Here is a 250,112-nt window from a genome sequence, read left to right as displayed (position 1 = left end):
GGTTAGATGAACACAATGGACCATGACTGTAGTCCTTTCTTTTTATCTCTTGTCTTTGCTCCTGTATATCTACTTCATTTCTTACTACAGATTAGCTCTTAATTCTTTCTCGGCAACTTGGCAGAAAAGGACAGTTAGACTGAGCCTGGACTATCTCAGTTTCTATTCTAAATTCCTCAGGGAGAGAACTCTTTGGGCCAGCTTGGATCAGGTGTCGCCCTTGGGTCAATCACCAATGGCAATCAGGGTTACCTTGTAAGGACAAGGTAATTGTAACCACTGTTGGAAGGGAGGAGAAGCAGTTCTCAGAAAATGGGTTACTAGGCAGATAAATCAGGAGATGTTTCTTGGAGAGACTGAGCATTTGAGTTGACTAGAGCATATGACTGAGTTAGGGGTAAAAAGAAATAGGGTTGTAAAGATGACAGTTTGAGGCCAAATTTTCAAGACCCTTTATGTGAAGCTAAAGAGTTTGAACTTTATTCTATAGACATTGGGGTGTTATTACAGCTTTTAAAGGGAGTAACATGATGGAGCAGTATTTAGGATAACTAATCTACAAGTAGTTTAGTGGATTAGAATTGGGAGAAACTGGAGCAGAGCCCACTTAGGAAGGCGTTGCAGGAGTTAGATATGATGAAAAGGGCATTGGAAGGATGTGAGTAAAGATATTTGAGAAGACAGATTACATGAGTTTTTGTGTTTTAAATCTTTGTTAAATTTTTGATTACTATACTGCTATGGAACAAAACAAGAACAAAAAAACCAGACCACATATTTCATAGTTCATAGGGCTGAATTGTATGGTTCTGACAACTCTATTGTGTTTCTGTCAGTTTCAGAATTTCTTTCCTCTGGGAGATAAAGGCCAGGTTTTTTTTATCCCTCTCTCTCACCATCCCCACCCCAGCCTACCATGTGTTAGGATGATATTAATAGAAATAGAAATGAAGCTGAGGGGACTTCCTAGGTGGTGCAGTGGTTAAGAATCCGCCTGCCAATGCAGGGGACACGGGTTTGATCCCTGCTTCAGCAAGATCCCACATGCTGTGGAGCAACTAAGCCTGTGTGCCACAACTATTGAGACTGTGTACTACTGAAGCCCACGCGCCTAGAGCCCATGCTCCGCAACAAGAGAAGCCACAGCAATGAGGAGCCCGCGTGCCACAACGAAGAGTAACCCCCACTCTCTGCAATTAGAGAAAAACCCAATACAGACAATAAATAAATAAATAAATAAATTTATTTTAAAAAAACAAAAAGAAACTGAGAAACTCTGGGGGCTAGTAGTGCAGAGAGGTAGGGAGGGTGGCAAAAAAAATGAATTGTTTTCAAGATTGGAGTTCCTGTAACGAGGAAAAAAGCTAATATCATTAACTAAGAGTACTGGACAGTGAGTCTTTTCTAAAGAACCTCTATCAAGTCTCCATAGTACTTTCTGTGTAAAGTTTACTTTAGCATTTATCACATTGCGTTATGGTCATCTGTCCTTGTGGCCACCTCCACACTGAGCTGTTAACATCTCTAAGGCAGGCACTCTGCCTATGAATCCTTATATCCATGGTGCTTGGCGTAGCGCTCAACTTATCTAGAAACCCAACAAATGTTGAATATACCCTATTACTATATATGGTTTTTTTTTTTTTGGCACAAGGGCTTAGTTGCTCCGCGGCATGTGGGATCTTCCTGGAGCTGGGATCGAACCCCTGACTGACCTCTGCATTGGTAGGCGGATTCTTAACCACTGCGCCACCTAGGAAGCCCCAATATATATGTTTTTAAAGGTAGGGTCTGTGCTTCTTCATATACCCTTTAAAGCACTTGGAAGTGGTAGTTGAACATAAATTACTAATATATGAACTACCAACCTTTCCTCTGTCCTGATTCTTTTGAAGTTTCATGATAAGAATTGGGACCAAAAAGGGTACAAGAGAAGAACAAGAGGGCTAGAGTTGGGTCAAAAGTGTTCTAGGGGCTTGTTCAAAAATAAACAAGGGACTACCTGGGATGTGTGAGGACATGGGAGAGTATACAGAGGACTTTAAGAGGTGTTGAAATGAACTGTGAGTTCTCTTCTTGTTATTTGAGCAGCACAAATGAAGGACTTGCCTTGTTTTTGAACTCCTTTTTGTTCTTGGATTGTGTTCTTTTGATGACACCATTATGGAACAGGCTGTCTAGGTCACAGCTACTTAGGTTTTATATTTATTTAGTAATAATCTATGAAAGAAAGGGGAAGAAAAAAGAGAGTTAGAGAGAGAAGACAATGAGAGCTAGAGGAAGGAAGGAATGAAGAGGCATATTAATGTCAGATTTCATAAAGTAGATCTACGAATGAAAACCACGTACCTGATTTCCATTTTGAAACCAGTACAGTTCATCTGAATTATATATTAATTTTATCTGAAATTAGTGACATTTCCACTCAGATATAAGGGTCTGAGTGAGCTTCAGTGAGAATTAAAAGCACTAGGAAAACCTCTTTTGGCATTAAGAAATTCAGCTGATCTTTTGCTATAAATGAAATGAACACTGAATAGGAATTCTCACTAAAAAAAGGAAGCATTTAATGTCTTAAAAATACTTCAATTATTAGCTTTCAAAATAAGTTATTTTGCAGTAGAGACCAAAACTCTTTTTTTATCCCAAAGAAGTTTCCTTTTTAAAGTCCAGTATTTCTATACAGGAGCATCATTCTTGGAATCAATAAAAATATTTTTTTCCTCAATGACATTTAGATATTGAGATTAATGTTGTATATTACATTGGGCTATACCCTGAGGAACTTTAAAATGGAACATCAAAAATATTCAAAGGTCAATAAAAATTAAATGAATCTCAGAAATGAATTAGTTTTTAGCATCATGTATAACTACTACTGTTATGTAATATAATCCTGAATGAATAAATTGTAAGTGTACATGAAAAAGCTAGAAGCTTATCTTAAGGTTTCTTGAGGCTTTTTCACATTTAAAAAAGTCAGGCTATTGATTACAGAATCATAGAATTTTAAAACAGAAAGGGACCTTTGAGATGATCTTGTTCAACCCTCTCATTTTCTAGATGATTAAAATGTACTATTTAGATAGCAGCAAACTAAAAATCTCAACAATAGTTCCCTATTGGGACAACTACTCTGACCTAACTATTCCTTCACCAAAAAAGAACAAAAGCAACAACATCAAAGAATCTCTGGCATTCATAACATCCCTTCCTGCTGAGCCAACAAAACCTTGAACCAGCAAGGCAGTTGTCTGCTTAAATTGAGCTTGCTTCTATGTTGTAATGATAGATACAACACTTGAGCAGTTGTGGTGGCCAGAAAAGAATCATTCTTATCCACATGAGATAGGCACTTGTTATCAGGTGGTTCTAGAGGGACTGTTTTCAGTGGAACCATTGTTGTCAAATTAATTTGGATGGTGAGATCTACAGCAGAACAGGCTGGTGTGTCCCACTGACTCATCTATACACAGAGAGATAAGATATATGCTTCTCTCATGAAATAAATGAGTGAAGACAGTTTTATGAGCAAAGTAGTCTTCAGATATCTGCTGAGGCATGACTTCCTCCTTCCCTAACACTGTCACTGGAATTAGTCAAGCACAATTGCAATTATTCATCTTTCTAGAATGCTAGAAATAACTCCTTGAGGGTAGGAATAGTCTTATTCCTCTTTGTATATCAAACACCTTGCACATAGCCGAATATTACATAAATTTTTTGAAATTAAATATATTACATTGTTATTTTTTGGTCTTGCAGAGCCTCAGCACCTACGTCTGGATGAAGATATTCGAAGCAAATTCTAAAACAATAATGAGATAAACATTTTAAAAGTGCCTTTAATGTTCAAGGTTTTGTGAAAGACACAAAGTTCAACATGATATGGACTCTCCTTCAGAGGGTCTCATAAGATAGGGAGGTATATTAGTGTGCTAGGGCTGCCACAACAAAATCCCACAGACTGGGTAGCTTAAACAACAGAAAATGTATTTTCTGACGGTTCTGTAGGCTAGAAGTCTAAGATCAAGGTGTTAGCAGGCTTCGTTTCTTCTGGGACCGCTCTCCTTGCCTTGTCGATGGTGGCCTTCTTCCTGTGTCCTTACGTGGTCTTTCTCTTTGTGTGTCCAAATTTTCTCTTCTTATAAGGATGCCGGACAGATGGGATTAGGACCCACCCTAATGACCTCATTTTAACTTAATCATCCTTTAAAGGCCCTATCGCTAAATACAGTCACATGCTGAGGTACTGGGGGTGAGGGCTTCAACATACGACTTTTGGGAAGACACAATTCAGCTCACAATAGGAAGAAAAAGATAGCAAATAGTTGTAATACCAATCGACTCTGATGACAGGGATCTGGGAAGACATCCTGAAGGAAGGAGACTCGCACAGGGTGTCAGCATGTGGAATGGAAGTCAGAATACCATCGATAATTAGACAGTGTTGTGGTCCGAGCACAGGTTAGAAAAGAATTTACAGACAAATAGCTTTTCAGAAACGAGAGTGAGTTTGGGAACAAAGAGCAGAGTTTAGTGAGGGGCGCTGTAAAGACAGTGGGATGACTTCCTGGCAGACCAGGGAGAGCCGACCCTTGCATGGGCTTGCAGCCAATTTTTATACCCTCAAAATGATAAGGTTTCCAACTGGAAGGGTGGTGTTAGGTGATTGGTCAGGTTGCTAGACGTTGGATATTTTACCTAGTAAGGAGTTGGGGGACTGTTCTATTCAGCCAAGGTCTTGGTGGTGGCTGTTTGGCGAAGATCAAGAGAGCCCTTGTCGATAGCTACTCTTGGACTCAGTCCAGGGACTTCTTTTGTTCTGTGTCCTTGCCATAGGGCTCCACAGACAGGACAATCTCCTCTTATTGAGTATGGAGTGACCTGGTAAGAGATGAGAAATCTAGTTAGTTAAATTTCTGACACACATTTAGTGTTCCAGCAATCTGATCCTGAATCTTCTTAATAAATTCCATCATCTTTTTTAAGTTGACCACCTGCTTGGCAGAGTTGAACTATAATGTTAACAGATCAGGCAGAGTTTTTTTCCCCCAGGTTTATTGAGATATTATTGACATACAGCATGTATAAGTAGGCAGAGTTTTCATATTTAAATCCAATAAGCCAAACTGGTACACATTCTTAGAAACAAATCTGATAAACTGTGTGTTACAAATAAATGGCTCAGAACAGCAACCTTTGCAGTAGAAATCTGAGATGGAAGTTTGAGACTTGAGTGGAGACTGGAATAATCAAGACATTCTCTTGAAGTTGTTTTACGAAAACCAATATGAATTTTTGAATATGTTATTTGGGAACCCATTGTCTAACTGGGTGAGATGGCCTTGCATGAACTACACTTACTTACATCTTCTAAGACAAAATATCCTCCATGAGTTTACAGTTCGGTAGTTTATTAGCACCAGTTTTGGAATTAGAGGCTCGTGGTTAGAGTCCTGATTCTGCCAGCTCCTGTCCCATGTTGCTTATCCTCAGGCAGATGGCTTGTTTGTTGTAAGTCTCAGTTTCCTTTGTTGTCTGTGAAATAGTGATTCATGCCTTACTTATTTTTGTGTTCTCTGGCAAGATAACCATTTGACACCTCAATCATCTGTGGGATAGAAATTGTAGTAATATCTACTTTATAACAGTTCCTATGAGGATTAAATAAAGGAGTATATGAAGAGCACCTAATATAATACCTGGCATGTGGTAGGCATTCAGTAGACATTAATCATCATTAGTATGGCACCAGGTTAGCTGTGCTTAAAAACACTTGTTAAGTGACTGAATGACACTAATCCCAAGCAGTAAGAAACTGATGGTATTCTATAACTATCCAAAATTGTATGGTGAAGGACCACTGGTAGGAAACAGTGACTTTTGCTAATAATGTGCTAGCAAAGATCTGGAAAAAAGTTTCTGTGACTTCCTAAAATGTGTTCTGTGGATCCCCTTTCCCAGTAAGTAATGGTAGCTTTTTTTTTTTTAAATAAATTTATTTATTTATTTATTTATTTTATTAGCTGTGTTGGGTCTTTTTTGCTGTGCGTGGGCTTTCTTTTAGTTGTGAGTGGGGGCTACTCTTTGTTGTGGTGTGCGGGCTCCTCATTGCCATGGCTTCTCTTGTTGCGGAGCACGGGCTCTAGGCACATGGGCTTCAGTAGTTGCAGCACATGGGCTCAATAGTTGTGGCTCACGGACTCTAAAGCGCAGGCTCAATAGTTGTGGTGCATGGGCTTAGTTGCTCTGCGGCATGTGGGATCTTCCTGGAGCAGGGATCAAACCCGTGTCCCCTGCATTGGCAGGCGGATTTTTAACCACTGCACCACCTAGGAAGCCCCAATGGTAGTTTTTTGAGGAAGAAAATCCCTGGAGAAATCCAATAGCTCCAGGAGGCCATAAAACTCTTGCTTTATTTTGACTCAGAACAAGGGCACATACCTTGTTCTGAGCTGAAGAAGGTGCAATGAAGTTTTTATTTCATGTTTCTCTTTTGTCTTTGATGTATGGGAGGGTCTACTGGTGCCCATCCAACATCCCTTTCCCCTTCTACCTTGCTGGCAGAGTCCTGATTTTGTTTTGGTGTCCACTCCTCATCCTCTTGACACAGGTAAATCCTGACTGGTCTAAGCCAGTTATAGCACCCCCCTCGCCCCCCGACCCACTCCAATACCCACAAAAGTCTGATTTAGGAAGGAGCCATGAGATGTAATTCTGACCAATGAGGAATTAGGGGAAATCTGCAGTGGGGGCTTCGGGGAAAAGATTTCCTGACTCTTAAAAAGAGGCACAGAGGATGAAGCACCCTCTTTTTCGGCTGCACATTGCCAAGCCAGGTTGGAAGGTGTGGAACTGTGGCAACCATCTTATAAGCTAGCTGTCAAAATGTAAGCACATTTTCTCCTTAGAATCCATGAGATTCAACCTATGGCAGAAACGTAAGCATAGGTGTGAAATGACTTCTTTTTTGTCTCATGTGACGTTTGTCTTTATCTGGTGATTATAGTCTAGATTTTTAGACTTTAAAAAAATTTTTATTTATATATTTATTTAGTTGTGCCAGGTCTTAGTTGTGCTAGGCAGGCTCCTTAGTTGTGTCTCACGTGCTCTTTAGTTGTGGCTCATGAGCTCCTTAGTTGCAGCACGTGGGCTCCTTAGTTGCAGCATGCGAACTCTTAGTTTTGGCCTGCATGTGGGATCTAGTTTCCTGACCAGGGATGGAACCTGGGCCCCCTGCATTGGGAGTATGGAGTCTTAACCACTGTGACACCAGGGAAGTCCCTAGAATTTTAGACTTGTGGTCCAGCGTATTCAAATACGTTGAAAAGTTTAGAGATAAAAAATATATATAGTGTTGCTTACTTTAAATCTATCACTTTTTATTCTTATTTCCAGAAATATCCTCAATCAATGTCTTACTTTTTTTTTTAATAAATGGTTAGTATTTAGGCAAGTTGGGATTTCTTTTTTTTTTAATAAATAAATGAACAAATAAATTAATTAATTTATTGGCTGCTTTGGGTCTTTGTTGCTGCACATGGGCTCTCTCCAGCTGTGGTGAGTGGGGGCCACTCCCCAATGTGGTGCACGGGCTCCTTATCATGGTGGCCTCTCCTGTTGTGGAGCACAGTCTCCAGGCACGTGGGCCTCAGCAGCTGCGGCACAGGGGCCCAACGGTTGTGGCTCATGTGCTCTACAGCGCAGACTCAACAGCTGTGGCGCACAGGCCCGGTTGCTCTGCAGCATGTGGGATCCTTCTGGGGCAGGGATCAAACCCGTGTCCCCTGCATTGGCAGGCGGACTCCCCGCCACTGCACCACCTAGTAAGTCCCAATCCCTTACTTTTTAAATAGCTTAATTGAGACATAATTCACATACTATACAGTTTACCAATTTGAACTATAGAATTCAATGGTTTTTAGAATATTCACAGAGTGATGTGTCCATCACCACCATCAACTTTAGAACATTTTTGTCACCCCAAAAGAAACCGCATAACCATTAGCAGTCATTCCCAATTTCCATCCAAACCCCCCAAACCTAGGCAACCACTAATTTACTTTCTACTTCTATGGGTTTATTCAAAATTTCATTCTTATTTTCTGGCTGAGTAGTAATTCATTATCTATATCTATATTTGTATCTATATCTATATTTGTATCTATATCTCTATATATATTTCACATCTTCTTTATTCATTCATCTGTTGATGGACTTTTTAGGTTGCTTCCATGTCTTGGCTATTGTAAGTAATGCTTCTATGAACATTGGGGTGGATGCATCTTCTTGAATTAATGTTTTTGTTTTCTTCAGATATATACCAAGGAGTGGAATTGCTGGGTCATATGGTAGTTCTATTTTTAATCTTTTTGAGGAACCTCCATACTGTTTTCCACAGTGGCTGCCCCAATTTACATTTCCACCAGCAGTGTACAAGGCTTCCCTTTTCTCCACATCCTTGCCAACTTTTGTTATTGGTGGTCTTTTTGATGATAGTCATCCTGACAGGTGTGAGGTGATATCTCATTGTGGTTTTGATTTGCATTTGTCTGATGATTAGCATTTGTGGGTTGTTTATTGCTAGTGTGGAGAAATAAAATTGATTTTTGTATCCTGCAATCTTTTTTTTTTTTTTTGTATCCTGCAATCTTATGAGTTGTTTTATCAGCTCTAGTAGTTCTTAGTAGATTTATTAGGATTTCCTGTGTATGAGATCATATTGTCTGCAAATAGAGGTAGTTTTGCTCTTTACTTTCCAATCTGGATGATTTTTCACTTACTTGGCTACTTGCCCTGGCTGGAACCTCCAGGACGATGTTGACTAGAACTGGTGGGAGCAGACATCTTTGTTTTGCTCCTGATCTTAGGGGAAAAACGTTCTGTCTTTCACTGTTAAGTAAGATGTTAGCTGTGGGTTTTTCATAGATGCCCTTCATCAGGTTGCCTTGGAAGGATAGAGACAGAAAGGAAGAAATGGAAAAATCGATGTTGGTGGGTCTCACATTGAAGGTCTTGGGTCCTGTCTTTTGGACAAAGCCCCAAGGAGAGGGTATAACCCATGACTATTTGAGACAGGCAAGAATAGAGCCTGACTATGCCATGCGCCATACAGGCAGAATTACGGTTTGAGATAGAAACCAAGTTAAGTTGTGGGAAAATAAAGTTATATTTCTTGCTGAGATTGTGAACTGACTCTTAATTATTGTATTATTATGAATCACGAAATAGCTTTTATATGGGATCTTTTTCACTTGTAACTAGTAATGAGCATATACAATAAATAATTTCAAGTAATGCACTTTTTTGGATGCCAGTCCTGTTTAATATGAATCAGTCCAGTGTCTTAGTGAATAAAATTTTAAAATGCTAGAACATTTTTTGGAATTAGCATTGATTTGTTAGGGAGTCTCTTGTGGATATAGCAGGGTATCTTTAATTGATTTGGAGTCAGAGACTAATACTGATATAGAAAAGACAATCCCCTTTTACACAGAAATCAATGACATTTTAGCATGTAAATGCTGCTGGAACGCTGACTGAAGATTTGAATTTTGAAATATTCCCTTTTACACATTCAAAGAAAACATGTATTCATCTGTATAAAATTAAAAATTATACTTTCTTATTTGTAGGACTGTTGTGTAATCAGAGCAGGATTTTATGCAAAATGTGGACATACATTATAATTTTCCTAGCAAGATAATTACTATGCTGCATTTTAATGAAAGGAAAAATTCATCTAAGTTCTTGAATTTGGCACTAGAATTTAAAATAAAAAATACTTGAAATATTCTTTTTTCCCTACTTTTTCAAATATTTACTCATTTTAAGAAGCCTACATTATCATATCCATTTGAGTGCTTACTTCATTTCGCCTTCTTGAAAACTTAGAAGAGCATTGATGTGGTGTGTTGTTCTTTACTTCAAACCAGTGGATCTTAACTGGGTTTGCTTTTAAAAACTAACAACACTTGGACCTCAGGCATCTCTGGGAGTGAGAGTTTGTCACTGCTATGCATTAAAAACTCCCCAGTGATTTTAATGGACAGTCTGGGTTGAGCCTTGCTTTAAATGATCACCAGAACTGGAGAATTTTATGGTATATAAATTATACCACAATAAGATTATTTAAAACAATGATTACCAGCAGGCATCTAAAACTTCACCAAAGTAAAGTGTCTTACCCATCTGAATATCAGGTGCCAACAGTACCAGCGTACCTAGGAGTGAGAGGTTTCTCCACATGTGGGACTTCTGGTGCTAAACCTGGGAGAACCTGAGCACACTGGAAGAGCTGGTCACCCTATAACACGGAAGAGATGGCCTTCCTGGATGCGGAGGGCCTTTTCCCTTGCTTAGTCCAGGTTATCTGAGGAGAGACAGAGAAGGTGCTAGTTTCTTGCCCTTCTAGGAGACACATGTTGTTGCCACTTCTCTACCACACATTCCTTATCATCTTGTTTTCTGGGTTTAAACCCCACCATCTCATTGAAATTACCCTTTTAAAGGTGACCGATGACTTCTTTGTCTTCGAATCCAGTGGCTCACTGCTGATCCTTTCCTCCATTCTTCCTTGCTTTCTGTGGCGTAGTGTCAGACTGCTTTTCCTATTTCTCTTCAAACTTATTCCCACTTCCTTTGCTGGCTGCATTTCTTCTTGTTACTAGAACCATTCTTCCTGGTTCTGTTCTTGGCTCTCTTTTCTTGCCTATACATGCTCATGACTTCACCTGTTCTTTTCCGCATATATTCTCTGTTGTCAGTAGCTGTTATAATGACCAGGACACCCATTTCCTCTCAATATCCATGGCCTTGTTGGGGTAACAGTAGCAACAGATCTGGCTTGTAGAATCTTAGAAAACTTCATTGTTTTCACGATGAGTCCCGACGTTGTGAGGGCCAGGGGTGTGACGTGACATCTAAGATAGAGTCACAGGAATTAACTTTGGGAAGGGTTGATATTTCCTGCCTCAATAAATGGCAAACCTTGTGAGGAACTCTCTGATATGGCCCTGGCATTTAGCAAAGTGCCTGGCTCATAGCAAGTGCTAAAAAATAAAGAGGAGCATATCTTCAACATCAACACATTTTCAGTCACTTCTCAGTTCAGCCTCTCACATCATAAGTCATAAGACATAAGTCATGTGCCGAAATGAGTAGAAGGGGATGGGAAGAACATGGTTGTAAGATGTTTTTCCTGAGTGTTTTTTTGAGTTCTCTCAGGATACTATGACATACAGCTTCCACCCATGAGCCCTGGAAAAGTTCCTGGATGGTTCTAAATACTTTAGAGATGAAGCTATTGCCATTCTAATTTCCAACAAACCTCAAGATTCCATAAGCCATAACAATACTATTTAACTGTATCCCAGTTCCAAAAAACTATGTATTATTCTAACTGAAAAGGAATGCAAGGAAGAATCTGTAAGGCACCTAGAAGAAAGGGATTCAGAGGGGAAGAGCTTGACATCACGTTTCTACCTCTGGCTAAGAAGATGGTGGACAGATCACCAGGCAGAAGAATTACTGTTTTGTTCAAATGTCCCCCTGTGGGGTTAAGGAGTGCATGAGGCTATCACAGCTTTGACATTGTTCAGCAAATTCTCCCAGCTCCGATTCTGTGTTGAGCAAGGAGGAGTCAGATATTCTAGCTACATACGTACACTTTTCTAAATAAAGTGAGCCCTATGGTTGAGCTGAAAGTGGCTTCTCACTTTAAAATTAAAATTCTGACCTTACATCAGTCTGTTTTTTTCGCATGAGTTAGTTGTCCCAAACCCAGTCATCTCTGGAGACACTGACAAAACAGAATTTTTTTCGACCTGCAAAACTAGAGCTCATACTGGAGAATGTAGTGGCTAAATCAAAAAAGATATTACCCTGTGAACAGTAGGCTGACACCTCAGACCACATTCTGGCTCTCCTAACTCCAAAATCTCTGTTTCTCTTCTCCAGTTCTAACTCCCCTTGAATTCTAGTCATCTGGGCATCTCCATCTGGATATCCCAGGTCTATCTCACGCTCATCTCTAAATGCAAATTAATTATCTCAGACTCCCAGTTCCGCATTTCTGCTTTGGATTTCTTCCTAGGACCTCTAGCGGCCATAGCACTTACTCATTTTATCCACCGTCTGTCTTCCTCCGCCAGCGTGTAAGCTCCGTGAGGGGAGGAACTTCTGCCTATTTTGCTCACTGCTGTTTCCCCATTGCCTACCATAGTGCTTGGGGTGTGGTGAGAACCCAATGGATATTTGTTAAATCAGTCTCTACCCCAAACTTGTTCCTGTCCTGGACCAATGCCACTCCTGCTTTTCATAGCACTGTGATTTTCCAGTTTATGCAGACTCAAATCCTTGTAGTCGTTTTTAACTCTTCCCTATCCTCCTCCTATACTCACTTTAATAAACAATTACTTAAAATATTGTTTCCAAATCTCTTTTAGGGTAATGTCATCCTTACTATTCTCATTGCCACTGTTATAAATTAGACGCTTGAAAACTCACTGGGACTATGAAATAGAATCTACTAAGTATCACGTTCTCTAGGTTTTTGTTACTTTAATTAATCCTACGTATCACTGCCAGATCAATCTTACTTGGAGCTCAGCTCTCATTATGTCACTCCCTTCCTTAAGGCTCAACACTGTTTAAATACAGAATCCTCAGCCTGGCATTTGGAAGCACTGCAATATGACCCCAATCTGTCACTTCAGTTTTATCTCTCACTTTTCCTTTACAGATTCCTTATGGTATAAACAGACTGGACCACTTGCTCTGTGACTACTCCTTGAACTTTCCTACTTCTGTACTTTTCTCAGTACTGAGAAGTACCTTCTTTAGGAATGTTCATTACCAAGTATTTCTTGTAGTATTTGCTTTCGTTCAGCTAAATAATATCCATAAACTACGATCTTTTGGTTCATTGGTTTTGAAAACTGACGTATTGTGGTAGATGAGGATTGAGCTCTCTCACAGGAGCACATTTCACCTCTGTGCCAGATGTCTCCTGTTTGTCCCTCCGATTCCACCCATCCCCCTGCTCTGTGTCCCAGGAATCTCACCTGTATGGCTCACATCTACGGCTCCCATGCGCTCTGGCTTCTGGTTGGGTTTGGTCAGTGGGGAGCAGATAGGAAGTCTGAGGGAGGGAAGTGAGGGAGGCTAGGCTATGTTTCCCCCAACTCTCTCCCGGTGTTCCTCAAACAAAGGTCATTGTTCCTTTCAAAAGGGTCTCAAACCTTCTTTTGGGTTTTGGCCACTGCTCCCTTCCTTCCTCCTTTGGGCCTAGGGGAGTCCAATACTGTGGTTCTCTTACATACTGCCCACATCTTTGTAAATAATCCCTTTGTAAACATACTCTTTTGGTTTATCCTAATTTGAGGGTACCATATGCTTTTGGTTGGGATCTGACTGACAGCTATACTCTCCCTCTATCCTTCCAATTTAGTTATGTTAAAATTTTTGGTTAATTCAAAATTTGCTTAAAATAATATGATATTACAAATACCATAGGGTTCCCTAAGTATATTTTATTTCTGGCACAGTCTTTTATTTTTCCACAAGTTGGTTAATATTTCATTTTCTTATTTATTAGGTTTTTTAAAAAAGCTTTTTGCTAATTCTTCCTAGGAAGACAGTTGAACTCATCAGACCCTCTATAAATTCTGTATCTTCCTGGAAACCTCCTTCTTGGGCCCTACCCTTTTTCTGTTTAATCATGGTTAGGAATTGTCTAGGCTGGCTATCAATATCTCTAGAATCCCATGAATTTCTTGGTTTACTTCTTCGTTTTGCTGAAGCACATACTCTAGTAGCATCCTAAGAAATGATACATGGGAAGCGAAATTTTTGAGGCCTTGAATATCTAAAAAAGTCTTTGATAATTTCGTTGGGTGCAGAACACTAGCTTGAAAATGGCTTCTATCTCAGAATTTTGAATTGCTTTATTTTCTTCTAATTTCTTTGATTTCTGTTGAGAAGTGTCGTGTCCTTCTAATTTCCTAACTTTTGAATGTACCTTTAAGAGGGGTTTAAAAGATGTGTCTTAGTGTTGGTTTTTTGATGTTTTCACTGTGGCTGGCCTTTGATATATCCTTTCAATCTGGAAATCTGTATCCTTCAGTTCTTGACACTTTCCTTGCATTATTATAGAAGACACTCTTAGCTGCCTGGTCAACAGACATTCTCCCCATATTCCTCGCTAACAGAATTCTGATTTTATTCAGACAGCAATGTGCCCAGTCCCAGAGCACAGATACATAATGAATGCTGAAGTTAGTCACGGTAGGGACTTCCCTGGTGGTCCAGTGGTAAAGAGTCCTCCTTTCAATGGAGGGGATGCGGGTTCGATCCCTGGTCAGGGAACTAAGATCCCACATGCCAAGTGGCAACTAAGCCCTCACGCCACAGCTACTTTGCTTGTGTACCTCAACTAGAGAGCCTGCATGCTGTAAACTACAGAGCCCACACGCTCTGGAACCCCTGCGCCACGACTACAGAGCCCACGTGCCCTGGAGCCTGCATGCCACAACTAGAGAAGAGAAAACCCACGTGCCACAGCTAAAGAGAAGCCTGCGTGCTGCAACAAAGAGCCCCATGCCTCAGCGAAGATCCCATGGGCTGCAACTAAGACCCCACACAGCCAAAAAAATAAAAATTAAAAAAATAAATAAATAAATAAATAAAAGCTAGTCACGGTAATCCCATTCTCATTTGCCAGATACTTGTTTTTCCAGTTTAACTTTGTAACTAACGGTGGCCATGTAATGCTTTTCTGATGAATGAAATAAAAGAAGTCTGCTGGGGGAAGGGGAGTTTCAGGGGATGGTTTTATTTTCTGATATGAGTCAGAAGCATGGGAAGAGCTCCTTGTGTTGCTTCTTTTCCCTGCTTTGGATGTACTTGTGGAAGGGCTCACTGTCACTTTAAAATTGTGATAGCCATCTTGCTTATGCAGAGGGGAAAAACTTAAGGTCAAAATGCCAAAATACTGAGATACAGGAGAGTTGATTGAGTTAAAACCCCAAACAGGGAACAGCCTACCTCCAGACCTCATGTTATATGTGGTAATTAAACACTTTTTATTATTTTTGCTGTTTTTGCTTGGCTATTTTGTCAACTGCAACCAAATAACTTCTAACTGAAACATAGCTCGTTGATAAATTTTTCCCCTTTATTTTCTCTGTTCCCCCTTTGGAACTCCTATTAGTTGGGGCTCTTAAATTAATTTTCTTACCTCTTTCTCCCTTCTTTTTCCCCTCATCCTTTTCTCACTGTTCTAATATTCTGGGAAATTTCCTCACCTTTAGCTTTCAAATATTCTAGTGAATTGTTTATTTCAGCTATCCAATTTCTAATTTCTGAGATCTCTTCTTTGATAGTTTTTAAGAAATACATCTTGTTTTCATGGATGTAACATTCTCTTTTAAATCTGAGACTGTTAATTATTATTTTGAAGAGTTTTCTTCTGCTACCTACATTGTCTCTATTTCTTCTGAGTTACTCTTTTCTGTTTGTTTGTTTGAAGGTTGAAGGCTTTCTTCAATTGTTGGGTGATATAAGGTTGTCTGCTGAGACCAGCTCGGGGACTCGAGGTGAGTGACGGGTGCCGCAAGCTTAAAGAAGACACAGACACAGACTGAAGAGAAAAGTGGGGGGGGGGGGGGCTCAAGACCTCGCCGATCAAGAGCCCTGCTGACTCATCCCACGTGGCTTTTATTGAGTTCGTGGGCTAACATTCTCAGGTTACACCCATAAACAATCAAAGGCCTCACATGACTGAGGCAATGATCTTTGTTTGCTTCCTGGGTCCGAGTTGAGCAGGTGTGGATTTGAGCTGGGCCTGGAGAGCAAAAGAGCCCTGGGGGCAGGAGACCTCTCTCAGATATTGGGGGTCTGTGCCCCACCCCTGTTGGCCCCTCTGCGACTGTGCCTGTCTTAGGTTGTTCCTCCCTTGAGGAATCTTACCCGTCTCTGGCTAACCAGTCATCCTCCAGGGCCAAACAGGGTGATATAAGGAAGGCTCTATGCACCACCCCTGTTGGCCCCTCTGCGGCTGTGCCTGTCTTAGGTTGTTCCTCCTCTGAGGAATCTTACCCGTCTTTGGCTAACCAGCCATCCTTCAGGGCCAAACAGGGTGATATTAGTCTCCACGCCCCGCACCCTCAGCTCCTCCACTGCTCAAGCAGGACATTCTGAATCCCATCGCTCGGCCCACATACTTTAACATTTTCAAGGTTTCAGGAAGGTTCCCGAATGTCTTCCCACAGTTGTCTTTTTATTTTTGCAAAAGGTCCTAGAAAGTTGATTGGAAGCTTTATGTATGTGAGTGGACTTCCTTGTAGGGTGGTTGGATAGCATGTAAGCGCTCCTTTTTTTTTTTTTCTTCCGGAAACTCCAAAAGAGCAGTATCTGCAGATATTTTCTTTTAGGATTTTAATTTCTCCAAAGAAGAATCCTCAAAGGGTTATACAGATACCTGCAAGCATTCTAGGAGCAAGTACAGGGGTGGGACTTTTGCTTAATCCTTCTCACTGATGCTCTAGCAAATATTAACAACTAGCTCTCTGAAAGAAAAAAGAAAGCCCTGATTTGTAACAACCCAGTATCTGTGTTGTAACTATTCCTACCATGTCCAATTTCAGGCTATTAACATGACATCACTGAAAGCAGAGTTGGGAAGACATGAACAGTAGTTCATCACTATATAGTATTTCTATGATGCAGATACAATAGATGTAAATAATCTCAAGAGCATAAACAGTAAAATGCAGGGAAATAATTAGGAAGTTATAGTCTTTGAGTATATACTATGTCTGTTTTTGATACAATTTATTTAGTTGTAAGCTTATATAATTTAATTTTTTAACATGGCTGTGTATAACAACTGGCTTACAAAATTCCTGAAAATTTAACAGTTCCTGTGAGCTGGTACAAATTAACTCTGGAGCGTTGCTCCTGTTTCCAGCCCCAGTCTATCACCCTTTTCTGTGTCTGGTCTCTCTGACTCTGGAGTCTGTTGTTGATTTTCTTCTGACAAAATAGTTCTGGTATTCTGCAAGGGGGTGGTGGAGGGTAAAGAGTGATGGCCTAATTGCATGGGTTGTAAGTGAATAAATCTGGGGACCTTCAGCTTGTTGTGCAGACTTTCAAGAAATTCCTATATTCTCAGCTTCATACCTAACTCTTGTTTTCCATGGGAACTGATGCTACAAAGTCTTAAGCTCTCTTTGGCTCTGCTAGTACAATAAGCTTCTCTGCAGGCACTTAAGAGCAGTGCCTCTGTCCTCCTGGGTCCCTTGCTGCTCTTCCATCTGCTTTCTGTCTTCTAAGATATTGACATCACTTGTTGGTTATTATCTTCTCTCCCATTTTCTTTGTCCTTGCAGGTTTATAAATTTTATATTTCATTTTCCCATTGGTGAGAGCAAATAAATGTGTTCAGCTAGATTTGTTTAACTGGAAATATAGCTTAATAAGTATTGCATTTAAAAATTGTTGAATTGACTTAAGATTCCTGGATGCTTGTAGTAGCAACTAAACTGTCAATTAACAGGAACTTATCACTAACTACTGATTTATTTAGTGTAGAATTGTGTTCTAGGTCCTTAGATATCCATTTTGATTTTTCCTCTACATGCTTTTTTTTAAAAATAAATTTTTATTTTAGAATAATTTTAGACTTACAGAAGGTTGTGAAGATTGTACAGAATGTTTTCATATACCCACATTCACTTTTCCTTATTATAAATATCTTACCTTACATTGGTCACAATTAATGAACCAACATTGATACATCATAATTAATTAAAGTCCATACTTTATTCATGTCTCAAGTTTTGTTTTGTTTTTGTTGTTTTTTTTTTTTACTTATTGGCTGTGTTGGGTGTTCGTTGCTGTGCACAGGCTATCTCTAGTTGCAGTGAGCGGGGGCTTCTCATTGCAGTGGCTTCTTTTGTTGCAGAGCACAGACTCTAGGTGCACGGGCTTCAGTAGTTGTGGCACGTGGGCTCAGTAGTTGTGGCACACGGGCTTAGCTGCTCTGCAGCATGTGGGATCTCCCCAGACCAGGGCTTGAACCCGTGTCTCCTGCATTGGCAGGCAGGTTCTTAACCACTGTGCCACCAGGGAAGTCCCATGTCTCTTAAGTTTTTAACCTACTGTCCTTTTTTTGTTCCAGGATCCTATCCAGGCTACTACATTAAATTTAATCACCATGTCTGCTTAGGTTCCTCTTGGCTGTGACAGTTTCTCACAATTTCCTTGCTTTTGATGACCTTGACAATTTTGAGGAGTACTGATTAGGTATTTGGAATGTCCCTCAACTGGGATTTCTGTTTTGCTCATGGTTAGACTGGGGTTGTGGGTTTTGGGGAGGAAGACCACAGAGATACAGTGTCACTTTCATCACATCATATCAAGGGTACTGCAATATTGCAACATAATTCTGATGCTAACCACCTGGAGTTAGTACAGACTCCAGATTAAGGGCATAGTCAACAAGACCGCCCACGTGTCAGATGTCAGTTGCAAGTTTGGGGTTTCCCTGCCCACCTGCACTTCTGACCAAATGGGTACAAATTCAGAGGTTCCCTCAAACCCTGCAGGTTTGCTAATTCGCTGAAACAACTCACATAACTCCGGAAAGAGGTATATTTATGATTACAGCTTTATTATAAAGGATACAAATCAGAACCAGCCAAGTGGAAACACACATGGGGGCAGATTGGAGAGTCTCCAACACAGAGCTTCCTTGCTCTCTCCCCATGGAATCAGGGTGCCTTACCCTCCCAACACATCAACGTGCTCACCAACCAGGAAGCTGTGCTTTCTTTTTTTTCTTTCTTTTTTTATTTTTATTTATTTTTTATTTTTTTTAAATTAATTTAATTTATTTATTATTGGCTGTGTTGGGCCTTTGTTGCTGCGCAGGCTTTCTCTAGTTGCGGCGCAGTCTTTCTCTAGTTGTGGCAAGCAGGGCCTACTCTGTTGTGGTGCACGGGCTTCTCAGTATGGTGGCTTCTCTTGTTGTGGAGCTTGGGCTCTAGGCATGCTAGCTTCAGTAGTTGCAGCATGCAGGCTCAGTAGTTGTGGCTCACGGGCTCCAGAGCACAGGCTCAGTAGTGTGGTGCACGGGCTTAGTTGCTCCTCGGCATGTGGAATCTTCCTGGATGAGGGATTGAACTTGTGTCTCCTGCATTGGCAGGCAGATTCTTAACCACTGTGCCACCAGGGAAGTCCCCAGAAAGCTTTGGTGTCATGCATTTATATTGAGATTTCATTACATAGGCATGTTTGATTGAATCATTGACCATGTGATTGAACTCAATCTCCAGTACACCTCCCCTCCATGGATGGGGTCAGGCTATGCTGACATCACCCGGCTCAAAGCCCCAACCCTCTAATCACATAGTTGTTCTCTCTGGAATGGCCAGCTTCCATCTTAAGTTATCTTATTAGTATAAAGTCAGATATGGTCCAAGGGGCTCATGAATAACAAAGATACTCCTATCACGTGGGAAATTCCAAGGATTTAGAGTCTCCATCCCAGGAACCAGGGATAAAGGGCAGTCAAATTCTTTATTATATAACAGGTACCTACTATCAACATGACCTGTCTCTGTTGATGTTGACTTGGTCACATGGCTGAGGCAGTGTTTGTCAGGTTTCTCTACTGTAAAGTTTCTCTCCCTCTACCCTTTACATAGTGTACTCTTTTATTGGAGAATAGCATTACTTACATTCTTTCAAAATCATTTTCTTTTATTCCTGACTCCTTGTTTTTACTTTATTTTTGGAAATAATATTACTAGTCAGTGCTTAACCCCATTTTGATTTGATTTGATTTTTTTTTTTTTTTTTTGGCCACATGGCACAGCATGTGGGATTTTAGTTCCCTGACCAGGGATCAAAACTGTGTTCTCTGCAGTGGAAGCTAGGGGTCTTTTTTTTTTTTTTTTAAGAACTTCTATTGAGGTACAGTTAACATACAATAAACTGCATATATTTGGAGTGTACAATTTGGTATCCCAATCTCCCAGTTCATTGCTCCCAAACCCTCCCCGCTTTCCCCACTTGGTGTCCATCTGTGTCTCTATTTCCACCTTGCAAACCGGTTGATTTGTACCATTTTTCTGTTGTCCACATATATGTGTTAATATACGATATTTGTTTTTCTCTTTCTGACTCACTTCACTCTGTATGACAGTCTCTAGGTCCATCCATGTCTCTACAAATGTCCCAGTTTCATTGGGAAGTGAGGAGTCTTAACCACTGGATTGCCAGGGAAGTCCTCCCATTTTGATTTGGATGAGATTACCAAAATCTAGACACTCTAAATCAGAACCTGCCTATACTCTTGCACAGAAGATAAATGTACAGAAGATAAAAAAGCAGAGCTTTAAGTAAAAATGGCAGTTGCAAAGACCCTGAGTGTTTCTTTTTTGATAACACTCAGAATCCTTGAAGGGATGGAATTATCGCATATGAGATAGAGAAGTGCAGCTCAGGGACCTGTGGGATACAGCTGTGGAAAAAAGCAAGAGAAAATATGATTTTGACATTGTATTTTTGTCTTAATTTTTATTTTGGAGATTTAACACTGGAATTCTGCCTTTGGAAGGCCTGGAATATCTTTTTTTTTTTTCTCACCAACATTTTATTATAAAAAAATTCAAACATACAGCAAAGTTGAAAGAATTTTAGAGTGAAATAATTTTACAGTGAAATCTATTCATACCCCCTAGATTTACTATTGACTTTTTACTCTACTTGTTCTGTCACATATCCATCAATTCAACCCTCTATCTATCTATTAAGCCATCTAATTTTTTGCTGCACCTTAAAGTTAATTGCAGGTATCAATTAACTTTATCAGGCCAGAAGAGAACCTACAGTAGTGTTTGTTTCTTCCATTTTGTATTGTTTACTCAGAAGGGACTTTGAACAATAATTTCCTTGGCAGTAGCTGGGGATAGAGCTGCAGACTCTGAAGCATGAAAAATCAAGAATCTAGATTCCAAAAGGCAGAACAGAAACCATTTCCGAGGTGAACTAATGATGCTAAATGTGAAAAATCCATGTATTTTTCTTTGATGTATGTCCTGTTTAAGGAAGCCAATAAATTGTGTGATTTTTCTGCTCTGTAGCATCTCTAAACTATTTTGCCTTGTTTTTTCCTCAACATTATTTTAGGAAAAGTGAAGCTTCACAACTGTTCTCTTCAATTCTTATTTTAATTCAATATGGGGTTGGAAGATAGACCTACAGATTATTTAATCTCTTCATGTTGTATACAAAGAAATAGTGAAATAATTTGTTCAGGATCACTGAGCTAGGTAGTAGCAGAGTTCTGGCGATATTCCAGGCTTTCCAACCTCTCTGCTCCACTGATATTTCCACTATGCTTTGCTGTCATAATAGGTAACCAGTGAGTAATTCCTGAGCCGCTATAATGTGCCTAGCACTGGGCTATGTATAGATGATACAAATTATCATTATGATAGAGGTCTGGTCATCAAATACTATAGAGTCCTGTGTAAGAGAAGAAGCAATTAGAAAACAGTAAAAGGCAGTGTGTAATAATGTTCCAAATTGGATAGAATTTTGGAAAAAGTGCTATAAATGCATATAGAAGTAACATTGTGACTCATTTTAAATAAATCTGGCTGTGTTAGAGCAATATTGAACTGTAAATGAAAGCAGGTTGTAAAAGAGAGACCCGAAACAGGCTAGCTTTGTTAACTTAAATGTACAAAATGAATACAATCAAGTTGCACCTTAAATTCATGCTCTGTTAAATAAAATGTTAACAACTGTTAAGGGAGGTGAAGATTAATATTTGATGTAATTATCAGAGAAGGCTTTACGAAAGAAGCAGGGTTTGAGCCATAATTTCAAGCACTGATGGAATTACAAAGGGTGAAGGGGGTAATCAACTATTATAACTGGGATACAAACACTATTTTAACGAAAATTTGAATACATTATAAATTAAAATGTAATTTTAATGCAGCTCAAGAGAAGGCCATTAAATATGTTTATGGGTTTCTGAAATAAATTACCTTTCTAAAAAAAATATTTATTTATTTTGGCTGTGCCAGGTCTTAGTTGTAGCATGTGGGCTCTGAGTTGCGGCATGCATGTGGGATCTTAGTTCCCTGACCAGGGATTGAACCCCGGGCCCCCTGCATTGGGAGCACGGAGTCTTACCCACTGGAACCAGGGAAGTCCCTGAAATAAATTGCTTTTAACTAAAGCTAATGAAAACTAAATTTATATGAGACGGTTAAAGGTGGAAAATGCCTACTGAATTAAGCAGTTGAGTAGGAATTTAGATTTCTTCCTGCCGAGGTAGTGCTATTTTGTCTAGGTGCTTCTTCTATGATAGCTGGTCCAAATGGAATATTATTTTTCCAACAGTATTCCTTAAAGGTAATGAGACACCTGTATTTCCATTTTGCTTTCAACAATTTGCCCTACAAAAAATAAACGAATATCTCTGACTCCGTATTTCCTTATCTAGAAATGGGATTAATAATGTCACTGCCAACCTCATGGCAGTTGTGAAACCTGAACAGGATAATGTGTGTGAAAATGCTTCGGAATCTTTCAGATGTAAGATTCAATATACAGTAAGAATTGTACAGATTATGGTCTAATGGAGATTCTATGAAGATTTTTTAGGATAAATACTGCAGAATTCTCTGCAGCAATGACTTGGATTGTTTCCAAAGTTTCTAATAAGCAATATGTATTATATTTTTCCTGGGGTGTAGAAAACTGTATACGTGTGCAGTATGATTAGTTGAATGCTTCATATGTACTGAATCATCTTTCATAAACTGGGATGATTTACAACTATGCAGTTAGCTGTTGTTTAGCGTGTCATTGGAAAATTCTTGTTTGTGTTACTTTTTATTTATACATTATGTACAAAAAATTGCTTTCTTCATATTTGTATCCAGTCTGTAATGACCTATATAGGAAAAGAATCTAAAAACGAGTGGATATATGTATATGTATAGCTGACTCACCTTGCTCTACAGCAGAAACTAACACAACATTGTAAATAAACTATAGTCCAATAAAAATTAATTTAAAAAATTTAAAAAACCACACACATATACAAAGAGAAGTAAGTTCAATTGTTACTAAAGGTGGGTTCAATTGTTACTAAGAAAAACAGATCTTGGTCTGTGATGCAAACAGAGTCTTCAATTCACTACCTCCATGTCCCTATTCTCTAGCATCTAATATTATAATATTATTTTATGGGGTTTGATAATTAATATTATAAAAATTAATTAATTATTAGTACTCAAATAATAACATTTAACTCTTTTTAAAAAACTTTTGGCTGTGTTGGGTCTTCCTTGCTGTGTGCAGGCTTTCTCTAGTTGTGGTGAGTGGGGCTACTCTTCATTGTGGTGTGTGGGCTTCTCATTGTGGTGGCTTCTCTTGTTGCATGGCATGGGCTCTAGGCATGCGGGCTCCAGTAGTTGCAGCACGTGGGCTCAGTAGTTGTGGTTCGCAGCTCTAGAGTGCAGGCTCAGTAGTTGTGGTGCATGGGCTTAGTTGGTCTGCCGCATGTGGGATCTTCCAGGGCCAGGGATCAAACCCGTGTTCCCTGCATTGGCAGGCAGATTCTTAACCACTGCGCCACCAGGGAAGTCCAACATTTAACTCTTGACAAAGGTTCAAAATACACAAAGGATTTGATTTCTTAACAAAATATGCACATTGTTTCATATGGCAAAAAAAGAATTTCCCTTTTATGTCAATTATATTTCAATTTAAAAAAAGAGAGAATTGCCTCTAAGAAACCATACCTTGACTATATTCTTACTGAAGTCTGAGTTACTGAGTAGTGTTAGTTATCTACTGCTGCATAACCAATTACCATGAACTTGGTGGCTTAGAACAATACATTTATTATTTCATAGTTTCTGTGGGTCAGAATTCTGTACACAATGTAACAGCGTGCTTTGCTTCATGATCTCTCATAAGCCTGCAATCAAGGGGTCAGCCAGGGCTGGAGTCTCATTTGAAAGCTCAACTGGTAAGGATCAATTTCCAGTCTCATGTGGTTGTTGGCAGAATTCAGTTCCTTGCAGGCTGCCTTCCTGAGAACCTCAGTTCTTTTCTGGCTGTCAGCTGTTCCTTGCCACATGGCCTTCTCCATAAGCAGTTTACAACATGACGGCTTGCTTCATCAGAGCCAGCCAAGAGGTCTCTTAGAAAGCTAGAAGTTACAATCTTATGTAATGTAATCACAGAAGTGACATCCTATCACCTGTTAGTTAGAATAAGTTACGTGTCCTGCTCACACTCAAGGGGAGGGGATTACACAAGGGTGCGAATGCCAAGAGACAAGGATCGTTTTGGGCTATTTTAGAGTCTGTTGGAAAAGAACTGATTAATTTGACATATGATGTAAGCTACAAAGAGAGAAGCCCACTAAGAAATTGTACTCAATTAATCCTATAACCCAGAAGGAATTGGTGGGAATGGCTTAATAGAATTTTCCAGTTAGCAATACAGTATCACAAACAAATAAATGTAAACTACTAAGCACATCATTTTTTCTTTACTATACTGCTCTTCCTCCAGTGCTGTCGGCTATGAAATGAGATAGCCTACATCAGATCCTGGAAAAGTGGTAAACGTTAGCGAAAAATACAGTCATATATATATATATATATATAAAATCATAGGTATATGTTTTATCAGCAAATGGTATATTTCAGCAGCAAATGGTATATTTCAGCAGCAAATGGTGTTGATTTTGTTATATTGATAAATGATATCTATTAAAAGTGGCATTTTCAACAGCACATGCCAGCATGTTCCCTCACAAAAATAGCTCAAGTTAAATAAAATAGTAATTCTTGGTATGATTAGAAATTCACAAAAGAGATTCAATGTGGCATTAATACAATAAAGCTGTTGACTTGTGTAACTGAGAAAACATCAGGTAATTAAAAGAGCTCTTTGTATTCTTAACAAGTTAAAACACCAGCTATTAAACAATTTAGAACAATTATGCACAAAATGAACATTTCCTATTTAAAAACATTTTTATCTGTTTTGAAGACTAGCCAAAGACTAGAAAAGCCTAAGATGGGAGAGGTTAGTAATTATCACTTCAATAGTGTTTGGATTGTTGAGTTATAGTTAGTGGATGGCCTCTAATAGGATTGAGAATAAGTTCCTTAGCCTGAATGGGTGGTCAGGAAAATCCTATTTTGTTTTTAAGCTGCAGAAGAAGATGCCATGGAAAATGGACCCAAATACTGCCTGTAAGTTTGGTTGGTCTGAACTGGAGCACCTCCAGCAGCTTAAGAGTTGTGTGGGAGGCTGAAGACAAAGATACACTTCATATTTTTAAAGTTTGCCAGTCAGTCTTAGATCACATTGATATCATAACCCTTAATGTTGGTATTTCTGCTCTATTGCTCTAAATCAGACAATAGATGTGTTTTGAGAGATTATAGTGATTTAGTAGGAGTTCTTCACTCACATAAAATGATTGAATGATTTTTGTGCCTGCAATATTTATGACATATCATGTATAGTATCTATGGTTAATAATATGTATGATTAATAAATCCTAAATAGAAAAGGTCAATACATGAATCAACAAGATTTGGTACTACAGTGCCAAGTAGGCTAAGATATTATGTAAGCCGCAAGATTATAGGGGACATCCTCACATTGTGGTAGCAACTTAAAACAGACAAAAATCCACATTATCCCTTCTTCCTGAGGAAAATAGAACTTCACATTAGCTGAAATGTAGGTTTGGTATCTTGACAGGGCTCTGCTTCGTCATTGTCCTTGGAATGTTCTCTAAAGTGCACAGGAAAATTCTCTTCTGAATACAGAATGAAGTAAGGTTTTAGCAAAGTCTTGTAGAAACTTATGTCTTCTCATCTCTAGTATAGAAGTCAAGGGTAGGAAGGACATGGCTGAAAAAATATAGGCTTGGTACTTGGAGAAAATGAAACAATAAGCAAAAGCCTGGGAATACTAAGGCCCTGGGTGTAGCAAGTATTTGCCTGAGGTGACAAATACTTTTTCTAAATTCTGATAGTTTGGCTTCTATTTCAGAATAGGATCTTCTTTGAAGTGTTAAGCATTAAAAAGAGACTATATTCAGTTATAACATGAGCCCTTAACCTCGCCCAGGGATTCAGTTCAGTCTTATCAATCGGAAATTCAAATGTCAAATCACCCATGACATTTAGAAACCCAACCCGTCTCATCCTAGAGGCGGATTTTTAGTCATTTGGAGGCATAGTCTCAGAAGCCCATCCAGTCTAAGAATATACAGGTAGGTCCCCCTCTTTTCGAAAGTTTGCTTTCTGCCACTTTGCTTTTATGAAGGACCTACATAAGTACCTGTTTTCACTAAGAGAAGGAAATCTGAAGAGGGGTTTTGCTTTTATGAAAAGAAGGTGAAAAGTGAGAATAGCATTCCGCGTTCATCTGACAGTGAGTGGCTACAGAGGCAGTGTCCCCCTGAGCGGCGAGAGTGGCACCCCAAGCTGCTTCCCCGGGAACGACACTCAGCATCTCAGCATCAAGCCACCGTAGCTTTGAACTGTGTCTGTGAGCATCTGTGCTTTGTCTTGATTCATTTTGTGCATCTGTTAGTAAGATACGTCCTAAAGTGATGGCTTCTTCGCCTTACACCATTTCAGCTTACAAAAGGCTTCATGGGAATGCTTTACTTTCAGATGGGGGTGGGAGGGGTGGGAATCCTGTACATACATTTGCTTCGTGTAATTTTAAAAAATAAGAATGAGGAGCTTCTTTGACAAGACGACTTTCTGTGAGCTGAGGTACTGAAAGGCCAGCAAAGTCTTTGATATGGGAAAATCCACAAACTTTCTAAACCAGGTTCCCTACAGAAAGACTGCTCATTGGGAAGCGATTCTCCTAAGCAGAATTAGTCTATATATTAATGTGAACATTTGTATTAGACGTAGATAAAAGCCAGTTTCATGTTTAGTCATGAGTAGAGAGATTGGGAAACAAATTACACTACGGGCAAAGTAGGGTCAATTAATGGGCTGGTCACTTAGATAAGTCTTTAGATGGGGTGAGGTTTTCATTTCGTGAGCCCTTTGAACAGGAGAAGAGGTTCAGTTGGGGACAATCATCTTAAACTGAAGGAACCAGCACTAGTTTTTGTGCTTTAGAATATTCAACAGAGACTGGAAACTGTTCATAACACCCTAGTCTTCCTTAGTGAGCTGAGCAAAGGAGTGAAACACTGAGGCAGTCCCTGAGGCTTATGGGCAGGGAATAAAGCAGGCTCCTCATTTGTGCGTATCTGAACTTTCAGTGAGTCCTTGGTCACCTGAGGAGATATATATATATATATGGAGGGTAATCTAGCAGATACAAATATTTCCTTTCTAGAAAACAACATAGGATATTACCTTACACATAGGAGACATTCAAAACAATCCTCTTTGATCTGTATTTGTAAAATTCTCTCAGGGTGGTAGAAACTTAATCTTGATACGTACAGATTCCACCATAGACACCAGGGCTGTGTCTATGTAGTGCCCAGATGTCCACAAGGGAATGTGAATTTAATCCTTAAGGTCTTTATCTATCTGCACCAGCATCCACTGTGATGCCACACACTTAATCGTGCAGATTGTGGCCAAGTCTTAACCATTTTCTTGGCATTAAGCTCTCTTTAAGGATCAGCTTTCGCTTGGTCAGTCCTGTGGCTCTTTGTAGGGGGCAAACCCTACCAGGCTGCCTCTGACTGTCTGCCTAAGCACAACACTCAACCATTTGTATCCCGTGGTCCTGCCACTACACTGAGTTCTATCTGGCAATGGGGGCATTGATTTTGTTGTTCTCACATCCCCCAACTGATTTGGGGCTTTCTTCTTCCCCTTCCTCACTGGGACTGATTCTTGGGTGAAAACAGGGGAGAGGTAGCCAAAGTGTATGGGGTTCCTTCTTAGGCGCTATAATAGGCACAGATCATTTTAGCTTCAAATAAAAGAAATCCTAACCAACAGTGGTTTAAACAATTAATTATCTCAGACAAAGAGAGGTCTGGAGACACAGGCCAGGACTGGCACAGCAGCTGCGCCATATAACCAGGAATTCATTTTCCTGCCATACTTCCACCTTGTGACCCTCAGCTGTTGGCTTCTGTCATTGTGCTTGTCACCGTTGTGCTTGTCACGTTCCTTAGATGATTGCCACACCTCCAGGTGTCATAACACAATGCCGTATAGCTTGTCCACATGGGGAAGGGCTATATGAGGTACAAGGAATTACAGGGGGGAAATCCTCTATAAATATTACAAAATACATTTCACCATAGTTACAAATACACAGAAACCCACCCAAATTAGGCCAAGGCAGAAAGAGAATTTGCTGGATGGATGTAAGTATATCTTATGGAACTAAGGATATGAAGTATAGCTGAACTTCACTGTGGTCTAGAAGCAGGAACTGGAAAACTCTTCTGAACCAGTACAGCTGTTCTCCCTTCCTTCTCTGGGCATATGATCTCTTATGGTCTGCTTTATTTTTCTTTCTTGGCATTGGCTTTTTCTACTTCTCTGTGTGCAAAGTAGAAAATGGTCACTTTAGCCCTATCAGTTCAAATGCAACCTAAGATTGAGGAGCATCTCTTATGTTGTAAATTCTCTGGGGAAGGAATATGATTGGTCCAATTTTGGTTGTATGTCAATCTTTAATCCAATTAATGACCACGGGGATGGGGTCAAATGACTTAGCAGTTCTTAGGAGCTAAGGGAGAATACTCTTGAGAAGGGGCCATGGGTGTGTGTTTGGTGGGGGAGGGGGGCAATGGCTGTTGGAGAAGAAACAATGGACAGCTCTGCTACTCTCCTGATATCCTAATCTGCTGAAAGATAAATCAAATTAACCATCAATTCATTCTACAGACACTGGTCTCACTTGTTCTTCCCCTTATGCTCTCTCTCAGAGAATGTCAGTACCACTCATCTAGTTGCCCACATTATAAACTTTATACAACCAATAAGCATCACAATAGCTAACATTTATTGAATATATGTACTATGTGATAGGCATTCTATGTGCATTATTTTAAATTCAACTGTATAACAACCCTACAAATAGGTATTATCTATTTTATAGATAAGCAAAGTGAAATTTACAGAAGGTTAAGTCAAGCTTTCAACATCTCTTTTGGATTACTGCAGTAACCTCCTGTCTTCCTGCCTCGGATCTGGCCCCTCCCATCCTTCATCCTTTTTCCACCTGGCAACCATAGTGGCATTTCTAAAACACAAATTTGATCATGCTACTTTCCTGCTTAAAACCCTTCTATGGTTCCCTCACGATAAAGTCCAAATTCCTTTGCATGATGTATAAAGGCTTTCACAATCTGGGCAGTCTTCACCTTACCAACCTCTGTCCTCATTTCTTTCAGTCTTGCACCTCACAGTCTATCCTCAAGTCACGCAGATTATCTGCAGTTCTTAGCAATTCATTTCTTACTTCTGCACAACAATCCTGTAGCCATTCTTCCTGCTGACTCCTACACATTACCTCCACTCAGGATTCAGCTTAGATGTTACCCTATCCAGAAGCTTTCCCTGATTGAGTTCGGTGCCCCTCCTTTACACTTTTGTATCACTCAGTGATTTTCTCCTATAGTTTTGACACCATACTGTTATTGTTTGTTAACTTATTCTGTCTCTTGCACTGGATCGTAAAGTCTTTGAGTGGAAAGATTTTGTCTGGTCTAGTATTGAAAACACTAAGATTAGGGTAGTGCTTGGTGCATAACAGTTGCTCAATAAATACTTGTTAAATGAATGAATCTTTGGTAGAAGTTTGGAAGAACTTGCAAAGCTACCTGGATAGAAACAGATATTCAGTATTTCTTGTTTAGTAAATGGATTATTCTGACATCTATTTCCCCTGAGCCCTGTTTATTGGCTTATAATTTATAAAAATTGAGCAGATACATTTAAAAATTGATAACATTAACTGTGAAAACACATTACAAAATAATAAAATAAGAAAGTGATATAAAACAGTAAGCTAAGAGTATTAAACCTAATGTAACACAAAGAAAGCTGAATGAAGTGGCAAAGTTGTGAGACTGCGGGAGAAAAAGCAAGGAATTGAAAATTTTTTTCAACACTTACTCAATTGAATGTACTTTGCTGGTAATATCTCATTTAATTCTTACAATAATTCTTTGAGGTTGATATGTTATGCTTGTATTAAAACTGAGGAAATTAAAGATCAGGTTAGAGCAGAATAAAATAATTATACAACAAAGTCTCTACAGATAAGAAGCAAATAAAAGAAATGAAAATCAACCTTAGAAAATATCATGGAGAATACATAAGGGTAAACCACTCTACACCCTAAATGATCCTTTTGCTGGGTCTGGGTTCCTCTATCAGCTTTTTTGCTTTCTCTCCTAAAGGGATTTCCTTCACCCTCTTCTGCTTTGAATGTAGGGATATGTCCTTCCTTTTACCAGGATGAATTCCATCTCCTCCCTCAAGCTTTGTCTCACTTAAGTTGCTTCTTGAGTGAAATTTGCTTCATTAGACCTGCTTTCTGATTTCGCTAAACTTTTTCGAGCCTAGCAAAGCACCTCGACTTCTCTTTCAGAGAATTATCAGCAACCCAGCAGTACATATCAACACAAAGCAGACTGTCATTGTAGATCACTCAGGGGAAAGAAAAAAAAAGATAAAATCCTTACCAGTGGCAGTGTTTAAGGGACTATACTCTGCGCTGTGAGAACACCTAGAGTCATTTTTAACTTCCACCATTTCCTACTTCTCAACTCAACTTTCTAAGTCTCAGTTTTCTTACCTATGAAAAGAGGATCCTAGTCTCCTACCTACATACAGCAGAACTTCTGTGAGGGACAAATTAGAGGAGGTACTTGAAAATGCTTCACAAACATTTGGTGAAACGCTGTAAAATTTTTGTACCTGGCTACAGACGAGACCACGACAGCAAGTTGTGTTCCTGGGCTGAAGAAACTCAAAGGAGGCTAGTCGCTAGGGAGAGGAAGCCGAGCGTTGCCATGTGATGTCATCACCCCGCGCCAGCCGCGACGGTTTCCGGGTTGGGCTCAAGGCAGCGTTCCGCGCCATGGGGCCTTGGCAGCGTTTGCTGCTTTTGGGGGGGCCGTCGCTTTGGGGCTACAGCGGGGCCTGTGTCCCGCTTGGGGGAAGCCGAGTGTTGGTTTGCGGGCGCCAGGTCCGTGGTGCTGCGGGGAAGGTGGAGGCGGGCGGGTCGGAGATGCTGGGGCTCCAGGGCTGCAGGTGCGCTGCAGTTGCCTCTTGCCAAGGACCCGCTTCAGTGCCTAGTGGGCCCCCGCGCACTTGGCGGCTCAGTGAGACCCCAGTTGTCTGGACCTCCCCACTTTCCAGGCAGGCCCCCAGTGGGACCAGGCCGAGGCTTAGAGGGGCGTGAAATAGATGTTAGAACATGGATGTGTGACTTGCACTTGCTTTCTTAGTGTTGGTTTATTTAGAAAATAGGTTAGAGAGAAGGAAAACACCTGGAGGATTTAACTCCGTAAAGAGGCAGCTTAGTTACTTTCCATTTTTAAGGTCTGCGTATCCTGGCAAATAAATTTCAACTTAAACAGTGTGTCTCTGGAATTGTGATCGGTAGCAGTAGGTAAATGACACTAAAGGCCTAAGTGGTGGAGATGAGCAGAATTAGAGTAGAAAAGAAAGCCCTGTTAACCGCAAATACCGAATCGTTTTTACTTGTACTGAGTGATAATGGAGACGGCTTATTTTAAAACTGTTTTTTTTTTTCTTCTTAAGTTCTCTGGCGCTGAAAGTGAGACCCTAAAACAAAGAAGAACACAAATCATGTCTCGAGGACTTCCAAAGCAGAAACCAATAGAAGGTGTTAAACAAGTTATAGTTGTGGCTTCTGGAAAGGGTGGAGTTGGAAAGTCTACTACAGCAGGTATTATAGGATATTAATTCTCATCTGGAGTAGGACTTTATGCTAGCTGGCAAGTGCATAATATTAAAGTTATAATTTTGTTCTTAAAAAAGTATTTGTTAAGTTCCTAATAGCTGTTTCCTTAGTAGGAGTTGGTAGTGATTGGGAGCTTAGATTTTGGAATTAAACCAAACTAGATACGTAGCCAGGTCTTTGACTCCTTAACTGAGGAAAAGACGTTCAAGTTGCCCATCACATCTTCAATTTTACTTAACTGTAAAATGGCAATGATGATAGTCATTTTTGTAGGATGGTTATGCAAATTAAACAAGCAAACCACTGAGCCCACTGTCTCATATATCGTAAATGCTCAATATTTGGTTGCTGTTATTATTAAAACATTTAGTAAGTTTCATACTATGTTGGTATATCTGTTCTTTGATGTTCTTTTCTAGTCTTTTTCAGTGTATGTGTGGCTAAGTAGTTGCAGTGAGATTGTTTACATTATTGTGACCTATTTTAATCTAACCATAAGATAATTTTCAGTATTTATGAAGTCGACATAGATCTAATATTTCAAAATGTTTTAATTATTTAAAATATCTTTTAATCTTTCCATATATATTAATATACTTGAGCAGAGAATTTTTTTTGGTGGCTTTTTTAAATTGATTATGGATTTCATTGTGACTGAAATGCTGCTTTCAGAACCCATAAAAGAAGTACCACCAGAAATAGAAGAGTTACTATCCAAGACTAATGATTGGATATTCCCAGATTTTTTTTCAAAAGAAACTTTTTATTTCTAAAAAAAATTTCAGTATAATAATGTGAAAAGGTAACTCTCCTCCAATTCAACTCAACAGAGGCAACTTGTATTATTAATTTAGTTATAAAGCTCTCAAGTCTTATTGTTGCCTCACTTAAAATTTTCAATCATTTTAATAGGAATGGTTTAATTCAGGTCTTATCCAACCTATCTATTTTTGCAGTTGATTAAAAAAATAACTATCCTTATTATATTTTATTTTGTTAATTTTGGCATAGTTCTGCACTGTTAAGATCTTTTATGTATTTATGTATTTTTTTTTTTTAGCTTTTGACTCAAATTTTCTGTGTTGTTTTTTTTTATTGAAATGTAGCCGATATACAACATTATATGTTTCAGGTGTACAACATAGTTCACAATTTTTAAAGGTTGTATTCCATTTATAGTTATTATAAGATATTGGATATATTTCCTGTGTTGTACAATGTATCCTTGTAGCTTATTTATTTTATACATAATAGTTTGTACCTCTTAATTCCCCACTCCATCTTACCTCTCCCCCCTAAGATCTCTAAATTTTTTCCTTTCTCAGATATTAAGCTAAAGTTGGGGCATATATGTAGCTTAAAATTCCTTAGTTCCATTGAAACCAATGGCATTTTGAAATAAAAAGGGCCAGGTACAAAATTCTATGACTTTCACTAGAGATCTTGTGTCTTGACTTAAAGCCATATTTGGTAATTCCTAGATGCAGCAGTTTTATAGTTGTACAACCAGCTACAACTCCAACTATATAGTGTTATTAGCTCAATTTTTTCCCCATTTTGACCTGAAGGTAATTGTGGAAGAGTTTTTCAGATGTTTTGAAGAAATTAAGATTTACTAAGTATTGTAGTTATGATAGACCCCAATATACTATTTGATAGATACTATTTTATTGTTAACAATAATTAGTGATTGTTCTTAATGAATTTATGCTATATCCTACATACTTTTGCTTTCTTTCCTAAGGACCTACAATCCATCTATTTGATATTTTGTTTTTAAAATTTGGAAGCTCTTAGTTTTCGGTTCTAGAATTCACCTCTACTTGTGTTTTGAAAATTCAGAGTACATTTACCTGTTCTCAGTTGTGTGAATCCTTTTGCAAGCTCTCTGTTTACTTGGACTAGTTAAAGATGGAAGCCATAAGTTCTTTAGGTTTTGTGCAATATAATTTGTTGGGTCTGTAGGCTAGCACTTGTTCAAAACAAATTGTTAATTGTTTTTGGTTGTAAGATTGTCTGTTACCATAGAATGTGATAGCATTTAGGTAGGAAAATATATGAGAAAATGTACAGTGTTTGATGCATAAGTGCTTCAGTAAGCATTCCTTCCTTACTTTTTTTCTTTGTTAGCATCATACCACCTGTTCCAAGTAATTGGCCTATACTGTTTCGTAACAGCTCTGTCTGCATACATAAGCCTTGGAAGTAGATAATTTCTGTGTAATTCTGTTGGTATTATATTTCTTTCCACTTATATATATATGTATTTATTCCTATTCCAAACTGTCTCGAAATACTTCCCATTTAAATATGTATGCTGGCAATATTTTGGATTAGAATGATGACATTTGATTAATACAGATGTGCTCTCTGATTCTATTGTGTAAATGCAGAAAGACCCTCACATTAAAATGAACTACTTTCTGAAAATTTCTGCCTAAAAGTTGGATTATGTTTAACCTATGATGTACCTGAAATTCAGAATTATTTTATAAATTTATGAAAACTAATTTGTCAAGTGCCATGCCCTAGGCTAAGTACTTTACATATAGCATTTGATTTAATTCTCACAACAGTTATGAGATAGGACCTCATTTTACAGAGGAGGGAACAGACTTAGGGGTAAAATATTCTACTCAAGATTACAAAACAGAGTGGTAAAACGGGTTTGAACCAGGTCTGCTTTGAAAGTTTATGCTCTTAAATACTTTAAAGGAAATGATATTTTGTAAGGAATTGTGATCCCACAGTAGGAGGGTCTATTTATTTAACACTTTTGGGAATGTGTTTACTTTTGGACCTCTTTTTCATCTCAGATGTAGCATGTCCCTCTTGCTGGGCTAAAGGCGATTTTGGGGACTACTGCTTTCCCCTTTTATGTCTTTGGGATTCACTAGCAATAGGCACTTTTGGGAAAATGTTTCACTGCCTACCTTTTACCTTCTCTTCTCTCTGCTCACTGAAAGGTCCAAACTTTCATTAACGTGGTATTTGTGAGTTAGATATTTGAAATTTCTGCATTACTGGCATTTATTTTTAAAAAGCAGTAGGATCATATCCACTTTGATTTATTAAAAAGTAGGTAATTTTCTGCAAAATATGTTTTTGAAAATAATTGAATGATACACACCATTAACATCATTAAAAAAAACTTAGTGGATTATTTAAACACAGTTGTAACAGATGATAAATGGATTATTTAAAATGTTAATCTGGGGGCAGGCATCTATTGCTTATGTTGAAATGTTGCTTTTGTTTTTGTCTTTTTTACTTTCTGCTGTCTCTCCATGTCCTTGTTTTTTTATAATGGAGATATATTAAAACCTTATTTGCTTTGGTTATTAGATTGAAAATATTAAAAGGCAATATGGATTTCAGTAGAAGGAAAGTTACTAAATTTAATTACTTCTTTGTTTCTTACAGTGAACCTTGCACTTGCTTTATCAGCGAATGATTCGGTAGGTGTTTATTAATAGAAATGCTAATTTATTAAAATTTTTTTAAGGCAATGATTAAGAGCATACTGATGTTTTTCATTTACTCTGTCAGGAGCTATATAGTATACCTCTAGTTATTTGCATGTCTTTAAGGAACTCAAAACTCTGCAATAAATACTGGTTACATTTAATAGTGATGATGAAAATGGGGGGACCACTAGTCAAGGAATTTAGGGAGCCTCTACAAGCTAGAAAGGCAAGGAAATGGTTTTTTCCTTAGAGCCTCCAAAAGGTATGTAATCTTGTCAGCACCTTAATTCTAGCTCAGTGAAACCCATTTTGAACTTCCGTGATAATTTCTTATAGTAGAAGTAGGAAACTGATACAGGAAGTCAATTTTTTCTTCTTAAATTTCTGAAGATGTCTTTATTTTTGCCTTCATATATGATAGTTTGACTAGATGTAGAATTCCAGGTTCACAATAATTTCCTCTCTGCACCTTGAAAACAATATTCCATTTTTTTCTAGCATGCTAATGAGTTGTCTGATGCTAGCCTGATTCATATTGCTTTGTAATAACCTGTGTTTTTCCCTTTAGAGCTTTTAAGAATTTTCTTTATGTCTTTTAGGTTTAGAAATGTCACAAATATATGTTTGGTTGTTGGGTTTACATATTTTTACCTGTTTGGAAATTGGCCAAGCAGTACAAGGCTTGAGTCCTTTTCTTCATTGATTACTTTTTGTGATGTGTTTGTTCTTTCTCCAGAAACCTGTTAGGTGGAGACTGACCCTTTAGGCTTGTTAATTTTTCTTTCATATTTTCCATCTCTTTGTCTTTTGCTCTGTGTTTTGGAAGATGCCTTAGATTGTTTTCCACACTGCTATGTTGGGTTGTAGTTGTTATTTAGCTCTTCTGATTTTTATTTTTAATTTGGAAATTATATTTTTTCCAGGTTTCCAGAACTGTTTTCTTATTTTCCAATTGCTATTCCTATCCACTTAAAAAAAAAATGGTTGCACCATTCGTTTGAGTCTCTCTGAGGATGCTAATTAGAATTAATAAAAAATATTCCTTTTAATGATCTCTATTTACTTAGTGTGGTGGTTCTTATAATGTGGTCCTCAGACCAGTAGAATCAGCATCACCTGGGAACTTGTTAAACATACAAAATCTTGAGCCCCAGACCTACTGAATCAGAAACCCTGAAGGTGGAGTCCTACAGTCTGTGTTTTAATCAGCCCTCTAGGTGATTTTGATGCATGCTAAAGTTTGAGAACCATAGATCTAGAGTTTTGTAAAACTCTAAATTGGTAATGGCACCCTTTTTTGTTTTCTAGTGTGATTATGTTTTTAATTTAGTTTTAAGCTATTTTTCTCTTGTTTCAAAAGGAAGAGAGATATTCATATATGGTTAGGCAACCTTATTGAAATAAAAGCCAGTAATACTGTTTTTTTGGTCGCTCCCTGTGGCATACGAGATCTTAGTTCCCTGACCAGGGATCGAACCCTTGCCCCCTGGAGTGGAAGTGCAGAGTCCTAATCACTGGACCGCCAGGGAAGTCCCGCCAGCAATACTTTTTTTTTTTTTTTAAATAGACTTTATTTTTTAGAGCAGTTTTAGGTTCATAGGAATATTGAGTGGCAAGTACAGAGATTTCCCCTTTACCCTCTGTCCCCCATCCCCCATGCATCCCCCTGCCACCACCATCATTCACAGCCCCATCTGAGTGGAGCATTTGTTATGACCTATGAACCTGCATTGATGCATCATCACCCAGAGTCCACAGTTCACATTACTGTGTACTCTTGATGTTGTACATTCTATGAGTTTGGATAAGTGTAAAATCTGCCAGTAATATTTTTTTTAAAAAATAATTTTTATTAGAGCACTTAGTTACCTTGGAGAAGGGATCCCATCTTCCTTAAAGAAGGGAGGAAACAGGGAACTCAATGGGTGGGAAGATAAATAAATTCATAGGTTTGGGGATCTTTTAATTTGATTGTTATTTCAGCCAAAACTTTGAGTCTTAAGACAATGTGAAGTAACCATGTAATGTGATCAGAGGATGAAAAGAATAGTTAAAAAGGGTTGATTCCTTCATGTTAGATGTTGCTAGTTTTGATGAGATGGTAGCTCAAATATTTCTTTTTTTCTGTTTGGTTTTGTTTTTTTTTTCCCTTTCAGGGAGCAGGGATAGGCAGCTTCATCTTTAATGCTTTAGATGTGTGACAGGGAAATTGGCAACAAGAAAGGAAAAGCAGTGTTTTTCCCTGGGCCACTTTTTCAGAAAGCATTTTAGTGTTTGTAAACATGTTTGTAACATCTTTAGGAAGGGCTTAAGTATTCTGTTATCCGGATGAAGGTTTTTTGTTTTTTTTTTTCATTTCTTGATATTTTGTAGCAAAGTTAGTATAGAAATTAAAAAGAAGAAAGCCAGGAAATTTGAGCAGCATGTTGTAGAAATCAAAGGTAATCTGACATAATACAGTGTTTTACAATTGGCTACTGTCTTGTCCTCTTTAATTACTTTATATATACTCAAGAAAGATCACTTTTATACAGCTTGTATGCTTGATTAACAGTGTTTTTGATTTGGGAGCAGCATGTTTGGCTTAAACTGTGATCCGCTGGAGGACTGCCTGCGTGTAGAAAAGAAGATGGATCACATGTAAATATATGATTTATATGTGTTTGGCATAGTCTTATAATCTGTATTTCCCAACTTAAGATTTATTAATATTACACTTATTTAGAGGACATGTTTGGTCTTCAGGGAAAACTCAAGGTCCTCCAAGCCCTGCTCATCGTCTGGGCTGATATAGATGGCTTACGTCCAAGGACATTTATTGGGTCATGGTACTAGGGTATGTTGTTTAATGGGCTTAAAACCTCCAGTTAGGGTGGTGTCTTTGGAGCTGATCTATCGATTCATTCCCACAGAGTCTTAATTTCAGGGAGCTTGTGTTACAAGAGGGGTCTCTGACCCGCTTACCCTTAGGCCAACTTTGCCCAAGACCTTGCCATCTCTTTTCTCTTATCCTCCTTCGGTTGGTGCTTGCCCTTTTTCAGCATTGGAATGGGAAGATCTAATAAGATTAATTTGTTGGTCTAGGGGAAACAGGTTTGGGAAATTATTCATTTTACTTTTTTTTTCCCAAATTAATTTTTATTTCTGAGTGTCTTTATGAGGTCCCAGTCTTTTTTTTTTTAAGAACTTTTATTGAGATATAATTGACATACAATAAACTGCATGTATTTAAAGTGTACAGTTTTTTTTAATTGAATTTCACCTAAGCAAAGAATCATTTTTTAGTGCAGGTATTCAATATAAGTATGTCCCATGTAATATTTGGGGGTATACTTATTTTTTTTTTTTAACATACAATAAACTGCATATATCTAGAGTGTACAATTTGGTTTTTTTTTTCTTATTAGTAATGTATGGCAATCCCAATCTCCCAATTCATCCCACCCCCAACCCTCCCCACCCTCACTTTCCCCACTTGGTGTCCATATGTTTGTTCGCTACATCTGTGTCTCTATTTCTGCCTTGCAAACTGGTTGATCTGTACCATTTTTCTAGATTCCTCACATATGTGTTAATATACGATATTTGTTTTTCTCTTTCTGACTCACTTCACTCTGTATGATAGTCTCTAGGTCCATCCATGTCTTTATAAATGTCCCAATTTTGTTCCTTTTTTATGGCTGAATAATATTCCATTGTATATATGTACTACATCTTCTTTATCCATTCATTTGTTGATGGACATTCATTTTACTTTTAGTATTGGCCTCAATAATCTCTAAACTGGGTTGTTGTAAACCCCAGTGGCTATGCAAGATAGTCCATTGGAATGTGAAAGGGAAATTTTTCTTTTTTACTTGTATTAATCTTTATCTTAAAATTTATGTTTTTTTGTATATACTTTATAATTTATACTAAATTACTATGGTAGCTCTAATAAAAAATATCAACAAATATATTAACATATGTTGAGGTTGTAAACATAAACTTTTTTTACTGATTGGGGTGCACGATCAAAAGCAAAAGGAATTTCTGGGCTGGATCATATGCCAGTTCAAAGAAGACTACTTTGTAGCTGGAGGTAAAGGCCTTCTAGGAACAGGGTGTGAATTTTCAGTGCCTTTTCCTTGCCTTTTGTACTTTCCTTTGGGTTTGTAGAAGGTCGTGTTGCAGAGCAGAATTTGGGATCATGTCATGTGTGCCACGCATCTAAATATATCCCCGTGGCATGCTGGAGCTTGTTGTGAGAACTGATTGTTAAATTTTCAAGAATTTTGCAAACCAGTTGATATCATGTTGTTAGCTTGAAATAGGCCAAGGTGGGAATATTTAAACCATGGAAATTGGCAAATACTGAAAATTAGACTCCGCACCTCACCCTGGGCGGTTGTTAAACATTCCCTGCACACCGCTGATCATACATATTGACAATCATGTGTTTTAGTTTTTCTTTTTTCTGTCTTCTTAACCACCTTTATTATGGATCTCATTCTTCTACAGTATAAATTTAATAAACAGTGAGAAGAGCACTGAAGCTGGAGAGGGAAAGGGAAAGGTCACCAGAAACCATTGATAAGCTCTGTGAGATTCCTAGGTCAATTTACTTCAGTTCATTTTAGTTCAACAGACATTTATTGAGCACCTCTGACACTCATTGCCAGACACCCTGGGTATATAAAGAAAAGTAAACATGTCTACTAAGACTACGTTCACAAAACAGTGTTTTGTGTGTGTGTATATAAGTGTATATATTTGTGTGTGTGTGTCTGTGTGTATTTTGGTGGTGTATAGCTGAATTAGGTTCAATAATAGTTTCTCCTGTGAGTGAGAAAGTGTAAATTAAAGCAACACTTAATAAGGTTTTATTGTGCTTTATAACAGAGTAGACACAGTGTACTCTTTTTTTTTTATTTTTTTATTTTTTATTTTTTAATTTTTTAATTTTTTAATTTTTTTTATTTTTTGGGGGTTACACCAAGTTCAATCATCTGTTTTTATACACATATCCCCGTATTCCCTCCCTTCCTTGACTCCCCCCACCTTGAGTCCCCCCCACCCTCCCCGCCCCAGTCCTCTAAGGCATCTTCCATCCTCGAGTTGGACTCCCTTTGTTATACAACAACTTCCCACTGACTATCTATTTTACAGTTGGTAGTATATATATGTCTGTGCTACTCTCTCGCTTCGTCTCAGTTTCCCCTTCACCCCCCGGCCCCTCCCATACCTCGAGTTCTCCAGTCCATTCTCTGTATCTGCATCCTTGTTCTTGTCACTGAGTTCATCAGTACCATTTTTAGATTCCGTATATGTGAGTTAGCATACAATATTTGTCCTTCTCTTTCTGACTTACTTCACTCTGTATGACAGATTGTAGTTCTATCCACCTCATTACATATAACTCCATCTCATCCCTTTTTATAGCTGAGTAATATTCCATTGTGTATATATGCCACATCTTCTATATCCATTCATTTGTTGATGGGCATTTCGGTTGTTTCCATGTCCTGGCTATTGTAAATAGTGCTGCAATAAACATTATGGTACAAGTTTCTTTTGGGATTATGGTTTTCTTTGGGTATATGCCCAGGAGTGGGATTACTGGATCATATGGAAGTTCTATTTGTAGTTTTGTAAGGAACCTCCAAATTGTTTTCCATAGTGGCTGTACCAACTTACATTCCCACCAACAGTGCAGGAGAGTTCCCTTTTCTCCACACCCTCTCCAACATTTGTTGTTTCCAGATTTTGTGATGATGGCCATTCTGATCGGTGTGAAGTGATACCTCATTGTGGCTTTGACTTGCATTTCTCTGATGATTAGTGATGTTGAGCATCTTTTCATGTGTTTGTTGGCCATCAGACACAGTGTACTCTTAAAGGTTTTATAATCTAGTGAAGACGGAGGAAGATAAATGTCTTAAAATGATGAGCTATGTTCAGGGTCAGATATAGTAGTGTTTCTAAGATGACTAGCTTTTATTCCAGAGAAAAGCAGTCTTTTTTCATAGAGTATTTTTGTGAACGTAATTATATTTGCCTCTCACAGAAACCTGTAATGCAGTGCACTTAGTATTTATCAGTTTTACAGTCTTTATTGATTCTGCGCTATCCTTGTCACATTTCATCAGCCAGCAAATATCCTTTTTTTGTCTGCAGTATTTTTCCAATATGTATCTTTCTGTTTTCACTGTTCCCACTCTAATTAAGGCTCACGTTACTTCTTTTTTGGCTCATTCATTCATTTATTCCTCAGACAGTTATTGAGTACCTACTCTTTCCCAAGCACTCTGCTACTTTGGAGGGTATGGAAATAAGATGTAGAAATGAATAAGCCCCCTTGAGGGGCTCAGAGACTAGCTGAGCACCGCAGTGACCTGTTACCTGCCTAAGCGCAGATCCATTCAGTACATAATGCCAGGTTACTCTTACTTAAGCACCATTGGAACCCCATTTCTCCCTGGCTCAAAGTCACTGCTGAATGCCTTTGCTGGGATTCAAGGTCCTCTCTGATCTGGCTTCCATCCACCTTTCTGGGTTTATCTTCAGCTCTTCTAAATGGTCCCTGTGCTCTAGCAAGTCTGGGTTACTTGCTGTTGCCAGTATGGGCTTGGATATATTATGTTCTTGATAGCTTACAGCCTTTCTTCTACGTTTCTACTGAAGTGTTCTCTATATTTTCTTCAGCTTTGTATGTCCTGTCCTCTAGGCTGCCGTATGTGGCTGTGCTGATTGTATCCTGCCCAAGGGTACTTGTCGAGGGAGTTGAGTGGTGACAGAAATCCAGGCCACCTTCCTCTTCATGTGCACCCGCAGACTGCGTTCTAATTCACACTGAGGCACTGTATGAGCTAGCCTTGCCCTGAGGGGCAGCTTAGTGAAGTGCTCCCTGAATTCCCTCCCAATGAGGGACTTATTTCCATCTTGTGAAATCCAGTATCACTACATATTGGTACTATTATTATGTACCTTTGTAGCCATTCTGTTAATTTTTCTAATAGCAAGTAATAAAACTAACATTTGTTGAACAATTTATTATATGTCAAGCACTGTTCCTCATGACATGGTTCTTAATTCATTTATTCTTCATAGATCCTACGGTGATCCCTGTTGTAGATAAGAAGCAGAGGCACCTGGAGGCTAAATATTTTGCCCAAGCTCACCCAGGAAATACATGGCAGAGCCGGGTTTGAATGCCAGCCTAGATCCTGTGCTCTTAACCTACTTGTTATACTGCTCCTGTGTTAGCTAGATTCTTATGATTCAGAACTGTGTCGTCTTCATTCTTGGCTATCCTTAGCAGCCAGCACAATGCTTTATGACTTAGGAATAGATAACAAATGCTTGCTACATAGATGAATCAAGTGCATAGATGGGTTTCATGGCATGTAAGTGCAAAGTTTTGTTTTGCTTTGTGTTTTGAGGGCTTATTGTGGCTTAGTGGCCTGCACACTGTTCTTTTCCTGCTTCTTAAAAGGTAGTGTGCTCCATGATTCTACTTGGCCCTCTTCTCATTTTATACTCTATCTAGTAATCTCATCTTTTCCCAATGCCCCCGTTACCACCCATGTGCCCTGGATTCCAAATGCATCTCTTGGATGCCAGACCTGGCTGTCTCGCCTGCTGTAGATGTCCACCTGAAGGCTTTACAGACATTCGGACTCAGCATGTGTAAAACCAAGCTCTTCTTTCCTATACCTGTCTTTGTCCCATGAGGGTCATGCAGTTCCCTCCCACCTCCAAATCAGTCACCTGTTCCTGCTGCTTTCTAGAATGTGTCTTCTCATTTCATTCCTTGATGCCACTGTCTTATTCAGACCCTTACTGTGGATCTTCCATGAGGTGATTCCTGCTCTCCATTTTCTCTGCCATGATGCTTTGAGGAAAGGACTAGTACTTCCCATATTATTTTAAAGGTTTGTTTATTTGTTTAACTCCTGTGCTAGGCTATGAACCTTTTGGGGGCAGTGCTGTTGGTCTTGTTCCCTTTTTTTATCCTCAGTGCCTAGTCCAGTGATGGTATATAGTAGGTTCTTGGTAAATGTTGGTAATGATAGTGGAACATGTTAAGTGAAGAGTGGTTATGAATATATATATACTTATATAGTGCATATTTGTTGTAGATTCTAAGTGTTGGATAAGCTATCTATCTTTTGTTCATTATGTCTTTTTTTTCCCCTGAGCAAATGAAATTAAAATCTCAGTGGGATAATGTGAGGTGCTTAGCACAATGGCTGATATGTAGTAAGTTCTAAATCACTTTTTAGTATTGTAGCTAAATAAAATCTTTTTGCAAGTAATATCTCAAAAATTGATATGCATTTTACTTACTTGACTATTTTAATAAAAACTTATTTGACGTTTTTACTTATTTTCCATTGCTAGAACGAATCATTAAGTAGAATTTTAATTGGACTGAAACATGGGAAAGGAAGCAGTATTATCTTCAAAGAGTTTATGTTTCTTTGGTTATTTTTTTTCCATTGACGTTTATCTCAAAATACTTATTTTTTCCCCCACGATCACATAGTGTCTTTACACTTATTCTTTTCAGATATACTGCTCTTTTCCACAAATTGTTATGAGTGGCTCTTTGAACATAATTAAGATTATCTTAAGCCTTTGAAGTTCTGTGATCATGTTAGGAAAAACTGGGAAGTTTTAGTTCAAGATTTAGGTTTTGGTTTTTGAAAAGTTCAGTGATCTTGGGAACAGAGTATGTTATGTACTGCCACTTAAAACACTGTGACTTTCTTCATTAATAGTTATGTGCATAACAGTTAATATTCTAGCTTTTTGATGTCAAACAGACCTGGGCTTCATTCTGACTCTGCCTCTTGCAAACCATATAACTTTTGCCTGTACCTACCTCTTCCGGCTGTGAGTATTAAAGGAGATAATGCATGTAAAGCACTTAGCACAGTGTCTGGCATGTAGTAAATGCCAATAAGAGCTCCTCTTATTAAGCAGTTCCAGTACTCCACATGCCAGCCCGGACACATTATTATAATCCGGAATATTAGTTATGATGTGAATTTGGATTAAATATGGATGAAACTGTTTCTTACAATTAGTTGGAAATCCAGTTGTATACTACTTAGTTCAAGTTTGTAAGATTGGGGCTCATCTTTTCTTTATTGCCAGTAAAGGAATTACACTATATTACAGCAACCTGTGCTTAATGTTTTTATCATAGTGTGATAGTATATACAACATATACATTTCTTATGAAAAACAATTTTGTTATTATGGTTAGCCATTTTGGAGGAAGGGTACACCGTTAGTGTTTATTTATTTATTTATTTATTTTGGCACACGGGCTTAGTTGCTCCGCGGCATGTGGGATCTTCCTGGAGCTGGGATCGAACCCATGACCTCTGCATTAGCAGGCGGATTCTTAACCACTGTGCCACCTAGGAAGCCCACCGTTAGTGCTTAAAGTGTAGCTATTTTAAAGCTGGAGGGGAAACTAGGGCAAGAGATCCAGAAGGAACAATTGCAAAATCATTATTTTTGCTCCTTTTTGTTCTTCAATTCAAAAGTAATTCTTGGTAAGAAGTGTGTTTTATAACTGAATTTGAATTCACAAATTTTGACATTTAGCGAGGAGAGCGACTCAGAAGACATATTTGTAACTAGAGCAAAAATCTTTATTAAAACTAAGAATTTCTTGTAGAATAAGAAGTGGATTTATTTATAAGAGTTACAAATAAATTTATAATGACTTTTCTTGCAAATATATGATAACTTTGATAGCTACATATGTTCATACATACATTAATGGGGGATTTATCAGTATATAATCAATGAAAAGAATGAATAGATTTCCAGTGAAGTACTTTTATCTCATTCCTGATATAGGTTTGTTTATTTATTCATTCATCAAACATTTGCTGAGGTCCTGTCATCTCCTAGGTGCTCTGCCTAACGTGGGGATACAGAGCTGAAAAAGCCCTGCCCCTGTCCTCATCTTAGTTAATTTAGCCTGAGTGACTGTTTGGGAGATTGTCATTTCAGTTGCAGCCAGGATCTCTGTATGGCTAGATGAGTCTTGACTTGTCTGCAGTCTACTTCTCTTCTCATTTACCACAGATGCTCTTCCAAATCTTTCCCATTTTCAAGCTATCACATTCCAGTTTCTTCACTAGCAGCACATGGTCTTGCCTCCTATTCAACCTGAAAAATGGACTTTCCATTGGTAATTTATTTACTATTCTCTCCCTCTATCAAATGTATCTTTCTATGGTCATCATGACCTTCTTCCCCTCCTGCCTCAGAGAAAGAGATTTCAGACCTGATACTTCTTTAACTTTTTTAAAAATGTATTTTATTTATTTATTTATTGACTGCGTTGAGTCTTCATCACTGCACACGGGCTTTCTCTAGTTGCGGCGAGTGGGGGCGACTCTCCATTGTGGTGTTCGGCATGCGGCTTCAGTAGTTGCGGCATATGGGCTCAGTAGTTGTGGCTCATGGTTCGCGGGCTCTAGAGCACAGGCTCAATAGTGGCACAGGGGCTTAGTTGCTCCATAGTACGTGGGATCTTCCTGGAGCAGGGATTGAACCCATGTCCCCTGCATGGGCAGGTGGATTCTTAACCACTGCACCATCTAGGAAGTCCTAGACCTGATACTTCTACCTAGACTTTTGATCCTTCATTTCCTACCTTTTCTAGGATTTGACTCGTTTATTCCTTTTGGTTATCTTCAGTTTATCTTTACTAATTCCTTCGCCTTGGTCTAGAGATCCACGCATCTTACTCATATACTCTGAAAAATATAAATGTGTATTTGTCAGGTGAGTGAATGAATCAGCAGATCTTCTTTGGCCGCTGGGTCCCCTCAAGTTGCCACCTGACTTCCCCATTACAGCCATACTTGAGAGAATAGTCTCCCCTGGCTGTGTCAGTTTACCCAGTTCTCATTTATTTTTCAACTTCTGTAATTTGACTTCTTGTTACCATGCTGTTGAATTCCCTCTTGTAGGTACCAACTATCTGCCAAATGTATATTCTCCGTCCAAATTGCTTGATTCTACTTGATTTCCTGCCACATTGGATCCTGCTGATCACAGGGGCTGACATCTTAGAGAATCTTTGGCTTTTACATTGTTCTGTCTTGATTCTTCTCTCTTTCTCTGACCCTTTCAGTTTCCTCTAAACTTTTCATATTGTTCCATTCCTGTACTTTAAATTTTTTCTCCCTCATACTTATATGTCTTCCCTTTGTCTTCATACACTGCTTCTTCATCACTTATCTCTTTTTAAAAATCCAGACCCTTATTTTCAGTAGTTTGCTCAACATCTCCATTTGGTGTTCTACAGATATGTCAGACTTAAATCATCGAAATAGAACCACCATAATTTTCTTCCTCTCCTAAACCTCCTGTTCCTGTATTCTTTGATAATTCACTTACATGTTACCATTACCCATTTCAGTTATCTATTGGTGTGTAACAAACTACCCTAAATTTATATAAAGTAACAACCATTTTATTCTGCTCGCAGATTCTGTGGGACGAGAATCTGGACAGAGCACAGCCAGGATGGCTTGTCTTTGTTCGGTGATGTTGGGGCTTCTCCAGGAAAGAGTCAAATGACTAGGGACTGGAATTGTCTGGGGCTCTTCAATGACATGCTTGGCACTTGGACTGGGATGATTTGAAGGCTGAGCTTAGCTGGGATTGTTGATTGGAGAGCCTTTACATGGCCTCTCCATACTGCAGGGGCTTCTTCACAGCATCCCTCACCCCAGTGCAGTTGGACTTCCTTCATGGTAGCTCAGAGCTTCGAGAGTTAGTGTCCCAGTGAATAAAGTGGAAGCTGTACGGCCTTCTGTGACCTAGCCTTGGTAGTCAGGCTAGGTTCTGGATTGACGTACTCATGTGCCTTCCCAGATTCACGGGAGAGGAGACATAGACCTCACTTCATAATGAGAAGGGTATTAGTAAGTATGTGGCTGTATTTTAAAAACATCATACCAGGGACTTCCCTGGTGGTGCAGTGGTTAAGAATCCACCTGCCAGTGCAGGGGACATGGGTTTGATTCCTGGTCCGGGAAGATCCCACATGCTGCAGAGCAACTAAGCCCATGCACCACAACTACTGAGCCTGTGCTCTAGAGCCCGCGAGCCACAACTACCGAAGCCCGTGCACCTGGAGCCCTAGCTTCTCAACAAGAGAAGCCACTACAATGAGAAGCCAGAGCATCGCAATGAAGAGTAGTTCCCGCTAGTGGCAACTAGAGGAAGCCCGCGCGCAGCAACAAAAGACCCAACGCAGCCAAAATTAAAATTAAAAAAAAAAATTAAAAATTATAAAAAACAAAACAAAAACATCATACCAGATATGTTGGTGTTCTACTTAGAAACCTTGATATTATCCTTGTCTTTCATTTCTGCAATTCCACTCCACTTTTATATATCAGTTACTAAGTGCTGGCCTTTTTAAATTTGAGAAATGTCTCCTTTTCTCCATTATCATGAACCTAGAATTAGTCGTAGTAATAGAATAGCAGTAAATAAGAATTTTACTACCTTTCACTTAGGAGTTTTCTGTAACCTCTTAGTTGGTCTATATAATCTCTCCCACCTTGAATTAAATAATGATTCCTTACATTGATTGTAGGATAGTTCTTGTTGCATACAGGTCTATGTCCAAATTGCTTAATTTAGTTCTTAAAGATTGGGTCTACCTAAATTTCCACTCTGCAGTTGACTTTGCTTCAGCTGCTCCTTTGCATTAACTGTCTTCCTTGTTTTTTTTGCCCAGTTCCTTTCATTCTTCAGGTCTCATGTTGGTAATCACGTCCCGTCTGAAGCCTTCTTAGTGGCTTCAGGTGATGTCTTCCTCATTGGTTCATATGTTTATCTCCTGCCAGACCATAGCTTCCACAAGGTCAGGGACTATGTCTTAAATCATCTGCCACTATTGCCTGGCCTATCATTATGTACTCAGTAAATGCTTGCTAGGCGACTGAAAACAAATTACACTTTGGTGGAATTCTCTAAAGGTTTGAAAGAGTTACTGGGCTTTCTAAAATGCCTATAAAATTACCAAGGAGTCATTTTTGCCTTGGGAGATTTATGCTTAGATAAGCTTTGAAGTGAGGGAGTTTACATTCTGTGTCAACATTTTTGTTTTCAACATTTTATTTCAGTTAAAACATATACAACAAAACCAAAAAAAACGTATCCTTGAAATATTATTATTGTGTGCCAGAAAATTTATGGAAGTAAGCAAGGATTAGATTTAAAAGAAGCTTTGATAAGATTAAAAGCTATGAGAATAAAGTTGAAATCAGAACAGTATTGTTTTCAGCTGCGGCGTTTTAAAGCTTTAGTTTTGGCCTTGAAATATTTCACATTAAGATTTTGTTCCAGCCTTTTTCTTTTTGGTCAGGAACATGTGATGGTTCCCTTTTGGCAGTTGCACTGTGTGAAAGGGCTGGGGTCAGCACTGCTGTGCAGAAATGGGTCAATGAGCGTTCAGATGAAAGGGAAACAGCTTTTAAAGAGTCTTTATTTGTTGTTGGTGTAAGAAGACAAAATAATTATAAGCTTGAACCTCTCACTGTGTTCTTGCTGCCTCCTTCATCTCTCAAATGCCTTGCCAAATTAACCACATCAACCAATTTTACAGAAAATGGATTGCTGTTTTAAATAGTTCTTTAGCTGTTATTCTTAAGAAGCATCTTCAGAACGTCTCCTCTCTCATCTTGTCTTCCAGAAGGACATAAGTCTCCTTTGTACTCCTATTAAAGTCTGAAATGGCCGCTTAAAGAGAGCAGGCAGCATGTTCTACTTGAATGAGTGATAAAGTACAACTGCCTGTTTTTCAGCTGAGCTGGAAGGAAGAACTCTATCCTACTATTCCTTTAAAAGATGATTTTATTACCGTCAGGACAGATAACAAGCTGGGATTTTGTAAGAGCAATAAATGACAAGTTGGTTTACTGCCTGTGGCTCTTAAACAATGTAACATTCTTAAATTAAGGTAGGAAAGCACTCAGGTAGTCTTGGAAAGCAGTCTAGATGCTCTGCATGGAGATAGGGTTGCTCTCTGTTTAGGTTTGCCCTGAATAGACTAAGACACATAAGGTTTCTCCAAACCGTGGAACAGCCTTGCTCTCAAATTTGTGCTGGAATGTTATCTCGGAGTGTCATGGGGTTCTTTGCCAGTCACCATGGAAACTGACCAAAGCTCTATCTAGTCCTATCCTTTGGGCTATTTGAGGTGGCTTAAATAAAAGATGACCAACAAATGTAATCCTATTCTCCACATATGTATTTTCTTTAAAAATGATTAAAAATACAGTTTACTAAACGGAGAATTAGGGTATCTGTATCCTATTTCTATTAGGCTATTTAAAACACTCTGTGCAGCTGAAGAGAATTCTGGCCAAGAAACATTAATGAAAATTCTCATTTTGGTGGGCATAATTCCATCGGCTTTTGATTTCTGTCTTTTGGCCTTTATGCTTATATATGCAATAGAATAACAAATGCTAAATTTCCATTTATCTGCTTAGTGATGGAGAGGGACTTGTATGGGCATTATTATATCATATCATTGCCAAGTGAAATGTGGTTTCAGTTATGGTGTCAGAGACATAAAAGTTAAAAGCATCTGTGAGCAATTAAAGTAATTAAGTATTCAGATATTATAGACATCTAATACATCTTGTGAAATGACCAGTCTGTAGCTAAAGTTAGGGAGGGCTTTATATTTATGATAATCTTTAGAAGTCTGAGCTTTGCCAGTGTCTCCTGTTTCCTCTGTGGGGGACTGGTGAACAAGGGGGAAGATCTGAGCAGAAAGTAGCTGCGGATTTACCTGAAGCTGATAGAAGATCCTTCAAAAAAAATTTTTTTTTAGTTAATTTTAGAAAGTGAGGTGAAATTCACATTGATAGAGGAGGTTTGTGTTGTGAGCCACACTGACTGTATTGTTCCATTTTCAAGGGTTTGTTCCATTTTCAAGGTCTGACTCTGATTGAAAAGGTAAAATGGGAACTTGGATAGTTGAGGCGCCTCTTGCTTTTTTCAAATAACATAATTTCCTTTAATGTCCAATAAAGTCTATCCGTATGAGAAAATGAGGGGTAGGGACTTCCCTGGTGGTCCATTGGCTAGGACTGCGAGCTCCCAATGCAGGGGGCCTGGGTTTGATCTTTGGTCGGGGAAGTAGATCCCACATGCCACAGCGAAGATCCTGCACATGGCAGTGAAGACCCTGTGTGCCACAACTAAGGCCCAGTGCAGCCAAATAAATAAATATTTAAAAAAAAATAGAAAACGAGGGGTATAATACTCAGTGCTTCTACAGGTAGAGATACTTTCATGCATTTGTTCAAGTATTTTCTAAGTACTTATCATGTACTAGGTACTTTTCTGGGTCCTGGAGATATAATGGTAAAAAAGTCCAAGTTTCTGTTCTTAAGGAGTTTACAGTCTGGTGGAAGTGATATAATAAACGCATACTTTTAGGTAGTAGTAAGAGTTATGAAAGATTATAAAGCAGTGTAAGGAAATAGGGAGTGATGGAAGGTGCTGTGTTAGGTAGGATTGTCAGGAAGGAGCTCTCTGAAGATGTTAGAGCAGAGAACTTAAAGAATTGAGAAACTGGGCCAGGGGAAGAGCAAAAGCCCTAAGGTGGACTCAACTTGGATTGTTTAAAGCATAGCAGGAAGGTCAGTGTGACTAGAGTGGACCAGGAGAAAGGTAGGCAGGGGCATGTCATGCAGCCTTATAAGCCATGGTAGAAATTTGGATTTTTTTCTGAGTATAATGTGGATTTTTAAACCAGGGCAGTGACATGATCTTATTTACTTTTTAGAATGATGTGGCTGCATTGTGGAGGATAGACTGTAGGTGAATAAGGATGGAAGCAGGGAGACTTGCTAGTAGCTAATGCAGGAGTTCAGGCTAAAGATGATAACTTGGACTGGCATCTACCTTGGTGGTGGAGGTAGTGACATAAATATTTAGGTTCCAAACCCATCCCCAGAATTACTGCATCATCCCAAACTGAAACTCTGTATCCATTAAACAATGACTCCCCCCCACCCCACCCCCATTTCCAGCCCATGGCAACTACCATTCTACTTTTGTTCTCTATGAATTTGGCTGTTCTAGGTATCTCATATAGGTAGACTCCTACAATATTTGTCCTTTTGTGTGTGGCTTATTTCCCTTAGCATAATGTTTTTAAGATTTATCCATGTTATAGCACGTATCAGAATTTTCTTTTTTAATATAGAAGCCTTTGTTATGGTTTTGTGTTTGTTTGTTTTGGCCACACTGAGTGGTTTCCGGGATCTTAGTTCCCTGACCAGAAATTGAACCCGTGCCACCTGCAGTGGAAGCTCGGAGTCTTAACCACTGGACCGCCAGGGAAGTTCCAGAATTTTATTTCTTTTTAGGTTCCTTGGTTTTGATTTACCAATTGTGTGAATGGTAGCGATATTTCCTGAGTTGGAGAATACTTCTGAAGGAGAGATTGGGAGTTAAAATCAGTTCTTTCTATATATGTTAAATTTAAAATGCTTTGTAGACATCTGAGATGATACACTGAGAAATACAGATTTCAGAGGAGAAGCTGACAGATGGTATTTAAGGCTATGAAACTGAATAAGATCACCTGGGCAGTAAGAGTAGATTTGGGAAAATTGTTTTCTAACAAGTAGTATGTTTTAAGGTTGTGATAATGGAATGAATGTATTTTAAGACTTATCTAAGCTGCTAAACCTATAGAGAGTTTTAAAAATTGACATTGGTTTTACATGTTCTAATTGGTATAGCACATTGGTTTTAAGCAGTTGTCTACATGTTATTTTATTAGCCAATTCCCATACTTTCTTTGGCTTAAAATAGTGGTAAGCTTCATTTTCTTAGGATTTCTCTGAGGAAGTAAAAAAAATTGTGTCAGGATGAATTGGGTACTGAATAGAATGGTTATTTCCAAAAGCTGCATAGCATAGAAATTGTATCATGGTAGAGAATTTGAAAATTAATAAATGCCAGTGATAATAGGAGAGGGGGGCTTATTTACGAACGGAGTATTTTAGTGAGCAAACACCAGCTGTGCATGACTGAGGGTGGCACTTGTCCAGGGGACGGACACTTTGGGGAAAATTTGTGTCTTTTTTTTAAACAGCAGAGAGGCTTTTTAGTTAAACTACTGGTCTCTTTTCTTTTATGAAGGATTAAGTTTCAAAGGAAGGATCAGACCACTCTGGTGGGGTGAGGTGGGGGTGGAGGACATATTTGGAATAAAAGAGATGTTTGCAACAATACTGGGCTAGAACTTTCCCTAAGCACTGTGGTTCATAGGCATTTGACCAAGTACGCAAGGGCCAAATCTTAATATTACTTGTTTTTCTCCATTTAATGGGAATTACTGAGCTTAATTAGCTCCCAGTTTTGTCTTTACAGTGGTCATACCACAGAGCTTGTGAATACCAGTTGTTTTTTTTTTTTTAATTCCCCATTATAAATAATACACGTCTTGAGCACCAGATCTTTGCAAAAGTAGTTTGGTAGTAGAAATTGTTTTTATAATGGAGAAAAAAGGGGTTTGATTTCATGTTACTAAAGGATGTTATAAGTAATCAAAAGGAAAAGGGAAATTTGAGAGTCTACGAAATGTCATTTTTAAAGGAGGAAATTGAAGTCAGGAAAGAATAGACTTGCTTGGAAACAAGTCCTATAATTGAAACTTGAGTAGCTAACATCTGCCTTTGAGAAAATCCCCTGCAAAGCTGCTACCTCTGGTTGTAGTCCTTGAATTAGGGCTCTGACATTTTCATATTTGCCATGGAAATGATTGTGATAATATAAATGATGTTTTATTTTTACATATAATTAGGTAGGGAAGATGGAAGCCAAATGTTGTTTAAGTGTGTGTATTATGAAACATTGCGGGGGCTATAACATAGGCGACAGTAGACCAAAGGTGGCAGACAGGGTATTGCTGAAGCTTGTGGAGCAGGGGTGCGACAGATAACCTCTCGTTTTTCTTGGTAACTCTTGGTTTTGGTTCTGGCAGCGTTGGCTAGATTGACTGATTACGTCACATGTTCTGTGGTTTTATGATTCAGTTTGTGAAACTGGAGAACCCAAGGCATTCCTTTAAAGTGTGTTTATTAACAGTCTGCTATGTGTCAGACACTGTGGTAGGTATTTTGGACAGAATGGCGAATAAGACAGTCCAAGTTGTTTATTTACAACTGTGATAAGTACTGCAAAGGGGAAATCCTGTTGTCAGGAGAGCATATAACAGGATGCTGATCCTAATCTGAGGGTTGAAGGAAGACTTCCCTGAGGGAGTAACACCAGTTATATCTGCTTCCCAACAACCACCATTACTCTATTATTTTTCATGGTAGTAGTCGTTATCGCCCCAAATTCTTATTTATCTTCTTCCTTCGTCTCCTCCTCCAATCTGCCCCCCCCAAAACTCCCCCCCGCTATGAGAATGAAAAATTCCTGGAGAGCAAGGACCTTTGTGCCAGAAAACCCAAATGGAAAGGAGCATGGGAGGTGGAGGAACCCAAAGAAAGCCAATGAGGTGGCAGTCAGTATGAGAAGGAGAGTAGCGGCCTCAGAGACCACGTCAAGGATTTTAGAATTTTAGAGTTTATCCTAAGAGCAGTGGGAAGCAATTTTAAGCAGGGGATGCACATGATCAGATTTGCTTAAAAATCACTTCACTGTTGCACGGAGAATGGAGGAGCTGTTAGAATGGGCCCAGGAGAGCAATTCAGGCTGTTACAGTAATCTAAGAAGGAAAGCATGGTGATGTCATGGACTAGTGTTTCGGCAGTGGCAATGGAGGAGAAGGTAAAATTGGTAGGTCCTGACGCTGGATTGGATATGAGAGAGGAAGTCAGGGATGACCTCCATTCCAGGTTTCTTGATTGTACAACTGAGTTGATGTCAGATACATTTTCCCAATGCATTTGAAAAAGAACGTGCACGTTTTCGAGTTTGATATACAGTAGAATTGCCCCTGATTGTGAAAATTCAGCAAATATTGAACTTTTCCAGTCAACTTTTGGTCAAGATAGACATGCAGAATACTTTTTAGTCTATACTGTTTTACCTCCTAATAAGTAATCTCTGTCTTTGCTTTAGGCTTGCTAATTGTTGTAACTGGCTGGAGTCCTAGCATTTTTTAATGGTTTTATTGAGATATGATTCACATACCATACAATTCATCTATTTGAAGTGTACAATTCAGTGGCTCTTAATATATTCACAGAATTGTGCATCCATCACCATCAATTTTACAACATTTTCATTACCCCCCAAAGAAACCCTGTACTGCTTGGCCGTTATTCTTCAATCTCCCCTTAGGCAACCCTCGCCTTAGGCAACCACTAATTTACTTTGTCTCTATAGATTTGCCTATTTTGGACATTGCATATACATAGAATCATACAATATATGGTCTTTTGTGACTGACTTCTTTCACTTAGCATAATGTTTTCAAGATTCATCCATGTCATAGCATGTTTCATTTCTCCATTTCTTTTTATTGCTGAGTAATAATCCATTGTATGGATGTAACACATTTTATCTGTTTCATCAATTGATGGATATTTGGGTTGTTTCTACTTTTTGGCTATTATCGATAATGCTGCTGTGAATATTTGTGTGTAAGTTTTTGTGTGGACATATATTTTCAGTTCTCTTGGGGATGTACCTAGCAGTGGAATTGCTGGGTCATGTGACAGCTCTGTTTAACCATTTGAGGAACTGCCAGACTGTTTTCCAGAGTGGGTATCCCATTTTACATTCTTACCAGCAGTGTGAGAAGGTTCAAGTTTTTCTACATCCTCACCAATATTTATTCTCTGTCTTTTTTGATTATAGTCATCCTCATGGGTGTGAAGTGGTTTCTCACTGTGGTTTTGAGTTGCACTTCCCAGCAGTGTTTCTATTGGACGAAAATGATGATAAGATAGAAACAGAGTGGTTTACTGGCTGGCGTAGAATTTAAGAGAGTAGAGATGAATTGGCATATACAAGTAAAAATTTTAAACATTTTCAAAGGCTTTGCATTGTCTTTCTGGTTCTCATTTAGCAATTAACAGTTAAAACATTTTGTTTAGTACCTTAAGTTCAAAACAGTTTTGAGGTTCCACAAAAATAATTTTCACAAATACCCTCAGTATTTTTGGTATAGTTTTTCTTTCTCTTTAAAATACGATCTTCATCCCTTTTGGCTCCTTAAGTAACACAGTTGAGAATGTCTAACTGATTTCGGACAAATTCAAAATTTGTCCAAACAATCTAAGGACCATCTTGTACCAGACACTGTGTTTACTGTGTTTACATGGGGGCTACCTTCACAAAGCCTCTAGCTTTGTGGGGGAGACATACACATATTTATTTACACATAAGGAAGAATGTGGCAAATGCAGCAGTTGGTACATATAAACAGAGTATGTTAATACCAGAGTGGAGAGAGATTAATTCCAGTTTTAAGCAGAGGGAGTAATTTGAAGGCTAGGTAGAATTTTGGCAGGTAGAGAAATAGCAGAAAAGAAGAGAATTTTAGGTCAAAGGAAGTATGTGAACAAAGTCATGGAAGCAGGAAATTAGAAGGTGTCTGGAATGAGAAGTAGTCTGCATGGTTACAGTTTATGGTGTATTGGGACAAGAGGGCTCATGGGGGATCCAGCTGAAGATAGACGGGATGCACATGACATGTAAAGGACTTTGGATTTTGTCCTGTGATCACTGGGATACTTTAGACAGTTATCTGCTAGTGTACAGTTCATGATAAAATCTGTGCTTTTCAAAGGTAAGATTTATAGTGGTGGCAAAGAACAAATAGGAGACAGATTGGAGGCAAGGGAGGCGTTTTTGCAATAGCAAGGGGGATTACTGAATTATCAACTAAAAATTGGCTGAAAAATAGGGTTTTATTATTTCACATGAAAGAAATCTGGAACTTAAAGAGTTAGTTAAAAAGCAGCCCAACTGTATCAGAGCTCTGGGGTGGCATTTCTGCACTTCTCTTGGTTTAATCTTTATGGTTACAAGATGGTCTCAGTCACAAACAGGAAGAAAAAGGGTGGGCTTTCTTACTGTTTTGTTGTTCTTGTTGTTAGAGAAGAAAACTGACGAGGTACTCCTAGCTTCACTGACCAGGATTAGATCTCATGACCGTGATTTAGCTGCAGAGGAGACTGGGAAAGTGGGGAATCTGATATTTTCCACCTTTATAGTGGGAGGTGAGCTCTGCCTATGAAAAGAATAGGCGGAAGTAGGAGTTCTCAGGGGTTAGCAATGAGTAGCATTTGGAGATGCCGAGTCCTCCAGTTAGTACTAAAAAGGCAAAGGAACAGACAGATTTAAGAGACAGGTTAGGAGGGAAGGAAGAATTAAAGATTGGCTGTAGGTCTGGTGGTGAATGAAGAGATGGGAATGCCATTTACCAAAATGTATTTCCTGATCTAAAACTGAATTGGGTCCTTAATCTGTTAATACCACTTATACACCTAGGCTAGGACCCTGTTATCTTACCTTCTAATCACCAACCTAATGAACATGGAGGAGGCTGTTGGAGGTAGTTCAGTGGTTTTTAAGGGCTGTTCCTTGGACCAGCGTCAGGTTGCTGCATAAGAATCACCTGGGGTGCTTGTTAAATATCACCGAATCTCTGGGAGTTTGATTATTTTAGGTCTGGGATTTGACCATCAATTTTGTTAACAAGCTCCCCAGGTAATTCTGATGCACAGCTAGGTTTAGGTATATTTGGTAGGAAAAATGTGGACTTTGGTTTTAGGCAAACCTGAAATTAAATCCCAACTCTTTGCTTATTAACTCTGTGAACTTGGGCAAGGCACTTGACCTCACAGAGCTCAGGTCCCTCATCTGTGAAATGTGTAATAACAACAACAATAACAGCAACAATAATAGCTACTTACATAGCTTTTGTGAAGTATACAGTATATATGTAACATGTCTAGTAATGACTGGCATGTAGTAAGGCTTCAGTAACTGGCTATTTTTATATGCCTTAGCCTGTGGTAAGTGCTGGATATTTGATTTAGCAAAGAAATAAATTTCTGTAAAGCTACAACAAAAAGAAAATAAGAAGCCGAATATAATAAATTGCTTTTCTTGTTGCTTAGTATCCATTGTAATCAATAGCTGATTTTTTTTTTTTTTTTTGCCCAGCCAGATGTCTTCTAAGCTTGAACGTATAAGCCTTGTTTATTTTCTTAACTGCATTTTAGGCTGTATCTGTTCTGTGTAATCTATATAAGTATATAACTTAAAAATCAGCAAATATACCAAAATCCAATTTCTGTGAAATACATTACTTAATATTTAGTACAGGCTATTTTTCACAGTAATCTCATATAAAACCTTGGACTAGACAGGATTCCTGCTTTTATAAAACAAAAAAATCAGACAATTCAGATAAAAGTAATAAGTGCACATTAAGGATCACTTTGTTATTCTCAAAGCTTATGTTATGTCGTTGCTTGAGTTAATAATTAGAATGTTTCGTGGATGGTTGTCTTGTGTGGTAAATAACTGCTCACCGAGAACGAATGCTTGTTTCTCCTGTTTCAGTGCATAAAGAGGCCTTGGTGGAAGGGAGAAAAGACATTAACATTGGGAATTTACTTTGTGCTAGGAATTCGACTTAATTTGTCTTGCAGGAGAGGGGCAACATGCTATAGTGGGTACTTGTGGACTCTGAAGACATGCTGCCTGGATTCCTATCCCAGCTCCTGCACTTCCAGCTGTGACTCTACGTAAATTACTAATCTTCACTTGCCTTGACATTATAGTATACGCTTACCTCATGAAGTTGTTGTAAGGATTACATAAACTAACATACCTACAGTATTTAGGAAGTGCCTGGGTTATAGTTGTATATAACTGTTAGCTGTTTTTTAAGTTTCACAAATTCACACTGTTCTGCAGTCTCACAAAAATCCTGTAAGGTCTGTATCTTCTTTTTTTTTTTTTTTAAATAATTAATTTTTAAAATTTATTGGCTGCATTGGGTCTTCGTTGCTCTTTGTGGGCTTTCTGTAGTTGTGGAGAGTGGGGGCTACTCTTCATTGTGGTGCGTGGGCTTCTTATTGCAGTGGCTTCTCTTGTAGAGCACAGGCTCTAGGTGCACGGGCTTCCGTCGTTGTGGCGTGTGGGCTCAGTAGTTGTGGCACACAGGCTTAGTTGCTCCGAGGCATGTGGGATCTTCCCGGACCAGGGCTCGAACCCGTGTCCCCTGCATTGGTAGGCAGATTCTTAACCACTGCGCCACCAGGGAAGCCCGGGTCTGTATCTTCTTAATCTTTATTTTATAGGTAAGAAAACTGAGGTTTGGTGGGGTTAGTAACTTATCCACAATTGCCCATCTATTTAGTGATGCAAATTCGAGATAGCTTCTTTGTGCATTCTACTATGTCTTTAATAAGTTATTTTTTAAAAATCCTAAAAATAGTAATTATTAATGTGACTCATATGGTTTAAGTAACAATTTTATTTATCAAAAAAATTTTTGCTACTTGGGAATAGAATTAATAGATTAACCATTTTTGAACTTTGAGTAAGGTGTTAATATTCTGAAAAACATTTGTTATTGATCCTCACTTAAAAATATTGCATCAAGGGATGTGGAGAAAAGGGAACCCTTGTACATTGTTGGTGGGAATGTAAATCGGTGCAGCCACTGTGGAAAACAGTATGGCGTTTCCTCAAAAAACTAAAAATAGAACTATCATATGATCCAGCAATTCCATTGCTGGGTATATATTGAAAGAAAATGAGAACACTAATTTGAAAAAATGCATATACTCCAATGTTCGTAGCACCATTATTTACAAAAGCTGAGATGTAGAAGCATCCTAAGTATCTATTAATAGATGAATAGATAAGGAAGATATATACATAATGGAATACTACTCAGCCACAAAAAGATAAGGAAATTTTGCCATTTGCAACAACATGGATGGATGTGGAGGGTATTATGCATAGTGAAATAAGTCATTCAGAGAAAGACAAATACTGTGTGTTATCACTTACATATAGAATCTAAAAAACAAAACTAGTGAATATAACAACAAAGAAACAGACTCACAGATATAGAGAACAAACTAGTGGTTATTAGTGGGGAGAGTCAAAGGGGAGGAGCAAGATGGAGTAGGGAATTAAGAGGTACAAATGACTATGTTTAAAATAAATAAGCTACAAGGATATATCGTGCCGCACAGGGAATATAGCCAGTATTTTATAATAACTATAAATGGAGTATAATCTTAAAAAATTGTGAATCACTATGTTATAACCTGAAACTTACATGATATTATAAATCAACTATACTTCAATAAAAAAATAAAAAAATAAATATTGCATCAAGGGGTAATTGAGGTATTTTAAAGTATACTGTATACTGCAGTAGGTATTTAATTGCAATTAGTTACATAAATATAACTTACTTGGGTTTAGGTAATGATATTTTTATAACACCATTTTATACTTGATCATAATGGTACCTTGAGGGTTTTTCATAGTTTTTGAACTTTATTTTTATTTCTTGTATGGTTATATAAATATTTGAATACAGTTGTTTATTTTACTCATGATGTGAATGCATCTGTGATTAACTGAATTATCTAAATCCTCAAGGTTCATACATTTTATGGAATATATAAACAGTTTTGCTTGCTAGCAGACCACTGCTAGTGTATATAAATAGTGTTAATTGACTTGAGATGTATGTCTGCCTCTCTGGTATCTTTTATGAGAATAATTCAGTGTACTGAATAAGGCAGTGTCAAATATTAAAATGAAAGATAAGGCTGTGCTTTTTTTTTTTTTTTTTTAATTGTATAGCAGGGGTGGAAATGTGTTAAACTAGACTCTAAAACCAGTTGCATATTAGGAATTTTTCCCTAGTTACTCTTCCTCCTCCTCCATAAGCACACAGACACACGCACCACACTTACCAAACACAATAAAATAAAAATACTGTTTCATAAGGTAATTTTCAGAAGGTGAAAAGCCCCAAACTGCTTTTCCCCTGTATTTTCTGTATGGTTTTGGGTGTAAAACATTATGCACAACATGCTTTGGAATTTCCCATTAGAAGCAGTAGCGATTTCGCTTTGAATAGCTCTAAAGAAACTGTTGGCTGTGAGTTTCCTCCTCAGCACCCTTTGGCCTACCTTTTAAGTTTCTTTTGGTGAAGTGCAGCTTGCTGCCAGTAATTCATTCTCTCACTTTGGAATGGGATGGGAGGTGCTGAATTTGCTTATGTGTTAGAAAGAGAACAGATACCCAGAGTTTGCATTTACTTTATTCTTCCTTAGTTTCATTTAGTTTATAACATATTGGTGGCAGAACTGTTACACATCCTTTGAATTTCATGATCTGATTCTGTTCAATAAGAAGTTATCCAGATCTTTCTCAAAGAACAATCTTTTTTTCTTAATTATTCTCCCACTTCCTCTCTAACTTGTCTCTCACCAATTCATTTTTCTTCTCAATTTTTTTTTATCAGTAATTTATTTCCCCCATCACATCTCCTTGAGAAATAAGGAGGGCCCTAAATCCTTGGTAGGGCAGTATTGGAAGGGTCACTGAGAAGAGAACAGAGGGCACATGAAGACATGGGTTTTAAAATCAGCTGCTTGGCTCCTATGATTTTGAGTCTGGAGGGTGGATCAGGTGCTCTGTTTACATCTGATTCCTGTGGTTGCTGCATTGCTTTTCTTTGCAAGAGCTGCTATCAGAATTGTAAATGCTCTTCCCTGCATTGCAGTTTAGTTAAGGACATTCTGAAGGAATTGATGTTGGTTTTCAGTGCTTTTGCTGCAGTACCTTATCTGATTTGGGAAAGGTTCTTATTTGGTTAGGTTTCTAGGTCGATAGGCTTAGATTCTGTCTAAAAAAACTGGCTGGTTGATGTCACAGATAAGATGACTATTATTTTTAGGGATTAGTACCTAGAAGTATCTTTTTCTGCATTTGTATTACCATGGTGATAGAAGGCTTCCTAATTTTTCTCTGATTTTGAAGACTTTACTTACTAAGAGCATCAATACTTTTTTTCCCTTTTAATTATAAAGGCCAAGGATTCAAAATTCTTCTTTTCTTAATTTTAGTTGTTTTACTCCTAATTTACTTTCTCTGTTAATAGATGAAAATGTGGGACTAAAGGGAATTCCTTCTTGTTAAAGAAGATGTTGCTTGTCTGCTCTGGAAAGGAACACACACACACACTACACACCAAAATGCCTATGCAGCCTTTTTATGTTTAAAACCCTGGATTGAACCTAATGAGCTCTTTCATACCATATTGTGGCTTTAGTTTTCAAAGATTTAGGTAGTGTACTCTTTTTTTTTTTTTTAAGGTAGTATAGTCTTATCAAATATATATATTTTTACAGCAGCCCACTATAGCCAGTCTTTGCACTAGATTTTCTTCCATGAAGTCCCATTTTTCTGGAGTTGAGATCAATAGAAGAATGAAGATGACATTGGATTTTCCTGGGAAAAGGTGGTGGTTAGAAATAGACTGTAAGGAAATTTAAGACCCTTTCTTTAACACTGGAATATTTTAAACTTTACCTACATTAGTTAATTTTGAATCCTATAACTTAAAATGTTAGTATAGAGGTTTTAGGAGAGGGAGTTTCATGAACTCACAGAATGTTCGAGCTTAAGAGGGACTGTAGGGATCATATAATAACCAATCCTGATACTCTACAGAGGAACAAATGGAGGTTTGTTCATTCATTATTCATTAGGTCATCCATCCATCCATCCATCCATCCATTCATTCAACGAGTATTTATTTTATGATTACTGTTTTAGGTGCTTGGGGATATCCTTACCCTTATGGAGTTTACAATAAATAGATATTAGATATCATAAATAAGTTAAATATTATGTTAGAAAGTGATAAAAGCAGTCTGAGAAAAGGGGGAGGGAAAGTGCTTGTGTGTGAGGATGGGTTTGCACTTTAGGGTAGTCCCCATTGAAAATGTGACATTTGAGCAGAGACTTGAAGAAGACGAGAGTGTCGTCTGAGTGACTATCTGTGGGAAGAGTGTGTCAGGCAAAAGGAACAGCCAGTTCAAAGGCTGATTACATGGGAGCGTGTCTAGCTTACTATTCAAGGAATAGTAAAAAGGCCACTGTGGCTTCTGGAGTAAGAAGTGGACTGGAGTAATAGGTGATGAAAATTAACAGGGTTGGGAGACAGGGAAACTGGATGGATTATGCGGGGTCTGGTGAATTGTTACAAGGACTTGGGCTTTTCATAAGTGAGATGCAGGAGTGGGTGGCAGTGAAGGGTTTTGAGCAGACATGATCTGACTTATGTTTCAACTCTGAATCATTCTGACTGCACTGTTGAGAAGACATGCTGGGGTAGGATTGCTAGATTTAGCAAATAAAAATATGGGACACCCACTCAATTAAATTTGAATTTTAGATAAACAATGAATAATTTTTTTGTATAAATATATCCTATGCAATATGTGACTGACTATTTACCCATATGGCAGAATGTGAACTACTTTTTAATAATTAAAAAAAAAAACCCTCTTGATTGTTATTGTTGACTACTGTAGATCACTCTTACCCCGATCCTGCTCGTCCCAGGGCATGGGACCTTATAGCACATTTTCATCTTTGTCTTTCCATACTATCTATATTATGGTTTTTCACATTGTGGTCATCTGTATCCTGGACCCCAGCCCAGGCCTACTGAATCAGAATTTCTTGAGATAGAACAGAGTATCTCCATGACTGCCTGCTGTTCTAGATTGTAGGCAGAGTAGTGAATAAAACATACAAAATTCCTTACCCTAATAAATTAACTTTCTAGTGGGGAGACACAATAAACAAGATAAATAAGTAAAGACATAATAGTACGTTAAATATTGATATAGGTGCTAAGAAGAAAGAAAAAGCAGGAAGGGGGAACAGGAAATATGCAGTGTAGTAATGAGGGAGTTGCATTTTTAAAAAATTAATTTATTTGGCTGTGCTGGGTCTTAGTTGTGGCACTTGCAGCATGCAGGATCTAGTTCCCTGACCAGGGATCAAACCTGGGCCCCCTGCATTGGGAGTGCGGAGTCTTAGCCACTGGGCCACCAGGGAAGTCCCAGGAGTTGCATTTTTAGATAGGGTGGGCAGTGAAGGCTTCACTGCATGGTGATGTTTGAATCAAGACTTGAAGGAAGTGACAGAGGGAACCAGGTGGATACCTGGGGGGATGGATTCTTGGCTGAAGGAACAGCATCTACAAAAGTCCTAAGGCAGGTGCATACCTGGTATACTGCAGAGGGCAGTGTGTCTGGAGTGGCGTGAAAAGGGGAAAGATCGTAGGGCATGAGATGAAAGAGACAAAGGGGAGTGGTTACAGACTGTTAGCTGTTAGGCTTTATGGTATGTTGGAAAGAGATTTGGAAGCAGCTATGACATTATCTCTGGGGCTATTTCTTCTTCACTGAAAAGTGGTCAGAAGACTAAGATGATCTCTTAAGTTTTTTTTTCCCCCCTAAAATAGTCTTTAATTTGATACACTTCCATTTCTACTTTTCCAGCTTGTTTACAAACAGTTTATCATTTGGGATTCTTCTGTACTTTTTATGAGCTCATCTCTGTTTGCTCTCTGTCCAGCTGTGTGAACTTTCCCCTTTATGTTGCCCCTGTTCCTCTTTCTTTCTTGACTGAACTTGAAGATTTAGACAGTCCTTTGATAAATAGTAGGAAATTGTTCTCTTATCACTTGTCCAACCATTACTTCTTCTGACAGATTCTTATTTAATGTTAGCTAATAGAATTAAGAGACGTATTTTTCTCTACTGAGAGATTAAAATTCTTGTGAACGGCAGCTTGGTTTAAAACTAGGTCGAGAGAGAAGAAGGAAGAGGCTTGACTCAACTTTAAATTGAATAAATCCCAATTGCCAGTCCAAGATTAAGTGTAGTATAATGTGTAGAGAATCATGGGATTTTTAATTGGATACCTCTGTGGAAAGGACACCTTTGAGTAGGTCTTAATCTTAAATGAATGTTTACTTACAAATAATGGGGTGGACCACTCTAAGATGTTGTTTTGATGGGTTCTATTAGCAGATGACATGGATAAAAAGAACACCATGAAGCTCTACAATCTTTTTTAGTGTAAATTCTGTTGGAAGAACAAAGCAGTATCAAAACTGTTGTCGGCGCCTTTGAAATACAACACACAAAAAATAGGACTTGTAGGCTCTCAAATTGCAGCTTTCATGCAGTGGTAATGAAACAGTATAATCACTTTGAATAATTCTGCCACCTTTTACAGCTCTCACAGGGTATTATGAATTATAAAGAAACAAATCCAAAAATCTAAGTAGTATCTTGGGGTTTGATCTGTCTTGTTTTTATCGTCTGCTAGACTCTGAGTACTGCAAGAGAGTCAGAAAAAAGGGTATAATATTAGGTACCAACATATTAGGCTAAGTTTATGGTGTCATTAAAGATGGCAATCCTACTTTACAATAGTATGTTTATAGTTATTTTTGCTAATAATCATTTTCTTTATCTGTTGTGCATTTGCTGAGGCTTTTGTAGTAATTATTCTTTTGGGCCTGGCTGAAATTAAAGATAAAGAAAATCCTAATTGGAGCTTTCTTGACTAAATATGATTATTTTAGGAAGAGCGAGGTGGAAAGGATTCATAAAACTTAGTTGGACACTCAGCTGCATGTGTTTATTTATAGCCTCTACCTTGTTCATTTATTTTCCTACAGTATAAAACTGAAAGTTCAAATTGAAAAACTGTTTATACACTTAAAATAGGAGTCTATTTAAAAATAATGGGGTAGGGACTTCCCTGGTGGTCCAGTGGTTGAGACTTCACACTCCCAATGCAGGGGGCCTGGGTTCGATCCCTGGTCAGAGAACTAGATCCCACGTCCCACAACTAAGATCTGGCGTGCTGCAACTAAGACCTGGCACGGCCAAATAAATAAAATATTAAAAACATAAAAATAATGGAGTAAATTATGAAAAACAAATGAAGTTTATTTGGCATCTTTTGAATGTTATTGAATTCTAGACTTGAAAATATGTTTAGGCTGATTTTTGTAGTTGTGGTAATTTTATTAGTTTGGTAGCGGTAGCAGTGCCAGAATCAAAGTACAATGTGCTTTAAGTAGTACAGGCTTTGGTGTTTCTGTTTAATGGATACTGATTTTATTTACAGTTTATAAAATCAAAGCAAGACATGCTAACTTAGTTCCAGTGAACCACCCTGAAAGGTGTGCTCTTTATTATTTTAAAAACTATCCAATTAAGGATGAGGAAGTAGATCTTTACTGAGATAGCTCCTCTGATTCTAAAAGAGATAATTGTGTCCTGCCTGCTCCTGGCTTTACCAGAATTACATTGTTGGGTGATTGAATGACTTTGTCATGAAAAAGTTTATTTTCTAAATCAGTGTTGGCAAACTGTGACCTGTGGACTAAATCCTGCCTGTTTTGTAGATAAAGTTTTATTGGACCATAGCCACACTCGTTCATTTACATATTGTCTGTGGCTGCTTTGGTGCTATAATGGCAGTGTTCAGTAATTGCAGATCAAATGATCCCCAAGGCTTAAACTATTGCCTGTTATTTGGCCCTTTAGGGAGAATTGTGCTGACTCCTGCTTTTTTATCTAAGTCTTTTGTAGACAGATCATGTTCAAGTTATAGTGGAGGTTTATATGGTTGGTATTTTTGTGTTTAATTTTCCATTCTGCTTCATTCTAAGAAAGAATACTTGAAAAAAAAATCATTTTGAATGTTTTGTCATCAAAAGTGGGTATAATATCACCTTACAGGGTTGCTACGAGGAGTCAATGAGAAATGTAAATAAAATCCTTAGCGGAGTGCCTGGCACCCAGAAGGAATTCAAGTGGTGGGGAGATATAATCAGGGAAAGTCTAGGAGTTTATCTGGGTGATTTAGGATGTTTTTAGAGATTCTGATTTGTCCACAGAGCTGATTGTGGAAGCCTAGTTTATCCAGATTCTAAATATAACATTGCTGATTAACTTCCCTCCATCCGTTTCTTCCTCCCTCCTTCCCTGTGTCCCTCTTTCCCTTTCTCTTTCCTCTCCTCCTACTGACCTTTGTGTGTTGCAGGAAAAATGGGGTGAGAGAGGATGGTCATGTCCCAGGTCTTGGGTGAGTCCCTGGGATGGGCCACCAAGTGACGGTCCTTGACTTTGTGCAGGAAGAAGTTCAAGAGCGAGCAAGCCATAGTAAAATGAAAGCAGGTTTATTTAGAGAGAGACACACTCTGTGTTAGGTGAGAGATGGTCCCAGGGCATGGAGTCCTCTCGAAAAGTGAGAGTGGTGCTGGGCTTTGTTTGTGGTTTAGAAAGGAGTTAAAATGGGTCAGAATTTCTCATTGAATGTTCCTGCCTTTTTAAAACTACTAACTGATCTAAATTTAGTACCAGTGCTTACATACATCAAAAAGGAAACAGAGAGAAGGTATGAGGATCAGTAGGAGGAGGGGAAAGAGAAGAGGAAAGAGGGACACAGGGAAGGAGGGAGGAAGACAAGGATGGAGGGAAGTTAATCAGCAATGTTATTTTAAGCACCTGGGTAAACTAGGCTTCCACAGCCAGCTCTATGCCCAAATCAGAATCTCTAAAATCATACCATCCTAAATCACCCAAATAAACACCTAGACTTTCCCTGGTTATATCTCCCCACCACTTGAATTCCTTCTGGGTGCCAGGCACTCCGCTAAGGATTTTATTTACATTTCTCATTGACTCCTCGTAGCAACCCTGTGAGATGGTAGTATACCTATTTTTGAAGACAAAACTGGAAACTAACACTCCAAATGATTTTTTTAAAGTATTAAACCCGAAACTTATATATCACCATTCTATTAAAGGTAATGTGCCCTTCCGCCTGTCTCATTTATTTTATAGTAAGCTGAGATTTTTGGTAGAGGCTGATATTAATCCCTAGTCCCTGAGCCTCTGTGAGTCACACGTGGACATTAAATGGTTTTCTTAGAACTGCAGTTTAGTCAGTGTAAAGTTAGGGACATAAATTTGAATATACCTTATTTTGTCTATTTATAGGAACCAGACAGTGAGATTTAAAAAGTAATTTTGTGTCTGGAAATAGTTAGATAACATGGAAGATGAGAGATTGTTTAGTTTAAAAAAATTTTTTTTTGAGAGGTTAAGAATTTTATCTTGCCAGGATACAGGGAGAGAGGGGGGAGAGTTGTATATTTTGGGGAAATATAACTCAGAGGCATATAGTTAGTATTAGCATTCTGTTTGCTTGTATCTGAGAAAAGCCAATAACAGATTGATTTAATCTGTTAAAGGAGAAAGAGCAGTCGGGTGATGGAGGGAGAAGAAAAAAAGACATATTTGGGAATAGTGAATTTTGTTTGTCTGTCTTTGTTAATCTGCTGATTAACTGTCAGCTAGTGAAGAGACCAGTCAGGATATTCTGCCCTTGGGCAGCTGTGGATGGATCATCAAAGAAAATAGTTTGTTGTTTATAAATTCCCTGGAAGACTTTGGGTGTTTAACTGTGACTTGCACTAAGAGGTTGTCTCTGTATTATGTCTGCCACTATCCTTGTTAGCATTTCCATGCCTGATTTGCATCAGAATTTCTCACTTGCTTTGATTACGGTCTTGTTTCCATGATTTTTTTTTTCTTCATTTTGTATTCTTTAGTGTGTTAGATGGTCTTTCCAAAAGTTAATGCTCCATCTTCCAGGGGTTATGTTTGCCATTGTAAACCATTATTTAAACATTGTGTGCATGTAATTTGTTAGTTCTCAGATCAAAAAGTCTTAGTCTGTTTGTGACTGTATGGGAGATCTGAACCACAATGTTTAAAGTGTATGCAGTGGGTTTCTTTAGTCGGTTGTCTAGAAGAGGTTAGTAAACCAACAAAAAATATTTACCCTGAGCAGTTTACGTTCTTTTACCTTACTGTTGCTTTGAAAGTTTAGGTTATGATTTTGAAATATTTTCCAAATTATCTTTTCTATAGTCAGACTTACTGATTCTATGCACTTTATCTTTGATGAAGAGTGGGAAAAATCTTATGGTAAATTCTGTTTCTTACAGTCAAAGGCCATTGGTTTGTTAGATGTGGATGTGTATGGCCCATCAATTCCAAAGATGATGAATCTGAAAGGAAATCCAGAATTATCACAGAGTAAGTAAAGAAGAGATAAACAGCTTGACAGTAGTTACACTTTTATTTAGTACCTGCTGTGTGTCAGGCATTGTGCCATGCACCACATGTACCTTATACACACTGTGATGTAGTAATTCCGAAATCAGGTATGGAGCCAGACTGTCTGGCTCTGAATTCTAGGTCTGTCACTGATTAACGGTGAATTGTTCAACCTCTTTGTGCCTCAACACCCCCACAGGTAACATAGGGTTAACAATTGTACTTATCAGACAGAATTGCTATAAGTAATCGCGTAATTACAGAGTTGCTGTAAGTGTAGTGCATTTAAAGCACAGTGCTTGGCACACCACGCATGGTCAAATGTAGCTCATCATCCTCTCTGTATATAAAATGTGTGGATGTATGGGGGTATTTGGGTAGAAAGTATCTAGTATATTTGTGTTAGAAGGAAATGATTTTCTCTAATCAGATTTTTGTTATATTTGTCTTAAAGTGTTTTTGAAAAAACCATAAAACATTAGTTTCTCTCCCCAGCCTTCACTGCCATCAGGAGGACAGAGTAATTTTTTTGAGTAAATCTTTAATATTTACTACTCTTGTTATATATTTTCCTACAAAGCTATTAAATATAAAGCTTTAAGAACAAGGAAATTCTATGATCAAAAAAATGAAAAATTGGAACAACTGGTAACTTTTCTTGAAAAATAGTTTTCGGTGAAATTAGTTTATTAAAATTTATTTCTAATTATAGTAAGAGTATAAAATTGAATAATTTCTTTTGTTTCTTATCAGACCTTTTATTTTCCATGAATCTGGGGCAAAATGCCTGTATTTACTGAAGGGTACTTACTGGATTTCCTGTACATAATAGAAGTATTTTTTTTTGTCGTCATTAAAAGTTAGGTTAATTAGACATTGTCTGCTATTTAAGGAGCTTTTGTTTGTGCTATAGTTGTTGAAATCAGTTACAGCATTAAGTTCTGAATAACTGTTTATCAGATAATACGGATTCTTCCTAGCACCTTGAAGGAAACTTGAGGCTCTTAGTGATGATAAAATTGACCCTAGCAATCCTACATTATAAGCACCCACTTAATTTTCTTGTTTCATGAAAATATGAACTTAAGAAAGATAAGTTAGTCTAGTTTCTTTGTTCTTTGGCTTTTTTAGTGGGGTGCATACTTAGTTTACAGATATGTGCCATGAGCCCAAATGTCAGACTCATGCAGAGAGGGAGTCATGAGTTGGCGTTCTATAGATGATAGACTCGTTATGTCTCTCTCTTGATTAAAGTAACGTGAAAACTAATGCATGCAGCACGTGAGTGATGGCAAAATGGAGCCCTTGGTGTCAGTTTTTTCTTAAGTAGTCTGTTTAGTCTATGCCTATGTAAATCTTGAAGTGAACTTTAATATCTTTCTTCTTGTTTAACTGAAGCTGTAACCTTAAATTTGATGTTTGAGTATTGGCTGCCATTAAATAGGCTTTCTGGTAAAACTGAGCTACTCGAAATCTTGGAAAGCCTGAAAAGAATACTTTTTTGTGTGTTGACAAGCTGATCTTAAGTCCTCTAAAAATAAACTGAAAGATTAAGGCATTCACTTAAAAGAATGTAGATTCGTGAAAGCCCACCTTATAAATTGTTTTTTGAATTTTAGATAAACCTGCCACCATTATACTAATTGGCATCATTTTGATATTTCTATGTTTTTGTCATGTTAATTTATCCTGTATTACTCTCTATTAAAGAACACACAATACAACATGAAATTATCTAATTAACAATAAGAAAAAAGCTTTGTTTTCACCGGTTCAGATTTTGGGGAGATAGAACAGTGAGCAGAATCTTAGCTTTATAAATATTCCTCTGTTCTTGGACTTAGCTAGACAACCACAGGGGCAGTGGGACCTCAGGATTGTCTTTTTCTCTTCATTATTTAAGCAGAGATATGGTAATGTAGTTTTGGTCAACTTGTTCATTTTAAAACTCCATGTTAGGCTTCCTAGGTGGTGCAGTGGTTAAGAATCTGCCTGCCAATGCAGGGGACATGGGTTCGATCCCTGCCCCAGGAAAATCCCACATGCTGCGGAGCAACTAAGCCCATGCGCCACAACTATTGAGCCTGCGCTTTAGAGCCCGTGAGCCACAACTATTGAGCCCACATGCTGCAACTACTGAAGCCCACATGCCTAGAGCCTGTGCTCCGCAACAAGAGAAGCCACGGCAATGAGGAGCCCGTGCACCACAATGAAGAGTAGCCCCCACTCACTGCAACTAAAGAAAGCCCGCACACAGCAAAAAAAGACCCAACACGGCCAATAAAATAAATAAATAAATTTATAAAAAACAAACAAACCAAAAAATACCCCTCCATGTTAAGGTTGGCAGATTCATTCTCTTCTTTTTTCTTTTTGACGAAACTATAGAAAACTCACACTTCTTGTAGTTGTGATATTTTAGCCTTGGTTACCAAGGGAAATTTTACATTTGATTCTAGAGAAGTGAATTCAGTAATTGAAGAAAAATTTAAGTTTATAATAATTTTAGATTTCTTAGGCTGAGAATGTTTACATCAGCTTATAATGACAATAGTGATTTGTCTATGCTAGTATGAAAATTATGGTACTGGAAAGTCTAGCCAGTTTGTAGAAAGAATATTGTACAAAAACCTCAACAGGTTGACATTATAATGGCTGCAAATGACCAGTTGCTTTGGGAACCTAATGGAATTTAGAATAAAATCCATGTGTAGTTGAAGAAAGTATCATCTAAGTGTGAATTAACCTTTTTTTTTTTAAAGAACAAATACCAGTCATTTTGCTCTTTTTTAACTTTCTAAATAACGTGATATGCAGATTTCATATTACAGTATAGCCAAATTATAGTCCTAGAAATTATTGACTAGAAAGGTTTTCAGTTGATATTTCGAGTGAATATTAAGTGATAGTTGCACACAAAAATGTGTTAATTCACTAATGTAATATCCTTTTTGTTGAGGATTTTCACTGAGCTTTCTCAGCTGACTTTTACTGGTAGAAATCTGCTTTCTTTCATAATTTTGTGATCATATATCACCTTCAGAATCTTTGTGAATTTATTACTACTTAGCTTTACTAAAGAATGTCTTTTGGTGTACTTAGCTAATAAAGTAGGAAAATTTTAAGGCCCAGGGAGAGGTTACTAAAATTGAAATGTCAAGTAATTTTATTGAGGATGACTCAGTGCCTATTAATGATTAACTATGAGACTTTTTTTTTGAGTAGGATTCACTTTTGTTGTGGGCTAGAAAGTTTGCACTCATGTCACAATATTCTGCTCTCTCTGTCTTAAGGTACTAAGCATTTTCCAAATTTAGGGAATGTGTGTATGCGCTTATGAGGCAGAGAAAATGTGGAAAATCAGCTTGGGCAATTAATTGACCTTTTATAATAGCTCTCATCTCCAGTAAGAACTACCAGGAAGTGACTGAGATTTCTTTAAGGTAATTTAAGTGCATAAAGAATGAGAGTGAATTCTACTTATTCCTGAAATTACCTTGTTTCCTTGCAAGGCAGAGTCAGAGGTGTTACTGAAGTTATTGACATGTCTGATTAAATCCTGATCTGGTGGTTGGAGCTCCCAAAGCTTGCTATTTATTATTTATTTATTTATTATTTTTAGTGTTTAATCTTCAGATTTAATTGACTGTTGACGCTTGCAAATTTTGAAACAAATTTTGAGATCATGATGGCCATTCTGAAGAGATTTCAGCACCAGCGCTAAGATTTGTACATTCAGTTGGTTTGCAGTTGACTTGTTAGCCAGTTACATAGTGTATAGTACAATTAGTCACAGGTCAGATCACAGTGTTGAAGGAAAGAAGTACCTTCCTGTAATTAGAAAGGATCCCCTAAACTCAAAGCTTTTCCTTATAATTTGCTTTTTCTGGTCATTGTCTTGTGGACCCTTGGATTTTGTGTGATTCTAGAGTTCCTCTGATTATTTTCGGGAAAGGTTCTGGGATATAGTCCATAATCAGAGTGTTACAGAAGTGACTTTTTTCTTGCTGCCTTCCTGGATTTTGTTTACAACCTCTTTTATACCTAGAATATTAAGGCAAAGTGTAAATCAGGGGTTGAAGGAATTTTAAAAAGTTGTTTTGGTTTGCTCTGGCTTTAGACACTTTTATTTTTTAAATATCTCAAAAATGAGATCTATGTTCTTTGAAGAATCCTGTCACCCTGTTTTATCAAGACAAAAGTCCTTCCTTCTCTTGGCTTATTGTTTCTTGCACAGGTCATTGAACAGGATGAACTAAATACCTGAATAGGTTTTTAGTGTGGTAAAACCGTTTTCCTTTTTTCTTTGACAGTCCTGAGCTGAAGAATAGGCAGCCTCTTTCTGGAGTTCTGCTTGCTCTGCTGCAAACCATCTTAGTCAGGGGCTGCAGAAATGAAGTCATTGAAGAATGCTTTATTTATCTACAGAATAACTAAGTGTATTTTGGTAGCTACTGCCTGTTAATTTTTGCTTTCATTCACAGGTTGGCAGCAAATAGTGTTGGCTGATGTATCTGTGTATATGGCAAATAGTCCTTACATCTTTGTGTTCATGATTAGCACCTGCCCCAAGACAAGACTGGTGTCCTTTTATGCCTCTTTCACTTTTTGAGTTATATCAGAGGGCTGCCCTTAAGATGTGTAGATTAACAGGAGGTTACGTTTGTAATGTGGCCATTTCTTTTAAGGCTGTTTGTACTTCATGTTCTCTTTTTCAGTCTAGTCCCAGACTGGAAAAAATGGTTGTTGTTGTTTTTTTTTCCTTCATATTTCCAAATCTTTTGATCATTTTTAATGTTTCTCAACATTATTAGCACATTTTCAGTATCTTCTCTCAGATGAGAAAAATTAAAAGAAGCTTACTACTGTTAGGTATTGTGGGGGGGAGAGCTTGCAATTTTATTTGTAATACCCTATTTTTACTTACGTAGGTTCCAAAATTTTTGTGTTTTAAAATAGAACCCATTATTGCTGATTCATAGTTACTTTAATAATTCACTGGGTGCTTTAGAAACCTTTTAGGAATATTTTAACAAAACATATGCTGCTTTCCCCCCTCCTTTTTTTCTTTTTCTTTTTGGGTTAACAGGAAAGTAAAGCATTTAAAAAGGAAAGCAGTTTGGTGAAAGCAGGATGTAAAATGAGTTTTGAAGGTGAAAGATGTGGGGAATATTCATTCGTGAATTGGGAACCCCATGGGAAAAGGCAAGAGGCCATTAATAATGAAATTATACTAAGAGGCATGAAAAATTTTGATGGTCTAGATTTGGTGAGGCTAGCAAGAGAAAAGAGAAATTAGATGTGCTGCCAAAAGAAAAAAGCGATGAAATAAGGCATCTTTTTCACTTTCCTTCTGGACTTGCACTCTAGATTTTGTCTATGCGGTATGCTTTTATACAGGATAATGGATTGAAATGACATCTTGTTCATTAAGACTGAATAGATTTTGTACATAGCATTATTCACAGTAGATCAGATGTGGGAGCCACATGTCTATCAATGGATGAATGGATAAGTAGAATGTGGTATATACACACAGTGTAGTATTATTCAGCCTTAAAAAGGCGACTCTGACATAGCCTGCAACATGGATGAACCATGGGGATGTTATGCTAAGTGAAATAAAGCCAGTCACAAAAAGAGAAATATTGTATAATTCCCCTTATATGAGGTACTTAGAGTAGTGAACTTCATAAAGACAGAAAGTAGAATGATAGTTGCCTGGAGCTGGGGGGGAGGGAGAAATGGGGAGTTATTGTTTGATAGGTACAGAGTTTCAGTTTTATAAGATGAAAAGAATTATTGAGAGGGATGGTGGTAATGGTTGGACAACATTGTATTTAATACCACTCTACTGTACGCTTAATGATTGAGATGGTAAATTTTATGTTATGTATGTTTTACCACAATTAAAAAAATTGGGGAAAAAATTGGATAGATTTGTTCTGGCAGTATTAACAGTACTGGACATAACAGTACAGGGTTTCTTCAGTAAGTGTCTATGGTATCGACCCAGTGAATCAATCTGTCCTTTAAAAGAGCAATCATTACAGAACTGGGAGAAAAAGGAATAGTGATGTTTCATTGGGAGACTTAATAAGCTTAGCTATAAACCATCTCTGTTTTTCAGTTTGGAAACTTCACTGCAAATTGTTAGGAATTTTAGCCTAAACTTAAAAGTGATAGACCTTATTATATTTAAAATTCTTAATGTTATTGTTACCAATATTACTATTTGTAACATTACCAATGTTATAAAGCCGTCTGTGATCTGGTCCCTGCCTTCTATCTGCTTCTACAGCCTCAGTTCCAATAAGCTTGCCTTGTTATTCAGTGAACACCAGTCACAGTGGCCTCTTTTTCTCAAAAATGCCACACTCTGTGCTGAGGACCCTCACATATTTTATTCTCTCTGCCGGAGATACCTTCCATTTCTACTGTCTTCTGCCCCTCCTCCACAACTAATTTCTACTATCAGGTCTCAGTTTTAATATTTCTTCATCCATGACTCTTCCTCTAACTCCTTACTCTCTGTATTGCAATTGCAAGGGTAGTTTTTGAGTTATCTGTTTAATTTTTTAAAATCTGCTCTACTAGGCAATACAACATCCACAGAGCAGAGGCTTTCTGGCTTGGTTTGTTTCACTTATACTTGGTTATACAGTAGATGCTCAGTAAATCTTAGTTGAATAGATGAAGAATTTTCCTGCTAAATTTCTTCTACAGTAGCTGCATACTTTATTTTCTGCTTTGGGTATATGAGTAACTTAATTTGCAATCATGATATATATCTTTAAATAAATAATATAGACAGTTTTAAGATAATTATCTTAGCAGTTAATCTTTGTGATATGTATGAGTGGCTGGCTGTCTTATACAATTTTTTTCCATTTGTAGGAAAAGAGAAAGAACCTATATGGTTAGTAATTTGACTTTTGAGAATTATGTTACATGGAGTGAAATGGTTGCTCACATTTGTTTCAGTGTGGTAGGACAGTGCCAGTCTTGCCTTTGAAATGCTAAGTACAGATCTACTTACGTATAAGGGGTAGAGTCTTGTGGGGCCTGAATTTGGGCCATGATGGAAAGGACAGTGTTCAGAATTCCAGCTCTAAGATTAAAGAACAACCTGGAAAAAGAGAAGAAACTAGTAGCTCAGCATATACCATCATTCTTTTCTTCAGACCATTGGCATTGCTAGGCTAAAATAGTGCATGGACAAAGATTATTATGTGAGTGTATTACTATAAAGCTTATTTGAGACTGTTTATTCTGAAGATTGGTACTTGTAATAGGTTTGGAAACATGGTGAGTGATGAAGCAGTGACAGTAGGTTTTGATTTTATTCTGCCATCTCTGAGGTCTTTCAATTAAGGAAAAGAAAGCAGAAAGAGCTTGCGGTGTCATGGGCTTTGGGATCTCCCTTGTAGTATACAAACCACAAACTTTTCTTGGAATGTCTTAAACTGGGTTCCCCAGAAAGCAGAGCCCTGTACACTAATAATTTATTAGGGAGTGGCAAACTGGACTGAGGAAGGGGAAAGGGAGGGAGAGCCAGTATGAAAATGTGCTACCTAGCAGTCTGTCGCTAACCACAGTGGCTTGCTTGACTACGTGGGACTGTGTAAACTCCATCTCAACACAGTCTATCTGAGAGCAAAGGGGAACAATTTATTGGTGTCCATCTTCCAGTGACCAAAAACTCACCTCAGGAGGTATTAATTACCTGCATTTCTGAGTTCTGTATGAGTGAGCTCTGGCAGAGTCCTGTGGTGTGTGGCAATGTCCCATCTTTCAACATGGAAGTTTTGGGTTGGAAGGTGAGAGGCACACAGTACCTAGTCCTGAAGCAAGACACTGTCAGATAGTTCCTCTGTGACATTGGTCAGAGTCCAAGCAGAGCTGGTGGCCACAGTGGTGGCTGGAATGAGAGGTGAGTGAAGCTAAGAGGATCTAGGATGATGCGTGTGGGACTTCTGATACGTGGGGACGGAGGCAGGAAGCTGAGTATCAAAGTCTAGATCTGAAAATTTGGCTTCTTTATGCTTAGGCTTTATGGGGAACATATAATGCTGGTTGTTTTAAGCATAGTGGTGTTATGGGGATTGGGATTCTAATATAAAGGCTAAGTTTTAACTGATGGTTATAAGATATAGATCCAGCTGTAAGCTACTTTCGTATTTCAAACAAACAATTGCACAATCTGATACTGTGTGTTGTACATTTGATCCAGAAGCATCATGTAAGCAAGAATGTTCTTACTGTCAGATTGGGCAAGAATAAAAACTAAAAATTGAGACATCAACAAAAATTAGTCATCAGGAGGACGTGAGTTCATATGGCTCCGTTTGAATACTTTAGTGGGCACCACAGTCATTAGAGGAACACTTAGGTTTTTTTTCTTATCACAGATCCTGTGGCTGAAAAAGGATATATACACATATATATTTAAGTAAAGCATCCTTAAAATTTTTACTTGCAACTTAACTAGCACTGGCTTAAAATAAAAATGTTTGCTCTTAAACCATGCTTATTTTATTTTTTTAAAGTTATTTTATTTTATTATAAATTTATTTATTTATTTATTGGCTGTGTTGGTTCTTTGTTGCTGCACACGAGCTTTCTCTAGTTGCAGTGAGCTGGAGCTACTCTTCCTTGTGGTGTGCGGGCTCCTCATTGCCGTGGCTTCTCTTGTTGTGGAGCACAGGCTCTAGGCGTGTGGGCTTCAGTAGTTGCGGCACATGGGCTCAATAGTTGTGGCTCACAGGCTCTAAAGCACAGGCTCAATAGTTGTGGCACACGGGCTTAGTTGCCCTGTGGCATGTGGGATCTTCCTGGGGCAGGGATCAAACCCATGTCCCTTTGCATTGGCAGGCGGATTCTTAATAACCACTGCGCCATCTAGGAAGCCCAAAGTATGCTTATTTTAAATCTAGTTTTAAAATTTGCAATTGTATCAAAAGTGAAATGTTGAAGGAGACGTTATTTCTGTTTATTTAGCAAACATTTGTTGTCTTCTGTGTAGCTAGTGAATGTGAGAAATACTTGGTTCTTTGGCTATCAGCTCAAATAAAATTTGATCCCTGCTCTCAGGAGCTTATAGTAAGACATTAGCCAGTGTTCGTAAGCATTATAAGCATAAGTAAATGCCATAATAGAAGTATAAGCATGTTTTTTTGTGAACCCAGAGATGGTGACTCTAAAGTAGGAGTTTAGGGAAGACTTCCTGGAGGAGGTGATTTTTGAGCTAAGTTTTGAAAAATGGATGAACCAGAAGTTTGTTGTAAGAAGGAGTTGGGGATTGAAAGTGAGGAGAACAGTCCAGGCAGAGGGAATATCGCGTGTTAAATGCCTGCAGAATGCAAGTTGTTTGGCATGCAGAAGTGAAGAGTCTCTGTGGGTGCGTTGCAGGAGTAAGCTGGAAACATAGGTCAGGGTACTATCATAAATGCTTTCTTGTGCTGGTCTGAGGAGCTGAAGTGTAATTCTAAGGCTATGAGAAGCTTTCATGAATTTTAGGGAAGTAAGTGACACTATCAGTTTTGAATTCTAGGAGGATCACTTTGGCAGCATTGTGGAGGAATGGTAATAGGACCAGATGAGAGGTAGAGCTAATTAAGATGCTGTTACAGTGATGCAGGTGAGATGTAATGAGGCCTAATTTAAGTCTGTGTTAGCAGAAATGGAGAGGGAGGGATCTGACTGAGAGGGATTAAAGAGACTGACTGAATAGAACTTGGTAATTCATTAAATATGAATGAGAAAAGGTCTTTAGGATGGCTTATAGATTTCTGGGTTGAGTGACTGTATGGATGGTTGTGTCACACGTTGAGACAGAGCAGGTAGGAAAAAAGGAATAACTTTAAGGAAAACAGTGATGAGTTAAGGTTTATGTTGAATTTGATGTCCAAAGAGAGTTAATCAACAGATGATTGGAATATGTTGAGAGTTAAGGGAGAGGTTTGGGCTAAAGATACAGATTTGGGAATTAGTGGTGTGTGTGTGTGTGTGTATATATATATATATATATATATATATAGTTGATAGTTGTTGGTTATATATATATATATGATAGTTGAAGTTTTTGGTTATATATATATATATATGATAGTTGAAGTCGTTGGTTTAGAACAGTGATCCCCAGGAGTGGTTTTGCCCCCCCCGGAGACATTTGGCAATGACTAGAGATGTTTTTGATTGTCACAATTGGGGGATCTAGTGGATAGACACCAGAGATGCTACGAAATATCCTGCAATGCACAAGACATACCCTCACAACAAATTATTATCAGGTCCAAAATGTCAATTCTGCTGGAGTTGAGAAATCCTGATTTAGATAAGGTAACCCAAAAGAGTTTTAGTGACAGTCAAGTATAGGACTGAGGCTAGAATTCGGGGAAAATAGCCTAAGGTGATCAGAGAAAGACTGAGAAGGAATGACCAGAGAAGTAGAAAGAAGACAAGGGAAAAACTGGACCCTAGAAGCCAAGGAAGAGTTTTAGGGTGAAATGATCAACATTTTTCAGAGGGGCTGAATAAGATAAGAATTAAAAAATATATTTTAAATTTGAAAATATGTCCAAGTTTTCAATTTATGAAACTACTATTTTGAAGATATCTGTGTACAATTTGTGTTGTGCTTCTTGAAGAAATATATTTTATAAAGTATTTATATTTGACCTTTGGGACATCAGTCATTTGGGAATCATTTATTGAGCATGTCTATAATGATACTGTGCTGTGCTCTAGAGAAAAAAGATGAGTAAGATGTAAACTATTCTTGAGGAGCTCACAGTGCTCCGAGAGATGGGAAATGTCAGCACACTTTGTAAGTGCCATACGAAGAAGCTGTGAACAGAAGACCATGAAAACAGAGAGGACCTTAATAATCTTTCTGTGATGTAGTCCAGCCAACCCTGGATCCTGATAAGGCTTAAAAGAGGGGGAAAAAAAAAAGCAAAGGCTTGGGCATATTTAAAAAAGTTAATGAGGGACTTACCTGGTGGTCCAGTGATTAAGACTTCACGCTCCCAATGCAGAGGGCCTGGGTTTGATCCCTGGTCAGGGAACTAGATCCCACATGGCGCAACTAAGAGCCTACATGCTGCAACTAAAAAATCCCACGTGCCCCAACTAAAGATCCCGAGTACAGCAACGAAGATCCTGTGTGATGCAATTAAGACCCAGTGCAGCCCCGCCCCCCCAAATTAATAAAAATATTAAATGTTTATCTTTTATTTTAGTGTTGAAAAATGGACATTGAGACTGTGGGTGATATAATCTACCTTTCATGAGCAATACGTATGGGATGTTTCATTTATAAATCACAATATAATCCACTACCTTCTTCTACCTCCACCCTGAAATAGCCCTTTCTGTTTACAGTGCACCTGAGGCTTGTCTCATTTCTGTAACCTTGTCCTTCATCTCTACCCACTTCTGTTTCTTTGTAATTCCATTTGACAACAGGAAATGTTAAAGTTGTAACTGAGAGCTGTGGGGAGTTGGGGGTTTTCTGGAGAATCTGTAAGTTTATCCTAGAGTTGGCTTTTCCTCTTATCTGTCCCTTTCTTCCAAAACAAACCATAGTCATCTCCTTACCTCCTAACCCTGGATTTGACCAGAGGTGAAGTGAGATTTTTTCCCACAAATTTGTATGTTTTCACGGTTAATATTTAGATTGTAAATCTGTTTCCTTATCTTCATATTCTTCTGAGTGTTCCATTATAGCATAATATAGTGTAGTAGTTCTCAAACTTTTTGGTCTGTGGGGCCTTTTATGCTCTTAAAAATTATTGAGGATCCCCCACATCTTTTGTTAATGTAGGTTATATTTATTGATATTTATCAAGTTAGAGTTGAAACTGAGAAATTAAAAAACCCTTGTTTATTAATTCATTGAAAGTAACAACAGGGACTTCCCTGGTGGCACAGCAGTTAAGAATCCGCCTGCCAGTGCAGGGGACATGGGTTTGATCCCTGCCCCAGGAGGATCCCACATGCCATGGAGCAACTAAGCCCGAGAGCCACAACTACTGAGCCTGCTTGCCACAACTGCTGAAGCCCGTGCAACTAGAGCCTGTGCTCCACAATAAGAGAAGCCACCTCAATGAGAAGCCTGTGCACCCCAACGAAGAGTAGTCTCCACTCTAGATAAAGCCTGCACGCAGCAATGAAGACCCAACACAGCCAATAAATAAATAAATTTATTAAAAAGGTAACAACAACTTCATACTTGTTAGCATAAATAACATTTTAATGAAAAATGACTATTTTCTGAAGTAGAAAATTAGTGAGAAAAGTGGCATTGTTTTATATTTTTGTAAATCATGTATATGTCTGACTTAATAGAAGACTGCTAGATTTTCATGTCTACTTTTTCATTCAGTCTGTTGTGGTCTGTTTTGGCTGAAGGAATTCCAGCCTCACACAGACATACAGTTAGAAAAAGGGAAGGATATTTTAGTAGTCATTTCAAATAAGGGTCAATTTTCTTCTTTGATACCACATCAAAATTTGACAAGTAGTAGTTTTTTTTAAAATTTATTTTATTGAAGTGTAGTTGATTCACAATGTTGTGTTAGTTTCTACTGTACATCAAAGTGATTCATATGTATACATTCTTTTTCATATTGTTTTCCATTATGGTTTGTCACAGGATATTGAATATAATTCCCTGTGCTCTACAGTAGGACCTTGTTGTTTATCCATCCTATATGTAATAGTTTGCCTCTGCTAATCCCAAACTCCCATTCCTTCCCTCCCCCCACCCCCCTTCCCCTTGGCAACCACAGGTCTGTTCTCTATGTCATCTTTCAGTTTGTCTTTCAAGTAAAAATGGTGTTCCATGAAAAATACATCCAGTTAGCTTACAACTCAAACAATTACACAAATGCTTTCCCTTGAGAATTGTAATTGCATATGCTGCAGAGGTGCTTTATGTGTACTTCCCATTTTGTCACACAGAATTTTAAAAAGATGTGTACTCAAGGGTTAAGATTTGATAAATTAAATAAATTTCACTACTTATCTAGGACTGGTATTTATTTTTACTGTAGTCATGGTGGGGAAGAATCTGATGACTACTAGTACAGTTTGGTGCCATGGCCTTGATTTGTGTTAAGGTTCTACCCATTATTGCTTTTGGACCATCCGTGTAAAAGTTGACCCAGTAGAAGGCCAAATAACATCTTAGTGTTTTTATGAAAATAGTCTTCCCTTCTTGGATCATCTGAAAGGTTCTTGGGGATCTCTAGAGGACCAGAGACTGTACTTGCAGACCTACTGGTTTAATGGAAAATACTTTAACTGGAAGTCAGAAGTCTTGGTTTCTAGTTTGGTAATGCTTGTTACGGATTTCAGGAAAGTATTGACATCATTTTTTTTTTCTTCCTTTTTGAGAGTAATGTGGAAGTGAGTGCTTTACAAATAGTTTGTGTCTAAAGTCTGGAAATATTTAAATGCGGCACTTTGTAAACAAGTCCTATAGAGAGTTGAACTAGGTCTTTTCTCTCTTTCTTTACTGTATTGGTGTTAAGGTACGTGGAATAAATAACCTATTTTTGAAAAACTTCTAATTAATTTTTCAAAAATATAGTAGTTGAGTGTGATCATCATCCGCATGGACACTGCAGTCCTGTTGGAATATAGACTGTAAGATACAAAACATGGCCTCAAGCTGCTTGTAACCTGATTAAAAACACTCAGAAATAGCAGTATAATGTATTTAACGCTGTCACATAATTGGTTTAAAGAATATAGGAGACCAGAGAGGGCCAGGGGAGGTAGAGAATGGCTTCATGAATTTGATAGAATCAAATTAGACCTTAATGGAAATGGAAATGGTATGAGCCAAGGTGCACAGAGAACATATCACACTTCTTATTGAAGCTTTTCCCTTCGCAGATAACTGTTCCCAGTTTCCCTCTTGTATTCCCTCTTCCCTTTCTGTGGTTTGGGGCATAGTTTTTCTTATACTTCTTGACTTTGGGTCACTCTGAGGCCTGTGATTTGTGCTGCTATTAAGACAGTGTGCTGTGGTGGAAAGATCTTGGGCTTTGGAGTCTCACTGACCCAAATGCCAATGCTGATGGCACCGTTTACTGCAGTGGGCATATGGGCAAGGTCCACAACTTTGAAGGCAATATGAAAAATAAGTGAGATAAATTGAAAGGTTCTTAATAAATGCTAACCGCCTTTCACCGTTATTACATAGGTAGTTGATAGCAACAGAGGATGCATCAGTTAAGATGCTAGCCATGCTGTGATGAAATTTATCTGTTAGACTGGGATAGCAGAAGACTTATTAGCAGGGAGGCAATAAGATACAGTTGTTACCATAGATTTTAGAGTCTGAGAGACTTGAGGTCAAATCCTGACTACAGGCTATGTCATTACCTTTGTTTGCTTTGGGCAAGTTGACTTAAACTCTCTAAGCTTTAGTTTATTTATACAATAAATGGCAATGATTCTAGGAAGATAGTAAGGTATTTGTTTCTTCTTTAATTAAATATGATTTTAAAAAGTTATTTATTTATTTTATTTTTTATTTATTGGCTGCATTGGGTCCTCGTTGCTGCACAAGGGCTTTCTGCAGTTGTGGAGAGTGGGGGCTGCTCTTCATTGCAATGTGTGGGCTTCTTATTGTGGTGGCTTCTCTTGTTGCGGAGCACGGACTCTAGGTGCGTGGGCTCAGTAGTTGTGGCTCACAGGCTCTAGAGTGCAGGCTCTGTAGTTGTGGCACACAGGCTTAGTTGCTCTGTGGCATGTGGGATCTTCCCCGACCCAGGGATTGAACCCATGTCCCCTGCATTGTCAGACAGATTATTAAGTGCTGTACCACCAGGGAAGCCCTAATTAAATATGATTTTGTTCAGCCTCAATTATCATGAAGATCTTGACACACTCTGCAGTTCAAGAGCTCCATCTATATAAAAAAAGACTAAAATATTTATTGTCTGGTTCTTTACAGAAAAAGTTTGGTAGTTCCTGTTATATGCAGTTAAGTTACTTGGAATCAGTTTGATTCTTTTGAGGATAATATTTAAACTTCAGGTGGATCCAGAGCAGTCTTCAGTCTAGGACTAGTTTACCCCAGTACTACTGTGATTCCTTTCGGAGGACTCTACCATGTGCTGTGAGTAGTTTCCTGTCTGGCTGGTGAGAACATGAAAAGTTTTCCAGCTGTATGTGAGTTTGCAACTCTCTGCTGATTTTTTCCTCAGTCCCAGGGAATTTCCTCTCACTCGTGTGCAGATGAATACTCAGCCAAAGGCTTGCCAGGTCTCCTCTGCAGTTCTCTGGAGTTCTCTGTATTGCTCTCTCCTCTCTGATATTCTGCCTTGTAAATTCTCACTGCCTTGGCTTCACCTCACTGATTATTTTTTCTCAGTTCAGCAATGTTACTGGGCTTTGTTTGGATTCTCCCTTCCTGTGCTGCAGCCTGGAAACTGCCTCTAGGGCTCATCTTCTTGTTTCCCTTCTTTCAAGGATTGTGGTCTTCCTGCCTATTGTCCCATGTCTGAAAATGTAGTTTTATGTTTTGGTCCAGCTTCAAAGTGTGTGTGTGTTGATGGGGCAGGGGGTGAGGGGTGGGTGGTGGTGGTGGTTCTGGGGGGCTAGTTACAGGGTAAATCCTGCTTTTACTTTTTTATGGCCAGAAGCAAAGTTATGTTCATAGCCTTTCTTTTTTCTTTTTTCTTCCTATGTACTCTCTAGGAAGGCAGATGAGTCCACAATCTTTACAATCACCTTTTTTCATAGCAATGAAGTGCCATAGCCATTTGCATTAGCCTGGGTTCTTCGGAGAAACAGAACCAATAGGAGATACAGATAGATAGATGGAATAGGGAGTTTGTTTATGTGGTTAAGGAGGCCGAGAAGTCCCAAGATGTGCAGTCAGCAAGCTGGAGACCCAGGAGAGCTGGAGACCCAGAGACCCAGCACTGTAGTTCTAGTCCGAGTCCAAAGGTTTGAGAACCAAGAGAGCTGATAGTATAAGTTCCAGTCTGAGTTTGGAGGTAGGAGAGCCAGCTGGAAGACTGGTAGAGAGAGCATATTCTCCCTTACTCTGCCTTTTTCAGGCCCTCAGTGGACTGGGTGAGGCCCACCTACATGGGGGAGGGTAATGTGCTTTACTCAGTCTGTGGATTTAAGTGTTAATCTCCTCCAGAAACACCCTCACAGGCACACCCGGAATAATGTTAAACCAAATACTGGGTACCCTGTGACTCACTGAAATTGCCATGAAATTAACCATCACACCACAGGATCTCCCAGTTTTGCCTTTCATCTGATTGTATAATCATGGATCTTGATAACACTAAATACATTACCTTTGGTCCCATTTTCTTCCACCGTTGAGATTATTCCTGAGTTTCGAGAGTAATCTCAATCTCATTTCAAAGGTCTGTTTCCTGGGATCACTTTCCAACAAAAAAATATAGAAGCACTTTTCAAATTATTTGAGAGGGATTATTTATAAATATGTGGAAGAAGTGTGGGAAAACCACAAGAGGTAGGATAATAACTGTTGATAAAAGTTGGGCAGTTACTACCTCTAGGCCTAAAGAGGTGAGGGGAAGGAGCATGTCAAACCTGGAAGGAGATAGTCCTTGTAGAGATGGCTGCCTTGGGAGGAGCGGTGACACTCGGTGGAGGCACCCAGCCAGCCCAGGATCACCCCACAGAGACAAAGCCAGGAATGAAATACCCTAACCACCCCCTCCCACCTCCTTCCTCTTTCTGATCTGCTTTTGATGCAGTCCATGAAAGAACCCCTGGGTCAGAGGACAGGGTGAACTGGAGGGGCAAATGACAGATACTCAGCAAAGACAGGGGAGCTGGGTCATAGTAACTGGCTGGCCCCTCTCCTTCAGAAACAGAGGTGTTTCAAGATGCAAACCTAGGATTTGAAATGAGAGGAAATCCAACTTATAGGTTGTCATCTTCTTGCCTTTCTGTATATAAATAGTCACTCCCAAGTAACTTTCTCTGTATGTACTGGAGAACTGGTGAAAGCAGGGAGGGAGAGATAGTGTTAGATTATCTAATTTGATTAAGTGCATCACCAGGTCTCTGTTATTTGATAGATAAGGAGGGTAATACAAAATATTAATAAAGGTTGCCCAGGGCAATAGGCCAGAATCTAGATACTCCATAACCCACAATGTATTTGTGCATAGTAAAATTACCCAGAGGAAAAGAGAAGAAAATACGGATGTGTATCAGAGTATTTATTAAACTTTGAAGCATAAAAGTGGCAGTTATTTACATAAGTTGTATTTATATGTAAGCTGTATGTTACATGCCTTTTTCACTTTTAACTCATTGTTAATAGACATGGATGGATATTTTAGGTTTAATTCAGTCTCTCTGTAAATCATTAGGAAGAGAGCGTTAGTGGGAGTGTGAGTCATTCCTTGTTATAAACAGAAACTGAGAACAATTAATGGATGATATTTGGTAATTATTGATGAATTTGGAACATTGGGGAAAGTGGCTGCTGCCCTGCCTCTTTGGCTGTACATGAAACTCTCAGTTGTGTGAATTTGAAAATAATGGAATCCATAAATGTGTGTGAAGTGATGACCTAGCTTCTGTCAAAGCCCCCAGTGAAGAAGATTTTGCTATTTCATGATGGCTCTGTTATTATTTCAAACAAAAATTTGCCTTCTTGTAACTTTCCCATGCTTTTACTAGTTCTGCCCTTATGAGAACCAACTAATCTAATTGTTTTTCTTTTTATAACCTGTGAAATATTTGTACACCAAATCAGTTTTTTCTCAGCTAAATAACTTCCAGCCTTCAGCTTTTTCTCATGAGGCAGTTTTGAGTACACTTATCATTCTGATTGTTTTCCTGGCCATGGGTCACTTTGTCAGTATCCCACTTAAATAAGGTTGCAGGATTTGAACACTATTTCTAGGCATATTCTGAAGTGATGTAGTGAATGGACTTTTAATCACCCAGTACAGAATGGTGAGCAGTACAATGGAAGAGGAAAAGCAATAAAATCAGTTCTTTTTACTTCCTTACTTCTTCATGCTTATGCTAACTCCCATGGTATGGAAGGAAACAGCTGGGTTCGTCAGATTCCCTTAATCTCTTATTTCCCTATGCTTGTGTGTGATTTTTTCCCCCTAAAATCTAAGTTCCTCAGCTCCACGGAATAGACAAACTGCAGTCACTGTGAGATACTTGAATTTACACATTTGAACTTCATTTAGACATACTCATTTTCAAAAGCCCATTAGAGTGTGGAATGTTTCTTGGCTTTACTAAGATATCTGGTCACCCTTTGAAAAGATTACCTTTAACCTTTTATGGTACAATAAATAAGGCTGTCTAAGTAGCCAGCTGTGGAAGTCAAGTAATCAATAATGGTAGACATGTAAGGTTCTGTTTTATAGAGCTGATTTGTGTCATATCTAATTCTTGGTTATCATTTGTAAAAGCAACAGCAATAAACTAATTTCTCTGTTTTTCCTGCCAATAAAATGAATATAGCTTTGCGGTATTGGGCCAGATGAGAAAGATGAGAAAGGAAAGCAGAATCCAATCAGTCAGTAAATAGATTAGTTGAATCTGAGTGTACAGAATATCACCAATTCGAAACAGGCAATTAAATGATGTGTTGGGAGGTTGCTTTAAAAAAACTGAAGGAATGTATGATATATTGAGTTGTAAGAAAAGCCATTGGCTTGAAAAGTCCTAATACTACTGAAACAGCAACAACAACAACACCACGCAACTCGGCATGCTGGCCAGGTAGAACTCTCCTGGAAGCAGCCCCTAGTTTCTATGACCCTACTTGACTCTGACTAATCATCTGCATCCCTAAACCATGTCTTGGTTAATGTGCTACCTTATGAAACAAATCTAATCCATTAATTAACATTTTTGTATTGAGTTTAGGAAAAAGCTTTATAATCATTATAATACTGTAAGTTGTGCTTATTTTTAAAGGTGTTTGAAGAATTTGAGAGAATTAAACATATTAGAGAATCTCATTAGCTTTGTAATTTTAATTTGAAATGTTTCTTTGATATTAAACATATATTATGTATTAAGTAGTAGTATTTTTGGTTGTGAGTGAAAGAAAACCCAACACAATATTAGCTTAAACAAGGTAGTTTATTTCTCTTTCACATAAGAGTTTGGAGGCAATCCATACAGGACTGATAAGACAGTTTTATTCCACAAGGTCTTCAGGAACCAGAGTTTTTCCCCAGTTTGCTGCTACACCATACCTAGGAGGATTTTAATTTGAAAGATGTAAAATAGTTTGGTTAAGTTTCTAAATATTGTTAGAACATTCAAGATAACTGGATTTATTTCATTCATTAGTTCTGCTTACTAAATTTGCAGTTGTTGCTTGGGTATTTACAATGATTTTGGTAGTTGGTAAGACGACCCTGTCAGGCATTTGTTAGGTCTGAGACTATCAGATTTATTTGATTTGTAAATGTAGTTTTAAATGTTTTAGGCAACTTAATTTACCTAACTGTACAATTGGAGTTAATGTGGAGGTAACATACTATGCACCTGGAGTTGAGACTGCTGACATTATTTTTTTTAAATACTTTTAAGTGTACATTTTATGTAGTCAAGGAGGAGTAAATAATCACTTTAATATTTGCGTCTTTTTCATGAGATTTTGACAAGTTTAGTTCTTTGCTGTTAGGAGATTCAAATTAAAGATTCACTTTTTCGATGAATTTTTTCAGTAGTGATAGTGTTGTCAAAAATATTAGCCATGCATACAGAGGAAGTCTTTAAGACATGAACTAGTTGTCATTGGGGTCAGTCCAAGTAACTGCAAATGTGTGTAAAGAGAAAACCTAGCTAAGCTTTTTATGGGAATGGCCTTCACTGCAGAATGTTGTCTTCATACTCATTGTCCATTGGCTATTTCTCTGAAGGCTAAATGTCATAAAAATGTGTATGTCTAAAAACTTTTGAAATTTGATACTATTCCAGATTTTTGGGTATTTATTTTAAAACTAAATTATTTCTCAAATTTTAACTTAACTTTTTTAGCATGAGTGACATTTTTGAGAAAGGGCCTATCTCAGTATTGAGTAATATACATTTAAAGTTTCCTTTCTCTTTAGATAAGTGGTGGCATTTTTTCTTCCCTAGTAATAATATTTTCAATATCTGTACATTGATTTAAATGATGCCAATATATAAAAACTAAACTTTATTAAACTTTCAAGTTTTGTGAGGTGCTTCTTTGAATAATGAAGTTTTCCTTTATACCCAAGATCCCTGCAACTAGGGAATTCTATGCTCTCCTCTGTAAGATTTGTTTTAGTTGCAAGTTTACATTTGTCTAGTGGTTGTGTGATTAGTGTCTGTCCCATAGACTATGTTTCATGAAGGAAGATACTGTGTCTATTTTCCTTCACCATTGTATCCCTTGTTCCAAACCTCATGCTTGGTATATAGTAGGTGCTCAGTAATATGTTGAATGAGAGAGTGAATGGAAAGAAATCTCTGAAGTGGTGAGTGTTCACTGATACCTTAAAATAAAACTCATTTTTACAGAAATGTAATTTATATTTAGTCTCTTAGGGTTACAGCTATTACATAATTTAATTGCCTATAATTTTAAATGGCAGAGAATGGAATTTTTAAATTAGTTACTCTTCCATAAATGCTTTAATGGTAGCCCATAACCAAAATAAAAAACTAGCTAACATTGCAAGGTTTTATTACCCTTCTGAATAGTCTTCAATTTACTGTGGGGTCACAGACCTCAATGACTCTGCTTCCTATTAATTCTTTTTTTCTGGTTTCTTATCTGCATACTCCAATACATGGGCCATTCATATAAGTCCCCAGATCTCTAGTATAACTAAATGGGTAATGTAGTAAGGCTTTTATTGCATATACAGAATGTTTAAAGAAAGGAGTTAGCCCCTGATTGTTTGTAAATGTATTATCTTTTATTTGGTAAATACTAATTTTTTTGGTAGTCTTCTTAAAATGAATGCTTTGTATCTTTTCCTTTCCTCTTAAAACAAATTGAGTTTAATGTAATTCTTTTAACCACACTGGTGGACTGCACTGAAGCCAGATTTTTCTCTTTGGCTGTACATCTATGTATTTTCTCTGTTGTACTCTGTACTCTTGTTTTTTCTTTTTTTTTATGTTGGCAGTCATAATTTTGTCTAATTTTTTTATGTTTAGACTTTTTTGTTGCTTCACAATACACATAATAATAGGTATTTTAGTTACTGTAAGAAGTGCAGTTTTGTGCTAAGCCCTTGTCATATGGCTAAGATAACTTTTTCTTGTCCCAGTATGTCACTCCTGTTTTGCTAATGTGCTGCTAGACGCTTTTATTTTGCCTTCTGAGCATATATTGCTAGTATGTTTCAAACTCCAGCTCCTGAATTCCTTGTACTTGGAGCTCACTGTTGCTGCTCAAATTTGAGATTTTTAAAAGGCAGGTGGGCTAATAAAACCAGTGTTATGTGTCATATAAATTTGATAAGAAGGTTGGAAATGTCACCATATAAACAGAAAGATGGGGATTACAGAAATTTAGCTAAAAGATATAGCAAAATAACCAACCAAACATAGTCAACTACCATTTTACAGGTGTAACCCTAGCTAAGACCTTTTTGTTGGCTTAAAAGATGATACACATTAATTACAGAATAACTTGGTGTATCAGAGCCTGTTAAGTCATTTCAGGGAACTTGTCTGGGCATCACCAAGCAATAGAAGAAAAATCTGCTCCTGTATTAGCTAACCTTCCAACTATGTGTTATCTTCTGATCTCATGTATGTTGGCATGACCTTAAGCCTTCTGCTTCTTTGGAGATGTGTGTGGAAAGAATATGGAATTTAGGATGAAACAGGCCTAGACTCAAATCCTTACTGATTTTGTTGCTAGCTGTTTTAACTTTGGGCAGTTTGGTTTTCTGATCTTCAGCTACTTTATATGAAGTATGACATATACATACTTCATATGTCATATGAAGACAGTTTTCCAAGGCCACAGCTAGAAGTGGCTAATTTCTTATAATAAATAATATTGGCTAAAAATGCCTGGATGACCAAATATACGGTGTGCAGGTTTCTTTTAATGTCTATTTACTTTTGACTATTCAGCTATTTACAAAATTGTTTTGCCCATTATGTAAACATGTATTTTTGAGCACCAGCTATACTAAGTGAGGGGAATATGGAATTTATTTGGGGAGGCAAGATAGAGGCATGAAAAATCATACAAGGTAACATTTGTTAAGGGTCAGATGCTGGAGGAGATTAGAAGAGGGGGTGGTTATGGAGAGTTGGTTTGGAGGCTGCCATGGAAGAAAGGGATTTAGATAAGCAGAGGCTGGCCATAGCCTTCCGCTTTCCTCAACTGTAAAATGGAAACAGTACTGCCTCATAGGATTGTTATAAGGATTCAGTGAAATACAGTATCTGTAAAAGTATCTATGCACTTTGCTGTATGACACATAATATAACTGCTATTTTTGTTACTCTTCTAGACTGAATGTAAGTGGTTCCTTCTGTCATCTTAAAATTTTTTCCTCAACAGATGCCTGACTACTCCTTTAACTTGGAGATAACACATAGTTTTCATCTTAAATATCAACTGGTTATCTGGAACATAATGTTGAAAAAATTCTGGTCCATGCCTGGTTTCAGCAGGAAAGAATATGAACAGTTAGTGATCAGTTAGTGCTCCATTAGTGATGCCAAGGCAGGTGTAAAGTAGGCTGGAGGCCAGGAATGGTGGTGTATGGGTTGTTGGAGTAAGTGAAACGAGTATTTATCATCCTTACCTATAGTGCTGTTATCACCTAATTTTTTTCTAGCCCTCCTTTCACTTTTTCCTGTTAAACTCTGCAGTATAAATTGACAAGGTTCAGAAGTAGGATGCCAAGTTTAACCCTATATTTCTAGTTATTCAGTAAATATTTGCTGAATGGTTAACTAAATGAAGAAAATCCTAGCCCCAGATTAGACAAGAATTTGAGATAATAACCATTGCTCCAAAATATCTTTGTACATTATCCCATTTATATTCTAGGAAGCAGCTTTCATTTAAAACATACTTATATCCTCTACAAAGCTTAAGTTCTCAATGTGGTTTACTTGTATATATCAGGTTCTTTTTCTAATGGAAACCACCCACATGAGAAAACGAGAGTTTTAATTGGGGGAAGGGATGGGTTGGAAAAGAAAGGGCCATGTTTTTAATTGGGAAAAAGTTTAGATTTTAAGAAAGATGTGCCTGAATGGCTTTCAGCTCTGAGATGAGTGGGTTCCTGGGATGGTATAGTAGGGTTGCAAGGTGGTACAAAAATGGAAAGTATGCTGAAGATAAACAAAATTTTAATATTGAATGATAGGTATACAGTTGTAAAAACATTGAAAAATTTTCTTTGTAGTTATACTTTCTGCTCCCTTCTCTAATATTGTAGAGAGTTTTTCCACTTCTATTTGCAGTATTATTATATTGCCTTAGCGCTTCCTAGGTTGGCACTTGAATTTTGACCCATTTCATTCTCATCTTTACTCACCTTTTCTCTAAATCCTTTTCTTGCAGGTAACAAGTAGGGTATTCTAAATCTTTCCTGGGTACTATTAATTGGTGGTACTTCTTTGTCTCACCCAGCCACTTGAAGTTCTCCTGAAAGAAAAATAGTGGTTACAGCTTCTTTCTTACATCTGGTCTCTCCAAAGAAAGGATCTTGGTTTCAGAAAGAAAAGAAGGAATAGGAAAGTAGATGGTGGAAAGCGAAATTGTAAAATTCGCACTGGATGTCCTTTCTTACTTTCTGAAGGTTCTTGTACCTTTGAGTGTCTTACTATTAATATGTGGGTAAAGGCTTGTTTTTATAAAACTGCTTTATTATTTACTTGACTCTGTGTTTAAATAGTTCTTAAAACTCATGAAATGAGATTATATATTCTTGGTTGCACTCTGCATTTTAAAAATGGATTTAATGCCCTTAGTTATATGATATCAAGTTATAATTTTTTTTTTTATCGTAAGACCTATATTCCTGACCTTGGTGTTCAACTGTATTTAAAATGCTTCCTTTATTTTTGGTGTTAAGAAACAGAGTAGAAGGTACAGAGATTTTTCAGGCTTATTGCTAATACCAAGTAAATGGGAATGTCTGCTATTTAGTTGACTCATGAACAATGGGATTGCTACAGAAGGAAGACCTGATTCTAGATCAGAGTTATCATTGGGACATTTCATGATGTCAGCTTTAATAGAAAAGTTTAAAACAGTCTTTCTTATGCCTATTTCTTTTTTATCTAGCTTTTCATTTTTACATGGTCACAGTGTCTATTCTAGCTTGACAATTAATTTGTAATATAAAAGTAGTCTCTAAATCTGTTTGAAATCTACTGGTGACATATAATCCATTAATTAAATTTGCACCCGTTAGAAATGATAGAACTTTGTTGTAATAGAATAAGGAGCATGTGACAGTATGTCGTTCATTCTGTGAGTGGCATTGTGGCAATTGAAATAGTTTGACTTACAGTAAGAATCTTTTGTGCTTCAATGCATGAGCTACTGTGAAGATATGAGGAAGTGGGAAATAATGATCTGTGTCATGGTAAGTTCTGCTAATGATGGTCTCTTCAAAATACTGTTACTCATGGGACAATGGATTCCAAAGTGTCTATGTAAACTTTCAGTAGTCCTTTTTAGTTTTTCTGTTGTTTATGTGGAGGAATGACTGTACACATTTTCTTTAAATAAAAGTCTAGGGCAAGGAAACTAGTTTGTACTTGTAATCATGAGTTGTTGCTTACATTGCTGAGTTTTTGGTTTACAGTTGATTGTTCACTAAAGTAGAAGAAATATTTCAAGTACACATTTTCTCTGGATTAGGATTTAGCATGCTAATAAAGTAGATTAAAGATTGTTCCCTTACAGAGTGAGAAATTTTGATTTTCAATTTTATGAAAAGACTTTTGACTGACCCAGTGTCTTAGTCTATTCAGGCTACTGTAGCAAAAATATCGTATGTTGGGTGGCTTAAATCATAGACATTTGTTTCTCACAGTTCTTAAAGTTGGGAAATCCAAGAGCAAAGTGCCAGCAGATTCTGGTCTGGTGAGGACCTGCCTCCTGGTTCACAGATCTTCTCATTGTGTCTTCTCATGGTGGAAAGGGCAAGGGAACTCTCTGGGGTCTTTTTTATAAGGGCACTCATCCCATTCATGAGAGCTCCACTCTTATGACCTAATCACCCCACAGGCCCTACCTCCTAGTACCATCATATTGGAGGTTAGGATTGCAACATAAGAATTTTGGGGGATCACAAACATTTAGTCCATATCACCTAGTTTCAATTTCTAATTCCAGTTTGAACTTCAAGCCCATGTTTTGAATAGAGTCAAACTACGTAGACCATCTATTTCAAGTGATAGAGTAAGTGAATAAATGATATTCATATTCTCTTAATTTATTTTGGTATAGTCTTTTCCATGTTACATTAAAAACAAGATGAGGCTGCCATTGCTACTACAGGTTTTAGCCAATGCACTAAAACAAGAAAAAGAAGTAAGGGTTATTAATGGTGGAAGGGAAAAGAGAATTGTCATGAATTCTATGTAGTGTTTGTCTACGTAGAAAATTCAGAGATATGATCAGAAAACTACTTGAAAAATAGAGTTCTGCAAGATATCTTGTGGAATATAAGATCACTGAATAAAAATTAGCAGCTTTCCACTTATAGTTCTGGCAGTGTGGCAGACAATATTTAGAAAAACTCTTCCTGTAACAACATACCTTAAAATATTATGTGGAATATTTACAAAAAGTACTTTTCAATTCATGGCTGAGGGAAGTAAAAGAATTTCTCAGAACTTAGAAATAATAAGAAAGTGTGAGCTAATTGGTATAGGTGAGCATTGGAATTGATATTTTCTCAGATATTACCTGCTTATCCTTAGTGGCCTAGAGCCTATATTTTATAGGTCTGTGTATGAAGGAATGGAGATGACGTTTGGCACCTAAGGATGGAGGAAGTTTCAATGGAGAATCACCATGTAAAAGCTGAAAAGGATGGCATCCTTAATAAATGACCAATGAAATAACTCTTCCTTATGTTAGTGGTTTTGGGGATATATGCTAGACTTGCCCTCGGCTCTGGGTAGAATGCAAAAAAAAAAGAAGAAGAAAAAAAAAAAAAGAAAAGAAAAAGGGCAGATAAAGCAAAAGATTAGACACAACTAAAGAGGAAATTAGTTAACAAGAATGTAGATGAAAAGAAATACCCAGAAAGTAACATATAGGGAAGATTGGGGAAAAAAAATTAAAGTTTGAGAGACAGAGAGGATAGCATGAATAGGTCCATCATAGGTCTAATCAGAGTTCTAGAAGGAGATAATGGAGAAAATGTGACAGAGGCAATAAAGAGATAATGGTTGAGCGTTTTCCAAGATAGGACTAAAATTTAGGAAAATAATAGCATATAAATTGGTCTGGGAGGGAGAGTGATTAGACTTTAAGCATTCAAAGGGGAAAGGATAGGGATATTGATTAACTTTATACTTTAAATGGTTGTTTAAATTACCAGGTAATCATTTTAAGAATAGAAACGGACTGTATGATTTCTATTTTAAAAGAGGAAAAATGTAATGAGGGAAAGAATCACAATAGAAAAATAAGGCTACCCCCCAAAAAAGTTAGGCAAAGGGAAAGTACAAAACAGAATAGTAGATATGAATTCAAATGAATCAGCAATATAAATATTAATATTATACAACTCTTCAGTTAAAAGAATAATCTTGTAAGACAGGAAAAAACAAAACCAAACTAAAACAAAAACAATATCCAGGTAGATTAAAGCTATTTAGAAGAAGAGATGTGCCTAAAACATAAAAATTTACATAGGTTAAATGTTAAAGGATTGAAAATGATAAATCAGGGAAAATGAAAGTGAATGTAATGTTAATAGACAAAATAGACTTTAAAGACGTTTAAAGCAAAAGTATTACTGAAAGTGAGGAATTACTATCTATAAAAAAAACTTGCTTTAATGGCTATATATAGACTCTTCTTTTAGAGTACCCCTGGAACATTTGTAAAAATTGACCATGTGCTAGCCCATGAAACATGTTTCAGTGAATTTCAGAGATTAGTATCATTCAGACCACATTCTCTAATTTTCACACAATTAATTTCAACATTTATAACAGAATAGTAACTCAAAACATCTACACATTTGGAAATTGTTAGAAAACAATTAGAAATTAGAAAACAATTAAAAAATTAGAAAAACAATTTCTAAATAACTCATGGTTGAAAGAAGAAATAATGGAAATGAAAACGTGGGATAAAGCTAAAATAATATTTAGAGATAAATGAATAGTCATGTTTATATTTAGAAAGAAGAAAGGCTGAAAATAAGATAGTTGTTTAACTTAAGAAGTTAGAATAATGCAAAAAAACCAAAGAAATTAGAAGGAAAGAAAGGATTAAGAGCAGAAATTAATGAATTTGAAAACAGAGATACGGTAGAGAGGACCAACAGAACAAAAAAAAATGTTTTAAAAACTAGTAAATTAGACAAATGCCTGGCAAGATAGAATTAAAAAAGAAGAGAGACAACCTATAAATAAATTGGAAATAAAGAAGGGACTTGACAGATACAACCATTGGTTTCAAATATGAGAGAATGTTTGGACAACTCTTTGCCTATGTATTTGAACATTTTCTTGAAATAGGTAATTCCTGGAAAAATATATATCACCAAAACAGATTCAAAAATAAATAGAAAGTCTGTATTATTCCATACTTGTTAAAAAATGGAATCAGTAGTTAAAAATCTTATTACCATGAACATAGCAAGCCAACATTCAAGAAACTAATAATTCTAATCTTACACAAACTCACTCATGGAATAGAAAAATATCTAATACTTAAAAAATATTTATTTTATTATTTATTTATTTATTTTGGCTGCACCAGGTCTTAGTTGCAGCATTCAGCATGTGGGCTTCTTAGTTGTGACATGCATGTGGGGTCTAGTTCCCCGACCAGGGATTGAACCCAGGCCACCTGTATTGGGAGCATGGAGTCTTACCCACTGGACTAGCAGGGAAGTCCTTATAATTCTTTACAACCTTGTTTATGAGGCTAGTTAAACCTTAGAAGCCTAGAATGAAAAGGGAAGATTATAGGACAGTTTCCCTAGTTAATGTCTATAAAAAGACTTAAGCAAATATTAGCAAGCCAAACTCAGCATTATATAAGGCAACTATATTGTGATTAAATTGGGTTCAATATAGAGAAGCAAGTTTGGTTCAACATTAGAAAAAATTTGTTAATGTAGCTTACCATTTTAGCAGATTAAAAGAGAAAAAGTATATTATATTTTATTATAATTCAGAAAGATGCTGAAAAAGCATTCTACAAAACCCAACAACCATTTATGATCAAAATTCTTCTTGAGCTAGGAATAAAAGGGAATTTTAGTTAACCTGATACAGTGTAATTCTAAAAAATATATAGCAGGAATCATACTCACTGGTGAACTATTAAAAGCATTCCATTTAAAATTATGAATAAGAGAAGGAGGCTGGTATCACAGCTTTCATTTAACATTATAGAGGCCCTCTTAACCTGCAAAATAAGTTCAAACACATGCTAACACACATGAATAAGATATTACATAAATAAAGCAAGCTGTCATTATTTGCATAAAATATCATTTACATAGAAAATTTTTTAAAAAATCTGTAGAAAAAATATTAAAATGAACACAGGAATTTAGCAGGGTGGCTAAATATGATTAATATATGAGAAAATTAAATTTCTATGTACTAGCAATGAAGAGTTAGAAAATGCAGTTTCAGAAAAGATACTGCAGGGAACTCTGCTCACTGCTCCGGGGCGACCTAAATGGGAAGAAAATCCAAAAGAGGGGGGATATATGCATACATATAGCTGTACACTTTCACTTTGCTGTATAGCAGAAACTAATATTGTAAAAGAACTATACTCCAATAAAAATTAATTTTAAAAAAGTTATATAGAAATGAAAAAAAAAAGAGATTCAACCTTTTCTTTAAAGTGTCACCTCCTTCATAAGTTTGTCCCATTCTCTTTAATTGAAATTTAAGTTTTCCTCATTGGCCAATAGTAGTTTGTTTTCATATTTGTAAGATTATATCTTAAAACAGTTATCTCATAATTGATTGCATTTATTCCTATCTCCTCCCATTTAACTTTAAATGTCATTCAGGGCTATGCAGACAGATTAAGCCTCTTTATTTTTTTATTTTATTTTTTAAAATTAATTTATTGACTGCATTGGGTCTTTGTTGCTCTGGGCAGGCTTTCTCTAGTTGGGGTGAGTGGGGGCTACTCTTCCTTGCGGTGCACAGGCTTCTCATTGCAGTGGCTTCTCTTGTTGCAGAGCACAGGCTCTAGGCCCATGGGCTTCAGTAGTTGTGGCACATGGGCTCAGTAGTTGTGGCACACGGGCTTAGTTGCTCCACGGTATGTGGGATCTTCCCGGACCAGGGATTGAACCCATGTCCCCTGCATTGACAGGCGGATTCTTAACGACTGTGCCACCAGGGAAGCCCCAGAATAAGCCTTTTTAAAATTTGACCACTGCCTCTCCTGTCTGCTGGAGTGAGCCCCATTAGAACAGGGACCGTATCTCTGATGTTCAGTTTTACCAGGGCCTGTCCTGGTCTCTAGCACTTAGGAGTTATAAAGTAAATTTTTGTCTAATGAATGTGTAAGTGCTCTCATGAATTGGAATTTTGGCTTATATCAATATGGGGCAAGAGTAATATGGGGTATACTTTTAATTTCCTTGGGTTTAAAAAGTGGAAGAAGAGTTCAGAACGTATCAGGAGAGACTTGATTGTTGCTATTATTATTATTATTTATCAACATTGAAAATTTTTTTGCTAAATCCTTGGTGAATATACTGGATGGTATCCCATTTTATATCAACTAGAGATTTTAGTATAGATTGATGTATATGTTAATTTTTATAATAAACTTCATATAGATCATAAAAAAAGCTACAAATAGCTTCAGAGATACAGGATAGGAACAAACCTAACTAAAAATTTGCAAATTTCATATGGAAAAAAATTCTAAAATTTTATTGCGAGATTTAAAAACTGTCAATAAATGGAAAACAAATCATGTTCATGAATAGGAAGACTAAATTTTATAGAAATCTCAGTTCTTCCTAACAGTCTTGAAAATTCATTCAAAATTCTACTTGTCAAAAGTGATGACCAAGTTGAATTTACAAATTATAAAGGTGAGCAAAGGGCCTATGAATAGGTAAGACATTCCTAAGGAGAGAGAAAAGGTAGGGGACTTGCTCTGCCAGATAAGAGGACTTATTATAAAGCTGCAGTATATGCCCTGTTTGGTATTGGTTCAAGGATAGGCACATAAACTAGTAGAACTGAATAGATATTCCAGGAGCAGACTTATACATATATGGAAACCTGATTTATGACAAGGCTAGCATTGCAGATTATTGATGGTGGGACAATTTATTATACACATGGAAATAAAGAAATGGATACTCACACTACACATAGAAATTAATTTCAGATGGGTTAGGACTTAGATATAAAATACAAAACTATAAAGGTTTAGAAGACAATATAAGATACTATCTCAATGACTGTATTAGTAAAGGCTTTCTTAAACAAGACCCCAAAGGATAGACCATAAAGGAAAAAATTGATTAATTTGATTACATAAAAAGTAAGAACTTCTGTTATTCAAAGGACATTATAGAGGGTCCAGCAGAGCCTTGTTCAAGATTTTGAACTCAAATGCCTAGTGCATTTGATTAATGTATTTGATATTTGCACAAGTGGAAAATAGTTCAGGAACAAATCGCTAATAAATACGTAGAAAATGAAGGAAACACATACATGCTGCACAGAGATCTTCTTATCAGTTCAGGGAGACAAAGGAAAAATAATGTTGTGTGCTATATTGCTCAGCTATTAATATTTACATGATTAATAAAAATTGTGATAATTGCATTGGGAAGATGGGTGCATGAAAAGTGTGCCTATGTTTCTGAAAAAGAGCTAAATACTTTAATATGTCATGAGATAACTAAATGCTGTCAAACTATTGGTTTGGTAGATTAGCTAATCGTATTGTATCAACATTAATTTCCTTGTCATAATTGTACTATGGCTATATAAAATATTAACATTAGGGAAAGCTAGATGAAGGGCTTATGAGGACTTTGGCTATATTTTTATTTATTTTTTTTAATTTTTTGGGGGTACACCAAGTTCAATCATCTGTTTTTATACACATATCCCCGTATTCCCTCCCTTCCTTGACTCCCCCGCCTCGAGTCCCCCCAACCCTCCCCGCCCCAGTCCTCTAAGGCATCTTCCATCCTCAAGTTGGACTCCCTTTGTTATACAACAACTTCCCACTGACTATCTATTTTACAGTTGGTAGTATATATATGTCTGTGCTACTCTCTCGCTTCGTCTCAGTTTCCCCTTCACCCCCTGCCCCCTCCCAAACCTCGAGTTCTCCAGTCCATTCTCTGTATCTGTGTCCTTGTTCTTGTCACTGAGTTCATCAGTACCATTTTTAGATTCCGTATATGTGAGTTAGCATACAATATTTGTCTTTCTCTTTCTGACTTACTTCACTCTGTATGACAGACTGTAGTTCTATCCACCTCATTACATATAGCTCCATCTCATTCCTTTTTATAGCTGAGTAATATTCCATTGTATATATATGCCACATCTTCTTTATCCATTCATTTGTTGATGGGCATTTAGGTTGCTTCCATGTCCTGGCTATTGTAAATAGTGCTGCAATAAACATTATGGTACAAGTTTCTTTTGAGGTTATGGTTTTCTTTGGGTATATGCCCAGGAGTGGGATTACTGGATCATATGGTAGTTCTATTTGTAGTTTTTTAAGGAACCTCCAAATTGTTTTCCATAGTGGCTGTACCAACTTACATTGCCACCAACAGTGCAGGAGAGTTCCCTTTTCTCCACACCCTCTCCAACATTTGTGGTTTCCAGATTTTGTGATGATGGCCATTCTGATCGGTGTGAGGTGATCCCTCATTGTGGCTTTGACTTGCATTTCTCTGATGATGAGTGATGTTGAGCATCTTTTCATGTGTTTGTTGGCCATCTGTATGTCGTCTTTGGAGAAATGTCTATTTAGGTCTTCTGCCCATTTGTGGATTGGCTTATTTGCTTTTTTGGTATTAAGCTTCATGAGCTGCTTGTATATTTTGGAGTTTAATCCTTTGTCCGTTGTTTCATAGGCAACTATTTTTTCCCATTCTGAGGGTTGCCTTTTAGTCTTGTTTATGGTTTCTTTCGCTGTGCAAAAGCTTTTAAGTTTCATGAGGTCCCATTTGTTTATTCTTGATTTTATTTCCATGATTCTAGGAGGTGGGTCCAAAAGGATGTTGCTTTGATGTATGTCATAGAGTGTTCTGCCTATGTTTTCCTCTAGGAGCTTTATAGTGTCTGGCCTTACATGTAGGTCTTTAATCCATTTGGAGTTTCTTTTTGTGGATGGTGTTAGGAAGTGTTCTAATTTCATTCTTTGACATGTTGCTGTCCAATTTTCCCAGCACCACTTATTGAAGAGGCTGTCTTTTTTCCATTGTATATTCTTGCCTCCTTTGTCAAAGATAAGGTGCCCATATGTGTTTGGGCTTACTTCTGAGTTCTCTATTCTATTCCATTGATCTTCCTTTCTATTTTTGTGCCAGTACCATACTGTCTTGATCACTATGGCCTTGTAGTATAGTTTGAAGTCAGGAAGCCTGATTCCTCCAACTCCATTTTTCCTTCTCAAGATTGCTTTGGCTATTCGGGGTCTTCTGCGTTTCCATACAAATCGTAAGATTTCTTGTTCTAGTTCTGTGAAAAATGCCATTGGTAATTCGATCGGGATTGCATTGAATCTGTAAATTGCTTTGGGTAGTACAGTCATTTTCACGATGTTGATTCTTCCAATCCAGGAACATGGTATAGGACTCTGGCTATATTTACAACTTTCTGTAAGCCTAAGATTAATTCATCATAAGAAGTTAAAAAAAATCAGTTAAGAGTTGTTAGCTCTGGAGAGTAAGAAATGAGAGAGGGTTGGGGGATTACTGACATTTAGTAATAATTTTTAGTATTACTAAATAGTATTTATAGTATTATTTAACTTTTTATTATTTATAGTATTATTTAACTTTTTAATTGGTATGCCTATATAACTGAAGAGAATAGAAAGTAGAAAATAGTGCCGAGCACACTGGAGGAAAGTTATTACTTTGTAAATTTAACTTTGATGCTTTGGAAAGAATTGACAAAATTATGTGGAAAAGAGTATTGTTGTCAAATTAGCTATGGGAGAGATTGAGCTTGTTAGTTTAGTCAGAAGTTAAAGAGGGAAACCATAAAAAAAGTGTATATTCTTAAACATTTTATTTTAGCTTGGAACATAAAAATGCATACTTATTCACCAATCTTTTAATGAAGGGCACTAGCTTTTTTTGTGTGTAGGGATCCAATGAATAGAGTTCAGTAATGGATTTCTTATATAAACCATGCCTGTATGTTTTATACATAAGTTTAAATTTCAGTCTCTTTAAAGAGGAGAAAGAACCTAAAGAACATTTGATAAAATCTGAATACATAATCCTGCTGGATTTTTATAGTTTTGCCCTAAACTTTTAGCCCAGTACTAGTCCAAGTTACATAGGGTAGGAGGGCTTCTAGTGTACTTTGTTATGGTGAAGAAGTAGGATATTGGTAGCAAGAATGACTGGGGATGTGGCTACATAGATAGTTTGAAAAAAGAAACTGTATATTTTACAATAACCTTTTGCTATGTGAAGTGTATTTTCTTTGTTTTGTATTGAGTATAAGCAGTACCTTGGTTTTCTCTTGAGATTAATGCAATTTCTTGTCTCAGATTACAAAGTAGAGGTGTTTTTTTTTTTCTTCTTTTTTATTGTGGTAAAAACCACATAATGTAAAATTTACCCTCTTGATCCTTTTTAAGTGATCAGTGTTATTAAATACATTCATAATGTTGTGCAGCCATCACTACTAGCTGTCTCCATAGTTCTTGTCATCTTGGTTTTTTTGACTTGCACATTTTTATTCATAATAGCCTCAAATAGAAAACTACAGGTGAATGGGTAAATAATTTTGGGTATATTCATGTAATGAGTACTACTTAGCAATAAAATGAAATGAACTAACAGCATGCAGCAACATACATGTATCTCACAGTTATCACGCTGAAAGAACTGGACACTAGAACATATATAGTATAAGTCTAGAGGCAAAATTACTCACCAGTGACAGAGATCACATTCAGTGGTTTCCTGAGGCAAGGGGAATATTGGTGTGGGGCACAGAATTCTGCAGCAGTGGAAATGTTCTGAGTTTCGAAGGGACAGTGGTTACATGAGTGTGTATACATTTGTCAAAGGCATTCAGATGATGTGTTTAAAATGTATGTAAATTATACCTCAATAAAGTTAACTTAAGAAAGAAAGACTACTGGCTTAGAAGAGAATATGCATTAAAAAAGAAAAATTCCTCCATCTTGGTTTCTCTCCTCCACAATATTTTCTGTAACCAGTGCTTATTTCAGGAAGTTTATATCCTGTTATGTTTTCCTTAGTTGCAAGGTAGATTTTGTTCATAAAAGCCAAGTAGAAGAAAATTATTGTGCTTTAAAATAAAGCTATTAAGAATTTTTAAGCAATCTTACTTGTCATCTTGTAAAACTGAAACACTCTACCCATTAAACAATAACTCTCCATTGCCACTTTCCCCTGCCTCTGGCAACCACCATTCTACTTTCTATCTCTATCATTTTGACTGCTTTCAGTATCTCATATAAGGGGAATCATACAGTATTTCTCTTTTTGTGGCCAACTTATTTTACTTAGCATAATGTTCCCATGGTCTATCCATGTTGTAGCCTGTGTCAGAATTTTCTTCCTTTTTAAGGCTAACATTCCACTGCATATCTATACCACATTTAGCTTATCCATTCATTCATTAATGGACACTTGGGTTGTTTCCACATTTTGGCTATTGTGAATAGTGCTGCTATGAACGTGAGTATACAAATCTCTCTTTAAGACACTGATACCCTGCTTTCAATCCTTTTTCCAACCCTGCTTTCAATCCTTTTTTCAGCCCTGCTTTCCAAGAAGTGGAATTGCTGGATTGTATGGCAATTCTATTTTTAATTTTTTGAGGCACTCATATTATTTTCCATAGCATTTCCATTTTCCATTCCAATGAACAGCGCACAAGGGTTCCCATTTGTCTATATCCTTGCCAACTGTTTTTATTTCCTGTGGAGTTTTTTTTGTGTGTGTGTGTGTGGTTTGTTTTTGTGTTTTTTTGATGGCAGCCATCCTAATAGTGTGAGGTGGACTCTCATTGTAAATTTTTTTAAAGAACTTTTATTGAGATACAGTTAAGGCAGTAAACAGCATATATTTACAGTTTGGTACGCCGATCTCCCAATTCATTCCCCACCAACCCTCCTCGCTTTCCCCACTTGGTGTCCATATGTTTATTCCCTACATCTGTGTCTCTATTTATGCCTTGCATTTCCTCTTTCATAGTTGTTAGCATTTGCCTTATGTATTGAGGTGCTCCTATATTGGGTGCATATATATTTATAATTGTTATCTCCTCTTCTTTGATCCCTTGATCTTTAGGTAATGTCCTTTCTTGTCTCTTGTAACATTTTTTATTTTAAAGTCTTTTTTATCTGATATGAGTATTGCTACTCCAGCTTTCTTTTGATTTTCATTTGCATGGAATATCTTTTTCCATCCCCTCACTTTCAGTCTGTATGTGTGCCTAGGTCTGAAGTGGGTCTCTTGTAGAAAGCATATATAAAGGTCTTGTTTTTGTATCCATTCAGCCAGTCTTGTGTCTTTTGATTGGTGCATTTAGTCCATTTACATTCAAGGTAATTATCGATATGTGTATTCCTATTACCATTTTCTTAACTGTTTTGTTTTTGTTTTTGTAGGTCCTTTTCTTCTCTTATGTTGCCAGCTTAGAGAAGTTCCTTTAGAATTTGTTGTAGGGCTGGTTTGGTGGTGCTGAATTCTCTTAGCTGTTGCTTGTCTGTAAAGCTTTTGATTTCTCCGTCAAATCTGAATGAGATCCTTGCTGGGTAGAGTATTCTTGGTTGTAGGTTCTTCCCTTTCATCATATGAAATATATCATGCCACTCCCTTCTGGCTTGCAGAGTTTCTGCTGAGAAATCAGCTGTTACCCTTATGGGAGTTCCCTTGTATGTTATTTGTCATTTTTCCCTTGTTGCTTTTAATAACTTTTCTCTGTGTTTAATTTTTGTCAATTTGACTACTATATGTCTTGGCATGTTTCTCCTTGGGTTTATCCTGCCTGGGACTCTCTGCACTTCCTGGACTTGGGTGGCTATTTCCTTTCCCATGTTAGGGAAGTTTTCAACTATAATCTCTTCCAGTATTTTCTCGGGTCCTCTCTCTCTCTTTTCTCCTTCTGGGACCCCTATAATGCGAATGTTGGTGCATTTAACATCGTCCCAGAGGTGTCTTAGGCTGCCTTCAGTTCTTTTCATTCTTTTTTCTTTATTCTTTTCTGCATCAGTAATGATCACCATTCTGTCTTCCAGCTCACTTATTCGCCCTTCTGCCTCCATTAATCTGCTACTGGTTCCTTCTAGTGTATTTTTCATTTCAGTTATTGTGTTGCATATCTCTGTTTGTTTGCTCTTTAATTCTTCTAGGTCTTTGGTAAACTTTTCGCTCTTTGCATCCAGTCTTTTTTCAAAGTCCTGGATCATCTTCACCATCATTATTCTGAATTCTTTTTCTGTATCTATCTTTCTTTGGCTGTGGTTTTCAGTTCCACAAGATGAAATACTGCTGATAGTGCTTGATACTGCTGTCTGCTCTCTTGTGGAGGAAGCTCTCTCTCATTGTAATTTTGATTCACATTTCCCTGTTGATCAGTGATGTTGAACATTTTTTCATGTGCTTATTGGCCATTTGTATATCTCCCTTGGAGAAATATCTATTCACTTCCTTTGCCCATTTTTGAATTTTGTTATTGTTGTTGAGTTTTAAGAATTCTGTCTATATTCTAGGTATTAATCTCTATAAGATATATGATTTACAAATATTTTCTCCCATTCTTTGGGTTGCCTTTTCACTCTGTTGATATTGTCTCCAGATGCACAACATTTAAAAACTTTTATGAACTCCAATTTGTCTGTTGTTATTTTTGTTGCCTATGTCTTTGATGGTGTATCCAAGAAATCCTTGCCAAATCCAATGACATGAAGCCCTTGTTATGTTTTCTTCTAAGAGCTTTATAGTTTTTGCTCTTACATTTAGGCCTTTGATCCATTTAAAGTTAATTTTTTGTCTGTGGTGTTAGGTAAGGGTCCAATTTCATTCTTTTGCATGTAGATATCCAATTTTCCCAGCTTTTCCCCCATTGATTGATCTTGGCCTCTATGTGAAAAAATCATATGACTGTAAATGTGAGGGCTTATTTCTGGACTGTCTGTTCTATTTCATTGGTCTATAGGTCTGCCTTTATGCCAATACCACACTGCTTTGATTGCTGTAGCTTTGTAGTAAGTTTTAAAGTAAGATGTATGAGTCCTCAAGCTGTGTTCTTCTTTTTCAAGATTTATTTGCATATTTGGGATCCCTTAAGAGTCCATTTGAATTTTAGGATGGATTTTTTTATTTCTGCAAAAAATGGTATCAGCATTTTGATAGGGTTGCATTGAATCTGTGTGGCTTTGGTAGTATTGACATCTTAATATTAAGTCTTCCAGTTAATGAACATGGAATGTGTTTTCATTCATTTATGTCTTCTTCACTTTCTTTCAGTAATGTTTTCAGTTTTCATTTTACAAGTCTTTTACCTCATTGATTAAGTTAATTCCAAAGTATTTATTCTTTTTGATGCTGTTATAAATGGGATTTTCATAATTTCCTTTTCAGATTGTTCATTGTTAGTGCATAGAAATGAATTGATTTGTGTATTTTGACTTTGTATCCTCTACCAGATTTTTTTATTAGCTCCAGTAGTTTTTTGTGGAATATTCAGGGTCTTATATGTAAGATCATAACATCTGTGAAAAGAGAAAACTTTACTTCTTCCTTTCCAATTTGGATACTGATTATTTCTTTTATTGCCTCATTGCTCTGGCTATCACTTTCAGTATTATGTTGAATAGAAGTGGCAAAAGTGGGCATCCTTGTCTTGTTCCTGGTCCTAGAGGAAAATCGTTTACTCTTTTACCACCGAATATGATGCTTGCTGTGAGTTTTTCACATTTGGCTTTTACTATGTTGAGATACAAAATAGAGTTTGCTACTTTTTTGGATTCTTATATTTTTCAAAATTTTCAAGTAGAGGAAAGAAATAACTGTGTGTGTGTGTTTGCAAATATACATGTATACACATACTAGATAAGCATATATATATAATTTGTATATCTATATATATGAATAAACCAGGTGGACAAAATTACTTATTGAAGCTATTTTTTAGAACATTTGAAAATTGTAGACAGTGTTTCTTAATAAAACTATATCCCATGTATTTTTAGATGTTGCATCTATTGGGTGTATTAATTCTATGCTTGGTATAATGTTTACACTGTTGCAAATTGAGGTGAATTAGTTGAAAGTTAAAGAGTAGCAAGATGAGTAGCTTATTTATATTTTTAATTTGACACTCTCTGATAAAGAAACAGGCAGTATGTTTATGTATTTTGACTTACTCTCCTAAAAGATTTTTTTTTTCTTTTATTTCAGGCAACTTAATGCGGCCTCTTTTGAATTATGGTATTGCTTGGTGAGTGTAATTTTTTTACTTTATGTTACTTTTCAGAATAATATTGATTAACTTATGTAAATTACTTGTATTTTTGGTTTCCTATTGCAGTATGTCCATGGGCTTCCTGGTTGAAGAGACTGAACCCATTGTTTGGAGAGGCCTTATGGTAATGTCAGCCATTGAGAAACTGTTGAGGCAGGTAAGAAAATTGCATTAAGTATCATTTTATTACTGGCACACTGTGGTTAATATTTTCTGATTGGAGAGTTGTTAAAATTTGCAGTCAGGTTTGAGATGTTTTGCGAAAGAACACAGTTGATAGACTGAATTTGTCCTGAGTTGTGTGGCGCCAAGACCAAATTTCACTGTCACATGATTGATTCTTTCCCATTGTTTATTAGTACTAAAATCTAATGTCTTATTTTATATTGTTCTGTTTCTCTTTTCAGACTCTGTAGAGTCTACAGTAAGACGAGGAAATCTATTTTATAAGTAATGTACCTTCTTTAGATTTATGGTTAATTTCGTTGTGGCCAATATTGAGTTATAAGGGCAGTGTAGAAATTCCTCAGATGTAGAAAAAATTATATAAACTGCAGTGCTTATGATTTAAAATTGCTTCAGAGCAAAATGAAATTTTATTTTACTCTGAGTACATATGGCTACATATTTATATATATAGTATCTGTCCAATCAACTTTAATTTGTCCTTAAGGAAGAGAACAGTTGATTGGGTAATCTAAAAATATCAGATGGGCTCTATGTTATTTATAGGAATAAATTTTATTTTCTTAGTAGCTGTAAATTTATAGTTAATTTTGTTCTAGATAAATATTATAAGTACTTTGGATTTTCTCCACTGACTTACAACAGTTACCCCTTATTTATTCATGTTTTACTTTGGGTCAGGCACCATGGCATAGCTTGACAGTTCTAATCATAGATGTTCCTATATTCATTTCCAGTTGTGAAAGTAAGTAGATATAATATGTCTTGAACTCTGAAACTCTTCTTTTTTCATCGTAACACCTCATCTTTTTTCTGCTGCTTGGGTTCTGATAAATGTGCTCTTTGATCTTTGGTCCCAGAATCCTCCTATTTTCCCAGCACATTTAAGTCTCATGGCTGCATTTCTTCCTCTTTTACACTCGGATCCCGTAGTTGGTTATTTCAGTTATACTCCTAACAACACCCTGTCCATTCAAATTCCTTTGTGATCTTGACCTTTATTTCTGTGGATTAAACCAGCCTTTATTTTTTTAAAGGAAATTCTAAAGCAATCTTTATTCAGTTTATACTTAAAGTCAGAGTCAATGGAAATTTGGAATTACCAGAAGGAGAATTCTGATTTTAATATTGTTGACTAAAAAAAATGTACAACCTGTAAAGTTGAGAATTGTTTTATTTGGCGGACAAAACTGAGGACTTAATCCCAGGACGCAGTCTCTCAGATAACTCTAAGGGACTGCTTTGAAGAGGTAAAGGAGGAGCCAGGATGTATAAGAGTTTTTGCAGCAAAGACCAGGTAGTCAGAACATCAAAAGATTACTGTTAATTAAAGAGAATCACACATCTCAAGGAATTGAGTGCTTGTCTATATATGGGAAGATGCGAGAGTCTCAGCTCACTAAAATCATTCCTTTGCTATTTGGGGCCCTCAGTTATCTGGGGCCAGTATCCTGTGCTTTCTCATCCAGAATTTCTTCAAGGTGCACCATTAGAGTTGGCTGCAGAGGCTGACTGCTAGATGGTGGGCATTCTGTTTCTATCCTGAGTTCCCTCAGGGATAAACGTCTGGGAGGCTCTAATGGGATGGCTTGATGGCTGCAGCATCCTTTGTTTACTGATATAGCAGGCAAAATTTTTTCATTGGCAATATTAATTTCCCCCCTTCTATGTTAGTGTTAGAATTCTCAACAGGAAATGATTCAGAATTCCTCCTAAGGCTTTGTGGATGACCACAGCAAGGTGGAAATACTTTCACTTTCCACAGTGATCAGACACTTAGTCAGTGAAGAGATCCAAGTCAGTGAGAAGAGACACAGAAATCCAGGCCAAGGCTGATGTTCCCAGCTCAGGGGTATAGAATCCCCATAGCCCATGCCCAGCAAGGGGTGAGCGAGTTCTCTCTTTTCTGTCCTTTTAAAATCTCAGGTATCCTTTTAAATCTCAAATTGCAACAGGGGACAGAAGTGTCTCTGCAAATGAGTTCCTGAGCCTGGAAGAGAGAGCAAGTGTGCACCTGCCCTTAGGAGAGGGGCAAAAGGAGTTTCCCACAGAATGAGATTAAACCTATAATTCAAATAATTAAGCTGCAAAAGGATTACACCTGAAGCTCACACTTAGATTTAGTACCTGCTTCTATAAACAAAAAAAAGTTTTGAGACCAGAGGTGAAAAGATCAAAAGTCTGAAGGAATCAGAAGTATATTATTTTTTTATTTTGTGGGGTGTTGGGGAAGGGAAGAGGGGCAAAATCCCAATTCTGTATTCTCAATGTCCCACCATAACCTAGCCTCTTTTATCTACTGCTGAATACTGTTGGAGAATGTAGAATAATTGTGTTAATTGCTGGCATCATACATTTTTGATTTCTGACTTTAGCCATGCTTTCAACACTTGAGTCATCTAATTTAATTTATTGTTCTTCTCAACATTTATTAAATGCTCAGCTTAAAAATATTTAGGAAATTTGGTAGTTTGGCAGAGGACCTAGTGATAAGTGCTGTTTCTGGTGATAAGGACCTTTCTGATAAGTGCTGAAGATACATTTTTAGCAAACATACTACAAAATATCAGAATGAATGTCAGGGGTGACAAAATGAATCTATTATTTTATTGGGATACTTAGAGGATACCTAGAGTATCCTCTAGCATATTAGGATATTGGACTGCATGTTTGCCGTACAGTCTTTTGTAAAGTTGCTTCTGTCATCTGCACATTTTAATAGGAGTTGAAAGCCGATATTTTCAGATAGTACTGTAACCAGTGCTAATCATCTGAGCTGTTAATTAAGGAGTGTTTTGTTTTTGTTTTGCTTTAGAAAACAGATCAGCATTTGGTAAATTTAACACCCTTTGTGAAATGGATAGATGCTCTGAATAGCAGTGGATTGTGGAAGGTACCTGATTCATTGGCTGATTTTAAAAAAATTAAATATAACACATATACAGAAGAGGGTACAGATCATAAGTGTCCAGATACATGGATTGTCCCAGAGTGAAAACACCTTTATCCTCATCATTCAGGACAAGATAAATAGAATACCAGTGTTCCAGAAGCTCTTCTCCTGTCCCTTCCCAGTTACTGTTTTGTGGGGAGATGATAAATACTTGTGGTCAGTCTGCCATCTTGAACTGGAATCTGTTTTAAAGTTTTTTTTTGCTCTTTCTTACAGTATTTTATTGAGTTAAACGTATAAGATGCATAGGTCTAACATGTGGAGTTCAATGATTTTTGATAAATATATATGACTATGTAACCATACCCCAATCAAGATAGAGAACATTTCTATCCCCCTAGAAAGTTTCCTTGGGCTCCCTTGTATTCAGTCTCACACCCATAGGCCATCATTGTTGTAATTTCTATCACCATAAATGAGTGCTCTTATACTTCGTATAAAGGGGACCTTATAGTATGTAGCCTTTTGTATCTGGTTTCTTTTTCTTAGTCTAGTGCTTTTAAAGTTATCCTTGTTGCATGTATCAGTAGCTGAGTCCTTTTTATTGCTGGGTAGTATTCCTTTGCATGAATATAACCCAGTACAGTTTGTTCTTCTGTTGATAGACATTTGGGTGGTCTCCAGTTTTTGGCTATTATGAATAATGCAGCTATAACTACTTGTACATTGTTCATAACAGTTCCTATTGCTTCACATCTTTGTCAACTTTTGTGTTGTCATTCTCTTCACTGGTGGGTGTAAAATGATATCTTCTGATGGTTTTAATTCGTGCTTCCCTAATGGTCAGTGATTAAGCCTCTTTTCATGTGCATGTTAGATATTGCTATATCTTCGTTCATGAAGTGTATGTTCAAGTGTTTCACTCTCTTTTTTTTTGGGCGGGGGGCTCGTTTTTCTTCCTGTAGTTGTGCAAGAGTTTTAATATATTCTGGCTATGAGTCCATTGTCAGATACATGTATTTCTCACAGTCTGTGGCTTACCTTTTGATGAGCTAAAGTTTTAAATTTTCATAAAATCCAGTTTATCAAAAAAGAATTTTCTTTAATGCTTGATGCTTTTTGTGTCCTCTCTAGGAAATCTTTGCCTATCTACCCCAAGGTTGTAAAGATATTCTCGTGTATTTTTTTACCTTAAAGATTTATAGGTCTGGCTTGTATATCTTGAATTAATTTTTGTGTGTGAAGTGAGATAATAATCAAGGTTTATGTTTTTTCATAGTTGTGTCATAATAGAAAATATATTTATTCTTTGTTCTTGGGTCCTGACACAAAGCTCCTAAAACCCTTGAAATTTCCTGAGTGATAGGATTGTCCTTTGTCATTCATAAGGAGCCCCTTTTTGAGCACAGCTAGTTCATGCTAGTAAGGTTACTTAGGGTGGGACCCCTAGATAGCCTCAGGATGGGACTGGTCACCAGGAAGGCCAAGTATTTAGAGGGTTAGAGTTTTCAGCCTCACCTACTGACCTCTGGGAAGGGGAAGTGGGGTGAGCTGCAGATTAAACTCTGTGAAAACTCTTGAACAAGATTTGATGAGCTTCTGGCTTGTAAAACTAATCCACATGTCGGGTGAGTTGTGTACTCTAGTTCCATGGGGACAGAAGCTCCTGTGCTCAGGGCCTTTCTGAACCTTGTCCTGTGTACTTACCTCTTCATCTGGCTGTTCATCTATATCCTTTATAATACCCTTTATAATAAACTGGTAAACATAAGTAAACATTTCTGTGAGTTCTGTGAGCTGCCCTAGTAAAATAAAGGCACACTTCAGATATTGTTGGTTTGGTTCCAGACCACCACACTGAAGGGAATATCACAACAAAGCAGTCACATGAGCTTCTTTGTTTGCCAGTGCACATGAGAGTTATGTTTACATTATACTGTAGTCTATTAAATGTGCAATAGCATTATGTCTAAAAAAACAATGTACATACCTTAATTAAAAAATACTTTATTGCTAAAAAGTGTTAACCATCACCTGAGCCTTTAGCAAGTCATAATCTTTTTGCACTAGTAACATCAAAAATCAGTGATCACAGATCATAATAACAAATATGATAATAGTGGAAAAGATTGAAATATTGCAAGGATTACCAAAATGTGACAGAGACACAGAGTGAGTGAATGTTTACTTGGAAAATGGTCGTGATAGACTTGCTTGATGCAGGGTTGCCACAAACCTTCAGTTTGTGAAAAATGCAGTATCTATGAAGTGTGATAAAATGAAGTATGCTCATAACTGAGCCTGAGGAGGGGGTCATGTGAACCTCTGATTTATAGCCAGTCATCCCAGAAGCACATGTAACAGCCTAGACTTGTGATTAGCATCTGAACTGGGTACAGTCTTGTGGGACTCAGCCCTTTATGTATGGGATCTGATGCTATCTCCAGATAGATAGTGTCAGAATTGACTTAATTGCTTGGTGGTGTTGGAAAACACATATTTTAATAGTTTATCTAATTGTTCTAGCATTATTTGTTTAAAAGACTTCCCTTTCCCCCTTGAATTGACTTGATACATTAGACAAAAATCAATTAAGCGTAAGTGTATGGATCTATCTCTGGACACTGTGTTGTATTCCATGAATAGTTTAATCCTTACAGTAGAACTATACTGTCTTGATGATTGTAGCTGTAGAGAAGGCTTAATATCAGAAAGTGAGAGTCCTCCAACTTTGATCTTTCTAAAGATTGTTTTGACTACTCTAGATTCTTTTGCATTTCTGTATAAATTTTATATTCAACTTATCAATTCGTGTAGAAAAGCATGTTGGTATTTTCATTAGGATAGTATTGAACTATCAGTATAGATCAGTTTTGGGTGAATCGAGATTCTGACAACAGTGAGTCTTCTAATCCATGAGCATGGTATGTTTCTATATTTATTTAGATTTTCTTTAATTTCTTGGAGTAATATTATGTAGTTCTCAGTGTATAGGTCTTGTAATTCAGTTGTTAGATTTATCTTTAGTGTTTTAATGTTCTTTGATGATATTGTAAATGGAATTATTTTTGTATTTAATTTCAAATTGTTTACTGTTAGCACATAGTATATATATTATTGATTTTTGTATACTAACCTTATATTCATGACTTCCAAATTTCTGTTTTTCAGTAGTTATTTAGTAGCTTTCTTGGTACCTTGTATGTACATGATTGTATTGTCTACAAGTAAAACAGCTTCATTTCTTTCTTTCAAATGCATTCCTTTCATTTTGTTTTCTTCTTATTGAATTGGCTAGTACTACCAGTATAATGTTGAACAGAAAATGTGAGAGCACACATCCTAGTCTTCATCCAGATTTATTTTTCTTATTTGATGATATTTTTTCTCTTTACAAAGCTGTGCAGTAAAAGGGAAATAAGTCACATCTAGTGACATTAACATTAAATATTTCATCATTAAGAAAGATGAACCAGGGGCTTCCTAGGTGGCACAGTGGTTGAGAATCCACCTGCCAATGCAGGAGACACGGGTTTGATCCCTGCTCCAGGAAGATCCCACATGCTGCGGAGCAGCTAAGCCCGTGCACCACAACTGTTGAGCCTGTGCTTTAGAGCCCGTGAGCCACAACTATTGAGCCCATGTGCTGCAACTACTGAAGCCCACGTGCCTAGAGCCCGTGCTCTGCAACAAGAGAAGCCACAGCAATGAGGAGCCTGCGCACCACAACGAAGAGTAGCCCCCACTCACTGCAACTAAAAGAAAACCTGCACACAGCAAAAAAAAAAAAAAGACCCAACATGGCCAATAAAATTAATTAATTAATTAATTAAAAAAAAAAAAGGAAAGATGAACCAAACCAGCCTTACAACAATTGCTAAAGGAACTTCTCTAGGCAGGAAACACAAGACAAGGAAAAGACCTACAAAAACAAACCCAAAACAATTAAGAAAGTGGTAATAGGAACATATATGCCAATAATTACCTTAAATGTAAATGGATTAAATGCTCCAACCAAAAGACACAGGCTGGCTGAATGCATACAAAAACAAGACCCTTATATATGCTGTCTACAAGAAACCTACTTCAGACATAGGGACACATACAGACTGAAAGTAAGGGGATGGAAAAAGACATTCCATGCAAATGGAAGTCAAAAGAAAGCCGGAGTAGCAATATTCATATCAGACAAATTAGACTTTAAAGTGAAGACTATTACAAGAGACAAGGAAGGACACTACATAATGATCAGGGGATCAACCCAAGAAGAAGATATAACAATTGTAAATATCTTTAAACCCAACATAGCAGCTCCTCAATACATAAGGCAAATGCTAGCAGCCATAAAAGGGGACATCGACAGTAACACAATAATAGTAGGAGCCTTTAACACCCACTTATACCAATGAACAGATCATCCCAACAGAAAACAAATAAGGAAACACAAGCTCTAAATGACACATTAGACCATCTTGAGTTAATTGATATTTGTAGGACATTCCATCCAAAAACTACAGAATATACTTTCTTCTCAAGTGCACACGGAACATTCTCCAGGATAGATTACACCTTGGGTCACAAATCAAGCCTTGGTAAATTCAAGAAAATTGAGGTCATTGATTATCAAGCATCTTCTCTGACTGCAGTGCCATGAGACTAGTTATCAATTACAGGAAAAAAACTAAAAAATACAACCACATGGAGGCTCAACAATATGTTATTAAACAACGAAGAAATCACTGAAGAAATCAAAGAGGAAATAAAAAAATACCTAGAAACAAATGACAATGAAAACACAATAACCCAAAACCTATGGGATGTAGTAAAAGCAGTTCTAAGAGGGACATTTACAGCAATACAGTCCTACCTCAAGAAACAAGAAAAATATCGAATAAACAGCCTAATCTTACACCTAAAACAATTAGAGAAAGAAGAACAAAAAAACCCCAAAGTCAGCAGAAGGAAAGAAATCATAAAGATCAGATCAGAAATAAACAAAAAAGAAATGAAGGAAACAATAGCAAAGATCGATAAAACTAAAAGCTGGTTCTTTGAGAGGATAAACAAAATTGATAAACCATTAGCCAGACTCATCAGGAAAAGTGGGAGAAGATGCAAATCAACAGAATTAGAAATGAAAAAGGAGAAGTAACAACCAACACCACAGAAATACAAAAGATCATGAGAGACTACTAGAAGCAACTATATGCCAATAAATTGGATAACCTGGAAGAAATGAATAAATTCTTAGAAAAGTACCATCTTCCAAGACTGAACCAGGAAAAAATAGAACATATGAACACACCAATCACAAGTACTGAAATTGAGACTGTGATTAAAAATCTCCCAACAAACAAAAGCCCAGGCCCAGATGGCTTCACAGGCAAATTCTATTGAACATTTAGAGAAGAGCTAACACCTGTCCTTCTCAAACTCTTCCAAAATATAACAGAAGGAGGAACACTCCCAAACTCATTCTACCCAATACTCATTGGTATCAGGGTGAAGCCACCATCACCCTGATATCAAAACCAGGCAAAGATGTCACAAAAAAGAAAATTACAGGTCACTATCACTGGTGACAGTAGATGCAAAAATCCTCAACAAAATACTAGCAAACACAATCCAACAGCACAGTCAAAACACCATACACCATGATCAAGTGGGGTTTATCCCTGGAATGCAAGGATTCTTCAATATATGCAAGTCAATCAATGTGATACATCATATTAACAAATTGAAGGATAAAAACCATATGATCACCTCAATAGATGCAGAAAAAGCTTTTGACAAAATTCAACATCCATTTATGATAAAAGCTCTCCAGAAAATGGGCATAGAAGGAAATTATCTCAACATAATAAAAGCCATAAATGACAAACCAACAGTCAATATCATTCTAAATGGTGAAAAACTGAAAGCATTCCCTCTAAGAACAGGAACAAGACAAGGGTGTCCACTCTCACCACTATTATTCAACATAGTTTTGGAAGTGTTAGCTACAGCAATGTGAGAAGAAAATGAAATAAAAGGAATCCAAGTTGGAAAAGAAGAAGTAAAATTGTCACTCTTTGCAGACGACATGATATTATACATAGAAAACCCTAAAGATGCTACCAGAAAACTGTGAGCACTAATCGATGAATTCAGTAAAGTAGCAGGATACAAAATTAATGCGCAGAAATCTCTTGAATTCCTATACACTAACAATGAAAGAGCACAAAGAGAAATTAAGGAAACACTCCCATTTACCACTGCAACAAAAAGAGTAAAATATCTAGGAATAAACCTGCCTAAGGAAGCGAAAGACCTGTATGCAGAAAACTATGAGACACTGATGAAAGAGATCAAAGATGACACAAACAGATGGAGGGACGTACCATGTCCTTGGATTGGCAGAATCAACATTGTGAAAATGACTATACTACCCAAAGCAATTTACAGATTCAATGCAATCCCTGTCAAATTACCAATGGCATTTTTCACAGAACTAGAACAAGAAATTTTATGATTTGTATGGAAATGCAAAAGACCCTGAATAGCCAAAGCAGTCTTGAGAAGGAAAGACGGAGCTGGTAGAATCAGGCTTCCTGACTTCAAACTATACTACAAGGCCACAGTGATCAAGACAGTATGGTACTAGCAGAAGAACAGAAATATAGATCAGTGGAACAGAATAGAGAGCCCAGACATAAACCCATGCATATATGGGCACCTTATCTTTGACAAAGGAAGCACGAGTATACAATGGAAAAAAGCCTCTTCAATAAGGGATGCTGGGAAAATTGGACAGTTACATGTAAAAGAATGAAGTTAGAACACTTCCTAACGCCATACACAAAAATAGACTCAAAATGGATTAAAGACCAAATGTAAGGCCAGACACTTAGAGGAAAACTTAGGCAGAACACTCTATGACATCCACCAAAGCAAGATCCTTTTTGACCCACCTCCTAGAATAATGGAAATAAAATCAAGAAGAAACAAATGGGATCTCATGAAACTTAAAAGCTTTTGCACAGCAAAAGAAACCATAAACAAGACAAGAAGGCAACCCTCAGAATGAGAGAAAATATTTGCCAATGAAGCAATTAACCTAGGATTAATCTCCAAAATATACAAGCAGCTCATCCAGCTTACTACCAAAAAAGCAAATAACCCAATCCACAAATGGGCAGAAGACCTAAATAGACATTTCTCCAAAGAAGACATGCAGATGGCCAATAAACATATGAAAAGATGCTCAACATCACTAATCATTAGAGAAATGCAAGTCCAAGCCACAGTGAGGTATCACCTGACACTGGTCAGAATGGCCATCATCAAAACATCTAGAAACCACAAATGTTGGAGAGGGTGTGGATAAAAGGGAACTCTCCTGCACTGTTGGTGAGAATGTAAATTGGTACAGCCACTTTGGAAAACAGTATGGAGGTTCCTTAAAATACTAAAAATGGAACTAGTATATGACCCAGCAATCCGACTACTGGGCATATACCCAGAGAAAACCATAATCCAGAAAGAAACATGTACCACAATGTTCATTGCAGCACTGTTTACAATAGCCAGGACATGGAAGCAACCTAAATGTCCATCAATAGATGGATGGATAAAGAAGGCGTGGCACATATACACAATGGAATATTACTCAACCATAAGAAGGAATGAAATTGAGTTATTTGTGGTGATGTGGATGGACCTAGAGTCTGTCATCTGCAGAGTGAAGTAAGCCAGAAAGAGAAAAACAAATACCATATGCTAAGTCATATATGTGGATAAGTCATATATGTGGAATCTAAAACAATGGTACAGATGAACCCAGTGATAGGGCAAGAATAAATATTCAGATGTAGAGAAGGGACTTGGGGGTGTGAGTGAAGGGGAAGCCAGGACGAAGTGAGAGAGTAGCACTGACATATATACACTACCAAATGTAAAATAGATAGCTAGTGGGAAGCTACTGCATAACACAGGCAGTTCAACACGATGCTGGGTGATGACTTGGAGGGCTGGGTTAGGGAAGGTGGGAAGGAGTCGCAGGAGGGAGGGGATATGGAGATATTTGTATAAATATAGCTGATTCACTTTGTTGTACAGCAAAACTTGGCACAGCAGTGTAAAGCAATTATATTCCAATAAAGACCTTAAAAAAAAAAAAGATGATAGCTGTAGATTTTTATTGATTGAAGACATTCTTTCCTTTTCCTTTGTTTGCTGAGAGGTTTTGACCTGAATGGGCCCTGAACTTTTCAACTGCTTTTTTTTTTTTATTTGTTGAAATGATCGTGTGGTTTTTCTCCTTTATTCTATTCATGTGGTGATTTATAATACATTGATTAATTTTCTGATCTTAGACCAAACTTGCATTCCTGAGATAAATTCTTCTTGGTCATGATATTTTAATTACAATAAATAACAGTATAATTACTTTTAATATACTGCTGGATTCAATTTGCCAGTATTTTATTAAGGAGTTTTAGATCAATATTTATGAAGAATATTGGTTTCTAAATTAGTTTTCCTGTAATGTCTTTTTCAGATATTGCATGATAACTATCTTGGCCTCATAAAATTAGTTTGGAGGTACTTCCCTTCTCTTCTGTTTTGTGAAAGAGTATTAGCTTTGGTTTAAAGTTTGTATTTCGTCGAATTTACCAAGAAAACCTAGGGCTGAAGTAGTGGTTCTTGCCCCACCCTGCACCACCACCACTGAGGGTGGGGAGAATGTTTCTGAGGACAAATTCTGTTCAGATCTTTAATTTTATCTTGTTTCAGTTTTGTTGTGTTTTACAGGAATTTGTTCATTTCACCTGATTTGTAGAATACATATATGAACTTTGTTCATAATATTGCCTCATTACCTTTTCTGATAGGATACAGGATATAGCAGTGTTCCCTCTGAATTCCTAATGTTAGCAATTTGTATTTTCTCTCTTTTATTCTTGATTTTTCTCGCTAGGGATTTTTCAGTTTTGTTAATTTTTTCAAAGGATCAACTTTTTGCCCTTAAAATTTTCTGTATTTTATGGTTATTTCTTATTTCATTATTTTCTGCTCCTACCATTAATATTTTTTTCAGATTTTATTAGCTCTTCTTTTTCAGTCTTCTTAAGGTAGAAACTTATATGATTGATTTTAAACATTTCTTGTTTTTTAATATAAGTAGTTATGGCTATAGATTTATCTCTAGTCATTGCTCAAAATCCTGCAAATTCTGATATGTTGTTTTCATTGTCATTCAATTCAAAATAATTTCTAATTTCCTTTTCCTTTACCTATGGATACTTGTAGTATGTTGTTTAATTTCTAAACACTAGGGAATCTTCTTAATAACTTAATGGGATTGATTTCTAGTGTAATTTTATTTTGATTAGAGAATTTACTCTGCAAGATGTCAGTCTTTTAAAATTTTTTGAGACTTATTTTTTGGACCAGATATGATCTATCTTTGTGATTGTTCCATTGTGCTTTTAGGAAAAAAATGTGTATTTTGCAGTTGTAGTTCATGTTCTATAAATATCATTTAGGTTGGGTTGACAGTATTGTTCAAATCTTTTGTATTCTTACTGATTTTATTTTATTTTTTTTGTCTGGTTATTCTATCAATTACTGGGAGAGGAGTGTTGAAATCTCCAGCTATGGTTGTGAATTTGTTCATTTCTTTATTTTAGTTTTTGCTTCATATATTTTGAAGCTCTAATCACTTGTTTAGAATTATGTCTTCCTAGTGAATTGACCTATTTATTGTTATGAAAGTCTTCTTTATTTGATATTAATGTAGTCATGTTAGTTTTCTTGTGCATACTGTTTCCAGACAATATCTTTTTTATCCTTTTACTTTTAACCTTCTATTTCATTATACTTAAGGTGGATCTTTGTAGACAACATTTAGTTATGTCTTGCTATTTTAACCAATCTGAAGTCTAAGTAGTAATCTTTACCTTTTAATTTGGTTTGCTGAATCCATTTACACTTACTGTAATTATTTATATGGTTGGGTTTAAATCTACCATTTTGACTTTTTTTCTTATTTGTTCCATCTGTTTTTTTCTTCCACTGCTTTTCTTTTACTGTATTCTTTTGGATTAATGAAATAGTTCTTGAATTCCATTTAAATTCTTTTATTGGCTTTTAAGCTAAACCTCTTCCTATTATTATTCTAGGGCTATTTTAGAGATAACAGTGTGCTTTCCTTTCACAATCTTCTTAAGGTTTATATTGTTAACATATGATTAATTACCTTGTAACAGTATTGTTCATTTACTACCTCCCATCCTTTGTGTATTTTTGTGATGTATTTAAAGTACATATACATTATTAAATCTCATAAATGCTATAATCTCATAAATGCTCACAGTGCTATAAATTTATTCAAATAGTCATATTTTAAAGAAATTAAGAAAATAATCTTTCATATATTTACCCACAACTTTGTTATTTCTGTGCTTTTCATTCCCTTAGATCTGAGTTTCATCCATCATTTTTCTTTATCTGAAGAACTTTTTTTAGTTTTTTTTTGTGGTGTGGGTCTTTTGATGAAGAGTTTTTTTTAACTTTTATTTGTTGGAAATGTATTTATTTTCCCTTCATATTTTCACTGAATGTAGAATTCTGTGTTGGCATTTTTTTCTTCAGCCTTTTAAAGGTGCTGTTCCATTGTCTTGTGCTTTTCATTGTTTCCAATAAGAAATCTGCCACATTTCTGTAATTGTTCCTTTGTGGGTAATGTGTCTTTTCTCTCTGGCAGCTTTCATGAATTCCTTTATATCTGTGTTCTTTTTCTCTGCCTACCCTGTAGATATTGATGTTCTCCAGAATTTATGTCCATAGCTCAGTAGCTAAGGGCATGGACTACGGAGCCACATCTGTCTGAGTCCAATCCCTACTGCACACCTAATAGCTGCATGTCCTTCGGCAAAATCCTCTCTGGGCTTTAGTTTTCTTATCTCTGTTATGGGGTTTATGGTAACTACCACATTGTGAAGATTAAATGAGTTAATATGTGTAATATGCTCAGAAAGCATAGTAAGTGTCATATAAATGTGCCCTGTTATTATTGTGTTTTATCAGTCTTAATACAAATTAGATATTTTCCATATTTTAACATTTCTCAAATCAGGATGCATCTTGCAAGTGATCGCTTCTTAGAATTCCTTTATCCATGGCTTGAACTCTGGTTCTTTCAGAGATGTGTTGTGCCTCCATTCATTTGGGGCATTTTCAACCTGAGGCAAGTTTATATTTTTTTGTTTCCACTTTATTTATTTATTTAGATTTATTTTATTATGTATTTATTTGTTTTTGGCTGTGTTGGGTCTTCGTTGCTGTGCACAGGCTTTCTCTAGTTGTGCCTAGCAGGGGCTACTCTTTGTTGCAGTGTGTGGGCTTCTCATTGCAGTGGTTTCTCTTGTTGCAGAGCATGGGCTCTAGGCATGTGGGTTTCAGTAGTTGTGGTGCGTGGGCTCAGTAGTTGTGGCTTGGAAGCTCTAGAGCACAGGCTCAGTAGTTGTGGCACATGGGCTTAGTTGCATGTGGGATCTTCCTGACCCAGGGATTGAACCCATGTCCCCTGCATTGGCAGGCGGATTCATAACCACTGCGCCACTAGGGAAGCCCCAACCCCAACCTGAGGCAACTTTAAATAGAATTTTCTGTTAGAGGCTTTTGGGACCACTCTAGTAGTAAGAATTCAGATTGGAAAGCTCCACGCATACCAATTTCTGATTCATTGTCTTTAGGTAGTGTTTTTCTGCCTTCTGCCAGGGCCTGGAGAAATGCACATTTCCTTGAAATTTATTTCTAACTTGAGGATTTATATTTTTTTACCTTTAGTTTAAGAAAGTTTAGTCTTTCGGGATCCCAACTTTATGTAGGGTAGGGTTCTTCTATTAGACTCTTCCTATCTTAGGTGTTTTTCCCTCTCTTCTTGCTGTATAAAATAATGATACATCTTATAATAAGTAGGATGTTAGATTTGTTTATGTTAAGTATCATTATTACTGTCATCACCACCACCATCCTCCCCGAGACATCTCTTCTCCTATCATGACTTGAATTATATTAATTATGGTAAGAGAAGAGTAATGGCTTGAAGACCTCTCTTTGGTTAATATTCCTAGTTTGGGGTGGTAATTTTGTGAGGAAAGGAGTTAGTAAAGAGGAAAAGAAGTGGTTCAAGTAGGAAAAGAACCAAGGATACTAATGTCATAAAAAAGTGCAGCCATGGTTTCTCAATATATCTGCATATTAGTATCATTTGGGAATTTTTTAAAATTTTCAAATTTCAGGTCACACTTCAGACAGATTAAATTAATTGTTGGTGTGTAAGCCAGGCATCAGCATTTTTGGAGCTTTTCAACTGATTCCAGTGTGTAGACAAGTTTAGGAACCACTCGTTTGCGGCGTTTTAAGAATGATAGGTCAGTTAGGTCAGTGAAACAGAGGATTGAAAAATGGCAAGAAATAATAGATGGTAGGTAGCCATTTGTGATCCTTTAGTAGAACAGTGAATGAAAAAAGTTACGTTATATTCTTATACGTTATAGGGGTATAAGAATGGATTTATAGCATGACCTTGGAGGTAGAGGTGTATTCTGCTCATTATATAAAATAGGCCATTCAACAGGCTGGGGAAAAGGAAAGGAAAACAGGATGGACGCTTGAGGAGGAATGGTATCAAATGAAAACCCTTTAAATTTGTTTTCCAAATGAGACAGCCATTACCTTTTCCAAAGTATAGGATACAGTGAAGGAGAAGATTATTGAGAGAGGAATATTATGAAAGGGGCAAAAGGGAATAGGGTTAAAAGGTTATGAATTATTTTTGGAAAATAAGTCTCTAGTTCCAAGTTTGGTAAGTAGAATGGAAAGAACAGATGAGGGAATGCCATCATACCTGACACTAAAAGGAGGTTAACCAAAATTATTTCCGTGATCTTCTCAGTGGAAGGAAAAAGATAGTGAGTTTACTCAATAGAGCACATGTGGTTCACAAATTTCAGTATTTATAAAAATTATCTGGGGAGCTAGTTGAAAGTTCAGATTTATAACCTTCCTGTTCCACTCCCCCATTTGAATATTTTCCTTTAGTAGGTCCAAGGGAGGGCCAAGGATTTTACATTTTTAATAGATTATCCCGAGTGAGTCTACATAATGCTGGTGGTTCTGAAATCAAGCTTTGGCATACCATGGGCCAGAGGCAGTGCTTTTTAACTGCATTCAGAGGGATAAAAATAGATGAAGAGATAAAACCATCCGTGTGTAACAGCAAAGGCCCACTGAATGCTAAACATCATGATTCTTTAGGTTTGCTGAGTTTTTATGACTGTCTTTAGAAACTCTCTGAAATCTGAAAGCTGACATGGACAAACCTGTTTTTGGATCCAGGAGTGGCATGGCAGAAAGTCCGAAGGGGGAAAACCTCCAGGGCATCAGTGAAGGAAACATTGAGTTCCAGGCCTGGTTTCCTGGAAGAAAGGGAGTCAGGAGGGATCAGGAGGCAATGTAAAATTGGAGGTATCACATAAGTGAAAATCACCTCTTATGGGGAAGAAGTGATTTAGTAGCTTGGGAGGAACGGGTGTAAAAAGTGACAGATAAATTGATTTTGTTCAGGGAAGGAGGGACATTAGAAAAGGTGAGCCTTCCTCCCTCCCTCCCTTCTTTCCTTCCTATGGAATTTGGAAATGCGGTATTGTTGAGGAAAGGTAGGTTTCTTTTCTTTTTTTAAATTTATTATTTTTGACTGCATTGGGTCTTCGTTGCTGTGCACTGGCTTTCTCTAGTTGTGGCGAGCAGGGGCTACTCTTTGTTGTGGTGTGTGGGCTTTTCTTTGTGGTGGCTTCTCTTGTTGCGGAGCATGGGCTCTAGGTGTGTGGGCTTCAGTGGTTGTAGCAGGTGGGCTCAGTAGTTGCGGCACTCGGGCCCTAGAGTGTGTGGGTTTCGGTAATTGTGGTGCTCAGGCTCAGTAGTTGTGGCACACCAGCTTAGTTGCTCTGCAGCATGTGGGATCTTCCCGGCCCAGGGATCGAACCCATGTCCCCTGCATTCACAGGTGCATTCTTAACCACTGCACCAGCAGGGAAGTCCAAGGAAAGGCAGGTTTCTATTAAAGTGAGAAAAATGTCAAGGTTCAAGTTATCTCATGGTGGGGTGGTAATAGAGTTGCTAGATAAAATGCAGGATATACTTAAAGTTTGAATATCTGATACACAGTGAATAATTTTTTCAGTGTGGCTATGTCCCAAATATTGCTTGGGGCATAATCACACTAAAAAAGTATTCATTGTGTATCTGGTATTCAAACTTAACTGAGTTAGTGTCCTCTACTTTTTTTTTTTTTTTGCTGAATCTGACAACCTTTAGCGGAAGTGATGTTTCATAAGACACACATGAGTCAGGCTGGGAGAAGGTAGTCACGGTAGTGGAATGGAACTGAGTTGTTTCAGAATAAAGGTATGAAGTAGTATCAAGGGAACATTATTAAGCCAAGAGTGGCAGGTATGAATAATTGAAATGGGGTAAGCATTAGAGTGGGAGATGTGGCAAAGAGTTATGTTAGGACGGGGGAGCTCTGCCAGGATCATTCCTTGTAATTTTGTGAAGGAAGGTAGTTTGTCAACTTCTTTTACCAACATCTGCAGCTTCTCCTGAAGGATAACTTAGTTTTCTGGATACAGAAGCAGTTGTATAGGGAATCTCATGGTTTCAGTTGTCAGTGTCTAGTAATTTATCTGCATGATATCACCCCACCTCCTTCGAACCTCATTTGCTAAAAGGAAGGGAAGAGATTAGTGAATAAATATGTTGTATGTTCATGAATGCATTTTGTAATGCATTGCAAAAAAGCATGCCAGCCCATAAAAACGGAAGTTAGACTTTATGATCAATTAGGAAAACTAGGCAGATAAATGCTAGAATGTCATTTTGAGTACTAGATTTATTGGTATGCTTTTCTTTTTATTCTCCTGATTTTGGAAGCAATTTCCTTTTATTTTCCATTTTGACTTTAAATAATTAAAGGCATAAACATCTAGTATGTTTCACTCAATGAATAACTAATAATTTAAAATTTTTCTGTTATTTGTTGATTCCCGAGTAATATTTTTTGCCCTTAGGTTGTGCTCAACATAGATATAATTAGTCTAACTCAAATGAGGAAGTCTTGTCTTAGAATCTTTGACTTTAAAAACGTGGGATATTGGAAAAATAATTTTAGTTAGGAGAAGAAGAGTATGGAAAGGAAAACTTCAAAGGCGAGTCTGGTGTCAGCACCTGCTGTGGTTACAGTGTAAACCCTGGAGACCAGGGATTTTGGCAGCAGTTTCCATGCTTGTAGTTCATTCTTCAGTATCCCCAAATGTGAAGCAGATGCCAGTTTCTTCTCTAGGGCTCTGATAATGACATATAATGAGTTGGTTGTTTCCTAGCAACTAAAGAAGCAGTTTCACTTTAGCTGATCCTGCAGTAGGAATGAGACGTTTTCCCTTGATAGTTGGTATTAGTGATTTCCCTAACAATGGAATTTCACTTCTGAATAAGGAATGTTCTCAGCCTTTGGTTTCCTAAAGAATTTTGCTTTTGAGTGTGGGCTAAGCTCTGCTTAATCCTATATAAAATGAGAAAAATTTCTTGAGCCCCCTAAGTACCTCTCATGGGAAGAGCCAAAGGAGTTTGATACATCATTTCTCAAATGGCAAGTGATTATACAAGAAGCTATAATGGGTGTATTTTTTCCAGTGTTTAACAGGATAATTAACAGCCAAATTCTTTTCTGTATTTAATGTTTGAGGCAATAGAGGTTTATTAAGTATCGGCCAATGTGTTGTGGAAAAAAATATATAAGAAATTTTATTACTAGTGCTATCTCAATATAAAGTCAATATAATAAAAACATATCTCCTAATTTATAACCCACTTGATTTTAAACAGTATTCTATACACACAATTATTATACCAGTCATTATAATAGTTCACTTTGAAGTAAACTGTTGAAAAATTTAATGCTTAACTTTAAATAATTACTAATATTTAGATGTAAGGCATCTGTACTTAGTTGGAGCATATCTAAATCCTTCTTATTTGGCAGTGGTTATAGATCAGAGGTCTTCTGATTCTTAAGATGTATGGAGGCATGAGAAAATTACTTTAAATGACTTTCTTTTAGTCATTCATAGTTTAAACAGTTTCTAAGGAAATTGTCTGTTTTCTTCCTTTGACATTATATACCTAATATAAATTACCTCCCTCATTTATTTTTATAGTGTGATATATTAAATTTCAGAAGTTCCCAGGCACTTAGGCAAAGAGATAAAATATTAAATGATGTTCTAAAGATGATTAAGTTAGCCATATCTAAATATACCAAAGAAATTTATTGCCTTCTGTGGAAAAGCTTTCAGACTATGCATTAACTGTAGCTGATGTTACTGAATGTTTTTTGTCACTTTTGGCATCTGACCTTATTGATTTCTCTCCATGATTTTTGTATCACCTGGTGCTTAGCAAGTCTCATGTTTAAAAACACCTTATTAGGCCTCTGTGGAGCACGCATGAATAAAGAACACTAATGAATTCAGTTGCACAGGACAGTAGTCTTCCAGGCACCTAAGACACAATTTTTTCCTTAAAAACTCTCTAAACACGAGGCAAAGTTTCTATATAATATCTCAGTTGTTGTTCTTAGGTTTCTTTGGGACCTTAATCTGAGATGACAGAGTCAAGCATGTTAAGCCTAGTTTTGAATTCTCCTTTCCCTTTTAAAACTATAGATTAGTCGACAAGGAAATAGATATATAACTAAAGCCTAGTCCTCTGAAATACTTTTCTGAGGCAGCATTAGCTAGTAAATAGCTCCGTTTGTTTAACCTAGCAGGGATTTCTTTTGCTCACTGCATTTATTCACTCACTTAACAATTATTTATTGAACTGGCATCAGATAATTATTGTTGTGCTTTTAGAATGTCATTGGACTTTTTGTCATCTTCAGCAGCAGATACTTAAGCGGCTACTTACTATGTGTGTGGGCATTGGTTAGATGCTGAGAACCAAGATTATGTAAGATGTAGTTCCAACTTTCAAAATGTCAGAGCTTTTAGTTACAGACCTACTTTTGACTTATGGTCATAAGCAAGATGGTTAGAACATTAGACATTTCGATTACTTTCAGATACTGTTTTACAGTGTTTTGTTTAAGGCAATCAAAGTTGCAACTTAGAGGACAAAGCTGAGTGTTAAACAGTGTTGACCATTCAAGTATCGTTACAAGAGGCCAGATTTCACGGATTCCTTTAGGTTCCATGTCACAGGAGAAACCCTGCAGTCACACTGGAAGGGCACAGTTCTCAGGAGTTAGAAACGGCTTAGGAATGTGAATTGCTGGTTGTTTCTTCCTACTCAAAATGGCCTGCTTTTTCTGCCAGTTGTCTGTGATGAGTTACATGAGTTCTTCCAACTCACCGTGATAACCGAGTTCTTTATATATGCAGCTTTGAATATTGTAAGTTTTTTTTTTTTTTTTACATGTTGCTATTGTAGATATCTAAGACAGAAAGCTATTACAGTTTTCTAGACTGGAACCAGCTTCGCTAATCCCTCACCCCAAGCCACTTATGCCAGATTTCTCAAGCGTTAGAGTAGGTCTGACATGTCACCAGCTTACTCATGTGTGCTGGTCCCTGTTAACAGAGGTGTAGGGACGCTTTACACCTGATAAAACTACTTCATGACCAGAAGGTTTAAATGGGTAGTTTTATCAAGAAAACAATAGAAGTAAAGCAACCAACATATATATATAAAGAAGAGTTATTGTTGTCCAGTGTTAACCACTGATACTCTCACTTCTTGTTCTGTATAGTTTTGGCTTGGAGCAGTTTCTCAATCTGGAAGGGCCCTGCTTCTCAGAGCTTCTTTTCTAACCTGACTCAGGAAAGGCCTCCTCTGACTGTATATAACTGAGCCAGGTTATCTTCTGCTCTATATCAGTGATTGGCTTCTTGGATCAGCCCTAGTCCTGGTACCTTTGGAAGATGAAGGCACTTTCCTATTCTTGGTCATGAATTCCTTGAATCCCCTCCTCAGGTTTTAGGCCTTTCAGTCACATCTTGCTCTGGTCTGGATGCAGGAACCAGCATGTCATCTCCCCTTCTCATTTGTTTCATCATTAACTATTTCTTCACATGGCTCTCCCCTTTGGCAATGTTAGGCTTCGTCACCTATCAGTTACATGTCCTTCTTCCCTAGAACTTTTCAGTAGGATATTTACTAGGTTTCTCATCTCTGATCTTCCCGTTTCTTCTCAGTTCAAAGCCCTTGTTTACTTTGGATAGATCTTTTTGCCTGAGTGAGAAGTGTGTTCTCAGCCTATTTGTAGGCTCACCCACACTCTAGGAATGATTGAAGCTGTGGACTCAGGCTGCCAGTTTTACTTCCCTGTCAGTGGTTCAGGTGCTTCCTAAGGGGACAGATGGGGCCTTGCCCTGATTTTGTCCCTTCATATTAATTTTTCATTCTCAACAAAATGAACATAGAGAATCAGGATTCTTACTTTCAAAACATAGAATGAGGGGAGAGGCAAAATTTGACTATTCAATCCAAATGGAGTACAACAACAGGTTTCATTTATGATTTTTATGGCACCTAAATAGGGAAGTAAGGACTAATAAAGAAAAACAGAGCATCTGGTTTAACTCCAGGCCTGAATCTGAAAAGAGATCAGGAAAGGAAGTAATAAGAAAGAAAGGACAGAAAGGTACTAGGATATTGAAGTCATTATTGTGGTTTAAACTTGGCCAGTGTTTCACTGATAAAGCAAAGATGCTTGAGTATTCTTTTGTGTCTGACAACACAGAGAAACTTTTCCCATTTCCTTTTTTGTGTAACTACCAGAGGGAAGTATCTACCAGACGGAAGTAATAGGGGTCCTTGGACAGTTGTTTCATGTTAAGGATGGCTGTAACTGTAGCTGTGACATTAAGTAGAAAGTATGCAGAATCCTGGCTTGTTTTTTTTGTTTTTGTTTTTGTTTTTCCTTTTTTTTTTTTTTTAAGAACTTTTATTGAGATACAGTTAACAGACAATAAACTGTGTATATTTAGAGTGTACAGTTTGGTATTTTTTTTCTTATTAGTAATGTATGTATGGCAATCCCAATCTCCCAAATCATTCCCCCCAAAGCTGCCCCGCTTTTGCCACTTGCTGTCCATATGTTTGTTCGCTACATCTGTGTCTCTGTTTTTGCCTTGCAAACTGGTTGATTTGTACCATTTTTCTATATTCTGCATATGTGTTGATATACGATATTTGCTTTTCTCTTTCTGACTCACATCACTCTGTATGACAGTCTCTAGGTCCATCCATGTCTCTACAAATGTCCCAGTTTCATTCCTTTTTACAGCTGAGTAATATTCCATTGTATATATGTACCACATCTTCTTTATCCATTTGTCTGTTGATGGACATTTAGGTTGCTTCCATGTCCTGGCTATTGTAAATAGTGCTGCAGTGAACATTGGAGTGCATGTGTCTTTTTGAATGATGGTGTTTTCTGGGTATATGCCCAGGAGTGGGATTTCTGGGTCATATGGTAACTCTGTTTTTAGTTTTTCAAGGAACCTGCATACTGTTCTCCATAGTGGCTGTATCAATTTACATTCCCACCAACAATGCAAGAGTGTTCCCTTTTCTTCACACCCTCTCCAGCATTTACTGTTTGTAGATTTTCTGATGATGCCCATTCTCACCAGTGTGAGGTGATACCTCATTGTAGTTTTGATTTGCATTTCTCTAATAATTAGTGATGTTGAGCAGCTTTTCATGTGTCTCTGGGCCATCTGTATGTCTTCTTTGGAGAAATGCCTATTTAGGTCTTCTGCCCATTTTTTGATTGGGTTGATTGTTTTTTTGTTATTGAGCTGAATGAACTTGTTTATATATTTTGGAGATTAATCCTTTGTCTGTTGATTCATTTGCAAATATTTTCTCCCATTCTGAGGGTTGTCTTTTTGTCTTGCTTATATAGTTTCCTTTGCTGTGCAGAAGCTTTGAAGTTTCATTACATCCCACTTATTTATTTTTATTTCCATTACTCTAGGGGGTGGATCAAAAAAGATCTTGCTGTGATTTCTGTCAAAGAGTGTTCTTCCTATGTTTTCCTCTAGGAGTTTTATAGTGACTGGCCTTACATTTAGGTCTTTAATCCATTTGGAGTTTATTTTTGTGTATGGTGTTAGGGAGTGTTCTAATTTCATTCTTTTACATGTTGCTGTCCAGTTTTCCCAGCACCACTTATTGAAGAGGCTGCCTTTTCTCCATTGTATATCCTTGCCTCCTTTGTCATAGATTAGTTGACCATAGTTCATCTCTGGGCTTTCTATCCTGTTCCATTGATCTATATTTCTGTTTTTGTGCCAGTACCATACTGTCTTGATCACTGTGGCCTTGTAGTATAGTTTGAGGTCAGGAAGCCTGATTCCACCAACTCTGTCTTTCCTTCTCAAGATTGCTTTGGCTATTCGGGGTCTTTTGTGTTTCCATACAAATCATAAAATTTCTTGTTCTAGTTCTGTGAAAAATGCCATTGGTAATTTGATCGGGATTGCATTGAATCTGTAAATTGCTTTGGGTAGTATAGTCATTTTCACAATGTTGATTCTGCCAATCCAAGAACATGGTATATCTCTCCCTATGTTTGTGTCTTCTTTGATTTCTTTCATTAGTGTCTTATAGTTTTCTAAGTACAGGTCTTTTACCTCCTTAGGCAGGTTTATTCCTAGGTATTTTATTCTTTTTGTTGCAATGGTGATGGGAGTGTTTCCTTAATTTATCTTTCTGCTCTTTCATTGTTAGTGTATAGAAATGCAAGAGATTTCTGTGTGTTAATTTTGTATCCTGCAACTTTACCAAATTCATTGATTAGCTCGAGTAGTTTTCTGGTGGCATCTTTAGGATTTTCTTTGTATAGTATCAGGTCATCTGTGAACAGTGACAGTTTTACTTCTTCTTTTCCAATTTGGATTCCTTTGATTTCTTTTTCTTCTCTGATTGCTGTGTCAAGGACTTCCAAAACTATGTTGAATAGTAGTGGTGAGAGTGGACATCCTTGTCTTGTTCCTGTTCTTAGAGGGAATGCTTTCAGTTTCTCACCATTGAGAATGATGTTTGTTGTGGGTGTGTCATATATGGCCTTTATTATGTTGAGGTAGGTTCCCTCTATGAATCCTGGCTTGTTTTTAAGAGAATTGATAAAATGGACCAGCTCATTCAGTTGAAGTCAGCAGTCAAAATTAGTGCAGAAGGAATCACTACTGGAAAAATGTGCCAAGCTAGTGAAATACATTAATCAAAGGGGGATGGAATGATGTCAGACATAAATCATTAGCAGCAAAAGCCAATAAGGCTAAAATAATTTGCCTTAGAAAATGAACAAATTAAAAGTAGACTAATTATCCAAACCATATAATATCCCATTTCTACCTTGAACACTTCAGAATTCCTAACTTTTTCATTCTTTTGTGTTGTTGATACAGACTTTTGAGAATAAGCTACAGTGATTTGGGCTGAGTGTAGGATGAATGTAATTATGAAAAGTAGGACCTTGTCTTCTGCAGTTATAATTAAGGAGCCTTAATAAAGGCCAAGGTTAATAAGGTAAGACTACTTACTGGGTGGGCCCTTAGGAGAGCTTCTTAGAGCTGTGGCCCCTTTTGGGGGGGCAAGGGCTTATTCTATCTCCTCAGGTGCAGAAGCAGAATCATGGATCAGAATCATATGTTATAGAAGCCCGCTGGAGCTCTTCAAGTCCCAAAGAGATTTGAATAGATCCCAAACAGGCTATAAGGAGAGTTATGGTTGTTTCTGGGGATTGTATAGGATTTTGACCCTTTTTTATTATTTAAACAGATACTGTATTTAATTGATTTTAAGATACATATTTTTCAAATTTTAGTGTCTCTGAAATTGGAGTATATTTTATAATCAATAAATCTTAACATCATGTCAGATTAATTATTAACTTTTTAATCTTTTTGGTGGTGTATAAAATAATGGTGTATCTTATAATCTGTGGTGTTTTCTGTTTGAGGAGATATAGTAATTATTTTAAGTGTGATTACTTCAGTGCTGATTGAATTATATTCTCATCGTTTTCACAGTCACTGCAGAGTGATTCTATGTTGTTCATTTTGGTCAGGTTTTTTAATTGTTGAAAGACTGTTTTAAACTGCTGGTGACAGCTTTGGCAACCTGTTCATCCTCTTTCATCCCCTCATCACTAACTTAATTTTCCTCCTTATTTCTTACCCAGAGACTGCCAGATTATCCTTCCCAAAGTATAATTCTCGGGATGTCAGTCATTGCAAAGACTATTAGTGTCTCCCTATTACTTTTTGTAGCAACCTATCCTCTGATGTTATTCATTTGTTCAATGGTTAGATTCAGAGAAATTGTAAATAAGAAAGGCATAAAACTTGCTGCCACAGATTCTTTAAGTTTCCTCTGAACCTTTACTTGTAGATTTTTAAAACTTACTGCTAATGTATGTAATCATTCATAGTTTGAAAATAATGCTGTGCTAATTTACATTCATAGATGATTGTGTGTTTAATTCTTTTTTTTTTTGTAATAGTTAATTTGATGTTGGTTAAAAGTGCACCAAAAGAAATGACTCATGGTGAACTAAAACATCCTTTTTTTTAGAAAAATTTCTTTTTTATGTTTATGCCAAGCCTATGTATGCACACACACACACACACACACACACGGATATATATATATCCATAGAAACAAATATGTTAGACCTTTAAGACTGGTTCCTTTGGTAGAGTCTGGTGTATTTGTTACCTCAGTGTGGAAAGCATCAGATTAAATAGGTTGAATTAATGTATTATCACTAGATAATTTTAAACTAGTAAAAATAGCTACCTATTATTGAGTTTTTACTATGTACCAAGCTTTATACTGTTTACCTGTGTTATCTCATTTAATCTTCACAATTCTGTATAATAGGTACTGTTATTCTTATTTTACAAATGAGGAAACTGAGGCATAAAGAGATTAAATAACTCAGTCAGGGTCCCACAAGGAATCTTTCTGATTCCCTAGGCTGAACTTTTAACTAGACTGTACAACTGAAGTCTTAAAGGTTTAAATTTTCACTTAAAAGAGTGGAAACACTTTTTAAATCATCTCTGAAATACTAATGGGTATTAATAGATTGAGAGTTTCCTTTGTCATTTGACTGTAGATTTTGTATTTTATATTTTGTACCTTATAAGGCATTTCTGAGAGAATGTGTTGGTAAATCTCTTTACAATGACACTCATTATTTAAATACCCCTTTTTCATTCCACTTTAACTGCATTTTTAAAAATTTAGACAATATGCTATTTTGGTACAGTTTTTATATGAAGGCGAGTTATAAAGCCTTTTCAGTGGTGTTTGGTAATGGGAAGTTCGACAAACCCTTCTGTGTTGTGATGTCAGTAACTGCAATAATATAATTCATTTATAAAGTGTAGTAGTTATTAAATGCCTTTTTTAAAAGTTAAAAAGTTGAATTAAAATTGTTTTATAAGTATTCATTATTTGAGTTTGATCACATTTCACTGAGGTACGATGACATTTCCCAGTAACGTAAAACAAGCTGTAATTCAGTAAAGGGAAATGACTTTCTGATATAGTGAGTGTCTATTATATCCAGATTAAAACTCAACAGTACTTTTCTTAGTGGTTATTTGTTGACACTTCTTCACAGCTCAGAGGAATTTATAGGTGCAGAGGGCCTTTAGTAGCACAGTAGGTTAGTTACTATTCAGTGACAAATTTCAGTTAACCTCAGATATTGAGTTCTTTTCAAATCATTTTTTTCCCTTGCAAACGAGTTGATTTGGAGACAACAGATATTGCAGTGTAGAACAAATATAAAGTTAGAGGGTTCATACAAGACTGCCCTCACTCTGTCATTAGTTACAAATTCAGGGGTTCCCAAGACCATACTTAGATTCAATAATTTGCTAGAAGGACTCACAGAACTCACTGAGAGCTACTATACTCATGGGTATGGTTTATTACAGGGAAAGGAGACAGATTAAAATCAGCCAAAGGAAGAAGCGCCTAGGGCAGTGTCTGGGGAATTACCAAGTACTGAGCTTCCGATGTCTTCCCCCTATGGAGCCAGGACACATTACTTTCCTGGCATTGATGTGTGACGCGATGCATGGAGTATTGCTAACCTAGGAAGCTCACCTGAGCCTCGGGATGCAGGGTGTTTATTGGGACTCTGTGACATGGTCATTGTTATTATTCATGTGGCTAAACTCTGCCTTTAGTCTCCAGTTCCTCTGAGCATGACCCAGAGCCCCCATCCTAAGTCGCATTGTTACGGCCTGGCTAGCCCATGGCCCCAGGAAAACGAAGATCGTGGAGATTACTTCCCAGAAGCTGAAGTCAAAGGTCAGCTTTTGGGGGGGCCTTTTTGAGCAAGGTTGGATTATTTACTATACAGATAAAAATGTGAATAAAACTGGTTTCCAGAATGAATGTATGTCTAAAGCTAAACTTGGATATTAACCTAGTATGTGGAAAACACTGTTGCTGAGAATTTCTAGGTATTGTAAGTCAATACGTGAATTCCTTGAAAGTAGTTTCTCTGAGCTGTAGAGAGGCTGCTTGAGACTGGTTCTTTTGGAAACCTTGAGGCCTACTAATTCCGTTACACCCCTCATACCTGTCACTTTTGATATTTATCCAAATATAAACCTCTCTGGTCATTAAAACATGTTCTCATCTTTATGCTGTTTAGACTTCCTCTCTCCTAAAGCTAAACTTACCTTCCTCTTCCCAAAGTTTTGTTTTGTGATTCTGGAGCTCCAGTTTACATTAAATGAGTTTTCCTTAATATCCTTAGCTGAAAACTCCTCTGTCTCTTTGCCTTAATTGAAAACTGCAGTTCCTTGTAGACACTACTTTTCATGAAGTCTTCTTAAGTGCATGCATCTCTTCTTTCACTTACTGTGTACCCATGGGTTTAGGGTAAGGTTTGACACATTTCTTGTTTCCTAGGGCAGCTTCTGCTCTAGTACCCCTCCATACTTACATTCTTTTTTGATAGTCATGATTATTAAAAGTATAGTCAAATTCTCCTGCTCTTCTTTGGTCATTCTTTTTTATTTGCTAAAGATTTTGACACTTCTTTTTATACTCCAGTTCTAGCCACCATCTTGGATAACTTCAGAGTCCATGTGGACAGTCCAGTTAATATCCTAACCTTTCAGTTCCTTCACCTTCTTAATGTGAGTGCCCTCAACCTCCATTCTATGTCAGCTGTCCCTTCTCATCGTACACCCTCAATCTTGTCCCCTGGAAGTACTCATTTTACTAATCTTGCCATAGCTTTTCATCCTTTTAGCCTTCTTTTTATGGCTACTACACCCCAGGTTCCTTGACTGTTCCACTCTGTCTGCCTTTTCATACCTTTCATTTCTTTCCTAACATAGATATATGTGACCTGTTACTTCACTGGCTTGCTGATAGCTTCAACTCCTTTGTACCCTTGTCTTTCTATTGTACCACCCACCCTATCTCCAGTCTAGAATGGACTCAGCATTCTACTTTCTCTGTCCTTACTCTCAGGCTGCTGGGTGCTGCTAGAGAACTCCTTGTGAGTGGCACTGTGAATTAATGATATCTAATATTGACTGAATCATCTATTGGCCAGTAATCCGTATGAAATTTTTTTCACTTCTTTTTTTTTCCTCTCTTGCCCAGAAAACTGTTATCCTAGGCAACCTTCTCATATTCTCCATTTAAAAATCTGCTTTATTATTCTGAAGGCCTCTGTCCTTCTACCTTTCCCTTGACTTTTATTGGATGATTTCATTTTCTGCTTAACAGAGAAAATTTAATTTGTATGGTACAAACTCTTGAACTCCTGTCCAGCCCTCTTACAAAATTACCTGTATCTGAACTCTTTCTTGCCCTCTTCCTTTTTGTATCTTTGGCTTCTTTCTCTTTACTTTTACCTCAGCATATAAACATGCTTGTGGGAGGCAGTATTAGCGGGCTATGTAAAAGTCATTCCCAACGCCCGTCTCTCTTATTGTCTCAAAATTGAGTCTAGAATGTCAGACAATTTCTCGGCTTTTCTTATAGCTAAGAGTGGCCGTGTGACCCAGTTCTGACTAGTGAGATACAAGGGAAAGTCTGATGGGCAGTGGGGGAAGGATCTAGGTAAGGTGTTCTGCTTCCTAACAGAGGGACAAGGTTTATTCTTCCCTTTCTTTCTGTTGGGAATATGTTGTAAGGACATGATTCCTTGGTCTGATGACATCACTAGGATTCTGAAAAAATCCCCAGAGTTGTCTACTTTCAGCCTTTTTGTTAAATAAACAATACGTGTCTTAAATGGCTTAAGCATTTTTAGTTAGGTTTTCTGTAACTTGCAGTTGAAAGCATCTTAACTTGTGATGCATAAATTTCTCCCAATAAAATATCAAAAATAAGCAACTCTGTTTTGAGTCTACTAGATACCAGTCTAATTTTTCTTCTCTCTTGCGGGCAAGCTTCTTGAAAGGATTTTCTAAGTCTGTCTCTCACTCCCTCATTTACCATCTACTTCTGTTTGTATTCACCTTCACCCTGCTTTAGCCAGGGTCACCAGAAATATTTTTTTAAAAAATCCTTTGTAAACTTTTCAATTCTTATTTTAATGGATCTCTTTGCAGTATTTGATATATTAACTTCAATCTTGAAATACTCTTTTCCTTTAGTTTCCGTAATACTATATTCTCCTGATCTACTTTTTATCTTTTCTCATTCTCCTTTATAGTTTCTTCTTTCTCTACTCACTTAAAAAATATTAGTCCTTAGCACAGGTATAATTATCCCTATTTACAGGCTTAGAGACTAAGTAACCCTAGGTCATATAATTAGTAAATGGTGCAGCCAACATTTGAACAGAGTATAAAGCCTTTATAATTCATCTCTTGGAATCCCTTCTGCTCTTGTGCTTTCCCTGGGCAGTGGCATCCACCCCTGAAGCCTGGATATAATATTCATCCCGAATGTCTCTCCTGAGTGATAGACACACCCATCCCTTGTGCAACTGCCTGCTGGATAGCTCTGCTTGACTGTCGCTTTGATATCTCAAAGCCATGAAGTCTGGATGAGAGCTAATCAGTGTCCCCCACACATCTGAAACTCCTCCTTCTGTGCTTATGACAGAGACTCCCTGATGGAGCTGTTCAGGCCCAAATCCTGGGTGTCATCTTTGATTCATCCTTCTTTTTCTCCCACTGCTGCTATTCATTGTGTCCCGTTCTCCCATCTATGCTGCTGCCCCTCCCCCATTGTAGTCCACCCTTATCTTTCTCCCGGGAAAGCTGTAACAGACTCTGCATCTGTATCCCTCTGTAATCTGAGATAGTGTGACTAATCTTTTTAAAATGCAGATCTCATCATGTACTTTCCTGATTTAGACTCTTTAGTGACAATTTGTTGTTTTCTGGACAAAAGTTCAAAATCCAACTTGGGAAATAAGGCCCTTCTTGATCTGATCACAGCTCATTCCCCTACTCCCAGTCTCTGCTCCAGCTGTCCTAAACTATTCCTGCATTCATTTTGCTTTCTTCCCTCTAGGACTTCCCTCACGCTCTTCCTTCTTGCTGGAATGCTCTTCTTCTGTAACTCCATCTAGTCCTTCAGGTGCTAGCTTAGGCATTACCTCCTTTGGGAAAGCCTTCTGTGATGACCCCCTCCCCCACACTAAGAGCTCCTGTGTGCTTGCAGTGCCTTGAGAGGACCATACACTCTCTTGTCTCAGGGCCTTTGTACTTGCTGCTTCCTCCTCCTTCTGTCCCTGCCCTCTTGCTATTCATTACAGATAATGCTCTGTGGTGATCCTACTTTCTCTCCCATCACAGTTAAGAAGTCCTTGTCTTCACTTTGTGAAATTTGAAACAATTCTGTTTCATTCTTATGTTTTAGAAATTTAGAATTTTCAGCAGTTTGCTTTTAATTTGTGTCTCCTTCTCCGCTAATCCAGGCCTTCAAAAACAAAACAAAAACCTAAGCCTGTTCTTTAGCTTTATGCAAGCAAGCTGACATTGCCTAACTAGAGTATTGATTATGTGCCAGAAGTCAGCTGATGCTGTTTGTTAAAAAAAAAAAAAAAATGGCATTTGCAGCTTTCAGCTCTAGCCACTGAACCTGACAAGTTCTGACATCTCTTCTCTTGGCTGCCTCTCACTTCTTTTTCTGTTTCCATGGAAATGGACATCAGATCACAGAAACATAGTAAGATACTGGTGGCTAATTGCTGTTGCAGATTTCTGAATTCCTTTTGTTTGCGGAGTGATTATTTAGTGACTCTTGCCCACTATGTAGTATGTGGTAGTTAGCTAAAACATCTAAGGCGGTTTCTGGGTTTGGGAACTAGCTGATGTTTCCCAAGTGTCACTAACCAGTGTCCTAAAAGTCTGTTCCCTGTTTCAGCTATTAGGGAAAATATATTTTAATTTAAGAACTGTAATCTTGTTAGATTTCAAGCCAGGAGACCTGGCCTTAGCCCCAGATCTGTTACTGTCTCACTGTTTGACCTCAATTTCATTATATTTACTGAATGAACCCATTGCTGCTACCAAGCCCTGGGGCTTATTTACGAGTCCCAGAGAAAAGACTGCTTCTCTACCAGTGTGTTTTAAGAGAAAACATAGAAATAAGATACACAACTAATTTTAGTTAAGGAAACCAAACCAGGTTTCTAAACATCTGAAATAGAAAAATGCTTTTAATTCTAGCCCTTTATTTTCTCCTCCTGTAAAATGATCAGAATAAGGCTTGTCATATGGCTAGGAATATTAGGTTAAGATTCCCTTTTTAATATACGTGTGGTTTCCCAAGACAGAAACAACCTATATTATGGCAAAGTGGTTAAAATTATAGTTGAAAAATTCTATTCATTTCCTCTTTAATGAAGGAAGTTATTACATTGCTTATCTAATTGTATTTTATTCACATCTAGGATGGAGGAGGATTTGCCATAGCTATATGCCTCTCCAGTAGGCTTATCTATACCAGGTCAGGATTTCCTCGTAAATCTAAACTTAGAGCTTGGAAAGCCAGGTTTTGTTAATTGCAAAAAGGGACTGGATGTACCTATAAAAGAGATTAGTATTCACTGAACCACTTCTTCAGCATATACTGTCTGCTGTATATCAAATGAACCCAAGTAATTGAAATTTAGTATGAACAGAATAAATCTTTTTTCTTACATGACTACACAGAATAAAATATAGGTTTATAGCAAATTCCCACTTGTAGTTGCATGTATACAGACATAAACCATCCATGGTAAGACATTATAAATAAATTTAATGGGAAAGAATCCATTTTATACTTTGTAATAGTGGTAAATTTTTCAAATGGAAAAAAACTGCTTTATTCAATTTGTCCTGAATTTAGTCTCCCATAATGAACCTGCAGTAGACTTTGGGGTATGGTCATGTCAAATTCCCTCTGTTGGTGAAGCTGCAGGCTTCAGTAGGTTTACCACAGGCCCCAGTGCTATAAGGCACAGTGCTTTCGCGCAAAAGTTTATTTTTAAATAAAAAATATTCTGTAGTTGTTGTAGTATAATTAGACAACGAGGAAAAAATGTTCAAGAAAGAAATTATAATAGCCCATTACCCCACTATCAAAGTAAGCTACTGCTGACTTTTTGGCATATTCCTTCAATTAAAAAAATTTTACCAATACACAAAACAAAATTGGGATAATGCTGTATGTGCTGATTTGTAGCCTACTTATTTCATTTATCATATCACGGCATTTTACCCTGGTATTGAATATATTCTTTAAAAATGATTTTAATAAACATATATTGTCCTAAACAATTCCATAATTTATGTAACTTTCAGGACATTAATGGATATTTCGATTGTTTTCTTACAAACAACTGTAAGCAAGAGCCTTTAAACTCTTTTTATCACTTCAATCAATGTCGAAAGTGACTAAATTATCTGGTTTCCCAAGATGGTACCCCCGTAGCTTTGACTTTGATTTCTTTCTTGTTTGCCACATCTCATAGTTCTCTAAACCCTATTAATTTTATCTCCACAATGTCTCTTGCATTCGTTCCTTCATCTCTGTTCTCACTGTGATTGCAGTAGTCAGAGTCTTCGTCATCTAGCTTGGAGAACTGCAGTGGTCTCATCCTAGCTGATCTTCCTACCTCTCTGGGCTCTTCTTTATTGCTCCTCTTATGGTCAAAATTGTCTTTCAGTGTGTGTATATGGTCATTTATTCCCTGACTTGGATGTTTTCCTGTTGTCTGCTGCATAAAGTTTAACTCCTTGGCCAGGTATTCAGGGGCATTCATATTTTGGTCCTGTCTAACCTTTTTAACCTCATTGCTTTTTTCTCCTTTCCACATGTCACACATCCAAGGCAGCCTTCCCTGAACACATTACGTTATCCTCCTCGTAGCCCTTCATGTCGTTTGTGCCCTTCTCATTTCCTGGAATGTGCTCTCCCCTACCCCAGCAATTCCTTACTCCCTTCTTTCAAGATTTCAGCTCATTTATTACCTATCCCGTAAAGCTCTGCTGTTCAATACAGTACAGTAACCACTAGCTACCTGTGGCTATTAAAATTAAAGTTAATTAAAATTAAAAATTCCTTTTCACAGTTTTATTAGCTATATTTTAGGTGCTCAATAGCTGCATTTGGTTAGTGGCAATTGTATTGGGCAGTACATATTAAACAGAACATTTTCATCCTAGCAGAAACTTCTGTTGGAGAGCACTTCTATAAAGCCCTTCCTAAAATAATTGATTTGCTCCTCAGAGCTTCTATAACCCTTAAGATTAACTATTTTAAAAAGCCTTTGATGAGGGACCAAGCCTTATTCTTTTCATCTCTAGCACCTACAATAGTAGGTGGCATGTAGTTGAATTTCAAGATGTGTTGACTGAATGAACAAATGAGTAAAAAATGACATGAGTTTTGGGGATTCATATGAATAATGACAATGTTAGGGGTTTTTTAGTCTGCAGAAATGCTGATTCCCTTCTGTAAAGTACACGGTTATCAGTTTCACTTCATCAATGACTTACCAAGCCTTAGACAAATTACTCAGTTTCTGATTCTTTTACTATCTAAACACTGGGTAGCTAGGTATGTTTCTCCTATATAATGTAATATAAGGCCAATATTTACTGAATCTGTGCCAGATATTGTAGACGTTACACAAAAGTATAAAGTGTTTCCAATAGATTCGACACTACTGCCTGAGTTTATATTCCATGAACTGAGAGAGCAGGCATTTAGAGTGTCTTATTTTGTGCCTGAAATCTCACCTCCTTTATTTTATCTCATTTTCATAATATCTTTATGAGGTAGAATAATTTTTTTTTCTGTTTTACAGGTAAGGAAATAAGCACAGGGAAGCTAAATAGCTTGTATACGGTCACGCATAGCTGGAAAGGGACTCTTTCTATTACACCTCAGCTGCCTCTCATGTAACCTCATTTGAATTGTTAATATGATCAGTGCCTCTGGGTAGCTTTGGTGATTTATATTTTGTAATTGTTCATGGCTGGAGTATGTCTTGGGTTTTGGTTTTAAGAAAAATCAACAGCCTGAAAAAAATATTAAAGAACGAAATTATAATGCCTCACTATTAACATTTTATTATCAGCTGCTGTTGCCTGGTACTGCACCTGGGCTAATGGGATACAACCAGATCAAGTTAAAGGAAAAACCATACATTCTGTAAGGAGTAGAATTCCAGAGGCCTTTTGGAGGCACTTAATTACTTTGTGAACTGCAATTGTTATCTTATGCCAGTGGCTCTATAGGTAGTTTTCAGAAACTTCCCAAAGCCCAAATTCAACATGTAAAAAATTACACAGTACAATGCCTGGTACAAAGTTAGTATTTAGAGATAGTTTACTGAATGTATGAAAAATAACAGAAATACTGGTATTGGTAGTAATAATACCTAACATTGAATGTGTTCCGTTTGCCACATGTTGTGCCAACCTCTTTATTTGCATTATTTCACTTCGCTTGTGGATTGAATACAGAGCACCTACAATGTGCTAGGCACCATGCTTGGTGCTGGAGATACAGTAGTGAAACAAACACCCTCTTCTCATGGGTTATACATTTTGGTAGGAGAGACAGAAGTAAATAAATAAAAACATAATATAATATTGGTTAGTGATCAGTGCTATTGGAAAGAAATGGAGAATGACTAGGGAAAGCTTATCTGAGAAGGTGACATTTGTAGCAGACTTGAATGGGATGAAAGAGATTGAGCCATCCAGGCATATGGGGAAGAACATTCAAAGTGGAGGGAATAAGTGAGTAAGGAAGCCAGGGACGGGATCATATAGGGTCTTATAGGCTCTGGTAAGGATTTGGGATTTTGTTCCAAAATAACAAAAGCTATTGGAGGTTTTTGAGCAGTGGTATGAGGTGATAATGGTTCTTGTTTTAAAGGGATCACTTTGGCCACTTGTGTACAGAAGAGAAGTAAGTGGAATGGGAAGGAAGGGGTGAGAATGATGGGAGTAGGGAGACCAATTCAGAACCTGTTGCAGTATTCCAGCAGCCCTGTGAGGTAGGTTCTATTATTTTCTCCATTTTTAGGTCAGAACACAGAGGCGCAGAGAGATTAAGAGGCTATCAGTGTTGCCAGTGAGGTATCACCTCACACCAATCAGAATGGCCATCATCACAAAATCTGGAAACAACAAATGTTGGAGAGGGTATGGAGAAAAGGGAACTCTCCTGCACTGTTGGTGGGAATGTAAGTTGGTACAGCCACTATGGAAAACAATTTGGAGGTTCCTTAAAAAACTACAGATAGAACTACCATATGATCCAGTAATCCCACTCCTGGGCATATACCCAAAGAAAACCATAATCCCAAAAGAAACATGTACCATAATGTTTATTGCAGCACTCTTTACAATAGCCAGGACATGGAAACAACCGAAATGCCCATCAACAAATGAATGGATACAGAAGATGTGGCATATATATACAATGGACTATTTACTCAGCTATAAAAAGGGATGAGATGGAGCTATATGTAATGAGGTGGATAGAACTACAGTCTGTCATACAGAGTGAAGTAAGTCAGAAAGAGAAAGACAAATATTGTATGCTAACTCACATATACGGAATCTAAAAATGGTACTGATGAACTTAGTGACAAGAACAAGGATGCAGATACAGAGAATGGACTGGAGAACTCGAGGTTTGGGGCAGGGCGGGGGGTGAAGGGGAAGCTGAGACGAAGCAAGAGAGTAGCACAGACATATATATACTACCAACTGTAAAATAGTCAGTGGGAAGTTGTAGTATAACAAAGGGAGTCCAACTCGAGGATGGAAGATGCCTTAGAGGACTGGGATGGGGAGGGTGGGGGGGACTTGGGGGGGGGGAGTCAAGGAAGGGAGGGAATACGGGGATATGTGTATAAAAACAGATGATTGAACTTGGTGTACCCCCCAAAAAATAATAAATAAATAAATAAAATGAAAAAATGAAAAAAAAAAAAGTGGCTATCAGTGTTGCGAATCCAGTCTCTTACTAATCTCTGCCATTATATTATTTCTGCCTGAATAATATAATGAGTTTTATAATATAAATTTTTATAATTTTTTATTTTATAATAAAAACTTAAAATATAATTTTCAAATAAAATTATAAATTTATAATATAAAACTCCCATGAATGAGTTTTAAGAATTTTTGGCATTGTATGTTATTTTAATATAGCTGATAGGTGTATAGGTTTCAAATGAATGTTGTCTTTCTTAATTAGATTGTTTTCTTAATGGATAGCAACTTGTGAAATCATATATTATGTAGAATTTGTTAAACAGAATTCAATGTATATGTGTGGAGAATTGTGTTGGTAGGGCAAGAATGTGTATATTCTTATGAAAAGGCACTTGATGTTAGAATGCTTTTTTATTAGAGCAAATTTCTTCTTTATGCAAGCATAAGTTGCTCTGAGATTTAGCTTCATTGTAAAACTGGTTCATAGAAATGATGAAAACTCAGTGATTGAATTAAAATGTGAAAATCAGTACCATTTTTAGGTAACATGGTATAGTGAAAAGAGCATGGGCTTAGGAGAAGCATATGATCTTGGAAAAATTCCTTTAATCTTTGAGTCTGATTTCTTCACGTCTAAAGTGAAGGTAGTATTATGTACTTCACTGGACTATTTTGATAATTAACTGTTACGATGCATATAAAGTGTCGAGTATATTGTACATAGCAGGTAGTAAATGTTATATTCTTTCTTATTAAAAACAGTTTTGTGGGTTCAAGAAGGATAGCTCAAGAAAATTTATTAATTACTCATTAGTAGCCTAAATTCTTACAAAACCTTAGAATTTTTACTCATTTCCTTCCAATCTTAAGGATCATGTCTTATGAATAACTGTCAGAGGCACTGGAGGAATTGTTTTAGCCTTTGGGAGACAAAATTCAGAGATGTATGAGAGCTGTCTTTAAATGTGTAAAGGGCTGTCATGTGAAACAGGGATTTGTTTTTTATGACTCAGGAGAGCAGAACTATGATCAGAGGGTGAAAACTACAGGGAAGGTTATTTTGGCTTATTAAAATGAAGACATTTCCAAAAATAGAATGAGTGCTCTATCATTGGGAACTGTGTGCATAGCTACACCAGTTTTCCAGAATATGTCAAGCATGGAAGGTTTTTATTTAATTTGAATATTTCTTCAACCTGAGACTCACTAGAACATAAGCTAGATGAAAGCAGAGATCTTTTCTTAGCACCGTGGTGTCCTCAGTGCCTAGTACTGCGTCAGACTGTAATCTGATAGTGCTACTGTCATTTGTCAAATGAATGAATGAGTCAGTTGTTCTTGGAGATCATCTGCGTACCTCATTCCTCCTCTTTGCCTTAAGTTTAGTTCTGATTTTTGGTTGATGGCTTGAGTGTTTATTTGGATTAAAGATAAAGGAAACTGTGAATTGCTGCTTAGTAAGAAAACAGAGTTAGTGGAACATTTCTCCACAGCAGCACTGTTGGTATTTTGGGCCAGATGATTGTTTTGGAAGGTGCTATCCTGTACACTGTAGGATTTTTAGCAGCATCTCTTGCTGCTGAATATTCATCAGATGTCAGTAGCACCGCTCTCCTCACTCACTGCAATGAAAAATTTTCCAGACATCACCAGATGTCCCTTGGGGAGCAAATTGTCCCTTGTTGAGAACCACTGAGTTAGTGAATAACTCAGTAGGACACACCAATACAAGTACACAAATTCAGTATTTTCATTAGATGAAATTAGAGAAAATGGCATCGTTTACGAAAACTCATTGTAAATTATTTGTTTTAAGATGAACTATGTACTGCTATCGTGAGATGTATGTTGATACATGCATCTAGCTGTATAATGAAGAAGTTGTCTGTGTAATGCTCCAGGGTTTTCTATGTTGCTTTGAAACTTCAAGTTGATTCTTTAGTTTCAGCTTCTGAGTAAACGAGGGCTTGCCATATTTCTTTAACAGTGGTAGAATTGCCTGTGCTGGGTCTTTGGACCCAAATTGCTTTGACCACCATTATATACTACAGTATAGGTGTGGAGAGTTCAAAAGCAGGGGTTGCTGAAAATGGTGGCTTGTAACTATCAAAAACAAAGACAGCATGAGGTGTAACAGCAGGAAAGTTTCCAGCAGCAGAAAGCTGAGTGCTGATCACATATTCTAGAAGAAGGAATACTAAGGTTTTTGTTTGTTTTGTTTTTAAACGTTATGTATGTATTTTATTTTACTTTATTGGCTGCATTGGTTCTTCACTGCTGCACACGGGCTTTTTCTAGTTGTGGTGAGCGGGGGCTACTCTTTGTTGTGGTGTGTGGGCTTCTCATCACGGTGGCTTCTCTTGTTGCAGTTCACGGGCTCTGGGTGTGCAGGCTTCAGTAGTTGCAGCACAAAGCCTCAGTAGTTGTGGCACATGGGCCATGCAGGCTTCCTCGAGGGCTTCAGTAGTTGTGGCTCACGGGCTATAGAGCACAGGCTCAGTAGTTGTGATGCACAGGCTTAGCTCCTCAGTGGCAGGTGGGATCTTCCTGGACCAGGGATCAAACCTGTGTCCCCTGCATTGGCAGGAGAATTCTCAACCACTTACCACCAGGGAAGTACTATATAAGTATTTTTAGTCTAGGGATATGATCATCTCAAAAATGGATATGGTTTCTTAAGTAACTATGGTGTACACTGATCACATTGGAAGTCAACTATTTTTAGGCTGTACTGAGTTTGTACTTCTCTGACTTTTATTTATGTTGATGTTTTCTCTGGTTTAAATCTTCTAAATGGCAAGTTCTAATAAATCGTTGCTTGCATTATATTTTAACTTAGTGTAGTTTCTTGTCACATCACACTTTATAACATCTTCAACTGAACTTTTCATGGTCCTGATTTAATTATAAGCTAGGCATTGTTGCATTTTAATATATAACACTTGCATACATATTGTGATGTAGTGATTTGTAAAATATTGTCTCACCAAGCATTGTTATAAAGAAGCATCTGTCAGCATTTCTATTATAAACCCTAATTTATTTTTAAAGAGTTTCTGACTTGTCTATTCTAAATTGCTTTGGGCTGAAACCTAGTATAGAAGTTGTCAGCTGAAATCCAAGTTTTGTTTTATTATAGAGGGAAAAATTGAAGCTAGTATTTTCTACTACTTTGTGTCACAGCATTTAAAACACTCACATTTTTAGCAGATTCAGGTGCTTTTTACTTGATATTTATTTAATTCTCATGAACCCAAGTGAGGAAATGGAAACTGACAGCCTCTTAAATGGGCTTGTTTCTTTTCCTGTGTTGTGCTATAAAATTTTTGATAGATTTATTTGAAAAGTATTTACTGAGTAGACGCATTAAGTATTTTGTTAGAACCACCTTAGAACATGAGAGTGTCTTTACAAAGCCTCTAGGAAATCAGATCCAGGTTTACTGTGAACAGAGAAACTTGCAAAAAACATAAACTATAATGAGATTCTAGAGACAGTTTTATAGTTGAGAAAGTGAATAGTTGTTTAGTGATCAAAAGTTGAGGTTCTCGCTTTCCTTGAATGGTATTACTTTGCAATCACTAACAGGTCTGATTTCTGCCCCTCCCTCTTTTTTGTCATTGATGCTATCAGTAGATGCTTCTATGATAATTTTCAAATTGCTTTTAAAACCACTTGAAAGCCAAAGTTGTTACTTATTTGTTATCTGATTTTGAACCTCACATTTTGGTATCCTCTTATGATACTGATTACCTATATAGAAGGTGAACTTTAATAAATGTAAAACTTTATAGAAAATTAAAAGCATTAAGGGGTATAGGATCAGAATTTGAATTAGTTCATTCACTTATAATTATTTAACAGATATGTGTATCTTATCTCCTATATGCTGGGCACTATATGCAGAACATAAAATAATGAATGAAACAGGCACAGTCTCTACCCTCTTGCATAATCTAGTATGGGAGTTAGATAATGTGCAAGTACACAAATACAAAATAAATAGCACATATTTATTTTGGTCAAGTTAATAACATTTCAAAGGCTTACCCTTTTATAAATGATCCATAACACAGAAACCTACATTTAAATGTACAAGTGTCTTATGTTTTTTAGAACAGAAAGATTAAAACATTGTATTACTTTACTTTACCTAAACTGTTATTATTTTCACATTAATGGAATCTTTTTGCTTTTATATGTATATATATATATTTTTAAATTAATAATTGTGTATTGATTGATTTTTGTGTATTGATTTTTGTGTATTTTTCTGTATTTGGTCATCTTAGCAGAGTCATTTATTCTAATAGCTTTTCAATAGAATTTCTAGGTAGTTCGCCCTTTCTTTTGTAGTGTTTATACCTCTTAATAGTTTTACTTTTCTCATTGTGTTGTCCAGTACAACCAGTTGAATTTTAGATAGTTAACAGTGATATAGGCATCCTTGTCTCAAGTATGATATTGATGGCAACGTCTCTTCTTTTTCACTGTTAAGTATGGTGTTTACTTTATGTTTTTAGTGGATCCTTTCAGCAAGTTAAGAACATTTCTTTTTATCCCCAGTTTATAGATTTTAATGATTTAGAACAAACAAGATTGTGCTTATATAATGGCACTCTAGGTAATTTAGACCAATACTCTGCTAAGGACAACTAAAGAAACAGAATAAAATATGAAAAACAAATTCTTAGAAGCGTGAGAAGATCAGAACTGATAGAAATAAGGTCATTCTCTCAAAACTACTTTTGTTCTAAGCAGGGGTCCCCAACCCCCAGACCACGGACTGGTACTGGTCAGCAGCCTGTTAGGAACCAGGCTGCACAGCAGGAGGTGAGCAGCAGGTGAGTGAGTGAAGCTTCATCTGCTTCTCCCCATGACTCGTATTACCGCTTGAATCATCCACCACCACCTCCCTGTCCGTGGAAAAATTGTCTTCCACAAAATTGGTCCCTGGTGCCAAAAAGATTGGGGACCACTGGTTCTAAGGATGTTTATTGATCATAGCCTACCAGCTTTGAAGCTGAGTTCTGCTATCAGATGCCTTACAAGGCTGAGGGATTTAAATCAAAACCTGGAGTCTGGCAAGAGTAGTCTGTCCTTTAATATGAGCTGGAACCACAAAATGCTGAGCCCTCAGAGGAGCAGTGAATTCATGCTAACTTAGCCCCCTTAAAAACCTGTAGCACTACTTCCTATCATCTACTTGATTAGGAAATCTTAAGTCTAAAGCTTGGATTAAGATAGTCTTGGATTGGTAGCTCTAACAGAAGCAAATAAAAGTTCTCTATGGAGAAGGATGCTGTCATCCAAAGCACCAGTTTATTTTTTCAAATATTTTTTTTTCAAATATGTTGTCCAACATGCAGGCAAAGATAATCAGGCATAGAAGGAGAAAACACATCATGAGTAGAGGGTTCAAGATGGTGGCATATTAAGATCCTGAATTCACCTCTTTCCACAGACACACCAAATCTACAAACATATGAAACAGTTTTCTCTGGGAAAGACCTGAAAACTAACTTATCCAGAACAAAGGATGAAAGAGCCACATTGAGACAGGCAAGAAAGGCAGAGATGCAGTCTCACCAAAAACCCTATCCCATGTGTGGTGACCCGCAGTCAGGAGGGAATCTCACAAATATGGAGTTTCTCCCCGGGTAGTGAGGGGTTTGTGCCCCATGTCAGGTACCCAAACCTCAGGCTTTGAAAATCAGTGGAACTTGTATCTAGGAGAACCATAAGCTGTAGGGAATGAAGATTATGCTATTAAAGGGCTCACAAACAGATTCACTTGCCCTGGGGCCTTGCAGAAAAGCAGCAGTTTGAGAAGTGCGTAGATCATATGTGTAGTAGATTCATTTCCTAATCCTAAAGCAGCAGTTGGTGGGGCAAGAACCTGTTGGACTGAGGCACTGGTGGACACCATGTTTGCATTCTCTCTCTACCTTGCTTGTGCTGACACTCACCTTCTAACCTAGTGCAGATAGGTGTGCTCACCCCTGTGCTGCTCCCGTGGCCCCACCAAAGCCAGTGAGGTGAGCGCCCTGACTCTGTGCTGCACCTGTGGCCCCACCAAATCCAGTGGACATGTGTAGTTCACACAGGGGACATCCCTTGAGCACCTATCTCTGGTAGCCAGGGAGGTTTGTGTTTCTGGGCCCCATAGGTCTGAAATAATTGGAAAGACAGTTCTTGATAACCTTGATAACTTGTACCTATTAAGAAAATAATCAGGCTGCTTAGATAATCACAAAGGCTTGTGAGACAGCCAAAAGGCAGGGTGTGGTTAAACAATAAGGTTCACCTTTTACGCAAGGCTACTTCTTCAAGGCCGGGAGAGAGAGCTGTTTTGCTTAATATATAGAAACAAACAGAGAGTCAAGCAAAACGAGGCACAGAAGAATGTGTTCCAAATGAAAAATAAGATAAAACCCTAGAAAAGAAACCTGAATGAAATGGTGATAAGTAATTTACCTGATAAAGAGTTAAAAGTAATGGTCATAAGATACTCACCAAGTTCAGGAGAAGAATCTATTCTATTGAACACAGCAAGAACTTCTACAAAGAGATAGAAAAAATAAGAGAACACCAAACAGAACTCACAGAACTGAGGGATACAATAACTGAACTGAAAAATACACTAGAAGGGCTCAAAAGCAGACTAGATGAAGCAAAAGAAAGAATCAGTAATCTGAAAGATAGAGCAGTTGAATTCACCCAGAGTAGGAAAAAGAAAAATAAAGTGAAGATAGCTTAAGGGACTGATAGGACAACATCAAGCAGAATAATATTCACATTATAAGGGTCCTAAAAGGAGATAAGAGAGAGAAAGGGGCAGAAAAGTTATTTGAAGAAATAATGGCTGCAAGTTCCCTAACCTGGCGAAGGAAACAGACATCCTGATCCAGATCCAGGAAGCCCAGAGAGACCCACACCAAGACACCTTATAAATATAAATATGTGTATAAATATAAAATATCAAAATTGAAAGATAAAGACAGACTGTTAAGAGCAGCAAGAGTAAAACAGCTTGTGACCTACAGGCATACCTCAGAGACATTGCAGGTTCAGTTCTAGACCACCACAACAAAGTGAATATGGTAATAAAGTGAGTCACACAAATATTTTGGTTTTCTAGTGCATGTATAAGGTACATTTACACTATACTGTAGTCTATTAACAGTACAATAGCATTATGTCTAAAAAAAGGTACAAACCTTAATTAATAAATACTTTATTGCTAAAAAATTGCAAACCATCATCTGATGACGCAGGGTTGCCACGAGACTTCAATTTGTAAAAAATGCAATTTCTGCAAAGTGTAATAAACTGAGGCACAATAAAATGAGGTATGCCTATACAAGGGAACACAATAAAACTCTCAGCAGATTTCTTACAGAAACTTTTCAGGCCAGAAGGGAACAGCATGCTATGTTCAGAATACTGAAGGAAAAGAAAAACTTCCAATCAAGAATATTCTACCTGGGAAGATTATCATTCAGACTTGAAGGAGAAATAAAAAGCCTTCTTGAGAAACAAAAGCTAAAGAAGTTCATCACCATTAAACTGGCCTTATAAGAGATGTTAAAAAAAAAAACAACAAAAAAACTTAAGCTAAAAAAAGAGCACTAATTAGTAACAAGAAAACATGTGAAAATAAAAATCTCACTGGTAAAGATAAATTTATACTAAAGGTATTGGATTAAAAACTTATAAAGCTAATATAAGGTTAAAAGGCAAAAGTAGTAAAATTAACTATAACTACAATAATTAGTTAAGGGATACACATTAAAAAAAGATGTAAAATGTGACATCAAAGAACATGGAACATGGGGTGGGGGGTAAAAATGTAGAGTGTTAGAATGACTTCAAATTGAACTTGTTATCAATTTTATCTATCTATCTATCTATCTATCAATCTATCTATCTATCTATCTATCTATCTATTTATCTATCTGCCTCATGGTAACCACAAAGAAATACCTAATAGATACACAACAATATAATGAGAAAGGAACCTAAGGAAAACACTATAGAGTCATCAAACCATGAGGGAAGAATGTAAGAGAAGGAAGGAACAGAGAGGAACTACGAAACATCCAGAAAACATTTGACAAAATGGCAGTAAGTATATAACTATCAATAATTACTTTAAATGCAAATGGACTAAAGTCTTCAATCAAAAGACCTAGCAAGGCTGAATGAATAAAGCAAGACCCATATATTTGCTGCCTACAAGAGACTCATTCACATACAGACTAAAAATGAAGGGAAGAAAAAAGATGTTTTATGTAATGGAAACCAAAAGAAAGCTGGGGTAGCTATACTTATATCAGACTTTAAAACAAAGACTTTAATAAAAGGCAGAGATGGGTATTACATAATAATAACGGGGTCATTCCAGCAAGGAGATATAACATTTGTAAATATTTATGCACCCAACATAGGAGGCCCTCAATATGTAAAGTAAATATTAGCACCTAAAGGGAGCAATTGATAGTATAGTCCACAATAATAGTGGTGGACTTTAATACCTCACCTACATCAATGGATGGATCATCCAGACAGAAAATCTGTAAGGAAACACTAGGCTTAAATGACACTTTACACTAGATAGACTTAATATATACCCAGAACATTCCATCCAAAAGCAGCAGAATACATCTTCTCAAGTGTATGTGAAACATTTTCCAGGATAGATCATATGTTAGGCCACAAAACAAGTCTCAGTAAATTTTGGAAGATTGAAATCATATCAGGCCTCATTTCTGATCACAATGGTATGAAACTAGAAATTAATTACAAGAAGCAAACTGAAAAAAATCACAAATATGTGGAAATCAAGCAGCATAATAATGAACAATCAGTGGGTCAATAAAGAAATCAAGGGAGAAATCAAAAATGCCTTCAGCCAAATGAGAATGAAAATCCAACATACCCAAAACTATGGGATGCTGCAAAAGCAGTTCTAAGAAGGAAGTCTATATTGATAAATGCCTACCTCAAGAAAAAAGAAAAATCTTAAATAAACAGTTTAATTTACACCAAAAGGAGATAGAAAAGAATAACAATACATGAAACTCAAAGTTAGTAGAAGGAAGGAAATAATAAAGATCAGAGTGGAAATAAATGAAATAGAGACAGTAAGAAAGATCAATGAAACTAAGAGCTTGTTCTTTGAAAAGATAAACAAAATTGAGAAACCTTTAGCCAAACTCACTAAGAAAAACAGAGAGGGGGACAAATGATTAAAATCAGAAATGATAGAGGAGAACTTACAACTGACACCGCAGAAATACAAAGGATCATAAGAGACTACTGTGAACTACTATTTGTGTCAACAAATTGACAACCTAGAAGAAATGGATGAATTCCAAGAAACACACAATCTTCAAAGACTGAATCATGAAGAAATAAAAAGCATGAATAGACCAATTACTAGTAAGGAGATTGAATCAGTAATCAAAAAATTCCCAACATCAAAGCCCAGGAACAGACAGCTTCACTGGTAAATTCTACCAAACATTCAGAGAAGATTTAATACCTATCCTTTCAAACTCTTCCAAAAAATTGAGGAGAAATTATTTCCAAACTCATTTTATGAGGCCAGCAGCACCCTGATACCAAAACCAGACAAGAACACCACATAAAAAGAAAATTATAGGCCAATGTCCCTATGAGCATAGATGCAAAAATCCTTAACAAAATATTTACAAACCAAATTCAACAATACATTCAAAGGATCATAAACCAAGAACAAGTGGGATTTATTCCAGGGATGCAAGGATGGTTCAATCAATATGATACTCCACATTAACAAAATAAAAGATAAAAATTATGTGATCATCTCAATAGATGCAGAAAAAGCATTTGACAAAATCCAACATCCATTTATGATTAAAAAAAACTCTCAGCAAAGTGGGTATTAGAGCAACATAATAAAGGCCATATATGACAAGCCCACAGCTAACATCATACTCAGTGGAAAAAGCTAAAAGCTTTTTCTGTAAGATGAACAATACAAGAATGTTCACTCCCTCCACTTTAATTCAACATAGTACTAGAAATCCTAGCCAGAGCAATTAGGCAAGAAAGACATTCAATTCAGAAAGGGAGAGGTAAAATTGTCTTTATTTTATAGAAAACTCTAAAGACACCAGCAAGAAAACTGTTAGAACTAATGAACACATTCAGTAAAGTTGCAGAATACAAAATCAATATCCAAAAATCTGTTGTGTTTTTATACACTAACAACAAACTATCAGAGAAATTAAGTAAACAATCCCATGTACAATTGCATTAAAAAAATACTAAGGAATAAATTTAACCAAAGAGGTGAAAGATCTGTACACTGAAAACTGTTTTTTGACTAAAGAAATTGAAGAAGACACAGATAAATAGAAATTGTGTTCATGGATTGGAAGAATTAATATTGTTAAAATGTCTATCCTACCAAAGGAAGTTTACAGATAAATGCAATCTGTATCAAAATTCCAGTGGCATTTTTTCACAGAAATAAAACAAACAACCCTAAAACTTGTATGGAACCACAGAAGACCCTGAATAGCCAAAGCAATCTTGAGAAAGAACAAAGCTGAAGGCATCATTTTTTTCTGATTTCAAACTATGTTATGTGGTATGTAAATTATACTTCAACAAAGTTATTTACAAAAAAAATCATGATTAAGAGCTAGCAGGTACAACAGACAATAAAAATAGACATAAAAATTATATTCCAAATTTAAAAAAAATGAGGAATGAGAATTGAAATTTATCAGTACTTTCTTTTGGCATTTGTGGTAATGACTTTTAAACATTTTTTCTTTATTCACTTAATTTAGTGAACTGTATTAATAAGTCTTTTGGTGTTCACAATTATGAAGTTGCCTGAAAAATGGCAGAAGATAGTGGAAGAAAACAGTGAATATGTTATTGAATAAAATTCTTGGTGAAAATGAGAAATGTGTCTTTTATTTTTACTTAAAATACCGAAGGCACTTTTTGGCTCACCCAATACCTTTAACTTTATAAGAAACTACCAAAGAGTTCTCCAAAGTGATTTTATACTCCCACTAGCAGTGTATGAGAATATCATTTGCCCTGTATTCTTGGCAACATTTGGTGCTGTCATTCTTTTTTATTTTAGCCATGCTGTTAAGAGTGTAGTGGTATCTTACTGTGTTTTAAGTTTGTATTTCTCTGATGACTGAAAAATGTGAGCACCTTTTCATATGCTTATTAGCTATTGGGATATCTTCTTTTGTGAAGAGTCTGTTGTCTTTTGCTCATTTTTAAATGATTGTTTTTTGTTGATTTGTAAGGGTTTTTAATATTTTGGATATCAGTCATGTAGTTATGATATAATTAGATATAACTTCATCTATCTACCTACCTACCTATTGAGAACTAGCAAAATAGAAAGTGTATGTACACATGTGAGAATGCAAGAGGGGAGAGGTAAAGAGAAAGAGAGAAAACTATTTTCTCAGGCTTGCCAGCCGTTTTTTTTTTTTTTGGGCTGCGTTGGGTCTTCATTGCTGCGTATGGGCTTTCTCTAGTTGTGGCGAGCAGGGGCTACTCTCCATTGCAGTGTGTGGGCTTCTCATTGCGGTGGCTTCTCTTGTTGCAGAGCATGGGCTCTAGGCACATGGGCTCAGTAGTTGTGCCACGTGGGTGCCAGAGTGCTCAGGCTTCAGTAGTTGCAGCATGTGACTCAGTAGTTGTGGTGCATGGGCTTAGTTGCTCTGTGGTATGTGGGATCTTCCTGGACCAAGGATCGAACCCATGTCCCCTGCATTGGCAAGTGGATTCTTAACCACTGTATCACCAGGGAAGTCTGCCAGTCATTTCTAAATGGTGACCTTTGATGGATGGCTTGTTTTTTAATTTTGGTTCTGGCTTTTATATTTAGGCCTGTGCTTCATCACAAATTAATTTTTATGTATGGTGTGAGAAAGAAGTTGAGCTTAGTTTTGTTTTTGTTTTTTCTTTTCTCCTGTACGTTTGTCCAGTTTTCTAGCACTAAATGTCAGAAGACACTTTTCCTCCATTTAATTTTTTTTCCTATTTATTTATTTATTGGCTGCATTGGGTCTTTGTTGCTGTGCACTGGCTTTCTCTAGTTGCGGCGAATGTGGGCTACTCTTCATTGCAGTGTGCAGGCTTCTCATTGCAGTGGTTTCTCTTGTGGAGCACGGGCTTTAGGCTTGTGGGCTTCAGTTGTTGTGGCACATGGGGTCATTAGTTGTGGCTCTCGGGCTCTAGAGCGCAGACTCAGTAGTTGTGGTGCACGGGCTTAGTTGCTCTGTGGCATGTGGGATCTTCCCAGACAAGGGATTGAACCCGTGTCTCTTGCGTTGGCAGGCGGAGTCTTAACCCCTGAGCCACCAGGGAAGTCCTCCTCCATTTAATTGACTTGAAGCCTTGGTTGAAAGAAAAATACATGTATGTGTAATATGTACATATGTATGTATGTATGTATGTATAGATAGATAGGTAGATAGATATTTGTGTGTGTGTGTGTGTGTGTGTGTGTGTGTAGGGGAGTCTGTTTTTGGATTCTGTATTCTGTTATCTGCCTCACACCAGTACTACATAGTCTTGATAGTTGTGGGGTAAGGCTTCTGGATTTGTTTTCTTTTTAAAGGATTTTTTGGGGAATTTTAGATTGTGTCCACTTCCATAGACATTTTAGAATCAGCCTGTCAATTTCTTCAAAATGTTTACTGGAATTTTGCTAGGGATTATGTGGAATTGATAGCTCAGTTTGGAGAGAATTGCCATCCTAGCAGTATTGAGTCTTCTGATCCATGAATATTATATATCTTGTCATTTATTTAGGTCATTTGAAATTTCTTGCGGTAGTATTTTGTAGTGTAATAAACTTGCACATCTTTGTTAGGCTTATTTCTAGATATCTTTTTGTTTTGTTTTTAATTTCATTTTGAATTGTGTATTGCTAGTATATGGCAATACAATTGAGTTTGGTTTTTTTTTTTAAGATTTATTTTCATGTTGACCATTTTTAAAGTCTTTATTGAATTTGTTACAGTATTGCTTCTGTTTTATGTTTTGGTTTTTTGGCCTCGAGGCATGTGGGATCTTAGCTCCCCAACCAGGGATTGAACCTGCACCCCCCGCCACATTGGAAGGCAAAGTCTTAATCACTGGACCAGCAGGGAAGTCCCCATTGAGTTTTGTATATTGACCTTGTATCTTTATTCCTAAAATTATTTATTATAGCAATTTTTGTAGAGTCCATTGGGGTTTTTGTGCATATGTAATCATGTCATCTATGAATAAAGAAGCTTTCAGTTTTAATATTTATGCCTTTTATTTCTTGCCTTACTACACTGATTAGCTTTTTCATTAGTACAATGTAGAAGTGGAGAGAATGGATTTCTTCATCTTGTTCCTGACTTTTTTGGAAAAGCGTTTAATATTTCATCATTAAATAAATGCATTTAATAAGCAAGCTGTAGTTTTTTATGGATACCATTTCTTAGCTTCAGATCATTCTGTTCTTACTTTGCTGAGAATTATTGTTATGAATGGGTATTGAATTTTGTCTAATGCTTTTTCTGCATATGTTGAGATGATCATATAGTTTTTCTCTTTTATTCTGCTAATGTGATAAATTATATTAGTTTTTATAAATTAAATCTGTCGTGCATCCATGAGATTAAATCCCTCTGTCATGATGTTTTATTATTTTTACATTTGGATGGATTTATTTTTCTAATACTTTAAGAGTTTTTTAAATCTGTGTTCATGAGGGATGTTGGTCTGTAATTTTCTTCTAATATCTTTGTAGTGATTTATTGTCAAAGTTTTCTTCAGCTTTTTGGTTTTGTGTAGCATAAATGTCTTCACTTTTAAATTACTTTCCTCTTGTATTTTCTCAAGGTTTATTATTATTTTCTAATTTTTTAGTTCAATCTTCTCTTGAACTATAAATATACATAAGTCTATAAATGTTCCTCTGAGTATTGCTTTGGCTATCTCATTTTAAATAGATGTGTATTATTTATGATTAAAGATATGAAATGTTGCAGCAGGAATACTGTATACCTCAGTCACAGATAAGATTCCTGTAAATGGTTCTGTACATACTCAGGCTTCTGCTAGCTACCCCTCTTCTATGAATGCTGTATAGTCTCTGTGGACCTGGCCTTTGACCTCCAGATTATAACCAAAAAGATATATCAGATATTCTGATGACATAAAATTTTATAGTTCCTGTCATGGCAGCTCTAGGTCAGAGTTTTTCAACTTAACTTTTGTTATTTTTAGACTGGATAATCCTTTGTTGGGAGGGCAAAGGGGGCTGTCCTGTGCCCTGGAAGATGTTTAGGAATATATCTGGCTTTTATTCACTAGGTTCACATAGCAGTCCCACTTTTGGCAATTTAAATTTCTCTAGACATTGACAGTGTCTGCGGTTGGGGATGAGGTCAAAATTGTACCTGGTTGAGAAACACTGCTCTAGGCCAATATCTTTGTGTCATTTTTGTTATTTCTGTAGATCTAGTATGTTTCCATGCAAAATGAATATATATTAAGTTGCTTTGTTCAATTGATAGCAAACCAGGAAGAATGTGGAAAAGGCAACTATTAGCTGCTTCAAGCAATAGGAAAATTATGGATTAGATGCTATCATTCCTACCTTGTTTGGTTTCATAGTGGTATCTGGACGAGGAACTAAAGACATTTGAATGTATGGTTCAAATAGCAGAAGAACCCAGAGGAAGTCTCTCTCTCTCTTCTGTGTCTGTTGCTTAGATGTCTCCCACTAATCTTTTAACTGAGAAGCAGAACTGCTTCCCTGGTTTTAAAAATGAGGGTAGACGTACATTCATAATCTTGGACGGTCAGAAAGGCACATTGCTTGTTTATATTTCACTTGTGTGATAAATATCTGAAGTATACTTCACAAACTGCTGCAGTGGCACATAAAACATACTCTCAATAAAGGTAACTCTTACAATAGCTATATACTTCAGAGTGAGTATATATAACTCAGTCTTCCCAACTTTCCCCCATTTTTAGAAACTCAGTGTTTTTGTCGCCCCCACTGTAAATATTTGTATGAAAAATATCTTCTGTGTATTGCAAAGAGTTTGTAGTATAAAGGCAAATTGCTTCCCAAGGGTCTGGGTAGCTGTTTGTGATGTTACTTTTCACTCCAGATTTTTCTTGACTTTTTTTTTGCCTTTTTTCCACCACCTTAACTTTAAAAATACTTCAAAAAACTATTTACTTAACAGTAAAGTATGTAAGATACACTGACCTTAATATATATACATGCCTGCATAATTGCTACCCAGATCAAGATCTAGAACATTTTTAATATCCAGGAGGTTCCCCCTTGTTCCTTCCCACTCAGTGCTCACTCTCAGAGATAACTAGTATATGACTGATCGATTGATATTATTTATGCATACATGTGTATTTATTTTTCAGCTTCTTTGAGGTATAACTGACAGATAGAATTATATGTATTTCAGGTGTACAGTATGGTGATGTGATATATGTATGCTTTGAAATGCTTACCAAAATCAGGTTAATTAACCCATTCATAATCTCACATAACCATGAGTTTTTTGGTGTATGTGGTGAGAATGCTTAAGATCTGTTCTAGACATGACTTCTATAAATATTTATCGGTTTTACTTATCCTTAAACTTCATGTAATGGAATCTTTTGTCTTACGTTTTTCTCTCAACATAATGCTATGAAATCCATTCGTGTTTTTTACTGAATCCTGGATATTTCTTTGTTTTCAGCTGTATTGAGGTGTATTAATAAATAATATTAAAATGTATTTCAGCTGTATAACATGATAATTTGAAAGGATTTGCACCATTGAGTTGATTAGCACATTCATCACCTCACTTATTTCCTTTTTTTTTTCTGACTCTTAAAATTTTTTGGTGTGAACACTTAAGTTCTACTCTGCTAGCAAATTCTATTACCAACATTAGTCACCATGTTATACATTAGATACTCATATCTTGTTCATCTTATAACTGAAAAGTTGTACCTTTTTACAAGCCTCTCCCTATTTTTTCCACCCCCTCAACCCCCATTCTACTCTGTTCGTGAGTTCAACTTCTTTTTTAGGTTCCACATCTAAGTGGAATTTGTCTGTCTCTGTCTGGCTTATTTCACTTAGAGCATAATGTCCTCAGTGTTCATCCATGTTGTTGCAAATGGCAGGATTTCCTTCTCTTTTAAGGCTGAACAATATTCCATTGTATATATGTACCACATCTTTATCCATCGAAGGCACTTAGGTAGTTTTCGTACCTTGGATGTTGTGAATAGTGCTGCAATGAATATAGGAATACAGATATGTCTTCCAGCTAGTGATTTTGTTTCCTTTAGATATATACCTAGAAGTGGGATTTCTGGATCATATGCTAGTTCTATTTTTAATTTCTTAAGGAACATCCATACTGCTTTTCATATGGTATTTCTATTTTTAATTTCTTGAGGAACATCCATACTGTTTTCCATACAATTTATATTCCCACCAACAGTATGCAAGTTTTCCCTTTTCTCCACATCCTTGCCACCTTTTATCTCTTATCTCTTTGATGATAGCTGTTCTAACAGATTTTATTAGTTGATGGTTCACTGTAGTTTGGATTTGCATTTCCCTGTTGGTTACTGATGTTGAGCACCTACTCACGTACCTGTTGGCCTGTAGTATGTCTTCTTTGGAAGAGTGTCTATTCAAGTACTTTGCCTATTTTTTAATTGGGTTCTTGTTTTTTGTTATTGAATTATATGAATTCCTTACGTATTTTGGATATTAACCCCTTATTTGGTATGTAGCTTGCAAATATTTTCTCCCATTCCATAGGTTGCCTTTTCATTTTGTTGATGGTTTCCTTTGCTAAGCAGAAGCTTTTTAGTTTGGTGTAATCCCACTTGTTTATTTTTGCTTTGCTTTCCTTCACTTTTGGTGTCAAATCCAAAAAATCATTGCTAAGGCTGATGTCAAGGAGTTTGCCCGCTGTTTTCTTCTAGGAGTTTTACAGTTTCAGGTCTACTTTCCATGCCTTTTTTTTTTTTTAAGCTCTTTATTGGAATATAATTGCTTTACACTCTTGTACCAACTTTTGAGGTACATCAAAGTGAATCAGCTGTATTTATACATATATCCCCATATATCCCCATATATTCTCCCTCCTGCAACTCCCTCCCACCCTCCCTGTCCTGGCGCTTTAAGGCATCACCCATCATCGAGTTGATCTCCCTTTGTTATACTGAAACTTCCCACTAGCTATCTATTTTACAGTTGGTAGTATAAATAACTCTATGCTACTCTCTCACTTCGTCCCAGCTTCCCCTTTGCCCCAAACCCCTCAACCCCATGTCCTCCAGTCCATTATTTGCATCTGCAACCTTGTTCTTGCCCTGTCACTGGTTTCATCACTACCATTTCTTTTTTAGATTCCGTATATATGAGTTAGCATACAGTATTTGTTTTTCTCTTTCTGGCTTACTTCACTCTGTATGACAGACTCTAGGTCTATCTGCCTCATTACATATAGCTCGATTTCATTCCTTTTTATGGCTGAGTAATATTGCATTGTATATATATGCCACATCTTCTTTATCCATTCATCTATTGATGGACATTTAGGTTGCTTCCATGTCCTGGCTATTGCAGATAGCGCTGCAGTGAACATTATGGTACACGCTTCTTTTTGGATTATGGTTTTCTCTGGGTGTATGTCCAGTACTGGGATTACTGGATCATATGGGAGTTCTATTTTTAGTTTTTTAAGGAACCTCCAAACTGTTTTCCATAGTGGCTGTACCAACTTACATTCCCACCAACAGTGCAGGAGAGTTCCCTTTTCTCCACACCCTCTCCAACATTTGTTGTTTCTAGCTTTTTTGATGATGGCCATTCTGACTAGTGTGCGGTGATACCTCATTGTGGCTTTGACTTGCATTTCTCTAATGAGTAGTGATGTTGAGCATCTTTTCATGTGTTTGTTGGCCATCTGCATGTCTTCTATGGAGAAATGTCTATTTAGGTCTCCCGCCCATTTGTGGATTGGGTTATTTGCTTTTTTGATATTAAGCTGCATGAGCTGCTTGTATATTTTGGAGATTAATCCTTTGTCCGTTGCTTCATTGGCAAGTATTTTCTCCCATTCTGGGGGTTGCCTTTTAGTCTTGTTTATGGTTTCTTTGGCTGTGCAAAAGCTTTTAAGTCTCATTAGGTCCCATTTGTTTGTTCTTGATTTTATTTCCATTATTCTAGGAGGTGGGTCAAAAAGGATCTTACTTTGATGTATATCATAGAGTGTTCTGCCTATGTTTTCCTCTAGGAGTTTTATAGTGTCTGGCCTTAGATTTAGGTCTTTAATCCATTTTGAGTTTATTTTTGTGGATGGTATTAGGAAGTGTTCTAATTTCATTCTTTTACATATTGCTGTCCAGTTTTCCCAGCACCACTTATTGAAGTGGCTGTCTTTTTCCATTGTATATTCTTGCCTCCTCTGTCAAAGATAAGGTGCCCATATGTGCATGGGTTTATCTCTGGGCTCTCTATTCTGTTCCATTGATCTTCCTTTCTATTTTTGTGCCAGTACCATATTGTCTTGATCACTGTGGCCTTGTAGTATAGTTTGAAGTCAGGAAGCCTGATTCCAACAGCTCCGTCTTTCCTTCTCAAGATTGCTTTGGCTTTCAGGGTCTCTTGCATTTCCATACAAATCGTAACATTTCTTGTTCTAGTTCTGTGAAAAATGCCATTGGTAATTTGACAGGGATTGCGTTGAATCTGTAAATTGCTTTGCGTAGTGTAGTCATTTTCACAATGTTGATTCTGCCAATCCAAGAACATGGTATATCCCTCCATCTGTTTGTATCGTCTTTGATTTCTTTCATCAGTGTCTTACAGTTTTCTGCATACAGGTCTTTTGCCTCCTTAGGCAGGTTTATTCCTAGGTATTTCATTCTTTTTTGTTGCAATGGTAAATGGGAGTGTTTCCTTAATTTCTCTTTGTGCTCTTTCATTGTTAGTGTATAGGAATGCAAGAGATTTCTGTGCATTAATTTTGTATGCTGCTACGTTACTAAATTCATTGATTAGTGCTTGCAGTTTTCTGGTAGCATCTTTAGGGTTTTCTATGTATAATATCATGTCACCTGCAAAGAGTCACAATTTTACTTCTCGTTTTCCAACTTGGATTCCTTTTGTTTCGTTTTCTTCTCACATTGCTGTGGCTAACACTTCCAAAACTATATTGAATAATAGTGGTGAGTGTGGGAACCCTTGTCTTGTTCTTAGAGGGAATGCTTTAGTTTTTCACCATTTAGAGTGATGTTGGCTGTTGGTTTCTCATATATGGCTTCTATTATGTTCAGGTAATTCCCTTTTATGCCTTTTTTCTGGAGAGTTTTTTTTATCATAAATGGATGTTGAATTTTATCAAAATATTTTTCTGCATCTACTGAAATTATCATGTGGTTTTTATCCTTCAATTTGTTAACATGATGTATCACACTGATTTACATATATTGTAGAATCCTTACATTCCAGGGATAAACCCCACTTGATCATGGTGTATGGTTTTTTGACTGTGCTGTTGGATTGTGTTTGCTAGTATTTTGTTGAGGATTTTTGCACCTACTGTCATCAGTGATAGTGACCTGTAATTTTGTGTGTGTGTGTGTGTGTGTGTGACATCTTTGCTAGGTTTTGGTATCAGGGTGATGGTGGCCTCGTAGAATGAGTTTGGGAGTGTTCCAACTTCTGCTATATTTTGGAAGACTTTGAGAAGGATAGGTGTTAACTCTTCTCTAAATATTTGATAGAATTTGCCTGTGAAGCCATCTGGGCCTGGGCTTTTGTTTGTTGGAAGATTTTTAATCACAGCCTCAATTTCAGTACTTGTGACTGGTGTGTTCATATGTTCTATTTTTTCCTGGTTCAGTCTTGGAAGATGGTACTTTTCTAAGAATTTATTCATTTCTTCCAGGTTATCCAATTTATTGGCATATAGTTGCTTCTAGTAGTCTCTCATGATCTTTTGTATTTCTGTGGTGTTGGTTGTTACTTCTCCTTTTTCATTTCTAATTCTGTTGATTTGCATCTTCTCCCACTTTTCCTGATGTATCTGGCTAATGGTTTATCAATTTTGTTTATCCTCTCAAAGAACCAGCTTTTAGTTTTATCGACCTTTGCTATTGTTTCCTTCATTTCTTTTTTGTTTATTTCTGATCTGATCTTTATGATTTCTTTCCTTCTGCTGACTTTGGGGGTTTTTTGTTCTCCTTTCTCTAATTGTTTTAGGTGTAAGGTTAGGTTGTTTATTTGATATTTTTCTTGTTTCTTTTTTTTTTTTTTTTTAATTTTTTTTTGGGGGTACACTAGGTTCAATCATCTGTTTTTATACACATATCCCCGTATTCCCTCCCTTCCTTGACTCCCCCGCCTCGAGTCCCCCCCACCCTCCCCGCCCCAGTCCTCTAAGGCATCTTCCATCCTCGAGTTGGACTCCCTTTGTTATACAACAACTTCCCACTGACTATTTTACAGTTGGTAGTATATATATTTCTGTGCTACTCTCTCGCTTCATCTCAGTTTCCCCTTCACCCCCCGCCCCCTCCCATACCTCGAGTTCTCCAGTCCATTCTCTGTATCTTCATCCTTGTTCTTGTCACTGAGTTCATCAGTACCATTTTTAGATTCCGTATATGTGAGTTAGCATACAATATTTGTCCTTCTCTTTCTGACTTACTTCACTTTGTATGACAGATTGTAGTTCTATCCACCTCATTACATATAGCTCCATCTCATCCCTTTTTATAGCTGAGTAATATTCCATTGTATATATATGCCACATCTTCTGTATCCATTCATTTGTTGATGGGCATTTAGGTTGCTTCCATGTCCTGCCTATTGTAAATAGTGCTGCAATAAACATTATGGTACAAGTTTCTTTTGGGATTATGGTTTTCTTTGGGTATATGCCCAGGAGTGGGATTACTGGATCATATGGTAGTTCTATTTGTAGTTTTTGAAGGAACCTCCAAATTGTTTTCCATAGTGGCTGTACCAACTTACAATCCCACCAACAGTGCAGGAGAGTTCCCTTTTCTCCACACCCTCTCCAACATTTGTTGTTTCCAGACTTTGTGATGATGGCCATTCTGATTGGTGTGAGGTGATCCCTCATTGTGGCTTTGACTTGCATTTCTCTGATGATGAGTGATGTTGAGCATCTTTTCATGTGTGTGTTGGCCATCTGTATGTCTTCTTTGGAGAAATGTCTATTTAGGTCTTCTGCCCATTTGTGGATTGGCTTATTTGCTTTTTTGGTATTAAGCTTCATGAGCTGCTTGTATATTTTGGAGGTTAATCCTTTGTCCGTTGTTTCATAGGCATTTATTTTTTCCCATTCTGAGGGTTGCCTTTTAGTCTTGTTTATGGTTTCTTTCGCTGTGCAAAAGCTTTTAAGTTTCATGAGGTCCCATTCGTTTATTCTTGATTTTATTTCCATGATTCTAGGAGGTGGGTCAAAAAGGATCTTGCTTTGATGGATGTCATAGAGTGTTCTGCCTATGTTTTCCTCTAGGAGTTTTATAGTGTCTGGCCTTACATGTAGGTCTTTAATCCATTTGGAGTTTATTTTTGTGTATGGTGTTAGGAAGTATTCTAATTTCATTCTTTTACATGTTGCTGTCCAGTTTTCCCAGCACCACTTATTGAAGAGGCTGTCTTTTTTCCATTGTATACTCGTGCCTCCTTTGTCAAAGATAAGGTGCCCATATGTGTTTGGGCTTACTTCTGAGTTCTCTGTTCTATTCCATTGATCGTCCTTTCTATTTTTGTGCCAGTACCATACTGTCTTGATCACTATGGCCTTGTAGTATAGTTTGACGTCAGGAAGCCTGATTCCACCAACTGCATTTTTCCTTCTCAAGATTGCTTTGGCTATTTAGGGTCTTTTGCGTCTCCATACAAATCGTAAGATTTCTTGCTCTAGTTCTGTGAAAAATGCCTTTGGTAATTTGATCGGGATTGCATTGAATCTGTAAATTGCTTTGGGTAGTACAGACATTTTCACTATGTTGATTCTTCCAATCCAGGAACATTGTATGTCCCTCCATCTGTTTGTGTCGTCTTTGATTTCTTTCATCAATGTCTTAAAGTTTTCTGCATACAGATCTTTTGCCTCCTTAGGCAGGTTTCTTCCTAGGTATTTTATTCTTTTTGTTGCAATGGTGAATGGGAGAGTTTCCTTCATTTCTCTTTCTGCTCTTCCGTTGTGAGTGTATAGGAATGCAAGAGATTTCTGTGCATTAATTTTGTATCCTGCTACTTTACTAAACTCATCAATGAGTGCTAGCAGTTTTCTGGTAGAGTCTTTAGGGTTTTCTATATATAATATCATGTCATCTGCAAAGAGTGACAATTTTGCTTCTTCTTTTCCAATTTGTATTCCTTTTATTTCTTTTTCTTCTCTGATTGCTGTGGTTAAAACTTCCAAAACTATGTTGAATAATAGTGGTGAGAGTGGACACCCTTGTCTTGTTCCTGTTCTTAGAGGGAATTCTTCCAGTTTTTCCCCATTGAGAACGATGTTGGCTTTTGGTTTTTCATATATGGCTTTTATTATGTTGAGGTAATTTCCTTCTATGCCCATTTTCTGGAGAGCTTTTATCATAAATGGATGTTGAACTTTGTCAAAAGCTTTTTCTGCATCTATTGAAATGATCATATGGTTTTTATCCTTCAATTTGTTGATATGATGTATCACGTTGATTGATTTGCGTATATAGAAGAATCCTTGCATCCCAGGGATAAACCCCACTTGATCATGGTGTATGATTTTTTTAATGTGCTGTTGGAGTCTGTTAGCTAGTATTTTGTTGAGGATATTTGCATCTATATTCATCAGTGATATTGGTCTGTAGTTTTCTTTTTTTGTGACATCTTTGCCTGGTTTTGGTATCAGGGTGATGGTGGCCTCGTAGAATGAGTTTGGGAGTGCTCCGCCTTCTGCAATATTTTGAAAGAGTTCGAGAAGGATAGGTGTTAACTCTTCTCGAAATGTTTGATAGAATTCGCCCGTGAACCCATCTGGTCCTGGGCTTTTGTGTGTTGGGAGATTTTTAATCACTGCCTCAATTTCCGTACTTGTGATTGGTCTGTTCATGGTTTCTATTTCTTCCTGGTTCAGTCTTGGAAGATTGTATTTTTCTAAGAATGTATCCATTTCTTCCAGGTTATCCAATTGATTGGCATATAGTTGCTTGTAGTAGTCTCTCATGATGTTTTGTATTTCTGAGGTGTCCGTTGTTACTTCTCCTTTTTCATTTCTAATTCTGTTGATTTGCATCTTCTCCCTTTTTTTCTTAATGAGCCTGGCTAATGGTTTATCAATTTTGTTAATCTTCTCAAAGAACCAGCTTTTAGTTTTATTTATTTTTCTTATGGTTTCCTTCCTTTCTTTTTCATTTATTTCTGCTCTGATCTTTATGATTTCTTTGCTTCTGCTCACTTTGGGGTTTCTTTGCTCTTCTTTCTCTAGTTGTTTTAGGTGTAAGGGTAGGTTGTTTATTCGATCATTTTCTTGTTTCTTAAGGTAGGACTGTATTGCTATAAACTTCCCTCTTAGAACTGCTTTTGCTGCATCCCATAGGTTTTGGGTTGTTGTGTTTTCGTTGTCATTTGTTTCTAGATATTTTTTGATTTCCTCTTTGATTTCTTTAGTGATTCCTTGGTTGTTTAAGAGTGAATTGTTTAGCCTCCATGTGTTAGTATTTTTTGCAGTTTTTTTCCTGTAATTGATATCTAGTCTCATGGCGTTGTGGTCTGAGAAGATGCTTGATATGATTTCAATTTTCTTGAATTTGCTGAGGTTTGATTTGTGACCCAAGATGTGATCTATCCTGGAAAATGTTCCGTGTGCACTTGAGAAGAAAGTGTAGTCTGTCGTTTTTGGATGGAATGTCCTATAAATATCAATGAAGTCGAGATGGTCTAATGTGTCCTTTAAAGCTTGTGTGTCTTTATTGATTTTCTCTTTGGATGATCTGTCCATTGATGTAAGTGGGGTGTTCAAGTCTCCCACTATTATTGTGTTACTGTCGATGTCCCCTTTTATAGCTGTTAGCATTTGCCTTATGTATTGAGGTGCTCCTATATTGGGGGCATAGATATTTACAATTGTGATATGTTCTTCTTGGACTGATCCCTTGATCATTATGTAGTGTCCTTCCTTGTCTCTTTTAATAGTCTTTACTTTCAAGTCTAATTTGTCTGATATGAGTATTGCTACTCCAGCTTTCTTTTGACTTCCATTTGCATGGAATATCTTTTTCCATCCCTTTCCTTTCAGTCTATATGTATCCCTTGGTCTGAAGTGGGTTTCTTGTAGGCAGCATATAGAAGGGTCTTGGTTTTGTATCCATTCAGCCAGTCTGTGTCTTTTGGTTGGAGCATTTAAGCCATTGACATTTAAAGTGATTATTGACATGTGTGTTCCAATTACCATTTTCTGAATTGTTTTGGGTTTGTATTTGTAGGTGTTTTCCTTTTCTTGTGTGTCCTACTTAGAGAAGTTCCTTTAGCACTTGTTGTAAGGCTGGTTTGGTGGTGCTGAATTCTCTTAACTTTTGCTTGTCTGGAAAGCTTTTGATGTCTCCCTCAAATCTGAATGAGATTCTTGCTGGGTAGAGTATTCTTGGCTGTAGGTTTCTCTCTTTCAGGACTTTCAGTATATCCTGCCATTCCCTTCTGGCCTGCAGAGTTTCTGTAGAAAGGTCAGCTGTTATCCTGATGGGTTTTCCCTTATATGTTGTTTATTGCTTTTCTCTTGCTGCTTTTAATAGTTTTTCTTTGTGTTTAATTGTCGTTAGTTTGATTAATATGTGCCTCTGTATGTTTGTCCTTGGGTTTCTTCTGTATGGGACTTTCTGTACTTCTTTGGAGTTGATTAACTATTTCCTTTCCCTTGATGAGGAAGTTTTGCGCTATAACCTCTTCAAATATTTTCTCAGACACTTTCTTCTTTTTTTCTTCTGGGATGCCTATGATTCGAATGTTGGTGTGCTTATTGCTGTCCCCAAGGTCTCTGAGTCTGTCTTCCATTCTTTTTATTCTTTTTTCTTTTTCCTTCTCTGTGGCAGTTATTTCCATCATTCTATCTTCCAACTCACTTACTCATTCCACTGACTCAGTTATTCTGCTGTTTAGACCATGTAGAGTATTTTTAATTTCAGTTATTTTGTTGTTCATTACTGTTTGTTTGCTCTTTCGTTTTTCCAGGTCCTTATTAATTGTTTCTTGTATTTACCCTATTTTGTTTTCGAGATTTTGAATCATCTTTACTATCATTACTCTGAATTCTTTTTCAGGCAATTTTCCTATTTTCTCTTCATTTATTCAGTCTTGTGGGTTTTTAATCTTGTTCCTTTTCCTGCAGTGTGCTTCTTTGTTTTATCATTTTGTCTAATTTATCATATTTGCTGTCTCCTTTCCCTATGCTGCCTAGTAGTAATTTCTCTTGTTTCAGTTTTCTGCCCCCTGTCATGGGGTTGGTCCAGTGTCTTGAGTAAGCTTCCTGATGGGATGGTCTGGTGCCTGCTTTCTGGTTTGTGGATCTGAGTCTTTTCCCTCTGATGAGCAGGGCCATGTCAGGTGGTGTGTTTTAGGGTATCTGTGAGGTTAGTATGGTTTTAGGTAGTATGTATGCTGATTGGTCGGTTTTTGTTCCTGTCTTATTTGAAGTTTTGTGTGAGGTATCCAGCACTGGCAGTTTCAGGCAGTCAGGTTAAGCTGGGTCTTAGACTCTGATTGAGGCCTCCATGAGAATTCTCTGTGGTTAAATCTTCCCTGTGACTGAGAACTCTCTAGTGGTCTAGCATCCTGGACTCGGTGCTCCCTCTGCAGAGCCTCCAACTTGTCTTTTGGTCGAGGAATCCAGAGTCCAGAGGTCGCTTGTCCCGGCAATAAAGGGAATTAATAAGACTATCCTAGCCCCAGACTAATGGTAAATGGTAAGTCAAACAAACAAATATTGAATCAAGGAAACACGTACACACACAAGAAACACAAAAACAGAACCCAATAGAGCATAAAGCACTAGAACAACCTGACAGAAGAACCCCAGAACGCAATCAGATAATTAAAGAGAAAACCACCAAAAATTCAAAACAAACAAACAAAAAACAACCAGGGAAATTGTGAAAACAAGGACTAAATATAACAGGGAGTAAATAGAAGCAGGGAGCAAATATAACAAAGACCAAGAGAACAACCAGATAGACTGAAGATCCCCGAAACAAAATCAAACATTTATAATTAGAACTAAGATGAAGACAAAACCTCATAACAAAAACTAAAGCAGTGTGTCATTTGAAGAATAAAGCAAGGAAACAGAGCAGACCAATAATATTGATTAAAAGTATAATAAGATAAAATGAAATAAAAAGGGATGGAACATAGATCAACAGAAGAGTGTAGTATGACTGGAAATATAAAAGGAAGAAGAATAAAAATAAAATAGAAATGTATTAAAGATGAAGAAAAGAAGATAGGGAGATAAACTTAGGACTACAAAAAAGCTAGCTAGAAATAGAAATATATACAAAGGTTACAATAAAAATAAAAGTAAAAAATAGAAAAAAAATATGTTATAAAATGTGAAGATCCCTTAGGACTAAGATCATTAAAGAAAACACACACAAAAACAAAAACTGATACTGACCACAGTATGAATCAGATCAATAGAAATAGTAATAATAATTCGTTTTCTTTGGGGTCTCAGCTGTAAGTGTCCTTGTACTCGCCTTGAGCCTCAGGCCACCTTCACCTCCCTAAGAGGCCCTCTTCTGCTTCTGGGTTGCACGCTGGACCTTCTCTCAGTCCTATGAGGTTCACTTAGGCTCTGATCTGACCCAATTCCTGTGTGTGCCTGCTCCCACAGTCCATAGCAGCCAGAGCTAGAGCTTTTTCATTTGTGGGAACACTCATCGTCTGCTCAGATATTCCAAAGACATAGGGTCTATGTAGCTGATCATGGGGATTTAGTCTGCAGCGTGTGTATCTGATGGAAAGATTTTGGAACCTCTTCCTTAGTCCCCCTGTCCCTGGTGGTCAGCTTTGGTATTGTCCCTGCTTCTGCATGTGGTCTAACCACCAGCGTCTGGTCCTGAGGCTGCCTTGGAGCTCTGTGGGTCTGCCTCAGTGAGGGTTTCCTTTATTGTTCATCTGCAGATGCAGGTGTGTGGGGAGAGGCTTTGATAGTGGCTCCTCTCCCTGTGTGTGACTCAGCAATAGCGCCCTGCTTGGATTGCAGGAGCCCTGGGGATGACGTCGAATGCATAGGGATGCTGGCATCGGTGAGTATAGGAAATCTGGCCTTAGTATGGTTCTTTACTAGTGCCTGGTGCAAGGTGCCTGATGGGCAGCCTTCGGGAGCTTTTTGTATTACTCTGCGACCAGCAGAGTTTCCTTTATTGTTCATCCGTAGGCACCAGTGTGTGGGGAGAGAGAGGGTACAGTAGTGGCTCCGTCCCCCAGCATGTGAGTCAGCAGTAGCGCCCTGCCTGGGTCACAGGAGCCCTGGTGGCAGCTGCAGCACCTATTGCAGAGGGAAACCAGTGGGTTCAGATATAAGCAGAGTGTCTTCAGCACTGGCCCACTCTGCGGACTTCTTCTGGCTCTCAGCCGCAGGCACACCAGGCCAGCCCCACCAGGGGGCTTTTTCTATCCCTTGTCAACTGCAATAGCCAGGCCCAGAGGGGACCTTCCTTTGTTTGTCACAGGAGCCCAAAAGAGAGACTACAACAGCGTCTCCTCCCCTACGCTTGTGAGTCAGCAGTAGCACGCCACCACCATGGCCGCCCGGCTTTCTGCAGTAGGCATTCTCTGCTGCAGATTTCTTCCCTCCTGTCCTCCCAGTGCCTCTCCCCACAGCCAACAATGTTTCTCACCCTGACCCATTTCTCTGGCTCCGCCGTTCCAGCTCCCAGACCTCCTGTACAGCTGTGATCGCATGTCTCAGTCTGGGACATGCAGAGCTGTGATACAGACCCTCTATGTGTTTCTCACTCTTGCCCATCTGCCACAGATTGGCTGCTTCACCCTCTTTGGACAGTTCCAAATGCCTCCCTTCTGACCCAATCAAATTCCCCATTGGAGCGGGGTTTTCCCCATCAGATAATGGGGGTTTCCCCGAATTCAGCAATCTCTCCTCTGTTTCAGCTCCCCCTGCCCCAAGGTGTAGGACCCGTCCCTTTCCTTTCTTCTCCTCCTCTTTCTCCTTTTTTTTCCCCCTCTGTCCTACCCAGTTACGTCAGGATCTTTGCAGTCCTTTCTGGTGTCCAAGGTCTTCTGCTAGTGTTCAGCTGATTTTCTGTTGGAATTATTGCATCTTTTGGTGTATTCCTGATGCATCTGTGGAGAGAGATGCACTCCACATCCTTCTACTTTGCCGCCGTCTTTTTCCTCCCTAATTTGTTTTATTTCTGTGAAAAATGCCATTGGAATTCTAATAGGGATTACATTGATCCTGTAGATTGCTTTTGGTAGGATAGACATTTTAACAGTATTAATTCTTACAACTCATAAACATAGAATATCTTTCTATTTATTTGTATCTTCTTCAATTTCTTTTGTCAAAATTTTATAATTTTCGGGACTTTCTAGGTGGCGCAGTGGTTGAGAGTCTGCCTGCCAATGCAGGGGACACGGGTTCGAGCCCTGCTCCAGGAAGATCCCACATGCCGCAGAGCAACTAAGCCTGTGTGCCACAACTATTGAGCATGCGCTTTAGAGCCCATGAGCCACAACTGTAGAGCCCATGTGCTGCAACTACTGAAGCCCACGCACCTAGAGCCTGTGCTCCGCAACAAGAGAAGCCACGGCAATGAGGAGCCCGTGCACCGCAACGAAGAGTAGCCCCCACTCACCGCAACTAAAAAGAGAGCCCGCGCACAGCAAAAAAAAAAAAAAAAAAAGACCCAACACAGCCAATAAAATAATAAATAAATTAATTAATTAATAAAAATTTTTAAATAATTTTCAGTGTACAGATCTTTCACCCCCTTGGTTGAATTTATTCCTAAGTATTTTATTGTTTTTGAAAGAAAACACCTTTGAGGAATTGGGAGAAATTTTTTGTGTGAGTCCATATAGAAAAATGGATGAAGTTTTCCTGAAAATAGAAACCGTCACATTACTTAACAAATGAAAGAACCCAAATTTCTTAAGTGCCTCAGTAGTGCTATTCCTCAGGGTATGCAGAACATCAAGAGTTAGAATGGCAGAAAATTCTTAGTTTCCCCCACCCACTTCAGCAGTTGCCTGCATATCTGCAATAGTTCTCAATTCCTATTCCTTTCCCTATTCAAAGCTCTTTTTTGTGTGTGTATTTTCGTAATTTTATTTCTTCTTGATTTCTCCAAGATCTTCTAGGGTTGATAACTTCCCTTTACTGCTATGACATTAAGAAAGGGAGAAAGATATGAGAAAATAAAGCAACAAGGGTCATTGTCTTAAGTTTAATAAGACTACATTCTTTAAATGAGAATTGCTGTCAAGAATGCCTCTCTTCCTCAAATCTAATTTGCACATATTTTACTGATTACAATAATACCTCTATAAGTGTTATCAAAAAATTGTTACTTTAAAGTATAATTGATATAATTTAAGATCTGTGTTTGGAAATTATAAGCTGTTGTGAAAATATATTGAATAAAGTAAAAACAGAAGGTATTAATACATTGCTAAAAGGAGATTTGGAGAGTGAAATTTTCAGTGATTCTCTAGAGTGGCCTGTGTCATAAGTAATTAGTTGGTAGAAGTTTTATATGCCTCTTGTAGGCAAGTAAGTTGAAATACTCCTTACTACAGGTTATGGTGATATTCTGCATCAGGAAGATTCTTTGTTTCAATTTTGAATTTACTATAAAATTTAAGATTTTAAATACTTCTAGTGAATGAGTATCCTGTTTTGTTGATGGAAATATCTGGTTTGCTTGGAAAGCATACACCTCATGGTGGTACTACATTGTCATCCTGGTACTAATCAACCTAAAACAGGAGAACAATTTCCCCCAGCATCAGAAAGTCCTTGAAATTCTAGATCTTCATCTCTCTACTCAAAGTAATTAGGGTGACATTCTAACCAACTCCTTAGAAACTATGTTACACTAATTCTTATAATTGAGGGTAGGACTGAGCAGAGTATTTTTGAGAGGAAGTCAAAAAAATAGCAGTCAGAAAGGTTAAGGGAATGAAAATATGTGCCTTGCTTATTTTCAGGCTAAGTCATAACTCTGTTTCTCACCTTACCCAGGTAAAGGATGATATATAATATTAGAAGTTTGATAACGAAACAAACTGTCAGTTATTTACATTGGGGAAGGCTTAGCAGCTAGATAAGGACACTAAGAAAAGAAACATAGGGAACATTTTTCTAAGCGGGAGTCAATGGGAATGAAGTAAATATGGGGGGGGGGAATGTGATCTTTTAGATGGAGAAGGTAGGTTAGTAAAGGAATTTAAGGCTAAGTAAGAGTCAGTCAGCCTCATGTCACATACATAAAGGATCTATTCTGTATTACAGATAATGTTAATAGATATATTATCAGAGATTTGTGCATTCTGGGTTTAAACAAGCAGTTTAGAAATCTTCTGACTGCATTTTTGAATAATTGATGTTCGGAATACAGTTTTTCATCTATAAAGATGTTGATGGAACTGATTTGCATTACAGTGCTCATGATGATTCTGAGTAAGAAAAATACACAGAAGCATAAAGCACTTAATTATGTTTCTTTAAAAATAGGTGTCTAGAAAAGCATTTAAAAGTAAGATAACATGTAATAGTACTTAAGGGACAATTATATCTCAGAATTCAAAATATTTTATAACTGTGCATGGGATAATAGAATTATTTTATATATTTTAATGTATATATTATGTTGAAGTTTTTTAAATTATTTATTTTGAATGGCTTTTAAGTTTTTCTAAATGAACTCAGACTCCTTTCTTTCAACAGCTCCCTATAGGTCCAGGATATCTGTCTCTCTAATATAATTATGAGATACTTGATCTACATTGGTAATTTTTGGAATTATATTTGTGCTTATCCTATTTTCTCACTTTATGGTTTGTTTTTTAGCTGGCAGAATTGTTTCTTTTACTTCTTCTGAGTAGTTCAGTAGAGTCCAATTAATAGGGACATTGTCGAGGCTGGGAAGTGTAACTCAGAGCTATCATTTGCGTATTAAGAAGAAGGATGTTCCATCTTGGAACCCAGTTCGTATTAAATAAGCTGTAGTTACGCATAAAAATAGTTATTATACCTAATGGAGATCAGTAACATTTGTAAACTATTATCCCTAAATGCAGTATATATATATATATATATATGTGAATGAGTCATTATGAAAGGAGTGATTTGTCATTTTTATCTTACCGATTAATCAGATATTTTGTAGATGTATATTATCAAAATGGAATAACATTCTAAAATTTTTGTGTATAGGAATGATTTGTGACAAATCTGATATTCCTTTCCTATATGAAAATTTAGGTAATATATCTCTAAAAATCTTGTCATTTAGGAGGTAATTTTAATTATTTTTGTTGCTTTTTTTCTTTCCCTTCTCTCTTAAACCTTCCATATCTCCTTCTTACCTTGTAGAGAAAGGTAAGGGAAACCAACAGGGCAATTTGAATTATTAGTACTCACGTAGAAATGGGAGAGTGGAAAATTAGCTTCTAAAATGTGAAATCATTCCCCAAGATTAATTCATTAATACTGACTGATTAATGTTTTTAATCTCTGTTTCTCCTTTTTTCTGTATCCTGACTGTTTGTATATCCCTTATGTTCGTGGTGATCTATTAGATGATCTGAGATTGATAATAAATCTGGGTTAAAATAATATTAATACTATTCTTTAAAATTTTTAATCCATTGTATTCTTTCTTAATATATATGGAGGGATGTGATGAGAAAATGAATTATCTAAGAAAAAAGTAGGAATTTATCTTATCTGGTGCTATTTTTATTTTAGCAAAAAATATTATTTATAGAAAAATATCATATAACATTATCTTATTTCTACTTCCTGAAAATTTTAATTATCTTCAGTCAGAATAAAGAACAAAAAACCCAGTAATAAGGACTGGGTAAGTTGATTTAATTTCGTCCTTATCATTACCCAGATGATTTTGTTTTCCTAAATTTGCTCCTCTCTTAGGGTTCCCATAACCAAGTTGTTCAGGCCAGAAATCTAGGGCTCATTCTTGATTTCTTTCTTTCCCTTACCCTATATATACAACCTATCAACAGGTCCTCTAGATTTTACATTCCAATTAGATCTTAAATCAGTCTACTTCTCTCGTCTTCTCCACCATCGTTTTTCATTTAGAATAGTGCTAGAGCCTCCTAGGTGGTGTCTCTGCTTTCACTCTTTTTTATATATCACTCTGTTCTCCAAATGATATTCAGAATGATCTTTAAAAACTTTCCTGCTTAAAACCACCCATATGCTAGGCAACCATCTTATTATTTGGAAAGTTTGAAAATAAAGATAATCAAGTATTTATTTTATTTTTCCTGTACTATTAACCATATAGTTGATGAAGGAAATTTTTTTTTACATAAATATTCCAACTGATAAAGAAGGAATTAGCGAATTACAGCATCAGCATTTTACAACTCAAAGTATTGTAATAGATCTAAGTCAGTAATTATCCTGGTTGCTTAAATATATATCTATATCTGTCTGTCTATCTATACATAGAGAGAGAACACTATATGTTATCTACCTCCTGATTACAGTACATAACATGAACTATGGAATAGTCTTGCTCGAAATCCTAACCTGAATGTGATCAAACCTCCAGATCTCACTACCAGTTTATAGGAAATGTATGAGACAGAGGAACATGTTAAGTGACACTGTGGGAGTGCAGTCAGGAAATCCAGAATGTGGACAATCCTGTAGGACTCAGTTTTTTCCAACAAATAAATTGCAAGAGAAGAAAAAAACAGGAAAGGAACAATGATCCACAGATTAAAAAGGTCAAGAAATGGATTAATTGCAGTATCTGGACCTTATTTGTATCCTGATTTGAACCAATAAAGTTTTTAAAAAAATGATACATAGGGAAATTTGAACACTGGCTGGATAGTTGATGATTGTAATAATTTATTATGGAAAATAATGTGTAATGATGGTAATATTGATGGTGGTTATATTTACAACAATCCTTATCTCTTAGAGATACATACTAGAATGTGTATAGATGAAATGATATGATATCTGAGGGATAGATGGGGAATAAGTAAAGATACAGGTTAAGTAAGACCAGCCATGAATTAGTGATTGTTTTTCCTTTTTTTCACTGCCCCATGCAGCTTGTGGGCTCTTATTTCCCTGACCAGGGATTGAACCCTCACCCCCTTCAGCGGAAGCATGGAAGGCTAACCACTGGACCACCAGGGAATTCCCCATGAATTAATAATTGTTGAAACTGAATGATAAAGATATCAGAGTCCATTTTGCTTTTTTCACATATATCTAAACTTCATATAATTAAATTTAAAACAAAACAAAAAGCCATTGTGCCTAGACTGTAATGCAAACTATTTATCTTAGTAGGTTCTACCTAATCTGACCTCTACTTACCTCATCTCAACCATGCTCACCCTTGCTCAGAGTACTTTTGTCTTCCTTTTCCTCAAATACCACAAATTCATTCCCATTTTAGGGCCCTTGAAATTTCTGCTTTCTCTATCTGCAAGCCTCTTTCCCTAGATCTTTAGTGTCTGACCCCTCTTGCCATTCAGGTCTCATTTAGCTTTAATTTTTTTTTTTCAGGTCTAATTTTAATGTCACCTTAGAAGAGCTGGCTGTGATAATCATCTCATCTTGTGTTATTTTTGTCAGAACACTTACCATGACTTGACATTTTCTTTTATATTTATTTATTTATTTATTTATTGACAGTTTCCACCATTAGAATGTAAGTTACATAACGGTGGTGGTAAGATCTTGACTATCTTGTTCACTTTTAAATTTCCAGCACTTCAGACAAATACCTGGCAAATGTAGCTGGTACTTAATAAATGTTTTTGAATGAATTAATTAAATGTTTGTGAAGCTGTTGAATTATAAGAACATTATTAATCTTTTACATTTGGAATATCAACAGTATATACTATTGTTGCCTAATGAAAGCATTTAATATTCAGCTGGCATTTTCATTATTAATGTTTTCAAAGGCTCATGTGTGGGAGAATTAGCTAGGTAGCAAAGCTTCAGAAAGATTTTTAAAAATTTACAAAATGTCACATTTTCTCTTAGCATTTATTTTAAAATATTTGTATTTTGGGTAATTAATGTCACATCTTGTCTAAAAGCTGTTTTTCATATCTGGATAAGTAGAGGTGAAGTTTTGTGATGTGTGTTTATGTGTGGGGTGAAAATTTGGCAAACATTTCTTGGCTCACGTGAATAATGAGACATAATTATATCTTTTGTCAAGAAGGAGCTGAGAAATACTTTATGGATAAATGCATGGAGGAAATGAGACTGTAAAATTATGAGAACTCTTTTTAAAAAAACACAGAAAATATATTTTGTTATAAACAATGAAACAGATATATATAGGTGCATATATATATAAAAGTGGTGTCATTTAAAATAATTTAGGGAAGTTGTTCATAATGGTTATTGAATAAAATATGTTTCACTGGTGAAATGTTTCACCCTAATATTTGTTATTAGAGATACATATATGATGCAAAGATTGGTGGATTCCTTCCTCCTTGTATCCTCAGGGTACTTTCCCTCCACAGCACAATTTGGGCTTCAGAGTTGAGCTCTTGACCAAGGTGCTACCTCTCATCATCCTGCATGCATGGCACGTAGAAGTCTTAGGTTATGGCCTTTCCACCAGAAACATGCCCCTATGTGTTTCTCTTGTTCACTATCTCCTATTAAGTGCTACAGATTTGGAAACGTCTTCAGACATGACTCTTTGCCAAGACATACTGTATTCTAAGTGGGTTGGCTGGTTTGTTCTCTTGCTCATCTTCCCATTGATTTCTCTGTGCAGTACAGGTTTGTCATGGCTTGTCATACAGAGAGCACGAGCTTTGAGATTGTAGGGAATAAGGTAGAGATGAACATGGCTTAATATACTTATTCCAGGGGTGTTGCCTCAGATAGTTTCACTTCTGGAACATCTGTTTTGGAATTGCCTATAGAATGAGTTTTTAAGTTACCTAAGTGCTCACATATTTATAGTCCTATTTTAGTTTTTGGGGGGCTCAGAGAAAACGAGCCTTTCCTCAGTCTCCCTGGGAAAGAGGAGGGGAGAAGACACAGAATATCATTAGGCTCTGGGACCACACAGGGCCTAGTTCTCTACCAAGGAAAGTGCTGATTTCCCTTGTCATGGTCCTGGCCTTGTTCCCAAGCTCGTCCTCCAGTTTGAGAAGTCGTTCAGTTCCCAGAATGCCCCCTTCCTTTAGTCCTTTAGCATTTTCACTCAGGGGAGAAGGCCGCTTACCTTGTTGTAGTCTCAGGGTCCCAGGGGAGTTGTCATCCTGCGAGATGGTGAGCGGAGATCTCCCTAGTACCTTGCCGTTTGGTTTCTGTCTGTTATGCTTAGAACCTGAAAATTGGGAAGTCTCGGAGTCTCTCAAGTAAGAGGTTGCCTGAGCCCTGGCTGGCCATAACAGTTTCTGTGAGCTGTCCTGTTTCCTCTTTGGAAAACGCCTGCTTGGAGAGAAGCTCAAGATGGTGTCTGGTCCTGAAGGGATTACTGTTGCCCTTGGGCAATTCCAAGTCAGATGAAGGTGCCTCTAGAGGCAGGGCAGGCTCTGGGGGAGGATTCAGTCTGGGGACTTCAGTCTGAAATAGTTCACTGAGCTGTTTCACCAGTGGGTTTGGGGAGGGTCTCTGCTGCTCGAGTTGATAGGTATCCATGCAGTGCCAAGGTTAGGAGAGCAGGCATCTGAGTCCTGGGACTGATGAAGACCCTTGCACTACTTCTCTGTAGGTGAGTCAGGGTGTGGGGCCTTCACCTGAGCATGAGTACGCAGGATACCTGCACTAAGTTAGCAGGGATCTGCCAGCAGAGCCAGTTGCATGCTGTGCAGTGGAGGCCGTGCGGAGTGAGTGGGATGCTCTTGGCTGAGCCCTTCTCAACTAGAAGGAATAGGGTGGGTTAGGGCCCAGTCCAGGCTAGGAAGATGCTGGGCCCCAATTCCATTTTTGGGTGCACAGCAACTCCTCCAGTTTGTTGACTAATGTTGATTTGTTTAGCTCTTCTCCCTTTAAAGGACATTGAAGTTTGAGCCACTTTTTCTTTATTTAAAAAAAAAAATTATTGCGTTGAGCTTCTTTTTAAATGAGAAATCACTGTGTTTGGATATATAATTTCTGTGTTTGTTTAAGATTCACAAAATCCAAAGGTTCACAAATGAATTTGATGTTTTCTTAGGTGCCTTTAATTGTACTAAGTTTTTTGAGAACCTCTTTCTTCCTTCCTTTCTTTCTTTCTCTCCTTGTTCTCTCTCTCTCTTTCTATGAATGTTTAAGTTCTACTGTCTTCAATACAGTATTATCAACTATGATCATATGTTTTACTATAGATCCTCAGACCTTATTCATCTTATAGCTCAAAGTTTGTACCTATTTAACAACTTCTCCTATTTCCCCCACATCCCAGCCCACTTTTCTACTCTGTTTCTATGAGTTTGACTTAAAAAAAAAAGCCGCATATGAGTGATACCATGATACATGGCTTATTTCACTTAGCTTAATGCCTTTAAGGTCCATCTGTGCTATTGTAAATGGTAGGATTTCCTTCTTTCTCATGGCTGAATAATATTCCTGTGTGTGTGTGTGTGTGTGTGTGTGTATCACATCTTCTTTGTCCATTCCACCATTGACAGACACTTACCTTGTTTCTGTATCTTGGCTATTGTGAATAATGCTGCAATAAACACGGGACTGCAAATATCTCTTCAATATCCTATTTTCATTTTCTTTGGAAATATGCCCAGAAGTGGAATTGCTGGATCGTATGATAGTTCTGTTTTTAATTTCTTGAGGAACATCCATACTATGTTCCATAGTGAGTGCACCAGTTTACAAGCCCACTAACAGTACACAAAGTTCCCTTTCTGCATATCCTCACCAGCACTTGTTATCTCAATGTTGTTGTTTTTTTAATTGTTTTCTATTTTTTTTTTAACATTTGGCCACGTTTGGTTTTGGTTGCTGCCCTCAGGCTTTTCTCTAATTGTGGTGAGCAGGGGCTACTCTTCGTTGCAGTGCATGGGCTTCTCAGTGCAGTGGCTTCTCTTGTTGTGGAGCACGGGCTCTAGGTGCACAGGCTTCAGTAGCTGTGGCTCATGGGCTCTAGAGCGCAGGCTCAGTAGTTGTCCTGCCCGGACTTAGTTGCTCCGTGGCATGTGGGATCTTCCTGGACCAGGGCTTGCACCTGTGTCCCCTGCATTGGCAGGCGGATACCTAACCACTGAGCCCCCAGGGAAGCCCTCAACGTATTTTTGGTGATAGCCATTCTAACAGGTGTGAAGGTGGTATCTCATTGTGGTTTGATTTGCATATCTCTAAAGATTTAGTGAGGATATTGAACATTTTTCCCTGTACCTGTTGCTATTTATATGTCTTCTTTGGGAAAATGTCTTTTTGGCTCCTCTGCTCCTTTTAAAATCAGATTGGTTTTTTTGCTGTTGAGTTGTGTGAGTTCATTATATATTTTGGATAGTAATCCCTTATCAGATATGATTTGCAAATATTTTCTCCCATTCAGTAGGTTGCATTTTTGTTTTGCTAACTGCTTCCTTTGCTGTGCATTAGCTTTTTAGTTTGATGTGGTCCCACTTGTTTATTTTTGCTTTTGTTTCCTTTGCTTTTGGTGTTAAATCCATAATGTCATTGCCAAGACAAATGTCAAGGACCTTACCGGCTGTTTTCTTCTAAGTGTTGTACTTTCAGACTGAGACTTTCAGGACTCCAGTTTGAGTTGATTTTTGTGTATGGTGTAAGATAGGGGTTCAGGTTCATTCTTTTGCATGTGGCTGTCCAGTTTTATCAATACCTTTTATTGAAGAGATTATTCTTTCCCTGTTGTATATTCTTGGGGAACCAGTTTCTTAAGATTTTTTTAACAGAAACATATCAGAAAATTTGTTTAGTCATGCTATAATTACCCAGAACGAAATTGAATTGTTGCCACAGTTAGGTTTTTTTTTGGAAAAGGACAGAATCCTATGTTTTCAAAATACAGAGTTGAGGGTATCTCATAAAAATCTTTTCTAACTATGTTGGAGCATAAGGTATTCTGCATAGGCCTTTAGGTAAAGGTTATACTGCTGAATCATTCATATCTCAGCAAGTTTCTTACTTAACTAAATAAACTCTGAATGATTTTTTAAAGATGTGACAGAACCTATAAAGTTGAGTATATATATTAAACAACAAAAAAAAACAAAAATAAAAAATAAAAAGCCTTAGAATGTGTAAGTAGTTCTTGAAGGATCTAGACATCTTACTTGTAGCTTCATGGATGGTTGGTTTTTCCTTCAGTTTGATGGCCATCAGTAGGCACATTTACTTCTCCTGTGGTGATGATGCCTATAGCACCTCCTAGTGTGAAACCCAGGGCCTGCAAGCACCCAATAATTCTCAGTATTGATTTTAGGTGCTTCATATTTCTGTGAATGACTATGTCAGATGATGGATTTCAGTGATTTCAGTTATTATGAAAAGCAGAGAACAAAATTGGGAGTATTGATGAAAATTTCATGTGCAAAACTTTGTTGCCAAAATTATTTGGCAGTTTAAATGCATCCAGATCCAATTTTTGAGAGATGTGTTGATCCTGCATGTGGAAACTTGTGTGACCCACACTGCTAATGGGGGAGGAGTCGCCCTCTGTGAAGGCGAGAATACCAGTCAGGCTTTTATTTTTACAACACAGCATTTTTGCATTTGAACATCAGATGTTGAAGCACATGACTTTTTGATTCATAGATATTTGCTGCTGAATGTATTTTAAAATGTTTGGCCAAATATCTAGCAGAAGCCTGAGATGATTGCTGATTTAAAGAGCCTAGCTGAGGAGTGCTAACCAGTCATTCCAAGTTTTCTTCATAGATCACTTGTGTAGCTTATCTTCACAAAACCATGAAAATGTTATGTTCTGAGCTTTCATCAAGAGTCTGTGTAAGAAATGGCTATGTCTCTACTTCTTTTGGAGGATGCTGGAAGAGGAATGGAACAGTGGAGATGGGGGTAACTGTTATTGAAAGGCAGTACATTTTATGGAAAGAATGTGGGCTGTGGTGACAGAATGTTAGTAGCTTTGGTTGTGGGAGAATGTGGAAGGTCTCTTTTGATTGTCTCTCTGTTATTCAACAAACAGACATTTATTGGGTATATATGTACCTGGCACTATACTTGGCCTGAAGATACAAAAGTGTCTTCTGCCCTGTAGAGAGATTTACTATTTAAATAGGAGGACAGTAGTTTGGCTATATTGTTAGTACACAGTTCTTCAGTTTTTTGGTTTTTGCTTAAGTTTTAACCTTAGTTTTCTCACTGTTGGTCTTTTTTCTGCCCTATTTTTATTTTTTCATGTGTCATTGATTGGGGAATTGAGCGAGAGCTGGGAGATATCAATGGATTGATTCAGGCCATCATATTAACCTACATTTCCTGTTGGGAATCTGCATATATTTCTTTACTGTGACTTACTGTTCTACATGTTAATATTTCAAAATTACTGAGACTATTCCTGATTCAAGGAGTTAATTTCTTACATCTAGATAGTCTTGCTTTCTGATGCCAAAGTAGCTTGGTCAGAACTTCAGTCTTTAATTTTATTTGTTCATTCATGGCTAGTTTGCTGTTTTAAATGCAAGAATCAAACATACTATATGTCTATTTTGATGCAGTTTTGCAAAATTATGTATTCATCATATTAAGTAAAATTATTTCTTCAACTGGAAGAGAAAAAAGAATTCTCATCTTAAATGTGACTTGAAATTCATAATCTGATTAACAATAGTCTAGTTGATGACAAAGATTTTTAAACTGACAGCCGTGATATTTAAATTAAAAATGACTTATCTGCACATTAGTACTGAAACTAAGTTAAAATATGTTCCAAAATAGCATATATGTATCATTATTATCTTATTTGAGAAACCATGGCTTACTAACTAGAGTTTCTGTATAGAACACAGGTTTGTATTGAATCTCACCATGATCCAGTTGTTTTTCTTCTATTTCATGGTGTGGCTTATACTTCCTACTCTGGCCTACATTCTGTTCCATGTGTGCCACTGGAGGCCTGGATACATCAGGGAAAATTGTGGTACAAGTTCTATGATTTACAGGGTTTTGGTGTAATTTTTGTTTGAGGAGGGTATGATACTTAACTAGTTTTCCGATTTTATGGACAGCAAACTGAGGTCTAGAAAGATAACTTTCATCTAGATTACAGGTGATATACTAATTGGTTTGTTTATTGTCCTCCTATCCCTGTTTCATGTAGACAGGAGCTTCAGGTATCTTGTTCATTGCTCTATTCCCAGTGTCTAGAACAGCACTTGGCTGTTATTGTTGGTATTAATTTCTAAGTTAGGGTTAAACTCCGTAATGATGAGTCTGTGTACCCGCTTATTTATATTCTGGCTTTAGGCATGCATATTAATGTATGATCTGCAATATTAAGATAAAAATGAAGACACCAGATACCTGTTTAGGAAAGAACAACTTTTACATGCATTACCACATTCACTTGCTCATCAGGGTACAAAATTATTGTGAGCAAGCCCGGATATACTGACCAGTGTGCATAGATGAGAATGAAGGAACATCTGCTCATTTAATGGTTTTTTAATGAGATGCATAAAATTCAGCCAGTTTTCCTATTTCTTTGCAATTTAGTGATTTCAGGTTCCTTAGATGTCTTTTGGGTACTTCTGAAATAATTATGTAGTTTAGGAAGCTGGAAAATACTGAAGTTGATGAGATGGGAATTAGATTGTTTTATGTAAGTTTTTTTCTCCCTCTATCCTCAAACCTACTTCTAACCTATATCTGTATCATCTTCATCTCTATTCTTTCTCCATCCTTAATCTTTTTCAGAATCCTTTGTTAAACATAGTTATAGCTAAAAGCTGCTGCATTTTTTAGTTTTCACTAGGAAAAGTCACTTATGACAGTAAATTTATTATTTTTTCTTCAGCTTTGTAGGTGACAGGTCTACTTAACAGGAGCAAGATACAGGTCACTAAAATGTAGAAATTTAGTTAATATATTCAAACAACAGATGTGACTTCTTTTCTGCTCACTTCTTAGCCCTTATTTTTAGTCATTTACATATTTTTAAATTGTACTTTGACCCAATGTTTTCATGCTTAATTTTACTGGTGAGAAATTTCTCTTTAATAATTTACAAAAAGCCATTTAACTCAGCTTATGACATCTAAACATATGGAAAAGGTATTTTTAAATTTCTTGTTCAAATCATTTTGGAACGCAGTGTCCTTAGAAATAGACAAATATTTTCTTAGCACTTGGTTAGAAGATTAGACATGATATGTTTATTGAGAGAAATTTTAACTCGAATAATATGACAGGCTTCTCTTTAAAATAACTTTTTTCAATATAATACTATTTATTTAATACTTTGTAGAAAATCTGTTATCTCATTCCTCTTTAGAAAAAAAGCCTCTGTAATTAGACAAAGGTATTTTTATTATCCCTATTTTGCTGAATAAGTTGTAGGCAAATTGTTTGCTTTCTGAGTTTCAGTTTCTTTATCTGTAAAATAAGGACATTGAACAAGATAATCTCTAGAGTCCCTTCTAGCTCTGAAATTCTCTGTTTATAACCATTGTACAATGAGGAAATAAAGGCACAAAAAAGTTAAGCAGCTTGGTCAGTTCAAAAAATGACTCAATAATAAAACCTTGATATCCAACTTTCTGACTAACCTGTTTTTCAACACTTTCACACAGCCCTTATGCCTGAAACTGAAACTGCTGATTTCTTTCCTTCATTATTGAAAACACATCAGTTTACAAAAATGTGCTACAAATATAATCCTTTTTATTTTTCTAAAAGCTCAAATATATTTCTATAGTCTCAGTTAAATCCTTATGATTTAGTAGGTGCTTATTCTTATTTTTAAAAGGAGGGGACCTTGTAAATAGCGGTTCCCATAGCAATGAAAGACAAATCAGAAAACAAAACATATCTTAAGTTATGTAGTATAAGTAATAACGGAAGTCAAAAGTAAACCAGTCTCATGTATATAGCAAAGGAAAAAAAATAGAAAAGATTCTTGAGTGACAATTTTCTTCCATCCTTTTATTTTATATTATTATTATTGTGTAAATTATTCCACAACTTGTATTTGAATGTGTGATAAGCATTGGAATGATTCGGGCTTTCTTTTGTTGTCTGAGTCTATCTCAGTCATAAGTGTTTATAGAAAGAAGTTTTGTGTTAGTTGGAAAATGAGATCAGCGCTCTCGACCTTGAAGGGTTTTTGACTGAACCCCCTCCCCACTCCTCACCTCAGTGGTAGTTCCCTCAGCAACTTTTCAGGAATGCATGTATTTTGTAAATTATGACATTTTATATAGATATAACACATTAATTCCTAGATGAGCCAGAATGAGGTATTTTAGGATAGTAGAGTAGATTGTAGTTCAAAACAAATTTAGATTTGAGTTCTTTGTAAAATTCAGCTAAATTTTCCACAAGAAATGTGATAGTTCCATGAGATAAATTTGTTAAATATACCAGTTTGGTTTTAGCTTTCTTGTTTTTATATAAAGTGCTCCCTTCAACAAGAACAACAACAACAAAACCCGCTTGTTTTGTCATTTTGGTACTTTTGGATAAGAATACTTTCTATTCATTTTTTTCTGTAAGCAAATCTCTCACAAATGTTTTTCAACTTACACAAACAGGTCATGGTCACATTTTCTTTTTTTAAGTAGTTGGAAGGAACCTTAGTGTTCATCTAATATAAAACTTTATTTTAACAGATGAGAAAATTGAGGGCCAGAGAGGTTAATTGGCTGACCCATGGTAATATAGCTAATTAGTGGCAAAAATGATTGGAATTTAGGTATGCCAATTTCCCAGACTAGAACTCTTCTGCTTGATGAGTAGATGTCTGGATTCTTACCTGTACCCAGTTAGACTTAAATAATCTTGATGTTTGCCAAAATCTTCCTTTCCAGTGCTGTTTTTTTTTAATCATAGTAATTAATGTCTGAATCAGAATTTGAAATCTGAAAGCTGCATTATAATAGCTCATACTTAAAATATAACTGCATATGGAGCTACAGTTTCTCACAGTTGGTTTTCTATTTGATGTGAGTTAGATCTTTAAATTTTTAGAATAAAACCTGCTGAGCCAGTTTTAAAAATACCATGTTCAAAAATTATAGGTATTTTAAAAAAATCTTTATTTTCTGTCTTAGTCTTTATAGGTTATTTACTTTGCTTCAAACGATTAATCCACATAATTTTTTGGGTAGATGGTTGGTAGAGTGGTGGTTATTGATTTAAAACAAAACCAGAGTTTAGTGGTCGATTATTGAAAGCTAAAATATTCTTTAACAGCACAAAGTCAACATTTCCATGGTTACAAGACCCTTGCTTTAATATATAAAAGGCTCTTAAAGGATCATGTAAGGAAAGAATACTATGACATACCATAAAAAAATACTCAGAAATAGAAGAAACATTATTATAATTAACCAGGAAAGGGGAAAAAATAAAGGAAACAAATGATTCTTCTATTTATTAGTTATATTATCTAAGTAAATAATTTTCTGTGGGTCTATAGTGTCTGCTTTGTGTATCTATTTTATTATACTCTGAAAAAGTAGTGTAGTAAAGCTCATTTATTCTTGGGGTTGTGCTGGCAGAGCTCTTTAGGGGCTTGGAGAATAGTGATGCTGCACCCAGTTCTCTGGGAGACTTGGGAACATGACCGTGAGTCACGCAGACCAGGGTTTATATCCGGCTCCGTCACTCATCATCATCCTGACCTTGGGAAACTTTCTTAACTTGTCTAATCCTCAATATTCTTATCTCTGTAAAATAGAGATTATAATGCCCATTTAGCAATGTTACATAAATGTATCTACCTTATAATAGGCTTTCAATAAATGTTCTTTTCCATTTGCTCTCCTTTACTTGTTACCTGCAGACTCTTCCCCCCACCTCTTCCCTACTCACTAGCCCAGTTCCACCTGGTGGACCGTAAGGCTCAAATGTAGGACTCCAGATGGCAGGTAACTAGAGCTAAAGAAGTAAGCTCGACTGGGACAGTTATTCAGATCAACCGTAGCACGCAGTACTACATTGCATAGACTGCTTTCCTGGAGTATAGTGTCCCTCAAGTTCTGTAACATCTTTAAGAACCATCAAAACCACTGGACAATGACTAAGGATTCTCTCTGGGGCTCCATGCAGCTTCCATGGCAGCTACCATCCTGCTCGTTCAGGACCTTGAATCTTCCCAAGTACAATATTTTTTCCAAGGATTTTTTTTAAAAAGAGTATTATAGTTTTCCTAATTAAGGAGAGTACTACACATCTAAATACATGTTATAAAGTGTCCCAGATCAGGTTAATATGGTAATTTGTTACTCCGACTTAAAGAAAAAAATTCTGAAGCTCCAGCCTTTAGGTATATAGGGAGAGTTTTTATTTTTTAATTTATTTTAGTAATTTTTTAAAATAAAAATATCATGATTTTTAGGCAAGTTTGTAATATTTTAGGCCTTTTTGGTAGCAGCCCTATCCTTCACTAATGTCTACGTCCTAGGTTGTAAACATCTGTAAGCAGCTGGCCTAAGGCAGCATTCTGGAGAACTGAGAGAGATGTTCTCATAATTAACTGCAATATTGTTACTTTTGTGGTAACATCATTATTTTTATATTGTGAAGTTTTACTGTTTCAGTTGTACTCTGAATTTACATGGGCGTCTGTGGGCTGGCCTGGGAATTGGATAATCTTTTAAATATTATTTCAGAAACTAGGTACAGAGTGACCAAAGATTGACCCATGTATCAACTTTTGCATTAGAAGTCCTCTGAATTGACGCTGTCTCCAGGTTGTCAGGGTCAGTCTGCTCTATATCTCTGCTAGAACAATTAAGGAAATGGGAGATGATGATAAAGGGAAAGATAGAGAGTAAAGTTTCTCTTTCTTTCTCTTTCAAAACATTACGGCTATCAATTGAGTTGGTCGTGCCTTTGGAGGGATTTATTCAGGAAGTTTTCCACCCCCCAACCCCCTTTCCTGTGGAAAGGAAGAAATTTGAAAATGGATTAGAGAACTTGCATCTGAAAAAAATGAAAATATTAGGGAAGAACTTTTAAATCATGGTGGTAACTCGAATAATGTGTTTTTATCTTATAACTGGGTTAGCTATTATCAAAACAGTCTCAAAGATAAGTTCATTATATTTTGTTGTGTCATTTATTTCCACAAATCAGTAGGCCATCAACTCAAGTAGAAAGTTTTTGTTATTCAGATTTTTATTGTGGTATTTATATTTAAATAATTTCACCTTTCTAGCAATTTTCTTCTTGAAGCCAAAATAAAATGTTACATGATTTTATGAATAAGCCACTGGGCAGAGCAAAAACTATGATTCAGACTTAATCCTATTTTGTGTTTTACTTTAGGCTTATATTTTATATAAAAGGTACCTCACATGGCAAAAAATTTAATTTTAGTAGTATAAGAAAATTGTAAGGAGCAACTTGACTCAGAATCACTGAATGGATATTGGTTGAACACTGAACACTGGCTCATTATGGAGGGGATTGACTATGGAAAGGGAGTCCAGAGATGTATAAAGAATGGGCTTTTCTGTCAGGGAGCTTACACTGAAGCAGGGGAGATAATTACGTATAAAAGTAATTACCCTAGAATTGTTATAGCTTGAAGACCCATTCAAACCTTGGAAGTTAGTTGAATTTAAAATCCCATGAGCTTGGTAATTTGCCTGACAATTTTGTCCATGGGTCTGAGACAAGGTTAGCTGCATCTCCAATGCCGGTAGTGGCATGGTTTCATGTCTGGGATTCTGAGCAGAGCGCAAGTACTGTTCTATTTGCTCTTAGGGTTGAACCATTCCTAACACTGCATGGAGAATCAGGAAATCAGGGACAGGTAGCAGGACCATAGGATAGAAGTAGCAACAGATACATGGCCAGAGTCAAACCTCAGGACACTACCTTGAGATCTACTAATTATGAGTCAAGTAGGCATAAGAGTGAAAACCAACTACTCAGTGACTAATTAAGAGCAAACAGGAAGGAAAGAGGCAATGTCTGGCTCAGCCCAACATCCATTAAGAATCTGCCCTGTCACTGATGAAATATTCTAAGCATTATATGAATGGGCTGCCGGGACACAGCCCACTTTCAAATTATTCAATCTAGATTTTGTCCCATTTCTCCTGCTTCGTGATTTCTATTTTTATTTTTGAGTTACACCTTCTTCTTGCCCTCAGGAGTATAATTCTTCTTGGCCGCCGCTTGGGCTCCAGCAGATTATAGCTCTGCCTCTCTTTCTTAGCAGTGATTTTCCTGATTCCATAGGGGCCCAGGGCCCACCCCCCTGACCTTGTTTTCACCTGGGGCACATTGGCCTTGCTAGCAGACCTAGGACAGCTGGGACACCTTGCCTTTGCCTTGGAAAAGCATATGTTGACCCTGTGGTACTTAAACGTGGCCTGTGCAATGCTGGTGATGCAAACTGCTACCCTGGGTGCTGACTGTGGTACACTGCTCCAGCCAGCTGAGAAGCCAAAAGTGGAATGCATCTATGGGCCCCTTCTTTTCAACATTTGCAGCTCAGCCACTTTGCACTTGTGTTCCCGGCATCCTCTGGAGCAAGGCATGATAGCTGCTGCTTTGATCAACTTCTTAATAGAAGTATCCATGGAAGAAAGTGGTCCGTCTTCTTTTTTTTTTTTCTTTCTATCTTTATTTGAGTATAATTGCTTTACGGTATTGTGTTAGTTTCTGCTGTACAACAAAGTAAATCAGCCATATGTATACATATATCCCCATATCCCCTCCCTCTTGAGCCTCCCTCCCACCCTCCCTATCCCACGCCTTTAGGTCTTCACAAAGCATGGAGTTACCTCCCTGTGTTATGCAGCAGCTTCCCACTAGCTATCTATTTTACATTTATTAGTGTGTATATGTCAATGCTACCCTCTCACTATGTCCTGGCTTCCCTCCCCGCCCTGCCCCACACACTCCGTGTCCTCAAGTCCGTTCTCTACATCTGCATCTCTGTTCCTCCTCTGCCACTGGGTTCATCCATCTTCCTTACCCATTCATAGCACCACACTCTTCATAACTGATGTTCTGATGTCTTTATAACCTTATCTGTCCAAATATAAGACACACTTTTATCTCCCAGTCATTCTGCAGAAAAGAGGGAATTGCCTTTGAATTTTTGAGTTACTCGCAGGTTATCAGGCATTAGTTTGAATATAAAGTACAAAGTATTGTTTGGAGAAGACATATTAGCCTAAAGTTACCCCAGTCAGTGCTAGTTTGGAATATTTTCCCTGCATAAGGTTGAGAAAAAAGAAATAAAAATAATTTAACAGAGATTTAGTGATTATTTCTGATGGCATCAACTTCAAGTGTTGGTTGTCTTAATAAACAAAGAGAAAGAGCGATAAAAAAGCAACACCGTAAGCTGTGCCGTGGGAGCAATCACAAATGCATGTTGACAGGACAAATGAGAAAACAGCTGCTCTAATGTTATTTGAATGGCTTTGGACAAAAGCTCAGTGACTACGTTATATATGATTCCAAAAGTTCTGTATTTCTGACACTTTAGAGGGAAATAACGGTTATGTACTACTGTGTAAAAGAGGCATCTTGCACGAAGCCTCTGTTGGCAGACTCGGGTCTGAACTGTTGCCCCTCATCCCATGCTTCTCAATTGCCCTGACCACTGGATTGTTTTTTTTTCATTCTTCCATTATGCTGTTTATGTCCCCTTTCAGATGTGATGCACATATTTGACTTCCTAGCTACATTACTGAATTCTCTGCTGCAGCACTGCCTCTTTATCCACAGGGCATCTCTGAACTGCCTTGGTAACTCCACTTCCAGACTGATTCAGCCTGTCCTGCTGGGATCCTTTGAGTATGGAGCCTAAAGGGAGCTGAGAAGGTTTTACCAGAGTTGGGGTTACCTTGAGGCTGATGAGGCGTAAGTTCAGGGTTCACACTGTCATGGGTTGTAGAGTGTTCTCTGTGGAGAGAGGAAGCTGGTTGCAATCAGGAAGCATTCTGTGTAAGCATTTCTGATGTTCAAGAGAGCTCAGAAAAAGGAGTTTCAATCTCTAAGGCACTAGCATTTTATGATGATTTCTTTTACATTCTAAATAAATATTTTCTTTTGTACCTGATTTTGCATTCCTAACTTTGCAATCTTATTCTTAGAGAAGACCACCCCAATTGTATATGCTTCATGCCACACAAAATCTGGATCTGCTGCTAGGTTTTACTAAATGAGATACCTAGGTGTTTTGCTAGTACTTATTTCCCTGCATTTAGTAATAAATAATTTATGAGTAATCAAACACTGAGTAGAATCTAGAGAATCTCCAAACCATTCTGAAAAAATGCTTTGGTGATTCTTTTACAAGAGAACTGAAACTTCCTGGCAGCCAGTATATTTCAGTGAATGCTATACAACTGGAACTCAGATACTAGCTTTAGTTCAGTTCAAGTCTGCAAGCCTTTGTGCAGTACCTACTATGTGTGATGAAGGTGCTGGGGTTTTTTGTTTTTTTTCCCCCAGAATGTTTGAATTCAGTTTGAGTCATTTGAAATTAATTGCCTTAACAGTGAAGTATTTTTAGTTCCTTGGATCCATAATAGCAGTTCTTTTAAAGAAATAAGAAACTGGAGCCAATGTGATAAATGTGATTAAACGCCAAGCAACAACAATGACACATTGTTGGCACCAGTCATTTCATGTCCTCTGAAACAATGAGACTTGTCAGTCTGCCAGTGCTAGGAGTTTCAGTACAGAGGATTTAAAATGAAAAATGTCCTTTATATTTTTCATAAATAGTTTCATAGATGATGGCCATGGGTACTTAGGGGTAACTATTTTTCAAACCAAGAAATCCTGTATTGAAAATGAACTACTTTATGTTCATCATTTCATCATTCTCTTAAAATGTGTCATTAAATCAGTATCATGTACCTGTGTTTGAGAAATAGCATAGAGTTCTTAAAAGACATGTCAGTATATAATGTCAGATACTGATAAATGTTTTGAAGAAAAACACATTTAGAGAAGGAGAGAGATTGATGGTTGGGCGAGTGCTGCTTTAGAAAGGCTTTACTGCCTACCTAGCTATTCCTTGAATATGCCAAGCATATTCCATCTCAGGGCCTTTGCACTTGCTATTGCTTCTGCCCAGAATGCTTTCCAAGAATTGCATCAGTTATTTTTCTCACTTCACGCCAGGCTCTGACTAGCCTGTTGAAAGTAGCACCTTCCACCATTCTATTCCTTTTCCCTCTTCATGTGTTGCTCACCATCTGATCTTGAAAATTGAAGAGATTCGAAGAAATTCTTTGATAATCCTTAGCTGTCTGAACTCTTACTACTTGCTCTCTGAAATTCAGGAATTGAAGATTTTAAAACTGTCTCTTGCTGTTTGATCTGGGTATATCCAAGTCAGGAACCAAGTAATTTTGTATAGTGAGGGATACTTGTTTTCTTTGTAGCCCTTTTTACTCTTTGATTTGTTTGTCTTTCTGTTTATCTGCCTGTCTCCCTCACTAAAACATTAGTTGCCTGGTGGCTGGGACTTTGTTTTTTTCACTGCTGTATCTTCATTACCTGGAACAGTGCCTGGCAACAATTCTCGGTAAATACGTGTTGAATAAATGTGTTAATACATGAATGAATCCATCTGACCCAATATCATCTAAATTTTAATTTTAAAAATATGTGATTATATGAAAAAACATTATTAAGTTTTAAGAAGCAAGATATGGGATTATATACACAGTATGATTTCCATTTCCATTTAAAAATTTTTGAATCTTTGCATGTGTTTATTTATTCATTCATTCCTTGAAAGAAAACCTACTGAGCATTTCCTGTGTATCCATTCTGTGATAGATATTCTAAGTCATCTACGGTTTCATGAAAAGACAGATATTGAAACAGCAGTAAATGAACGCCATCTTTCCCCTTGCACTGTTCTTCAACTATGTTGATCTTTCAGTTTCTTTCAATTACTAACCTCTTTGCACAGGTTATATCATCATGGGCTTAGTATCTGTCTCCCTCTGTGTTGTATTGGGTTGATCAAATGGTTTGTTCAGTTTTTCTGTAAGATGCTCTAGTAGCTCTTAGTTGTCTTTAACTCCATTCGAAACAATTTTGTTAGATTGTATTGTGACAGCTGTCATATCAGCATGCATTTAAAAAAAACATAAAAATTGGTGAATTTTTGTGTAGCCATGTTAACATTGAAGATGGCAGAAAAAAAAGCAACATTTTTGGCATACTATGCTTTATTATTTCAAGAAAGGTGAAAACGCAACTGAAATGCGAAAGAAAAGATTTGTGCAGTGTATGGCGAAGTTGCTGTGACTGACTGAATGTGTCAGAAATGGTTTGCGAAATTTCACGCTGGAGATTTCTTGCTGGACGATGCTCCATGGTCCGGTAGACCAGTTGAAGCTGATAGTGATCAAATCGAGACATTAATTGAGAATAATCAACATTCTACCACGCAGGAGATAGCTGACGTACTTAAAATATCCAAATCAAGCACTGAAAATCTTTTGCACCAGCTTGGTTATGTTTGATATTTGGGTTCCACATAAGTTAAGCCAAAATTGGAAAAAACCTTCTTGACCGTATTTCCACATGTGATTCTCTACTTAAATGTAATGAAAATGTTCTGTTTTTAAAATAAATTGTGACAGGCGATGAAAAGTGGATACTGTACAATAATGTGGAACAGAAGAGATCATGGGGCAAGCAAAATGAGCCACCACCAACCACACCAAAGGCCATCTTCATCCAGCGAAGGTGATGTTGTTTATATGGTGGGATGAGAAGGGAGTCCTCTGTTATGAGCTCCTTCCAGAAAACCAAACGATTAACTCCAACAAGTACTGCTCCCAATTAGAACAACTGAAAGCAGCACTTGAAGAAAAGCATCCGGAATTAGTCAACAGAAAATGCATAATCTTCCATCAGGATAACACAAGACTGCATGTTTCTTTGATGACTAAGCAAAAACTGTTACAGCTTGGCTGGGAAGTTTTGATTCATCTGTTGTATTCACCAGACATTGCACCTTAGGATTTCCATTTATTTCAGTCTTTACAAAATTCTCTTAATGGAAAAAATTTCAATTCCCTAGAAGACTGTAAAAGGCACCTGAAATAGTTATTTGCTCAAAAAGATAAAAAGTTTTGGGAAGATGAAATTATGAAGTTGCATAAAAAATGGCAGAAGGTAGTGGAACAAAAGGGTGAATACGTTGTTCAATAAAGTTCTTGGTGAAAATGAAAAATGTGTCTTTTATTTTTACTTAAAAACTGAAGGAACTTTTTGGCCAACCCAGTAAATTCTGTGAGGCTAGGGACCATGATGCCTTTTAATTATCAATACCTAGCTCAATGCCTAATATATAGTAGGTACTCTATAATCATTTATTGGGTAAATGAATGAATGAATGAATGAACCATTAGAAGAATCGTCCCTGTATAGTAGGGACATCATATCTAATCTTTAATGGAAGTTATGGGAAGTAAATTTCAAGCTGGGATCTAAAGAATGAGGAGGAATTAGCAAGTGAAGGAGAGCAGGCAGAGGTTATGACGCTTAAGCTAGGACTTTTTCCTAAAAGCAGGAGAAGAATTTTTAACAAGTGGCACTATCAGACCATTTTTCAGTGGTGTTAGGAACACACCGTGTGGGCAATGCTAGAGCAGAGAGATTGGTTGGGAAACTGGTGATAGATGGCTGTTGGTTCTTGGCCATGCAGAAAGATAGAAGTGAATACATTTGAGAGATTTTTGGAAGGCATAACCAGTGACTGGAGATGGTGAGGGAAGAGTTAAGTATGATCCCAAGCCTTTGCCTTAGGCAACTGAGAGGCCCCTAGAGCCTTTCACTGCAACTGGGGACTCAGAAGGAAGAACCGTTCGAGGAGAAAAGAGCCTGAGATACCCTTGAGACCTATCTAACTGAGGCTGAGCATTAAGGACTTGGTTATATAGCTGAATTTTCTAGATATAGATACTTAGAAAAGTGCCTGAAAAGAAATAATCAAAATGTTAACAGTTTGGAACTCTAGTTATATTTCTAAAATTTTTAAAATTGTTTTGGTTTTCATTATTCGTGTGTTTTATGAAGAAAAAAATAATAAACTGTAAAAAAATATATTAGGATCTGCTATAGGAAATTCTGTACCAAAAAACACAGAGGACAAGAAGCTAAGGCCTCCTTGGGCAAAATGTGGGCTATTGTCAGTGAAAATAAGTGATTGGTCCTGAATGGAAATCCACTGTGCAGTGGGTTCACCATTATGGTATGCGTGTGTTTTGCAGGTTCATTTGAAGATTTAACCGTATCTGTCAGAGAAGGACTGCTAGAGGCAAAGATTGTTTCTTATTCATCCATTTACCAGCCCTCAGCACAGTCCCTGGCGCTTAGTAATGGCTCAAGTGAAAGCTATTATTTTAGATTTGTTATTAATTCATTTATTTTTATTTACATCGCTAATCACTGCATGTGTTTATACAGTAATGTTATTTGTGTCGTCTTGGTTTTTAGGTAGATTGGGGTCAACTGGACTATTTAGTTGTTGACATGCCACCAGGAACTGGAGATGTGCAGTTGTCAGTCTCACAGAATATTCCCATTTCAGGTAACTTTTTAAATTAATTTGTGCTACCTTTGGTGTTTTGTCATTGCCATACAGAAAAACAAACTTCATGACAGGGAAACATTTTTATGTCTTAAAAAACATTATTATTTATAAATTTAGAGATCATATTAATGAACTAAATTTTTCAAACTATTGCCAGAATGAACATGTTTACAAAAACATAAGGACACTTTGAAAAGGTGGTGATGTAAATCTGTGTTCTAGAAAAGAGGTAGTGCTTAAGTATTATTTAGGTAAAACAGCTGTTTGGTTCATTGCTGTCCAGCACTTACAGCATAGTGCCTGATATGTGGCGGGCACTCAGTAATATTTATTGAGTAAATACTGAATAAGAATAAATATTGAGAACATTTGGCTTTTTGATAAATACAACTATGGGAAAATTTTATATTCTGCTAATTGGTTAAGATTAAAGTTGAGAGCAGTAAACATTAGTTTACATCAAATGCACAATACTTCAATATGGTAGTGGATATCTTTTTTATGCTATGGAATTTAAATATTAGTATTAGCTTTTATGTTGAATCTGTTTCTAAGGATTTTCCTAGTTCCCAATGGAGAAAGTGTAAATGTCTCATATGTATATAAGGACTTTTGGGGAAATAATGGAATTTTTAAATGTCTTTTTAAATCGGTTACTTATTGGTAACAAATAACCAAGAGATATCACTGACAATCATCAAAAGGTTCAGAAATTAGGTATTTGATAATATATACACATTGTTTGGAAATACCATTATATAAAATTAAGTCACTAATAATTATGAATATTTTTGTTGTTTTAGATAGATTTATACCTTTCTGGAGTGTGAGGCTTTTTCTTTGTTGAGGCAAATTATAAAGCATGTGATGAGAATAAAGTGAAGTAACGTAGGAAAATAATTCATCCTTTTTGTAGTCAGTGTTCTATATAGTCTGCTTTTTCTTTTTTTAGGTAGTTTTGGGACTTTTATGTTTTTAAATATTAAGAATGCTCACTAAATGTTTATTAAAAATTGTACTCCTGGAACTTTGAAATGCCTGTTGCAAGTTTCCAAAACTCTTATATTATTTATGTGGATAATACTGATAAAATTGGGCTAAGTTATCATTTATTCCCTGAGCTTTGAATTGGTACCTTGAAAAAGTTTAATTTACTTCACACAGATAAATTGATGTCCCTAAGCAATTTTCCCTTGTTTACTCAGGTAACAGACCCTCTGTTTTGACATGACTTATGATTACATCATCCTGTTTTAATCTGTGCTTATACTCTAAAACCAACAATGTGTAGATTGGGGTTAAGATTTACTTCTCCTTTGAGGATTTCTTTCTTATATCCTAAAATTTAACCAGTATATTTCTTTATTTCTTACCTCTGATGAAGAGTCTCCCCTCTAATAGGTGATTAATGTTAGATGAGAATAAAAAGCAGTGTTTTTAGAATTGTGGTAAAATATACATGACAGTTCAGTAGCATTATGTACATTCACATTGTTGTGCAACCATCACCACCGTCCATCTCCAGAACTTTCTCATCTTCCCAAACTGAAACTCTTTACCCATTAAACCATAACTCTGAATTCCCTCCTCCCCCTACCCCCTGGTAAGCACCATTCTCCTTTCAGAAACAGTATCTTTTACCATAAGATGAGAGAATGAAGAGTGAGGAAAATGTTTTTAAGATTGCATTAAACATAAACCTAATATTGACTTTATGATTTATTAGTAAAATTTTATTTTATTGTTTTTTTAATGAGGAAACCAGTGCTTACTTCTTTATTTTGTTGTCATTCTTAGAATCTTCCTTTGGGAAAAACTCATCAACTTAAAGTTTGCACTATACTCCATAGTAGGTTAGCTGCCGCTGCTGCTGCTTCTTTCCAAGTTTTTGTTCTCATTTCTCTTTTTTTTTCCTTTTTATTTTTAAATTGAAGTATAGTTGATGTTAAGGTCGTAAATCAACAAATATTATCTGTATGAAGGTAGGTGCTAAGCACTGCAGAGGATCCAAGGATCATCAAATCACAAGTCTTTACCCTAGACAAGTGTTCCATACCTTTTTTGATTCTTGGACATTTTTTGAGAATTTGATGTATAAATGGATTCCGTCCAGGAAAATGTATTTGTACCTACAGAAACACTATTTTTATGTATGATTTCAGAAGATTCACAGTCTTAAGGTTAAAAGTCCCATCCTTAAACCTTCATACACTGTTGGTAAGAATGTAAATTGGTGCAGCCTCTGGGAAAAACAGTATGGAGGTTTCTCAAAAAGCTAAAAATAGAACTACCATATGACCCAGCAATTCCACTCCTGAAAATATATCTGAAAGAAACAAAAACACTGATTCGAAAAGATACATGCACCCTAATGTTCATAGCAGGATTATTTAAATTGCTGATATGTAAGCAACCTAAATGCCCAATAACAGATGAATGGATAAAGAAGATGTACACACACACACACACAATGGAATACTAATTTAAAAGAAAAATTAAAATTTACCATTTACAACAACATGAATGGACTTGGAGGGTTTTATGCTAAGTGAAATGAATCAAACAGAGAAAAACAAATACTGTATGATGTCACTTTTATGTGGAATCGAAAAAATACAACAAACTACTGAATATAACAAAAAAGAAACAGACTCACAGATATAGAGAACAAACTGGTGGTTACTAGTGAGAGGGAAGGAGGGAGAGGCAATATAGGGATAGGGGATTAAGAGGTATAAACTATTATGCATAAAATAAGCTACGAGGATATCTTATAATACCTATAAATAGAGCATAACATTTAAAATGTTACTGTGAATCACTATATTGTACACCTGCAACGTACATAATATTGTACATCAACTATATTTCCCAAAAAAAAAAAAAAGTCCCAGCCCTAGGAGATAGAGCAGGCGGAAGGGCAGGGAGAGAGAGTGGCAGGTAATAAAAGAAACATGGATAGCTATAATGTGGAGTATGAGGAGTGCTCTATGAGAGGTATAAACCCCAAAGGAAGAAGAGATCATGGGTTTGAAGGGAATTGTAAAACACTTCATGGAGATGCATGATAGGATGCGTTGTAGCACATTTAAGGTAGCACCACAGCTAGTTTGCTTTGTCTTTTCTCAGGAGAGAAATCTGAAAATGAAACTTCTAGTGTTCTATAATGCTGTTATGGAAACTTAACATATATTTCACTTCCCAATCTGATCCATTAAAAAAAAACAGTAGGGCCAGGTACTGAAGATGCTTTTGAAAATACATAAACTGAGCTATATATCTGGACTGTGACAGTAAAATGATTGTTTATCAGTATTTTCTAAATTTTCTATAATAAATGTATATTTTTATAATTTAAAAAGTAGATAGAAAGAACTCATTCCTTTTTTCTTTTTTTTACGTTGCAGTATGGTTGATTTACAGTATTGTGTTAATTTCTGCTGTACTGCAAAGTGATTCAGTTATATATATACATACATTCTTTTTCATATATTTTCCATTATGATTTATCACAGTATATTGAGTATAGTTCCCTATGCAATACAGTAGGACCTTGTTGTTTATCCATTCTATATTTAGTAGTTCGCATCTGCTAACCGCAAACTCCCACTCCATCCCTTCCCCTCTAGCAACCACACCTCTGTGAGTTTGTTTTGTTTTGTAACTATGTTCATTTATGTTGTATTTTAGATTCCACATATAAGTGATATCATATGGTACTTGTCTTTCTCTTTCTGACTTACTTTATTTAATATGGTAATCTCTAGGTCCATCCATGTAGCTGCAAATGGCATTATTTTATTCTTTTTGATGACTGAGTAATATTCCATTGTATATATATACCACTTCTTCTTTATCCATTCCTCTGTTGATGGACGTTTAGGTTGTTTCCATGTCCCGGCTATTGTAAATAGTGCTGTTGTGAACATAGAAGTACATATATCTTTTTGAATTATAAATTTTGTCTGGCTATATGCCCAAGAGTGGGGTTGCTGGATTGTATGGCAACTTTATTTTTATTATTATTATTATTTATTTATTTATTTTTGGCTGTGCCATGTAGCATGTGGGATTATTAGTTCCCTAATCAGCACCCCTGCATTGGAAGTGTGGAGTCTTCACCACTGGATTGCTAGGGAAGTCCCTCTATTTTTAGTTTTGTTTTTGTTTTTTAATAATTTTTTAAAATGATGTTTATTTATTTGGCTGCATTGGGTCTTCTCTTGCTGTGCGTGGGCTTTCTCTAGTTGTGGTGAGCAGGGGTTACTCTTCATTGTGGTGTGCAGGCTTTTCATTGTGGTGGCTTCTCTTGTTGCAGAGCACAGGCTCTAGGCAGGTGGGCTTCAGTAGTTGCAGCATGCAGGCTCAGTAGTTATGGCATAAGGGCTCTAGAGCACAGGCTCAGTAGTGTGGTGCACGGGCTTAGTTGTTCTGCAGCATGTGGGATCTTCCCGGAGCAGGGATCAAACCCGTGTCCCCTGCATTGGCAGGCAGATTCTTAACCACTGCACCACCAGGGAAGTCCCTATTTTTAGTTTTTGAGGAGCCTCCATACTGTTTTCGATAATAGCTTTACTAACTTACATTCCCACCATAGCCTCTCCAGCGCTTGTTATTTGTGGACTTTTTAATGATGGCTATTTTGACCAGTGTGAGGTGGTATCTCATTGTAGTTTTGATTTTCATTTCTCTAATAATTAGCGATATTGAGCATCTTTTCATGTGCCTGTTGGCCATCTGTATGTCTTCTTTGGAGAAATGTCTATTTAGGTTTTCTGCCCATTTTTTGATTGGGTTGTTTGTTTTGTTGTTGAGTTGTATGAGCTGTTTGTATATTTTGGAAATTAAGCCCTTGTCAGTCTTATCAGTTGCAAGTATTTTCTCCCAATCCCTAGGTTGTCTGTTCATTTTGTTTATGGTTTCCTTTGCTGAGAAAGCACTCATTCTTTAAGGAGAATAAATTGATACCATGATGATTGGCTGTTATTAATAAACTGCCATTTAATGACTGTATTTCATGTATTAGTTTTCTTATTTAATGACCACAGGTGTTATATTATCACTATTTTCTTAAATCTTTAAGAGTTAAGTAACTGTCCCAAGGCCACACAGTTACGTGGGTCATAGCTGAGGTTCATATCAATTCTGATTGAATTTAAAGCTCATGCTCTTAACCTCTACATCAAGCTGCATTAATACAAAATACAGCAATATTTGATTCATTGGTTTTCTAAGTTTAGCTCTGATCCATTCAACCTGTTTAGGCTGTGATTATTCTAATCTAGGTGATCTCTGATAAAAATAAATTTGTCTATGAATATGCCTAAACTTGCGCATCCGTATGTGGTGAATATCCAACCAGTGGTCTAGATTGGTATCTCCTGTATCCCAGGTTTTTGCTCATTTGTTAGTTTTTGACTCCTGAGGGATTGCTTTGGGCCTCTATACATCCTGGGGAAAATCTGGAGGCAGTCTAGAAGCAGTCTCCTTCGGGCTTCAGGAGGAGAGCCCCAAATGATTCTTGGGAAAACCAGTGTTGTCTTTGGGCTGATCATACTGGTCTTGGGCATTTGGCTGGTTTCCAGGCACACTGGCTGTCAGTAGAGAATTGCAGCTATCAGTGTTAATACATTCATACTCTGGCTTATTATGTCAATGTTAAAATCAATGGCAATGAGAAGACAAGATTTTCTACAGTTAACATGTCTTAATTTTATAATTAGAAAAATATAGTAAACAAAGAAAGTATCCTACCAAAAAGGATGTGAGAGGGAGTTGGGGGGATGGGTGCATATGGTGATTGTGTCTCTGTGCGTGTGTGTGTTTCTTAAAGTTAATTCCTGTAGTTTGTTTTATTCAGGCCAATGTCATTTTACAACTAACATATCTAAATGGACCTAGCTCCCAGGATTTAGAGGGAAGGGCACCAACCAAAGAGTTACTGGCCTGGCTTGAATCGTGGCTTTTATCAACTTATATAATCTGGAACAGCCTGTCAGAATCATCTGCCTTTCTCGGCCTAACTGAATTATGTTTTCTCTAATTATGAACCTAATTTTCCTTTCCTCTTATCATTGACTTTAGAACTCTTTTAAGATACTTTTTCTTGGACGGACTCTGGGAAGGCTCACGTTAGTGAGCCCTTCCCAGAACCCCTGCCGCCAGTGCCCCTGTCTCCTCGGTGAGCCACAGCTGCCCCCCACCTCTGCAGGCAACCCTCCATCACCAGCAAGTAACCTTGACATCTGCAGCGATGCAGTTTCCCATCTGAGGTGTTTACAGATCAGAGAGAAGGTTCCCTTCCTTTACATCACTGCCCCACAGGCACTTCAGCACATGCGTGGCAGATTCAGATGGAGTTGGAAGGAGGAGCCACTGTACACTTCATAATGCTCAGGTCCTCTGAAAGCCTTCTCAGGGGATAAAAAACAGACATGCTGGTTTCCTTACCTGCTCAGAGATGAAGTCTGAACCAGATACATAAGATAGAATAGGAACTTTGGAGCAGAATAAACCTGGAGTCAAATCCTGAATCTTCTCATCTCTAGCCATGTGATCTCAGGCATCTTGTTTTACTTATCTTACACATGTGTGAAAACTTGTGGGTAATAAAATATCAACTGCTTGGTTACATAAACTGTTAAAAAAAAAAAAGATACTTTTTCTTATGTCCCATATCCTGCAAACCGCATAAGGTTTTCAGACTCCCATTTGAGGCCCCTGTGATCTGACTCCCCTTTCTTTCCCACTAAACTCCATATAATGTGGGATCACCCCCCAAACCTTATATACCCACTGCCCCCTCTTTCCTTCCTTTACTTTCTAGACTCTCTAACTTAACATACATTTGATCCTCACTTAGAATGCTTTTCCTCCCTAATCGGTGGGTACCCCAGTCCTGCATACCCTTTATTCTAAATGCCTACTACTTACCATTTTCCCCAAACCCCCAGTTAGGAACCATTTCTCCCTCTTTGGATTTCACGTAGCATTTTATTTGGACCATCCCTGTAGCACTGCTTATGTTCTCCATTCAAAACTTGCATAACTGTGTTATCTTCTCTACCAGACTGTTACGCCCTGGAGGGCTAAGGCTCTGCTTCATTCATCTCTTTGTTTCTCACAGTGCCAAAGTCATGCCTGCCTATAACTACTCAGGAAATGTTGATCAATGAATGAGTATTTTATCTGTGTTGGTATTATCTTCCCAACTAGGCAGTAAGCTGCTTGAACGCAATAATTTTTTTCCTACTTATCATAGTGTTTCTTAGAGTACCTTGGGCAATGGCTAATGCAATTAATATTGGTTGAATAAATGACAGAGCTAGTTGACTAGTTGTCACTGTTTACCCCTTTATGTTTCTTACCATCCTGCTAACTCATGCCTGTGATCTCTCCCACCCCAACGGCTTCTACCTAGAAGCTTTTTTCTGTAAGTTAAAGAAAGCATTTATTTAAAAAATATATACATTTTATTTCACTCTTCCTTTGGGAGAAAAATATTTTCATTTTAGGGGTTTCTTTACGCTATCCTTTTTCTTGTACTGTGTATAACATCCTTGTGGTTAGCTGACATATTTTATTACTAACTTTTTTTGGTGTCTGGGATAATAGTACGTATGTGGGCACTTGTTTTATTTGGTTACGTGCAGGCTGTGTATTAAATTACTGGTGAGAATCACTGGCATTGCTCCATTGTAAGATAATAATTTCTTTTATTTGCTTGCAGAGATATTTAGCAAGGTGCTAAGTACCTCTCTGACTCTTTACCCTTACCTGTGGAGCACCTGCCTACCCCATAGACTTATGAGGATCAAATGAGATAAGGAACATAAAAGCTCCATCTAAATGTATGGTGTTTTTTAGAAGCTACTTGAACACTTTAAAAGAGTTTTTTTGGGGGGCAAGGGGATGAAACGTTGTGAATTAGAAAGAGCCTTTATATGAACTTTGCATTTCTCCAAGCCATGTTGAGAATGAAATTAAGTGTTTTATACTTGTAAAGAGACATCCTTTTGCAAAATTCATGGAGGCAGACCTGTACAAGCAAAAAAGATCTTTCTGAGTGCTAATTAGCAACTCTTTGTATGTGTTCCATTTTGTTCCATGGGATAGATGACAAGCTCATTATAAGAAGAAACTTTAAAGAAAAAAAATCATCCTCTTATTTGTGTTAAAAGTGTTGTGTAGCAACAGTAGTGATAAATGTGTTGACAGCAGTATTAGTGGCTAATGATTTAAATTTAAGCTTACGTGGACTACTGAGTCATTACATACTGCAAGTACCTAGTAGTTGTAGTCATTGCTAGAGGGAAAGGAGACAGGATAGAGGGTGGGAAATAACCAATTGTAGTCTTTGCATTTACTCTTGTCTTATTGAACCTGCCAAGGGGAAAAGCCAGAGTTATCGGTGCTGGTTTTGTTTTGTTATTTTTCTTACTTTTTTTGAGGCGGGGTGGGGGATGGGGGGGTGATACAGTTTGCTGAGTTTTTGCTTGTTGTTTGTTTCACTTGTAAATTAGTTGATGCTGTGTATTAAATTGGGTACATTCCAGTGCTGACCTACAGATTTTGTTTTTTTGCTTTCTTTTAAGGCATAGTGACGAACTCTCAGGGATTATCGAACATTTAACTGCTCTTCCATAATGGAAGAGGATTAATATTTCTTTGAGGAACATTATAAGTTCCTTGAAAGTTTTGAAAACATATGCACTATGCTAGTCTTTAAATTCTAATAGATGTTGCCAAAAATATTTTTCTTCCTTCCTTTGCTTCAACAACGATCCTCTTTATGACTGTCTGAAACTATCTTAATTTAACTTTAACTCTTGAAATTAAGTGAAGAGTTTATGCCTCTCGTAAAATCTGTGAGGCATGTTTTTGTTTTTTGAAAGACTGGAGAGTTTTAGTAAGTTATTCATACTAAGGTGCTGTATTAATCACGGTCCTGGCCGGAAAGAGATGACATATCTTAAAAGGAATTAACAGAGTGAGTTTAATGAAAGGACTAGTTACCCAGGCGTGGGCGGCGTTAAGGAAACTAACAAGAGAGGGTGAGGTACCCAGAGACTAGTGACAGTAGGAATTTTTACTGTCTCTCTGCCTGAAGGGACAGGGCGTGAACTGTGTCAGTGGGACCTGGCAACTGCTGAAGCCATGGAAGAGGGGCTGCCTGATGGGGGCTGTGGCCACAGAGGAACACAGCCAAGGGCAGAACTCCTGCAAGGCAGGAAGGGAGCAGCCTGTGTGGTATTAATGGTACTCCAGCCTCCCCCTCCTCCCATCGCCTCATATCCCACGGGTACCTCCTACTGGCAGGTCCCTGTTGAAAGCTAGAGGGTAAGGAAACTCAGATGATTCAGTCCACAGAGGACTACCCAGGCACTGATCAGAACAGAGAATGAAGCGGAGCGTGGTGAAGGTCAGAGGAAGTAAGTAGAGCACAGCAAGTAGAAGATAACCAGAGCAGCTTTTTCACTTCACGGTCGTCATTGTAACTATGAATTAGTGACTTGTGCTAGGTGAAATACAGAGCAAAGGTTCCTGCCCCCTGAAAGTCTGAAGCTAATACAGATATCGGTGGTACAGTCAAATTCGTGAAAATCCATGTGATCAGAAGGCAAAATTTTACTGTCATCAAATTAATGAACAGGATACTTACATTGGAGATGAACTGTGATGTTAAGTACGGTAGGTCCCCTGCACACGAACCTTCAAGTTGGGAACGTTCAAGGATGCGGATGTGCGTGCCAGCCCCTGTATGCCAGCCGTTGTACTGTACTACTGTACTTTTCATGGTGCTGTATGATTAAAAATGTTTTCTTTATTTTTTGTGCTTGTTTTTTATGTTCATATTATTTGTGTGAAAAGCATCATAAACCTATGACAGTACAGTACTATAGAGCCAATTGTATTCGTTGGGTACCTAGCCTAACTTTGTTGGACTTATGAACAAATTGGACTTACAAACACACTCTCCAGACGAAACTTGTTCGTATGTAGGGGACTTACTGTGTATTTTGTTGCAGTGGGAAATAATGGATAGAAGAGTTTATTTTGATAGGATAGTTATGAAAACAAGTTCTTCACTTTATTAAGTAAAGATTGATGCAAGAATAACCCTTTTGGAAATGGTTCTTATAATAGAAGGGACAAAGCCTGAGCACTCACAAGGGGAGCCACACAATCCCTTCTTGGTCCTCCCTCTTTTTGCTCCAGGGAAGGGCGCAGAAAGCAGCCAGGCAGTCCTAGAGCGGGTCCTGTCTCGATTTCTCTCCCGCAGGGAGGGAGAAGCTACTGTATATGGCAGAGTGGACAGCTACACAACATGCTAAATATCCATGGGCTCAGGAGAAGCTGCACTAGCAGGCTGGCATTGCATTAGGAAAATGAAGCAGTGCCCTTTCTTCCTGGCTAGGGCCCCTTCCTGTCTGGACTCTACAGATGGAAGGACAGCCAGAGGCCTTTCTGCCTCTTATTCACGTAAATGAGATGGGGTGGGGATTTTAAATTAAGCCACCTTAATATTTCAGTCATCGTTTAAAGTGAAAGACATTTATTGCTTGTGAAAGGCTTTGGGCCTTTTGCCACATTAACTGGGCTCCTATTCACGCATCATAGGTTCTTGAGAAAAAGCATAGTACAAGTAGTACTTTTTTCTCCACACTACTGTTTTCCCCACCACCAGCGGTTTGCTTGGCCTAATCAATTATCTTTTACAGTAATACTCTTTGACTGCCAATTTGGACGGTAGTTTTTATAACATGGAAACCTGTTGGGGTTTGGAGGATCAGAAACTTACTGTTGCCATTGTTAAATAAGTAAATGACCATGGGCGATATTTGGCTACTTTGGATTTTAGTGCTCTTTTCCCCCTATATTTTACAATTTATAATTACCTCAAATTGTAAAGCTTGAAACATGCTTGTACCTAATAGGTGGAAGACTTAGGTCATAGCTTTTCCTAGTATTCAGAGATAGTAAATCTTCATTATGTTTTCAGTTTGTAGTATGAAACTTTAAAGGAGGCAGTCAGTTTTGGACTTCTTTCAGGTGTACTGTTCTTTCCATGCAGATGTTGGGCAGGATTATAATTAATGATATTTGGCAAAGAATCACATGACGTAGAAGAAATTATTGTTTTATCCATCAAATTATAAAAATTCTTTCCAAAATAAATTTGCTTTATTATTAAACAAATTGCACCCAAGGGTTAAAGACTAGGAATTGTATTCCAGTGTTTTATCTTTAAGGATACTCCTGGTACTCAGTCTGAAACTTCAGTCCTTGTTAAATTGGTAATCAAATTATAAAGCAAATATTGATATAATGCCATTGGTTAATGAACAACGTTTTCAATCTAAATTTAAGAAGCAGGGCTTTTGTATTTGGGTCAACATACATTATAGGTAGAAGTTATAGTGTGCCAGTTAACACTTCAAAGAAACAGCCTGAGAATTAACAACTTTTGAACTATGACTTGGAAAGACTCAGGATTTTAAAAACTTTCCCAAATGATTCTTATATAGTCAGCTTTCAGAATCACTTTGTCTAGACCAATTTATCTGATGTTTGAGTTCCTTAATTATTTAGCCTATGTTTGGATGGGATGCTTCTGATATAGTTATTTAGTTTTGTCCTTGAAGAATTTCTAGGCACTTTCTTCATAATATGCCCGACAGCTAAAATTCCTTAATCTTAAAGTTCAATGAATAGTTAATGGCCAATGGGTAGTCAAATTCATATTAAAACCTACTTTTAAATCTATTAAACATTTATATGTAGAAAAAGTACAAGTCCCACAATCTGTCATTTAAAAATTTTTGCACTTTGTCATAGATGATAGAAACTTGATCGAGTTTGATGTGTAGCTCTGAAGAATGTCTTCACATCTTAGGTATGAGTGTATTTGGAAGTGCAGCAAAGCTTTTCCATGTAAGTCTCAGCCTTTATTTCCTGAAATACACCTGGTTAAATAAACTTAAGGTAATCAGGGTATAGCAATTCTCCTCTCTGGAGTTAATGTTAGAGAAAGAATGTATATAAAAAGGAATGTGTTTCATTATTAAACAAACAGCCTTTGGTGGTAGCTCACTGCGAGCATGGGCAGGCTGAGCTTTACATGCATCTAACAGAATTTGAAATGCAAAATATTAAATCTAAGAGTCCAACATGAACAAGCTCTCAGAGAAGAGCAAAAGAGTTCTCTGAGTTTCAGAGAAATATGTGTACGACAAGTAGGCTCCCCTAGGTGTTTACCTATCAACATGATGATGGATTCAAGACTGGAGGGGAGCCAGGATTTTATTTTAACTTTACTGGAAATATCACAAGTGAGGGGAGGATGAGAATGAAAGAGAGAGAGGGAGCAAAGTGTGAGCATGAAAGAACCGTTTGGTTCCAGCCCAAGCTCTTTAGAATATCTGGAAGCTTACTTGTCCCCAGCGGTTCACAGTGAACACAGTCTGGATCCTCTGGTGAATTCTTTGTAGCATCACTAAGATGAGGTGATTGGAAGCCTGTTGACTCCGTTACTGAAGAGCCAGTCCTTGTCCCTAAACAGCAGATACGTATCCAGATTCCTTTGACAAACTTGAATTCTTAATTAAGTTCCAAAGTGCATGTGCTCTCTCTTTCACCAATGACTTTGAAATACTGTGCTTTCCACTAATTATTGTGTTTTATAATTCTTTTTGACAGCAATTGACATAATTTCCTGTAACAAAATTCATTTCTAAAGTAGGCAAAATAACGATTGATCTTTAATAAAACATACCCCCTTTGTGACCAAAGTCAAATCTGTCCTCTGCTGGAATGGAACATAGAGTCCAAAACAGTGACTCATGAAAGAATTATTTATATTCTCTGTTGAAACACAGTCTGTGGGTACATTTGAGGTGAATTTACCTTTTTAATTATGTTTTATTTAATCTGATACTAATGTTAGTGGACGTTCCTTGATATTACAGCAAATAATGTTTATAATTCAAGAAGTTTGGGTGTTATAGAGGAGAATGACGGGGGAGACCTAAAAAATACCAAAGCCAATCTCCTTTATAGTCAATAAACAATTGTGTTTATGTTAAGCTAGCAGAAAATGATTATTTTCTTTTGCTGCAGATGTCTTTAAATAAATCAAGGAGCATTAGCAGCACTAAATATTAGAGCACTGTGAACATGAAAAAATGCCGTTAATTTCTTAAGTCTTAGTTGATTTTACATTGATGTGCTCAAGGATTGTATAGAATTACTCATCCAGGTATCATTTTGGGCAGTTTTTGTTGTACATTTTTATTAGGTTCCAACACTAAAGTTCTCAATCAAGCATGGGAATTAGGTAAAATTTATGCCTTGGAAACTTACAATGGCATAGTTGAGTAATTCCACACTGGTATAATTATGATTAGGCTAACATCTGGAATAATCAGTTTCAAATGCTTAACTACTCTGAACTCTGACCAAAATCCAGAAATGAAGTTATAAGTACATTTTCCTCTCAATACTCAAGAGAATTAGCAATTAAGACAATACTCTAAATTATATTTTAGGATGTTTATATATTTGCCAGAATCCAATAGACAACTAACCTCTTATAGTAAATCTCAGCTGATAAAAAGTCTTTTACACAGATTACAGTTTGGAAAGTAACATTTAAACAATATTATTGAATTGTTTGGACTTAGACATTTACACTAGAAAATGGATAGAAAATTCTCCATGGGATTCTTGAGATGGGTGTTTTATGATGCTGTGTTATTACCCCCAGAAAATAATTCCATTTATAGCAAACTAAATATTCTCTTTGTTGCTATTAGCATTCCTTATGGTCAGTAGAGGGAGCACAAGTTTTCTAACAAACCATCACAAAACTGCAGTGACATCGTCAGTGATGGTATAAAGGGGAAAGATCTAGGCTAGTTCATATTGGTTCATGGTCCAGGGTCCCTGAGAAAAATTAAAATTTATTAAGGAGAAAGCTAAGAACTATAGAGATAAACAGTAATATCAGATTTGGAGACCATATTTTAAGTAAAAGATATATTAACAAGAAAAAAATCGACATAATCCCTTTAACATTTAAAAATATGGGTTGTCATCCCCAGATTGGTTAACGATTAATTTTACTGAAGGTTTGTTTGTCTTTTATCTGCTTTATTTCCTTATAAATTCTAGAGGTCATTTTAGGGGTGTCTGAACATGGTTACTTGTATGAAGTACTAAAATTTGGTACAGCAAAAGGGGTGTAGTGATTTATGTAGGGGCCAGGTATATTTTTGTATTTTTTAACAAGGGCTAGAAATTTTTTTCTCAGAACAGCATCCTAAGACTGATTAAGGACTTAGTCATTAGTTAAGAACATATATTTCAGGAAAAAAAAACTTACAAAAAATCTTTTGTAAGTGTGGCTCGTAGTTCCAATAGAATGTTTGCATGTTTTGTGAGCATTTGATGGGACATGGAAGATGATCATTGTCCTTGTCAAAAAGTTGTAATGGTCTATGAATGGTACTGTTTAGATTATAAAGAAGCTCAGGTGGCACGGATGCTTATTTGTGATACTGTGTTAGGGGTAAGGACAGAGAAAACCAAATCACTTTGATCCCTCTGTCTAGGGTCTTATGGCTATCAAAATAATGTCACCAAACATTTTTGTAACAGTTGTACATTCTTTTTTTAAAAAATAAGATAGCTCTTTAAATTAAATAGGACCAATGGAAATAGGTTCATTTTATAGAGGAGTTAATTGAAATAAATTGAGATTTAGTGAGCTATTCAAGATTATATAGTAAATTAGCATAGTCAACAAAACCAGAATCCAGAGCTCTCTACTCTTGATTCAAGGAGTTACAAACTAAGAGTTCATACAGCTGTAGTCTGGGATGACTTGAAAAAACAGGAAAATTATTTAAATCCCTGATCCTTTGTTAAGTTCCTGTTTTGTGCACAGCATTGTGTTATGTTTTGTTTGATTAAAAATTGAGAAAAAATTATAACTGTCCATGAAACTATATTGTGCAGTGGTAATACAAATAGTGGACGAAGGGTGTTTGAAATAAAAAAATGTTTATATTATATGAAAGCTAAAGGTAGTTTTTTAGGGCTAATGCAATAGAAACCTCACTATGTACTAGTATATAGTTATGATAGAATTTGGAGGAAATTGCCAAGGGGATTTTTGTTTACATATGAGGAGAAAGGCTCTGAGATTGAAGGGCCATAATTTCTGGAGTAGGTAGTATTTCACGTTTGCTTAAATAGGATTACTGAGGCAGTCAGGTTGAACAGGCGTGGTTTTGGAAACGATAGTTAAGAGGTAATGCTATATCATATAATTGTAGAGCTAGCTGAGACCTTGGAGACTGTCTGTCCTTGCATTAATTTTACAGCTAAGGAAACCGAGACCTGGGGTTATTCTGAGTTTTTTGCCCAAGGTTAGTCACACAGGTGGATGGCGGTAGAACTGGAATTAGTTTCCCTCCAAATACCTGAACATGATAACAGAATCTAGAAGGTGGAAAATTATGGAAATACATTGGATGTGAAGAGTAGAGTTGAGTACATTTTTTGCAGAGAATTTATTTCCATCAGTCTTTAAAAGAGGGAAAAGAGAAATGTTGATTTTTTTTTTTTTGGTTTCTTGGGAAGAATAAAAATAAAAGAATGTAGTGATCTATGGAACAATTTGAAAAGTAGGATGAGCTGCCTGATGACAAATATAAAAATGACCTTGCCAGCAACTTCTAAGACGTTTTTATTAATAACAATAATAAAGATAATAAAAATGATATTACCAACAACAACAGCTACCATTTATTGAATGTTTACCCTGTGCCATCATGTCAAGTATCTTATGTACATTAGCTCCTTAAATTATTGCACCCTGTGACCTAAGTATTACTATGCCATTTTGTAGATGAAGAAACTGAATCTTGAAGAGATTATTACCTTAGTCAGACCTGTAGTCAGCTATGGAATAAAAATTGAATTCTGATTCTGTTTGAATTCCAAAGCTAATGTTTCTGAAACTTAACTAATGAATAGACCCTCCTTCTAAAGGAAAATAATCTGCCCCATGCCCGCAATAGACTTATCATTAGACTACTTAACTAAGCGTAAACACAAATTCCTTAAGCTTATAGCTCTTATATAATTTTTAAGAACTAAAACAATTACAAATTAAATTCAAACAAACTTACAAGATCAATAAAATTCAAATTAATGACATTAATTTAATATGAAAGATGAAGTTTTTGCTGAAATAAAAATACCAATTGCAAGATGAATTTGTAGCTAATTACTATCGCACAGTTCTTCTGAGTTTGGCGCGCCTATGTTGCTACATGCTTTGTGAGAACCTGGGTCTGCTGCTACTTTTCTCTATTCTGACTTCTTCACATTATCCCTTCAGACAGTACTCTGTAATGGTATCATTTGCCCTTCGCTTGGTGCCATCAGTTATTTCTTGCTAATCCTACCTCTGTTCTCATTAGCTATGACAAAGTATACTGCCAGTTTGATGGTTTAGGGTGCTGAAATGTCATGGCAGTATATGTTTAGTTACAAGATGATGGTCATCCAGGTGATCTCGAATATGTTCATTTTTTTCAGTTTATCATCTAGAAGAAACCACAAAATTTAAGAAATTCGTAGAGTCTACAAATCATAACCAGGTCTCTGGTGTTTCCACTTACAGAAAAAATTGCACTGCACTCTCCCTCAAAACTCTCAAAACCGTCTGGTTCCTGTGGGGTAACAATGGAGACCCAGGAAAGCCTCCATCTCCATCTACTATCAGTGCTGCCTTAGTTCAGGCTACCACTATCTTGCACCTGATTTTCTGGCACAGCCCTTAGTTTTACCCCCACCAAACTATTCTCTGCAGTGTATTCCACACTAGTGAGTTTTCTGTTACACAGACTTTTAGAACTCAGCTTAGGTATCACTTCTTTCTGGAAACTTTTCCCCTATTGCTTCTTCTTATCATCTGCTTCCTGACCCCATCCATTATCACCTTCGCCATCCCCTCCCCTAGATTGAATTAGTTACCTCTCCTTTATTCTTCCTTTATAATTCCATAATACCCTAGGCCTACCTTTATTATAATGCTTATTAGCACATTGTGTTGAATCCTTAATTTGGGGGTCTCCCCAGGTAGGCTATTAAGTTCTTGAAAGTAAAGCCTACCTTGTGCATCTTCTAGGTAGCACATTGTATGTAAGGGAAGAAGGTTCTGATGATGTAGCCGTGATCTTGAATCACAGGGCAATTGTAATTTTAGGAGTGAAGAGTCATGGCTAGGGAAGAGCAAAGTAGATGTTGCCTTATTTTTCCCATTCATTTATGTGAAATTTAAACAAATTACCTAAATAGTTAATATGATAGACTCTTTTAGTGTGTAATCAACATTATTTTGGAAGTAATCTTTCCGTAAGGAATTAAGTGATAGCATCATTTTGCTGTCTTTTTGTTTTCATTTGGTTAGGTGCTGTGATTGTCTCCACGCCCCAGGACATTGCATTGATGGATGCACACAAGGGAGCTGAGATGTTTCGAAAAGTCCATGTGCCTGTAAGCTTTTACATGTTCATTGTTGAAAAAATACAAAACACTTCTAACTGAAAAAGCGAATCATTGAGAAGTACAATCCAGATTTTAATTTAGTTCTGTGCAGAAATCTGTATGAACACCTACTTCATTTTAATGGTTACTTTAAAAACACACATATAGGTGCAAACATATGCACATTATATCAATCAAGGAAAATTCTAAAAATCCTACAGGTATGAATTTTCTGAACAAGTACTACCTCTGTCAACTATTTGTAGCTGTCACTGACAAAAAATAATAAGAGAATTTTAGGAAATTATTTAGGCAGGTACACTTGAATAGATCACTGATGGGAAAACAGGTGAAAAAGATGACTTTTTTCCTTTTGTTGTCTACAGTTTAACTCATTTGTAGCTCACCATCTTCTTGAAAGTATCTAAGAATTTTCTATACAAAATGGCAAAAAATACATATTATAACAATAAGAGAAAGGACAATTAAAATCAGATGGATTCAGAAGTAAAGTCTGTAAATAACTTGCAGGCCATTAAGAGACTTAAATACATGCTACAAGTATGCCATGAAATTTCCAGCATCCATGGGGAAAAAAACATAGGACCATTATAAAACTGTCAATTTTTGTGAGGTTAAAGAAAAAGAGCCTGAAGCACTGTTTGCAGTAGCCAAGACATGGAAACAACCTAAATGTCCATCAACAGATGAATGGATAAAGAAGATGTGGTACATATATACAATGGAATATTACTCAGCTGTTAAAAAGAATGAAATAACGTCACTTGTGGCAACATGGATGGACCTAGAGATTATCATACTAAGCAAAGTAACTCAGAAAGAGAAAGACAAATACCATATGATATCACATATGTGGAATCTAAAGTACGATATAAACCAACATATCTACAAAACAAAAACGGACTCACAGATATAGAGAACAGACTTGTGGTTGCCAAGGGGGTGGGGGTGGGGGGAGGGGAGGGAAGGAATGGGAGTTTGGGATTAGCAGATACATACTATTATATATAGGATGGATAAACAACAAGGTCTTACTCTATAGCACTGGAAACTATATTCAGTATCCTGTGATAAGCCATAATGGAAGAGAATGTGAAAAAATATATATATATATACATAACTGAATCACTTTGATGTACAGCAGAAATTAGCACAACATTGTAAATCAACTATACTTCAATAAAATTTTTTTTAAAAGCTTGATGCTCAAGAGAAGCAGAGCTGAGAGAAGAGAGGCATAACTCTCTCCTAGGTCCTCAGAAATAAAGAAATCCTGTATGTAATGAGTACATTTTCATAACCTTTGTAACTGTAAATAGAGGGTTCTTCCTCCTGGTGCCTCAGCAAAAGCAACTGAACTTGTGCCAGAGTGTGATTTAGAGCAAGCATTTCAGTACGAAGCCAACATGGTGCTTCCATCTCTGTGGCTCCTAATGGCCTTACTTAATTCAAGCTTAGATTTTTGAGCTTATGGAGCAGAGCTTTTTGTTTTTATTTTTATTTTCCATTATGGTTTATTACTGGATATTGAATATAGTTCCCTGTACTATACGGTAGGACCTTGTTGTTTATCCATTCTATTTATAATTGTTTGCATCTGCTAATCCCAAGCTCCCAATCTAAACCCCACCTCCAAAACTACAAATCTGTTCTGTGTCTGTGAGTCTGTTGTATTTCATAGGTAAGTTCATTTGTGTCATATTTTAGATTCTACATGTAAGTGATATATGGCATTTGTCTTTCTCTTTCTGAGTTACTTTGCTTAGTATGATAATCTCTAGTTCCATTCATGTAGCTGCAAATGGTACTATTTTGTTCTTTTTGATGGCTGAGTAATATTCCATTTGTGTGTGTGTGTGTGTGTGTGTGTGTGTGTGTGTGTAAAACATCTTCTTTTTCCATTCATCTGTCGATGGACATTTAGGTTGCTTCCATGTCTTGGCTATTGTAAATAGTGCTGCTATGAACATTAGGGTGCATTTATCTTTTTGAATTACGGTTTTGTCTGGGTATATGGCTGTGAGTGGGATTGCTGGATCAAATGGCAACTATTTTTAGTTTTTGAGGAACCTCCATACTGCTCTCCATAGTGGCTGCATCAAGTTACATTCCCACCAACAGTGTGGTAGAGTTCCCTTTTCTCCACACCCTCTCCAGCATTTGTTATTTGTAGGCTTTTTAATGATGGCCATTCTGTGATGGTATATCTCTTTGTAGTTTTGATTTGCATTTCTCTAACAATTAGTGATGTTGAGCATCTTTTCATGTGCCTAGTGGCCATCTGTATGTCTTCTTTGGAGAAGTCTGTTTAGGTCTTCTGCCCATTTTTTGATTGGGTTGTTTGATTTTTTGTTCTTGAGTTGTATGAGCTGTTTGTATATTTTGGAAATTAGGCTCTTGTCAGTTGCATCATTTGCAAGTATTTTCTCCCACTCCATAGGTTGTCTTTTCATTTTGTTTATGGTTTCCTTTGCTGTGTAAAAGCTTATAAGTTTGATTAGGTCCCATTTGTTTATTTTTGCTTTTATTTCTTTTGCCTTAGGAGACTGACCTAAGAAAACATTGCTACAATTTATGTCAGAGAATGTTTTGTCTATGTTCTCTTCTAGGAGTTTTATGGTGTGATGGTCTTATATTTGTCTTTAAGCCATTTTGAGTTCATTTTTGTGTGTGGTGTGAGGATGTACTCTAACTTCATTGATTTACATATAGTTGTCCAGCTTTCCCAGCACCACTTGCTGACTAGGCTGTCATCGTACATTCTTGCCTCCTTTGTTGAAGATTAATTGACTCTAGGTGTGTGGGTTTATTTCTGGGCTCTCTATTCTGTCCCATTGATCTGTATGTCTGTTTTTGTGCCTAGAGCAGAGCTTTTTAGACTTCAGACAGGGATCCTGCATGCTGCAACTAAGAGCCCACATGCCACAACTAAGACCCAGAGCAGCCAAATAAATAAATAAATATTTTTTAAAAATCAATGATGTATTAGAATGAATAGACTCTCAGGGAAACTTTTGTAAATTTTTTTTTTTAATCTCAGGGGAGCTTCTGAAAAGTATAAAATAGTACAGTAGTGGAGCTGAGATGATCCTCTTCAACAAGTACCTGTTCTCCCTTGTCAGTTAGTACAGAGCTGTATGCAATTAGTAAGCCATGCAGCTTTGGATGGATTAACCTGCTCTTATGAAAATTGAGGACCCTGGTAAGGATGATCACCTCCTAGGTGATCTGAGGGTATTATCACTAGCAGAATCAGAAAGTGTTTTAGGGCCTGATTTTATATGAGGATAAATGAGTGATAAAACCTCCATAGTGTTCTATGTTGTTTGAAGTTTAGCTTAGAAAAATTTTAAAGCAATGATAACCAAATGCCCACTTCAGATAGAAAACTGTCTCAATAAAGCACTTAGTTGAACAATGTTAATTTCCTGTTATGCCTTCCAAGATAAATTAGATGCAAGTAATGCCTACTCAGACAACTAAGATTATTTATATGAGATTTTAAAATATTAATCAGCAAAAAAGAGCTATCCATCAAAAATTTTGAGAATAAGTAGTTCATAATCCTTCTTTCTGGCAGGAATTAGGTAACAGGGCCAATGGTCTATCACTGCCACTTCAAGGTCAGGATAATAGCCATTCTGTCAGCATCCAAGTGAATGCTTAACTTCTCGTTCTGTACGATGAGGGTGGAGGCGTGTGTCCAGCTCACTCTAAAGCATCATGAAATCCTTGAGAGAAAAGTTTTTAAAAGAGAAGAAGCCAGACTTTTGTTAGGTGGGTGCTACTGAAGGATAAAAGTTGAGGCTGTCAGCAAGGAAGTATTGTGAGGAAACATTCCAAGTGAAGGATCTTGGGCTGCATAAGGCTCATAGGAATAGTGCAGGCCTAGTTATGGAGTGAAGGAGCTATTTGTGATCTGAAAGTGAAGGTTGGAGTTTAAGTTTGCAGAGCTGAGCAGTCATGGGTCATGACAACGTATAGGATATGGTTGGTCATGGGTGTGTGGGGCTGAAGAGGAGTGGAAATGAAAGTCATTGGAAATGCATAATCCCTCCATTATTTTTTGACATCATCCTTTATTATAGCCCTCATTTTTCACCCGTTTTAATTATTTGCCTTCTAAATAGAAAAAAACTGAAAAAGAGGTAGAATGTCTTAATTATCTCTTAACCTGCAGAACAAGACAGTGCTCAGTAATCTTTGCATGTGAATGAGTGAGAACTTTCCAGCAGAGAGCTCTGTAAGCAGTTGGAGGACAGCCACAGTGTATCTGCATTGTAAAGGGAATCCTGGCTTTGAGGAGGATGTGAATTTGATGACCTCTGAGATCCTTCTGGCACTTAAGAGCCTTGGAGTCTGAGTAATGGTAAAGCATTTGAAATTAGAAAGTGTTCCATAAATGCAAAGGAGAAATGTTATACTTTGTGTATAACCACTTTACTTCATTTTTTTCCTGATTTTTAGTCTTGCTCTCTGTTTTTTCCCCTTTTGAAGTGCATTAGTTACCGTGGAAACAGTGATGTCATTGGAATTCATTGGTATGGTCCGAGTTTATTAATGTCTACAAGAACATTTTGAAGTTAATTTAAATAATTTCTTAAAACTCAAGGCTCAGATAGGGGAAGAAGAGATGAATATTAAATTCTCTGTTCTCTGCCTGAAATATCAACTCTGCCAAATCCTTGATTTTCTCAGTATTTGTAGATAGACTATTTTTTTAAAAAACATAAGAATTTTTCAATCTTACACATTTTTAATGGTGACCGCTTTATGTGCTGTGTCATTCTCATCCATTTTTGTTGCCTTCTTTTATTAGGGAAGCCCAGGCACCTCAACTTGCGGCCCTTCCACTACCATTTGACCTTTTGGAATCCCAGGGATTTCACTACCCAGCCCTTTCTTCTTAGGTAATCTCCTTTCCAGCTCCTGAAAAGTATATTAAAGTATATTTCCTCTCTTACTCTTTCTGTATATAAGGGATCACTTAATTAATTGTAATTCAATAAATAACTATTAGTTTCTTTATTCTACAAATATATATTTACTTATATTGAGTGCTTTTTGTAAGCAAAGTACTGTGGTAAGCTCCAATGGTGATTTTTTTAAAAAGTGAAGATGAAGCCTTTTAATTCAAGTACCTTATCATCTCGTAGACTAACTCCATTATGGTGCAGGGGCCCTAAATTGTGAGGGACGTGAGAACACTTTCTTCTCTGGGCTATCAAACATAGCCAGGTTTTCATGGAAAAGCCTTTTTTTTTTCTATGTTCCTATGATTTTGTACATGCTGGTCCCTTGCCTGAGAAGCCAGTGTCAGCTCATGTTCATTTTTCACACCCCTGCTCAGGAATTACATACTCTAGGAAGCTTTTTCCAAACTACCAGAAAAGGTCGATAGTTCTTCCTCTGAACCACTTGAACATATATCTAGTTTGGCTCTTATCCCACTGCAGGTTTACCTGTCAGTCCCAACAGAAGAATGTGAGTTCTTGGAGGGCAGGAAACATGCCTTAAATACCCTTAAATGTCCACTAGCTGGCGTATAGCAGGCACGTGATGAATACTCCCTACGCTGGCGTTTGACCTGGGATATGATACCATCCACAATCTGCTGTTCCCAGCTCAAGGCTGCTCTCACTGGTATTTTCTCTGCCACAGGCAAACTGGTTGTCTTTCCCTTACGTGAGATTTCTATAGTTCCTCTGCTCATGGTCCTCAGCATGCCGTTTCCCCATCTGAGAACCTTTTACCCTCACTTTTCACCTTGTAGCTCCTTTTTATTTTTTTAATAAATTTATTTATTTATTGGCTGCATTGGGTCTTCTTTGCTGCACACAGACTTTCTCTAGTTGTGGTGAGCAGGGGCTACTCTTCATTGTGGTGCACAGGCTTCTTATTTTGGTGGCTTCTCTTGTTGTGGAGCATGGGCTCAAGGCATGCGGGCTTCAGTAGTTGTGGCACATGGGCTCAACAGTTGTGGCTCGCAGGCTCTAGAGCACAGGCTCGATAGTTGTGGTGCATGGGCTTAGTTGCTCTGCGGCATGTGGGATCTTCTTGGAGCGGGGATTGAACCTGTGTCCCCTTCATTGGCAGGCGGATTCTTAACCAGTGCACTACCTAGGAAGTCCTCACCTTGTAGCTCCTTTTTATCCTTTGGTGCTTAGATTAAATGCCTCCTTCTCTGGGGGACTTGCCCTGACCCTGTTATCTAGGTAAGCACTTTCTAGTGTATGATTTAGTAACACTCTGGTTCCCCTTTTGTAACTGTTTTCACATTTTGTCAGCACTTGCACATTTATAGTGCCGTACTGTCAGCTCTGTGAGTGCAGGGACCACTCACCTCCTTCTGTGTTCAGAACATATAGCTGCTCACTAAATATATACTGAATGAGTGAGTGGAAGATTTTCATAGGTATATCACGAGACTGGGGGAGGGACAGAATTCAGTCTGAAAAGAATCAGGAAGTCACAAGCATTCAGGGTTGTTCAGTTTGTCTATAGTTGAAGTAATATGTTTGGATGTGTCTTTGCTCGGCGCAGGTTTGGTCAAGCTTTAGACACGAGGCTAAGGAATTTGGACATTCTTCTTGAGATTTTTAGCGGTGTCCATAAAGAATGCTGGCTAGGAAACAGACAAAATTAGAATGGGGCTTTAGAAGGATTTTATCTGGTGGAGATGATAGAAAGAGTAGGAGGAGAGTGTGGAGGCAGTAAGGAAACATTAGCAATGGTCAGTCATCCACACTGCAGGTTGTGACCCACCAATGAGTCAGGAAATCAGTACAGTAAGAGAGGTAACCACAGTCTTTAAACAATATCAGGGTACGTTGCTCTTCAGAAGAGAAGCGTTATTTCATAGGGATATTGTCTGTCACAAACACATATAGGAGTGTTTTTGTATCAGATCAAGATGTCAAGTACTTCTCTTATAAGACAGTTTTAATAAGTTGGGGAAACACTGGTGTAGGTGATAGGCAGTGAGGGTCTGATTTAGAATAATGGCAGTGAAAATGGAAAGGGAAATAAATGTAATTGACATTTTGAAAGGAGAATAGACAGGCTTGGCAATTGATTACACAGGGTAGGGTGGTTAGGGGGAAAAAAAAAGGCAGAAATCAAAGGGATTTTGAGAGTTATGCTGCTGTTAATAAATCTACCAGGAGCTGGTTTTTTACTCAGGATGACAGTGAACTAGAAATAAGAGGTTAGCTTCTCAGTCACAAATCCCTGCCCTATTCTCTGAGGATTGTGATTTAAAACTGTTTGGCAAGGAAGAGACTGGTAGAGAAAATGATTTGGTGTTGGCCTTTTTAGTACTATTCACTTCCCATGATGTATGTGACCATCCCTTTTCCTCACTGAAACTGATTTTTTTAAATTTATCTGTATATTTGTAGCCTCTTATACACAGATTTTTTAAAGCACATAGAGGGCTGTATTCTTTAAATATATCTTTTATAGTTGGAAATTAAATTACTTTAGAAATTGTATTATAATTTTAAGGCAATAGGATACTGCTTCCAGAGGCCTTTTTACATAGTAGTTAAGAAGGGTGGACTTAGGAGTCTGAATGCTTGAGTTCAAATCCCAGATCTGTCACTTTGTAGTGGTATGACCTGAGCAAGTTTGTTCAAATCCCAGATCTGTCACTTTGTAGTGGTATGACCTGAGCAAGTTTCTTAATCTATTCCTCAGTTTTCTCATTTATAATATGGGAATTATAATAGTATTTCCCTCAGAGGGTTGAGGTAAGAAATAAATGAGGGCTTAGTACAGTGTTTGGTACAATCTAAACATTCGATGTTAATATAATGTTATATAATTAATGTTGCTTATTATAATTGTTATCATGAAACATAAATTTATAATTCATATGTGTTTATGTATTTGGCCTAGGTATTTTGACTAGTCTCTTTATTTGCTAGTAAGAATTTTAACAAGAAATTTATTTATTTAATTGGCTGTGTTGGGTCTTTTCTGGCTGTGTGCAGGCTTTCTTTAGTTGCGGTGAGTGGGGGCTACTCTTCGTTGTGGTGCGCGGGCTCCTCATTGCCTTGGCTTCTCTTGTTGCAGAGCACGGGCTCTAGGCGCGTGGGCTCCAGTAGTTGCAGCACATGGGCTCAATAGTTGTGGCTCACAGGCTCTAAAGCACAGGCTCAGTAGTTGTGGCGCACGGGCTTAGTTGCTCCGTGGCATGTGGGATCTTCCTGGAGCAGGGATCGAACCCGTGTCCGCTGCATTGGCAGGCAGATTCTTAACCACTGTGCCACCTAGTAAGTCCTGGCAGGCGGATTCTTAACCACTGCACCACCAGGGAAGCCCAACAAGAAATTTTTATAAATTTAGATAAGTAGTGTCTTTGAGATCTCCTTATTTATTGTTTTAGTTGAGCCTAAATTGTTCTCTTCATATAGATTTATTAGTTGCTAAAGTTATTTAGAGTCTAAAATTTTGCAATATTTAAGATTTGTATCATTTAATGTCGGTTAATTGCTGTCACAAATAGACTTCAAAATATATAATGATGCAAATGCAATAGAAGTGTATTTCTTGCTCATGTAACAGTACTAGTCTATGAACAGGTGAGCATGGTGGCTTTCTTCCATAAAGCCTGGTTGTGGCACAGATACATACTTTTACTCACATTCCCTTAAAATTCTGTCATGTGATGACAGTCATGTTTCTCAAGGAACCTAAGAAACATAGGTAGCCATGTGCTAAATAAGAAAGATGAAACCATGGATTTTGGTGAGCAGCTAGCTGTCTGTGCTACAGTTGGCCTGGCAACAAATTCTTAAAGCCTAATGCTGGTCACTGAACATTTTTTTCCTTATAATTAATTTTGAAAATTCTATAACTATTTTAGTCTTGCACTTAATTATTTATTTCATAGAAGAGAGATAGGAACTTTGCTTTTCCTGTGGCTTACTTTTCCTGCTGGTTAAAAACAAGCAAACAAAGAGTCCTGCTGTGGTGTGGAACTTTGTGGTAGTTATTTGTAAGGGTCACTGATTATCTTATCTCCTAAGGAAAATTAGGTGATCTTAGAACCTAAAATAGTTGATTCTTATCAATGTTTTCTTTCCATTTTACATTGTTTTCCATTTTTATTACCAAAGACCCTACGCATTGTTCTTAGTGATAAGAATCAGAATTGTGGTTTATTCTTCTTCTGGCGCAGTCACCATTCAGGGCAGTAGGTTATCCAATTGGACCAGGAGTTTCACATCTTTACCCTTGAATGCCTTCAAAACTCTTGTGTTCATGATATCTGTCTTGGAGCTTTTTCAGCAGCTAGTTTGTCTTTTGGACCCCAAAAGTTCTGTTTTATTTAATACCTCAAGCTTACCTACTTTAAAAAGCAATCCTTCGAAGTGGGTAGTCTTATATGAAAATAGAGGCAAGTGACATATTTATTCTCTCTGTCCTTGAACATAGTTTTTCCTTTATGATCATCAAGTTGTCTCACTTGATGCTCTGGGAAGTTTAATACCTTTGATATATTTAGAGAATCTTTCATTGTTGGCTTTGAAGGCCTTGGAATGCGCTGTTACACTTCTTTCTAGGAACGCTATTTATTAGTTTGCACGAGACGTATCACATGTGGCTTCCTTCTTCACAGTTGGGTAATCTTTCCATTTAAAAAGAAAAAGTTTTCTTCAGAATACTGCTGGGTAGGTAGCATTCTGCATCTCAGCCAGTTACATCTTAGAGACTGAAGATGTTTGCTCATTTTTGTCTTTTTCCAGCATCTCTCAGATGTCCATGTATGCTTTAAACAAGAATGCTGTTCTATGTAATTTACATGAATTAAACTAATCTAACCCTCACAACAACCCTGTGATGTGATAACATTATTTTTCCCATTTTGCAAATGAGGAAACTAGTGCAGGGAGATTAAATAGCTCACATAAGGCTACCTATCTCTTTCGTGGGCCTGTGGATTCCTATCCTAAATGGTCTGCTTTCCAGAGCCCACATTCTTAATTGCTATTTCTGTGGGTTATCTAGAGTCGCAGTTTAGTAATGTGGATGTCACAGGGTGAGAGATTTAGAGGAGTCTCCTTTAAATTTGCTTACCTTCAGGATCCTGATTGCCCAAGGCAAGTAAAGACAGAAAATTGGTGGATTGAAAAATGGGGAGGAGTTAAGGGGACCATAGGTTCTGATGATAGTCAAGAGACGTATACTGAGGATATTAAGGGAAAGGGGAGTTCCATAGCCAGGAAAAGGGAATGATGTCTGAGGCTCAGCTGCATCAGTGAGTGGCGAAGATGGTTCAAATCAGGTCTTCCCTTATAATTGTGCTCTTAATTACTATGTTAAATCTCCCCAACTAAACTGGATAGACTGGTCAATGGTTTTAGGCCATCTAATTCCATGAACAGAATCCTGAAGTTCATTTACTTGTCATCTGGTTTGGTGACATCTACCTATAGACCCAGCTGATTTGAATTTGGCTCTGTTATTTACTAACTGTGTGACCTTGAGCAAATAATTTAGCTTAAGTGTTTCATGACCCATCTCATAGGTCATTGTGGCCTAACATGAGATTACATGTACAGTACTTAGCATAGGTCTTCGCACATGACATTGTGAAGGGTAGCTCTGAATGTTATTGTCATAGTGGTAGATTTTAGAGATCATTACAATCCCTCATTTTAGAATTCAAGGCATGGAGGGCTTCCCTGGTAGCACAATGGTTAAGCATCCACCTGCCAATGCAGGGGACGTGGGTTCGATCCTTGGTCCAGGAAGATCCCACATGCTGCGGAGCAACTAAGCCCATGCGCCATAACTACTGAGCCTGCGCTGTAGAGCCCGTGAGCCACAGCTGATGAGCCCACACTCCACCATTACTGAAGCCAGTGCACCTAGAGCCTGTGCTCTGTAACAAGAGAAGCTACCACAATAAGTCCACGTACTGCAACAAAGACCCAACGCCGCCAATAAATAAAAAATAAACAAATAAATTTATATATATTAAAAAAAAAAAAAAGAATTCAAGGCATGGAGAAGGTACGCTGTGGCCCTCATGGATCCAGAGGTGGTTAGTTGGTCCCTGAGAGGAGAATGAATGCAGCCCTCCCCATTCACTGCTCTTTCCATTGCCGGACCACTTCTAAAAGAGAAAATACGAACACCCATCTCATTGTTTAAAATTATAATATCTGTACACATGCCTCAAGGAGTATACCAAAAACTGGTTACGGCTAATGGAGAACTGAAAAGCACTTGTGAATCGAATCAATTTCACTTATTATTACTCACTCTCTGTTTAACAGTGAGTTTTTCCTCTTCATTTTTTCTTAAATCATAGCTCTTAATCCTTGTGACAGGTTCCAACCAGCAAGAATTTAACCTGATTGTAACCTTGAGATATTGGATTATATAGTAGCTTGAAAATCTTGCTTGTTACTTACCTGAACCTGGGTTTAAAATGCCAAGAAGAAATTAAAATTGGGGTCTTTTGAGCCTGCTTAATTCAATACATTTAGACACAAAAATCCAGTATTTCAGGGCAATGTTGATATTTCAAGAGAGTCAATTTTTTAAAAGTTAATAAAAGAAGTACCCTTCTGAGCCAGTGATGGATTAGAATAATGTAAGAATAACATGCTAAAGGTTTGTGGTAGCTGATGTTATACAGGCATGCAGCATTTACTTTCGGTAAAACCAGCTGAGGTAAAAAGAAAAAAGGATCTCATACTTTGATGAGACATTAAAGACTGATTGAGTGTGCTTACAGCTGCTTCTCAGTGGTATTATGTAAATTAAGCTATGGCAAAGCGTCTGTTTTCTAGTGTGTCTGCGATCAAAGCATACACAGAATAGCTTTGCAGTAAACACCAACAGCTTAACAACATACAAAGTGTTCACACAGCATAAAGCTTTTTTGGGTGGTGAGGGTAGGGGGTGGTCGTGTGGATATGTATTCTGTCCTATTTAAAAGAAGACTTTATGAATAACATTGTAATATGGATATTATAATCTTCTTCTTTATTACTCTAGCTACCCCTGTTCGAAAGTCATTGATTATAGAGGACTCCTCATAAATGAACTAGGGCAATGTTTTCTAATCTTTTTAATACTGAAAGCTCTCTTTTAAATTTTCTCCCAACTAATCCTATGTTTTGAAAAAGTTGTTCAGCCACATAGTGTGCATATCTGAGGAAGTAATTTGTTTTCTCTTTTCTAGTTAAATATATGTATGTATGACTGTTGTATCAGCTTCTGAACAGAAAGAGATAACCACACATGAGTGTTATCACACTCAGTTGATGTAATTTCAACTTAAAAGCAAAGAAACTTGACGATTTATCTGTCCTGAATAGTCTTAAACGTAAATGTTTTATTTCTGTTCAATTTTTTAAAATATTCATAAATCACAGACCCCGATAATTTTTTTTTGTATCTTTAGGACCTTAGAACAGCATTAGGTAGGAGAACTATCAAAATAAGTTCTACAGTCAGACTTTAGTTGTCAACAGCAGCACTGTCCAACAGAAATATAATTCAAGCCACAAATGCAATTTTAAAGTTTTTAGTAGCTGTATTTAAAAAAATAGAAAAAAACAAGTGAAGTTAATTTTAATAATATACTTAACTCAGTGTATTGAAAATACTGTCATTTCAGCATGAAATCAATATAAAAATTGAGAATCAAGTGAAAAGGAATTGCATTTAAAAATACTAGGAATTCTGACAGTTCAATAAGGAAAAAAAAACACATAATCAATGGAAAAAATAGATAAGAGACCTGAACAGATACTTTACAGAGCAGTACATACAAATGACCAATAAACGTAAAAATGTGCTTAACTTTCTTACTAATTTTGGCAACACAAATTAAAACCACACTGCAGAGGAGAGCTGGGCACAGAGGCAGAATGAGAAAAAACTGGACTGCACCTATACCTCTGCAATTTTCACCCACCTCTGACCACAGGCACCCTTTAGAGTTCAAGGCCTAAGGCTACATCTTCTCTTCCCAATCTCATGCTACTTTACCTGCGGTGAACTGTAACCAGGAGCCATATAAGAAAGGAGATTCTAGGAAATACAGTTCCCAGTGTAAACAGATTGACAATTGAACAATCCAGCATGATGAGATACTACTACATACTTACTATACTTGCCAAAATGAAAAAAGCCTGATGATAGCAAATGTCGATGAAGCTGTGGCACAGCTGGAGTTCTCGTTCATTGCCAGTGGGAGTATAAATTCGTAGAACTTTATTAGAAAACTGGCATTTTTTTTTACTGGAGTTAAATATGCATAACCTAATGCCCAGCAAAAAAAAAGACATGTATTAAGACATTCGTAGAAGCATTGTTTATAAGAGCTGGAATTTGGAAACAACACACATGATCCAACAAGAGAATGAATAATTGTGATATAGTCATCGTGGAATCTTAGGACTCAGTGAAAATGAACTACAGATGTACATGGTTTAGCTGGATGAATCACACAGACACAAAAGAATATATGGCATGATCACATTCATATCAAGTTCAAAACTAGACAAAATTAATTTATGGTGTTAGAAATCAGGTTGTTAGTTTATGCTTTTGGCAGCGTATTTTGGAGAGTACACACGGAGACTCCTAGGGTGCTGGCAACGTTTTATTAACAGCGTCATGGTAACATGGGCCTACTTAACTTTATGTTAAATCCATTCAGTCATGCACTTATGATTTGTGTGCTTTTTGTGTGTATTTGTGATACACTTCAAGGAAAAAGCTTAGAGAATAACTTGTAAATTTTAAAAAATTATTAAGATATTTTACATTCTTTTACTTGTACTAAGTCTTTGATATCCAGTGTGTGTTTTACACTTACAGCACATCCCAATTCAGACTGGCCACATTTCAAGTGCTTAGTAGCCACATGTAGTCCACATGTGGCTACCTTATTAGACATTGATGGTCTAGAACCCCATCATTTCAGAGCTTCTCTGGGTTTAGGCTTTATTTCAGTTCTTTCCTTGGAGTGTCATGTGGAAAGAATAGGGGATTGTTCTTCCCAAAGACCTCATCTTAAGTTTACTGTGACTGCTCTGTTTTTATAGAATATTTTCTATTTAAAACAGTTGATTATTTTTGTGTGCAGGTTAAAAGATGCCCAATAAAACATCATTTTGTTTATTTGTTCTTATTGCTTTATTGGCTTCTCTTCACATAAGCACCTTTTTTTTAAAAAAAAAAAAAAGCAAACATTTTATTGAAGTGTGATATACATACACAAAAGGGCATAAATTGTGAATATATATAGCTCAGTGAATTTTTGCAAAGTGAACACACCCACTGTTTGTATTCAAGAAATAGAACATTACCGGAACCCCGGAAGCTGCTGCCTTGTGCCACCTCCTAGTCACTATCCCCAAAGCAGATTAGTTTTACCTGTTTGTGAACTTCATATAGATGGAATAATAAATATATACTTTTGTGTGCCTTCTTTTGCTTAAAATTATGTTTGAGAGATTCACGCATACTGTTGATTGTAGCTATAGTTCTCTGTGTAGCATTCCATTTTGTGAATATACCACAATTTATTTGTCCGTTTTACTGTTGATGGACATTTTTGTGTAGTTTTCCATTTTCGGATAATTAGTTAACAACACTTTTGTAGTGTCTTTTGGTGATTGTTCACATTTTTGTTAATGTATATGGAGTGGCAATACCGTGCCATGATATAGGCATACATCAGTTTAAGTAGATAACTACCAAACAGTTTTCCAAAATGGGGTACCACTTTACACGCAGCTGAAGCTATGAGTTTTAGTTGTTCCTTGTCCTCACCAACATTTGGTATTTGGGATTTTTTTGGGGGGGTGTGTTGTAGTCATAAGGACGTTTTTCTGTTCTAATCAGGTCTTAAGCATAAATATATGGTATCTCATTGTGGTTCTAATTTACATTTCCCTGATGATAATTGAACACTTTTTTCATGTTTGTTCGTCTTTGGATATCTTTTTTTAATGAAGTTCCTGTTAAGTCTCTTGCCCACTTCTCTGTTGTATTATCTCATTTTTTTTCTTGTTGATTTATAGGAATTCCTTATATATTCCAGATAAAAGTCCTTTGTTATATATGTGTATTATGGATACCATCTCTTGCTCTATAGCATGCCTTTTTACTCTCTTAATTATGTCTTCTGATAAGTTAAGAATTTTAATGTAGTCAAATTTAAGAAAAATTTTTCATTTATGTTTAGTGCTTCTTTGTGTCCTGCTAGAACAATCTTTGCCTGCCTCCAAGGTTATAAGTATATTTTTCTGTTTTCTTCCAAATGTATTATTGTTTTATCTTTCACATTAGCTCTACAATCCATCTGGAATTAATTTTTGTGTATGGTGTGAGATAGAGGGTTGAGTCCTTATTTTCCTTATGGATATCCAATTAACATGCAGCTCTGTGTCATCTCCATTATAAATGAGTGACTTTCATGTGTGAGTCTGTTCTGGGTTCACAGTTGCATTCCATTACTTTTTCTTTTTTTTTTTTTAAAGAAGGTGATATTTGTGTGGGAAGTTTTTAAGATGAGGGAATTCTAGAGTTAAGGGGAATTACTTTTTTCAAGATAATCTAGAAAGCAGTATTAGGGCGTTTATTCTTTAACTAGAAGAATATTACAAGTAATAGAGCCAAGTTTAGGTATCACAACCTCTTAATTTTAAACATATAGAGGGTTGTTTATCTCTAAATTGTTTTGATTATACATTCTTATCAATAAATGATGTTTGAAAATATATATATAATTATATAGAGATTCTATAATGTATACTGTATAAGATATATATTATAAGTTATATTGTATAAATAGATATACAGTATAAATTATATGTACCTATGTATAGATTTTCTAATGTATACTATATATAGATATATAGTACACACTTATTTTACTGCATTAATATGTTATTTTCAATATAACACACACACACAATTGGAATTAAAAAGGAAATCATAAGGAAGAAACAAAAATTTTAATACTTTCTTCTTATACCCCTGTGTCAGCCAGTGTGGACTGGACTATGTGTACTAACAACCCTGAAATTTCAGTGGCTTAAAACAGCATGAGTTTATTTCTGTCATGCTGCACGTCCATTATGGTCTGGCTTTAACACTCTTCTGCGTTGTTCTTACTCTAGCACCCAGACTGGTGGAGCAGCCACGTTCTGGAAGCTTGCTAGTCCCAGGGACAGAGGGAAACATACTGGGGAATGAGCGCTTAAAGCTTCTGCCTAGATGTGACACGTCACTTCAGCTCACATTTCATTGTCCAGAACAAGTTACGTGTCCTCACTTAATTGCAAAGAAGAAAAATGCTAACCTTGTGCCCAGGAGAAAAATCCTGTGCAGAGACGAACTGTGCAGGAGAACTACAGTATTTTAGACAGCACTAAAAACTATCACCTCTGAAATGACTGATTTCAGAGCACACAGCCCTGGATTTGTGTTTGTCTAAGAAAATAAACACCCAAAGACAAGTACTTTTAGTTTTTCCATTCCATGCTGTTGTTAAAACCCTACAGTCCTGAGAAATGAGTCTCCTACAACTATAGGCACAGTGGTCTCTCTTGCTTAAAACCCTTCAGTGGCATCTCTGCACTCGTACAACCCAGACACCTAACATGGCCTGCAGGCCCTACCTTTCAAGCCCCATCTCACACCACTCACCCCATACCTTAACCATTCTGCCTTTCAGTTCCGTGAAGGAGATGTGCTCCTCCTTCTGTCTTGAGTGTGTTTTCTCCCTTTCTCCTTGTTTTTACCTGGTTATTCTTTAACTGTTAGATCAAACATTTCCTGAAGGAAGTCCTCTGTGACTCCCAGGGTAGATAGAATCCTCTCTGTTCTACAGTCTCAAAATATTCTGTACTTTGCTTCTAGAGAAGCTGTTCCAGTTTCTAAAATACATTTTTGCACTAATTGTTCAATCTGTTTCTCCAGTTAGCATGCAAGCTCCAAGTCTGCGTTGCTCAGCACTGTATGCTACTCCTTGTGTTTAGCCTAGTTACTGGCATATAATAGGATCTCATTAAATACTGTGTTTAGTTATAGGTTTATGTCTGTGACATTTATGTAGTCTATATAGAGGATGTCTGAGACATTTATACAGTCCATAGTGAACGATTTGATAAGTTAATCACAAACAAACTGCAAATATACTCTTGCTCCATGCTTCTATATCTTGGAAAGTCTAAGAGATTCCAGAGAAGGAATACTTTTCCCATTCTTTCTGGAATAAAATATACCCTTACTTAAATTTTCACATTGTTTCTTGTTTTCCCTTGAGTGATATTTTTATGTTAAAGCTGAAAGCCTTACAGTTAGCGGATATATCACATTTAACATAAATGGCAGTAAAACTGCCCAAGTAATGAGTGTATTATATAGACATAGTGAATAAAATAAGCTGTGTGGTATTTAGCTAGGTTTCCCTCTAGCTTTCTGAAGATTGTATTGAATTACCAAAACACAGTGTGATTTATTTTTTGTGATACTTTGCATCAGCAAAAGGGCGTGTGTTGCTTGGAAAATGCTTACCTACAAATTTATATCCCTATTTGTTTTCATTTACATGTGTTGTAGGAAACTTTAGTCTTTCCTGTTTCTCTTTTCAGAAAGAATAACAAATTTGATCACCTTCTTGTTTATATGCTTCATTGTGGACTATCAGTGCTATTCTGCATTTAAAATGCAAATATTCTAATAGAGATATCTCCCATAATGATAATCTTGTTGGTGGGATTGATAGGAGGATATAAACATTGTTATCTCTAAGCCTCTGATAGCTTTCCCCATTTTTATTCTAGAAGAGAACCATGGCTTCCCATCAATAAGAAGTAAGATTAAAAGGATCATGAATAAGGATTATGTTTGCAGAGCCTGTCTATTTATTCAACAAATGTTTATGAAGTATCTAGTTTGTGCCAGAAGCTGGGGAAACTCAGAAAGAGATGGACACTTTGTATATAGCTTTAAATTTTTTAAGCTCTTTATTGGAATATAATTGCTTTACACTGCTGTGCCAATTTTTGAGGTACACCAAAATGAATCAGCTGTATTTATACACATATCCCCACCCTCCTGCAACTCCTTTCCACCCTCCCTATCCTGGCCCTCTAACTCATTCACCCATCATCGAGTTTGTCTCCTTATGTTATGCAGGAACTTCCCACGAGCTATCTGTTTTACATTTGGTGGTGTATATATGTCAAAGCTACTTTCTCACTTCGTCCTAGCTTCCCCATTCCACCCCCACCCCCAACCCTGTGTCCTCAAGTCCATTCTCTACATCTGCATCTTTACTCTTGCCCTGTCACTGGGTTCATCAGTACCTTTTTTTTTTTTTTTAGATTCCATACATGTGAGTTAGCATACGGTATTTGTTTTTCTCTTTCTGGCTCACTTCTCTCTGTATGACAGACTCTAGGTCCATCCCCCTCACTACAAATAACAGTTTCATTCCTTTTTATGGCTGAGTAATATTCCATTGTATATATGTGCCACATCTTCTTCATCCATTCATCTGTTGATGGACATTTAGGTTGCTTCCACGTCCTGGCTGTTGTAAACAGTGCTGCAATGAACATTATGGTACATGTTTCTTTTTGGATTATGGTTTGCTTCAGATATATGCTCAGGAGTGGGATTGCTGGGTCATATGGTAGTTCCATTTTTAGTTTTTTAAGGAACCTCCAAACTGTTTTCCATAGTGGCTGTACCAACTTACATTCCCACCAACAGTGCAGGAGGGTTCCCTTTTCTCCACAGCCTCTCCAGCATTTATTGTTTTTAGCTTTTTTGTTGAAGACCATTCTGACTGGTGTGAGGTGATACCTCATTGTGGCTTGGACTTGCATTTCTCTAATGATTAGTGATGCTGAGCATCTTTTCATCTGTTAGCCATCTGCATGTCTTCTTTGGAGAAATGTCTATTTAGGTCTTCCTCCCATTTGTGGATTGGGTTATTTATTTGCTTTTTTGGTATTAAGCTGGATGAGCTGCTTGTATATTCTGGAGATTAATCCTTTGTCTGTTGCTTCGTTGGCACATATTTTCTCCCATTCTGGGGGTTGTCTTCTAGCCTTGTTTATGGTTTCTTTCACTGTGCAAAAGCTTTTAAGTTTCACTAGGTCCCATTTGTTTATTCTTGATTTTATTTCCATGATTCTAGGAGGTGGGTCAAAAAGGATCCTGCTTTGATTTATGTCATACAGTGTTCTACCTATGTTTTCCTCTAGGAGTTTTATAGTGTCTGGCCTTACATTTAGGTCTTTAATCCATTTTGAGTTTCTTTTTGTGTATGATGTTAGGAAGTGTTCTAATTTCATTCTTTTACATGTAGCTGTCCAGCTTTCCCAGCACCACTTTTTAAAGAGGCTGTCTTTTTTCCATTATATATTCTTGCCTCTTTTGTCAACGATAAGGTGCCCATATGTGCGGTGGATTTATCTCTGGGCTGTCTATTCTGTTCCATTCATCTTCCTTTCTATTTTTGTGCCAGTACCATACCGTCTTGATCACTGTAGCCTTGTAGTAGCTTTAAATTTTTGTTTTAAACAATAACATTTTGTTAAGAGCTGAGTTTGTGTTTTGCTAGCTGTGTCAGTTTTCTCACCTATAGAAAGGGGATAATAAAAACTCAATCTCATAAAGTTCTGTGAGGATTAAATAAGATAGCGCATATAAAGCACTTATCCCAGTGCCTGACATAGAATAAGCACTCAGTATGTGTTAGCTGTTATTTACGGTGAGGCTTTGTCCACAGTTAGCCTCTTAACTACGCCTTTTCCTGTGTTTCTTCCTGCTTATTTTTTCCATATTGGCCTCAGAAGTGAATTTCTAACATATACATCTTATGTGTATCACTACTTCTTTAGTACCGTCTCTGTTGTCTCAAGAAGAAGGTCTCAAATACAGGGATGGCGTTTGGCATCTTACTGTCTGACCCTGACCTTTCTTACCAAAGTAGCTTCTGCCCTAGCATCTTACTGGGTTGCAGCCCAAGTAGGCCATACAAATTATATTCTGCTACCTTGGCGTGCACTCTTTCTTCTCCCCAGAATTCCTGATGTAGGCCTCAGCCCCTCTTCTCACACTCAACCTGAAGAAGCAATTCTCTAAGGGCAACTCAGAGATCCCTCTTATTCTTCCCAAATAGAATTTTTTGATCCCTGTCATTTATGTCTTTAACATTTATCTCATTATTAGAGTTAATGGCATGCCTTGCTCTCTCACTAGCTTGAGTTCCTTGAGAGCAGAGACCATAACTTATTCATCATTGTATCACTGGAAACTAGTAGGCATGCAGTAAAAACTTGTTGAAATAAAATAAAATGGATTGAAATTTGGTTTAATTTTATTTTGATTTCAGTGTGTCTTTATTATTCTAGGTTCTGGGCCTTGTCCAAAATATGAGTGTTTTCCAGTGTCCAAAATGTAAACACAAAACTCATATTTTTGGTGCTGATGGTGCAAGAAGACTAGCACGGACCCTTAATCTTGATATTCTAGGTAAGACCACAGGATATTCTTTTGCAAAGGAAATGGCATGGTGAGAAGAATGTCTCAGAAAACGATGAATTGCTTTTGGCTTTGTGTTTTAAATTCTTAATCTAGCACAGTTCTGTGTGTTAACCTTTCTTTGGCTTTTTGTAATACTTCATTAGTGGAAGGCTTTTTTGAACAGGGGGTTAGTTCTGCCAATTATGATAATTCTTGCTATAGATAAAAACTGGCTACACTTGAATTTGAGAAGAGAGTTTTGTGTTTTGAGTACTGTGATTTGAGGCCCACATTTTAAGTAATGGTCATCAGTTTGTGTGCTAAGTTGGGAAGATACCTCTCAGTATAAGCAGATATATACAGAAATACCTATTCCATATGTTGTAGCAACCTTTGGAAGTGTCAGTTCTTGGTGTGTATGAAGAAATGCCTTCCTGATCAGTTCTGAATTTATTAGTCATTTTGCTCTAGAAAAACAGTATTTTCTGTTTTCTATAATCATTTTATATGTAATCTTTTTATTCTGTAATCTTTTAATGCCATGTCTATAAAATATGGCACCTGAAATCTACATTGTCTAATGTATTCATGTTACTGAATTGAAGGATTAATGAGTGTTTTGAGGAGAAGTAAAATCATATGTTAAAGGAGCAAAACACAGATTTTAGATTTTAGAATTTTAACAGATCCACAAGCAACTTAATGGACTTTTTAGGAAACGTTTTGATATTCTACTTATGCGTTTCTGTTCAGGGCAAAGGCAGATGTTAGATGCTCAATAAGGGAGGTATAGAGTGAATTATTAGCTTTAGGTAGTTAGCAATTAAGATCCTTAGCGATCAAGGAATTTCAAAACATTCTTTATTATAATTAAGTTTCTAAAAGTTGATGTTACATGTGTTATTGTTTTTATGCATTTGTACTATAGCAGCTACCACAGCACCAGGTGAATACTAATGATATATTTTGATACATTGTTATAAGTATAGCTACTAATTATATTCTGCAACTGTTTTTCATTTAACTAACCTAGGAAGTTCAGTTTTTCAAATCTGCATAATAACATAACAGATTGACATTCACTTACATAATAAAGTAAATGTGTAATTATAATGGCATTATTGAGTTATGCTGACAGTATTATAATTCCCTAATTTATGAATGGGTGGTATAATTTTATAAGACAGTTATTTAGAATTTGAAACATGTCTCCTAGAGAAGCAATCTCATGTATAGAAGTTACATTTTAACCAATGGCTCACAAATGTAATCAGAAATTCAGAAACACTGATTACTGATCACAGAAAGTGGGTAGTGCTATAGACTGCTGTACCTCAAAGTGCTATGCGAAAAATAATTTAGAGTTTTAACATAGAGCACAACTCCCCCTTTTCATGTGGTCATGGGGCACAGAGGATCTCCCACGAACTGGAGCAAGGGCTCTGATGATGAAGAGGTTGGAACTGGGAATGAGGAACTGAAATCAGGGAAAGAGCTCTCACAGCTATGGCCTCCTGGCCGGGTGAAACCCCCAAGACCCTTATTTGTCCTTTATTGACTCCCTGACTGCCTCTTATTTTCATCCATGGGGCTGTGTTTCAAATGATTATTTAGTAAAATGGCTCTTCTGTACCTTATCCATATTCACCTACAGGGACAGTTTATACATAGTAGGTAAGGTCTTGGATTGTGTCATAGAAACCCCTTTAACATACGTCTCTGAAATGTGCTTCCTTCAACCCTCGTCACTCAAAAATACTTTTCAAGGCCAGGTGAACTTCACCCACTCTCTTTACCTGTACTCCTTTTAATCCTCTGTGTGCAAGTAGTAGTCCATTACTGCCCTCACTGTGCCACCTGTTTTCTAGCAAGGTTTTCCTCTTTCTTGTTCTACTCTTCTATGGATTGTGAGTCTCTGGAGGGCAGAAATGATGTCACGAGGTGACTATATTAATGGAGAAGGTTTTACTTGTCTTTCTTCCATTACTGCAGTAGAAATGAAAGCATTCAGGATTCTTTATTATAAAATGGCAGTTCATAAATCAAGAGAAAAAACCTTGTGGGTTTCTAAGTATTTTCTGTAACATATCTTGCCCCGCCTGCCCCTGTAACAGCTTTCTACAGTCTAAAATTGATCTATAGAATAGACATCAAATTTACTGAAAAGCTGGTCTTTAAGTGGTTTTTGAAGTATTCATGTATTTTGTCTATTGAGCTTTCAGGAAAGACAAAGAGTTGGTTAAGATCTCAAAATTTGCTGGTAGGAGGAGTATGAAATATCTGTTCCTGCATTACTTCATAATATAAATTGTAGTTGGTTTATAATTTTGTAATACATTCTTCTGCATTATTGCCAATGCTTGACATGATGCTGAATGAATTCTTTAAATAAAACACACACACACACACACACACACACACACACACACACACACACACATGTTTCAGTAACCTTTGCATGGACTTAGAGTAGTTCGAAGAATGCTGAGTACCATGACAAGTCAACTCTTCTACTCCTTTTACTGCATTTTTAATCTCAGCCTTTTGAAAGGCTTCATTTGTGATGGTGTGGTAGAAAGAGTCAACTGGATGATGGATCAGAGCATTTTCCCTCTAACTTCTACTACCTAATATATCCTCAGGAAAGACACACATTCAAGTGTCTTGAGGTTAGACACTCTGACCTCAAGTCTGTATATTGGAGGTTCTTATTATATATTTCCTGAGAGCTCGTCAAGCTCACAAGTTATATATAATGCTATATGGATTAATATGTAATAAAAGAAAAATAATTCAGTCTCATAAAGAGACAGATAGTTGAAATAACAGGTCTGGCCTACTTTTCAGTAGTTCTCGTAACTCACTCAGCTGCCAACATCAGGAAGATTATTTTTTGTGCTTTTTTAAAACTACTTTGCCTCCCTGTCTTTTCCTCTTCAATTTGCTCTTATTATGTGGCAAGGTATGTCTATATCAGTCATTACAGGGAGAAAAATTTACAGATGTCTTCCAGGCCATTTGTTGCTGGAAAACTTTAGCAAAGATTAAATCAGAGGCCTTATTCCTTGATTGGCTGCCACACTGCTTTCATATATACACATGTGATCATGGTACTACCCTCACATGGAATATTTTGCCCCTAATTTTCATTTGAAATTTGTTTTTCAGAGACTTAGCAATTTGAGGATTGTCATAACTCAAGTTGATTTGAATCGATTTGTTTCTTTCTGCAGTTCAAAGAATAAAATTCCAAAAGCCTATATAAACTTTTGTGGTACTAATGGATATCTGGTGGGCTCTTTTAGGAGACATTCCCTTACATCTTAATATAAGGGAAGCTTCAGATACAGGCCAGCCGATTGTATTTTCACAGCCTGAAAGTGATGAGGTAAGTTATATTTCTAAATATGTGTTTTAATTTCTTTTCACAGGATGTATACTTTTTGATATATAGAAAGTTGGGGAGATCAAGTTTGTCTATTTGGAATGCATATATGAAACAAAGATTAGTTAACTTATCCAAAGTATCTTTAAGTTACTATTTTATATGGTAGACATACCAGTGCTGATTCTGAATTATCAGCAGAACAGGTTCGCCTACAAAGAACTGTCACCCAACCAGTTTTCTCATGAAGAACATGAACAGTGAGAGCTTGTAGAGTTCTTATCTTGCTGGTTAGCAATATTTAACTGCCTAAGGTTATTATATTTCAGTATTAGAAGTTCAGCTGATTGTTGGGAGAAGGAAACCTAATGCAGGAAAATATTGAGTTGGATATAGGTAAACTGTATAAACCTTTAGAGATGGGATTTTCATTGCATTTATTTTAATAAATATGATTGGGGAGGTGAGGTGGGAAAACTAGTAGTGTTTTATAGCTAATATTATTGGGGATACAGGTGTTAGATTTTCAAAGATTGATGAAGCTTAATACCTTTAAGCATAAACTCTTTTATTTTATTCCTTTTTAAAACAGAAATAAAATCAGTCATATATATATATCTCTTCTTTCCTAAGTAACACTTGCTATTTAAGTTATAAAGTGAGCCAACATCTGGTACATCGGTTTTGATGTAGTTTTTGTGCTCCTTTGCCAAACAACCCCAATCAGTCTTCTAGTAGTTTCTCTCTTTTTTCCCTTAGCTAATGAGTATAACTTTACAGTACTGTTACTTTGTCCATCCATAACTACTACCTCTTTCATTTTAGTTTGCTTCCTCTAATCCCATGTGAACTGGAAAATGAAAGAGCCAAGCTTGGTTAGAGCTGTGAGTAAAGTAAGGGCAAAATTGACAATTAGGAGTCTCAGATTGGTAAAGTAGATTCGTTTTGAATTATCTCTTTCAGAGGCCCAGAGCGCCTTTCTCTTTCTTGAGAGTCAGCAGTTATAGCACAGGTGATTGAGTTGCTGGGAATATGATCTCCGGGTAAATGTAGTGTAGTACTTATCATTGTTTTTCTTTTCTCTGCCTTTTAGATAATAAATGTTAAATTTCCTTTTCAGTCTTTTCTTAGAAATCTTTCAGATAAGCAAAAACCATAACCTTTTATTGCTTTCATAATTGTAGTCTGGCAATCCCAACTACCATAGGTATACTTTATGCAGTGAATGAAAAGTTGTATGAAAATTGAGGATTTTTTAAACTATACACTTTTAAATGCTTCCTGAGAACAGATTATTTAAAGACATTCTTTGGGTGAATCTTTTTGAATACGAATGATTACCTACCAGTTTATTTCAATTTTGAATTTAAGTGTTTAAATATTTTCCCACCTATCCATTATTGCTTTTTCCTTTGAGATTTTCCAAAAGCAAGAAACATTTCAAAAAGTTAAAGGAATGTAATATAACAGAGAACATATAGTAACCATCAAAAGGTAATATGATTTAAAGCTCTAAACAACAGTGTTTGTAGAGTTTTTTGGAGTTACATGGTTTGTTTTTGTTTGTTTGTTTTATTTTTTGGGGGGGGTACACCAAGTTCAATCATCTGCTTTTATACACATATCCCCGGAGTTACATGTTTTTAAAATCTTATTTACATTTACATAAGCTTTAGACCTATTATTAGACCTATTATTTTACTGTTGCTGGGTGACATTTATGGGAATGTGAGCAAGCTACCTCTTTGTGGTTTAAGTTAAATTTGATTTGGTGAGCTCTCTACTAAAGTAGTGAGAGTTTCATGCACCACGTCGTCAGCCTTACATTTGAAGACTTCTGAGCAATTTTAAGGTTTAGACATGTCCATGAAAAGGAGAAAAAAAAAAAAGAAGAAGCCTTGTATTTATTTTGTTTCCATGGAAGTTATTACTTCCTACTCTTAGATTGCAGACATTCATTATTATTGACCATCTTTCTAATAATAATAGCAGTTCAAGTATGCTAGACACTGTTAGGCATTTTACTTTCTTTGCTTACAACTTAATGCAATATATAAAGTCCCCATTTTGCAGATGAGGAAACTGAGGTTCATAGAAGCTAAATAATTTTCCCAAAGTCACAGAGCTAATAAATGGCAAGATGTGATTAAAAGGCAAGTCTTTTCCTTCCAAAGGTTGTCCTCTTTCCACTGTATCACCTTCTGGGTCCTCTACTATAATAGCTATTCTTTCCTCAGTTCCTTCTAAGAAGTGAGTACAATACTTGAGTGCATTAAATACAATATATTATCTTATTTGGTTCTAATAGCATATTTGTGAGATATGTATGATAATCTCTATTTTTCAGATGAAGAAGCAGAGGTTCTATTATAGTAAGGAATTTGTCCAAGATAGTACTAGAGGCTGTTTCCACACTCAGCTCTGAAACTGTAACGCATGCATCCTCTTCCCAATGCAGTATCTGCTTCCCTTCCTAATTAATTGCGAGATTACTTCGGGGTCTGTCTAGTGTGTATATTTAGGCTAGCTTTCAGTTCACCTCCTTTTCATACCCCGGAGAGCTAGGGAAGAGGGTGGGCACACCCTGCCCCTCAGGTCCCACTGGCGTGCGCAACCACAGGGCACAGTACAGAGGATCTTACTCTGGGTCTGAGAATTCCCTGAAGTTATTTCCAGAATGTATGAATGGGCATTTTTCTGGGGAATTGAACAAGGACTTTTAGTAGATTCTCAAAGAGATCTCTGCATGAAAGGAAAAGCATTAATCTGTATTAGCTTGGGGTTTCATTACCAAGAATGCCACTTTCTAAGTGTGACCTTAGGCAAATTCCCTCATGTCTCTGAACCTTTCTGTCCATCTGTAAATTGATATTGTAATGAGAAGGATTCAATGAGATGATAATGTGAATACTTTGAAAAATGCCAGGTAGAATACAACTATGAGTATTTGTGTCTTCTGAAATGTCCTGCATAAGATGTTACAGCACTAAATGTCTTTCTTCTGCCTCTTATCAAAGGGTTGAGTCCATTTACGCCCTTCCCCTTGTGTAGCTTCAAGTGTATGTCACTCTTTGGTGGCATCTAAAAATCAGAGCAGAATTTGAATCATGAGATGAGGGTAGGGTTCTCAGCTTCAGCATTAAAGACATTAAGTCCTAGGTATTAGGAAGCTGTTGAGTCCTGGAATCAGGATCCTTCTGGTTATTCTTCTGGTGAATCTTACCTCCTGATAATCCTCTTCTCTTTTCCCCCATGAACTTAAATGGAAATATGCTCTCAGAAGTTGGTCACAGCCCTCTCAACAGATCCTGCCGTGTTTAGTGCCCATTCTACCTGCATGTCTTCCTTTAAAGAATGAAGCAAGTGTTTAATTGCCAACGTGATAAACTTCTACAAAAGTTAATGGGATGATTGCAGCATTATTTACAATAGCCAGGACATGGAAGCAACCTAAATGCCCATCAACAAATGAATGGATAAAGAAGATGTGGCATATATATACAATGGAATATTACTCAGCTATAAAAAGGAACGAGATGGAGCTATATGTCATGAGGTGGATAGACCTAGAGTCTGTCATACAGAGTGAAGTAAGTCAGAAAGAGAAAGACAAATATTGTATGCTCACTCACATATACGGAATCTAAAAAGGGTACTGATGAACTCAGTGACAAGACAAGAACAAGGATGCAGATGCAGAGAATGGACTGGAGAACTCGAGGTTTGGGAGGGGGCGGGGGGGTGGGGGTGGTGAAGGGGAAGCTGAGACGAAGCGAGAGAGCAGCACAGACATATATATACTACCAACCGTAAAGTAGATAGCCAGTGGGAAGTTGTTGTATAACAAAGGGAGTTCAACTCGAGGATGGAAGATGCCTTAGAGGACTGGGACGGGGAGGGTGGGGGGGACTCGAGGGAGGGAGGGAATACGGGGATATGTGTATAAAAACAGATGATTGAACTTGGTGTACCCCCAAAAAATAATAAATAAATGAATAAATTTTAAAAAAGTTAATGGGATGGAATATGCAAAATGATTTGTTCATTGTTAGCCCCTCAGATTGATGCTTTTTGTTGTTTGCTTTTAGGGGTTTACTGCAGGCAAATTTATTAATAAGTAAAAGTTTCATCTTTAGCTGTTTGTCTTCTTTCTAATCCTACCTTTTCTTCTCTCTCTTCCATCACTCCCTCCTCTCAGCACCAGGTTCCAGAGCTCTTATTCTCTGCCCATAAAATCTTTTAAAATTAGGCATTAGGGATTTAACACTTCCAGTAGTACTTAACTTTCAGAAGAAACAAACACTAAAAACATACTGATTAATTGAAAGGTACGAAATGTGCTGAATTTGAGGTATCATTGGAAAAGTTGGAAGGGGTTACAGTACCAATTAGAAAGCTCCAACAGGCTGCTGCTCACTCAGCCAAAGGTCGAAACCTTCTGTATATCTGCACCAGGGAGGAAAGGGGAGTAATTGAAACTCCAGATATAAATAGTGTAAAATAGCCAGAGAAAGCAGTAGAGGAAGGAAGAGAAAGTAGACACATAGGATTCAGAACTCTTAATTTCAATAGCCTTTCGCCTTGTTTGTGTAATTACAATTGTTCGTTCAAATATACCTACCTTTTGCCTTTGATCGAGTCCAGGACACAGTGATATAGATCCATGATTGACTGCTAATTTTGTGGTTTCATCTTTTTGTCAAATAAAAATCTTAATATTGACATGTTAGAAGTTGTGCTATAAACTATTCCTGGTAAAGACTTTTAAATGTAAGTAGAAACTTTATTATCTTATAACATACATTATTACCTATCATAGTCCTAATATGAAATGGCTATGTATGGAAAATCAGGACTTCAAATCTTTAAAAACAAAAACAAAGGGGAAAAACTCACCATAAAACTTCTTCACTTGGGTTGCCATCCAGTTCCTTTACTTGGTAATGATAGAGCAGACAGATAAGGTCCAGCTATACTATCTGTGTCTCTAGGTGGCTCAGTGAAAGATCTTGAGTAGGAGAGAGGGTCGGTCCATGTAGAGTTGAGTTGATGAGAAAGAGAGTGTGACTAGTTTGAGAAATCTAAATCATGTTTTTTATGTATGTTGTGTATATGTTTGCTTTTCACTACTTGTGGATTAAACAAAAGGGCGGGATTCAATTTACTTATTCCTCAGGCAGGAAAAGTGTTCAAAAGGATATGTTAGTATGAGCTCTTCAATGAGATTGTAAATTACTTGAGGCCATGATAGTAATAATAGTAACCGCTAGTATTTATTATTTGCTTCTTATATTCCAGTACTTCACATACTTTATTCTTACTTAATATGCCTCCAAGCCCTTTGAGGTAGATACTATTATACCCATTTTACAGATATGGAAATTGAGCCTAGAAGGGTTAATTAACTTGCCCAAGGCCAATGCTAATAAGTAATGGAACTAGGATTTTAAACCATGTCTGTCTGACCTCAAGGCCCCAACTCTTCACCAGTGAGCACTTCTGCCTCCCTTTTCTTTAATCATTACATCCCACAGATTTCCTGAAACAATGCTTTGCACACAATAAGAACCGAAAAGTATTTGTTGAAATGATACTGCATTGGCTGAAAAAATTCAATCTCAACGATTTTGTGGAAATTGAAACTGTTAAACTAAGCACTTTTAGTGGTTTCTCAGCAAATGACAATCTAACCATTACTTTGAGTGCGATATATTGAAAGTTTAAGCTTAGAGATAGTCCATTAAAAAGCAAAGGTTAAATGTAGCAGATTTGATTATTATGGAATCATTTAGTATTTTGTGTAGTCAGATAGGTTTATGTCTCTAATTTAACATAAGTAAGAACTAAGAGATTATAGAATGATGGCCTCAACTTGCCTTAATGAGCTTTAAATTTTCATTGTAAAATATTAGGCTTAAATACCTAGAAAAGCTATTAGGAGATAAAAGGTATTTATAAAGATGCATGGGTGAAAGTCAGCACTTTTAGATTTTAAGAGAAATATTTCTTTATAAAGTAAGTATATGTGATTTCCATTTTTTAAACAAAGTCTGCTGGTTTTGTTAACTATAGCAGACACAAACCATTTTAGATAAAATATTATGATTAGAATTACTTGTATTTTGAATTTACTGTTTAATATGTGATGTGGTAGAAGGAGCTGGGCTTTGGAGACAGGTAGACTCAGGTGTGAATGTTCTCCAGCCTGCTAACTTTGTGACTTTGAGCAGACAACTCCAGTTTCTTTATCCAAGTTGAGACAATAGTGTTTATTTTACGTAAGTAAGATTACTTATGAGATTACATAAGTGAGATTACTTATACTAGTACTTGGTATAGTATGTACTCAGTGAAAACGTATAAAGCCTTATGTTTTGAGAGCTTTTCTCTTAAAAAAAAAAAAGGATGCAAATGAAGTTTTACACTTCATCAAGTCATAGTAAAGAAGCCTCAGACAGTCCTTTTACCATGCAGAGTTGGGGAGCTGGTCAGCCTGGGTTCAAAGCCCAGGCTCATCTTACACTAGCTGTGATTCTGTGGACAAGACTCTCCACCTTTCGGGGTCTTGATTTTCTTGTCTGTAAAGTGGGAATAGTGACAGAATTTACCCCTTAGGATAACTGTGAGGATAAATGAAATAATACTTGGCAGATATTAAGTACTGAGGTAGATTTTAGCTATTACCATTACTTCCAGTAGCAGAAGAGGTAATAGTAGTAGTAGCAGCAGCAGCAGCAGCAGCAGGAGTAGTAGAAGTAGAAGTAGTATGTATATAAATGTATAAATTACTGGCTTTAGAGAATCTTACTATTGTCTTATAGTTACTTTTTAGAGATAAGATAGGAGAAATAAGTCGTATTTGCATTTCAGTTGTTTAAAACTTTAAAATGCAAATGCCATGACCATTGTTCTAACTGGACTGGGCAGGCATTAGGTTAGTTGTGGCCCACTTAGTGCTTAGGAGCTGCAGTTCGTGTGCTGTTGTACTGAGGTTCCAGAGATGAAGTATGACAACTGATTCCAGGAATTCTTGCGTGGTGCTTAAATCTCAGCAAATGGAGGTGCCTATAGGTGCTTGGTGCTAGTGTTAGACACTGTTGTCAGAGAGAATAAAGAAAATGCTTCCCAAAGATAAGCATAGGGTGGTGTTAGTAGTCTTTTCAAAAATGATTGATAGCTCTCATGGCAAAGAAGTTTGGCAGTATCTAACTCAGGATATCAGTTTGTCAGAAGAGGAAGGTGTAAGTTTTCTGCAACTCAACTGGGTTGCTAGTTTGCGGACACAGGAATTAGAGTTTGAAAAACAGTAATTGCTGCTACTAAATATTTTTTTCACAAAGTCACCTTCCAAATAGTTAACCTCCAAATAATCTGAAATCCTTTCGCCCCTTCCCCACCTGCAATGTTCACAGCAGTATCTTCTCACCATTGGATTTCCTCATCTCATTCAACCTTTCTACTGTTCAGTTCAGTAGACAGCTATGGCAAACAGTTTATGAGTCATTTGATGTCTACTGGGAAGAAATATAGAACAAACAGGTCTGTTCTTTTCCAGGCCAAAGCCTACCTAAGGATTGCTGCTGAAGTGGTAAGAAGATTGCCACCACCTCCAGAGTGACTCCCCAGGTGTCTTGGAAATTTGCCTGACAGTAAGACCTTTGGAAATCAGCAGTGTGAAACCTACAGAAATAATAGCAGTCATAGTTGTTTTCTTGTATTTCTAAAGAAATAATGTCTTAACTTCAGATCTGATTTGTTGAACCATGACTTACAAATAAAATTGTTACATGCCAATGCTTACTGCTACATTTAGGAATTTTTTTGAAAGCTATTGTGTACCAAGGTCACAGAACTGCATTTTATTTTATGGAACTACCCTTTAAGGAATCATGAGTTTATATTACAAGCCCAACCTTCAATTCAGGAGAGAACTGTGCTCTTTTTGCAGGACTGCAGAGTTAAAGGATTTACTGAGTGTGAGTATGGACATAAGTATGACACCTCTCCATTGGGCAGTTTGATCTGGGTTTGAATCCTGCTTCTAGTACTATCTTGGACACATTATTAATAGAGATGAACCTCTACTTCTTTATCTGGCCTAGATTCTCCTCTAGACTTAACGAATCTGAATCTGCAGGGGTAGGGTCTGGACGTGCATATTTTTAACAAGATCATAATGATGTTGATGATTCTGATTATGATGGCAATAATAATAATAATAATAATTAACATTTATCAAGTGTTTTCTTGTGTCCTTATAGTTAATCTTGCATTCGTATGAGTGGAGTACTCTTGTTATCTCTGCTTTACAGATGCGGAAACTGAGATATGGGAAAGTTAAGTGTCTTCCTGAAGGGTTACTGTTCTAGCAAGTGAAGGTTTGAACTTGGGCATTTGTTTCCTGGATCCTTCCCTTTGTACACCAAAGGGCATTTGTTTATTTCAAAAGAGGAATATGATTATAGTATTCAGAACTTATAGTATTCCTCAAACTTATTTGACCATGAACTCCCCCCAAACTCCCCTTTAGGAGCATTTCATGGAGTTCTTATTTCGAAGAATACACCTTGAAAAACATCTTGTCTGGTTGAAGCTCAGAGAGAGTCCAGGGCTTCCCAAGGTTATAAAGCTGTGAGCGCTGATGAGTCATTAGTTAATCCTCACTTATAAGAAGGTGGTCTGTGACTTTTGACAAATGCCTGAGTTCCTTTGCTCTGTAGTTAAGCAGCCAGAAAATTAGATAAAGAGTTACACGTCATTATAAACATGTTTTTGCACACTTATGTTCACCAAAAAAACTGTGCATGGCTGCTTATAGCACCTTTATTTGTAATAGCCAAAACAACCCAGAGTTTTTCAGTGAGTGAATGGTTAGAAAAACTGTGGTATATCCATACCATGGAATACTACTCAGCAATAAGAAAAGAACAAACTGTGGATACATGCAACAACCTGGATATATTCCGGAGAATTATGCTGAATGAAAAAGCTAATCCCAAAAGGTTTTGTATCATATAATTCAACTTATAAAACAATCTTGAAATGACAAAATTATAGACATGGTGAACAGATTACTGGTTTCCAGGGGTTAAGGGAAGGGATTTGCGATGGGGAAGGCAATTGTATTTGTGGCTATACAAGGGCAACATCAGAGATCCTTTTGAGGATGGAAGTGTTCTGTATCATGACTATCGATGTCGTAACTTGGTTGTGAAATTGTGCAGTAGCTTTATAGGATGTTACCATTGGAGAAAATTGGGTAAAGGGTACAATGGAATCTCTCTCTATTATTTCTTACAGCTGCATGTGAATCTGCAATTATCTCAAAATAAAAATAAAAGTATAATTTAAAAAAGCAAACTTGTGCTGCTGTGTCCGAACTGAAATCTCCTGGACCAAATTATCCATGCTAATTAAAATCATGAATAAAAGTATTTATGGACACCTGGTAATCGTCATTCATCACTCTGAAATGACTTAAGTTGTAGATATGTATTTGTATTTTATTGTCTTTTTGGAAGCAGGCCAATATAGATAATCATTGAGTATTTCTAAATACCAAAAAGCAAGTAATTGAACCAAGCTTAACTTTACCTGGAAAAAGAATAATTTAAATAAGCTCCAGAGGTGCTTAAAGTTGTGTACCATAATTTAATACATCTCATGGAGAAATGGGAAAGATAGACTTCACTCATAAATATATGACTTAGAGAAGATTCACATATATAATCACCTGCTCCATTCTCCCTCACCTGGTATTCTCTGCAGATGCTTCCGGGAAAGCCACTGGGAAAAAAATTTTGATTGGAGTTTGTACCCAGGTTCAAAAGTGGAGCGAGGGAAAGTAGCTTTAAAAGCAAGAATTAAGCTTATTCTAAAATTTTGCCCCTGGGTAGCCTTTGCTATGCTTCAGAGAGCTGACTTCAAATAGACTGTGAAGCATGGCTCGTCTGCCTGTTGCTGGCATAATGTTTATTCCTCATTCTTCACATTTCCGTAGAGTGTAGAGAATTTCCATTCCCCTGTCCAGGAGAGAAAGGCAAGCTCCCCCACTCACTCCATCCTGGGGAAACAGGAGTGACTGATGGGCACATTTCTTTCTACCTGTGCTTCTGTGATTTCAGCCAAATGCTGAGCTTTCTGAGGTAGGCTACAGGGAAGCCTGAAGTTGTCCATCTCTGCCTTGGAGTTGGGTGAGCATGTCCGTCTAATTTAGAGGTAGGGTATTTGGTAACCCATTGTGGTCACATGTCCTCTAATCCAGCTTTTTGTCAGTAATAAAGCTAATTTTTTTAAAACCTTTATCTGAATTCTATGTCTCTCATTTCTAAACAGGGGAAGAATCCCCCAACCAGATTCCAAGGAAACACACAATACCTTTCTAGAATCCTATAAAGTTAGAACTGAAGAATATATTTCAGATAAGTCCACCACTCTATTTGAAGTAAAAATTAAGTTCATTAATGGCTGGAGATTTTTTGGGGAGGTGGGGGGGAGTGAAGAGAGGTTTTTGTGGAGTGTACTACATATACAGTAAATCACAGAAGACATAAATACACAGATCAGTTAATTATGTACAAAGTGAACACCCATGTAACTACTAACCAGGTTAGGAAGTAGACCACAGCTAGTATCCCCAAAGCCCCAGTGTTTTCCTTCACAATCACTATCCTCTTCTTCCCTTACAAAGTTAACAACAAACTGATGTTTTAGCACCTGAGTCTGTGCCCTTAAGCATTATAGTTTTGCCTATGTTTTTGAAATTTTTATTAAATGGAACTGTACAGTATTTTGCTCTATACTGACTTGTTCTGTATTATATTTCTGAGATGCATGTCTACTGTTGCATATAGCTGTAATTTGTTCATATTTGTTGCTGTAGAGAATCCCACTGTTTGAATAAACAACTTACCCATTCCACTGTCTAGTTGGATATTTGCATTGATTCCAGTGTTTTACTATTACAAATAATACTGCTGTGAACATTCTTGTATATATTTTCTCGGTGTTCATGTGCTTGAATTTCTGTCGAGTTATTTCTGGGAGTGAAATTACTGGTAGTTGTGTAGTGGTATCTCATTGTGGTTTTAACTTGCATTTACCTGATTACAAATGAAGTTGAGCGCATTTACAGTTATGGGTTAATTAGATATCTTCTTATGTGCAGTGCCATTCAAATTTCTTGTGCATTTTCCTAACGTGTTGTTGGAGCATATATATTCTTTTTTTTTAAGCTCTTTATTGGAATATAATTGCTTTACACTCTTGTACCAGCTTTTGAGGTACACCAAAGTGAATCAGCTGTATTTATACATATATCCCCAT

The 250,112-nt window shown here is 37.0% G+C and overlaps 1 protein-coding gene and 1 pseudogene across 6 annotated transcripts; one reads left to right on the top strand and one right to left on the bottom strand.

The window, feature by feature from the left end:
* Positions 1-31,135: 31,135 nt before the first annotated feature.
* NUBPL (NUBP iron-sulfur cluster assembly factor, mitochondrial) lies at positions 31,136-249,695 on the top strand. 6 transcript variants are annotated; one of them, XR_009051431.1, is made up of 12 exons: positions 31,136-31,263; positions 31,842-31,989; positions 35,428-35,462; positions 68,593-68,683; positions 107,557-107,596; positions 107,687-107,777; positions 197,206-197,299; positions 214,785-214,870; positions 235,291-235,411; positions 238,708-238,790; positions 242,068-242,377; positions 246,343-249,695. XR_009051431.1 is itself a non-coding variant. In XM_057723127.1 (11 exons), exons 1-11 carry the CDS (start codon positions 31,156-31,158, stop codon positions 246,403-246,405), a joined length of 960 nt encoding a protein of 319 aa, XP_057579110.1. In that variant the 5' UTR covers positions 31,136-31,155; the 3' UTR covers positions 246,406-249,695. The 6 variants fall into 6 exon arrangements, 3 of the variants coding, with proteins under 3 accessions (XP_057579110.1, XP_057579109.1, XP_057579111.1); XR_009051432.1 differs by lacking the exon at positions 246,343-249,695 and adding an exon at positions 246,200-246,297; XM_057723127.1 differs by lacking the exon at positions 242,068-242,377.
* Positions 179,698-182,904, bottom strand: LOC130846653 (cell division cycle-associated protein 3-like; annotated as a pseudogene).
* Positions 249,696-250,112: the final 417 nt, after the last annotated feature.

This window comes from Hippopotamus amphibius, chromosome 2 (genome assembly GCF_030028045.1).
Source record: "Hippopotamus amphibius kiboko isolate mHipAmp2 chromosome 2, mHipAmp2.hap2, whole genome shotgun sequence".
Classification (NCBI taxonomy): domain Eukaryota; kingdom Metazoa; phylum Chordata; class Mammalia; order Artiodactyla; family Hippopotamidae; genus Hippopotamus; species Hippopotamus amphibius.
Note: the sequence above shows the minus strand (reverse complement) of the source record. Positions and strands in the feature narration are given on the sequence as shown.

Bases quoted from the DNA above. Each gene is read 5' to 3' on its own strand.
- NUBPL (XM_057723126.1), top strand. From the start codon at position 31,156: ATGGGGCCTTGGCAGCGTTTGCTGCTTTTGGGGGGGCCGTCGCTTTGG. The intron at 68,684-107,556 runs GTAAGTAAAGAA...CTTTTATTTCAG, and splicing joins AAATCCAGAATTATCACAGA to GCAACTTAATGCGGCCTCTT. The intron at 235,412-238,707 runs GTAAGACCACAG...GGGCTCTTTTAG, and splicing joins CCTTAATCTTGATATTCTAG to GAGACATTCCCTTACATCTT.